The sequence below is a fragment of the Ceratotherium simum genome, chromosome 26 (assembly GCF_057802395.1).
Source record: "Ceratotherium simum simum isolate JZ-2026a chromosome 26, ASM5780239v1, whole genome shotgun sequence".
Lineage (NCBI taxonomy): Eukaryota > Metazoa > Chordata > Mammalia > Perissodactyla > Rhinocerotidae > Ceratotherium > Ceratotherium simum.
Genome location: NC_141925.1, coordinates 22,480,980 through 22,769,337, shown reverse-complemented (window position 1 = coordinate 22,769,337; position 288,358 = coordinate 22,480,980). Strand labels below are relative to the sequence as shown.

The 288,358-nt window shown below is 43.5% G+C and overlaps 2 pseudogenes; one reads left to right on the top strand and one right to left on the bottom strand.

Annotated features, from left to right (window-relative positions):
• Nucleotides 1-23,370: 23,370 nt before the first annotated feature.
• On the bottom strand, nt 23,371-35,201 carry LOC101396318 (histone H1.8-like; annotated as a pseudogene).
• Nucleotides 35,202-110,119: 74,918 nt separating this feature from the next.
• LOC147913611 (ER degradation-enhancing alpha-mannosidase-like protein 1 pseudogene) lies at nt 110,120-288,126 on the top strand (annotated as a pseudogene).
• The last annotated feature ends 232 nt before the right edge of the window (nt 288,127-288,358 follow it).

Here is a 288,358-nt window from a genome sequence, read left to right as displayed (position 1 = left end):
TCCCATTATGTAGATGAGGAAACTGCGGCATAGGGAGATTAAGTCTCTCCTTGGTAGACGGCTTCTCCACAGGAGCCATATGGGTGGCAAGAACACACCTCTGCTCAGAAAGCATGTCATTTGATTTAGCAGAATTGAGTGGGAGCAGTTCTTGGGGGCAGACTTGTAGTGCGAAATAAATCCCATCTAATTGCCTGTGTAGGCAGGCATTTCCGGCTGGGCTCTCAGCTTCTCGGATTCCTTGGGTGTGTTTTTTTTGAAGAGGCTGAATTATTCTGCTCATTCATACCTGTACCTTCCAAAACTGCATTGCCCTAAGGTCTTGTCACCTAAAGAGCATCTTCTGCCCTTCTTTCTCAACTCCTGTGCAAGACAGCGCTTGGAGCATCCTTCCCTGAGATCCCCAAGAATGCAATCTGGCCCAGAGGCAGTGACCCCAGCTCAGCAGAGCACATCCCCACTGGTTTGCTGGACTCTGCTTCTTCCGGGTCGGTGGAGGGAATGAAGCTGGATGCCCGATGCCTCTTCCTGGTCCAAGGGGGAGCCGCCCATCAAAGTGCTCCTTACAACAGCAGCGCCCAGATTTCCCAGACAGCCTGGACACCTGTGCTGTTGCCTGCGAGAAAGGCATCCACTTCCTTGGAAATCAATTACCAGAGCTCATTTAATGAGCTGCTTGCCTCTCGAGTCAATTCCAATCAACATGCGGTTGGTCTGCTACTCTCCCTTGGCTCACACAGCAGGCTTTGGGGAGGTGAAGGTAAGTTCCCAGGCCCTAGACCAAAGGGTGGGGTCTCCCCTCTCCTCCTTGCCCTCTCCCCAGGTACAGAGACTCCTGTCAGTATCTGAAATTCTACCATCGCGATTCATTCCTTTGGGCTTGACAATCATCTTTGATCTTCTTTCCTTTCTTCTCCTTCTCTATTACTTATTAGGTTTCTTATAAATCTCAATAAAGATTGCATGCCTGTTGTAACTAGACAAACAATTCAAAGGCATTCAAAGAAGAAATCAATAATTTCTCCCCTCACTCCTTCTAAGTCTTCCTCCAACCCCTGAGAAAAACAATGCTGGCTGTTTTATGTCTTGCCACAACTTTTTTCAAGCTCATAAAACATGTACAAATATGTATACACATTTGTAGATTTATTTTGCTAAACTTGGATCATATTATGTACACTACCCTTCATCTTGCTTTTTTTCACTTATCACATGAGGAATTCATGAAGACATATGATTAGATGAACTAACATTTTTTAATAGCGGCATAATATTTCAGTTTGGATTTACATCATGATTTCAACCATTCTCCTACCAATTGACATTCAAGGTGTGTTCAGGGTATTTGTGAGTGTGTGCTTGACACCTCAAACGATGCTCAAACATGCTCAGTTTCTTGTAGTTACTTTTATTTTTGTAAAATGGATTATTCTACATTGAGATTGCTACATCAAAGGGTATATGCATTTTTATTACAAGAGCTATTGCCAGGTTAATCCCCAAAGAGCAGTGACAGCTTCCAACAGGAACACGGGCATGCCTGTTTCCCCACACACACCAGCACTGGTTAGTACCAGTCTTTTCTTGCTTTTGTTAATCTGACTGATGAAAAGTGGTATCTCTCTCTTGCTTTGCTGTGCATTCTCTGAGTAATAACGAATTTGGGCACATTTTCGTATAGTTAATTGTATTTTGGCCTTCAATAATCTCTCTTAACATGCAATTATTCTTGAAAAGTGTAATCCCTAATGCCTTGGTCACAATTACTTGTGAGCTTAGAGTGAGGCCTCACAAGAGGAATACTGCAACAGGCAGCAGGAACAGTTGAAGAATCGTTCTGTATTTCAAAGTCTGCTAGGGACCTGGATTGTGTCAATGTCAATACCCTGGTTGTGAAATTGTGCTATGGTTTTGCAGTATGTTAACATTGGAGGAAACTCAGTAAAAGGTACACAGGATCTCTCTGTATTACCTCTTACAACTGCATGTATCTATGATTATCTCAAGACAAAAAGTGTAATTACAAAATTTTGTTAGGAGCCGGCTCTGTCTGGTCTGGTGGTATTTGCCATCACTTTAAAGATCACGTTTTTAACCCAAATTTAGAGCAGCTGTTTAAGGTCAAATTTTTGGATAGACCCTTCCTGACACCGGCCCCTAGTTTAGTTAGCTTCTACCCGGTCAGGGATACAGTTCTTATGGAGCAGACATCTAGGTTATCCTTAGTTGAAGAGATGGAGGGATTGTGGTTTAGAATATGATCCTATCACTTGAACTTTCACCTCCCGGAAGAAGCTCTTCCACAATGACATGATTTGGATAGATCTTTATTATGTGCCTGATACGTCACCATTTAGAGAAAAGTTCACTCATTGACTAGGCATTTATACCATGCCCAATGTGTGCCAAGCACTGATAAGACCTGAGGGCGCAGTGCTGAACAAGACAGCTCTCATGGAACTCACATTCATATGGGGAAGGACTGATAGTGTACAAGATGGTTCAAAATTAAATAAGCTCTTTTGAGACAGCGATAAATTCTATGAAGGAAAAGATGAGACAGATCACCGTGAAGAGGGTAGGCTAGCACTGGATCAAATAGAGAAGACATTCTGAAGAGATGACTTGGAGCTAAGACCTGAATAATAAGAAGGAACAAGGTCAAGCAGAGATCTGAGGGTAGAATATTCCTGAGTGAGGGAACAACGTATGTAAATTCTTAAGACTGCATGGAACTCAGAGACCCCAAGGAGCAAAAGAACTCCTGTGTGTCTGGATCACAGTGGAGGGTGGTGACTTGGATTTAGGTTGGAGAGGTAAGCAGGGACCTGGTCATGTAGGGCTTTTCAGACCATGGTAAGGAGACTGGATGTGTTCTAAGTCACTAGGGAGCCAGTGAAGGATTTTATGCATGAGGTGAGGGTGCATGATTCGTGTTTCTAGAGGAGAACAGTGGTGGCTGTATGGAGGATGGATTGTAGGTTATGCAATAGAAAAAAGAACAGTAGACAAGACAGGAGGTGACTGAAGTATTCTAGTTGAGAGACAGTTGTTTGGACCAGGGGTGTGCAAGAGAGATGGAGAAAATAGGACAACTTGGGTGTATATTTTAGAGATAGAATGAGATGAAATTGTTGGATTGGATGTGAAGATTAAGAGAAAAAGACAGTTGAAGAGGATTCTGCAGTTCTAGATTTGAAAAACCTGGAGGGATGGTGGTATCACTCCAGGAGGTGGGGAAGCTAAAGAAAGAATTAGATTTGAGGCAGTAATCAAGAGTTCTCCTTGACCACTTCAGACGGTGTCCAGATAGAGATGTCAACTCACCACTGAATATATGAGTCTGGAGTCAGACAAGAGGTTTGAACTAGAGCTATAGATGTTGGCATCAATAGCACATAAATGTTATTTAAAGCCACAGGGCAGGAAAAACGGAGAGGAGAGCCCTGGATTCCTGGTATGTTCAGACCTGTCTGCTGAACTCAGATTCATATCTCTAAATGCACGCTCAACCTGTCCACTCAGATGTTGAATAAGAATCTCAAGCTTCACATGTCCAACCCAGACCTCTGGACTTTCTCTCTAAAACTACTCCACCAATGATTGTTTTCATCTTATTAATGGCAATCTATTTCTCCAGCATCTCAGACCAAAAACTTGAGAAATTCCTGACCTCTCTCTCACATCCCACGTACGAACCATCAAGGAATCCTGCTGGTTCCATCTTCAACATCTACCCAGAATCTGACCACTCCTCACCACCTCTGCTGACAACACTGGCTCCAAGCCCCATCATCTCTCACCTGTATGGCTTGGTCACCTGTGTGGTCTCCTAACTGGTCTCCCTACGTGAGTTGTTGACATAAGTCAGATCATGATCACTCGTCTGCTCAAGACCCACCAATGGCTCCCCGTTTCACTCAGTAGAAGTTGAAGTGCTCATAACAGCTTTCCAAGGCCCTGCATGATTTGGTCCTCACCATCCATTGGACCTCATTTTCTGTCCTTTTCACCTCATTTACTTTACTCCAGGTACATGAGTCTCCTTGTTATTCTTCATTCTATCTGGCCATGTTTCTGCCCCAGGGCCCTTGCACTTGCTGTTTCCCCTGAATGGAACCCTCTTTCCTCAGATATCTGCATGGCTTGCTCCCTCACCTCCTTCAAATATTTGCTCAACTATTGCCTCCTCCCCACCCGCACTCCTTATTCCCTATTTTTTTGTATTATATATCACCTTTTATCATAGTATATAATTTTATTTATTTTAATTTTTTAGTGTCTATGTCCTGCTGCTGGAGTGTAAGTTTCCTAAAGACAGGAATTTTTGTCTGTTTTATTTATAGATAAATCCCAAATACCAGAGTAGGCACAGAATAGGAAAGAATAAATCTTTGTTGAATTACTGAAAAATGCAAATCCCTAGTAGATACGTGAGATTTTTTTCTTATCGATCCTTAGGAGTTTTTAAATCTCTACTTAACTTAATCTTGATTTTTATTCTACTTCTACAGGAGCTTTCTCTAGTTTTGGTAAACAATAGACTACTTGGGGGGTTGGTCAAAATGTTCTTGATCTCATTTATAGTTTAAGACGAAAATGGCTGCATTGCAATTTTTTTTTCCTTCTTTGTTCCCCCCAGCTACTGTTGCAGGATAAGACTCATTTGACGAAATGGACCACGTGATGCAATAAACCGGAGCTCAGTGGCCAACACCTTCCTATGTTAGTAATTTGAATAAATACGTTTTCTCTGTAAAAGAAAAGCTCATCTCCTCCAAGCAGTAGGACGAAGGATGTGAGAGCCTGGGCTTCTTCTTCTTTTTTTTTTTTGGTGAGGAAGATTAGCCCTGGTCTAACATCGGTTGCCAATCCTCCTCTTTTTGCTGAGGAAGATTGTCCCTCAGCTAACATCTGTGCCCATCTTCCTCTATTTTGTGTGTGGGATGCTGCCACAGCACGGCCTGACGAGCAGTCTGTAGGTCCGTGCCCAGGATCCGAACCCACGAACACCAGGCCGCCAAAGCAGAGCGTGTGAACTCAACCACCTCGCCACTGGGCTGGCCCCAAGCCTGCTTATTGGAGTCAGACAAACCTGGGTTTCTAGCCCAGCTTTCGGGTCCCTTGGGGGATCTTCGTACAATTCAACTTCTCTGAACAGACTAAGGAAGTTAAAACAATTGAGATCATCAATGCGATGTTTGTGGCACAGAGCCTGGTACATGGTAACCACTCAGTTGATGGTTGCAATTATTTATTTTCCCTGTCAGTTTGACATTACTTTCCTTTTCAAGCCAGAATAAAAATAAGGAGATGGAAACTCTTTTTCTGAGGGTGAGTTGGGCCAATTCTCTGCATTTGCCCCAAATTTATTTTATCTTATTTATTCAATCAGAAAAGAATGTTTTTGTCCATGAGCTTATTCCAACGTAAACACTATTGCTTTTTCACCCAGCCCGCAACTGAATGATTCTTCCCCATCCTAAATGCACGTGGAATTTTGAATGCAAGTATACCTTATCTTTATTCTCAAAAAATGCTACATTGAGAGAGTCGACCTTTTGGGATATATCAAGTCCCGATTCAGCGTTTAGTTACCCATGCCAGCAATGTGATTTCTGCACATAAATTTCAGAGGCCTCTTTAAATGACTGCTTGTGTAAATGTCCTCCCAGGCAATAGGACTAAATGTTTGCATCTCTGGGCTCCAAAGGCTGAGCAGGGATCTGCAGCGAAATCACCAGTGAAGTGCCAGGGCCCAGAGCTCATGAGCACAGTTTTGGGAGATGCCCTGGTATTGGAGCAGTGACTCACTGTTTCTATCTGTGCAATGGGGGAGAGCTATGACATAATTTTAGAGAAATTGCAGCTTTATCTTTCATTCACTTATTTATCCAACAAGCATTTATCAAATGACTAATGTACACTAAGTCTTTTGCTAGGTGCTAGGGACACAAGTACAGTGGCTGCAGCAGCAGCAGCATCAGTAGTAAAAATAGCCACCACTTTTCTTTTTTTGAACTGAGAACCTACAGTGGACCAGGTACACTGCCAGGGATTTCATAGCCAACAGTTCATTCTCTGAAGATGATTTTACTTGTGCAGCAACTGGTCATTTCTGCTGGGAACGTATCTCACCAGAGCATATTATTTTTCTCACGTTGGGAAAAAGATGAAATGGAAAGTTCAAGAGGATCTGCTATACTGGATGGATAGGTATGAACAGAGAAGCCACAGGTGAGAGATTTGGGGATGTCATACCCCTTTCCCTGGAAAGTTAAAGAGCAATGCACAGCTGATGGCCTCTCTAATAACGTAAGCCTGGCTCACAGGTGAGTGGTCCTTAGGGCAGTAATGAGGGGTTATTGCTTAGTGAAGGAAAAGGTAATTGTTATTTGTTCTTATTATGCTAAAAGGAGAAATTTAATCTCCTCATATAAAACTATTACTGCATTGCTGTGCGAGAAATGAATGTTGGCTTTGGTGAGGGTGCGTGCTTCTCAGGGAACTAGGGGGAAATATGTACTGGGAGGGAGACTAAATGAGAACTGGAGTACCCACAACCGTCTCTTCTCTTTGGATCCTGTACCATCTCTCCCCATTTGGAGCTACCAAATCCGGCAGATGGAAGCCTTGTGTTGACCTTAATGCGTGGCTGAGTTCCAAAGTGTGCAAGATGCACGAAGGTGGAGGCACTGAGAGAGGACATTTTCCCCCCATTTTTGGAAAAGTGTGGCTTCCAAGGAGAGCAGGGTGGGGGCACCGAGCTGGAAGGCTTAGAAGAGGAGTCCCCAGAGAGAGGGCACTACAGATGAAGGAGAGATAATGGGAAGTAAGGAAAGGGATACGGTCACCTGGGAAACGTCTTCTGAAGGCTCAGATCTTCCTCACTTAGTGTGACTCTAGGGAACAGGTGTTAAACTAAGTCACCACTGGGCATCTCACACTGAGCTGTCTACATGACCTTTCTTTCATTCATCAGCTATTTGCTCAGCCCTGACTATGGGTCAAGCTCTGTGTTAAGTGCTGGGTATGGTGGCAATAAAACCAGACAGGGTTCTTGGGACCATGGGGCTAAGATTTTGGTGAAGGGAACAGAGAATAAGCAAACACATAAATAAATAAGAGACTGCAGGTTGCTATAAGTCCTAGGAAGGAAATAAAGCAAGTGATGGCTTTAGATAAGATGTTTGTAGAAGGCTTCATTGAAAAGGAGTTATTTGGGCTGAGATCTGATGGATGAGAAGGAGCCAATGTGCTGAGGTCTGGGGGCAGAGGGAGAGGATGCAAGGTGTCGAGGGCAGAAAACTCTTGAACTTCAGACCTGTGATTCCCAGCCTTGGTGGTACATTGCAATCTCCTGGTGGAGCTTTAGAATTTACTGGTGCCTGGTTCCCATCTCCGAGAATGGTGATCTCATTGGTCTGGAGTTTGGCCAGGGAATTTATATATTTTAAAAAACTTCCCTGGTGATTCTAAAGTGCAGCAAGGTTTGGGAAACCCTGCCTTGGAGGAACAGAAAGGGGCTGGAACACGGTGAGGAGGGGGAAGAGATCCAAGAAGAGACAGACAAAGGAGGCAGACTCTAGATCATTCAGGGCCTTGGAGGATGTTTAAGGAGTTTGAGTTTGATTTTAGTCAGTAAAAGAAGTTTATTCATTTCCATTGTATCGGTATATGTGCTAGCGTGTGTGTGTGTGTGTGTGTGTGTGTGTATGTGAGCGAGAGAGAGAGAGACAGAGAGACAGAGGCAGAGAGAGAGAGAGAGAGAGAGAGAGAGAGAGAGAGAGAGAGAGAGAATAGCCACCACTCCTCTTCCTCAGATACTTCTTAGCCGTGGCATCTCTTGGTGATTTTGGCTCCCTCCCTCCCTCCCTCACCCCACTATGCCCACGGGTCTTGGGGCAACTATTCAAATCCAGTTGTCACTCTTCCCTTACTTATTCTAATCTTGCGGCTTCCTGTCTGTCTCTGCGACTTCTCTTGCTGACCTCTGATGGGGTCTCAATCTCTCTATCTCCTCTGCGTTTTTCTTCCCCCAATTTTAGGTGCCTTCACTCACCCACTCACCCACTCTCTCTCCTTCCATCTCCAACTAATTAAACTGCCTCTGCCAGGCACAGATAGAGGATTTGGCAAAGCCCTTTCACACACACCGTCCAGCTGATTCTACAGCAGGTTTGCTCCACCCCAATTTACAGATGAAGCCCTTGAGGGTGGGGGAGATTAAGCCACTTGCTCAAGGTCAGACAGTAGTAAGTAGGGGTCCGGGACTGAACCAGCATCTGTCAGACTCTAAAGCCTGTGCTCTTAATAATGAAGAAAGACTGCTCTTTGCATGAGCAATTTTATTGATTTTTCTACAGGATGTGCTCATTCCTTCTTCTGAGTCTCTCCACTGCATTCTGTATGAGTGGCAGGATAATATTTATGGGATATTAACCATTAGTTCTTCCCTTATTTCTCTTCCATCCTCCACTTTATTTCTCAAAATTAAAGAAAAGAGAAAAAGAGAGAGAGAGAGAGACTCAGTACTGTACTTAATGTCTCCGAGTGGCAAATGGAAATAACCTGCTCGTTCTGGCTTTTTTGCTCAAAAAGCCAGAACTTTTGGAGAAGGAAGGACTTAGAAGATTGGCTGTATGGACAGGATCTGGGGACCAAGGGAAGGTGGTTGATGCATGGTGCCCTGCCCTCGGCTGGGACAAGGAGAGGAGAGGAATGATGAGAGAGAGGAGGACAGGGCTTAGAGGCAGCCCCTGCACCTTGATTCTCAATAAAGCATCAGTTTGGAGGATTGGAGACCTCAGAAAAGTCTGGGCGTTCATCTTGGTAGTTGGGACCAGAGACAGCCTTTTCAAGATCCTCATTTCTCCTTGATGCACAGTAATAACAAAGAGAGAGCCATTGGGTATGAACAGGAATGTGAAGTTTCTCGGCAGCAGCCTCCATGGACTGATAGCTGAGGGTTGGACCAGATGATGGGTGAATCGGAAGACGCTTGCCCACCACGTCAAGAATCTCAAGTAGTCAGTTGCCCCAGACTCTCAGCCCACCTCTTGACATCCAGGACTCAGACACAACTCAGGAACAAGAAGAAGACTCTGACATTTGGGAAGAATGGGAACTCAAAGTAGAAATTTAGTTGAGATTGTAAAAAAAAAAATCATTCTATTTCTTCACAACTAAGTTTGAGGGCAGAGAATGGTGCCCATCAAGAGCCTCTCCAGAGACTGGTGCTGTCTTTCCCTGGCCCCGTATCCTGCCAAGCTCTGGGATCAGGTCTGCAAATCCTCCAAGCCCTGCCCACCGGGCCCAAGGTCTTTGGAAAACAACTCGGGGTCTCCCCAGAGCCCTCCTCGCTGCCTCACTCCAGAGAGGAGGCAGAGACCTCCTCTGCCTTTGCACAGACCTCCCTGTTTCCCCAGGGAAGGTGGGGCCTCCCTCAGTGCCCCTGCATAATTAGGACGATGCACAGGGAAATTAAAAAGGTCATTAATCACTGTGGAGCCAAAGGCAGTTCTCCGGGGCCTATTCTTCACCATGATTAATGGCAGGCAGCTCCTCCCCACTCCCCGATTCATTTTCCTGCCACTGTTCACTCACTTTCCCTTGCTGTGTCCTCTTCGTCCCTGTCCTAGAGAATTGGGATTTCCGGGGGCCTCTGACTCGGTGTCAGGTCTTTCCTGGCTGCCTTCGCTGCCACCAGGTCTGGAGAGGACCCAGTGTGAGCCCCCAGGTCAGATGCACGGGAGCTCCGATCCTGGCTCTGTCTGGTACCAGCTGGTGCCCCCAGGCAAGGCACTTCATCTGTGCGAAGCTTGGCTTCTTCATCAATAAAATGGGGGTGAACATAACACGTGCCTCACAGGTTGTGAAGATGAGATGAGAAGATGAACAGGGCAGTGCCAAATACGCTCTCTGGACCAGAGTGAGGCTGCCCAAATGTTAACGTCTCTCTCCCTTTTTTATTATTACTTTTATTGCTCTGATGAGTATTGTTTTGCCCTTCAATGCCCTTGCAGTTCTTAATCACTGGGAAGGACCAAGGACAGATCAAAGGATCTAGCTACACTTTGCCAACATTAACAACGACAACGATGATGACGATGAACATTTATTGGATGCTAGTGCCAACTACTTTACATGGATTATTTCATTGAAACGCTACCACACCCCTGAGAGGTACACATTACTAGCCCCGTTTTACAGATAAGACAACATGTTCAGAGAGGGAGAGTAACCTGCTCAAAGTCACACAGCTAAGGCAGAGGAGGGATTCCAACCTCATTCCATTTGATGCCAGAGTCTGTGCTCTTCTGACAACTTGAACAGCTGGACCCACCAGCTGTCCTTTCTTAGGAGCAAGCAGAGCCAGGTGCCCCATCCCTCTCTCCTTTTCCAACCTCCAGACTGGCTGCCCTTCCCTGGCAGCCAAGCCAAGTTCAGTCACGCTTGAACAGCCTCTTCTTCTCCTTTTGTTTGCCAATTAGCCTCCCATCCGGCTTGCTGCTGCTTAAGATAAGCAGTTCCTTCTGCCCACTGATGCATTGAGCCCAGGGTCTTGCTCTGACCAGCCCCCAATCAGGAGGTGCTTGATTTTCCTGGAGATAATTGTATCCTAGGGGATTTGAGTGAATTTATGAGGAGAGAGCAGAGCCTGCAAACTTAAAGCACGATGAAGTACTTTTCTGAGGCTGGTGGAAATGAAGGAGCGTTAGCCAGTCAAATACAAAATCTCAGAGAGGGATGGAAAACACTGGAAGACCAAGACGAGATCGCGGTTCTGTTGTTGACTCGTGGGGTGACACTGGGCAAGTCACTCACCTTTGGGCCTGTTTCCTTAGTAAAATTAGAGGGGAGGATAGATTCTGAAAGTTTAAGGGTGGAGCTAAGGAGCTGGGATGGGGGAAAATTTGCACAAGAGGAAAGTTGCGGGGAGGAGAGGAGGATTGAGAAGGAAAGGGGCAATGTTTCCGTCTCGCCTGGCCTTCAGGGCACCCACTGCACGAGAGACCGAGCTCTGGGGCAGTGTGGACATCTCATGGGGTTATCAGAGATGGCAGTGTCTGGGTAACAATATGAGGATGAGAATATAATGATAATCATAAAATATCAATGATGATAGTAAGGTTATTAGGTAACAGTTATTAAGCAACAATTATGTGCCAATATTTACTGTAACCCTATGAAATAGCTCCTAACCAGCATCTCCATAGCACAGATAAGAACACTGAGGAGCAGAGGGGTTAGGTCATGTGCCAAGAACACAGGGGTGACTGGCACAGTGAGGTCTTGGACCCACATCTTTCTGACTCAGCCAGAGCTCTTAGTCCCCAAGCTTGCTGAGATTCATCACAGCATCATGGTTCCAGTATCTGGCGGTCCAGGGGAGCCCCAGTTACCTGTGTGCATAGGGGCTTTCTCCATATCCATAGCCTGCAGCCTCAGTTTACCTGCTTAGAAAATCTGTCCACCTGAGCACCCAGGATCAGTTGCATAATATTATGGGGCTCAGTGAAAAATAAAAACGCAGGGCACCTTGTTTAAAAACAAACAAACAAACACATAGATAAGGAGAATAGATTGATTGGTGGTTACCAGTAGGAAAGGGAGTGGAGGGAGGGCAAAAGGGGGAAAGGGGCACATATGTATGGCGATGGATGGAAACTAGACTTTTGGTGGTGAACACGAGGCAGTCTACACAGAAGCCGAAATACGATGATGTACACCTGAAATTTACACAATGTTATAAACCAATGTGACCTCAATAAAATAATCAAAAAAAGAAAAATCTTATAAAAATAAAAAGATGTATAAATAAATTATGTACAATCAAAAAAACCTATTGAACATTTAAGATAGTGACGGGAGAGCATTTAACCAAGCTGTAAATCCTTCTGAGCGTGGAGCCCTGTGTGACTCCACAGGAAGGTGTGCAGGAAGCCGGCCCTGTGAGCCCCTGAAACATTTCCCTGGCCCCAGCAAGTTTCCTGACCCCCACTTCTGCCCCTACTGCAGTCTCCTCCCCAAAGGCAGGGCTTCGTCCTCTGTACCCCTAGTTACTCTCTGGATCTTCCTTGGAGTGGAATGGTTTGATCCCTCTTTCCCTTCGTGGTCCCCACACCTCTGCCCTGGGCTGGTTGCCATGAACTCATCTTGGCATTTGCCAGATGCAAACAAAAGACTGTGGAATGTCTGCCGCTCCGTGGGCCAATGGAATAAATTCTGTTCTCTTCATGCCCGTGACTCTCCCTGGGTCTTGGGGCTAAAGAGATTTGGTCTTGTCTGGACAAAGCCTTGAGCGTCCATTCCTAACCCACCAGGAAGAAATGTTCCAGAACACCAGCAAGTGCTAAAGGCCTCTTCTAATTAGCAGGCTGGCGGCTAACAAGGGATTTCACTGGGCAGAGCCTTCTGGTGGTTGGTGCATAATTACCATGGAAACCTTCCCGCCACACTCAGCTCTTTCCCCAGCCCGCTTCCCCCGGGAGCCGACATTGCTCTGTGAAAGCAGCATCTGGGCTGTCGACATTGTTTGTGAGAGAAATAAATGGACAATTAGAAGCAAGACAGGTTGAATCCTTGTTGGAGTGAAGTTTTACCTACATCCATCCTGGGGCCTAATTGATGCTGTTTTCCCCGTGCGAGAGGAAATCATTGGAAGGTGATGGATTCGGTTTGGATGGATCCCCTTTTGCTAAGCTCAAGGACAGGGAAAATGCTTAATTAGGGGCCAGACTTTTCTGCCTTTTAGAGGCAGCTGCTGGGTTTGCCAGGAGACGTGAAGACTTTTATTTCCTTCTTCATTTTTATACACAAACATTTATTTATTTTATTCTCCAATGGATTGAAACCCCACATCACTCTATAAGTGGGGTCCAAAAATTTAATCCTGTACAATGTAAGGTCACCTTCCTGTGAAGGTTACAAAATGAGAACAGGAGTTGGGCAAAGTGTGAGATCCATGTTAGTCAGGATACGCCAGGCTTTGCTGGAGTAACAAATAAACCCTAACATTTCAGTTGACTTAACACAATAAAGGTCATTGGATGGGTTGTGCAAAGTTCAGTTGTGGTCAGGCAGCCTTTTTATATCATGTCACTACGCCACCTGGAACTCACGGACTTCAAGTTGCAGCAGGAGGGGAAGAGAAGGATGGAGGAAGTGACACACTGCTTCTTAATGGCCACAGGACAGAAGGGACACATGTCATTTCTCCTCAAAGTACATTGGCCACATGGCCCCAATCCAACCACAAGCGAGGCTGGGAAATACAGGGAGGACATGGAATTTTGGTAGCACTAAACAATCTTGACACCATATTGCATTTGAAGAAATTGTCAAAACTGTGGCCCTTTTGGAGAATGTGAAGACAGGGGCCGACCAGCCCATGGATTCATGCTGCCTTCTCTCGCCCTGCTCTGCCTCCAAGATTCACACTGAGGGTCATACCAAGGAATGGCAATGGTGATCCCCTCCCCAAAAGCCTTTTGCCAACGCCTGGGCTATTGTTGGCTGTTTCCCCAGCTGCACCTTTGGAGCCGGGACTGTGTCCACGGCACTTCCACCCAGACTCCCTTGTTTCTGCCTCAGACAACCAGCACGAGAGAGAGAGCTACAGCAGGAATGCAGAGGGCGGGAAGAAGAGCCTTGGCTCAGAGTGGCCAGTTCTAGAGAGGACAGCATGCAAAGGGTTGAGAGAAGGGGGAAGGAGTCCAGAAAGGCCTCATAAAGGAGAAGGCATCACACCAGAGTTCTGAAGAGTGAAGGATGCATTCATGCCCTCATTCATTCATTCCCTCATTCATCCCTGCATTCACTGACTGGCGCCTGCAGGGCACTAAGCAAGGCCACCTTTCACCCCCGGGGAACGTATTCCCGAGCAGGGAGTGGAGACAAGGCAGGGTGAGATGCATTAAGTGTCTTCAGAGATGCACAAAGTACTGCACAGGCTTTGGAGAAGGAAAGAGGAAATTCTCTGTGAGCCGGAGGTACCCAAGAAAGTCTGTTGTGGAAGTGGAATTTAACCTGAACCTTGCAAAATGGATATTAATACTAATTTATGTTAGTGTTAACTTCAGGGTTGTGTTAGAGATATTTTATTGCACAAGGCATACATGTTTGTGGTAAAAAACAAAGACACAGATAAGCAAACTAAAAAGAAAATTACCTAGCAACTACTAATATTTTGACATCTATATATCTACCTATCTGTCTACCTACCTACCTATCTATAAAACACGGCCATTCTATGAGTATTCTTTTATGATCTACTTTTTATTTTATAATATAGCAATCAATCTGTATCAATAAATTCATATATGCATTATCATTTTAAACAGGTGAATCATACTCTGTTGTATGAATACACCTTACTTTCTTTAATCAGTCCTCTATTGTTGGATATTTATATTGCTTGCAATTTTTTGTCATCATAAATGCTGTTGTGATTCAGACCTTTGTAAACGAATCTTTGCACAGTTGTTTCCTCAGAAAAAATTCAGCTTGTTTTCAATAGATAGGGAGTTGCGGCTTGACATGATGGATTTTCTTGGCAAAGGAGTCAGAGACAGCAAAGGCATAGAATCAGGGGTGTACAAGCAGACCTGAAAAGTTACAATTGGAGAAGAGAAAGGAAAATGACAGTTGCTTCAGGCCTACTGTGTGCCAGGCCCTGTGCTGTAAGCTTCCACATACACCAACTTGTATGATCTTCACAAGAACTACTTGAGGAGCATTAGGCTATTCCCATTTCACCCATGAGGTAACTGAAGCACAGGGAGGTTAAGTTACCTGTTCAGGGTCACACAGCATGTAGCTGAGTCAAGAGTGGATCTCAGTTCATGGGACCTCAAAGCTCAGGCTCAGTTCACTACATTGTGTGTACTACACGACACTGTAAGTGTAGTAAGTGGTGCTCAAGGTTATCACACTGGCCATTTAATAATAATGGCCTATTTTCACCTGGACATCATTACTTGGTAGACGTGTGAAAACAGACAGAAGAGAGGCTCTCGTGTCTTCAGGCAGCACAGACTGCAGTGCGGACTCACAAGCCTTCATTCCCTTCTCATCAGGATGGGTGATGTCAGCAAAACTTCTTTCATGGAGATATATTGTTTTAAACCTGGCAACCTGTAAGCTGGGTTGCCATGGTTACCAAGGAGCCCTGGGGAATGATGAGCACAAAGGGTGCGCTTGAAACACAATCAAGTCCTTCCCCTCCAGCCTCCTCCTCCAGAGCTGGTGACAGTCTTTGACAAACCCCACACCACAGTATTCATGTGCAACCAGGCTGACAAAATACCCCAATGTTGTCAGTGAATAATAACTATTAATATTTATTGGGCAGAGTTGGGAAGCACTTTACATGGATTGTCTTATTTAATCCTCCCCAAACCCGGCATGCTCTATGCCACTCTTATTCCCATTTTACAGGTGAAGACACAGAGATACAGAGGAGTTAAAAGACGTGCTCCAATGCCACACAGCTGGCAAACGGCAGTTCAGCTCCAAAGCCTGTGCTTGCTAGAGCCCATCCTCGCTAGAGCCACAATCTTTGTGGCAAGTCACAGCAGACAACATCCCCAGGAATCTGGTTGGTACTTCGCTTCTAAAGATTCCCAGAAGGGAGCATGTGTTCCTAGAAGGACCATAAAAGGCTTTAGGAGAGAAAGATACGGGGCAATAGCAGGGATGTCCTAAACAACTAGATAAACAGAAGCCACCAAAGGCAGCCCAAATTCAAATGTTCCTACGCATCCTAGCAATTATGCCTCAAGGTCACTGTGGAAATCCTAGCAGGGAATGCAGGATGGCAAAGAGTTCTAAAGGTCATTGTTTACCTGTAGAATTTGCCTCTTCCTTTTTAAATTTTAGGTCGTCAACCAGACCCAATCCCAATGCCTACAGGGCCCAGGTAGGTAGCAGATGAGTAAAATGAGCTGGCGTGAGGAGACTGGGGACTGAGCTGAAGTGGAGCACACAGCTCTGTTCTAAGAAGGCGGCTGAACACTCTCCACCCAGCAGTTACTCAGAGTCGCCAGATCTGATTATTTCAGAAGCTGGCTATCTGGATCTCCTGTGAACCTTGTGATTTTTAAATGTTAGCAACCTTTACAAAAACTGTAAGCTCTATGCAGGCAAAATAAAATAATTCTATGGGCTAGACTCAAGATCTGCTCCGAACTTTACTCATGTTCAAACATTCAGCTGGGTAAGCATTGATGGAGGCCACCTATGGCCAAGGGCTGTGCTGGGCACTAGCTTTCTACTGGTGAGTGGACCCCTGCCCTTTATAGCTTAGAGTCTAGAGTGGTGTTTTTCAAACTGTGAATCATAACTAATTAGCGCATATTGAAATCAATTTAGCGCATGGTAACCAGCACTTAAAAATGATATAAAATAGAATAGACTATTATGGTCAATATCAAAAAAAAAGCACACTGTTTGTAATAAAGGCAGATATTGATCTGTAGAGCATTTGTTGGTATTATATGTATTATGGGTCATATAATATAAATGGTCAAAAAGTTTGAGAATTGGCTTATTAAGACATATTATTCAACTCAGGAAAAGAGGAGCATCACACTGTTCCAGTTCTGTTGAACACTGGCCAGAGTGGGTTTTATATAGCAGTTAAGATTCTGAGCTCTGCAGCTTACTAGCTTGTGGCCTTGGGAAAATTCCTTAACCTCTCTGTGCCCCCATTTCCTCATCTGTAATATACGGTGTGAGAATTAAATGAATTAGTATGGGAAAAATACTTAGAACAGTGCCTGGTACACAAGAAGTTGTCAATGGCCGTGATTATTGCTGCTGCTCTCGTGTAGTCCTGTATCCAAATGTTTTCTTGATGAGGTGTTTGAGACAGCACAGTTTCTTCACTTCTTACAAATAATAAAGTCTAAGATTACTGTGATCAGGCTTTATCTTGGCATATCCTAAGTAGTCTGGAACTGTCCACAGTAGGGTCCAAAGAAGGGTCTTGAACTATAATGGAATTTCTGTGGTTTTCCTAGATGATTGAGAACACTCCCCAGGCCCTCCCCAACCCGGGGGCCGCGGATCTATCATCACTTTTGGGTCACAGGGGTTTCGAGGCACCCACATCCAGGCTCAGCTGAAGCTCCACGAGCACCTATGGCCCGGCAGGCATTCTTCCAGGCACATTTACACACACAGCCCTCATCATACTCCCAACATTCCCATGAGGAAATATGGGAACTTATTCTGCCCATTTATAGATGGAGAGAGAGTAGCGCGGAAAGGCAACGTGATGTCATCGAGGTCCTCCACAGGGGAAGGTGTGACACAAGCAAAGCCATGGAGAGCCAGGTGTGGGCCTGGGGCTCAGGGATTAGGAGCAGGAGTGGAAGCCACAGGGGGCCCCAGTGGCCAAAAATATCTTCTGGAGTCAGGTTCTAAGGTGTTTGATGTTGTGGGCAATGGGGAGCCCTAGAGGCATTGTTGGCTGCGTTTCTGCTGCATCCGAATTCTTTTCCTACAGCTAACTCCAACTCGGTCAACATAGTTACTCCGTATTTGATTAACTCTGATTTCTCTGTATTTGGTTAACCAGCCTCCTCATTCCCCAGTGATGAGAGAGTTGACTGAGTTACTTTTGGAAATTCAAATGCTATTCTCTATTTAGCTTGGAAGGATCCTCAGGGAGACAATTTTACATAACATTGTCACTAAACCACTTGGTTATCTTAATTTTCTCACTTCCTCAACTGGATTAAAAAAAAAGATGAGCACCTGGAAGCTTGAAGACAGCAGGAAGCTGTACTAACCATGATTACAAAGATAACGTCTATTTTTTGAGCACTAGGTACGTCTTGGGCTAAGTTCTTTGCCTACATTACCCTTTCAGAGCTCACACTGACCCTGGGGGGAGTTGTTATTTCCATTTTACAAAAGAAGAAACTAGTCTACAGAGATGAAGCAATTTATTGAAGGTCACAGGTTTAGTAAGTAGTAATGAAGGGATTTAGACACAGAGCCAGCTGATTCCTGGGCTCCTAATGCTGGAGGAACACACCCTTAGCTTTCATTCAGGACTTCTCAGTCCAGACTCCTGCTCCGTGGTTTGGACACATTTCTCCCTTTCTTTTCTTCCATGTGGAGATATGACAGATCATCAGCCCCATCTTCCCTTCATCTATTTCCTTCTAGTTGAAAAAGATGAGAGGTATGGCCTCCAAGAAATAGGAAAAAATTAGACTCCTGCCCCCCAATCCAGGGGTGGCAGATGTTTCCCACTCAGATTCACTGATGGCGACCTATCTAGGGTCAACAAAAAAGAGGGCTGGGTGGACCAGCAATGAATTAATCATGTCTGCCATGAGTATGGGAAGGTGCAGTGATATGAGGGCATTACAGATTTGATGGCCCTAATCTAGTCTTTGTTCAAACAAATCCACTTCATTTTCAAAAGCACAAATAAACAAAATAAACACATATGTGTATATACTATGAACATATGTTATTTTTGCCTGCCTCAAATCCATCCTCCTCCTGGCAAAACAACACAACAACAACCACAACCACCATAACAAAACAAACAATACACACACACACACACACCCCTCTGCCTTTCCTGTGGGGAACTATCCCTTTCCTGCTCTCAGGCCATAACCCTACCATCCACCTACAGTAATAGGCACATGACCTGGTCTGACCAATCAGAGATCAAAGAATCCCACCTCAGCCTCAGTGATTGGTTCAGGGATACCCACCTGACTCAAGGCAGGTCAATGACATGCAAGCCTGACCTGAAATGCTCCCTCCGCCCAGCATGGCTTACCTGATAGGCTGTGAGGCTGAAGCTGTTGGTGGCCATCTTTGTCACGCGTGGCATCTTTGTCACCAGTTGTGGAGCACTTGGTCCTGAAGGAAGCCAACTTGGAGAAAAGCAGAATTAGGAGATAGAGGGAGCCATGTCCTGAAGAAGTCATTTCAGCGTCTGATTCTAGTCTAGCTAGTCTAGAGCTAATCTAGTCTAGAGCTAATCTAGTCTAGGGCTAGCTTCACCACAGGAAGTTCCAACTACATGAGCCCTTAAATTTTGCTTAAGCCAGTTTCAGTTGTGTTTCTGACACTTGGAACAAAAGTATAATTAATGACTGACTTTGTTAAAAAAACCTTTGGTGATTTCCCTTGCAATGGACTGAATGTTTGCATCCCCTCAAAATTCACATGTTGACACCTGTTCCCCAATGTGATGGTGTTAGGAGGTGGGGCCTTGGGGAGGGAATTAGGTCATGTGGGTGGAGCCCTCATGAATGGGATTAGTGCCCTTATAAAAGGGACCCCAGAGAGCTCTCTTGCTGTCATTCCAACATGTGAGGACACAAGAAGACAGCAGTCTGCAGCCAGGAAGAGGGCCCTCACTAGGACCATGCTGGCACGCTGGTCTTGGACTTCCAGCCTCCAGAACTGTGAATTTAATTTTTGTTCTTTATAAGCCACCCAGTCTATGGCACTTTGTTATAGCAGCCCGAATGGACTAAGACACCCCATAACCCACGTTTCCACTTTCATCTGCTATTCTTTGCCGCACTCCAGGCCACGTGGACCATATGCTCTTTTGTAGTAAATGCCTTGCCATTTACCCAGTGCACCATGCCCTTTCACTCTTACCCCTGCCAAGTTACCCTCCACACGTCAGGAAGGCCCCTCTTATCTGTTTAACTCATTATCTACTTAAGACCTTTCAGTTGGTAACCATCATTCATTGGATAATTCCACAACCCTTAATACGGCATATATAGTGCAGCATCCTCTGGCCTCTGTTTCATAAAAACAGTGAACACTGTGAGTCAGCGCTGTCCTGAGCACTTCACCTACATTAATTCATTTATAGGCTCAACAGTCCTCTGAGGTACTGTGCTCACCACCATTTTACAGGTGGGGCCACTGAGGCATCCACTGGGTGAGCAGCTTTCTCCATCAAACACCCTGGCTCCAGTGCCCAAGCTCTTAGCATCAAGCTGCATGGCCCACATCTCAGACTCACCTTCCTCCTCCCAAGATGCCCCATTTGCACCATTCTCCTTATTGCTCCTCTTCCCAGAGCTATCAAGGGTTAAGAGAATTTGCAACTCTTCCATAGAGCAGAAAAGGCCAAAGAGCTTGCCATGATAATTGGGCTTGTTTTGTGGGGAGAAAACGCCTGTCTTGGTGTCAGGGCACCATGTAAAAATGTGTTTTCATTCCACATAAATTAGTCTGTGTCTTCACCCCATGCTGGTGATGGCCTGGCGGCCAAACAGGGCTTGGCATTAACTCTGCCCACGGAGATCACTCATTAGTCTAAGCAGGGCCCCGTCTGCATTTTCTTTTGTCTCTTTTCCCAGAACAGGGCAGAACACAGGGTCTAATTGGGAGGCAGATTGCAGAGCAAATGCGAATGAGGTTTTTCTTCCAAATACTTCTCTTTAGCCTTGTCTACACTAGCAGAGGAATAATCCAGGGCACCGTCAGGGTACAGTAAAATTAGGATGCAAATTCATTGTGCCTGAAAACCAGAGACTTAGAAAGGTGTATTCATGGAATCTCGGAAAACGAAATTCAGAGAAACTTCATAATAGAGAGCTGTTGAGTCATAGATGCTCAGAATTATGGGGTCTTAGAATTTTACGTCCTTAGAATCCTGGAAATAAAGAGGTAGCCAGACTCCAGGAACACAACTGCCCTCCACACTGCCTGTGTTTCAGTTAAGTTGAACTTTCCCCATTTCCTCAAACAAGCCTCTGTTTCCCTCCTTCGGCCAGCCCCCCACCCTCTTTGTCTGGCTAGTTCATGTCATCAATCATGTCTTAGCTGAACACTTACTCACTCACAGGGGCATTTTCCTTCACCTACATTAAAAGGGGCCCCCAAGAGATGAAAGCAGAGCCCCCTCATCTTCCCTCACCATTCTCCTCTCCACTGAACTGACTTAATGCTCCCCCCCACCCCGATGATTTGCAAGGTCTTTAAATGAAGAGACCCTAACTGTTTTTTTCACCACTGAATCTCCAGTGCTGGGCACACGCCTGACACAGAGGAGGCACTTAGTGCTCAGCAGTATTTGTTAAATGAATGATTGGATAAATGATCTTGGATTCTTTGGCTCTCGGGACTGGAAGGAACTTTCCTGTTATCTCGCTCAGCTCCTTCCCCCAAGTCCTCTGCAGAAGCCCTGACCAATAGTCGTCCTGCTCTTTCTTGAACTCCTACAGGGAAGAGGAGCTCACCACCTCCAGGAGCAGCAGTCCATTCCATTGTAGACAGGCTCATGCTACGTGTCCTGTGACGTTACCTGCCCCTGCATATAATTTCTAGCACAGAAAAGCACGGGCTTGCAGTCCCAAACAACTCAATGCAAGAATGATCCCCTAAAGGCTTAAGAAAGGTGCCTCACTCTGGCAGATGGGTGACCTGAGAGATGTATTTGACATAGAGTTTTATTTATTTTCTAGTTCCATGATTTAAAAAGGCAAAATTTCTTGTAAAGGGTAATATAGACACAGAAAAGTGCACATATCACCAGCATACAGCTCAATGGATTAGCACAAAGTGAACACAACGGTGTAACCAGAACATATGAAGGAGGATGCCACAGCAATTCCTGCTCCCTCTGGTCACCACTCTGCGAGGACCTGCTCTCGTCACTGCACAGCACATGTTCGTTTTCCCTCCTTCTAGACTCCATGTAGATGGAATCACACAGGATGTACTCTGTTGACTATTCAGCATTCTAAAATTTGGAAGAATCTGCTTTAAAATCTGGCAATGCTGGGTCTCCAATTCCTTATGACCCAGTGGCTGGGTCCAAATGACAGCTCCCCGTTCACATGGGGCACGCGCTGTCCCCTGACCCCAGTTCTCATCACTCACGTCTCTGGTGCATCTGCCTGCTTCCCTTAGCTTGGCCCCTGTAGGCATTTAATCTTTTCCAATTCTAGTCTAATCATTTGTTTTTTAGATGCTGCCACCTCTAATAGCTACATTGTTTCATATGGGAAGGTAGTGTGGTGGAGCAGAACAATGTTTTTGTTTTGGAAATAGATAGACATGAGTTGGAATCCGGATTTGCTACTAACTGGAGCGTCTACACAGCATAGTCCTTAAGAACATGGACTCTGGAGCCAGACAGCTGGATTCAGGTGGGCGTCAGCATGATCATGGCCAAGTTACTTCACCTCTCCGTGCCTCAGTTTCCTCATCTGTTAAGTGGACACAGTAATGGCCCCTACTTCACAGTGGTGGTGTGAGGAATAAATGAGTTCATGCTTGTAAAGCACTTAGAGCAGTTACTCCCGGCTCATGAGAAATGTTTGTTAAACAATTAGATAGATACCCTTGAGTATGTTATTTACTCCTCAGAGAATCAGTTACCTCATCTGTAAAATGGGAGTAGTAATGCCGGCTTCTCAGCTTGTTGTGAGGATTAAATGAGAGAACCTACTTTCGGGGGCTGCCACAGAGCCGATGCCAAACAAATATATCTGTTCTCTTTCCCCTTCCCACCAAGCGGCACCCATTTGACTTGGTCCCCACATGAACAATGAACGGAACTATTCAGGGCATCACTGTGCTTGGTGCTTGGTGGTCTCGAGACCACCTTACCATCCTCCCCCTCTGCCAATGCCAGGACCCTTGATGGGGCCTATCAGCTTGAGTCTCCCTGCTCCTCTGGCTTTCTCTCCTTAAATATTCACGGCCGTACACGGCCTGTATTGTCACAGCTTATTTATGTCTGAAGTTGAGGCTGGACATTTTTTTTCCATCTGTCTTGTTCATAGTTCATTTTTATAAGAAGAAACCTCCAGCTTAAAATGTCCATCTCTCTAGAGTTTCCATTTCGGAAGTTATTTTTCATATTGTTCAGCATTTTGACACATCAGATCTGCTTTCAGCAGGAAATAAGCTGCCGAGAATGGAAGGCCATTCATTTGTTCATTCCTTCCTTCATTTCTAAAACACGTCTTAAGCACCATATTGTTTGCTCATTTTTTTGGTGGGGGGGGGAGTCTTTATTGATAAATAGGTAAAACGAAATAAATACGCAGAGTGATGGTTTGTTGGGGAATGAAAACTCAAGCAGAATCTCAGTCTCTCTCCATCCCACCTTCCAGCTCTTGGCTTCTGCCTTCTCACTGAGTGAGAAGGGCTGAATGACGAGGGCTTGGCAAGCGCGCCAGGGGGCCCCTGGGGGGCGTCCGTTTTTCTGGCCAGTGGTGCAGACACCGTCTTGGACCCACTGCCCTTAGGAGGAGCAGAGACTTTGGCTTTCAGCCCCTCCCAGCCTCCTGGGCAATGACTTCTTTAGGGACCTCGGTGCCCATCTTCTTTTTGCATGGGGAAGCAGCACCATTCTTACTCTTGGTGACTGTGAGTTTTCAACTCTGACCCCAGCTTTTGTTTTCCTCTGGGCCTTGGCACCTTGGCTGCTCCTTCTGCCTCTGGGATTTCACTTCCTACTGGGCCTGTGGACACTGGGAGGTGCTTGTGTGCCTTGTCTGGCCATGGAAAGGCCTTCCTGGCCTCGCCCAGTCTTGCCTCTGGGTCCTTGGTCGGGTGCCTTTCTTGGGGGCCTTCTCCTTGGCTGCACCTGGTTTGCAGGGAGCTGTCCTCACCTCCCCTGGCTTCCTGGGTCCCCTTTCACCTCACCTGGGTGGGGAGGTCCTTCTTTGCCTCACTTGGTTTCTTGGAGCCCTTCTCCTTGGCCTCGCCGGCTCTCCTGGGAGCTGCCGTGGTGGACGTCTTCCTGGACTGGAGTTTCCTTTTGTGTTTGGAAACTAATTTGAAGCTGCTGGTGCCCCCTTGGCCTTGGAGTTGATGGGCCTCAGGAGGAGACCGCGGTGCACGCTCAGGGCCAGTGCCTGCTTCAGTAGGTGTTTGAGCTGGATGATGCCAACCTTGCGTACTTCTGCAGGATGTAAACCTCGACGGCCACCTCCGAGGTGCCCCAGCACTGCTCTCCTACTCCAGCGTCACGCGTAGCAGAGGAGGGTGGCAGCGTGCCACTCAGCCACACTTCATAGCTGAGGAAACTGAGACACAGAGAGGCAAAAGGACTAGACAAATATCACACGGTGTAGAAGTGGCAGAGCGGGGTTGAAACGCGTCACGCTCTATAGCCTGCTCCTGCTTGGGACAGGCAGGTTGGTTTTCGCCCTACATAGTTAGGCCCTTCTTCCATTTCAGCAGAACCTCAGTTTCGTTTGGATGTCCACCTCTCCCTATCATGATTTGGGGCTAAATTCTAATAAATCTAAGGTAATCAAGGTTATCCTAGTCCCACTGCCATTGATTGGTTTAGGAACGGGCATGTGACATGATTCTGGCCAATGAGATGTGAAGGGAAGAATACAGGGGTTTCTGGGAAGGTTCTCCTCACAGATAGAAAGAGATATAAGGGAAAAGGTGTCACACTCAGAACCATGGCAGGCATCTTATGTTTGGAGGGAGCTAGTCTGCAGAAAGTCACATGTGAGGCCAGAAAATCAGAATGCAGAAAGAACTTGGGTTTTTGTTGCCTCTGGCATGGCCCTATGACCAGACTTCCCTTTAGGTGAGATACCTACTTTTCCTTGATTGGGGTTTTGTGTTGTTTGCGGCTGAAGACATTCTTATGAATCCATCTCTTAACAAGTGAAACCAAAGCAGACTTCCTATTGGGGAGGAAGAGAAGGATCCCAAACCCAGGACTATGGAAAGATGAGGACGGGGTTGGTGAGCTGGGCAAGGATCTCTGGGCTGTGATAAGAGATTGATGTCATTCTAAGAGCAGTGGGGAACCTCTGGAGGGTTTAAACATTCACTCGGTGGCTGCGTGGGGAATTATTTGGGAGTGGGTAGGAGTGGAAGGAGGGAGTTGCAGACATTCAGATGAGAGACGAGGGCAGGGGAGGTAGAGTAGGAGATGAGTAGATGGATTCAGGGTGTATTTTGGAGGCAGGGCCGTCAGCACTTGCTGAGGGATTAAATGCAGGGGTGAGGAATGAGGGGGGATGAAGGCCAGGAGAGAACGGTACCTATGAGCAAGTGCAGTAAACTTGATGGTAGGTTAGCAGGGTCAAATCTGTCTCTTTTTCTTACTGACTGTGAACTTCCGTGAGATTCCAGAGTCTGAACCAGACCCACACTTTCTATTTCCACATCAGTTTTATTCACCACCTAACACAACACTTCGTATGGGCTAGAGACAAAAATAAATGTTTGTTGAATGAATAAATACCTGCATGTATTCCCTCACTCGCAGACTGCTCATTGCAGAGCCTGGCATAGGTTGGTGTGCAGTAGGTTCTCAATCAGGCTTCAGGGAATGAAGGAGTGAGTGGTCTCAGGCCTTTCTCACTATGCCGTGCTGCTTGCCTCACACAGAGCTGAAAGATGGCAGAAATGCACTGAGCTCCTGCTTCTGCCAAAGACCCTGGTGCCGTGACATCAACCTGTCACTCCTAAAGATGGCAAATCTATCGGGTCATAAATTTGACTGCAAACTAATATGCTAGCAATAACATTAATTAAACAGTTAATTCACCATCATTTTGCTTATATAATACATTTTAGAAGGGCATTGGGGTTGATTTTGATGGCTTGAGGATCTTAAAAAACAAATCCAGAGGGGCCGGCCTGGTGGCACAAGCAGTTAAGTGTGCGCACTCCGCTGCGGCGGCCCGGGGTTCGCCGGTTTGGATCCCGGGCGCGCACTGACACACTGCTTGGCAAGCCATGCTGTGGCGGCTTCCCATATAAAGTGGAGGAAGATGGGCACAGATGTTGGCCTGGGGCCAGTCTTCCTCAACAAAAAAAAAAGAGGAGGATTGGCAGATGTTAGCACTGGGCTGATCTCCTCACACACACAAAAAAAATCCAGGGAAGTTTGAGCTCATGCATCACTCTTCCCTAGATACTATTTCCGCAGTAAGCAGAGAGTATTTTTTTGGTCATTTCCTCTCCATACAGTGGCAATAAATTGTGTACTTACATGTTTATTTATTCGTTCACTTATTAATTCAACAAATATATATTTAGTGTTAACCAATTCCAAACACTATTCCAGTTCTTGGGGTACAGCAGAAAACATAGTGGGCAAGGGCCTGCCTCATGGAGCCACATTTTCATCAGGAAGGCAAACACTAAGTAAGTAAACAAATCAACAATGTAATTTAATACAATAATCATGTTTATGGAGAAAATGAAACAGGACGTGAGGCTGGAGAGGGCTGTGGCAGGAGAGCTCTTTTAAGTGAAGTGGTCAAGGAAGATGCCTTCCTTGTACACCAGGCATCTCTGGTGTACACAGATTTCAAGGAGAGTGTTCCAGGAAAAAGAGACTGAATGTGCAAAGGCCCTGCACAGGAGAGTGAGCAGGCATGTTTCTGGAAGAAGAGAAGGCCTGTGTGGCTGGAGCAGTCATGCAAATGAGTCATCTCTGTGCAGCAGGAGGTGGTAAGAGGAGTCAGGATGGAGAAAGGGCTCTGGTCTGGACTTCATTCAGGCTTTTCTTTATTTTTCTATTCAAAATGCAGATGGTGGGTGCCTATTTGGTGCAGCTACTGTACGAGGCAATATCTTGAAGATAAAGACCAATGCCTGGGGAAGCTCACAGTGGGGAAGACAGAGAAGTCAGCAGTTCACCACTTTATAATGTGCCAAGACCCATGATGGTGGACACTGTGTTGTTTACCAGCAGGAGGGTTGTATGGAGGGCTATGCTTCCTGCCCCCTTGGAGTCTGGTTTGGCCACGTGGCTTGCCTTGGACAGTAAAATGTGAGTTGATAGGACAAGTCTGCCTTATAAGTTTGTCCACGCCGGGCCCCTGTCACAGTGACCCTTTTTACCCTCTGCCATGGCAACTGGAAATGTTCTAGGTAGAGGCTGCTCCATCCATCTGGGCCCTGTTTAAGCCTCTGAGGTCTTGGGGTTGCTTGTTACTGCATAGCCTGTCCTGACGGATGTGGCAGAACAGGGATAAGCACAAAAGTAGAACAAGGGACCAGCCTGAGGAAGTCAGGTGAAGCTTCTTAAAGAGGCGACTTCTTTGCAGAGGCTGGAAGGACAAGTGGGAATTATCCAGCGATGGGAAGGGAGTAGGTGTTGCAGAGAGAGGGAGAGAGAACTCTCCCTCAGGTTGTGATCAAAGATGAACCACAGACAAAGCTCGAGACCATGTAGTGAAGAGCACAGACTTCAGAGTCAGACAGCGTGGGTTTGACTTCTGGCTCTGCCATTCTCCATGTCTGTGATCTTGGGCAGAAGCTCCTGACATTCTCTGAGTTATCAGGTTCCTCGTCGCGAGATAAGCAAGATGGCACCCCCCTGCCTGTGCCCAGGGGTTTATAAGCGCTCATTCAAAGTGGTGGCCTCATTGGAGGTAACGGCAGACGTACTGGGTCACTGGGTCCAGGTTTGTCATGACCTCCACCAAAACCCCAAAACCATAACAACGAGAGCTAACACATGTGGGGTATTTCACATGCACCGGCTCTGCGTGCTTGGCATGCATTACAAAACCATAGAACAGTAGTGCTGCTGTTGTCTTCACGGGACTAATGAGGGAACGGGAGCACAGAGTGTAAACGACTCGTTCAAAACCACACAGCTACAAAGTGGCAGAGCTGGAATTCAGATGTGGGGTCTGAGTCCAGTGTGCACACTTGGAACCGCGATCCCATCTTCTGCTGACACACCTGAGGGGTTCACGCCCAGTGGTGGAGATAAGACTCCCAGTCCAGTCCCAGAGGTGTGGCTGAGACTCCTGACCTGGCACAGATTGAAGAGAGGGAGGGCTCCTAGCCAGAGACTCCAGCAGAGGCGATGCTATGACCCAGAAGATGGGCTGAAGCAGGCAGGGGTGGGTCCTGGAAAGAAGCTCGCCCACGAGGACTGGCAGCCGCAGCAGGTTTCTTACAGCCGACGTTCACTGAGACCCTGCTCCGGGCCGGAATGTACCCTGTGCTCTGCTCACAGGGGTGCACACAGCTGTCTGCAGACACTGGAGCGGCCGTCGACTGAGACACTCCGAGTGCCTCTGTGAGCTGGTGCTGTTGCAGATGCTCTGGAGGAGAATCCAGAGAAGAAAGCAGGAGGAGAAGATCCTGGGGTGTCAAGCAGGGCTCCCTCCCTCTAGGCTTTATCACAAGGGTAGTGGGAAGCCAACACAAGAGCTTTAAGCAGAGGAGCATTGAGATCGGATATTCCTTTTGACAGACTCAGTCTAGCTGCCATTAGGATTGCAAGGGAGCAAGACTGGGGGTGGGAGACCATTTAGGAAGCTGACGCAATTGTCCTGCCTGGTCCAAGGACAAGACCAGGGGCTGCAAAATGGAGAGCAGTGGGTGGATCTCTCTCTCTGAACTTGTGACCCTGGACTAGTGCTCTGGTGACATTTCATCCCCGTCCTCCTTCCCCCTAGGCAAAAGGGCTGCCTGACCTATATTTATCTTCTGAAAGTGATGGCAGTTCTGCACATTGTAGCTGAGATTTCTATGCTGCCCACATTCCCCGCATTCTGGGTCACAGGCCACGCAACCCTGGAGAGCTGTTAACTGTTCTTCTTATTTTGTTTTGTTTCCAGAGATTTCTGTTTGGTTAGTGACAGGCCTCTTTATAGATTTAAGTTCACAAGGCCGGCTTTCCAGCTCTCATTTGGTCATAGGTGGGCGGCCTGGGTGACCTGGCCCCAGGTGAGCAGAGTTTTCTGGACTCTGGGCATCTCCTCCAAATGGGCAAATCTTCCCTGTGGAAGCTGAAAAAGCATGGGTTAACTTTCTTTTCCAATTAGCTTTGCATTTTCTATAAAGACATAATCCTTTATTAAGTTAATGAGGCATAATAATTATTAATTGCTAATTATTCATAGTTGCTTAGTCTATTTAAAAGAAATGATACCATTTAGATCAAGATTTAAAGATATGCAAATGTCAAATAGCCTCCTTCCGATATTCAGCTACTTTGTGGTACCCTGGCAAACACATTGACTTTTTTGCCAGGAAGATATTAATTTTGTTCTAAATTGCATGACTTGGAAAGTCAGCATACCACCTGTGTGTCCTCGGCCAACCTCCTTAACTTCTGAGTGTCGGTTTCCCCATCTGTGGAGTGGGGACATGAATACCCACTTGCAGCCCCACTGGGCGTCCCATGAGATGATGTCAGAAAAATGCCTAGCATCGTGCTCAGCATACGTTGAAAAAGTTAAGAAATACAAGTTACCGATTAGAAGTTGCTTCTTCATCTAACCTTGGATGTATCTCCTGCTTCTAAATTAAAGAAATAATTATATACATATATAAATATGTATTTATGTGTCTATATCTATATCTATATCTAAAGCTACAGCTATAGCACTATTTCATCTTCTTGTCTTTTAAACTTCTCATGGAAGTTGACGCAAAGCTCTCAACTCTGGCTCAAGGGTCTTAAGGCTTCAGGACAACTCAAAGTTATAAAAATACTGTCAGGTAACTCTAATGTGTTACTGACACATTCAGGCCTCTCTATTCAATCACCCAGACCCTTCCTCTGTCTTGGAATATGGGAGGGAACGGTTTTCTGTTCCACATTCTTCCTGCTCCATGCTGTTTGGTAAAGCTGAAAAGAGTGGGATTCTTATTCTTCCCTGTTGGTTCAAGAGCTAGAAGTTAGCCGGACTGTGGGGCCCAGAGGGGGTGACCACTGGGCTCCAAGACACCCCCTGAGTCTCCCTCCCTGGGAGCCTCTTCCGGTCACTATCCTAGCACGGTCTCTTGGGCTCCTTCTATGTTCCAGTCATCTGAGGGTGGGGGCTTTGGTATTCATTCACACTCTGAATTGCACTCTCCGGATCCAGTGGCTTACGGAGAGAAACTCCTCTTCTTTTTAAGAAGCCTAGTTAACGGGTTACATATGCCAGAGGGAAGACCCTCTCTTGCCTTAGCCGGAACCACTTATCCTGAGATGGGAAGGACGAGACTGGCTCCATCAGCTCCAGGGCATTGGAGCAAATTCCGCATTGGCAGCTACAGGAGGCTGTGTGGAGTCAAACCCAGTGGTTCCAAATGGAGTGAGAGCTGCAGCTGCAGCAGGTGAAGCCAGGGCAGTGGAGGGGGAAGCGCTGTGGTCCTATGGTAATAACAGCTAAAAGAGCTTGAGAATGTTCCATGTGCCGGATGCTGTTCTAAACAGTGTCATACCTCATCTGACTTGTCTGGAATTGATCATCATGCTCTTCACTTCACTGATGAGGACATTGAGGACCAGAGAACTTAAATGACATTTTCAAAGCCCTGTGGCCAACAAGTGTGAACCCAAAATGTGTGCCCTTAACTGTGACAACACTCTGCTGTATCCCTTTAATGTCTCCCAAGGGGATGTTGGGGGTCACTCAAGACACGGCCAGAGAAGGGGGCGGTGGAAAGGATGTGCGAGGAGGCTGGAGTTCATGGCTGTGTATTGTGGCCAATGTAATTATCACCTCTTGTGACATTCCTCAAAGAGGAGGGAAGGCTCAACTGAATTTAGTATGCGACTCAACCACAATTACTATAACGGCCATAGAATAACGGCCATGTCCTAATCTTGGGAAACGGTGAGTATGTTAGGTTACATGGCAAGAGGAATTAAAGTTGCAGATGAACTAAGGTTGATAATCAGATGACCTTAAGATAAGGAGATAATCCTGAATTATCTGAGTGGATCCAACGTAATCACAAAGGTCCTTAAATGGAGACGAGGGAGGCAGAGAGAGAACCAGAGAGGCTGCATCATGAGACTCACCTATCGTTGCTGATTTTGAAGGTGGAAGAAGAGGATCATGAACCAAGGAATGTGGGCAGACTCTAGAAGCTGGAAACGTCAAGAAAACAGATGATCCCTCCAGCCTCCAGGAGGAATGAAGTCCTGACAGCATCTTTATTCTAACCCAGTTACACGCATTTCAGACTTCTGACCTTCAAAACTATAAGATAAAAAATTTGCGTTGTTTTAAGCCACTACATTCCTGGTAATTTGTGGCAGTAGCAATAGGAATCTAATACAGCAGGACAACTGCACATTTAAAAATCACACAGTGGGGCCGGCCCCGTGGCTTAGCGGTTGAGTGCGCATGCTCCGCTGCTGGCGGCCCAGGTTCGGATCCCGGGCGCGCACCGACGCACGGCTTCTCCGGCCATGCTGAGGCCGCGTCCCACATACAGCAACTGGAGGGATGTACAACTATGACGTGCAGCTATCTGCTGGGGCTTTGGGGAGAGAAAAAAAAAAGGAGGATTGGCAATGGATGTTGGCTCAGAGCCGGTCTTCCTCAGCAAAAAGGAGGAGGATTATCATGGATGTTGGCTCAGGGCTGATCTTCCTCACACAAAATAAATAAATAAATAAATAAATAAAAATCACACAGCAATTGAGTCTAACCAAACCTTTGGGTTGTAGACTTCTTATCCATAAGAAGAATGCAAGATAAAGGAACATATGACGCAGCCCCACAGGAAGCAATTAACCCAAACTGGTTGAACATCCTTCTGTAGGACAACTGGCAGAGTCTTGTACTAAGGCACTAAGTCTTGTACTAAACAAGGGGGCACTTAAAGGTGGGGTCACCATATGATTTTCCCTGGGCAATCTTGGTTGATGCTTTTTGTCTTGATATATCACTAATAGTACCACCTTTCTAAAAGTGGTAACACCTTTAAATGACAAGTTTTGTCATCATTGAATCAGAGGAAGCTTGAGAGACCTAACAGCAAACATAGTGAATGAAACTGGTGTGAATTTTGATTTGGGAAAACTAACTTAAAAATGTATATTTTTTTTAGACAATTGGGAAATTTGAATAGGGACTGGGTATTACATAAGACTATAATTTTGTGAGGTGAGATAATTGCATTGTGGTTATGTATAAAAATGTCCATGATTTATGAGATGTTGCTGAAGTGTTTAGGTGCCAATGGCACGATGTCTGGGATTTACTTTAAAATAAATCAGATAGAGATGAAACAAAACATAAGGTACAGATGAAACAATATGGCAAAATGTTGATAGCTGTGGAAGCTGGGTGATGGATACCTGAGAGTTCGTTATGCTTTCTACTTTTGAGTTTGAGAGTTTTCATGATAAAAAGTTTGAAATCAGTGTTTTGTGGATAGTTTTGGATATTTAGGGCAGACCCAGCCGTCTGGCTCCCCCTTTGCTCCTCTGTTCATGTTGGACTGGCCTCAGGGGGCGGCTCCAGGTAAGACTGGGACACAGGAGGAAAAGGCTCCAGAGGTCTTTAAACAAGCCATGAACACCAGCCCCGGGATGTATGCTTTGGGGAATAAGATTATGAATGTGGGTAAGCAATACTTTAATACCTTGATTCTCACTTGCCGTTGTTTCTTATGGGAAGCGTCATGGGGAGGTGCTTCTCTGGTTTGAAGTAAAATTCAGGCATCCTTACATTCGTACAAATGGAGTAATGTAAGATTAAAAACCAACTATGGTGGCTGGCCCGCTGGTGCAGTGGTTAAGTGCGCGCTCTGCTTTGGCGGCCCAGGGTTTGCAGGTTCGGATCCCAGGCTCGCACCGACGTACCACTTGTCAAGCCATGCTGTGGCGGCGTCCCATACAAAGTAGAGGAAGATGGGCACAAATATTAGCCCAGGGCCAATCTTCCTCAGCAAAAAGAGGAGGATTGGCAATGGATGTTAGCTCAGGGCTAGCCTTCCTCATACACACACACACACACACACACACAAACAAAAAAGCCGACTATGAACTCCCACCTAGGGCTAATCACAGCAAGCACTGTATAGTGGAAAGAACACAAGTTGGGGGTCCAAAAGCTTGGTTCTGTCATGTCATAGCTGTGTGACTTTAGGCAAGTCACTTGACCTCTCTGGATCCCAGCTTTCTTATCTGCAAATTGGGAAAATTAATTCTTATTTCTCAGATCATTGAGATGATTAAATGCCATAACATATAAAAAATGTCAGACACACAGTAGAGGCTTAATAAACATTTATTTTCCATCACTTCCTGAGTCTTCTTGAGTCATGGGTGTTTTGGATATCAGTAATTCACATTCTATTTTGGATACTATCTTACGTTTAAAAATGCATTGTTTTCTGATTATAAAATAATGTGTATTCATTGTAGAAGACCTAAAAGATTATAGAAGCGTGTAAAAATAAAATAAAAATCTTCCATAAAACCACCCATTAAAGATTTCAATCGTATATATTGTGATTCACTTCCATTTTCTCTCTCTCTCTATCTCTCTGTCTCTGTCCCCATCTCTTTGTGTGTGTATGTAAAAATAATTGGAGTCATCTAATATACAGATTTTTCTATCTTATTTTTTTCAATTATTATAAAAGTTTTTCTCCCTGTCGGTTTTTTTCCCTCCATGTTTAACAATAAAAGCATATCAGGCTTTGGAGTAAGATCAGCCTGGGTATGAGAATTCATAGCTTTACCCTGTCTTTGATATTTGTCCCTGGGAAAATCCTGAATCTCCTCTCATAGGGTTAGTGTGGGATTTAAATGATGGAAGGTCCATGGAACTCTTAGAGCAGTTCCTGAAACACAGTAAGTGCTTATAGAATGGCGGGGGCAGCACCAATATTGACGAGACTCCTGTGTCAGTTAGGCTAGGTCATGGTGCAATGACAAGCAGCACAGAAATCTCAGCCACTTAACACAAGTCTCCTCCTTTCTGCATATTGGAGGCACTCTCTTGGGCAGCTGTCTTCACACAGTGATTTAGAGCTCCAGGTTGCTTCCGTCTTGTAGCATTTCCATCGCACACATGTTTTCGTGATTGCCAAGGCAGGGAAGAGAAGCTGGAAGATTTTATACTAGCAATTAAATGCTTTGATCCAGAAGAAATATGCATCCATTCTGCTTACAACCAATTGGCCAGAACTAATGCATGGCCCCACCTTCATGGAGTGTGTGTGTGGAGAAAAGGAATCCTCCCAGGTGCCCAGAAGAGGAGGACACCCAAATATAGGTGAGCACTAGGTGTCTCTGCCACGGAATTCTCTCTCCATTGTGGGATTGTTTGCTCTTGGGAAAATCAGTGCTCTTGGATTCAAGGTCAGCCCCAGCATGTGTGATGATTCCTCAGCCCTGACTTGGCAAAAAGGAGAAAAGGTGGCCGATTCAGATGCATTGATGTCTCCTGGGTCTGCCTGAAGCCAAGGTTCCCACCGTGGTTGGATGCAGTTCTCTGTCCGTGTTTGAGACTTACTGCCCTGTTGCTCAGGGTTGTGAATGGTGCAGTTAAGCAAAAGAGTCGGGCTGACTAGAGTCAGCGTTTCATCTGTGCCCTGTCATCACCCTGATCTACAACCTGTCCCGATGGCCATCAGTCCCAGAAGACAGTGTATCAGGCCCTGATGTGGTGTTTAGTATTGCATGTGTCACAGCGTGGAAACACTAAGTAGATCTGAGCCCTGGTGAGCTGGGGGCAGGGGGAGTGCCGAGGGGCTCCTGGGGAATTACCAGATCTCCTGTAGGATCTGCTTCTTGAAGTTTTGCTTCTTGGTTTTCATTCCTCTTTCCTTCTTCCCAGATCATATCAGTCTTTCTCCTTGCCAGAAGTTGGCAGTGGGTACAAGGAGAGAGGGTTTCAGGGATCAGAAAACATGGGTGTGCATGATGGCTTTGCCTTCTACTAGCTGTGTGTCCTGGGGCAAGTTGCTTCTCATCTCTGGGCCTTCATCTTCTCATTTATGTGATGGGGACAGGATGAGTTCTCTGACTTCTATCATTCTGTGATTCTGTGACTCCATATCTGAGCTGGGCCCAGAGCTTGGATACTAAGGGAGCAACATGCCAGAGACCATCTCTATCAGTTAGGATGCTTTTGGTCCTAACTGGAAAGAGAAACATCAACTCAAACTGGCTTAAACAATACAGAAATGTGTTGCCCCCAAATGTATTGTATAGACTTATGGGTAGGGTGGGTTTTAGGATTGGTGACTAACAGCTCAGCCACATCTTCAAAGACCCATGTTCATTCTGCTAGTCTCTGTGCAGTCCTTGAGGCTGGCTTCCTCTTTTGCTGCTGGCAGATGTTTTGGTTGTCACAGCCAGACATGAAAACATCCAGACCAAGAAGAGAGAGCATCTCTTCCAGTGGGGAGTGTTCTGCGAGAGAGGAAACTTTACTGAAAGCCACCAGGCGGTCTTGCCCCATTGGCGAGAGGTAGGTCACATGCTCATTCCTCAACATTGCGGTCACTGGCAAAGCGGTGGGATTACCTTAGTGCAGACAGGTCCATCCATGGAGTCTGGGGTGAGCTGAGCTGGGGATGGGCTATGTCCAAGGGGTATCTGAAACAAAATCAGGCTTCTGTTTGAAAGGAGGAAGGGAGGCTGGGGTTGGTAAAACTACAGCACCATTTTTCGTTGAATTTATCATTTCCTCTTCAGATGATTAATTCAACATAATAGCAATAGTTAACATATATTGCACATTTGGTATCTATTGCCTCTCTGTCAAGATCTTTACAAGCAATTTCTTCCCTAATCTTTACAACAGCCCAGGGAGGCAGATGCTAATAGTATGCCCATTCTACAGATCAGGAAAATGAGGTTCCAGTAAGGCGACTTACTCAAGGTCACAAATGAATAGTCAGAGTCCAGATTCAAGCCTACATCTGGGTGATTCCAAAGCCTGAACTTATAACTCCTATGCTGTATTGTATTTGGTGAGAAAATGAAGAGTCACGAACATTGATAAAACACCAACTATGCCTCACATACATGTAGGTTTGCTATCTCCTTGCTAATCCCCACAACGAGGCAGCTAGGTAGGCATTATTATTCCTGTTTATATTTTGTGAAGTTAAGTCTCAGAGAGGGTACTTAACTGGCCAAGAATTTCATAACCAGTAAGAGGCAGAGACCTCAGTCTGTCTGATATCATTCTGTTTCAGAAAAGAATGCTTTTATCCACAAGGAATGGGACACCCAATGAAAAGTGGCCTAAACAACAAGGGATTTCATTTTCCATCACAACCAGAAGAGGAGAAGTAGTGGACCCAGGAGTGGGTCAGGACGGAGCTCAACAGGGCAATTGCAGACCAAGCTCCTCCTGTGTCTCGGCCTCACTGTCCTCAGTGTGTCGCCCACATCTCCTCTCATAGCCTCCAGGCCTCCTGGTCTTCATGCAGACTCCTTCTACAGCAGGAAGGGGCAAGGGCCAGTCAGGGAAGGAAGCTCTCCCAGTGCACTCTCTTTTTTATCAGGAAGAAAATGTTCCCCAATACTCCCCAGCTGATTTCCCCTTGAGTCCAATTGGCAAGAGTGTTCACAATCCCAGCTGCAAGAGAGGCCAGGAAGGTGAGTGTCTGTGTTTCAGTTGCTGTTGTTTCTGCTGAAGGCAGGTTCAGGCAGCTTAGAAGAGGGGAGAGGAATGGTCCTCGGGAAGGCAACGGACAATGCCGATCACACAGCTGCAGGTGTTCCAGGGCGGGGCTTCTATCTCTAATTCCTTATATTCTTACAGCCTGATGAAGCACTAAGTGCTCAATATATGCTTATTAGAGAAACTGGATGATTTAGATAATGTGGGTCTATCTGGGGGATTCTGGAGACGTAAGTGTTGATGGACAAATGGAATTGTGGATTAATTGTTATCTTAGTCAGTTCAGGCCTCTAAAACAAAATACGGTAGACTCGGGGGCTTATACATAATAGAAATTTATTGCTCACAGTTCTGGAGGCTGGAAGTCCAAGATCAGGGTGCCAGCATGGTCGAGGTCTGGTGAGGACCCTTTCTGGGTTGCAGACTGCTGACTTCTTGTTGTGTCTTCACATGGCATAGATCAGAGGGAGGAAGCAAGCTCTCTGATGACTCTTATAAGGGCACTAATCCCATTCACGAGGGCTCCACCCTCAAGACCTCATTTAATCCTGATTATCTTCCAAAGGCCCCACCTCCTAATACCATCACATTTGGAATAGAGTTTCAAAATAGGAATTTTGAGAGAGACACAAATATTCAGTCCATAACAGTGGTCTTTTTCCTTACAGACTCACTTTTTGCCTTTCAGTCATTTTGACTGCCTGCCAGTGAGTTGTCCAGCAAGAAAACGCTGGAGAGGCAAGGAGGTCTCAGTTTCCCCATCTGTGGAATGGATGAAAATGAGCTCAAGTTTGTCTCTTATAAAGCTTTTCCAGATTTTGTCCTTGGTCCTTGGATTAGAGACATTCAGAAAAATGTGACTTAGATCCCACAGGCAGAGGGCTCCCAACCTTGGAGCCCTCCCCCTGAGATGCCAGAGAAGATGAACAGAGGGACTGTTAGAGTCTGCTGGAGAGTCAGAAATTTTGTCTGGGAGAAGAGACTAGACTGGCAACTTGACTGGTTTAGGAGAGAGAATTGAAGGTAATTCACTGGGAAGGAAATGGCCATTATGCTCAACTCTTGGTCCTCATCCAGCCTGCCCGCTGCCCAATGAGAAGCTCCCCTTGAGGAGTGGCTAGAAATGCTGACTCTAGGCCAGCAGTCCTCGGCCACGGTTGCACGTTGGCATCACTGGCCTGGGGTGGGTGGTGGCAGTGGGGAGCTTTAAAAAATATTGGTGGCTGGGTCCCACTCCCAGAGATTGAGATTTGTGTTGTAGCCTGGCATAGAGGTTTTAAGAGTTTCTCCAGGTAATTGTAAGGCCCAGACAAGGTGGAGAACTGCAGCTCTAGATTAGACAGCCTGCATTCAAATCCTGGCTCTGTCACCGACTGTGTGGCCTTGGACACAAGTTCATTAACCTCGTGGTACCTCAGTTCCCTCACATGTGAAATGGGGCTAATGACAATCATGGGAGCATCCTGAAGGCAATTGGGATCATCCCTATAAAGCACGTGCCTTTCCCACAGTAAATGCGCAGTCTAATTAGATCATAATGTCCCCACAGCCCCTGTCCTGTTAAGAGCAGGGACTCTGGAGCTCTGGGCTCTGCCGTTATGGATGACCCATTGTCACAGGCAGCCACCCTGGAAACCCCGCAGCCCTGATCGACCTTTGGAATCAGACCTCTTGGATACCCATGATGGTCTGAAGTCTTACGGGAATTCTAGGCTTCCTGAGTAGACACCCTGGGTTTTTCCTCTTCCTTCTGGTAATAGGATTCTATCCTTCCTTTGGGGAACCAGCCCTCCCCCGCTCTTAGTGCAGATGGTTGGATGAGGCTGACCCCAGCTCCCAGCTCCAGGCTGCGTAGCTGCCCCAGGCTTGTCAAATAAGAACAAAACCAACATTCGTTAGCTCTCTTGGGAAAGAGGCCTCCTCTTTCCCTGGCATTGCTAAATGAGAGGATGTAAGCCCGTAGCTTTTGGAGACCAACTGTGCAACCAGGAGATGAGAGCCTGCCTGAGAATAAGACCCACACAGGGGAACCCAGGGGGGGTTATGTCTGCCCGAGAAGACAGTCCACACAGGGAAATCAGATAGAGGGACAAGGACAGACGTGTTCCCTATGACACATTTGGGGACCCGCATGGGGTCTAACCATCGGTTTCTCAGAGCCATGAGCCAATGTGCTCTTTTTATTGCTAGCCACCTTGAGTTGGGCTTCAAATACAATGGAGAGTGTGATAAGTACACTGCACCTTGGCCTACTGGTCCACCCTAAGGCCAATTCCTCTGTCCTGGTGTCACATCTTGTCCCCATCCCAGGCCATGCCTTCCTTCCCTCCTTTCCCTCCACTGAGAGTACCGTGTGTGCTGGGCATTCAGAGCTGGGCTGGCTGTGGCAGCCTGTGATGGGTTCTAGCTAAGATCGTCCGTGTTCTCAGAGTGAACCAGGACTGGAGCAGATCCCCGGGTTACATTAAACAGAGGTACGATGCCCAGGAGAAGGGAGGAGACCACGCTGCCAGTGCTGCTCTGCTCTTGGCTGCCAGACCGCACTTGCATTCATGTATTTGGTTCTGAGTATTTAGAACTGTTTAGCGATTGACCAGCAAGAGGGACCACGATGGCGAAGGGATTTCAAGTGATATCACATGAGAACAGATGAATGGCCCTGGAAAGAAACGATAGATTGCTGTTCATTATCAGGAAGAGTTTTAAAGTTTTAATTTGTGATGATCAAAGCTGTCTACGAGTGGAATGGACTAACTCATGTGGTGGTAAGCTCCCCATGACTAAAGGTATACAAGTTGAAGTAGGCCCTTTGGCTGTCATGGGTATTGGAGAGACTACCTGCAGAACATTGAATAGGCGCTGTCTTAGTTTGGGTTCCCCCAGAAGCAGATCCTGAGATAAGGATTTGGATGCAATTGTTCATTTGGCTGGGGTCCTGGGAAACACGGTATGAGTCAGGAAGTGAGACGGGGCGGGGAAGGAAGCAGATGATGAGTGCATCAGAGAGCCAATTACTGCAGCGAGCGAGCGGGGCTCCGTCCTGCTGAGCACCCTCTGAGAGAATGTCAGAATTGTCCCTGAGTGGCCGAGGATGCTGGGCTGTTGACCCACTTGCCCCTGTTCCTCGGGTTGGGGGTTGCTCCAGAGGCGTTAACATTCAGACACCTCCAGCCTGGCCCAGGTGTGGGCTGAGCATTCTGCCCTGGTGGGAGACTGTCCTCAGGGGCAGAGACACGTCTGCAGGCGACCTCTGGGCAGGCCCAGGGGGTGTGAAGGAGCATGTGCATCTTGCACAGAAGCCGAATTCGGAGTTTTAACTGAACTCGCCTGGGTCAGATCCTGTCTGTCGGGTGCATTACTTAGCACGCTCAATGTTTTTAAGACAAGGAATTTGAAAGAAATGTCTAATTCCCACATTCCCTCAACTCGGTATTTTCTTACAATCATCTGGCCTGCTTCGTCTATTTCCTCTTCCTACCTGGGCCCTGAAGGCATAAACCTGTAGGACACTGGGTGCGATCATCTGTGATATCCTTCCACACCATCTGCACAGGATGGCTGCTTGGTCAGGAATGTTCTGGCAGCCCCAAGTGATACCGAGGAGAGAGCAGAGCATCTTTGAGCAGAGAAGCCGTGTGCCCCTGGCACCATCAGAGTTCCTGTGTCGCGGCTGCTGCTTGTGGCTGTGGATCCAGTTCTTTCCAAAGCACATTGATAGTAACATTTGTACAGCACCTTCCAGTTTGTAAAGCACTCTACAGGCCTGGGCAGTAACAGGGCTCTTTACACCTCCATGTGAACCAGTCAAGAAAATAGTGCAAACCCATTTTATGGATGAACCAACAGAGGCCTGGAGAGATGAGACACTTTGCCAAGCCAGGCTTTGAGCCCAAGTAGCCTATTTACCCATTGCCCAGGCCCCAACCCGAGCCCTGTGGAAGGACCCTGTGCACCCCAGCTGGACTCAGAGGCCAGCTGTCACGTCAGGTGGGCTGTGAAGTGGGGAGTGGCAGCAAGACGTGGGCAGCAGTAGCAGGTGGAGCAATACAGAGAACCAGGGAGAGGCATTTTTGTCACAGTGAATCATGTTTCTGCTTGAAATAGGAGCTGAGAAATAGTGAGGGGCAACACACAATATACAATGGAGGGAGCAGGTGGGAAATTACATGGCTCCTGTTTAATTATGTAAAGTCCCATGATCCCTCAGGGAGCACCCAGGACAGGAGGTGGTGATTTCCTTTCTTTCATAATTTTGGAGTCAGTTTATTAAATGACAGAAAGAATAATGCAGCAGGGGGAGATGGAGAGAATTATGTGGTCGGAGAACTAAAGATGATTTCACAGCCTTATTGTTCCCTCCTCTTTCTTCCCCCTTGGCTGCTCTGGGCTGCAATTCCTGCCTCAGCATAGGGATAAACATGTGCACGTACAGCATTATAGAGAAATGGACAGTCCTTCCTACAGGGCTGTACATGCCCTTATTTTACAATTGATGGCGAGAGAGTGAGAGTGAATGAGAGACAGTACAGCTGCTGCTGAGGGTTATGGGCCGAATTGCGTTCCCCAGAATCTCTACGTTGAAGTCCCAACCCCAGTACTTCACAATGTGGCTGTATTTGGAGATAGAGTGTTTAAAAAAGTGATTACAGGGCCAGCCCCATGGCATAGTGGTTAAGTTTGGTGTGCTCCCCTCTGGCAGCCCAGGTTCAGGGGTTCAGTTCCTGGGTGCGGGCCTACACCACTCATCAGCCATGCTGTGGTGGTGACCCACATATAAAACAGAGGAAGACTGGCACAGGTATTAGCTCAGGGATAATCTTCCTCAAGCAACAAAAAGAGGAAGATTGGTGACACATGTTAGCTCAGGGCCAATCTTCCTCAGCAAAAAAAAACGGGGGGGGAGGGGAGGATTAAGTTAAAATGAGGCCCTTAGGGTGGGCCCTAATCCAATATGACTGATGTCCTCATAAGAAGAGGAAATTTGGGCACAAAGAGACACCAGGGGTGTGCATGCACAGAGGAAAGACCACGTAAGGACACAATTAGATGGCGGCTGTCTGCAAACCATGGAGAGAGACTTCAGAAAAAACTGAAACTGCCAGTACGTTGATCACGGACTTCAGCCTCCAGAACTGTGGGAAAGAGAGAACTGGATTCAGAGCTAGGCTTGCATCTCAATTCTGCCTTTACTAGCAGTGTGATTTCACCTCGTGGCCTCAGTTTCCTCATCTGTAACACAGGGTGAATAATCCTCACAGCTTGGGTTTGCTGAGGAGGGAACACACGTGGAAGTCCGGGATCAGATGATGTGTCTCCCTTCCCCTCTACCTTCAAAATATATTCTGAATCCATTTGCAATTGATTCTTATCATTCATGGTCGTCATTTTCTATAAAGTCACCTCAAACACCGAGTTGGTGAATACTGAACGATGCATCGCTCCCAGGGGAAATACAGGGCTAGGTTCCCGGGAGCCTCTAGCCATGACATTCTCATCAATTGATCAGCGTATAGCTTTGTTTTGTGCGTTTCTATTTAAATACAAGTTATTTAATAAATACTGTTGATTCATTAACATTGGACTCACAGCCAACAGCACTATAACTCACGCCTGAACAAAGCTTTTCTGACACACGGATTTTCTCCATATGGCACATCACAGCCTTCTGGAACTTAGGAACAGTAGCCAGCACTTCAACACTACCCTTGAGGCCCAGTTTAAAATCACCAACAAAACCCACAAAAATGTGAAAAACAAGGCACTAAATAGACTGCAAAAAGAACACTTGTTTGCATATGGGAGCTGAATCAAGAAGACAGAGCATCATTGCCTTGTTCCACCTCGTCTGGGAATACACACGTCAGGTGACTCAAAATTTTTGCTGCTCAGTGAATGCCTGTGAATGACCAGGAAAGTGCTGCTGGATTGATTTTGGGGCAACAAATAATTCTTAGCAAGTAGGCAGATTTGCAAATACAGAATCCGTGAATAATGAGGATCCACTGTACTTCTCTTGGTTCTCGCTGCTGCCTCCCCACAGTGCAAGCCGCTGGATTGCTGTGCTGGCCCCTGACTTGGCTCCCTGCCTCCACTTCTCCTTAAAGGATGTCCCACACAGCAGCTGGAGTCAGCCCGTAAAAACAAAAATCATCTGCTGTCAAGGCTCCAGTGGCTTCTCATTCCACTTTGAATGAAGTCCAATCTCCCTCCCACCGCCGGCCCACCAGGCCCCCTCTTCCCTCCTTATCACTCTCCTGCCTGCTTTCTTGGCTCTGGCCCCATAACCATCCTGCTTTTCCTTGAACCCACAGAGCAGGTTCCATCTCACTAGGCTTTCCTCTTGCGGTAGGTGCATGGCTCCCTGCCCGCCTTGAGTCAGGCCTCTGGTTAAATGTCTCCTCCCCAGAGATGCTGACCCTGGCCATTCTGCCTAAAACAACCCCTCCTTTCACTCTCCATCCCCTTACTCTGCTGTATTCTCTTCTAGAGAATTTATCACCACTTACGTCTTTATTGCTTATCCTCATCAGAAGGTAAGCCCCATAAGGGCAGAGACCTAGTGTGTTGTTGTTGTTGATTTTGTTTTTGTTTGTTTGCTCTTTGTTTTGTCGCTGGTGCCAGGCATCTACCTGGCACAGCATAGATTCCCTGTAAATGAATGACGCGACCAGCTGGCCACACGGCCCATGGGAAGCCGGGTGCTAGCCCGATGAGGCTTCTCTCTACGTACAAGGATAATCTCTACTCTCCACGCACCAGTGGACTGCCCAGAGCAGCTGTCTCCAGGCCAAGCCCAAAGCTGGACTCTGTCCATGCAGACACTGCCCCCTGATGCCTCAGGACACTTGTCATCCTCAGGGAGCCTTCTAGACCTACAGCCAGGGAGGTAGCCCCTCCACGCCTGTGCTTGGCAGGCTGAGTAAACAGGTTAGAGGGGCTAAACTGGGGTGCTTGCTGGCCTGTGGTGCCCCCATTTCCACTCTCCATAACCAAGTGGAAGCCCTGCTGAGGAGTCCCCAAGACCCAGGGAGAGATGGATTCTGTCTGTAACATGAAGGATTTAGACTGGACCCAGGGAAGGCTCTTAAAGCAGGACAAAGATACATCCCGGACCATAAATGCTAGGGGATTTGCAAGCAGCCAACATGACCCTATGGGAGAGGGAGTCATGTCACAGGCCTTGGCCCCTGGTGCAGAGGAATGCCCTGGGTGGCCTCCGTTCTCCAATTGTCTTCCCTGAACACAAGCAAAGAATTCTTTCTGCTCTGGTGGGAACCCTGGAGTGGCGCCATGCACTTTTCAGTTATTTTAATTCCATATTGATTATTTAAAAGTGGCCCTTTCTTTAGGGCGTCACAGCTGAGCGGGAATTGACTGTGTAAGGGGAGGCGCTCCGTGCCGAGCAGCACTAATAAGGCATCGTCTCCTGAAATGGGCCCGCGGAAGCGATAGGCTGGCCGCCTGCCTCTGTGGCTCCCACGGATCCGCCAGGAACTGACGAGCAGTTGCAAACATCCCAGCTCCGTGGGTTTCTCTTGTCACAGTCCACTCGGTGGTGCGATACTCTGATTATAGACTAACAGCGAAATATTTGCATAGCAAACAGCAGCCTCTCCCTGGTACGCTAGAGAGGGTGAGAAAGAGCCCGAGAAAGCGTCAGCCCAGAGATGGTTCAGCAGCCCCGTGGAGCTATCATTGATCGTGCGCCTGGCGTGCGCTAGGCTCTTTACATGCTTGGTAAAAGAATGAGGGAAATAACAGCTGCCGTATATTGAGTATTTATTGTACGGCAGGCATCGTACCAACACTCAGCGTGCATCGTTTTATTTCATCCTCACTACAACTATATTAGCTCCATTAGATAGGTAAGAAAACTCGGGCACAGAGACGGGAAGTAACTTGCCAACATCACACAGTATAAGGAGAAGAGCCAGATTTAAATAATGGCATGTTGGGTCCCAAAACCTCACACCACAACAGTTGAGGTCAGACAAGGGATGTACCTGAATAACTTTGCACACAAGTTATTACTGTAGATAAGCGTTTTAGTGTTTCTCAACCTTGTTCCCTATTCCCCTTCTCTCATATTTTAATATCACAGACATGTGGATCTATTTATGTACTGTGGCCCTTTGGAAGCCCACAAACTGTTGAGAATACATGCGCTAGATAAGATGTATCGAGTTTGCCACATGTTCTCTGTAAGTTCTAAGCAATTTGGATATATATCAATTTATTTATTCAAGAAGCCTAATGAGTGTTTAACAGGTGAAGAAAGTGGGGCACAGAGAGGTTAAGTAATTTGCCTGAGTTGACACAGCCTGTTAATAAAGGAGGTAGGATTTGAACTCACGCAGTCTGGTTTCTGAGAACAAGCCCTTAACCACTGTAGCACACGGCCAGATCTCTGGTATTAGCTGTTTTCACGTATATAAGATGTTTGCAGATTTACCGAAGCCTCTGATGGAAGCAGAAGCATCCTCCTCCTCCTTGGATAAGAGGAAACTGAGGCCTGGGGAGGGGAAGGAGAGGCCCATGGACTCCAGGCCAGGAAGAGGCAGGTCAGGGATCTGAATCGGAGATGTGGTCCTGGACCCTTCGCACACCCTCTGTGGAGCAGATCAAGTTGTGTTCGTTGCCTCCGGGCTGCGCTGTCATTCTGGCCTTTTGGGGACTGCCCCCCTCTGTGTAACAGAGTGATATTCGTGCCCACAACCCACACTCTGCAGAGCAAGTTTCATCTCATTAGTCCAATTAAAACTTACTTCTGAACTTGGTGTATCTGGGTGATAGACTTCAAGTAAATTATCATTTTATTTATAGCTCCCTGTCTTCCAGAAACTTAAGCGGCAATATGTTATTTGGCTCACAAAATAAAATAAAATAAAATAAATAAATAAATAAAATAAAATAAAATGACACCTCGAGCCGCGCTGTAACTAATTAGGGAGATTTCCAAACTGCTGTTAATTCAAGACTCTGAAATGTGCTCCAGCAGCCGCCAACCCCGAGTTCCTGGGGAGGACAGACTCACGCAGCTGTGGAGACCAGATTTCACATTAAGTCCAACAATTATTTTGATGGCTTGAGTGAGCTGCGCAAAGTGTCTTTATAATAAAATCCTTTGATTCCCTTGCCGAGGCGGTTGCATCCTGCAGGGAAGGCTGGATGATGTCTGGGAGTTCTCCGTGCGCCTGGCACTGGGTGTTACCTACACTCAGATATCGCAGGATATTTATTCCAGAGGCTCAGACGGTGTCCCACAGCTTCGGGGGCGAGGCTTGGGCATGACAGCAGCAGGAGAAGGAGCGAGCAAGCCAGGTTTGCATTTGTTGGAATCCACTGGTATGTATTTGTTTTTTGCCTGCCAGCGTTATTGTTAATTTTTTTATCTGAAAGAATTTTAGCTTTGTAGAAACGTTGCAAAGATAAGACAGAGTTAGAGTTCCCATGTACCCTTCACCCAGCTTCCCCTGATGTTAGCGTCTTACATAACTGTGGTATATTTTTGTGCCAGGCACGCTTCTAGGTGCTGAGGATACATCTGTCAAGAAAAATAGAAGCAATTTCTGCGCCCATGGAGAACACGGTGGAGCGGGGAGAGAAGCATCGGAACAAACCCATGTCGGAGGTCATATGTGCTGATCGTGTTGTCACGACATCTCTCCGGCTGCATTAAAGTCAGCAGCGATGTGATGACTAGCGGCAGTTGCAGAAAACACGTGCAATTAATTGAATGTGTGAGAATCACCCCCTGACTCTGGACTAGGATGGAGAGCTGGGAAGGCAGGGCCGGGTAAGTGGGAGGGAGCTGAGGACACGAGCTTCTGGAATCTGGGAGACTGGTGTTAGGATCCTCGTGTGTGTGGTCTGGGCAAGCCTACTCAGGCATTGGAAAATGGAGATGACAACACGAAGAGCGTGGATGTGACTCGGTTTTGTGGAAAATGTCCTGTGTGATGCCTTGCACGGCGTGGGGGATTACTGAATGATGGAGTGTGCATTTGTCCATCTGGACCATTGCAGTAGCATCCTGACAGTTGTGTGCTTCCATCCTTCTCCACCTGGATCTCTTCTCCACCTGGCAGTCAGAGAGATCCTGTTTAAAACATCGTGTCGTGTCCCTCCTCTGTTCAGAACCCTCTGCGTCCTCCTCTCACTCAGGCTGCAGAAAACCCCATGATCTTGCGTCCTGTCACCTCTTGGGCTTCGTGCCCACTGCTCTCTACCTCTCTTGCTCCTTGTGCTTCCTGGGCTGCTCCTGGAACAGGCCAAACAGCCTCCATCCTCGAGGCCGTGGCTCTTGTTTCTTCCTCTGCCCAGAAAGCTCACTCCTCAAGTCTTTGCACAGCGTCTCCCTCACTGTGTTCGTGTCATCTCCACTGTCACCTGCTCAGAAGGTCCCTCCTGCCCATCTGGTAAAAGCAGACCACCTTGCTTTGTTTTTCATCCCAGCACTTTTTACAACCTGACAAGTTATGGATTTGATTTTTTTCTTTCTCTTCCTTCTGCAGTGTAAGCTCCAAGAGAACACACTCTTGTTTAGCACTCTATCCCTGATGTCAGACACGCGGCTTGGCCAGAGGAGCCACCTAAATAATGTTTGTGGAGTGAAGGCTGGCTGAGTTCTTCCCTTCCTCCCTCCCTCCCTCCCTTCCTTCCCTCCTTCCTTCCTATTAAGCAGTTGCTTTAAGTCCACCATTTCACTCCTGATAAACAGAGAAGGGGCATCTTCGAAAGCTGTGGTTTGGGCCCCAGTTTTCTCCACCAAAGTATCTTGGCCCCACTGGAGTGAAACGCTGGACCTAGGATGGTGCAGGTCACCTTCTCCTTGGGGTCCAGCAGCAAACATCTCCCAGCCAGGCCCTTTCCCCTGTTCTCCTCCAGCCTGGATGTGAACGGCACAGACGTGCATTTGCCAAGGCTTCTGGCTCCCTCTCTCCAATGTCCATTTCCACTTGTCACTTTCTTCTTGACCTCTGTGAAGAATTTCAGCCAAGGGAAAAGCTCACATCAGCCACTTGCTTAATCTGCCCGTCCTGATTTCTCCCAGTGCAGATCAGGGAAGAGCAGGACTAAGGCAAAGTGGCAGATATGGGGGCAGACAGATCCGGCAAGGCTGATTTCAGTGCGTCTTTCATTTGACGAGATGCCGGCCGCTGACTGGAGAAACCACGTCATCCCTTGAGTGTGGGCTTCCAGGTGGTCTGAGCAGCAGAAGGGGGATGCGCCCTTCTCTTGGCTTTCTGGATCCAACCAGTCTGCTTCATCAGATGGTTATAGAAAACCTGCTTGGAACAGAAATGAGAGAGGAAGCCAGAGAATCCGGCCTGATGTGGTGGTGATTTGAGCACCCATCCATCTGAATTCATCCTGATAGTAGAATGGCTACATTTATTGAACAGTACATATATTCCTGGCACCATGTTAACACACACTGCCTCATTAATGCCTACAACCACCCAGTGAGACATTACCATCTCCTGTTTTACAGATGAAGAAACTGAGACTCAGAAACTTGCTATGGTCTTAGAGCCAATAAGTACTAGAGCCAAAATTCTAGTCTGACTGAAAAATTCATCAACTCACTCATGATGCTAAACTGCAAAAGTTGCAAAATGGTGGCCCAAGATAAGTTTCATTTTACCTGCAAATATACGGATGCTTTCTAATTAAATTCGTTTGCCAACATTTAAAAAATGAATGATAAAAAAATGGTAGTTTCTTATTTTTATTTTTTAGTTTTTTATTTTGAAATACTTTTAGACTCAGGAAGTTGCAAAAATAGTACAAAAGTTCCCCCCATGATGACATCTTGCATAACCACGGTACAGTATCAAAATCAGGTAATTGACATTGGTACAATGCTATTAACTACAGAACTTATACATTTCACTGGCTTGCACGTGCACTCACTTTTTAACAAGGCGATTTTTAAATAAAAAGTATGGAATTCGGATACCTGTTTAAAAAGTCCATGTCTGAAAACACTGGGCCCGATTTCAATATCTGGAAAGACCGGCTGGCGCTGAGTGGAGACTGCCTCGTTTTAGAGGGCATTGAATGTTCATTTTTCCATAGTCCTTAGTTAAATGACCTTACTTGTTTACATTACCTGCCTGGCCTCTCAAGGCATTTGTACTGTGACTCTACTGCCTCAAGTCTAGGAGCACAGCAGGATGTCACAATGAAAGAATTCCATGGCGTGATACGCCACCCCTCAGATAATATAATGCCCAGCTGTGCTTAGCTGGTGAGAGGTTAGTTGATCAGATAGATTGTTAGGTGGAAAGGGATTTGTCTCATTCCTCAGGGATCCAGTGCAGAGATGAGAACAAGTAATGGGAGCCAAAGGTGGGTAGATTTTAGTTCATCCTACAGAAGAACTTCCTAAGAACAGAATTTAACTGGAGAATCGGGCTGTCTCATGAGGTAGTGAGGCACCCAGCATCGGAGGCATTCAATAGAGACTGAGTGGCCACCTGTTGAGAGGGCTGGAGAAGAGGTATCTGTTGTAAGAGCGAGGTGAGATGATATTATTCTTAGGACCATTTTAGTGCTGAGATTCTTGGGTTCTGATTCCATAACTGGAAGTCTGGATGTTAAAAATATGGTGTGTGGTGCGTGGTGTGTGTGTGAGTGTGCACTCATGCATGCATGCTTGCACATGCATGTGCACGTGTTGTATATATTAGCTCTTTTAATCCTCATGAGAGCAATGTGGCCTAGAAACCATTATTCTGCCCATTTTATAGAGAATGGCACTGCTCAGAGGGGCCAAACAATTTGTCCAACTCAGCTAGCGAGTAACTTGAGTCAGAATTCAAACTTCTATCTCTTTGGCTTCAAAGTATCCACTGTCTAGCGTATCACGCTGCCTCCCTAACAGAGGTACCCTTTGGACAGAATTACTTCTCTACTTTTCCTTTCCCTGAGAGAGAAGGATATGTAAATCCACTGGCTCCTGCAAGGGCTTAGATTGTGCACCCAGCACCTATTCAGCCCTGTTACACCTACCTAGATGTAGAAATTCTAGCTCGTGGGCTGGGGTGGGGTTGGTTATATGGGAACCACCAGGAGTGTTGACTACACACGAATAATCTCAAACCCGTACCTGGAGGGTTTGATTCAGAAGAGCTGGGCTGGAGCCTAGGGAGGTACACCTTTAACTAGCTCCACAGGTCGTGCTGATGTTCCACAAGTATGGAACCGCCATCCTGTACCAGCACTGGGGTGTAACCTGACGACGCTGGGCAATCTATTCACTCAAGCATGCATTTCTTACTCCTTTTACCTAGACTCAGAGATCATGGAGCAATTCTTGTGGGCCAGACTCTGTTCTAGGCACCGAGGGATTCATCACTGAACAAAATAGACTAAATTAATAAATAAAGCCCCTACCGTCGTAAAGCTTACATCCTATTGAGTGTAATTTTACTTACTTTCAATTAGATTCTATATTCCAAGGTAGGAAAGGGTATTTAGAAATTGAAGGGCTGGGGGGAAATTTAAAAAGTGGTTAATAAGGAATGGCTGCTGGGGTGGGAGGAGGATGGAATGGGGGGGACTGCTCATGGGTATGAGGTTTCTTTTTTGGATGACAAAAATGTTCTGGAATCAGATAGTGGGCATACAACTTTGTGAGTGTACTAAAGACCGCTGAATTGTCCACTTTAAAAGGGTGAATGTTATGGTATGTGAATTACATCATAAAAAATAAACAAAGTTAATAAAATTTCACGAATGAGGATGTGGAGAACCTGAGTCATGCATTCATTGCTGGTGGGAATGTAAATAGTACAACCACTCTGGAAAATTGTTTGACAATTCTTTCCAGAACCAAAAATAGACTTACCATATGAACCAACAATTGCACTCTTGGGCATTTATCCCAGAGGAATGAAGGCTTATTTTCACTCAGGAACTTGAACACAAATATTCAATGAAACTTTATTCATGACAGGCCCAAACTGGAAACTACTCAAATGTCCTTTAATGGGTAAACTGTTCAACACACTGTGGTACCTCCACACCATGGAGTACAACTCAGTAATAAAAGGGAATGAACTATTAACACACGCAACAACTTGGAAACCTCAAGGGGGTTCATTATGCTGAGATTTAAAAAAAATTAAAAAAGCATCCATTCACGTAACATTCATGAAATAATCTAATTATATAGATGGTTAGGGATGGGGACGAGTGTGGCTACAAGGGGTAACATGAGGGAGTCTTGTGATGGTGCAGTTGAGCATCTTCATTGTGGTGGTGGTTACACAAGGCTACAGATGTGACATAATTGCAAAGAGCTACACACACACACACACACACACGAGTGTGTGATGAAATCAGAATAAGACCTGCAGAGCCAGTGGATTGTACCCACGTCCATTTCTAGGTTTTGGTATCATACTATAGTTGTATAAAATGTTTATAACATTGTGGGAGGTTGGAAGAATGCTGCACAGGACTTCCTTGTCCATTTCTTTTCAACCTTCTGTGAATCTATAATTACTTAAAAATAAAAAGTCAAAAGAAAGTGCTAAAAAATCAAAGCACCAAATCAGTGTGTACAGGAGTTTACCATTTATGTAAAACAAGCAGAAAATTTTGTATATGAATGCATTTGTATCTGCATAAACTATCTCTGAAAGGGGAGACAAGAGGCAGATGATATTTATTTAATGATAACAGGAACTGAAAGGCTGGGGGATAGAGGTGAGCAGAAGTGTTTTACTATCCCCCCTTTTGTGTCTTTTGAGTTTTGAATGACTTGAATATACTATACATTTTGGTTTATCTAGTATTCTTTGAGTGTACAGATTTTTAACTGGTTGCCATAGGTTGCCATTATATAACTGGTTGCCATATATATAATCTTACATTATATATACATAATTTATCAAAGTCTGCTTGTACCAACATTTTCCCAGTTCAATTGAAGTCTAGAAATCTTACTTTCTTTTATACTCCTTTACCCTTAACCATTTATAATATAATTGTCTTACATATTATCTCCACATACATTGAAGGCCGTATTAAACAGTGTTATATTTTTTGTTTCAACTAGAAAACATATTTTTGAAAACTCAAGAGGAGAAGTGAGTCTATTGTGTTTAACCATATTTTTGCTCTATCCCTGTTCTTTTTTCCTTTCTGATGTTCCAAGTTTCCTTCCTTACATTATTTCTTTTCTGCATAAATAACTTCCTTTAGTCATTCTTTCAGGGACGTCTATCTATGTCTTTGCCAAATTCTCTTAGTTTCCCCTCATCTAACATCTCTGTCATCTTGGTGTTGGATTCTGTTGATTGCTTTCTTTTCATTCAAGTTGAGTTATTCCTGGTTGTTGATATAACAAGTGATATTTGATTGATACCTGGATATTTTTGAATATTATGTCATAGGACTCTAGATCTTATTTACACTTTGTGTTTTAGCAGACCTCCTCTGACACTGGCCCACTAGAGAATGGAGGGACACCACCCCATTACTGCCATGGGGAAGTGGAATGCCAGGTTCTCCGCTTGGCCTCCACTGACACTCGGTGGGGAAGGGGCTCCTTGTGACTGCTGACAGGAGTGGGAGTTCAGGCTCCCTACTGGGTGTCTGATGATACCTTGCTACCTGGGAGGGGGAGGTGAGTCATGTTACTGCTCCGCATGTGGCCTCTCCTGATACCACAGAGGGTGGCCTCGTTAATGCTGAGCAGTGGTGAGAGTCCTGACTGTCCGTTAGGCCTCCTCTGACACTATCCCAGGGAGGAGGGGAATGAATATCTCATGCACTGAGGGGAGGTGGAAGCCCAGGCTCCCCATGTGGTCTCCACCAACACCACCCCAGCAGAGGAGTTGGGGCACCTGTTACAGCCCGGCAAAGGTAGAAGTCTAGGCTCTCTACTCAGTCTTCGCTGATGGAAATGGGAAATTGGCATTTCTGGATTTCTGGTTTCTCCAGTACACAGTCTAGGATATACGAGGCAAAAAGAAATCTCAGGGAACTCACCACCATGTTGTTCCCTAGGTTTTGAGGTCCCCAGACGGTCTGCCGTCTCTCCACTTTTCAGAGTCTTCTTGTGTTTGTTTTATATATAATGCCCAAGAGTTTTAGCTGTACTTAGTAGGATGAATAGGGAAAAGTATGTCTGTCCACTCCATCTTACCAGAAGTGGAAGTCCCCTGGTTAAGTTATTTTTAATATGTGTTTATTTATGTCTACAGAAAACATGTAAACAACTCTTCATAGCAGCTATATTTCTAACAGCCCTAAACTGGAAACACACAAAATATCCTTCAATACATGAATGGTTAAATAATCTGTGATATATCCGTACAGCAGAATATCCTGCAACAATAAAAAGGAACGGACTATTGATGCACTCAACAACTTAGATGGATCTCAGGGCATTACTCTGAGTGAAAAAAGCCAATCTCAAAAGGTCACGTACTGTGTGATTCCATTGTGTAACATTCTTGAAATGACAACATTATCAAGCTGGAAAACTACCTGCATCCAAGCCTGGTCTCAGGGTCTGCGTCGGAGGAACACAAACTGAACCATCACCCTGGGCTGGGCTTCTTCCCCAAGCATCTTGCCTAGAGCCCAGACTCCCTTCTTGGAGTTAAACTCATTCCTGAGTTTGGGATCAACATGTAAAGTGGCCCAGAAGCCTAAAGCACGAGCCCCATTTGGGGTAAGGTGCAATGTTACACACGTGCACTGAAGCAGATGTGGTCAGAGGGAAAAACAGACCAGGGCGAGGAGAACTAAAAGGCTCTGGCCATCTCTCAGCCTCAGCTGTCACCGTGCCCAACCTCACACCCAGAGTTCATCCATGCAGATCACTTACCGTTCTTTAAACAAGCCAATCTCTCTCCCGCTTCCAGGCCTTTGTGTATACTGGTTAGCTTCTACTGAATTCTCAGGTGTCAACTTAAACGGCACTTCCTCTAGGAAGCCTTGCCAAGTGTCGGTTAACTGCCCTTGCCACGTGTTGCACCTGGTACTTCCCCTTTCATAGCACCTTTCCACTGGAGGTCGGTGTGTGAACTGATGGGAAATTAGAAGGTGGAGAAGGAGGAGTGTGGAAGGACGTGGGCAGGGCTCCAAAGCCTCGGTATACAGAAGGAAGTTTGCTTGTGTGTGAATCTTACATACGCATCTCCTTGTAAATGCATAAAATACCTCTGGAAGGATACCTGAGAATCTGATAACATTTGTTAAATTCCGGGAATGAGTTTAACTCCAAGGAATGAGTCTGGGCTCTACGTAAGAAGCTTGGGGAAGAAGCCGGGCCTAGGGTGGTGGTTTGGTGTGTGTGCCTCCAGCATAGATGCTGAGACCAGGACTGGGACTCAAGTTGTTTATTTGGGAAGTGACCGCAAGAAGCACAAGTGAAGGAATGGAGAAAGTGAGACAGGGGAGGGAGAAAGCCAATAAAGGGTGTGTTCATGAGCACGTCACTGCTGTGGGCACCTGGGGGTCAACCCTGCTGAGATCCCTCTGAGGCACCACCTCAGCATCATCTCATTGTGGCTTGAGGAGGCTGGGCCACTGTCCGTTGACCTCAGAGCCCTCTTGATGTGCACCACAGCCAATCCTGCGGTGCACGATGCAGGAGAAAGCCAGGCAGAGACAAGGAGAGTCTCTACATATTCTCCTGGAGGTTAAGTGGGGCACGGATAGCATCTGTGCTGAGGGGGATCTGCAAACCTGCTCAGCCCACATGTGCAGGGAAGCCGTGTGCTTCTGCTGATGGTCTTAGAGGCACAGTCCAGAACACATCATCTGACAGCACAGGGAGCAGCAGGCAGCATGGTCCTCCTAGAGACCAGCCTCATTTTGAGGTAGACAGAAGAAGGATTATCACTTACCTTTTCAAGATGACGAGACTGAGGCTCAGAGATCTTACATAGCTTGCCTAGGACATCCAGTTCCTGCTAAAGTAATCATGAATTCCCAAACCTTTCAGTTTCTTTTCACTGCCTATCCTAAAGGCCAGGACTCAGCAAATATTTGCTAAGCACACAGGTTAATGAACCAGTTCCCCCTTGTCCCAATGGACACATATGAGGGGGAGCTTTAAAATATGCTACTTATTCACTCCTAGCCAGAGCTCCAAGGAGAATAACCAGTATTTGTGCACCAGCCAGCCATTTCCTGGAGTTGAAATTTGCCAGCATAAGATAGAAAGACGCTGAAAGGTTAGTTTCTTCAGGCACGTGGAACTCTCTAAGCGGAGAGAATCAAAGATTCCTTCTCTTAGCATAGTGGGAGGTCCATGGGGGCACACTGAAGGCCTGGCAAGCACGAAGTGTTGGCGTGAGAGCCCACAGGCCAATCTGAGATAACCACTGGGCTGCCCAGGTGTGAGACTCATGCAGCCAAAGCAGGAGACCAGCCTCATTTTGAGGTAGACAGAAGAAGGATTATCACTTCCCTTTTCAAGATGAAGAGACTGAGGCTCAGAGATCTTATATAGCTTGCCTAGGACATCCAGTTCCTGCTAAAGTAATCATGAACTCCCAAACCTTCCAGTTTCTTTTCACTGCCTATCCTAAATGCCAGGACTCAGCAAATATTTGCTAAGCACACAGGTTAATGAACCGGTTCCCCCTTGAATTTGGAGAGATGGCGTTTGCCTTTTCTGTAGGCTGAGTGAACCCAGGAAGGATGTAGTAGTCACAATCTGGACTCTTCTTTGATATTGTTCTCCCACAATCCCAGCTGGAGGGTGACCGTGTTTGTACTATATGACATCATCCTTGTGGCTGCAGCTGATTAGATGGGGGTGGATCAGGAGATACAATCCTTGACCGGGATGATTGAATCACTCTTTTTGAGAATATGAAGGAGGATGCACAGAAACTATAGTCAGATGGTGGTGAGCACTTGGGCTGGAAGGTCATATGGAATCAGGATCAGAGCTGGGGGTTTTGCAATTCAAAGTTGGAGGGGATTAGGAAAGCCATGAGTTGCAGTAGGAATTCTTTCTATCACAAATGACAGACAATTAAAAACAAATTAGCTAATGCACAAAAAAGGGATTTGCTGGCTCAGGCAACCGCAAAATCCAGGGTAATGTGGGCATCGGGTGCTACTTGATTCAGGGGCTCAGAAGATGTCATACAGTCTATTTCTCTCTTCATTTTTGCTGAGCCCTGTCCCACTCCACGTGCTGGCTTCACTTTCAAATAGGATTTATCTTGGTAGTTGCAAGATGACTCCAGCAGCTCCATAACCTACATCCCCCATCTTGAAACCTCATGGTGAAGATGGAGAGCGTCTTTCCAAGATGCCCCAGCAAGAGCCTCGATGCATCTTATTGACTCTGATTGAACCATGACACCATCCCTGAACCAACTTCTGGGACCAGAGGGAAACTAATGAGCTGATGGGCTAAGGCCTGGCAACAAGTGGCACCCCTGGCTTGGTCAATGAGACCTTCACCAAATCATCTGGACTGACAAAGGGAAGGAGAAGACCCCCAAATATCTGGAAGAAGAATGACTGGCTGTTGGGTAGTCCACCACACGATTACTAAATGGAGGATGGGTATATGCAGAGAGAGAAAAGGAGCCAGTACCCAGGATGAAAGAGAGACAGGAGACCCTGGTCATATAGACAGACACAGAGAACAACTAAGGGAAGGGAGGAGAGGCAGAGAGACCCCTCTAGTTCCTCACTTTCTTAGTTTCATATCCACCCCCAGAAGGCCTAAGTGGAATTGTCTTTGTCTCCTTACAATGAACCTCCCTTATTCCTCCAGATGGATTTCTGTTTCTTACCACCACCCCCACCCCAAAACTCAGACAGAGAAATGCTCAGTTACTCTGGCCACCTGGACAGATGGGTGGGGCAACAGGAACTCCCCGTCTAGATGCACTTGAACAGATGAGTCATGAGCTCCCACAATTTCAGCGTTAATTTCTCGAACTGCAATTGTCTCCTCAGTTACTAAGCACTGTTAGTCCTAATTAACCAGTTTGCAGGCAATTTTTCAACCTATCAAGTAGTGAAATAAAATAATGAGCTCGGCTGAGGAGGACTGGAAAGACGGAGAGTTCATCGGGGAACTGGCGCTTTATTACCGATTCCACTCAGGGTTAAGCTACAGAGGTTTCTTTGGTTTTTTTTCTTCCACTTTCCTCCTAATCGTACCTTCAAGTCAGGAGAATTGTGTCAGGATATTAAGATGAAAGATGCCTCTATGTTTCTCTTATAAACGAGCTCGATTTAATTCATGATTACACCCAGTTAATTTGGCTGCCTTAATGATCCTGTTCGCAGGGCAAGGAAATCAGATGAATGCGTTATGCCCGCCTCTTCTGATAACATCTCTAGGGAGATTCTCTTTTAGAAAACAAAATATTAAAAATCGCATTCCTCTGGACTTGGACATTCTTTCATTTTGATGACTTGAGTCAACAGAAAGTGTGAGAAGTAAAGTGAGCAGACCAACTCGTTAAAATTCTGAAGTCCATGGGGCCAGCCCCGTGGCTTAGTGGTTAAGTGCGTGTGCTCCGCTACTGGCGGCCCGGGTTGGGATCCTGGGCGTGCACCAACGCACCACTTCTCCGGCCATGCTGAGGCCGCGACCCACATACAGCAACTAGAAGGATGTGCAGCTATGACATACAACTATCTACTGGGGCTTTGGGGGAAAAAGAGGAGGAGGATTGGCCATAGATGTTAGCTCAGAGCCGGTCTTCCTCAACAAAAAGAGGAGGATTAGCACGGATGTTAGCACAGGGCTGATCTTCCTCACCAAAAATAAATAAATAAATAAAAAAATCCTGAAGTCCTGAGTCCTTCATGATCTGGCCCTGTCTGTCTTTCCACTCTCCTCTTTTCCCACTCCTCACCTGGACCTCATACTTAAGGTGCTCAGTAAACGCCTGTGGAAGGAAGGGGCGCTCCAGTCCCTAGCTCAGCCCTCTTCCTGCTTGCCCCACCTTTCTGGCCCCCAGGGGGCGCTGCTCCCTCTGGAACACTTGGCCCGAGTCTGGGACAGCATCTCTGTTCCTTGTTCCCTCAAGTAGAGCTGAGACAGGCTGACATTTCCACAAAGAACATCACTGAAAATGTGTGAGGGGATGGGGAAATAAACAAGGAAAATGCACTAACCATAAAACTTTCATGCTTCCTTATGATCCTCGGAGTTCCAATCAACATGGCTGAGACATTCGCCAGGCTCAACTCTGTCTGGCTTCCGCTGCCTGGTCATGGCTCCAACTGAGCCCTCCTCACCCCCCTCATTGCCATGTGGCCAGAGCCACCTGTTTTCCACGTTGAAGGAGATATCTGCTGGACCTTTGCCCCTTCCTAGGACTGTAATAGAAAGTCTCTCCGTTTAAGGAATTCCAATGCATTTTGCAAGTCAGGCCTCTCTCCCCATATTTAAGACACTCTCACTTTGGTCCAGAGCAGTGTTCTCAAGGTGAGGTCTCTGCACCAGCAGCATCAGTGTCACCTGGAAACTTGTTAGAAATCCAGAGTCTCAGGCCCCACTCCAGACCTTCTGAAATAGGAACTCTTGGGGCGGACCCAGAAACACGTGTTTTGACAAGTCCTCCAGGTGATTCTGGTACGTGCTCAAGTTTGAGAATCACTGGACTAAAGAAGCCAGCCCAAGCGGGATAAACAGTGCAAAGAAGAATCTGTTCTGTGAAGGGAATTGTTGTATGTCATTGTCGCAGATCGCAGAGGCCTGGAAAGAAGCCACATGAACAAGGACCCTATAAGAATAACTCTGACCTTGAAGGTCTCAGGAAGAACCCTGCAGCCCTGCAGAAACCAAATCCAACTCCTGGGTCCCTAACCTAGCTTTCTGGCTCATACATTTTTTAAAATCAAAATTGTATCTATTTAAGGTGTACAACATGATGATTTGATATACATATACATAGTGAAATGATCACTACAGTCAAGCTAATAAACATCATCTCCTAACATAGGTACCATTTGTGAGTGTGTGCGTGTGTGTGATGAGAGCACCTGAAATCTCTCTTAGCAAATTTCCAGTATTTAATACAGGATTATTAACTATAGTTATCACGCTGTACATTAGATCTCCAGACTTATTCACCCTACATAACTGCAACTTTGTACCCTTTGACCAACCTTTCCCTATTTTCCCACCCTCCCAACTCTGGTTCTACTCTCTGCTTCCATATATTTGACTTGTTAAGATTCCACATATAAGAGAGATCATGCAATTTGTTTCTTTCTGTGCCTAGCATATTTCATTTAGCCTAATCTCTTCCAAGTTTATACATGTTGTTGCAAATGGCAGGATCTCCTCCTTTTTTTTAAGCCTGAATAATATTCCATTTTGTTTGTGTATGATAATTTTTTTATCCATTCATCTGTCGATGGACACTTAGGTTGTTTCCACATCTTGGCTATTGTGAATAATGCTGCAGTGAACATGGATGGGACACAGACATCTCTTCGAGATACTGATTTTATTTCCTTCGGGTATATACCCAGAAGAGGGATTGCGGGATCATATGGTAGTTCTATTTTTAGCTTTTTGAGGAAACTCCATACTGTTTCTCAAAATGACCATACCAATTTACAATCCCACCAATAGTGTACAAGGGTTCCCTTTTCTCCACATCCTCGTCCACACTTGCTATCTGTTGTCTTTGATAATAGCCATCCTAACAGGTGTGAGGTGATATCTCATTGTGATTTTGATTTGTATTTCCCTGATGATTAATGATGCTGAGCATCTTTTCATGTACCTGTTGGACACTTATATGCCTTCTCTGGAAAAACGTCTATTCAGGTCCTTTGCCCACGTTTTAATCGGGCTGTTTGGTTTTCTTGCTATTGAGTTGTATGAGTTCCTTATATTTTTTGGACATTAACCCCTTATCAGACATAAGGTTTGCAAGTATTTTCTCCCAATCTGTAGGTTGCATTTTCATTGCGTTGTCTTGTACCAGTGGATATTAGGAATATGAGTTTGTTTAGCCCATGTAGTATTTCAAATTATTTTAAATTAGTTGCTTACTTTTAAAAATTGAGATTTTTTATGTGAAAATTTGGATTTCTGGCTTCCTGAAAAATCAGAATATCCGGCAACTCTGGGCTTGTGGTTCTCATACAGCCTCAAGTAGCTGGAGCCGAGTAGCTGCTTTCTTCTTTAGATGGAGCCTGTATTCTCCAGGTTTGCCTCAATCCCCACTACTCCCTACTGTCCCTAACACTGAGACTGACTGTCAGTTGCCATTTATTGTGCTTGTCCTGCCGTTTCCTTTATTTTGCATTTTAGGGAATGCAAAAACCAAATCTTTTCTGGATCCATAATGTTTTTATCAAAAGGGAGGATGAACAAAGAGGGGAAATGGGTTTAAGAGAAATGCTACAGGGTTAATTTCTCGAGAAAGTGAAGAATAAGCCTAAATGTTTAATCTGCAAGTCAAATACGGCTTTCATTGAAAGAATACAACGTAAGATGGCAACTAAATACACACTACCCTATATCATTCTTTTACTTTACCTTTTTGGCTCAATGGCCTTTTGCATTTGAGACCCCTGTATTATGATTTTCAGTGTCTCCTTATTAGGTCTCAGGGTCTCATAGGGAGTTTTCCCTCCTGGTTTTGCAGCTACGTTATCCTCTGCTTGTGAGTCACAGACCCAAGTAATGTATGCCAGATTCTGAGAGCGCACTCCAGAAAGAGTCTCTGCCAGGCCCATCAGCAACATGGATCAGAGATGAAAAGGATCTGGAAGGCAGGTTAGCTCAGTTGTGACACTGCCTTAACAAGGGTGCTTAGGAGGCTGGGTGGACTTTGGCACCGATTGAGCAAATGTTCAAACCTATGGAAGTCCAAACTAGCACGTCGTTAGAATTAGGAAAAAGTTCTTGAAAGAGCTGATAAGCTGGACTTCATTAAATTTAAACATTTCTGCTCCCTGAAAGATACCGTCCAGAGAATAAAAAGACAAGCCACATTCTGGGATAAAATATTTGCAAAAGACATATCTGATAAAGGACTTGTATGCAAAATATACAAAGAATGTTTAAAACTCAACAGTAAGAAAATAAACAACCTAACTGAAAAATAGACAAAGGAAAAGACACCTCATCAAAGAAGATATACAGATGGCAAACACACACGCAAAGAGAGGCTTCACATCATACATCATCAGGGAAGTGCAAATTAAAACAGCAATGAGACACTATTACACACCTATTAGAATGGCCAAAATCCCAAACACTGGTGACACCAAATGCTGGCAAGGATGAGGAGCAGCAGGGACTCTCATTCATTGCTGAGTAGGGATGCAAAATGGTACAGCCACTTTGGAAGCCAGTTTGGCGGTTTCTTCCAAAGCTAAAGACACACTTACCATATGATTCAGCAATCACACTCCTTGATATTTACCCAAATACTCCTTGGTACCTATGTCAGCAAAAAAACCTGTACACAGACGTTTGTAGCAGCTTGATTCATAACTGCCAAAACTTGGGAGTAACCAAGATGTCCTTAAGTAAGTGAATGGATAAATACACTGTGGTACAACCGGAGAATGGAGTATTGTTCGGTGCTAAAAAGAAATAAGCAATCAGGCCATGAAAAGACATGGAGGAAACTTAAACGCATATTACTTAGTGAATGAAGTCACTCTGAAAAGGCTACATACTGTATGATTCCAACTATATGACATTCTGGAAAAGGCAAACCATGGAGACAGCAGAAAGATCAGTGGTTGCCAGGGAATGAGGAGGAAGAAGGGATGAATAGGCAGAGCACAGAGGATTTTTAGGGCAATGAAACTACTCTGTATGATACTATCATGGTGGATACATATCATTATACATCTGTCTAAACCCATAGAATGTACAACACCAAGCGTGAATCCTCATATAAACTCTGGATTTGAGGTGATAATGATGTGTCAAGGTAGGTTCATCAATTGTAACAAATGTACCACTCTGGTGGTGGGATGTTGATAATGGGGAAGGCTATGTACATGTGGGGACAGGGGATATATGGGAAATCTCTGTACCTTCCTCTTAATTTTGCTGTGAACCTAAAACTTCTCTAAAAAATAAAGTCTATTTTAAAAAAAGCAGTTCTCCACCAGTTGGCATACAAAGTCTTGTAGTTAGAGACAATTTTAGTTATCTACCATTGTATAACAAACCACCCCAAAACTCAGTGTGTTGCTTAGGCTGTTCTGCTGTTTTTGCCTGAGCTCGCTCATGTGGCTGAATTCAGCTGGAGAGTTGGCTTGGCTGGAAGACCCAAGACTGCCCAGTCACATGCTGGCAGTTGGCTGAGGCATTTTGGTTCTCCTCCACATGGCCTCTCGTCCTCCAGTAGGCTAGACTAGGCCTTACACAGTGATGTCAGGGTTCCAAGACAGTGAGCTGTCCACTGTCCACTGTTCCAAGACAGTGAGCCTCAATGCATAAGTGCTTATCAAAACTCTGCTTGTACAATGTTTGCATGTGTCCCATTGGCCAAAGCAAGTCACAAGGCCAAGCCCAGAGTCAATGTGGGAGGAATACACAAGGGTATGGATAATCGGATGCATGATGCATTGGGGCCCTTACATAGCCAACTGCCTAGCACAGTAGTGGGCAGTGAATTCATCCTCAAGGGGACCCTCTACTGCAGTTAACCCCTGGTAGGGAGACTGATAGACACATTCCTTTGTTTCTTGGTTCTTATTAGATTTTGTTGATCTTGTTGTTAGAGGCATTTTTAGGAGAAAACAGAAGCTTCTCGAAGCCAGCCTTTTCCTGGCTCTTGTGAGATTATTGAGGCTGTCAAGGCAGGCATCCCCATTGAGGAGGGAAGAGAGAAAATGGGCACCTTTGAGAGGCACAAGCGGAGAAAGGATTGGAGCCTCCAGGATTGGGAAGAAAGGTGAGGCCTCTGGGTCCTCAAGCACTGGAGATCTGTGACTGGTTTCCTCTTAGTACCCAGAAAGATTGTAGAGCCCCTGGGGATGGGGTGGGCATGACCAAATTGTGCGTGGAGAGAAGCTGGACTCTAGCGTGGACACCATGCATGCCACATATTCCAAGGGCTCCATCCACATAGACTATGATGTGCATGGTGCCCCTTGGAGGTGTTCAACATTGGGGTTCTGAACCCAGACCCCAGTATTTCAGCTGAGCAAAGAGTTCCCTGCCCACTGTAGTCCAACCATCGGAGAGGAAACTCCCAAATGTTTGCTTTGTGTGAGACCCCAGGACATTTGCAAGATCCAGCATAGGGGAGAGGGAGACTAGTAAATTTCTCCGCTCTAAAAAGGGTGGAGGCCATAAGTGAGATATAATTTGATTTAAAGGCAATAATGTTAATGATGGTTCTTGCACACTTACATGTTTGGACTAGGGCTGATTCTGCTGCAGTCCTTTTTCACCCAGCACGTGGGAAAAATATCAAAAATTTTTCTCTATGAGAGTCAGCACAAAGACCTTAGCCCACACTTTCTTTCGCCTAGGGCCCCATCCACAGGACGTGGCTGTGGCCCACAGTCCCCCGTCTGTGCCTTCTCCACATTTCACTGTCTCTGCTATCACCTGTTGTCTTCCTCCTTCTCCATCATCCTTGTGTTTGTGTTTATTTTGTCCCGCAGACTCCTCTGCTGAGTATATTACTGGCCAAACACTGGCCAAAAAAAGAAAGAAAGGAAAAGAAAATCACAGACAGGGTATAGAGAGGCCTGCACCCTGGGGTTTGGAACCAGGGTTGGCCTCTTGCAGCTCAGGGGGGATATGAGCGGGAGGAGCCCGTCAGAGCCTGCAACTCGGCTACACAGTGAGAGAAATCCTTGCAGGGCTGTCCATGCAGGGCTAGCTCATTTCTGGAGGGCATCTCAGTGGTAATTCTTTTCAAATGAGAAAACCATATTGAACAGGGCCATCAGAGTGTGTATGAGGGCACTTGTGTGTTGAGAAACTGGGTTCACTATACCAATTTCCTAAAGAGAAGAGTCATAGTGAAGCCAGCCAGTAGAGACACAGGTCCCTGAGATGGGTCTGCCCACCTTATCTGGGGCCTATGTGCCATTCTACCCCCATTTGACTGATCACTTTAGTGTCTGTGTGTGTGTGTATGAGTGTTGTTAAAGTAATTAAACAAGGAGCACATTAGACTGAGGCGGCTCTATTGCCTTGGTGGTCAATGCAAACAAACCAAATCCTAAGCCAGAGTCAGTGCATTGGAATACAAGAAAGTGAAGCTTCAGAACAACCAAGCACAAACAGCCAACTAGATTTTTCCCAATAAGGCAACCATGCAAGCTATAGCCAATCAAATAATTGCTTTGCTTTGCTTCAGTGTCCTCTGTATAAAAACCTTACCCCAGCTCCTGTCCAAGGAATGCTCTTAACCATCTGAGGTTTGGCGCTGCCTGATTCAAATCGATGTGTGCTCAAATAAACTCTTAAAAATTTTACCGTGCCTCAGTTTACCTTTTAACAGTGTGTATGTGTATGTGAGTGCGTGTATGTGTTTGTGTGTGTGTGAGTGAGAGAGAGAATATAGAAGAGGAGGAGGGGGTGGAGGAGGGGGAGGGGAGGAGGAGGAGGAGGGGGAGAAGAGAAGAAGAAAGCTACAATCTTGAGCACCATTCACCCTTCTCAGCCCTATGAAGGGTTACCTCTTCCCTGAAGGTGGTCCTGACCTCCACATACATAGACCCCCCAACTACCAGCTTAATAAGATCGACCCTCCCCACACTCTGCCCAGACTATCAGGGCACCCATGCCATTTTGATGGTAGTTATTTTCAGATCCATGTCTTTTCATTTCTCCGGTTCCGTGTGACTGACTTGGCCCTGGCGTAGAAACAGTGTGAATGAATCATTTGAAAGAAAGATGGAATGAATAAATGAGTTCCAGTAGAATAAAAAAGAATTAGAATTTGAAAAGATTTAGATGCTTTTGAAGAGAAAAGAATGGTACATTTGGTCATGGGCTCATTGATTCAGATATTCTCACACTCATTGCCAGAGGGCTCAGCTTGATGAAGAGGGAGCATGGGGTGCAGAGGATGGTGACCGGAGGAGACAGACCCCTGAACTCAGGCTGTAGGAAGCCCTCCCACCCTCCAGAAGTAACTGCCGCAGACACAGAGGGGAGCCTTACCCCCTGGGCAGTCTCTAGCCTACCTCTCTTTTATAAAGTGGTCCAATTCCCTCTTTTAAAGTTGGTGGAGTAAACTGATAATTAAGCAATTAAGCATCAAAAGGAGGCTCTTAACGGCCCTGGCACTTGTTCAGAAAACCAGCGAAGAAATTACAGTGGAGATAAAGACAATTAATCCGGGTCCTAATTCCAAAGGATGTGCAGGTCCCAGGGGGCTGGGGCTCAGAGTGGCCCATGTCTGGAGAGCTCTGGCTGTGGTGGTGTGCGTGAGTCCTGGCCAGGCCCTGGGCTTTCTGGGGCCTGGCACCTCTCCTGCCCTGGCCACTGCCTGGCTATGTAGGGACGCACTAACCAGACTGGGATCCCAACAGTTGTGGAATGCCCCTGGGCTACTTCACTAGGTCTAGAAAGCATGGCACATCTTTCTGACGTGTCAGCTGTCCTCAAAGTATTGAGATTATGGATGCTTAAATACATCAATTGGTAAATAATTTAAAACATCATTTTTTAACTGAAATAAACATTTCTTCACTAAAAACATTCTGTGCCAGGCAATTTTCTAAGCACTGGGGATACAGCAGGGCGTGAAACAAAATTCCTGGCCACACACAGCTTACATTCTAGTTGGAGGAGACAGATAACTAACAAATGAATAAGTAAAGCATCTGGGATGTCAGGCTGTGAAAACTACAATGCAGAGACAGAGCAGGAGCGGGAGGCAGGGGATGTTGTGGGGTGTAATTTAAATAGGATGGTAAGGAAGAAACTGAAATGAAAATAAAACAACCTTGTGAAGATTCCCACCCTACTTCCATTACTCAAGCCAAATCCCTTCATCTTCCATCCCATCTCCTAGACAGTCTCCAAACTGGTTTGTCCGTTTTTAGTTTTTCTCCTTCCAGTCTGTCCTTCACACTCCAGCCAGAATAGCTTTGACCCGTTCAGCTCTGACCAGATCACTCACCTGCTTAAAAATCCAAGCTTATTCCCATTCATCAGAGGTAAGCACTCAGATGTCTGCAGGCACCAGGCAGGGAATGAGAGAGGATGGGGTGGTAGGCGGGGCTGTGCCAATCTGAAGAACAGGAGGTGGGTCTAAGAGGACATTGTTCCTGAGCTCCTCAGTAGCCGGGGAGAAACATGGACCAAGTGTTGCCAGATTTTGAATTTTTAATGAGAACTGAAATCTTGATACTTATGCAAAATCTTCTCACTTTCCAATGTTGGCAGTCAGTTAAAATAATTCTAAACACTAATGCACCAACAAAACATGTCTGCGGGCCAAATCTGGGCTCCTGGGGCCCCTAGTTTACAAGTTGTAGTGTAGAGGATAAAACCCAGGCTCCCTGCTAAAGCCTCCGCATCTCACCATCTGTGCAAACTCACCATCCCAGCTCTATCCGCTTCTGCCCCCGCCTCACCAAACACGCACAACACCTGGGTTTCAGCTTTAGTCAAGTGACCATTGTTTCCCAGACCCATCACCCTCTTTCATACCTCTGGGCTCCTTTACCCTCTATATAGAATGGCAAACTCCTATTCACACCACAAGACCTCACTCAAAGTCACCTTCTTTGTGAATCCTTCCATTACCCTCCATTACCTTCCTCAGAACTTTCATAGCACTAGGTACATGTGTTTGCTGTTAGATCCAGCAGGTTATATGGTACGTTGTTGACATGTCTGCCCTCCTCACATATCTGGGACTGTCTTGAAGCAGGGACAGCTTTTTGCATTTCTGTTTTGCAAGCCCCTCACAGGGCATTCCAAGAAAAGGTGCTCAGCAGATGGGCGGGAGGGCAGCAAAGCATGCTGGTTAGGAGCTCAGGCTCTGGACACAGACAGACCTCTGCTAAAATCTTAGCTCCACCATTTACGGGTCTACACATGACTTTGCTTATCTGTAAAATGGGTATAATGATTAAAAGAGCTAATACCTGTAAAACGCCTGGCACATAGTCAGCTCTCAATAAATGTTCAACAAGACCAAAAGGAAGAGAAACGAATTCTAGGTGTGGATATAGAAGAGTGGCTTCCAAAGGTCTCCTCCCAAGCCTGCCCTTAATGAAGACAAATATCCACACTGCACGGAACCCAGGGCCATGTGTTGATTCCATGGCGGAGCCCGAGTTCCAGGAAGACAAAGACCAGGCAGTGTTCCAGCCCCTCTCTTTGTATCAGACTTCACGGTCCTTGCCTCAGACCCCTCCCCGCCTCCCCACCCAAGCACAATAATGCAGTAGCTTTAAACATTTTCCTTTTTAAATCTGGGATTCTTTGCTCTATTAATAGCACTAAAAACACAAACTTATGAGTCTTAGTTCTAAACGTTATACTAGTCTCTAATTTGATCTTCACAACAGTGCCCTGAAATAATTAGGGCTGGTTTTGTATATCCATTCTAAAGATGAGGAACCCGAGGCCCAGAGATTGTAAGTCACTTTCCTAAAGTTGTCCAGCAAGGTAAGTAGTGGAGCAGAAACTAGGAGGCTGTTGACATCCCCAGGCTTTATGCCTATTTACCATACCGTACCGAGTCTCAAATGGCCTTTACTCACCCCAATATCATTCACTTGACAAACATTACTGGGCACCTCCTCTGTGCAGTGCAGGGAATTCGGCAGTGGGGGAGACCATAGTTGGCCCTGTCCCACGGAGCTTACATTCCACATCAAAACCTGCTAGATGGAGTTCAGAAGCTGACTGTCGACATCACTGAACCCAAGTGTGAATTCATGGATTAATTTAACCGCTGCTTCCTGAGCATGAAGTACACTGGGAGTGGAGGGATGGATACTTGTATTTAGCTAGTTTGGGAATGTATTCATTTCCTAGGGCCACCATAACAAATCACCACAAACTTGGGAGCTTAAGTCAACAGAAATGTACTCACTCATAGCTCAGGAGGTCAGGAGTCCAAAATCAAGGTGTTGGCAGGTTTGTTCCTCCTGGAGGCTCTGAGAGAAAATCCTTTCCACGCCTTTCTCCCCTCTCTTCTTCTAGCCGGCAATCCTTGGCTTGTAGACACATCATTTTTATCTCTGCCACAATCTGCACATTGCTTTCTCCTCTGAGTCTTCTCCCCTCCTTCTCTTCTAAGGCCACCTGTCATTGGATTTAGGGTCCACCGTAACCCAGCACAATCTTTTCTCCAGATCTGCAGCTTAATTACATCTGCGAAGACTCGTTTTTCCAACAAGGTCACATTCGCAGGTTCCAGTGGACATGTCTTTGGCTGTGGGGGCACCATCCAACCACTACAGGGAATTTCACAGAAGGCCTGATTAGCTGGGTTTGGGGGCGGGGGCACTTCTCTTGGTCCAGGCTGTTGAAATTATGTCTGGAAAGATTACAACCCAATATTCCTGGTACGATAGGTCATCGCTCCCCCTTGGAGGCTTTGCATAGCAGCCTGTGGGGATGGGGTGAGAGCCCTGGCCCAGACTTGTGGACACAGAGCCCCTCAGAATCTAAAGCCAGGCCTCCTGACAATGAAAGCACCTTAGCAGTACCCAGTGACCAACGGGGGTGGATGTTATTTTTTCCAAGGTAATTATGCTCTCTGAAGGAAAGGAGAGAGTGGGCTGGACCAGCCTTTGATGGCAGCATCTGGAAATCATCCCACTGGGGGATACTTTTATGAGCAGACATGACCTTGCTCCCATGTAAGGTAAGTCACGTGGTCATTTGTGTGAGACTAACAGGCTTCAGGAAGCTCAGATGGGTCAAACTCACTGTATTCTAGATCCTGTGCCTTCATTTAGTAAGTTACAGAGTGGTTAAGAACCCACGTTTGGAGTCAGCATATCAGCCCCGCCACCTCTCAGATGGCCTTGGGCAGGTTACTTACCATCTCTGAGCCAGTTTCCTGATGTATAATGTTATAAGTATTAATAGCATCTATTTAAAAGGATTATGGTCATAATTAAATTAGAAAATCAATGTACAGTTCTTAGCGTGGTGCCTGGCTCAAAGATATATTCAATATATTCTAGATACTTACTGTTTTCAATTCAGTTCCCATTTTATTATGAAGGACTTTTCCTTTTATGACCCTGATAGGGTTCTCTGCCCTGCCGTCCTAGAATGCATAGCACATCTGGGCAGAAACAAATCTGGGGATGTTGGCATTAGGTAAAGGTTCCGCTTACCTGGTTTTGCTCTGTCTGTTTATCCAGGCAAAGTATCTTTATATAACAATGTTGCTATGCATTCTTAGTTTTTAAAATAATGACTGCATTTTTAAAACTATACCTGCTCATTATAAGTAATTCAAACGGTGCCAAAGTAGGAGGAAGGAAGTAAAATAAATCACCCGAATCTTAATACCTAAAAATAACCATTGTCAACATGAAGTGTGTATCATTCCAGACAGCTCTCTAGCATATTACCACACAGACAGACAGACAGAGATACTGTAATAAATAGAATTATAATATATTTGCTATTTAAATAAAAGTTATTAAATTAAATTTTCCTGAATTTAACAGAAGAAAAAGCAATTTAAAACTGAAGTATTTGCTGAAATGCAATTCTTCACCATAAATATTATTCTTCATAAGAGCCCTCTCAGGTTAAGAAAAAAGTATTGACAGAGGTAGAAGTCAACTTTTTAAAAATTTTATATTTCAATTTTGGATGGTATTGAGTGACTCCTGATATGAAAGATGAAAAAACATTAGCTCTCATCATCCTACCCAATGTCCCTAACCCTGCAGATCTTTGTTAATTATGTGTTTACTTTTATTTCATCACCATTTATTAACTTATGCTTTGTTCTGGAACATTCACACCCAGGCTACTGAGTCTAGAACCCATAATTAAACGGACTCAGTGCTCACAAGTTTACTTACCAAAGCTCCTCATTCCCTAGTTCTTTATCGTAACTGGCAAGATTTTTATTATTTGAAAAGCTGAGGAGTGCTATTATTTCTGATTTATTTCATCCTAAATGTGAAATAAACATTCCTAAAGAATGCTTACCCTGTTGCCTTTGTGCTAAGTGACATGAAGGAATGTTCTAGATTATAGTTCCTTCTCCTCAGACCTCTGTGAACTCTGCTCCATTTTCTTCCTGATGTTTAATGCTGTGTTGGGAAAGTCTGAAGCCACCATGGTTTTTCCTCTTGTATGTAACTTGTTTTTTTTCTGCCTATATTATTGAAGTTCAATAAGGTGCAAAGATATGTCCTGGGGTTGTTTGCATTGTACCATCTCTTCCTGGAAGAGAATACGTACTATCATTCTGTAGATTCAGGTTCTCCTTCTGATTTCAGGAAATTTTTCCTCTAATATATTTGCAACTTTTTTTCCTTCTGTATTTGTTGAGTCCTCTACTGCAGGGACATCGATGATCTTAACATTGGCTTACTTTTGCCCTCACTAGTTACCTGCTACCAATCTAAATGCTGTCACCCCAGGGTCTTATTTCTCTATTTTATCTATAATTATGTCGAGACTTTCTTCTATGTTAGTACATTAATTTTCAGCTCCATCTATTTTATTATTTGATGCTTCTAAATCACTAATTCTGCATGAATATTATTTGGTCTCAGTTTGTCTTCTTAGCTCTGTAATCTTCCCATCCACCTCATTCCTTGAGAAAATCCGTTGTCTTTAAATTCCTGTGTTGTTGATGTCATGTTCTAATTAGGTTCTTTGCCAGGAAGCACTTTTGCAGTGTTTCCTCCTGTTCCTTGGGGCATTTTCTTCCACACAGGGCTCCTCACCTCTAGTTTCCATTTCATATTTCTTCCTTTCTCTTCCCCACCCCCATAGGAGGTTTGCACTGTGGCTGGATGTTTTCTTTCTTTTTTGTTCTTGCTTCCACTTGCTCTCAGAGTATGGCTGAATTTTCCCTTATTCTCTTCCCAGACCTGTTTGTTTGCCTTCCAAGCAACAGTCTGAGCACTGGAATTCTGTGTTCCAGCTACTTGTCTGTAGCTTGAGTCCAGGTGAGCTGGCAGGTAGAGGACAGGTGGGGTTGAGCACAGTCCTAGAACAATCAGACTCCGTTCTCCTCCCAGAGACTGTTGATGGCCCTGTGCCAGGGTCCACCCACTACATAGGATGTACCCTGGGGGGATACCCTCTGCCTTCCAATCGTTCCCCAGTTGAAAGGGGTGATGTGAGGCCTTGCCCCCATCAAATTTGTCCCCCCTTGTTGGTCCTCCTGTGCCACCCACCCCTCCCTAGCAGCCCATGTGACTGTCCCACAGCCAGAGGAGGAAAAGAGCTCCCCACCTCTGTCCACGCATCTGATTGACTTGGAGATATTACTGAGAATACAGGGATTCATTTCACTCGCCACGACCACATCTGGGGCGTGGGGTGGAGACAAGAGGTTAGGTGTCTTACTGCCCCAAAAGTTTTGTTTTCTTTTCTTGGCGAGGGGATTTAAAGATTATGGCATGACATATTTCTCCTTTCCTTCCTTCTTGTTGTTACTGTCATTATGATTACTGATTACCTTTTAAGTTATTTTTACCGTTGTTTGTTGATTTCATTAGTATCGAGGGAGAGAGATTCTGTGGTAGTTTTATCTTTTCATCTTTATCAAGAAGATCCTTTAGGGGCCGGCCCCGTGGCTTAGCGGTTGAGTGCGTGCGCTCCGCTACTGGCGGCCCGGGTTCGGATCCTGGGCACGAACCGATGCTTCTCCGGCCATGCTGAGGCCGCGTCCCACATGCAGCAACTAGAAGGATGTGCAACTATGACATGCAACTATCTACTGGGGCTTTGGGGAAAAAAAAAATAAATAAAATTATATATAAAAAAAGAAGATCCTTTAACAGGGACTTTGTATAGAAGTTAAAAAAGAGGTGAGGCTGAACATGGCACTTGGAAATGGAGAAGAGCACAGCATACTCCACAGCTAGCTTCGAGGTCTGCATGTTTATGTGAACTTTCTACTGTAAAGAATGTATGGGATACAGTAATTCTTGCTTCTCCTCCACTGTGGTAATTCACTCCAGCTCCTTGCACATTCTGGGCCACACACTCCCTTGGGCACTGAAGTTTCCTTCCTGGGGGGCAGGAGGGAATGGTGGTTAGAAGCCGGGCCTCTGGCCTGGACTGCCCGGGGTTCTAATCCCAGCTCTACTCCCTACTGGCGAAAGCTTTGGCAAGTTATTAACTCCTCTGAGCTTCATCTTCCTCGAATTTTCTGGGCCTATTGTAGGGTTAGGTGAATGAATACATGCAAGGCTTAGAACAACATCCGGCACACAGTGAGTGTGAGGGCCTCTTGTTTTCATAGCTTTGCACACTCTGACCTTAAGCGCTGATTGTCCGGTCAGAATGATCTCCCAGGGCCACACTGTCTTTGGTGCAGTGGTGTCAAACAGAGGGAGGGAGGGAGAGTCGCTTCTTTGCCTGGTTGCTCTGCTAGGCGGAGCCATCATGCCTCCTGCTACACCTTCAGCACACCCTCAGCAATGGAAATGCAGGTCAGGGGACCATTCTTTAACTGGGGACTCTTCAGGCTTCAAGCCTGGGTTTGTTTGTGACTCTGTCCTTTCTCTGCCTGGTTCATGTTCCCCTTTGGCTTTCTGTGATTCCTTTGTTCTGAACACTGATTCAAGATGATATGTTAATTAGCTTCACTGTAGTAATCATTTCACTGTGTATACATACATCAAATCATTATGCTGTACACCTTAAATAGATACAATTTTTATTTTTAATAAATGGCTTTAGAAACCCAGGGGGAAAAATATCCCATCTTAACATCTTGCTTCATCCCATGTAGGCTCTCCAAGGCTGCTGTGGGCCTGGAGTGTGTTTTATCTCCCATCTCCTTGAGCTCCACTCAGATGGTGCCAGCAAGGCCTCCCCTGCAGGCTCCCCCAGCCTGCTTCCTGGGGTAGTGCCGCCAGGGCAGGGAACACCTCATCAGCTCAGCTCCACCCAACACGGGCTGTGCATTAGTCCTGCCACCTTGGACTTGACAATCTGCTCATTGTGTTGCGCCTCGGAGTCTGGGCTGCTTTCTGTTTTCCTAATTCTCCAGCTCCCAAGTCATACTAAGACCTCACCTGGATTGGCTGGGACCACGGCCCTCTATTTCACTGGCCTTTCTCCCTAGAGCCCAGCCTGATTTTGAGCAGTCTTTATCTCTTTACCCATTGCTTACCCTGCCCACTGGACTTGTGGCTGTGAAAGACCAGATTATTGTTCACCAAATATTTATTACCTTGCTCCTCCCAGTGAGGGTGATACATACTTCTCAGCCCCCAGATTTGAGGCTGGCCATGTGACTTCTTTGGCCAAAGGGACATTGGCAGGCATGACGTAAGCAGAGGCATTGATGTGCTTGCGTGTTTGACTTGGCTCTGGAGCTCCTGTGATAACCATGAGAAGCACACGCACTGAGTAGCCACCGCCCTTTCAGCCTGGGCCTGAGAACACAGAGCAGACCTGAACCCAACCTATAGCCTGGAACCAAGGCCAGCCAACTAGCAGCCTGACAGAGTCATCTGAGGCACCACTGGTCTGCAGCATCCATATGCATGAGAACAAATGCTTGTTGTAAGACATTGAGCTTTGAGGTGGTTTGTTAGCAGCATTATTGTATTGACAGCTGACTGATACACTGGGCTAGGATGCTAACATTAAACTGTCCCACAGGCCATGCCTATATTAAGAACAGCCTTAAGGATTACTTTTCCCAGCCCCAATCTCAATTCCATTGTTTGCCACCAACACATGTGGCTGGTGTCTCAACCTGCCGTGTGCCTAATCCCACTAATGTACATAACTCAGGCAATATACCCAGTGACCAAAAAAGATACCAGCAGCACAATCGCCAGAAGTAATCAAACATTCTGCAACACACGTACGAGCACAAGGATGTAAAAACAAAGTACATCTAAGTGAAAGCTCAGGCACAAACCCCCAGACAGAAGACACAGGAAAGAGGCTTTAGTCGAAAGGACTTGAAGGCTGCTTGTGTAACATTCTCATGCATTTTGTAGGTATAGGTATAATTATTTCATTATGTTTTCCTGTGAAGTGTGAAAACTCTCTTTACCAATCCTCTTAAATTAGTTAAATATAATATTCGGAGAGACAGGAGAGAGAGCCATGTTAATTGAAAGTGGAGAGGTGTTTATAGGTTGATACGGTGCAGCCAACTGTGACTAAAATTGATGTTTGGGGGTTCCTGCACCTGCCTGACACCCTCAAGTTTATGCTACATTTGCAGTAGCTGCTCCTGGCACCCAGAGAGTCTTGCTTAGTATACAATTCCAGCATGCGTTGGAGAAGATTTCCTTGAATTGGGTCAAAGGAGATGTGATTTTAATCACATTCTATTTGTAAGTTTTTGCCTGATGAGATGTTAAAGACAGTGGGAACATTTTTAAAAATTCATCTCACTCTGGATAGGTCGCTGGTAAAATCATCACTGAGTGTGCCCCTGGTCTTATCTTAGAAACAGGGTTGGAGTTGTTCCATCACCTATACCAGACCGTAGTTGGGATTATAGTAACACGGAAACTGCAGGATATTAAGAGACAAAGACTGGTCAAAGGGTTTAATTCTACCTCTGTTCTTTATCAAATGCAGTATCAAGTTATTCTCTGCAGTTATTCTCCTGCTTGAAAGTGGGTTTTTCAACTGCATGACCAGTCCTAGATTCCATTATTTCTTTGGTTGATGGGACAAATGTCAGTAGAGTAACCTAGGATCTCTAGCTGAGCCTCTCTGGCTGAGCATGACAAGTTGACCATACCAAAAGAGTGAGCGGAAGTATTTCGATCCCTTTCTTTACTTCCCTCAGGGTAGAAATTGTGGGACCATGCTGACATCCAATCACATCTTTATTTAATTATTTGGAACACCTAGGGTATGTTTGTAACTATTCTTTCATGGAACAGTCTGGAAATTCTGGTTTAAACAAAAAATGACACTTAGCAGAAAGTAGAGAGATGATTGAGTTTTCTTCCCTTTGTTAGATATGCAGCCTACATTTAAGAAGGGAAAAGATGTTAGCATAACTTGCCTAGGAACAATAGGTAATAGTAATTATTGTTTTTTGTTGCGAGGAAGATCAGCCCTGAGCTAACATCCATACTAATCCTCCTCTTTTTTGCTGAGGAAGACCGGCTCTGACCTAACATCTATTGCCAATCCTCCTCCTTTTTTTCCCCCAAAGCCCCAGTAGATAGTTGTATGTCATAGTTGCACATCTTTCTAGTTGCTGTATGTGGGACATGGCCTCAGCATGGCTGGAGAAGCAGTGCGATGGTGCGCACCCGGGATCCGAACCCGGGCTGCCAGTAGCAGAGCACGTGCACTTAACCGCTACGCCATGGGGCCGGCCCCGAGATTCCACTTTCTTTTGTCTAGGCCAAACTTCTCTGTTTCCTTCAACTTTCATGGTCTACAACTCTACTTCACTTTGGTTGTACCTTTCTGAAAGACCCAGTTTTGTCAGTGCTTCATATTAGAATGTGCACCCAGAACCAGCATACACATTTCAGGACTAGCCTGATGAGGAGGATTAGACAGTTGGCTGAGAGATTTTGACTGGGGACATGAGACAAGAGAGATGAATTTCAATAGGAAAAAAAATTAGGGGCCAACAGAGAAATTCTAGAAAGGCCTTGAAATAAAAGCCAGTACAGGAGGGTTTCACCTGGTAGATGCTTTGGACAGCCATTGGTGGAGGAATAACGCTAGAATGCCCGGCTCTGGGAAGGTGATCAAAAGGAAGTGAAGGCTAGAGTTTCCTAGAGTCCACCAATAGACTGCAGGGACCCCACTGTTTACAATTAATTTAAAAGCAAATTTCTTATTTATAGAGATAAAAGTGTAGAGATTCTTTTTTATCCATAAGCCAGTCCTAAAGCCTTGTTAAAACTTTTCCCTTAATCCCCAAACTAGTTTCTCTTGATTCAAGCTCTTTGGTGGTGGAAGCTATCCAGCTCTCCTTTGGAAAATCCACTTCACGTGAGTGAATGAGTCAGGCTGGACTGCTCTTGGAGACCCAGGAAGGTATAGTCTCATAACACTGTAGTCTATATGGACATAACTTTTCCTCTGCCGATTTCTCTCTCCATCCTAGAGTGTGCAGATGAGCTGCTAGGGAAGTGAGGCTCCCTTCACTGCCCTGGGAAGCCCAGGTGCTGCCTTGCAGGTGGGGGTCAGGCTGGCCCTGCTCCACTTCTCGGCAGAGCAGCCACTTGTAAAGATGTGTTCCTCATTTTGGCCAACACTTCCCCAATTTCACCCTTGAGTTCTTTCAAAACACTTGGGTGGATGCCATCCAGGCCTGCTGTTTATCTCTATCTGGTTTGTGCATTTCTTCAGATTAGATCTAGTGCCTCAAATCCCTGTGTCCCAAGAGATGGTGAGGCAGGAAATGTCTCTAACACCTTCCTCGTTCCTCCCATATAAGTTCAAATGTCCTCGAGGTCATCAATGAGAGAAAGCTCACAACAACAAGAATAAGAATTCCCCTACCATCTGCTTCTTGTCCTTGTGTGTTCAGAGAACGCCCTGAGATCTTTTAAATGTCTCCCCACACTATCTTTTGAGCTACCTAATGCTGGATAGGATCTTGGCGGTTACCCTGATGTAAAAGAAGACGCCCTTTCCTTTCCAATACCTCATCTCTGGCTCCATGAATACATTGTTGTTGTTGTTGGTGGTGGTGGTAGTGGTGGTGGGAGGTTCCAAACTCTTTTTAAAATCATCTCCAAGCTCCAAGATTCTAGGCCCTATTCCTAATGTATTGCTCCTAAATCCTGCCTCCATTTGGACCTAGACATAGGATAAATGTGGAGCATTCAAAAGGAACTTAGACGAAGGAGTAACTGAAATCACTAACGGACATGGAGGGTGGGAATTTGAGGTTATAAACAGAGGGACAAATTAGGGGCATGATAAATTTCTTTACATTTAAGTGCTTTAAGTTTCATCATTATCTCCTGGGATGAATATTACAGCAATTACCCTGGTCCAAGGGGGGTGAGAATGCTATCTAGACTTTAACATGCCACATGCCAAGCGCTTTTGTATGTGTCTGGCTGCGCGTGAGTGCTAAGCATTTGAAACAAGCCCTGCAGATCCCACACATGGTATAAGTGGGCTTACATAATCTATGCCCAACCTTCCTTTCCGTTTCATCCTCCCTCACTTCACCCTCTTACCCTTCATTCGCCCTGAGGTGCATCTACACTCAACTTCCCTGAACACACCACACACAGCCAGGGCTCCCTGTGCACACGTGCCACTTCCTCTACCCCAAGCCTTCTCTCTCTTCTACCCTGCTGGGCCCAGCTCTGTGAAGACTTAGCACGTGTCCTTTCCCCTGTGTCTTCTCAGTTCTTAGCAAGGTCATCTCGTATGGTACTTAGTGTGTTAGATTATAATGACATATTAAATATAATTGTTACTATACAAGGGAGTTATGGCCCTAGAGGTTTTGATGTTGGACAAAGAGGAGTAATTTCCCTTCTGGGCTGACTGGCTCTGATCTTTTATTCCCTACCTTCCCCAGCCTCTGCCAGCTGTAGTCCCCAAGACCTTCTCCTGCAGTCTCAGCGCTGCCCAGTTCCTGAGCCAATCTGACCAGACAAGGGACCCCATTTGGAGACAGGCCACTAGATAGAATCTTGCTAGGAGCCCAGGGCCTCTGTGTGCCCAGGATCACAGCCTCTGTCAACCTCTCTGCCATGTTTGCACAGCAGGGGTTGTGCCTCTCTTTCCCTCCAAGCTCTCCATCTTATCTGCTGCCCTGACACCTGCCTGGACGGAGCCATCCCCCTTAAGACTTCAGCCCTGCCCCCAGGTCTATTCCAAAATCACTGTCTGGAGTTCTCTTGAGAATTCATTGACCACCCCAAACCACATCCCTTCTACCTTCCCAAATTTGGGAATCTCCCTAGGCCTGGCCTCACTACCCCCCACGCAAGCAGCTGTGGATAATCGTTATGTCTTAGCCAAGCTCTGCTGCCTGGAAGCAGCCCTGCTGCCCCAGACTGGGTATTTGGGGAACCGGAGGGAGCCAGGCGAAGCTGGTGCAAGGACGAGTGTGGGAGTCAGGAAGATCTGGGTTCAAGACCCATTGTATTATCTACTAGCTGTGTGACCTCTCTGAGCCTCAATTTTATCACGTGGAGAATTGGAAGAACACCTGTGCAACCTCATAGGTTTGAGGTAATGATTAAGAATTAAAGGATTAAAGGACTTAGTACAGTGTCCAGCATTGAGTAAGAGGTCAAAATAGGGAGATAATCGTGATGTCACGTGAGCCTGAATCCTTTGACCATTGCTCCCACTGGGCTCAGCCTCTTAGTCATGTTGGTTTGCCCATTTCTCTTCTGTCTTTTCTGATGCTCATCTCCTCCTCCTTGGATTGTTATTCCTGACTCAGAACATGGCTTGTGACCCCGCTGGCCGCAGGTGCATCTGAGCCTGTGATCCCTCAGGCAGACCCTGCCCCTTGGACAAGGCCCGCAGGTCCACCACTGGCTCAAGGCCAGTGGCATTTTGCGCGTGGCACTGCTATTACCCAGCCACAGCACCGACACGTTCGTATCTCCCTGTATATCCAATGCTGCTTCTCAGGCGTTGCAATGGGGACAATTCAAGGTCAGAACAAACATATAAAATCAATTTTACCTTGGGAACTAGCTCCTTTACAGAGCAGCTGTCTGATAGTCATCCCCTTCGCCCTGGCTCAGCTGCAGGTGGTACTTCGGGGAAGGCTGCTCCCAGGATCTTTTCAGAGGAACACAACACAAAACAAAACAAATCACAGGAGAGTGTGTGTGTGTACGTGTGTGTGGAGGGGACATTTCTTCCTTCTGCGTTTTTCCTTTGCTTCTCTCTTCTCTCCTTGCTGATTTTCTAACGGAGTCTGTCTGTCTCTCCGTATTTCCTCTTTCTTACTTCTGTTTTCCTTGCCCTCCCCCTTGTGTTTCTCTCTCCTCTCTCTCCTCTCCCCAGCCCTCTCTCTCTTCTCCTCTTTCCTCACCTCTCTCCTCTTCCTCTTTCCTTCTTTCTCTCCTCCTCTGTTCTCCATCTCTCTCTCTTCTCCTCTTGTTCTTCACTCCTCCTCAGTGTCTCCTGTCTCTGTCATTGTCTGTCTCCATAGGATGGGAGTGTTTTCTCATTCTAGACAATTCTAATCAGGCCTCTCCTCCCACAAAATACAGGGGCCTCTGGATTTCCTCTGACCACGACAGGGGGTTACCTGAGCTGCTTTATCCAGTGAGCAACTCAGCCTGAGGACCCTCTGGTTGTGTGTGAGGTGACCCCATGGATTGAGGAGGCAGCCGTGGCCTTGGAGAGAGGGACAGGCAAGACCACAAGGGCATTGGTTGTGTCTGGGGGCTAGGACACAGTGGACCTGAATGTGAATCCTGCTTCCTTCCGGTACCACATTATGAAAGTCACAACCTGCATGAGCATCTTTCTCCCCACCTGTGAAATGGGGCTGGTAGTAGTCTCTGCCTCAGGATATTTTAAAGATGAAAATTCCACTCATCACAAGAAAAAAAATTCTGTAATTATGGTGATGGATGTTAACTAGACTTATTGTGGTGATCATTTCGCAACGTATACAAATATCAAATTATTACGTTGTACATCTGAAACTAAGATAATATCATAAATCAATTATACCTCAATAAAAAAAGAAGAAAATTTTATGCAATAACGCATGAAAGTTACCCAAAACAGTGCCTGACAACTAGAAGATGATCAATAAATACTAGTTGGATGAATGAATTAATAAATTTAATGATGGACTTCAGTAGCACCGGGCACATGGTAAGTGCCCGGTGAATCATTAAGGAAGATCAGTATGACGCACTCTGTGGCCAGACTCAGCCAGGCCGGGCAAAGATGGAAATGGGTTTGGAGCCAGGGGGCAGACCCCCGCCTGCTTCGTGGTCATGTCTGAGGTGGGGGGCAGGCAACTCACGTTTCCACTGCTTGGTCTTGATCCCGCACTGGCTTCACCACAGCCTGTGCCCATCACGAGAGAAACTGACACGGGAAACCAGGAACCAGCACGTTTTCTGAGACGTGTCTTTCCTCTTATGGGACCCTGAATTGAAATAAACATTTGCTCCAACCAAGATGTATGCTGTATAGGCTTCGAGATCTGTTGAATCTTTTAAATGAGTCGATTCACCTCTGGCACGTTAATGTGCTCATCCGCAAAACGGGATTATTTGTTCCTACTGGCCTCCCAGGAAATCCTGTTCAAACGGAGATGCATGATAGTGCAACGTTTGCCCGTGACACATGGCCCCTGATGCTGCTTTTCTTATTTTTAATTTTAGATTTTCTGTTTTATTGGTTGGAGCTATCTATATGTGTAGGTGAGGAGGGCGACCAACATAGTTAAAGCCTCAACAGAGGATGTTTTCTTAAAGACATTCACTGCCAAGGATTTCCATCAAAATTAAACATGGTTTGAAAGTTTAAAAAATATATACATATTTTAAACTATATGTATATAATATGCGTATATATACACACACACATACATATGTATATATGCATATATATTATATATATTATTTTGGTCTGTTTACATAATATTTAGGAATTTTATTCTATTTGGGAGGTAAAAATCTCTTCTAAGAGAGAAGCCAAAGGCCACTTCCCTATTGAAAGTGAAGGGAAGCCATCTGAACAAGCCAGTTGGCACTTTCTAAGGATGCCGGCCCATCCTGACAACAGCTCTCCAGGACAGAAAGAGGCACAGAGAGAGAAATCAATTTCACATCCAGGCCTGATACCTAACAGGCCGTGTCCCGGCTGTGTCTTTCTCTGAACTGGAGCCAACTGGAAGCTTCTTAGGAGTAAAACCCAGCTCCAGCCCTGCCCCTTTTCTTGAACTGATAAAAGAATTACAGGGGACTTCAGCTCCCTGCTGTGAGCACTTACCACTGCATTATTTGGGAATTGGCCTGAGTCCTTTGGTATTAAGAGGCTGAAAGCTGACCACTCGCACGTGGATCTGGATGAAAGGCCAGGGCGATTCCTCCGTCTCTTGCTAGTGACACTTATCTCTTCACATCTTCTTCGCGGGTTCCCAACCCCAGATGCTTCTGAAAAATGTTCATGCCCAATCCCACCACTTGACTCGTAGTCTCTGGGGGTGAGTCCCAGGTATCGGCATTTTAAGAATCTCCCCAGACGATGGTAAGGTAACCCAGGCTGAGAACCACTGTTTCAAAATGAGCCTTAATTCTCGCCCTCGCTCTAGCCCATGCTGAACCCCAGTCCTGACCAAGCCCTAACACCGCCCACAGCCCCACGGCAGTGCCCTCTGGCTCTCTCCCTCTTTCCTTCTTCTCCATCACCTTCTCCTGCCCTCATGCCGCTCTATAACGACCCACTGCTCCCTCCCCCCCACTCGCAGGGTGGTCAGCTTGCACTAAGTCAATGATCCTCAGCTTTGTTTTTCCTGCAACGCATATGATGACGGGACTTTCTGCCGTCAGCACACTCCCATGGTGAGGCTCGGATTTTGACAATATCCTCCTCCAATTCTGTAGTTAAGAGAAAGCAAAGCTTTGTAACAGTATTAAATCACTGGCTTCTGGACATCGGCTCAGACCTGGAAGCCCTGGTCCATGCACAGTTCCTGGTGCTCTGCTCTGTGGCCAAGCCTTGCTCCCCCGTGAGAATGTTCCTCACAATGCTGGTGAGAGTGCGCCTCTCCTAAGGTTAACTTCAATCTGCTCAAGCTTATCTATTTTTGAAAAAAAAGAGGGGAGTATATAATTGACAAACATGGGTGCTTCGTTACTTGAAGCAACTTACTAGCATTAACAGCACCAGCTGTTATGTCCTAGGCACTCTGCGTGTGGCAGGTACTGTGAAGAATGCCTTAGTCATCATGTGGGCTCATTTCATCTCCACAGACCAGGAAGGGTTCCTCTTGCCCTACCCATGTTTGCAGAGGAGGAAGCTAGGGTTCAGAGAGGTCAGAGTCTCCCAGGTGGACCAGGGCAGGGCTGGGATGCAGACGTTCATTTTCCAACTCTAAATCCCAAACTTGTAACCACCGCACTGTGCACACTCTCACACCACACCTCAGAATGGATGACACCAGTGTGTTGTGAGAACACAGCTGTATTAGTCAGGGTTCTCCAGAGAAATAGAACCAATAGGAGATATATACATATATATCTTTATATTTATAGATATAGATCTATATCTAGCTATTAATCTATCTGTCTTTCTCTCTAGAAGGAGATTTATTATAAGATATTGGCTGACACAATTATGGAGGCTGGGAAATCCCATGATCTGTCATCTGCAAGCTGAAGACCCAGGAATGCTGGTGGTGCAGTTCAGAGGCCTGAGAGGCAGAGAGCTGATGGTGTAGATTCCGGTCTGAGTCTGCAGGCCTGGGACCAGGAGCGCTGTGGGCAGGGGAAGACTGATGTCCAGCTCAAGCAGTTGGGCAGAGAGAAAATGCAACCTTCCTCCACCTTTTTGTTCTATTCAGACCCTCAATGGATGGGACGATGCCCACCTACATAGGTGAGGACCCTATGTAGGGTATCTTTACTTTCTGCTTTACTCAACCCACCAATTCAGATGTTAATCTCTTCCAGAAACACTCTCACAGTCATACCCAGAAATAATGTTTAACCAGCTGTCTGGGCATCCCGTGGTCCAGTCAAGTAGACACACGAAACTAACCATCACCACAGCTCACAGCAGAGCCTCTCAAACTTCAGAGTGCACCGGAGTCACCTGTTGAAATGTAGATTCTGAGTCAGGAAGTCTGGGTAAAGCCTGAAAGTCTGCATTTCTAACAAGCTCCTGGGTGATACGGATGCTGATGGTCTGCAAACCACACTTTGGGTAGCCAGATGACAAGGAGAGGAGGAAGCAGATGATGAGTCTAGGTCTCTGGGATGGTCCAGGCCAAGGGAAGAGTCCATCATAGAATGCTGAGCTCACCTCTGCCGTCGTACTTACAGAATGGCAGTGAAGTTGTCTGCTTGTTTCATGCAAGGCCATGAACGACCCCGCTGCTCCCAAGAATCTTCGAGATGACAGCCATGGTCTAACAGTGCTCTCCTCTTCCTCACCCTGCCCACCCCTCAAGCCCCTCCCTGCCCAGCCCAGGACTCTTCCCTGGGCCCCGTCTGGAGCTGGCCCTCTGAGTGCCCACAGGGATGGGTTTTGGGTCTCTAACTCTGAATGCAGAGATCCCCAGACCTTTGCTCTCACCCAGACTCTCTCTCCGGTTCCCATACCACGTTAATGAGATTCCCAACCAGACACCAGGTCCTGCCGCTGCCCTCAGATGCAAGGAGTATGTGGGCCTCTTTCTCTCTCCTGTCTGCCCTGCAGCCTTGACGCTGCACCGAGACGGAGAAAGTAGGGGCCACAGGCTCACCACTGTGCAGACAGCCAAGAAGGTCAGTGGTGTCTGTGGGAAGGGAGACAGTGCTTCCAGGGACATGAATTTTTCAGTTTGTATGTTCAGATGTGTGGCAGCTTAAGGTTGACAGGCTGGATTGCAGGCTCCTGTCAGCCTCAGAGCTACAGGATTTAGACTGTAATTTAGTTCCAAGTGAGGCTTACCTGGCTGAGGCTGCTGAGCATAGAGTTGGCGGGCTGGCAGGAAGGCGGCCGACACTAATGTGGCCCCCAGCCCTGGGTGTGTTGCAAACAGGATCCCATTTCATTAATCTCTACCACTTTTTGAGGGGTAGATTGCGCTATCCCCAATGCAGAGATGAGAAAACTGAGGTTCAGGTAGGTCACGGTCAATGTCATACAACTATTCTCACTCACTCAACAAATATTGATGAGAAACCACTTCATGCTGGGAAGTGTTCTGGGCCTTAGGAACACAGTGGCCACCAAGACAGACACCATCTCAGCCTTGTGGTGTCACATATTCTAGTTGGGGAGACTGAAAATGCAATGAGACAACTTATTAAAGTAGTTCAAGTTGAGAAGCCCTTCTCATGGGGCTGAGAAGGAGGATACTAGGTGGAGATTTACTTTAGACAGAATGTCCCAGATGGCCTCTCTGAGAGGTGATTGAGCAGACGAGTAAAAATTGAGAGGCAGCAAGTCACAAAAAGAATGGGGATCGGGGGAGGACGTTCCTGGCAGGGTGAACAGCACGGACCCAGGCTGTGAGGGAGCAAAGACCTCAGGAAGCCCAAGGGGCTGGAAGAAGGTCCATGTAGCTGTTCAATGGGGTCAAAGGAGAGACATGAGGGATGAGGCTGGAAGAAGGCAGAGGCCAGACCACAGATCCTTGTAGACCATAGTGAATCTGGGTTTCATTTGGCATAAAACACATTAAAGTGCAGGATTTCACTCCAAATCTTCATGATTTCAAAGCCTCGATTTTTCCCATTCCAGCAGTGGTTTTCAAAGATATATATTCAAAGCAGTAGAAGCATTTTATCAAATGAAATCTTATGAAGATCTTCCTCAAAATGCAAAACAGACAGGAGGTGTGTCAATGTGGTTTAAGCAGGGTTTGGGGGCCCCTGGATCTACCAACTTTGCCTCCTTCTTATCCCTGCAATGAGCCCTGAGACATCATAGCCCACAGGAGGTAGGCAGATTCATTCATTCACTCACTCGTTTACTAATTTATTCATTTGAAAAATGTTTATTAAGCACATAGTATGTGCCAGGCCCTGCGTTAGGTATAAGGGATAGAGTAATGGATGAGAGAGACAATTCCTTGGCTCCATGGGTTATAATTTCTGGTGGAGGACTCCTACATTGAACAAGGAATCACAGGTGAGGCACAGAAAGAACAGAATGTTTGGAAAGTTATAATCAATGAGTGAGACTCTAATAGATTCTTGTCACCTCCTCAGAATTCATTTCATCTCCTTCTTCCCAACAGTACCCAGAATTTCTCAGCCTTATGATTTTGGGGGTGTTGATCCTCTCCCTTAACTCCAGAAGTGAGCTCTTTCTGGCTTTAACCATAGTGATTGGAGTAGAGAGGAACACATGATGCAAGTCTGGTCAATAAGGGCCAACCAGATTCATTTTGGGGATATTTGTTTGAAATACTGAGGAAGTGGAAATTGTCTATTTTTATGGATTTGAACCTGGAAATATTTAGCAGTGGGAGCTGCTGGAAGTTCTCTTACAACCCAAAGAGAAAGCTTGCTATAAATGAAACAAATAAATATGAAGAGAAGCTGAGAAATACAAAGGCAGGAACTATGTCTTTGTTAGATTGTGTACATGCTAGATCAAACTTTACCTGAAGCTGACAATATCTCTGGGATTTTTTGTAACTTAATTTACAAATTGTTTTATATTACTTAGTCTGAGTCGGGTTTCTGTTATGTGCAGCCAAGTCATCTAAAAATATATACTGGCCTAGTTTGGAGAGTAAGTGTAGGGTTTCTTGAGGAAGCTACCTTTAAGATGAGCCACAGAGAGTAAGACAAAGTTATGCAAATGGGGAAATCAGGCAAAAATGTATTTTAGGCAAGGGAACAAGCAAGTTCATCCCTGAGCTTCACAATTTGGTGAGGAACCACTTTGCATCTTCCAGAATCTTAAATTTTTTTGAAATGAAATCTATGCTCCATAGGTTCATTATGCTCCAATGAACCTAGATGGTACAATGAAAAACTAGAAAGAGCTCAATGAGGGCCAAGGATCTGTTGTAAAACTTGCTTTGCAAGTTCGCTTGAGGTTTAAATGACGTTAGGCAGATAAAATGCTTGGCACATAGTAGTTGTTGAACAAAAATCATTTGTTATTAACTAGAAGCTTTTGAAGAATGGATGTTTTTGAAGCCATGAATCAAAGACATCTGAATCAATGTGCGTCAGTTGGTTGCTAAGGGATCAGAGAAGTGGATTAGTGTGGACAATGAGATTCCCAGATGAACATCAACTGGATCTCAGAACCTTGAGCTCCCTGATGGAACTGCGGACTGGGGCATGTGAACGGAGGCAATGAAGTGGGAAGGAGGAGGTTGGGAGGGAGGGTCTCTGAGACAGAGAAAGATGCAGAGATGAAGGCAAGCACATGGTGTTTGTTGGCCTGTCTGGCCTGAGCCTTGAGGAGTTGAGGGCCATATGTAAGAGCTGGAGGGACTCTGAGACATAGGGGCCCAGGGGACAGAGGGTGACACAAATGAGGAAGAGGACCTTTAATCATAAGGTTGGTTCCTCTGGCAACCACAGCCCCCATCCTCCAAGAGTCACCTCATTTGCATAAACAGTTATGGTTGAAAGTGGCTTATTATAAATAACAAAAGATGCTCTTCTCACCCCTATCACTCAAGAAATTCCAAGGGTTTTAGGAGATCTGTGCCTGGAACCAAGGACAAAGACCAAATATATATTTCTTATTATCACAGGTAGGGAGATCGGTTGGAGGAAGTAAAGGGGAACTTAGGCAGAAGCCCATCCCATGGTCTGGACCAGCCCAGGAGATAAAAAAAACATGCTCAGGGCTGCATAATAATGCAGGACTCCACCTGGCATCCTGGCTCCTGGATTTGACTGGCAGCCAAGGAACCTCGACTGGGGTGTGGTTGTGACTGGTGGGTCCTACAGTTGTCCCTCACTTTCTTTATCTGGGTATGTGGCTTCCTTTATACCCCACAGATGCCAATATAATCAGAAATGCCTCAGGCGCTAGGATAATCTGGGAACTGTGGTGGAGTATCAGCAAGTAACAGATAACCCGTCTTAACTCAGCTGACACCAGTGGAGGAATCAGTCGGCCATGAAAATAACACACCTTGTAGGTAGTTAGGCATGGCGGGTGCCAGTCAATCCAATACATGATGGCATCAGGATTGGCCTGTCTCTATCTTTCCTCTGTGTTGTCTTCATTCTCTGGCCAACTCTCAATTAGTGGTGGCCACGATGGCCACTGGCATCAGCCAGCTGAAGTCCTGCTGGCTTCGGAGACCTGTGAAGAGAGAGGGCTTCATTCATGCAGATACACTAAAGTCTCTGGGAGGACTGGCATTGTCCAGCTGCCGTCGTGCTTCTACCCCTGAACCAATCATGGTCCCGGGGAATCGACACCAGGCTGTCCCCTCCATCCTGTCTTCCCAACTCCTCTTGCCACATGCAAATAGATCTCTGCAAATACACTGGAGGGGATGGGCTTCTGGCCCCACCAGCTCATTATTCACACACGCACAAGTCTGAATCTTTGTTTAGGCTGAGCTGCAACAGCAGGTACGCACACACATGCCACATGTTCATGTGCTGGCATGCACACACACACACACACCTGCACACACGCACACACACACCCAGAGGCGAGCGTAGCTCTCTTGGTCAATCATGTGTAAATTGTCAGCCTGGCCTTCCTGTGAGTGTTTAGAAACAGGATGAAGAGCCCTTGATGAGAAGTTTGGGAGTTTTGTTTTCCGTAAAAGCTTCTGTCAGTACGCCTGGCACATTGGTTTTTTTTCTCTCCAGACAATGAAAATCTTCTTTCTGCAGAGGGAGGAAAACAAACACATGGCCATTTGCTAGGTATGTAAAGCAACATAATTGCAGGCAGATTGTGTTTGGGGAATCAGCCTGGCTTTGCCACGCGGCCACATGTTGGAAACCTGGTTCCTGCTGGACTCTTTTGGCCCTGTCTCCCTTTTGTTTGGAGGGACAAGGATGTGCCTTCTTTCCTTTCCAAACCTGAGACACTCCCACTGCAAACCATAAAGAGCACCACTGTTTCCAATAGATAGCGCATTTAGCATTCAATTTAATAGGGACTACCAATTATTAGCACTAAGTGCTGGGCACTATTCTGAGCATCGTGCATTGTATTGACTCATTTAATCCTGCATCAATCCTACAAGATAGGTTCTATTATCAGAACTCCATTTTATACCTGAAGAAACTGAGACACACAGATCTTAAGCTACTTTGCCAACAAAAGGGGTAAAGATGGGCTTTAAATGCTATTCTACACTGCCTTGTGTAGGGAGTGCTGGGGGTCTCCTTACAGTACCCAGGGGTCTAGGGATGGCACCTCCCTAGAACGACCCCCACTTCCCAGTGTTTCTGGTAGATTCAGTGAGAGAGAAGCACATAGGAGTCTCTCTGCCTTGCTGGCAGTTACTGCTAAACGGCAAGTACCGCTCAACTCCAGCTGAGTCTGGCAGCTGGAAGCGGGCGGTGATTTTCTTCCTCCTGTGTCTTTTCCTCTCGCTCTATCCTTGCTCAGAGCAGCTTCAAAGAAATCCTCCAGCCTATGTAACTGCTTCTTGGAAACTCTAATTGCCCCATTTTCTAATATGGCATTTCCACCTCATTGCCAGGAGCTGGGCTGTTAGCGAGTATTGTTGCTTTGGGAGGTTTGCCTGTTAAGCAATTGTTGGAGAGTCCTCTCTCTTTCCTGTGAATTTTTTATCATCATTGGGAGGCTGAGAGTAGGTCTGGGGCCCTGACAGCACCTCCCAGGCCCTGTGTTTCACTCACCTCATCTTCTGGGCTTCTCTGCTGGACCCCAGCTCGCACCCCTGCGCAGCCTCCGGGAGCCCCGCCAGACCCTCCCTCAGTGATTCTGATTCACAGAACCTGAGAATCAAGGCGACAGGGCCCTTCAGAGTCTCCCCCAATGCAGTCCAAATGCATCAAAAAGCATTTTTCATTAGTAGTTGGATCTATTTTTTTCCAAACAAATTTTACATCACATAGATAAAGTAAAGCCCTTCAGGTAGAAGGGATGCCCTGCTTAGCTCCAAATACCACCCTCGCCATTTGCCCCCATTGTTTAGGGAAGACCCTTGAGGCCTCTTCCCTGGAGCTCTGCACTGCCCCAGTTCAAAACCACTGCCTCGCAGGTTGCTGACACATCGCCCATGAACATCTGCAGTTTCAGCTTGCACACTCCCCACGGGAGGGCCTCCTGTCTCTCTAAAATAGCTTCTCCTTAACCCACTCCCTGCCTCCGGTCTTGCCCTCTCTTATCTGCGGCACGCTAAAGACGTTAGGATCCTTCTACACTGTATGTCTGGCCATGTCATACACCTCTTTAAAATGCCCCCTTCTCTGTCATTTCTTGTTGACCTCAGAAAGAAGTCCGGGCTCCTTTGCAAAGCTTCCAAAAGCTTGATTCTCCAGCCTCATCTTTTGCTATACGTCCTGCATCCAGCTGGATGGGACTTTGAACTGGACTTTCAACGTGCCATGCTTGCTCCGCTTTGGGCTTTTCTGGGGGGGCCCCTCAGCCAGGAACACCCTCCCCGCCTCACTCCCTGCACCGTTACTGGCCCCAGCTGTCCTCACCCACTGACCTCCTCCACCTCTTCTAGCCCATCAGGAGCCTGCCCCTCCTCTGCTCCCAGAACCCACGGGCTTTCTCAGCCGTCCCAGGGGCCCTGCCTTATTTCCTTATCTGTTCCTCACTAAACTGTATTCTCAATGAGGGCAATGACCATGGGCATCCTGGTCCCTTGTGTATTCCCAACGCCTAGCAAGGTTTGGTACAAAAAAGATGCTCAGCAGGTATTTGCTGAACATACAACTGAGAACCACTTGCCCTGGCCCCCGTCCCTTGATTTCCAGGCTCCCTCCATCTTTCCAGTCAGCACCTAACTGGCTTGCCTGCTGCTCGTGACACCTTTGTCTGGCTGCAGATCTCACCAGCGACCCACAGGTTCCATCATTTGCTTTCTCTTTCCTGGTCCTGACCTTCCAGGCACGCTCCATGGCTTCTTCCTTGTGGGAATGACCAGACCCCAGCTCCACGTGGGCAGGAGTCTTCTCTGTCCTGCCCATTGTGGTGTTCTAGTGCTTGACACTTTGTAGGTGCTCAATAAACATTTGTTGAGTGAATGAAAAAAATCAGTTCTGCAATTCCCAGAAGAGCGCAGGGTCAACATTCCATGCAAAACGGGAGCCTGAGCTCCTCGCTGCCTGATGTGTATGGACAGAGCTGCTCTTGGCCTCCTCAGGCCACTCAAGGAATTGCTTTTTGGGTTGAAGCTTTCCCAGGGCATAGCTGCTTATCTTGGAAACTCTTCTGATGACATTAAAGTTCTGGCTCTGCCTCCCTGGGCCTGGGAGAGGGTTCCTCACGTCTTCACTGCTGTGTCTTCCCCCCTCTCCTCTCAGCAGCTGCATCATAGGCCATTCAAGAAGGCCAGCTTCCTTCAAGACGAGAGATTTCAGCTCTTAGGAGAATTTATTGCAGAGATTAGATGCCGGCAAACCCTTCAATGTCAGCTCCCATCTAAACACGGGCTCAGGAAGAGAATGAAATTCAAGTTGTCTCTTCAGAAGGCTTTCGCCAGCTTCAGGAAGCTGCTGCCTGTGCTGGAAGATTGATTCGCAGGAAGATGGAAGGAAGATTCGCAGGAAGTCTGGGCATTCAGTGACAAGGCACATCTTTGCCAAGTGCTTCCAAATAGCCCAGGCACAAAATTTGCCAAGGGGAAGGAGACGCTGTCACTTTTGTTTACAGATTCGGGGTCCTCATCTTCGAAACTCCCCAACATCAAGACTCCACAGTTCCTAATTAAAATCAAGAGAGTTTTATAGAGTGATAACATGATGAAATAAATTAAGCTAAAGACTATCTTTTTTCAAAGTGGCAAAAATTTATAATGTGTTCATCAACTTTAGCTAAAAAATTAGAAAAAAATGACAAAATGAAATAATTCATAGAAGGCGATAAGAAAATTCACTTTATTAGGATGCTTAAATGGAGTAAAAAGATGTCAGGGCCGGCCCCATGGCTTAGTGGTTAAGTGCGCGCGCTCCGCTACTGGCGGCCCGGGTTTGGATCCCGGGCGTGCACCGACGCACCGCTTCTCCAGCCATGCTCAGGCCGCGTCCCACATACAGCAACTAGAAGGATGTGCAGCTATGACATACTACTATCTACCGGGGCTTTGGGGAGAAAAAGGGGAAAAAAAAAAAGAAGGAGGATTGGCAACAGATGTTAGCTCAGGGCCGGTCTTCCTCAGCAAAAAGAGGAGGATTGGCGTGGATGTTAGCTCAGGGCTGATCTTCCTCACAAAAAAAAAAAAAAGATGTCAAAGCATGTGGAGGAAGGAAAGGTTCTCAGGAGGAAGGGAGGTGGGACATACATTGAATGGACTTTGGTGGGACACAGGTCTGGGCCCCAAACACAACTTGGCCACCTTCTAGCTGTGACCCCAAAGGTCACAGGTCTTGGCTGAGTCTCTTTCCCCATCTGTAAAGTGGGTTTAGGGATATTATAGTGTATTTCTGTTGTTTTGAACCTCAATATTCTGCTGGGGAAACAGCTCCATCTGACTCCTCCTCTCGGAAGAAGTCAGTTCTCACATCTCAACTCAGAGATGGGCGTGTGGCCCATGTCTGGCTCATGCCAGTCCAGTGTGGGCCAGTGGAGTAAGAGGGATTGGATCAGGGGCACCTCTCTGATCTTCACCCTCCTTGCCTGCATGCCATTGCATTTCTCTTGCCACAAGTAGGGGTGTCTATTTCTCCACCCCGGCGTCGGGGCTGGCTTGTGATGTGTTTTGGCCGATTGCACGTGGTGGAAGTGATGGTGAGTAACTGTGGGGGTGAGTCTGGTGTGCTTCCATTTGCTGCTCTTGCGCCTCTGCCATCACCAGCAGAACATGCCCAGGCTAGCCTGCTGGAGGAGGAGAGACACGTGGAACACCCCAGTTTCCTCAACTGGTAGCCGACTAACCCCCAGATATGTGAGCAAGACCACCCAAGATCAGCAGAGCCACCAGCTGACCCCAACTGACCCCAGATGCATGAGGAACACATGTATTTTTATACGCCACTGAGGCTTTGTGGCTGTCTGTCGCTCAATCTTTTTGTGGCAGTAGGTAACTGATATAGTCCATTCCACATTTCAGCCAATCAGAATCGGGATGGTGACTTTGGCTGGAACAATTAGCACAGAGGCATTTGCTTTTCTACTGATGTTGTTATGCTGACACGATATAAGCCTAGGGAGCTGGAGGATGCCATGTCAGATCAGAGAAAGCCTGCCTGAAACAAGCCAACACAGAAAAATCACGATTAAAAATGGGTAGAAAGAATTCTGACAATCTATTTGGAGCTCCTGGATCCAGCCATACCTGAAACAACTATAACTAGACTTTTCAGTTAGATGGAATGATAGCTTCTATTTTTTGCTAGAGTCAACTTAGGTTGGAATTTTGACCCTTGCAATAAAGAGAGTCCTGATCAGCAAAATATCTAAAATTTGGAGTATTGTGAGGATTAATGAGTTGTGAATGAGACCCAGCTGGAAAAACAGAGTCTAGGAAAACACTGCTGTTTCCATGAAGTTCCAGGTAATAACAAAAACAATGTTTTCTATCCTTCCTTGTGCATTTTCCTTTCTAGGGTGCCAGAGGCTTGGTAAGTACTGAATGGCAGAGTCAATGATGACTGCTGTCCCCCCAGGATTTCACCAGTACCAGGAAACAAGTGTGACTCAGGCCTTACTCAGGTTTGGTGACCTCAAGGACACAGCAATTCTGAGAAAGACTCAGAATATATCAGTAATTTAAATCACTTCATAGATGACAGAAATCATTTTAGACCTGAAGGAGATGACAAAGATTATCTGATCGAGAATTCATGGTTTACCAAGGAGGAAACTGAGGCAGAAGAAGGGGCCAGGGCAGCGCTGGTAGAGTCTGGCACCCGAGCGGTGGAAAGAAGATGGGTGTTGGGGTCAGAGAGATGGCGATTTGAACCCAGGCTTTGTTACCTATAAATTTGGTTATCTTGGGGAAGTGCTCAACCTCTCTAGGCCTCCATTTTTGCCTCTGTAAAATGGGGGTGCAGGGCCACACGAGATGAAAGTTTGTTGCTCATAGAAGAATTCCATTTAATATATGTAGATACTCCCCCCTTCATCAGGTGGAGCTTAATCTCCCTCATCTCCCCTGATCCCCTACCAACGGTGCTTTGACTTAGGGGCTTGATTCCAAAGAATAAAGTACGGAAACGGAGAAAATAGTAACTCAACAGTGGAGAAACCTGGAAAACACCACCTGAACCAAGCGATGGAGGCTAACCTCACCAGGAATGACGTGAGGCTTTCACGTGCCCCCTGATCTGATGTGACACAGAGGGCACCTCACCTCTGTGGTCTTCTTCCCCAAACCCCAAACTCCAGTCTGATCATGAGAAATCCATCAGAAATCTCAGACCGGAGGACATTCTACAAGACTCCTGGCCGGTCTCCTTGGGACTGTGAGGTCATGAAAAGCAAGGGAAGTCTGAGAACTGACAGATCAGAGGAGACTGGGGAGACGAGACAACTAAACTCAACTTGGCCCCCTGGATTGGATACCGGAACAGAAATAGGCTATGGATGGAAAGACAGCCGACATTAAAATGGAACCTAAACTCAGTTCATAATAATGTACCAATGTTGGCTTTTCAGTTGTGACAAATTCACCAGGGTTATGTAAGATGTTAACAATGAGGGAAACTGTATGAGAGTATACAGGAATCTTCTGTACTATCTTTAAAAATATTCTGTAAGTCTAAAATTGCTCCAAAAGAAAAAAGTACTTAGAAAATACATTTTTAAATAAAATATGGAATTGATCTGAGTTGAGTTGTAGGCATCAGTTCCGTGCTTTACCCACAGGCGTCAAATCCTCTAGCTCCCTGGACTCCGTGGTCCAGGAGATAGACTCAGGAGCAGCATCACTGCAGTAGTTGCTGTGACGCCTTTCTGCATCATCTGTGTCCTGGCTGATCTCCCACAGTGGAATCTCCTGCTGTGCTTTCCCGGGGAACCCACGCAACCAGAAGTTCATTCAACTGTCTATTTGTTCAGAGTCATCTGGATGTAAAAGTACGCAACTAACATATCTTGTTGAAGGCAGAGTTAAAATGTCATTTATTGAGCACATACTCTGTGGGAGGCATTGTGTGGGGCATTTTGTGCACATTTTCTCATTTCATCCTTGTAGGTACATAGTATCAGGGGAGGATACAGAAGCTCAGAGAGGTTTAGAGACTTGCCCAAGGTCACACAGCCAGGAAGAGGAAGAGCTAAGACTTGAACTCAGGTATTTCTTGCTCCAAAGCATGTCTTCTTAACCCCTAAGTCAAATTGTTTTAACAGAGATTGTTAAAACTTGGGAGGTTCTTTAGATATTATCCATTATCTAATACAGAGATCAAGAAAGGGTGGTTTACAAACAGAATTGCATCTTCAACTCACAGATAATTTAGTTTGGAGCTGCACAGTATTTTGTTTCTTATTCTTTTTGTTGTTAGCGTTTTCTCTTTGAATTGATTGTCAGCATTTGAAAATAGGGAGATTTCGCTTTCAAATGTCAGATTTTTATTTTCCTCAGATAAAAACGAAGACTCAGGCCACACTGGGCCTCCATTCCAACCTGGAGCTGAGTCCTGACTGCCCAGTTAGATTAGGTCCATGTTCTCCAGTTTACCTGGATCCCCCCAACCCACTTCACTCCTTTGCTTTCTCTGCCTGTCTCCTGTCATTGGCAGTACCTGATTTACTCCAAGTTATAGGAGAGAAAATTGGCACTCAGAGAGGGGTAGTGACTGGTCAGAAGTCGCACAGCAAGAATAAGTAATGTCATTCTAGTGGGTCCTCTTTCGTGTTGTTGAATTGGGAGGCCCATCCCAGGTCCTGGCTCTCTGTCCTCTGCCTCCTCTGTGACTGACCTATTTCAACCTCCTGTCGGCGACACTCTCTGGGTCACATCTTCCCCACTTAGTCACACCGAGGGAGGCTGCCTGCTCTCATGGTATTTTCACAATTCATAAAAAAATCTTTGTTCTTATTACTCTCAAAATTCATAAAGGTTAAGCCTCTCAGGAAGATGGAAAGCTAGTTGGAGTTTTTTGAAATGTAACTTCATCAAAAAAGAATAAAGAGAAAAAGATAAAGGGAGGAAGGAAGAAAGGAGTGAAGGGAGGGAGGGAGGAAGGGATCACAAACCTGAAAGGTTATGTGTGACGTTTATTCCCTTCCTCGGTAAATAGTTCCGATTAAACTCCCACCACCAATAACTCTCTTTCACCTTTTTCCAGGAAAGAAGGCAGAGATGTGAAGGCAGCTCCCACGTCCTGTCCCCTAAGCCAGCTCTACTTTGAGGCAGGACGTATAAGTGGAGACTCCCCAGGAGCCCAGTGACGAGGCAAACTCTTGCAGGGGGGATCTCAGAACTTTTTGAATACTATCTAATCTAAGAAAGAAGGAAAGAAAGAAGGAAGGAAGGAAGAAAAAGAAAAAAGTATTTTTTAAATTTTTTGGTGGCATACATAAAAGCGAAGAGTGAATAGAGCATATATTCACACTCTATATGGGACATTAATAAGATGAACATCTGTGAGTGCCCGCTGCCCCACTGTTTTAAGAAATAGAATTTTTCCATACCATACTAGCTCTGTGTGCTCGTCTCTCCCCTTCTCCCTGCAAGGTTGCTGCTTTCCTGAATTTTGTGTTATTATTCTGTTTATTCACTCATTAGGTCATTCATTTTTAATCTTTTATTACGAAAATGATCAAATATGCAGACAATTAGAAGGGATAGTACAATTGAATACTATATACCTACAACTGGATTCAACAGCTTTTAACATTTGGCTATTTTTTGTTTTTTTGTTTTTGGCCTCATCTTTCTATCACTGAGTCGTGACTTAAGGATTTGTAAAGTATTGACTCCATCTGAAGGCAGAAAGACGGCGTGATGGGTCCCATAAGCCCCAGCGTTCTCAGTTTGTGGACAACATCATTTCATCTGTTCCCTCAGTCACTCCATGCCTCTCCCACCCCAATTCTGGATTGTTTTGAAGCAAATCTCAGACATGATATAATTTCATCTGTGAATAGTTCAGTCTATAGCTCTGAAAGATAAAGTCTCTTTAAAAAATATAATCACAATGTCACTATCACACCTAAAATAATGAACACTTTCTGAAATTACCCGATACCTTATCAGTGTGGAAATTACTTGATTCCCGCCCTCTCTCATTCTCATCTCTGTTCTTACTGTTGCTGTCTTTGAATTTGGATTCAAACAAGTTCCCCACAGTGTATTTGGCTGATAATTATGTGAATCTCTGGGTTTCCTCTTCATGATTTTTTGTTTTGTTTTGGTTTCCCCCAGTGTAATTTATTTGTTGAAAAATCAGGGTCATTTCTCTTGTACAATTTCCTGCATTCTGGATTTTACGGAGTCAGCTCTGTGGTGCCATTGAACATTTCTTCCTTCACTTTTATCTTCTGAAAACTGGGAGTTTGCTATCAAGGCTTGATCAGATTCAATTTTGATTTCTGGCAAGAGTGTTTCATAAGTAGCATTAGTGAAGTTCCATCCAGAGGGACATAATGTCTGGTTGTCTCTTTATGATGTTAAGTAGATTCCAGTGTTAAGTTATATAATCTACCCATTATAAAGTTCCCAACAGCTTCTCACCTAAAAGATTGAACAGTCATTGGCAATCATTCCATAAGAATTGAGCTGAATCATTTTAAAGTTCAGACGCCAAGCCACTTTATCGTTAAGTACTTAGAGCATGCGTTGCCAAAAGTAAGGGCATTATCCTCATAACTCAACACCATTACCCTACCTAATACAATTAATAATTATCCTCTAATATTATTTAACATCCAGTTCCTACTAAAATTTTCCCAAGCATCTCCACTTGTTTTTAAATACTTTTTAAAATTGTAGAATAGTTTTAGATTTACAGAAAAACTGGAAAGATAGTAGAGACAGCTCTCATAAACTCCACATTTAGCTTCCCCTATTATTAACATCTTGCATTAGTATGGTACTTTTGTCACAACTAGCGAACCTATACTGATATATTATTATTAACTAAAATCTATAGTTTATTCAGATTTTCATATTTTACATAAAGTCCTTTTTCTGTCCCACAATCTTATCCAGGACACCACATTACATTTAGTCCTCATGTCTCCTTAGGCTCCTCTTGGCTGTGACAGTTCTCATATGGGTTTTATTTTCCTTTTAATCTGAATAGCCTCTCTCCTATTATCTTGTAGAATGCCCCACATTTTGGCTGTGTCTGTGTGTTTCTTTGTGGAAGTCTTTGACTTGTTCCTGTATTTTCTGGAAACTGGAAGGTAGCATTAAAGGCACACTTAGATTCAGGTTAGAGTATTTCATAGGTGAAGCCTCACAGCAGTGAAGGATTAGGATGGAAAAGACAGGAGAAGGGTGGACAAGACTGAGAAGTAGTGATGAGAAGCTCATGGCTGGAGCAGGAGTAAGACTCATCTCCCGTGGTTCAGGAGAGGCGATTCCCAATGACCCTTACGTCTTGTTTCACTTTCCTTAAACCTCACTCAATAAAATTGATCCAAGTCTAAATGCTAATCTATATGATTGGGAAGACTGTGTTATTTTATTTTCTTGTCTGTGGCTGGATGAGTTTATGGAGCATTAATTTGGGTGGAATTCACTTATCAAAAACGCTGCATGTATTTGACTGAAGTAAATTTCTGGGGCCAATTGGACACCTCCGTGAAATGTTTCAATGTATCTCTGAAAGAATCTCAGACTTAATTTATGTTTCCTTTTGCTCATTTAAAAAAGCAAATGGATTATAGTGTTGGTTACAGGAAGCTACACCTCTGACAGAATTGTTTAGAACTACACACACACACACACACACACACACACAGGTGAATGTATAAATGATGAAATCTGTATAATCTGTGGATTGTACCAATGCTGGCGTCCTGATTTTGTTATTATCCTACAGTTAGGAAAGATGGCAACTTGAGGGAGGTAGATTGAAGGGTGCACGGGGGCCTCCCAGTATATTTCTTTGTAACTTTCTATGAATCTACAATTATTCCAAATAGAAAGCTTAGAAAATTAATTGGAACAATTCATGTCTTGAATTTTGTAGCCGGTGCAGAAGGACAAGATAAAGAACTGAGTTAAAATTTCGGAAGAGAAGAGAAGCAATTATCATTATTTGCAGGTAATATGGCTGTCTACTTAGAAAATTGGGTACAACATGTTTTGAACTAATATAAGAGTTCAGTAAGGTACAATATAAAAGATTAATAGACACTATTCCCAATAATAGCAGCGAAAACAAATTAAAGTATCTAGGAATATACTTAACTAGCATTGCACAGGCCCTTCAAGAAGAAAACCACTACATTTACTAAAGGATCTAAAAGTTGACCTGAATAAAGCAAATGAAACAAGAGATGGAGATCCATATTTATTATTTAAAGTTTAAAAGGCAGCCAATTATCCTTGGTTGTGCTATAAAGGACATTAGTGGGTGATTGGCGAAATTTGAATAAGATCTGTAAATTAGGTAATAGTGTTATATCAGTGTAATTTCTTGATTTTGACAATTGTGCTGTTGTTGTGTAAGAAAATGTCCTGATTTTCAGGAAACATATGCTGAAGTATTTAGAAGTTGTCCTTGTCTGTTCAGGCTTCTACAACAAAATGCCATAGACTGGGTGGCTTATCAACAGCAGAAATTTATTGCTCACAGTTGTGGAGACTGGAAGTCCAAGATCAGGGTGCCAGCATGGCCGGGTTCTGGTGAAGACCCTCTTCTAAATTGCAGATTTTCTGTATCCTTACATGGTGGGAGGGACGAAGGAGCTCTCTCAACCCTCTTTTATAACTAACCCCATTCCCGAGGGCTCCACCCTCCTGACCTAATCACCTCCCAAATGCCCCACCTCCTAATATCATCATTTTGGGGGTTAGGATTTCAATGTATAGATTTGGGGGAACACAAACATTCAGTCTAAAACAGAAGTAATGGAGGTTTTATCTGCAACTTTTTTCAAACAGTTCAGAAACTAATACTAAATAATAGCAATATATGTCCTTATCTGTATATGTTTATATCTCTATATTTAGAGACAATGAGAATATTATTTGTGGAATCTCTGTGAAGGGTATACAGAGATTTTTTCTTTAAATTTTACAACTTTTCTGTCATTTGGAATCATTTCACAGTGAAAAAGCTCGAAAAGAGTAGCCAATAGAAGAATAACATGAATAATATAACCGTGAAACGTAGGGAGCGGGGTAGAAGAAGAAGATGATGGAGTGTAAGTGAGCTAGATTATAACATTTAATATCAAGGAGACAATAAGTAGTCTCTAAATATGGCATATTAATAAATGTAAGTGTCTGGATCATACCATGTTATGGAGGTAATCAGAAGAAATAAAAGCCTGACAATTACAGAGGGCATCCATGGGTCATTAACCTTGAGATGCAGAGGAGTGGGCTGGGAGCTTTGCTACTTTGTTGTTAATTCCTCTGATCTGTTTTCTGTCCCTGCATCATGTTGATAAAAATTACAATGTTGGTTAGCAAGCAAAGGATGACTTATTCAATGACCGGTTCTGGTATAAGCAATTAAAATGTAAAACAGTAACACGTTTGGGAAAAGTTTGAGAAAAGAGAAATGTATGTACTCTTGGTGGAAGAAAGGGTCCAGCATTTCTGGAGAATGACGTGGCCGTCATCAACCACCTCCAAGTGGTGTGTGCTGCCTCCCTCTGCTCCCAGGAAACCGCTCAGAATGTATCCTCAGGTGAGAAATTCACAGATGGTGAGGAAAAATGCGCGGAGATCTCCCTTGCAGCACAGCAGTGTGTAAGCACAATAACAATAAACCTAAATGCTCAATAGCAGGACATTACTTAGATAAACTTACAGCACCTCAGTGAAGTAGCATTAAAATTTGAGTTTAGACTATTCAATGATGAGAGAAATCATTAAGGTAAGCTGCTATATTTAAACTAGTTACAAAATAGCGTTTATAATGTGATGTTTATATTGTTTAAAAAATGATGCATTTCCATAGACCAAAAGACTGGAATGGAATACAACAAAATATCAACAGTGGTTATCTTTTCGTCTATTATGGGTGACGTGTGTGTGTGTGTGTGTGTGTGTGTGTGTGTGTGTGTGTTTTATTTTAACACTGTTACCTTTTGGCCATCAGGAAAAACAATTCTTTAGGTAAGAAAGGTCTGGTGCTAAGAAGACAGGTGTCAGAGTAGGGTGGTATATTTCTCTCCCTGAAAAATGCATCAGGATTAATACATTACTTTAAATGTCTCAGACATCCCCGTGTAACCGAATAAGATAAGGTGAAAGGCAGAATCTGCTGTGTCCACAGAAGCCATGCTTCTGGGATGGGTGGGGAGTGATTTTGTTTAACGTCTAACCAACTGACTCAAACCAGGAGCTTCCTTGATTCCTCCCTCCCCTTGGGACAGGATTTCCTGCAGGATATTGCCAGTGTTTCAATTTGGAAACTTGAAGCTAAGAGCTCCTTGTCCAGGGCCAGCCTGGTGCCCCTCTCTTCTCTGCCTCTCACTCTTTCATTGAACAAAATTCGTGCTTTCAACATACGCTTCAGTGCACCTACCACGTGCCGGGATTGTGCGGTGCAGATATGTCCTCTTCAGTAAAGCGAACATGATCTTCCTTTGTGGAACTCACAGTCTGGTGGAAGAGACAGGCAATGCACACAATTAAATAAACCCACAATTTCAAATTATCAAAGTGTGACAATGAAAGGGGACCTGGTGTGGTGGTAGGGAATAGGCACAGGGGTGGGGTGTGGGGGTACACCTTGTTTTGTTTTAGCCACCCTGACCTCACTGTTGTTACTGAACGCCTCAAGCAAGTGCCGACGTTAGGGCCTTTGCACTTGCTGTGCCCTCTGCTCAGAATGCTCTCATCCAGATGGCTGCATGATTCACTCCCATAGTGTATTTATGTCTTTGTTCAAAAGTCACAAAAGTCAGAGATGCTTTTATTGAGTATACCATCCAAAATATCCCCCCTTACACACACGTCACTCTCTATGTTTTATCTTTTTGAGCACTTAGTGCTTTACATAATATGTATACATGCATATATGTGTATATATGTATATACATATATGTATACTCACACATATATTATTATAAATTAAGCATGTGTTTGTTGAGAATCTGTTATGTACCAGGCACTGTAATAGGTGTAGAGGTTATGGAGATGAATAAACAGAGCCCCTGACCTCACAAACTTCCATTGTGGTTCTGGAAAACAGACACTGAATTGATTAGGACACAATTTCAGGTAGTAATAAGTTGCATGAGGAAGATTAAAACAGAGTAAAAACATTGTGACTGATGGGAAGGGGGGATCAGGGAAGGATTCTCAGGGGAGATGACTTGAGCAGAGGCCTGGGTGAAGTGAAGACAGGAGCCATGAAGACGTCTAGGGAAGGAGCTATCCACGTGGAAGGGATCGGAGATGCACAAGCACTGAGGTGTGTGTGTGAGGACCAGCAGGGAGGCCGATGTGTCTGGGCACAGGGGACAAGGTGAATGGTCAGGAGAGGAATGGGATCTGAGCCTTGGGGCTGTAGTAAAATCTTGGGAACTTATTCTCAAGGAGATGGAAAACCATATGAGGAGATTTAAAGCCAACTTTATTGAGGCATGATTTGCATACAATCAAATGCTCTCATTTAAGGATGCCGTCCAGTGAGTTTTGGCAGATGCATACACCTCTGTAACTATCTCCCAAGTCAAATGTATAATATTTCCACCACTCCAAAAAGTTCCCTCCTGCCATGTGCAGCCAATTCTCCCTCCACTCCAGGCACCACTGATCTGCTTCTGTCATCATAGATTAGTTTTCATTTTCCAGATCTTCAGATAAATGGAATTATACAGTAAGTAGTCTTTTGGATCAGGTTTCTTTCACTCAGCATAATGTTTTTGAGATTCATCCGTGTTGTGTATATCAGTGGTTTGTTCTGTTTTTATTGCTAAGGAGTATTTCATTATATGGATATACCATAATTTGTGTTTCTATTCATCTGTTGATAGATATTTGGGTTGCTTCTAGCTTTGGGCTATTATGAATAATTCTACTATGAACACTCCTGTTAGGTCTTTCAATGAACATATGTTCTCATTTTTTTTGGGTGAGCACCTAGGAGTGGAATTGCTGGGCCATATGGTAAGTGGAGGTTTAATTTACACGAAATTGCCAAACTGTTTTCCAAAGTGCTTGTTCCATTGTTCACCAGCCAGGTATGAACGTAAGAGAGCATCGAGCAAGGTGCCAACCTGGGAGACGAACACGATCAGATTCACGCTTAAAAATATCACGGCAGCTGCTGTGTGGGGAAGGGACTGCACAGGGCTAGGAATGGAAATAGTGAAACATCTATAGAATTGGCTCATAGGAGGCTGTTGAGCTAGTCTACAGGGCATTAACACACGGAGAAGTCAAGAAACTTGCCCAAGGTAGCACAGCTAGTAAGCAGAGAAACCCATCTTTTCAGTGGTGAACCCATCTTTGTCTGTCTTGAGAGTCCAAATCGTGTACACTATGCAGTATTATCCTCTTAGACCTTAGGGATGTTTCAATAATCTGATCAGAATATATTATATATACTATATAATTCATTAATATAATATATATTACATATAATAATACTTATATATAACATTATATATATATATATATATATATATATATAAACTTTATGTCAATATACATCACTATCATTATCTACCTATCTACTCTATGGCATTGCCTTATTTTAAATACACAAAAAACTTCCCTAATTTTTAGGAACAGTTTGATTTCATGTGTGCCCTAAATCCACGCACTGGAGAGCTGTGTCCATTTAAGAAATGTCCGTCATTGTGGCATTCTGGGCTCAGAGAAAGAGCAGTGAAATAGGAGTTATCCTGGCAAAGAAATCTCTCAGGCTGCACTTGTCTGAGTCTCATTTCCCACAAGGGGTCTAGCTCTTGACTCCTGTTCAGTTGGGGGCCTGTGTTGCCCATGGCTGCGGCCTCACTGATAGACTATGCAGACTTGTCATCTCCTATTTGCGCTCACAGGATTTCCGTGGAGTAGCAGAGATAGTTCTATGCTCATCCTGTTTTCTTTTCCTCCTGGGCACACAGCTAGATTCCACCTTCTAGCTTTCTTAACAGTTAGTTAGGGCCACGAGACTAAAATCTGTTCCAGAGAATGGGGGCAGCAGTGATGCATGCCATGCTCTGCCCTGCCAATTAAATCTTCCATGTCATCACCCACACTCTGGGGAAACCACCTACTATAGAAGGAGGAGGCTTCCAAGGGTCTACAGGAAGAAAGAGCTACAATATGGAAGAGACCTGGGTCGTTGAATGACGTGTGGAGCAGATCCTCTGCCTACCCACGTGTTATGGGAGAAATAAACCTATCATGTTTAGCTGCTAAGATTTTGGAATTGCTTGTTATAGCAGTTGTCTACCCTGACCAATAGACCTCATCTTCTATTCCGTTTGACTTGGATTTGATGCTTTCTCTGTGTTCTTTCGGCCTAATCAAGTAGTTCAGCTGCTGGCTTTCAACTTGGCCTTTCGCTTCTCAGTATCACAGAGCATGATGAAGGTAGGGCATTCAACACCCACTGTCAATATTTTTTACATCTTCCATGTGCTGTGAAAGTGTTTATTGTTTTAGAAAGGACAAAGAGAGTAGTTTACTACCATTTAATGGGAAAGTAAATAAGTAAGAACTCTGGAACAAGAATGAAAGAGAGTCTTACTCTTCACTGTATATCCTTTTGTATTTTGAAAATTTGGGACCATGTAACTCATTCAAAAAAATACATATTTTGAAGTACAAATATCCATGTCATCCTGTTATGGTTTCAGCTTTTCCTAGGGCAAGGACCTCCTACTATTTGTGGTTGCATCTCAGACTCGCAGCATAGGATCTGGCATGAAGCAGACAGCTTCGCGTGGCGGTTAGAAACGCAGCTCCGGAATCAGACATACCTGGATTATAATCATGCTGCTACCAGTTACTATCTGCGTAACCATGAGCACGTTTCTGCATTCCTCCAAGCCTCCATTTCTTCCTTATAATACAGCAAAATGCTAGAACCCCTTTCCTAGGATTGTCAGAAGGACTGTATAAGACAGTGAGTGCCAACATGACTTAGCACAGTGCCTGACATGGAGTACTGCTCAATAAATTTTAGCTATTGCAATTAGGCCTTGAGTAAATATTTTTGAATTCCTGCTGATCTGAACAGGCAGGTCTTGTTCAAAATAAAACAAAAAATATAACCCACAGACATCCACGCATCCTAAATTAGTGTTGTCTGAGTTAGTTTGTCTGAATTTATTTTGATTGTAATCCAATCAAACAGCCACAAAATGGTGTGCAGCTAAGGTCTCTGCCTTACTCGGTCCTTCTCATCCTATTTGGCATTTACTGATAGCCATTCAGAAAGAATGTTTATTTCCTACGCAATCGCATTTTCTGAAAAAGTGAGCAAGGAGGAGGAGTGGTATCACGAGGAGGAAATTTTATTAAGAGATTATTTACTGTTATTGATACATTGCACCAAGAGTCAAGGAAACGCACCAATCGATAGATGCCCACATCAATGTTTAATCTACTTTTAGCCCTTTGTTGGAGTATTTAATTAGCTTGTGATTTGGAAAACTGCGTGGCATACACAAGGCAGTGAATGTTCTGGAACTAAAGATAGCAGTGGTTATTTTGCTTTCAGCATCTTATGAAAAAGAATGGCTGGAAAATGTAGCGATGTTATGCAGAGAGCTGAAAACAGGCAAGATGATGGTGAGGAAACTCTGGAGGGAAAGCACGCTCTGGGATTCATAACTTATTCATAAACACTTTTGTCTCATTTGAATCTCACACCCATTCTATGGGGTTTGTTGCTGTCCCTCCTTTGTACAGGAAGCAATAAATATTGGTTTAGGGATTTTAAGAAGTTTGCTTGGCGTTCCATTCTTGGGTCCAGTTCTTGCTCTCCAGTGACTCAGTTTCTTTGACTTTGGCATATCAGTTATTAACCTTGGTACTCGGAAAGCTTCCCTGATCCTCTGTTTTACCTATCATGGCCCCAGGGAATGGTGGGGAGCAGAAGTGCTAAGATGGCCATTTCGTGGGTTGGGCAAAGTGATAGGTAGAATAATGGCCCCCCAAGGATGCCCACATCCTAATCCCTAGAACGTGTGGATGCAAGTTACATGCAAAGAAGGATTAAGTTAAAATGGAATTAATATTAGTAATCATCTGACCTTGAGATGGGAGATTATCCTGGAATATCCAGGTGAGCCCAATGTAATTACAGTGGTCTTTGTAAGTGGAAGAGGGAGGCAGAAGAATCAGAAAGGTGGCAGCATGAGAAGGACTTGGCCTGAGGTTGCTCACGTTGAAGATGGAGGACGGGGCCACAAGCCAAGGAATGCAGGTGGCCTCTAGAGGCTGGAAAAGGCAAGGAAACAGGTTCTTCCCTGAAGCCTCCAGAAGGATCACAGCCCTGCTGACACTATGATTTTATCCCAGTGGGTCTGTATCGGACTTCTGAAGTTCAGAACTGTAATTCACGAATTTGTGGTTTTTTAAGCCACTAAATTTTTAGTAATTTGTTACAGCGATAAAAGTTTAATATGTGCACCCTCTTTTATGTGGTACTCTATTTGTCTTTGCATTTGAGTTTACTCCTCACACAGAGAAATTTCTAATCTGATGGGGTCCTAGTCCAGGAGAGTGGTGGGGCCGTGTTTGTTAGTGGGTGGGCCACTGTGAGATAAAAGGTAATCTCTGCAAACCTCTGATGCTTGTTTCTGCTTTCTACTTCTCATAGAAAGTAAGGCCTAAAGTGTCGTCCTACATGGGAGAAGCTCCGCCCAGCTCTCTCTCTGTTTTTCTGCATATGGCCACTCTCACCACTTAGGTCTATTGTCCATATGGATGGCCAGTTGGTGGCATCATTTGGGCTTAGGCTGTGGGCGAGAGGGGGATCCTAAAGATGACAGACCTAAACTACATCCTCCAGCTGGCTTATCCACATGGTCCACTCTGGCATTTTGGGTTGATGCCCAATTTACACTGAAGTCGTGCTTGTACTTCCTATTTTTCTTTAGCCTTTACCCGTACAGTTCCCTTGGGGCTCTCATGGGAGAGGTGTTTGTGATTTGGGACAGCGTTTAGGCATCTGTTTCAATGCTGTCTTAATTTCACTGAGATCCCACCTTAACTCTAAGACAAACTCACTCCTTATGTCCATTTCCTTCCTGGTCCACCAGCTAACAGAGGAAGCTGCCTTAGTGTCAAAGAGCCTACAGTGTGGCTTTATCTGTCCATTCAAGTCATTTAGGCCTTCCTGTGAACAAAGATATGGGTATAATGGGAACCCTGTGGGCTTGAGTTTGCTAGGAATTGAGAGCTAATGGAATATAGAGAAAGCTGGGAGATGAAAAGATAACAAGGCTATTGCACTGATTTTAAGGATGAAAAGGGTCAATATTTTTGGTGGCCCAGTGTATCAGTTACCTGTTGTTGCATAATAAATTACTCGAAAACTTAGTGGCTCTAAAACAATAATATATACTATCTCCCAGTTTCTATGGGTAAGACTTAGCTAGGTCTTCTAGCTCTGGGATTCTTATAAGACTGTTAGCACAGTGTGGCCAGGGCTGCAGTCATCTTAAGGCTCAACTGGTGAAGGAGCCTCTTCCGAGCTCACCTGTGAGGTTGTTCGTGGGATTCAGTTCCTTAAGAGCTTCTGGAATGAGGGCCTCAGCTCCTCGCTGCCTGTCAACTATAGGCTGCCCTCAGTTCCTTGCTATGTGGGTTTCTCTATAGGACAGCTCACAACATGCCAGGTTGACTCATCAAATGAAGTGAAGAAGAACTAGAGAGAATGAACACAAACAGGATGGAAGTCACAGTCTTATGATTTCCTGATCTTAGAATTGACAGGCCATCATTTTTGTAGTATTCTATTCATTAGAAGCAAGTTCCTAGGTACACCTGTGCTCAATTGGGGGCATCACACAGTCAGGGGCCATTGGGAGCCGTGATAGAAGCCTCCTACTACCCTACCATGCCCAATGTATTAGTCAGGGTTCTCTAGAGAAACAGAACCCATACATACCAAGAAATTCATTATGAGAAATTGACTCACAAGGCTATGCAGGCTGAGAAGTCCCATGATTTGCCATCTGTGAGCTGGAGACCCGGGAATGCTGATGGTATAATTTCAGTCCAAGTCTGAAGGCCTGAGAACCAGGGGAGCCAATGGTATAAGTCCCAGTCCAAGGGCAGAGGCAGACTGATATCCCAGCTCAGGCTGACAGGGAGGAAGCAAAAGGGGTGAATTCCTCCTTCCTCCCCCTTTTGTTCTATTCTGGCCTCAACGGATTGGATGATGCCACACACATAGGGGAGGGCAATCTACTTTACTGAGTCCCCCAGTTTAAATGCTAATCTCATCTGGAAACACCTTCACAGACACACTCAGAGATAATGTTTAATCTGGGCACCCCTTGGCCTAGGCAAGTTGACACACAAAATTAACCACCACACCCAGGTTCCTGGAGGGTGGTCAGAGTGACAGTGACATTTCCCTTGATATTCACATGTTTGCAGGATGGTAACCTCCATCACCACCTGTTCAAATCCAACCTGTCCTTCAAGACTGAACTGGGCCACCTCCTCCTCCAGGAAGCTTTCCTTACTCCTCTGAGCCAAATGTGACCTCTCTCCCCTGTAAACCGGTCTCCACCCCCAGTACTTTATGCTTCCGTTCAAACAACACTAACCAATGAGAAATGCTCTTCCCTCGTGGTTAAAAACAAAAACAAAAGCAACGTTGCCTGGGCTGACTTCTAGCCCTGTCAGTTACTAGCTGTGTGTTCTTGGGAAAGTTCATTAATGTCTCTAAGCATTGGTTTCCTCATCAGTAAAAGGAGGATGAGGATGTTATGAGAACAACATGATATAATGCAGAGAAGCTGAGTACTTGGGCTATAGGAGATGCTTAATTGCTGTCAGTCATTACAACTGGTATTATTATTTAAGCAACTTAAAAGCAAGAGTCTAAATCTTACGATATTTTCTCCCTACCCACAGGGCCTCACACATACTTAGCACCAAACCAAGTATTTTTAAATGAACGAGTGAATGAATGTGCCTCCTGTAATTTCCATGTGCTGCATCTGAGTCTCCCTGGAGTGCCTCACTTGTCTGTGGGCCACCGGCTCTGGGCCTCCTGTCTCCCTGAGCTCCTGGAACAATGCTTTCATCACTGGGCATCTTTTCTGTTGTTTCCCAGGTGCCCCTGCTCCTGCCTGCGGGCTGTAAAATCTCTGATGCAATCGGTTCCACCACCGTAGCGAATTACCTTGTTCCCGCGCTGTTTGTCAGCGAGAAGGATTTATGAGGGGGATAGACTCTTCTCAGAGACTTTCATCTTCCCTGTGCACACACATTCTGCACCACCCCTCCTCCCAGGCCCCATCCATCAGCTGCACTGAGTGTACATATATATATATAATCTTTCCCCCTTTCTCTATTACCTCTGCTTTTCACTTGCTTCCTTTGAGCCAAACACAGGTAGGGGGTGATGGAGAAGATGCACAGCCTGGTTTGCTTTGGCGGCAGAAATTTCCAAGACTCTTTAGGAACGAGCCTTCTTCTCATTCATGGTTCTCCGCGGCTGAAATATGGTCACGGGGAGCTCGGGAAATAGGCCCCATCCTCTTTTCCCCATAGAATTGAGCCATCTTTTCCTAGTTGCTGCCTGCCACTTGTGTTGAAAGGTTAATCTGTTCCTCTTCTCCACTGGTGCATTTATCATAGGGAAGTGGTCTGTTGTGGAAAATATTGATCAAAGGCCTGCCAGGTCCTCTGCTGGGTTGAAATTGAGTGTTGCAGTCAATCAATGGCTTGGCATTTAGTGGTGTGGAGAGAAGGCAGTGGCCTCTGCGTGTGGCAAAGCTGATGGATGGAGGGAGGGTATTGGGAGAAAGTCTCTCTTCCAGCTGCCTCTCCTGTTGGCTTAAAGGGAAGGGTGGGATCAGCGTTGCTGGGCCAGGATGGGGAATCTCTGGTGGGTGACCTTGGGGTCCTCAACGCCCCACAGATGGCGCCAGACTTTGTGTTGACCTGAGAAGACATGGCCTCAACAGCTAACTGGTCACAGTCTGTTGGAATAACGTCTTGATGTAGAACTGGCACTCAGAAAATTAAATTCAATTAAGGTGGTAGAACTGGGCTACACTCCCTACAAGCAAGTTTTTGTTTCCGGAACCCTGAAAACCTCCTTGCACAAGTTCTGCCATAATTTAGTATTAACTCTGGGCTTCCATCAGTAACTTGGAGGCCTCTCTCCTTCTCTCCCTCCTTCTCTCCCTTCTTTTCTCCCTCTTCCTGATTGCCTGCCTGCCTCACATACTTGCCACCATGTAGCTGCTACATGCCAGGCACTTTGTTAAGCATTAGGAAGAGAGAGAAGGACCAGATGCATTCCCTCCCCTCAAGTTGCTCCCATTCTTGTGGGAGTGATCATTTCTTTAGCAGAAAATTGTTTTAGAATTCCTTAAGCTCTCTGGTTGTAGGGTGACCCACATGATGCAACTAAGAGGGGAAGACATACTTTGCTTAGAGGAGTTACATAGCAAGGCGCGCTTCAAAGAGGAGGTGACTTTTGAGCAGTGCCTTAAGGAAGGGCTAGGAATGCATCAGGAAAGGCAGTGTGAGTAGAGATGGGAGTGTATGTGTAAAAGGAACCACCTATGCAAAGAGACCAAAAAGTAATTCGGTGTTAGCAGGTGTAAAAAACACTGGGCCAGAGAAGTAAACAGAGCCCTTTTATAAAGGCCTGTGGGACAAGCTAAGGAGGTTATTGTGAGAAGTGAATGGAATCATGTAAGTGAGGGACTTAACACAATGCTCGCCATAAAGTAGGCACTTGAAATATTTTATTTCCAGTAATAATTGGGATTATTGGTTGTAAGTGACAGAAAACCATCTGTATCAGTCAGGATCTCAGCTGGAAGCAGATGGAACACTCAATTTGGGTAATATGAGTAGAGTTTAATAAAGGAACTGTTTACAAACGTGTGTGAAGCAGCTATAAAGGAAACCACAAGGGTTAGGGCAGCACTGGAGGGAATAGTATCCGCGGGGCACATTACTACACCGCCGCCTGAAGTGGCAAGAGAAAGGAGCTATTACCAGATCCCAAAGAGAGAGAGAAGGAGAGAGGGGGGTGGTGAGGAGGGGGCTATCTCTTACCTCTGGGTGAGGTTATCCAGACCACTCTCAATGATTCTGCAGTCGGGGAGCCAGGGCATAAACATCTCGCCTCACTCTCCCCGCTCCCTCCAATTCCCAGCCACGGTGCCCTGTTGGCCAAATCCTAGTGGAAGCCAGAAGCCTTGGGAGCTGGTGATGAAGTCCATAGCGGTCAGCCTCCCAGGGCAGTGAGGGAGGGAGGAGTTCTGTGAATCCAGATGGCAAACAGAACATAGGCAGCCTGCCAGCTCACGTTGAATTAAGCCAAAGAGTGATTTCATCAGCTTATGGGAGTAGAGCTGGCTGCAGGCATTGCTGATTCCAAGGCACCTCTTTGCCCCGCTTTCCTAGGAGATGGCTAAATTTTCAGACTATATAAGATGGCCCAAGACCTTGGGGCTCACCTACACAAAGCTTAGCAACCCTAGTGGAGAGACGAGATATCTTTCTCAGAAGTTCCAGCAATAATCCAGTCCTGAGTTGGGTCCTACCTCCGTTGACCCTCACTTAAATATTCTGAGCCTCAGTTTCCTCATCTTTAAAATGGGAAGAGCAATACCAACTTAACCCAGTTGTAGAAACAGGGCGTACAGAATCATGGTCAAAATCATGGACTTTGGAGCCACACAGCTTGGACTTAAATCCCGGATCATCCACCTAAAGACTGGTGATCTTGGCTGTGTCTTAACCCCTGGGAGCCTCGCTTTCCACGTCTGTAAAGTAAGGACGATGATAGCACCTACCTCATAAGGTGGTTAAGCAGCAGATTGGTGAAATAATGCATGAGAATTCTTAGTAGAACCTCTGAAACCTGGTAAGTGTTTGTCAAACATTAGTTGATGTGTTTATTATTATTATTATTATTATTCATTCTTAAACTCTATCCAGGTGGGAAAAGCCCTTTCCTTTTGAGTTTTCAGGGGAGGATCCTTCCAGCTACCCTGTAAGAAGCTCCCCTCTGCTATGCTGAGAACGGTACCCAGGTATAAATTTCTAACCTCCAGTCATGGGAGGTCATGGGAGAGAATGATGATGCTGAATTGCCTTGCTTCTCACATCCCATTCCTGCCTTTTTCAATGAACCTGTTTCCTGTTGATTTCAACTCTCCCATATTGTCAAGAAGAATCTGTTCAGCCCTAATGCTTGGTTTTTCTTGCCCTGCAGAGGCTAGGCGGCGGTGATCTGCTGGCCCCCAACCCTTGCCCAAATTTCAGCGTTCGCTTTCGGGGCTGCATCCGGGAGAGTGTCTGGAGTATGTGACAAGCATGTTAATATCCTTAGGGATGGGGAGATGGGCCCCCCAGGTTGGCCTCCCACACTCTAATGGACTTCCTTTCCCCGAGAAATGTGCATGCTGGGAAGAAGGGGAAAATACTCTTTTTTATTTTCTTTTGCTGTGTGAAAGAACCAATTGTCCATGAAATCAAATAAAGGTGAAATACACATTAAAATACTGTGGGCCTGCTAAAATCAGTTAGATGAAAAAACAAAGCTCGAAAGTAATGCCAGTCCATGCCTCGGAGATTTATAATCATATTACATTGCTTGTAGTTTGGTAACAACAACAACAACAAAATAAGTGTGTGAGTTTAAAATATGACTCTGGGCAGCGTAGTGTAGTGGAAAAAACTCTCGACCAGACATTAGGTGGCCAGGCTCCACTCTGCATCCGTCCAACCCCTACTGAGAGGCCACATCCCCTGGATGACTCAGTTCCCCCTCCATACGATGAAGGCGCAGGGCCAGACACACTCTGGAGACCACCACATCTTCTCCTTTCGCTTTTGTTGTTTGTTTGTTTCTATTATTGTTTCGTTGTTGAGAATGTTCAATAGGAAGGGCAGGGATGGAGGAAGCCAGCTGACAGTTTTGCAAGCCCACCTTACTTGTAGCTCCTTTGGGTCTCAAGGCCTCCTAGTGGCAATGAGGTGGTGACTTGCCACTGTCCCAGCACTGGGACTCTGTTGAGCTGGGCCTGTGTACTCTGCACACATACAGGTAGGGTGGAGGGTTCTGTCCAACCTCTGCCCAGCAGGCGCCCAGGGCCAGCCTTCCTCTAGCTCTCAGAGATGAAGCATATGAGCCCCGCAGGTTGGGGAAAGGTGACTGTCCAGACAGAGCCAAGCTGAGTGTGGATCGAATAATGGAGCAGATGGACACCAACCCTACTGGATGGTGAGCAGGTCACTGAATGCTGCCCTGACCAGTGCTCTCAGGGAGGCCCACACCAGCGGGCACTGGAGCTGGGGAGTGACTCAGCCCTATTTGGCCACTCGGCCTTGGCCAGCCCTCCTCTGAGAGAAGGTTGGTGGCACAGGATGCTGAATCTGTCCCTCTCCGTGAGACCCACCACGTCTTGCTTTGTTTTCCCCTGAGCTTTACTTACCTCTCGCCCTGAGTTAGTTTCATATTGCTGCTGCAACAAATCAGCACAAATTTGCTGGCTTAAACAAGTACAGATTTATTATCTTCCAGTTCTGAAGGCTAGAAGTCCAAAATAGTTCTCCCTGGGCTCAAATCAAGCTGTCGACAGGACTGCATTCCTTCTGAAGACTTGAGGGGAGAATCTGTTTCCTTGCCTTTTCTAGCCTCTAGAGGCCACCTTCTTCCTTGGCTCATGGCTCCTTCCTCCATCTTCAAGGCCAGCAGTCACACCACTCTGCCCTCTGCTTCCCTCATCACATCTCCTTCTCTGACTCTGACCCTCCTGTCTCCCTCTTATTAAGACCCTTGTGATTGCACTGGGCCCACCCAGATAGTCCAGGATAATCTCCCATCTCCAGATCCTTAACTTAATCACATCTGCAAAGTCCCTTTTGCCATGTAAGGTCACATATTCACAGGGCACAGGGTTTAGGACATGGACATCTTAAGGGGGAGGCTATTTTCTGCCGACCACACCCCCGATCCCAGTCTTTCCTCTTTATCCCCTCTTCCTCAGTTCTGGACTCTTCTACTGTTCTTGGAGGTTTGGGGTAAAAAAGATTATTTGGATCTTATAGTCTTCCAAAATCTCCAGGGCTTGCCAGTATTTTTTTTTTTTTTGATACTCCAAAAGCATTTTTTCTGCTTTTTCTGCTCTAAAACTCTTCCCTGAGGCTCTTGATGTCTCCAGGGCTGAGTTTAAAAGAATGACAGGCCATGGGGCAAAAAATAATAACCAGAGACCAAAAAGGTGTTGACAGATGCATCCTCATATTCCTCTAATAAGGGAGCACTCATCAATCTTTGACTGCAGTTGGGGCCTAGAAGTTCATGGTGATATTTCTTGCAGGAGTCCAGGGTGCCTAACTCACAGCCATTCAATCACTCTTTTATTTGCAAACTTTTTTGATATCTACAAAATGCGGGGCATGGTCTCAGGTTGGTGAAAATCGGTACACTTAAAAGAACACCAGACTGTTCACACCCACCAGAGTGGTTGAAAAAAAAAAAGAAAATACAAGTGTTGGTGAGGACATGGGACAGCCAGGACTCTCTCACACTGCTGGAAGGAGTGTGCATTTGTACGACAACCACTAAAGAAAACTCCTTCTCAGGGTCTCCTAAGGGGAGCATACACACACCCTAGGACCGGGCATTTTCATAGAAGTGGGTACATATGGGCACTAAGACACACACAAGAATGTTCAGAGTAGCACTGTTCATAATGCCCGAATGAAAAGGGCCCAAATGTCCACCCAGTACAATGGATAAGAATACGCAGGACAGTCACACAGTGGAATATATTGCTCTGTAGTGCCAGTTAACTGCATCAGCAAAATACCACAGACTGGGTGACTTAAACATTTATTTCTCACGGTTATAGAGGCCGGGAAGTTAAGATCAAGCACCCAGCAGATTTGGTGTCTGGTGAGCGCTGGTTTCCTGGTTCATAGGTGGCAGTCTTCTTGCTCTGTCCTTACCTGGTGAAAGGGTCTAGAGAGCTCTCTGGGGTCCCTTTGATAAGGGCACTAATCCCATTCATGAGAGCTCCACCCTCGGTGGACAGAATCACCTCCCAAAGGCCCTGCCTCCCGACACCTTCACAGTGGGTGTTAGGATTTCCACATATGGATTTTGGGGGATATGAACATTCAGTTTGTAACAAATGGGACTGAATGAAATACAAAAACCCACAATAACAGATAATCTCGTAAATAAAGTATTGTGTGAAAGAAGGCAGCCACAAAAGAACATTGATTCCATTTACATAAAGTTCAAGATCAGTCAGAAAACATCTTCCTGCCACATGGCATTGACACCTCTCCACTGACGGGTGAGGACCTGTTTGCCTCCCTGAATCTGGGCGGGCCTGTGACTATGCTGGAAGGGAAGCTGCGTGACTTCCTAGGCGGGTCAAATATGCGCTCCAGCTTCAGCCTGGCACTCTCTCTAGGACACGCACCTTCGGAGCCCTGAACTGCCGTGGAAGGAGTTGGACGACCCTGAGGGTGTTGGGCTGGGGAGACCACACAGAGACAGAGAGAGACGTCAGAAGAGTTCCAGCCACTGTCTGAGTCTTTCTGGACCAGGCCTCACACACGGGATGAGTCTCCAGCTGACCGCAGCCCCGGCCTCTGAGCTGTCCCCACTGAGACTGAGTAGAGCAGAGACAAGCTGTCCCTCTCCTGCCCAGACTGCAGATTTGTGAACAAAATAAAATAAAACCAACCAACCAGCCAACAAACAACAGGCAAAACCAACCTGTGATGTGAGAAATGAGGAGAGTGGCTACTCTTGGAGGGGGTGGTGACTGGAAGCAGGGGCAGACGGGCTCTGGGGGCTGGGTACACAGTGTGTTCAATCTGTAGATGTTCACTGAGCTGCACACTGACAATTTGTGCACTCTCTTTCCCTCTCTCCCTGCATAAATGTAGATGTACAGATATACAGTATATGTTACACTTCAATAAAAAGAGAAGAAATGCTCTCGACAGTGAAGAAGAGTCCTGGTCCAGATCTGGCTTAGGCTCTGATTTAGACAAAGATCTTTTGCTCTGTGTTACCTATGCTTCTCTGTGTTGCCTGTGTTTCCAAGAAACAGAAACTCAATTGCAAGTGACTTAAACAATAAAGGATTTCTTGGACTCTCACGTAAATGCAAAGATCAGGCCTCAGGTATGGCTGTATCCAGAGGTTCAAACAATATGGCCAGGACTAGATCTCTTGTATCCTCTTTCTCTGCTTCTTAGCACTGCTTAGTGTGAATTGTCTTGACTCCCGGCTGACTTTCTCTATGGGGTCGCCATTCTCATAGCTCACACTTGACACGTTCAGCAGAAAGAGAGCTCATCTTTCCCATTTATTGCTGCAAAAGAGGTCACATCAATTCTCATTGGCTGAAAGCGGGTCATATGCATCCCTGAGCCAATTGATAAAACCAGGAAGATGGAATATTCTGATTAGCCAAGCCAGTGTCACATGTCTACTCCTGGAATCAGCAGTGGGGTCACTCACACCCAAATCACATTACCGTGACTGGGCGAGGATGTTTCCCAAAGGGAAGGTAAGGCACTGCTATAAAGGTAGTGACGGAAATCCAGACTTTGTCCTTTACCTGCTGTGCGACCATTGGGTGAGTATTTCATTTCCCTGAGCCTCCGTTTCCCTATCTGTAAAATGGGGACCAAAGGCATAATGCCTGCCTGCATCGTGTGTGTGTAGGATGTTTAGCCACTGCCTGGTACTCTAAGTGCCTTGTAAATGGTAGTCGAGATTGTCTCTCTCACCAACCTGGATATAATTTTACAGAGAGGATTTTTTTTTTTTTTGGCAAATTAAAGACACACTGAATTGCAAATGAGGACAGGCATTTGAGGCCACTCCTGTTGCCTAATTAGTACAACTCCATTGACAGCCCTGGCTGCTTCAAAGGCTGCTCCCTGGGACGAGGGCCTCTGCAGAGCTGGCTGGGAACTTGGAACCAAGTCAAATGTCCAACATCAAACGTTTCAAAGCTCAGAAATGAGGCCGTGTTCTCCAATAGGGAGCTGTCTCTGTAAACTTTCCTGTGCTTGTTAAATTCCTGTGGAGGCCGCTTTAATTGGATCCGCCTCCCTCACTTGGCTAATCACGGCTGCACAGCTCTGCACTGGTTTTATCTCTAGAGCAGGATTCCCAAGCAGGGGCTCCCGCTTTGGTCCTTCTCAGGTCCTCAAGGCTGACTCCACAGAGGCGCTTACCTGTTCTTCCTGTCCTGGAACCAGTCCTCATCAGCAGCCTCGGTTCCTGCCCAAAGGTGCTTGGAATAAAGTCACCCTCCCTGATGCCACATCCATTGTCCCTCCTTGTCTGTCTCTGTGTCCCCAGTGCCCAGCACATGGTCTGGCACAGAGCAGCTGATCAATAAGTGCTGAATAAATTAATGACCGAATGGGCGCTGGCCATCAGTCTTGCCTTTTGGACCTTGTGATGCTCGTCAGATGCTGGATCCAGGACACCAGATACAAAGCCTGGGGACTGAGGTAGCCTCCAAATTGCAAGTTTCTCTGCCTCTCAAAATCCACCCACCTCATCAGAGGTTACAGTTTCTTAGTCTGCATGTGGCTGCATTTTATCTAGCCAGATTGATGTTTCGGCAAACAGGTCATTGGAACATTGTTGGAGGGGGCACACATCCTCCAGTTTGTTACAGTCGCCATCATCATAGAGCTATGTTACCCGTCATTTATGTTTCCAATCTGCAGGCTCCAGGCATCTGAGTTGAGATCTGTGAGAGGACAGGACTCCTCCCACCCATAAGGAGGTCCTAACAGCTGTTCTTCCTGGAGTCCAGGCCCCCAAGCCTGATTCTAGACATCCATATGGGTCTCAGTCTGTTTGGCCTGAGTCCTGATCCATTGTATATTCTGCCCACTTTGGCCCACATCCCTCCCGTCCTCCTTCCTCCAGCCCTCCTGCAGCTGATGGTCAACAAAGACTAACAGAGACGAGTCAGTGCTGGTCACAGGGATCCCATGGCACCTCTGCCCTCACTCTTGACCTCGCCTCTGATTCTTCCAAATGGCTCTGTTTAGGAGCAGACCTCCTGGAAGTATGGAAACTGGCTTCCAGGGTGAATGTCTGACCTGTCCCAGAGACCTGGATGTGGCAGGCCCTGAGTGGTAGTGAGAGCCTTCAAAATAAACTCGGAAGCTGTTTCTCCCTTTGGACTGAGCTCTCACATCACATGCAGGTGTCCACTCAGTGTTCACCCGACCAGCGCAGTCCAAACCAGCATAGTCCCTGCTCCATCTCCCCACCAGTCCCAGTGACCTTCACTCCCAAACTGGCCGTGGAAGGACATATGCCAGGGTGACCTGAACACTCCCAGAGCTGAGGTGGGTCGGGAGCAGGGTAGGCGTCAATGCCGACAAGGACGAGAGGGCAGGGGTATGGGCCAAAGGAGTTCAAGGCAAAAGCTTGAAGCTCTTTTCGTTTTCAGCATAAGCAAACTCTTTGCACCACATTTTGGGGCAGCTCATTACATCCAACCAACAATAGGATGTGGAAATTCCTTGAGAACAAATGCCCCAGAGTGAAAATGGTTATTGCTCAGGCACAAGGTAAATGCAGCAAAAATCCCATTTTAATGAATTTGAAGGAGTGCCAGAATTTCTATGTCAATGGGAGGGTCATGTCTATGGAAATAGTGCCCAGTATGCACGCAGGGCTCGCTCCATACTTAGAAGCCTGGTTTCCCAGGATAATAAAGCATTTGGAAGGCACTCTACTCCAATCTTCTTATTTTAGAGGTAGGGATGCTGAGGCACCAGGGGCAGGGTATTGGAAGCAGTCAAGAAACCCGGCTTTAGTGTGTTGCCCTATAACCTTGGGCGCATAATATCCTCTCTCTGTAACTCAATTTCCCCATCTGTAAAATGAGAAGGTTGGAATTTCTAGATTGGATTTGGAAAGTTGGAATCATTTCTAAAGCCAAGTGATTATGTCTATTGAGAAAGCCTTGACTGTTACTGACCAGACCAGCGTGGTGTCGCATGTAAAGAGGCAAAGCCCAAACAGGAGTTGCAGCCTTTGCTCACGTATCTTTCAGATGTTAAACGGAACCTTGTATTGATCCTCTATGTCTCTCGTTAACGTCTCCTCTCCTCATATATCCTCAACTGTGCTGAGATTCCAGTGAATCTCTAAATACCTTATTCCGCTTTGCTACTAACTAGACCCATTTACAGTGCCTTAAACAAATTAGGGACATTTTTTTTTCTCATAAAAGAAATAAAATATAAGTACTTTAGGGTCGATTTGACAGTTTCCTGAGTCATTAGGGATCTTCTGCTTTCTATTCTACAACCCTCAAAGTCATACGACAGCTGCTGGAGCTCCAGCCTTCATGGCACATTCCAAGCAAGAAGAGAAAGAGCAAGTGGCAAATATCGATTCCTCCTGAGTAAGCCCCTTTAAAGAGATCTACCAGAAGCTTCACTCAATGACTTCCGCTTACAACTTATTGGCCAAGCCTAGCGGCAAAGGCAGGCTTGGAAAAGTAATATTTTCACTGGGCGTGTGGTTAACCCAAATAAAATAGGGGATCGCTTTTAAAGGAAGAGGAGAGAATTGATATGGAGTAGGCAAATAGTCTCTGCCACATTGCACCCCTCTCACTAACCAACAGGTGCTTGCCAACCTGGTCCTTCCACGTGCCCGTTCCTCCACAAGACCTGTTCCAGACAGGCCATGCGTCTCCCGTTCTCCGGTTCCAACAATCTTTCCTTTATGAGCTATTATTCCATGGTTAGGGGATGCTGCCCTGCTTGGACTAACTTATACAGAATCTCTGGCTCCTGGCTGCCCAGCCATCCAACTCTCAACTTTATCTTTGTCAGGAACCTGATTTGTAAACCATCTCGGATTCCAACTCCAGTTTAGAACCCCTAGGATCCTGTTTGGACCCTGGCTGGAGTCTAATATGAGTAATCTGAGTGCTGCTCTGCTGATGGCTCCTCGTTTGGAATTCTGGTTTCTTTGTTGTCTCTTCACCTGGCTCCCCACCAGCTCTCTTTCCCTGGACCTGGATTCCTGAGTCCCAGCTCAAAGAACCCCAGTGCAGATTCACAGCTCTTCACAGCAAACTTGCTATGTTTTTACTGTACCTGGGGAGGGCTGGGTCTCATAAATAAATGGAATTTTCTCCTCTGCATATCAAAATCCATAGTTATACTCTGGAAAACATAGTTAAACATGAATAGTGCCTTTGAGATTCTATAGGTTATGAGTGGAGATATGTAAAAAGATGCCCATCCCCTCAGGAATCATGAAAATGTAAAGTATATCAAAGAGACACTATTTCACATACTTTTAATTGCAAAACATTAAAAAGTCCAACAATATTAAGTGTTAGTGAGAATTATGAGAAACTGAATATCTTATCCACAGCTGGTGCAACTGTAAATTTGAATGATGACTTTGGTAATTTGAAAATATATAGTCTAAGTTAAAGATGGGCACAGTCAATGGCCATGCATTTCACTCCTAGGTTTGCACTTTAGAGAAACTCTTACACAAGAAAACTCGGATATGGATGTTTGTTGCAGCAATGTTTGTATGGGGATTGCTCTGGCTGCACAAGTGGCTTCCATAGTGTCTGCAGCTGAGCACAGACCCCAGGGAGCTCTCCACCCACTCTCTACAATGCTCCCTCAGTCAGTTTCCTGGTGACGGGGGCATGTGGCCAGTACAGGGACTGGAGTGGGTCCAAAGAAGAGCATCTTCCAGCTTCTATGTGACTCCTGACGTATCAAGAACAAGTGACGCTGGGAGGGGTCCTTGTTTCTCATCTAGGCTTTCTATTGACTTCATAGGAGGACTTCTGTGCCTGTCTAGTGATTGGATAGCCCACGATACAAGCCAGGCAGATTAGACAAGGAGGCAGTGCGTGGCAGCAGATGATGGGACTAGGGGTCCTTGGAGACACTTAAAACCACAACAGGCTGATTATGAGCAGCAACCGGGGCAAAGAAAACAGAACCTATGGTCAGATGATACTGGCAGGAGCTCAGGAGGATGATGGGGCCTGGATATAAATGGGATAAATGTGGCTTCAGGGTCAGGCTCCAGGATTGTATAAGATCATAAATTATTATCACCGTCATAATGGCTAACCCTTGTTAGGCATTTATCACATGTCAGAAACTGCGTAGAGTGCTCCTCCTACTATGTCAGATACTGCTAATTGCATACTTATGTTCATTCTCTCTTTATGCCTTATTAACAGGTCTGTGATTTTGTTCAGAATAACTGCGCACAGAAAAAAAACATTCCCAGGATTTTCGGTGGCTAACAGTGGCCATGTGATACAGTTCTGACCAATGAGACAAGGATAGAGGTCCATTTGACGGTGCTTCCAGGAAAACTGGCCTTTTGCCTTTACTTTCTCTCACTTTCTTCCTGGAATGTGGATATAATGGTCAGGATGCAGCAGCTGTCTTGGGATCAAGAGGAAAAGAAACCCATGCTAAGGATGACAGTGCAGGAAAACAAAAGGATCTAGGCCTTGACGGTGATGGTGTCATATACTACCTACCTCTGTGTTTCTTGTTTAATGAGAAAAATCCACCTATTTTGGTTAGGTCACTATGACATTCAGATAAAAATAATCCTTAAAGATATACAGTATCTCATCTAATCCTCACAACAAACTTGTGAGGTAGGAACTCTTACTATCACCATTCTACAGCTGAGGAAACTAAAGCTCCAAGAGGTTAAACTAGTATGTGGTAGAATCATGGCTAGACCTATATCCGTCTCACTCCAAATCCATCTCCATTACTGTGTTAGTCTGCCTCTTCATGTACACTGAGAAGGGGTTTAATCTAATCCTTGCGGATTAGGTCAACAAATAGCCAATGGTGGGGTAGTGAGGGGAAGAGGCGTAGGAGGCTACATTGATGATCTTGATTCAATCCTGATGATCTGGATTCAATGTCGTGAAAATTGACATTGTAAGTCACACCTGCTACTCCTTTCTCAGGCCAGCGCCCACCGGGTAGAGAATGCCCTCAGGGATTCCAGGGGAGGGGATGGTGGGGGTTCCAGGGCAGAAGCACCCATTCATCCTTTCAACTACACACAACGGGCAGCAGCCGTTGAATTCAAGATGCGAGTGAATCAAGAGTGAGGATTAAGTGAGGGTCCAGGGTGGGGGACAAATCAGACTGCATCAGGCAGGTCAGTGGAGCCCAGCCAGGAGCCAAATGTTTCCTGATTGCACATTAATACTTCTTTGGTGAGACTGATTATCAACAAAACCCTGGCAAGAGCAGCGATAGGACACGTGTTTCTGCCTCTCATCCTGTTCACCCCAGACAATGAGGATATCCCCCGTGGCCCCCGGGAGGACAGACGCAGAGGTGGGTAGTAGAAGGTGATCAAAAACTTCACAGAAAGATGCAGAGGGAGACAATGCTGGGTTTGAATCTTGGTGCCCCCACTTAATAGGTTTGCGAGTTTTAAAGGAGTCATTTAACGTCTCTGATTATCAGTTAATGACTCACAATTCCTCCTGAAGATGTGAAGGAAATATGTGACTACACCCAGCACATGTTGGATGCAAGGAGCACAAAAGTGCTTCTGCCTTATTCCTGTGTGAGCCCGGAACAGGAAGGGGTGCTTCACTTCTCTGGGTTTCCTGCTCTCCTGGAAGACCCACATGGCTCCCCAGAGGACACACCAGGGCCTGCCATTTGTGCCAGACACTCAGCGCTTTACGTTCTTCACAGCTTTAAATGTTCCCATAAGCCCTTTGAGGTAGGGATTATGATCTCCTATTACACAGAAAGGAAAGCCAAGGTTCATTGAAGTTTAAATAATGTGTCCTTAGGCACAAAGCTAGTAGGTGGTAGAGTTGGATTTTGAGTCCAGTACTTGACCTTTAACCATCATGGTGTTCTTCCCATCAGGAACTCAGAAATTGAGTACCAAACCCAATTTGGACACCTAGACTTGAGCACTTTATTGATCAACAGTAGAGTGAACGTACACTGGACTGTGTGTCACAGTCTATGAAGAGATGGCCAGGCAACAGCAATGCTGCCTGTGACTGGCTCTGTGTCTCCTGGAATCTCATCATTTCCTTCCTTCCTTCCCTCCTTCCTTCCTTCCTTCCTTCCTTCCTTCCTTCCTTCCTTCCTTCCTTCCTTCCTTCCTTCCCCTCCCTCCCTCCCTCCCTCCCTCCCTCCCTCCTTCCTTCCTTCCTTCCTTCCTCCCTCCCTCCCTCCCTTCCTTCTCTCTTCCTTCCTTCCTTCCCTCCCTCCCTCGCTCCTTCCTTCCTTCCTTCCTCCTTCCTTCCTTCCTTCCTTCCCGTTCTCTCTCCCTCTCTCTCTTTCTGCCACCAAGTCCTGTCTGTGGTGCTAGAAGGTTCAAGGAGATGAATAATGCACTGGTTTATATGATTTAAAGATTCTTTTGGTGGTGGGACACAGCACACTGATGCCTGGAGAAATGAAAGGCAGAACTCTTTCTTATTTATAGCTCCAAATGAGAGAGTGCTGCCAGACAGGGCCACACGGGGGTCACACCAGGGACAGGGTGACAGTAATCTGGAACCATATGGGGTAGCTCAAGTGTGGCGAGTGGGGTGGGGTTAGCTAGGTTTTGTGGGCTCCCTGTGGATTGGCCAATACTTTTTTGGGGCTCTGGGGCATAAGTGTTGCCCCTAGTTGTATGGTGCCTGGCCCTGGCGCAATTAGGATGGGTGCCAGTGTGATAGTCTGATAAGGGAAATGGTTGGGGAGTGAACTTACTTGACTGATCAAGAATGGGATCAGGCCAGCCCCTAGCCAGGGGCCAAAACTGGGTCAAGAGAGCACAATGAAAAATTATATTACAGGCACTGTCCCTACCTGTAACAGGCTTACCACCTAGTGGCAAATGCTGACAGCAAAAGCCACCATCTTCTAGAGACTGTCTAGCCTAGTGGTTAAGAGCCCTGAAGCCAGGTTTACCTCCCAGTTCCTCCAGACACTAGCTGCATGATCTTATGCAAGGTGCTTAACCTCTGTGTCTCAGTTTTATCTTCTGTACATTGGAGGTGATGGTAATAATTGTCCCTGTCTCACAGGATAGGCGTAAGGAGAAAGAAATGAATGTAATAAAGCACTAAGAAGAGTTCTCAGCAAAATGTAAATATTTAGTAAGCGTGAGCTACCATTATTAATATGATTATCACTGTCCTTATTATAATGCAATGGTTGCTCTAATGGAAACATTCACAAAAGGCTCTGACAGCAAAGGGAAGGTTAGGTAAAGAGGGACCCTTCACAGGGAACAGGCTACAACAACTGATCCCTCTTTATGAAGTCCTGGCTGAGTAACAAGAGAGGGTCTTCAACTAGGACTAACATTGGAGTGGGCTGATCCTCAGTGTCATATGGAGCCTCCACGTGTTCTTGGAATTCCACAGCTACTGGGATGGAAGGGTAGAGCAGAGGCTTCATCCAACTCCACCTGCAGAATACCTGGGAGAGGAGTTTGGGAAGACGAGGTGCCCACACTCTGACAACAGGGATGCTTTATGCAGAGGCAGCTTCAACAGTTTCTTTTATGGAGTCATCTGTGGGCTACTGAAAACCCCCTTGGGCCATGTTGCTTGAAAATCCACCATTAGCTTTTCCACTTAATTACTTTTGTAGGCAGGTGCATTTTCACAGGATTAAGGAATTATGTCAGCCAGGAGGGATTAAATAATAACTCCTGGAGGATGAACCACATGGATTAAAGGGGGTTCTATGTAGTCTCAGCCTTCTGTTGTTTTCTGGAGAAAAGATGATTACAGTGACATAGACTATGAGAGCAAAAGGATATTGACTTCTAAGCAGAACCAGCTTTCTTGTTCCTCCCATTTACACCTGGGGGCATCCAATTGATTTTGGTGGATATTTACATGTGTTGTCTAAAATGTGAGTAGTACATTGATCTGGCATGCTTTCACCCAGATTTTCTGGGACAGTCTTAAGTAGTTCCTTCATTATTTCATTGATTGATTAATTCAGTCAGCAAATATCTATGAAGAACTTGTATGTGATGGACCCTGGAGATACCACAATACTCAGGGAATTCCTGGTCTGGTGGAGACAAACATTATCAAATAAGCACATGATTGAGTAGAGGCAGCATGGGTTATACCAGCTTCAGGCCACTTGGATTCAGTGTGGAGTTGGTCTTTATTTATCTCTATGTCTTACTGTGCTTTCCTCTGATTGGTTTTATTCTTTTTTTTTTTTAATTTTTTGTTTATTGCAGTAACATTGGTTTATAACATTGTATAAATTTCAGATGTACATCATTATACTTCTATTTCTGCATAGATTACATCATGTTCACCACCCAAATACCAATTACAACCTATCACCACACACATGTGCCAAATTATCCCTTTTGCCCTCCCCCATCCCCTCTTCCCCTCTGGCAACCACCAACCCAATCTCTGCCTCTATGTGTTTGTTTGTTGTTGTTATTATCTACTACTTAATGAGTGAGATCATTTGGTATTTGACCTTCTCCCTCTGACTTATTTCACTTTGCATAATATCCTCAATGTCCATCCATGTTGTCACAAATGGCTGGATTTCATCATTTCTTATGGCTGAGTAGTATTCCCTTGTGTATAAATACCACATCTTCCTTATCCATTCGTCCCTTGATGGGCACTTAGGTTGCTTCCGAGTCTTGGCTATTGTGAATAACGCTGCAATGAACACAAGGGTGCATGTATCTTTACGCATTGGTGTTTTCAAGTTCTTTGGATAAATACTCAGCAGTGGAATAGCTGGATCATATGGTAGTTCTATCCTTGATTTTTTGAGGAATCTCCATACTGTTTTCATAGTGGCTGCACCAGTTTGCACTCCCACCAGCAGTGTATGAGAGTTCCCTTCTCTCCACATCCTCTCCAACATTTGTTTCCTGTCTTGTTAGTTATGACCATTCTGACAGGCATGAGGTGATATCTCATTGTAGTTTTGATTTGCATTTCCCTGATAGCTAATGATGTTGAACATCTTTTCATGTGTCTGTTGGCCATCTGTATATCTTCTTTGGAGAAATGTTTGTTCAGGTCTTTTGCCCATTTTTTAATTGGGTTGTTAGTTTTTTTGTTGTTGAGATGCATGAGTTCTTTATATATTTTGGAGATTAACCCCTTATCAGATGTGTGGTTTGCAAATATCGTCTCCCAATTGTTGGGTTGTGTTTTTGCTTTGTTGATGGTTTCCTTTGCTGTGCAGAAGCTTTTTAGTTTGATGTAGTCCCATTTGTTTATTTTTTCTATTGTTTCTCTTGCCTGGTCAGACATGGTGCTTGAAAATATGTTGCTAAGACCGATGTCGAAGAGCGTACTGCCTATGCTTTCTTCTAGAAGTTTCATAGTTTCAGGTCTTACACTTAAGTCTTTAATCCATTTTGAGTTAATTTTTGTGTATGGTGTATGGTAAGGGTCTACTTTCATTTTTTTGCATGTGGCTATCCAGTTTTCCCAACACCATTTGTTGAAGAGATTTTCTTTTCTCCATTGTATGTTCTTGGCTCCTTTGTCAAAGATTAGCTGTCCATAGATGTGTGGGTTTATTTCTGGGCTTTTGATTCTATTCCATTGATCTGTGTATCTGTTTTTGTGCCAGTGCCATGCTGTTTTGGTTACTATAGCTTTGTAGTATATTTTGAAATCAGGGAGTGTGATACCTCCAGCTTTGTTCTTTTTTCTCAGGATTCCTTTAGCTATTCGGGGTCTTTTGTTGTTCCATATAAATTTTAGGATTCTTTGTTCTATTTCTGTGAAAAATGTTGGAACTTTGATAGGGATTGCATTGAATCTAGAGATTGCTTTAGGAAGTATGGACATCTTAACTATGTTAATTCTTCCAATCCAAGAGCATGGAATATCTTTCCATTTCTTTGTGTCTTCTTCAATTTCTTTCAGCAATGTTTTATAGTTTTTGGTGTACAGATCTTTCACCTCTTTGGTTAAGTTTATTCCTAGCTATTTTATTCTTTTTGTTGCAATTGTAAATGGGATGGTATTGTTAATTTCTCTTTCTGCTCCTTCCTTGTTAGTGTATAGAAATGCAACTGATTTTTCTATCTTAGTTTTGTATCCTGTGACTTTACCGTATTCGTTTATTACTTCTAAAAGTTTTTTGGTGGATTCTTTAGGGTTTTCCATATATAAAATCATGTCATCTGCAAGTAGTGAGAGTTTCACTTCTTCCTTTCCAGTTTGGATCTTTTTTATTTCTTTTTCTTCTCTGATTGCTCTGGCTAGGACTTCCAGTACTGTATTAAATAGGAGTGGTGACAGTGGGCATCCTTGTCTGGTTCCTGTTCTTAGAGGGATAGCTTTCAGTTTTTCACCATTGAGGATGACATTAGCTGTGAGTTTGTCATATATGGCCTTTAATCTGTTGAGGTACTTTCCTTCTATCCCCATTTTATTCAGAGTTTTTATCATAAATCGATGCTGTATCTTGTCAAATGCATTCTCTGCATCTATTGAGATGATCATGTGATTTTTATTCTTCATTTTATTAATGTGGTGTATCAGGTTGGTTGATTTGCGAATGTTGAACCATCCCTACATGCCTGGAATAAATCCCACTTGATCATGGTGTATAATCTTTTTAATATATTGTTGTATGCGATTTGCTAGTATTTTGTTGAAGATTTTTGCATCGATGTTCATCAGTGATATTGGCCTGTAATATTCTTTTTTTGTGTTGTTCTTGTCTGGTTTTGGTATCAGGGTAATGTTGGCTTCGTAGAATGAGTTAGGGAGCTTCCTCTTCTCCTCAATATTTTGGAAGAGTTTGCAAAGGATAGGTATTAAGTTTTCTTTGAATGTTTGGTAGAATTCCAGGACTTTTATTTTTGGGGAGGTTTTTGATTACTGTTTCAATCTCCTTACTGGTGATTGGTCTATTCAAATTCTCTATTTCTTCTTGATCCAGTTTTGGAAGCTTGTATAATTCTAGGAATTTATCCATTTCTTCCAGATGGTCGAATTTGTTGGCATATAGCTTTTCATAGTATTCTCTTATAATCTTTTGTATTTCTGAGGTGTCTGTTTTAATTTCTCCTCTTTCATTTCTGGTTTTACTTATTTGAGCCTTGTCTCTTTTTCTCTTGGGAAGTCTAGCTAAAGGTTTGTCAATTTTGTTTATCTTTTCAAGGAACCAGCTCTTGGTTTTATTAATTTTTTCAGTCTCTATTTCATTTATTTCTGCTCTGATTTTTATTATTTCCCTTCTTCTACTGATTTTGGGCTTTGTTTGTTCTCTTTTTCCAGTTCCTCTAGGTGCATTGTTAGATTGTTTATTTGAGATTTTTCTTGTTTGTTGAAAAAGGCCTGTATCGCTATAAACTTCCCTCTTAGAACCGCTTTTGCTGCATCCCATAAATTCTGGCATGTCGTATTTTCATTTTCATTTGTCTCCAGGTATTTTTTTATTTCTCCTTTGATTTCTTCATTGACCCAATCGTTGTTCAGTAGCATTTTGTTTAATATCCACGTATTTGTGGCTTTTCTGATTTTCTTCCTATAGTTGAGATCTCGTTTCATACCATCCTGGTCAGAAAAGATACTTGGTATTATTTCAATCTTCTGAAATTTATGTAGACTTGATTTGTGGCCTATATGTGATTAATCCTGGAGAATGTTCCATGTGCATTTGAAAAGAATGTGTATTCTTTGTGTTTTGGATGGAATGCTCTGTATATATCTACTAGGTCCATCTGTTCTAGTGTGTCATTTAACACTAATGCTTCGTTATTGATCTTCTGTGTGGATGATCTATCCGTTGGTGTAAGTGGAGTGTTAAAGTCCCCTACTATTATTGTGTTACTGTCTATTTCTCTTTTTATGTCTGTTAATAATTGGTCTATATATTTAGGTGCACCTACATTGGGTGCGTAGATATTTACAAGTGTTATATCCTCTTGTTGGATTGTTCCCTTGATCATTATGTAATCCCATTCTTTGTCTCCTTTTACAGTTTTTGTTTTAAAGTCTATTTTTTCTGATATGAGTATTGCTACCCCAGCTTTCTTTTCATTGCCATTTGCGTGGAGTATCTTTTTCCATCCCTTTAACTTTGTGAGTGATTTTAGGTCTGAAGTGTGTCTCTTGTATGCAGCATATATATGGATCTTGTTGTTTTATCCAGTCAGCCACCCTGTGCCTTTTAATTGGAGCATTTAGTCCATTGACATTTAAAGTAGCTATTGATAAGTATGTACTTACTGCCATTTTTTAACTTTTTTTTCCCTCAGTGTTTTAGTAGTCCTCTATATAGAATTGATGGTCTCTTTAGTTTGACCTCTGTATGAAAGCTCTACTCTTTAACTCCCTTCCACCCTCATTTTATGTTTTTGATATCATATCTAACCACTTTTTTGTGCATTTGTATCCATTACCCTCTTATTGTGAAAACAGATAATTTTTCCTATTTGTGATCTTCTCTTTTCCCCTTAAATCAGTCCCTCTAACATTTCTTGTAGCACTGGTTTCTTGGTGACAAACTCCTTTAATTTTTGCTTGTCTGGGAAACTTTTGATCTCTCCTTCCATTTTGAATGATAACCTTGCTGGGTAGAGTATTCTTGGCTGTAAGTTTTTTCCTTTTAGCACTTTAAATATATCGTGCCAATCTCTTCCAGCCTGTAAGATTTCTGCTGAGAAGTCAGCTGATAGCCTTATGAGGTTTCCTTTGTATGTAACTTGTCTTTCTCTTGCGGTTTTTAGGATTCTGTCTTTATCTTTAATTCTGGACATTTTGATTATGATGTGTCTTGGTGTGGGCCTCTTTGGGTTTATCTTGTTTGGTGCTCTCTGTGCTTCCTGTACCTGGATGACTGTTTCCCTCCTTAGGTTAGAGAAGTTTTCATCTATTATTTCATCAAATAGTTTCTCTGCCCCATTGTCTCGCTCTTCTCCTTCTGGGACACCTGTAACATGGATGTTAGTGCACTTGATGTTGTGCCAGACATCCCTTAGACTGTCCTCACTCTTTTTAATTCTTTTCTCTTTTACCTGTTTAGCTTGGGTAATTTCTTCTAGTCTTTCGTCCAACTCACTGATCCATTCTTCTGTATCCTCTACTCTGCTTTTGAGTCCCTCTAGTGAATTTTTCATTTCCAGTATCATATTCTTCATTTCTGATTGGTTCTTTTTTATATCTTCCATTTCTTCATTGACATTCTCAATGAATTCATCCATTCTTCTCCCCAGATCAGTGAGCATCCTTAACACTCTTTGTTTGAACTCTCTGTCTGGTAGGTTGCTCATTTCTGTTTCCCTTAGTTCCTTTTCTGGGGTTTTGTCCTGTTCCCTTACTTGGAATGTATTCCTTTGGCTTCTCATTTTGTTTCTTTCCCTGTGCTTCTGTCTACGTATTAGGTAGGTCAGCTATGTCTCCTCTTCTTGGTTAGGTGACCTTATATAAGTGATGCCTTAGGAGGCCTGCAGTGTGCTTCCCTCACTTCTCAATGTTCCAGGGGTGACCCCTATGTGGGCTACGTGTGTCCTTCTGTTGTGGCCTGTTTGCTCTCCCTGTTGGTGCCCAGGTAGGCCGAGTTATGCTCCTGGCCAGCTGTTGTAATGCTCAGCTGCTTGTAGTTGTTGTGGGCCCTTCAGTCTTTATTGGGTGTGGGGAGCCCCAGCACAGTTGGCTGCAAGTTTTAATACCACATTTGTGTTGCAGTATTTCTTTTAAGTGAGTAGGCCCCCAGCGTGGCAGGTTGTTAGGCTCAGGGCCTTACAATTGCTATAAGGCTCCAGCCTTTAGGTCTCTTGTCAGCTCTCTGAGGATTGCACCTGGATGGGGCTGGCCTCAGGCACGGGAGCACCCAATTGTTTCAGGCTTTGGAAGGTGAGGTAAACCCCCTATGTGGGTCTTTGAGAAGCACAAGTCTTTTGCAGCTGACAAGCCCCTCTGCCCACAGGTTCACACACACAGTCAACACAGTCCTGCCCCACGTGTGCGCCCCGACCTCCTGAATTGGACCCACTCTTTCCACGGCGGGAGCCCCTCACACTCCACCACCACCCCACACTCTCCATCTGCTCCTTGTGCATGCCCTGCCCCACTCAAGTGGACTCAGTTGCCAAGCTGCAGAGAATCCAGTCACCTATCTATGCAGGCCCACAAGTTACCTAAGGCCCTGTTGTTGGGTGGGGTCAGTCTCTAGGGTGGGCTGCCTGCCCTGGCTGAGCTGGATTAAATTGGTGCTCTAGTGGGTGGGGCAGACCTGGGCTAGCAGGCCCCAGGGAGAAGTCCGATGGTGTCTGTGTCAGCACGTCCACACCAGGCCACAACAATGGCCGTTGTCATTGTCCCAGTCCCTGGAGAGGTCTCCCCTGTCACCGAGATGCACTCAGAGCCTATCAGGTGAGTCTCTTTTCCCCAAAGGGCTGTGCACCTTTCTTTCTGGTGATTTTAGGTTGCTTTCTGAAATGGTTGAGTTTGGGCGTGGGCCCTTTAAGAGCTGGTTTTAATTTCTTCGTGAACCAGCTTTTCTGGGGGGGTATTCCCCAATGTTTTAGTAGCAGGCAAAGTCAGATATTATGGCACTCGTCTCGATTGTGCTGGGTCCACTAAATGCCTACAGCAGGGGCGCTCCCCGGCTCAGGGCCCTGTGCCTCCAGGGAGGGCTGCGGTCCTTTGGGCTGCTCCCTGGCAGCCGTGAAGCTGGCGCCTTGTGAAGGTGGCGTTTTTTCTCTCCAGAAAGGAGTTTCTGCCCCTTCCACCTCAATTAGGATTGTCCTTTGTTGCAGGAGTTCCTTTTATCCAGTTTTCAGTTCTGTCTCAGGGGTAATTTTTCCCAGAGTAGTTGTAAATTGGCTGTGTCCACGGGAGGAGGTGAATTCAGAGTCTGCTTATGCCACCATCTTGACTTCTCTCTCTCCTGATTCGCTTTATTCTTAGTTTATTATCATGCAGTGTCCCTTGGTAGCTCTGGGCTTACATGAAACAAACCAGGTTAGCCATTCCCATGGAGTGTCTATCCCTGTTCCCACAAAAGGCTGAATCTCATTGGATGGACTCAGTCAGGGGAGTAGAATTGGCTGATTGGGCCAGATCTGAGTTGCATGGCCTTCCCTGGAGCCCAGGAGGAAAGAGTATGGTCAGTCCCACATATACTGCTAGACTTAGTGTATTTGAAGGGTGGTTCCCTAAAAAGGTGGGGCACAACTCCCAGCTTGCCTAGATGCTAGCCAAGTAAAGACAACTTATAGCAACAGATATATGAACCTTCTTGGGGATGCTTGGAAGGAGTCTGAGGCCATGATGCCCTTTGTAAGGCCCTGGCTCCTGCATGCATTTTCAACATTGGCCTCTCTTCATGGCCAACTCTACAAGTGGTTGCTTCCTTACCTCTGTCTGACACTCCTCACCCCTCCTCCCAGCCTGACCCACCTGTTAAGATCACCCAGGGTTATGACATTGACCAGAACCTTGCTCATAAAAACGTCTGTACGACTGTCCTATTGCAATGCCAAATGGATCCAGGGTGATACTGGGACAGTTCCCAAAGTCTGTCGTGCAAGTAATTGTTCAATGTTGGCTGGGAAACCTTTCATCATACAATGTTATTTGGGGTAAAAGAGCAGGAATAGAAAGGTGATTTAACTTCTAAATCTTTTTAACAAAAATTCATATATTTCCATTTACACATCAGGAAAAAAAAGTGGTGTCATTTTACGTGCCCTGACTTATATGTCAGAAAACAATATTCTCTTGGTCCACTACTCAGAAAACTATAAATGAAGTTGCATACATAGAATGTATTGAGCATGTTAAAGAAAAAGTTGTTCAATTATTTATGACACTTGTTAAAGAACCATAAGGCAGACTTTACTCAAGATCATCACAGCAGGTGGAGGGACCACTGCAGTGGGGTTTTGCAGTAGGGGGAGAGATTGAGCTCCACTCCAATTACAACAAGGAAAAGTAGGGATTTACTGCCAAAGAGCAGGGTGGCGGGGGGCAGTGGATGGAAAATTACTAAGAGGGAATATCAGGGTGAGGGGGGTTCTGGCTAAAGCAACCTAACAGGATTCTTGCTGAAGGCAGCTGGGTGATCAGGCATCACCTGGGGGACGGTGGAGGATGAGGGACCGAATCAGATATCGAGGGTGGGGGATTCTGGCTAAACTGACTCAGCAGGGTTCGTGCTAAAACTAGACAACGCAGAGACCAGCACAGAAACCCAAAAGCCAGGGCCTAGTTGAGAGGAGATTTCAGGGGAGCTTGAGTAGAGTTTGGTCAAGGAAGGACTCTTTTTCAAGTGTATCCTGGGGGCTAGTACCTCTTTTTCTTGTAGGGTTGCCCTTTGGGGCTGTTTGGAGTAATCAGAGTTGGATTGGTTCTCAGAAATTTAGGAGACACTCTCCTTTAACCCTAAGGCTCTTTCATATAAAGAAAAGGAGAAAAGTTTGCATGTAATAGTGACTCTCATCAAGATATTAAATATCTTAGAATTAGAACATCCCCTCCTCTCTCCCATTTCTGCACAAAAGGCTTAGAGAAGCTTCTGATAATTATTTTGGGGTCAGGTGTGCAGAAGTGCCTATCTTTTTGACATTCCTTGATTTGCATCACAAATCAACAGGCTGGGTCCCTGGCTGCTTAAAGATCCCAGCCTCTCATCAGAAATCCTGGCTTGCATAGATTGTATTCACTAGATGAAGGAAATGACCTTTCTCCCTCTTTTCAAGTCTGTGCCCTGGTCCACTGGGCACTGTAACCAGCCCAAAGTTACAGAGCCTTCAGCTATCAGCAGGGTATTCTAAGGCAATTAGCTGGAAACAAAGAAAACAAGAGGTGAAACTTGAGGCAAGCACACACAGAGCAAGTCAGGTCCTAGGCTGAGTGTGGAGGCAGGAATGGAGAGATATGGGTCAGCTGCGTTCCTGTCAACGTTGCTTGATTATTAGGCTTCTGATGGTCCATACCCCAACTCCTTGATTCAAAGACACACTTTTTTCCATGCATTAAGGTTTCTGCATCAGGACCTATCTAACAATTGATGTATGTATTTGATGGATTAGCTTTGTGTGTGTGTGTGTTGATTTGTTGTTTGTTTTCCCCTGAAAAGCTATTAATAAATCTATGGCACATCTTAAAATAAATGGTGTTTCAGAACTCGGGAGTGCAGTATTTCTGGAGCAGGCGGGAATGTGCAATCTCAACTAGATAAAACTCCTCATAGCGTTCATCTCTGTCATTTAGTATGCACTATTTCTTCATATAACCATCCATCCATCTATCCATCCATCCATCCATCCATCCACCTACCCACCCATCCATCCATCCATCTACCATCTATCCATCTATTTAGTAGAAATGTAGGAAAGTACTTAAACTTTCTGTGTCTTAGTTTCTTCACCTTCCAAGAGTAGTTGTAAAGATTAAATGAAATAATACAATGTTCTATACAGCACTTTAACAATACCTGGTACAAAATAAGGGCTCAACTAGTGTTATTAAATTATTCATTTTATTCATTTGTTCAATGATCTTTGCTGATACCTGGCATCTGCTAGACTCTTTGAGGCACAGAGTTTTTCAGATCTGCTGCTGATCTGAAAGGGCACCTTCAAGGAAGGTGAAGCGAGTTTGGTCTGAGGCATAAATGTATAGATGTGTCACAGGAAGTTAATAAAGGCAGCCCCATCCATAGCTCTCATTGCTTGCCTGTTTGTTTTTCTTCCTGTTTTCTACCCCAGCTGCTCCCATGGGTCCTGGTGCATAGTATATAACAGGAGGAGGAAGAGGAAGAGAGTGCCTCTATCTTGCTTCCACTATTCTATCACAGACCCTTGATCTCACTGCTGCCCCTCTCTGCAGTTTTGGCATTATGCCTCACTACTCTTCCCGTGTTCACCTGCTTTCTACCCTCAGCCTGGGCCTCTGTCTCTGCCCAACTTTATCCACTGTTGTCAGCTTTCCTAGGCTTCACCCAGTGGCAAGATGGACAAATCTTCTGTATATTGGGTTATGCCCATTAATGACACCAGGGCCGTGGGAGAGGGTTCCAAACTCCCCATCGTTTCTGATGTCATTATCTGGCATTGACACAGCCTGGTGAGTTTGTCCCAGTCTTAGGAGAGTCAAATTCCCATTGGCAATACCCACAGGGCTGTGTTCTAAAAGCTAAGATGAATCTCTTTGGCTCCACATGCATCTGTCTGGGAACCCAGAATGTAAACTCCATAACGGAAGGAATTTTGTGTATGTTTTATTCACTGTTGAATACCCAACAACCAGAACTATGCCTGGCACATAATAAGCATTCCATAAATATTCATCAAATGAATGAATGAAAGAATCTATAAAAATCATCTCTGGAGGCATAGGTGTGGAATTCTGCTTTTTTCTGTGAAGGTAAGGAATATTTCAGAGCCCATCTCTCTTAAAGATTCTCTGGGAGATAACTGGCACAAGAATGTACAAATGCATGTATTTTCACACACATGGGTGCACACAGAATGTGAATGCATGAGTGTGCATAAATGCAGAGTGGGAATGCATGCATACGTAATGTATCCACTTGTCTTTCTACAACAGGCTGTATGTGTGTGCATGGAGTATATGCCTGAGTTTACTTTTGATGTATGTGCACGTATGTACCTGTATGTGCATGCCTTCCTATGTGGACCTGTGTGTGCATAGATGTGCAAACCATCTCAGGCATGTAACTGTCCTTATACGTGCATGAATATGGATACCTGCATATCTATCCACGTGTGTGTGCCCACACATGTCTGTATGCATGTTTGTGGTTGTGTGTTGTGATAGGGAGGTGGGGATTCTCAGTTTGTGTGTTGGCTAATATGGTTCATAGCAAATGGGAGAAACCATCAGGTAGGGTCCAGAGATTTCTAACTTGAGGTCCACCCTTGCACACCATTTCCCTGGACTCAGCCAGAATAGCTGAAATTATGGGGACTTCCTAGGGTGATGGGGGAGGTTCCTGGGTTTTAGTTTCCTGGAATAGATCAGTGAACCACACTGTTCACACAAAGAGAAGGGAACATTTCAGGACAAGAAGCTCCAGATATTGGTATCTGCATCCAAAGGACCCACGGAAACTAAATGCTGAGCCTTACTCTGGAGCCAGACTACCTGGTCTTGACTCTCAGCTCTGGCTGATACCAGCTCTGTGGTCTTGGGCAGTTATCTGGCCTCACCGTACCTCAGTTTGTGCATCTGTAAAGTGGGGATAATAACAGTACCTACCTCATAGTGTCTGGGAGAAATAAAAGAGTTAATATGTGTAAGCACATACGTAGTGAGTGTTAGATTAACATTGACTAGTTTTGGTTGGACCACACAGACCAGAAATTATTTCCTTATTCCTGAAAACAAAAGGTAACCTTAATTATTTTACTTATGTAAAACTAGTACATATTAACTCCAGACAATTTGGAAAATACAGATGTACTAATATAAGAAGGAAAAAAACCCTACTTATAATCTCTGCCTGTGTGCAGATAAACATTGTTAATGTTTTGAAGTCTATCGATTTGGATAATTCTATAAATATACTTTCCCATAACTGGGATTCCATTACCACGTAAGCAGTAGTATGTTACATTGGTGGCCCCAATGCAGCATGCTTCTGGGATTTATACCTTAGTGTAGTCTTCTCCCCTTGCATCTGGGCTGGTTCTCTGGCTTGCTTTAACCAATAGAATGTGGCCGAATGAGGCTGTGTTGATCCCAGGCCTAAGCCTTAAGAAGTCTGGAAGAAGCTTTCTTGGGAGCTCTGAGCAGCCAGGTGAGAAGTATGCAAATGCTGCTGGAGAAACCACATGGGGAGGAAGAGGCTCTGAGACTTCATGGATAGAGAGGTCCAGTCTGTCCAGCCTCTCCGCTGAGCCCTGCCCCGACATGCCCTACCTTGTGCATGCACTCATGCAAAGACTGCCAGCAAGACCTGCAGAAGAACCACCCAACTGAGCCCAGCCTGGACTGCAGAATTGCAAAAATACTATAAATTGCAATAAGAAGGGTTGCTATTTTAAGCCAATACATTTTAGGGTGGTTTATTACATAGTAGTAGATAACTGATAATCATACCATTTTATAACTTGCAATTTTAAAGCTTAAAATTAGATCATATTTCTATGTAATTATGTTGTGGATAAGAGTAAGTTCTGGGGGGCCGGCCCTGTGGCGGTTGGGTGCACGGGCTCCGCTGCTGGCGGCCCTGGTTCAGATCTGGGTGCGCGCCAGCGTACCACTTGTCTGGCCATGCTGTGGCTGCATCCCACATACAGCGGCTAGAGGGATGTGCAACTATGATATACAACTGTCTGCTGGGGCTTTGGGGAGAAAAAGGGAAAAAAAGGAGCAGCATTGGCAATAGATGTTAGCTCAGAGCTGGTCTTCCTCAGCAAAAAGAGGAGGATTAGCATGGATGTTAGCTCAGGGCTGATCTTCCTCACCAAAAAAAAAAAACAAAAACAAAAACAGTAAGTTCTGGATCAGACTGCCTGGGTTTTAATTTTGATTTCTTATGATTAGCTGTGACTTTGAGCCAATTACTTCACCTCATCTATAACACGGACTTGATAAAAACCTTGTAGATTTTTGGAAAAATGCAATGAGCTGATACATGTAAAGCACAGTACCTGAAATATAGTTAAACATTAAATAGATTTGTATTTCGTCAAATCATTTTTTTTTTTGCGAGGAAAATCAGCTCTGAGCTAACATCCGATGCCAATCCTCCTCTTTTTGCCAAGGAAGATTGGCCCTGGGCTAACATCTGTGCGCATCTTCCTCTACTTTATGTGGGACACCGCCATAGCATGGCTTGACAAGCAGTGCATCGGTCCACGCCTGGGATCCGAACCTGTGAACCCCGGGTGCTGAAGCAGAGCGCGCACACTTAACCGCCATGCCACCAGGCCAGCCCCTCGTCAAATCATTTCTGAATGGCCATGATATGTCATTGCATGGGTTTGTCATAATTTAGCCAATCTCCTACTGTTGGGCATTTATGCTGCTTCCAATTCTTTTACTGTTATAGAATATGCAGAGCAAAGATTCTCATTTCCATTTTTCAAAGGAAGACACAGAATGAGGGTGAGAAAGACCAAGCAGCTTGCTCAGGTCACAGAGTGGAGCTGAGGTTAGAAAGCCCACATCCTCATTCTTAGAGCACACTTGCTTCTGCACCCAGCTTGAGCATTTAGCAATCCACCTGTTTTCTCTACCGCCTCTGGCATTGCATTATAACCCTGTTTCCCTGGAGACTGGAGTTATCATAGGCAAGGGAAGATTTTTTGACATGCTAATTTTTGTAAGAGAGTGAATATTCTAAACTTCTCAGCTCTGTTTTCTTCAGCATTCTCTGTCAGCGAGCGTCATCTTCAGAATGGCAAGAGCATCTCCTGGTAAGGAGGGATTGAAGCCAGAGACGAGAAATGGTCTTGTGTGATGGAATGAACTTGACTTGATTGTTGGCTTCCAAAAGTTCTGCATCTGAATTTTAGTTCTGTCTGTCCTAAACTATATGACCAAGGGCAAGTTGCTTACCTCTCTGAGCCTCAGTTTCTTCATCTGTGAAATAGTGGTACTTATCCCTCCTCCCATCCCCCCAAGCTCCCACTGTTGTTGTGAGGATTAAAGGGGATAATTGATGTGAAGTGCCTGACCCAAGTGCTCAAGACAGGATAATTATCATTGGATTCTTGGTATTAGTTATGGTACCTCTAAAGAAGGCTAAAAAAATTTTTCACCTTCCTGACCTGGCGAAAGTATAGCCCTGGGAACAGAAAAACATTTGGATCTGAAATCTGAACTTCTCTTGGTGCCCTCTGAGGAGTCAACAAAGATGAAAAGAAAAAGTAAAAATTATTTCTACAAGTCAGAGGGCTAAGGGAACATAGTTCATGCCAAATCATCAGTGGGTAAAATCCTGACTTCAAACACAGCTACCCATCCATCATAAATTTCCTTTCACCAAAGTCCACTTAACTTTTGCATATGACGCTCAATGTGATGATCATCTCCAAATGAGCAGGGGTGGTGACAGGGAAGCAGGAACTCATGTCCGCGGACCCAGAAGAGTTCCAGCTCCACTGTGTGGCTCTTGTCCAGTCTTTTCTGTCATCTTCTTCATCTCCTTCAGAAGATGTCTTTGTATCAATCAATGTCCAGCCACTCCTAGGAGTAATTTCATCTTTGTAGGACTTGGACAGCCTTGAAGATGGTGAAGTATCCTAGTTCTGTTCTTTCTGAAATGAATTTAGGTTGATAGACAGTCATTTTGGTAAATTTTCATTTCATTCCTTCCTTTCTGAATCTTTCCTGACAGTTCTGTTGGCATGGGGCTTAATCATTAAATTCAGGTGCCAATAAAAGGCAGTTTTAACAAAGGCTTTTGTGCTTTACTGAAAAAACCATCATTCTTCTTTTCTTTCTTCCTTCTTTCCTTCCTTCCTCTTGCCTTTTTTCTCTCCTTCTTTCCTTTCTTCCTTCCTTCTTTCTTTCCTCAAATGTATATTGGGCATTTCCTATGTGCCCAATCATATGTTGGATGTGGGGGATGTAGATTTATATGTAAGGAGTCGTCTCTGCACTTCAGTTGCTCATAGTTTCAAAGAGGGAGAAAGCAAGTAAAAAAATATTCATCATATATTGCCACTGAATGCTGTGTAATAAACCACTGGCTTACAACAACAAGTATTTTTTCTCATGCTTGCCGGTTAGTTAGGGCTGGGATCAGTTGGTCATCTGTGCCTTAGGTTGCCAATTGGCTGTGTTTGGCTCCAGGTTGAGGGCTTGGTTCAGGTCTGTTCCCCATGTATTCATGTTGGAACCAGTCTGAAGGGTCAGCAATTATCCAGGGCATTGTCTTCTCTAGTGGATCATAGGATCATAAGAGTGCAAGCCCAACCATGCAAGCACAGTTAAGCCTCTGCTTGCATCATGCCCTCTAACATCCCATTGGCCAAAGTATGTCACATGGCCAAGCCAGCATCAGTGGGGCAGGGATCTATATCCTCACACACAAGGAGAGGAGAAGAGAGTGATTATTTGCTGAAAAATATTTCAAACTATCACAGGAGGGATAAACAAAGGGATAGTGGTAACACAGAGCACCACAGTACCTAAACCAGTGTAATCAGGGAAGATGTCTTAGAGGACGTGAGCCTTCAGCTGTACACTTAGAGTTTCAAGAAGTGAGCTGGGTGAAAGTATAGGACTGGATTGTCTGTTCAAGGCAGAAGGAGTTGCTCATTTAAACGTGTCAGAGTTAGAGATCCCACAGCCCATTTGGCAGCTAGTGTTTTGAGCCCCTATAGGTATGAGAAGAGACTTTCTTGGAAAGAGGGACAAAGGTCAGATCTCAAGACTTGTCTTATAGGACAGATATTGAAGGAATCTGATAGCCAGAGATGATGGCAAGGCAGAGAAGGGTGCTCAGCAGAGGAAGAACTAGTCATAACTGCATCTTTGAAGTTTATGTGGAAACTGGTGTGAATGATGAATACAGGGGTGAGAACCTGGAGGTGGGGAGACCATCCAGGGGCCTACTGTTGACCTACAGGTAAGAGACGATAAGGGCTTAGAAGGGAGAGGGGAAAATAGGATGAGTTATTTAAGAGACAGGACACCCAGGACATAAAGGATTGAGGGGAAGGAGTTGAGAAAGACTTTGAGGCATCCATCACTGTTACAGTTACTCTAAGAAATAGTCGCTGTTACTACTTGTCTCATGAGGACTTAGTGAGATGCCAACAAACCGAAGATGGACAAAAGAAGAAAAAAAAGTGAATTTTGCAAACTATTGCCTGGAAATTTGATATTGTTTGGGCATGCTCCTTGATTGGGTCACAAAAGGAAGTGAACACACAGAATAAAGCAGTGGTCACCATGAGGCATCCAAGAAGACTGGCCCCATTCCTTTTTTAGGAGAGTTATTGGATGCAGGGGAAGGACTAAGGTTTTGGAGGCAGGAACACAAGGGTCTGAATCTCAGTTTCTACACCTACTGGTTCTGTGACTTTGAATAAGTTTTTTACTACCACTCAGCACCCTTAATTTCACCACTCTGGGATTCAGCTTCCTCCTATATAAAATGGAAACAAATCTACTTGACATGGTTATCATGAAATTCAATAGGACAGTGGGTGTAAAGAGTTCTAGCTCAGTTGACTGAGTCAACTATCAACAGACAGGTTAAGCGGTGAATTAACTCATTTATGTTTTTCCAAAACAACTCTCTGAGACAAGAACTATTATTATCAACACCCTCATTTTACAGTGTAAGACTTGAAGCCCAGGGAAGCTACATAACTTCCCAGGGTCAGAGAGCCCACTGGTGGTAGAGCCAGGATTTGGACCCAGGAATTCTGACCCAGAGTTCATGCATTTATCCACCATGCTTCCTGGTCAACCTGGGGCTTTCCCACTTGCTCTCTGTGCAGGTAAGAGAGTGCAATGAATAAAGGCAGCGTGCTGGGTCAAGGTTGGCATCAGAATCAGTGTCCTGAGCACTGCTCCATGTTCTCCCTCCTACCCTATGCCTCACCTTCAGACTCCCTCTTCTCCACTCCCCACATGCAGCCCCAGGACTCTGCAGATGACAGCACTTAACCAAAACTGAACAGAATAGGCTGGCATCAGTCAGTATTTGGTGAATAAGTGAGTGAGATGAGAAACCCAAGGCCTTGAAAGTTTCAGAAACTTCCCATGACTCAGAAGTGTTGGAGCTGGGGTTTGACCCCAAGTCTGCCTCGTGCAGAACCTTGGACAGCTCACAGGGCAGCCACGCTGTGTGTCTAGAGGGCTGGGAATTATTCATGTTGCTGTTGTTTTGACAAAATCGGATTTTGTAGGAACTTTTTAAAAACTTTTTTTCTGTAAAAGTTTCATCATTTTTTACCACCACAGGGAGAACAAAGGATGAGTGGAGGGAAGTAAGAGATGCTGCTTTGTCTCACTCTTGACTCTATAAATAAATGTTCTCGTGTTAAATAGGCTTCAATTGTCTTAGAAAATGCTCAGTTTATATTCAGGCACAATATATTTGCACAAAGCACTGTTTCCCAATGTTTATAAGGGAGCCACTAAACTTTGTGGTAAAGAACATTACCTCTAGTCAGACAGCCTTGTGTTTCAATCCTGGATTCACCACTTAGTAGCTGTGGGACCATGGAAAAGTTACTTAATCTCTTTGATCCTCGGTTTACTCCTTGGTAAGATGAAAGTAAATGCAGTGTCCATCTGATGTAGTTTAGCCCAATACCAGCTGCTCTGTAGGGAAGGGTGATGCCCATGCTTAGACCCGTGTGATAAAAGGGAAACTAGGACTCCCTGGAGGTGGGGAGCAATGGTGATCATCAAGAAGGTGATCCTCCTCAAGAAGGAGGAACTTAAGGAATAAAGATCAGGGCTGGAAGATCCACTCCCTCCTCCCATTAGGATGATTATTCTTTTGTTCTCACTTTAACTATTAGGGTGTGGGTGTGTAAAGATGCTACAAGTACCTTTGTAGGGCCAGGGCACAATCATTTAACTGGGGTGGGGCAAGAGGAAATGAAAACACCCCAAACTTTCCTACCATTTTTAAGCTGACTTTTTCTTGATTCAGCATTCGCTTGGTTGCTACAAACTTTTGATTATTTTTCAGAGTTTGGACAAAGTTGGTTCTGACAGCTTCTGCTTGCTTTTTGTTGTTGTGTTGGAGGACGGGAGCTCAGTGCTGCCTGCTCTGCCATTTTGCTGATGTCGCTCTTCCTCTGAACATTTTTATTCATCTCTGCCATCTCTCACAGCCCTCACTTACCAAGCTTGCTCTAAAAGGGTGGAATAGGGCAGTGGTTAGAGAATGACTCTGGAGCCCAGGCCTGTGTTCAAATTGTAGTGCCATCATTTCCAAGATGTGTTGCCTCAGGCAAATTATCTAACCTTCCCGTGACTGGATTGCCTTATCTTTAGAAAATGGGATAGTGAAAGGAGCCATCTGTGAGGGCTTTGTAAGAATTAATAGCAGTGATACCTATGACATACTTGGAAGACTGACTAAGTGTTAGGTATTTTCCCTCTGAATATCCCATTTACTCCTGATTTTCAAATTCCTCCTTCTTCTTCCTAAGTCTGTAGTCACCCATGCAGGAGAGGCTTTATCAGTTCCCTCACCCGGATCCTGAAACCACAGTCACATGATTTACCCATGGGCTCTTAATATCCAGTCTCCTTGGAAAATCTTTCTTATGATGATATAGCTTCTTCCCAAAGAGAAGCAAAGCTTGCAGGAGGCTGAGTGGCAGTAATGTGCTAGTCCCCATAAATAAGTGAGTGTCCCTCTGAGCAGCTTTATTTAATTCTGTTGAGCGCATCCATTCAGTCTGCAACTATTTTTTAAGTACCTACTATGTGTTGACCTATGTTCTAGGTGCCGTGGTACATTCTTAATTGCATGGAACTGACATTCTGGGGCATAAAGGTAGACCAAAAACAAACAGAGCAGCAATAAATATCTACAAGGAAACTCTAGATAATGAGGAGGGCTCTGTATAGGTGTAAAACAGAGTGATATGTGAGGAGTGATTGGTCGGCTACTTTAGACAAGTGGCCAAGGAAAGCACACCCGAGGAGGTGATGCTTAGAGTGAGGTCTGCTTAGACTGAGTGATGCGAAGGACTCAGCCATGTCAAGATCAGGCTGGAGAGGATCACAGGTGGAGGCAGCAGTTAGAACAAAGGGTCCAGTGTAGGACTACAGACTTACGGAAATACTGCCCTGGTGCAGACCCAAGCATGTGCCTTCATGGTCCTCACATTCTAGTGGATGCAGTAGACCACAGTGAAATAAACAAGCAAGTAAGCAAGATAATGCTGGATTGTGACAAAAGTCATAAGAAGAACAGAGGTCATGTGGAAGAATGGGCAGGTGGCATTATAGGTGGGGTCTTGGGCAAAGATCTCTTTGAGGAAGCGAGAATTTGAGCTGCACCCTGGCACTCGAGATACTGGGGCCAGAGAATTAAGATTAATTCCAGATGCTTCTGACTGTTAGCCTGAAGCTGTTAGTTGCTCCTATGGCCCAAGCCAGCACAGTTCAGGGAGGTCAGGATGTGAGTGGCCCCTGGAAGAAGAGACTGAAGGAAGGCAGGCAAGTGGGGCGCATCAGACCTCATGCGCTGCATATTTCAGATGTGTTGACAAGTTAACCCAGGCTCCCTTGTGATCCTATGAGGGAGGTTGCTACTCCTCTTTTACCTGTGAGGATACGGTGCCCCGGCATGTTCTGAGCAGCCTGTTTCCCCAGCAGGCTGTTTGCTCACCAGGAGGCGAAGGCCTTGTCTATTGGGTTGTCTAACGCCCAGCCCTGCGAGTTGGATGCAGGAATTTCTGAGAACACTGAACGTGCTCTCACCTGCACCAGCCTCTCTGTTAGAGTCCCGGATAATTTTCAGATTGTCACTGGTTTCCTGTTCTTCCTTTTATTCTCTCACAGACCCCAAGGTCGCTGCCTGCTTCCTCTCCCCAACACTGCCTTCCCTCCCTGTTTTATCTCTTTTAGGTAATTTAATGTCACCAAGCTTCCTTTTCATAACACAGACCCTGGGCCCAGCTAGGGAGCCTGCGCCTCCTTTAGGACACTCCCTCAGCCTAATGCAGAACAAGGTCTGGTCTCAATAGTCTCCTAGTTCCTGGCTGTACCCTACTCCCATACTTCCCTGTAAAAAGCCCACCACCCCTTCTCCATAAATGTTTTACTGTGAATCACCACGTATTATACATCAAGGAGAAATAAATTTGCAAATATGGGGCCTTGACAAAGTTTCCAGAACCTTCCACACTTCTCAGCTATTGTGTATGGCCTTTCCCCCTCTGAGACAGTTGTGAAAAGTTCCTTTGGAGTCATACCTCTAACGTTACTTTTTCCTTGAATGTGAGACTCTGCAAACCTCTCTTCTATGAGGATATGGAAACAACTTCTCTCTACATAAAAGCCTGATAATACAACTCCCCTTGACTCAACCAGAGGAGTTGTATTTCCTATGGTATAATGGAAATAGAATTACTGTTGGGATCATTGGTCTTAAGTTCTGTTTAAAAGTTGTGCGAGAAGGGTGATCCCTCTGCAACCTGGTGTCCTCATACGTAAAAGAGCAATGGTGCCTACCTCACAGGACTGCAGGGGAACCTGGGTTAATGAGTTTACAAATCTGATGTGTGCAGCACATGGGATCTGATGAGCCCCATTCTCTTACTTCCTCCCTTCAGGGGACACTGACCTCCCTGACCTCCCTAGGACTGTCCTGGCTTGGGCCATAGGAGCATCTAATAGCTTCAGGCTACCACTCAGAAGCATGTGGAATTAGTTGTAATTCTCTGGACCCCGTATCCTGAGTGCCAGGTTGCAGCTCAAATTCTCACCTTCTCAAAGAGATCATTGCATATGACCCCACCTACAGTGCCCCCCGCCCATTCTTCCATGTGACCTCTTCTATTTACTTAATAACTTTTATCGTAATCCAGCATTATCTTGCTTATTTGTTTGTTTATTTGGCTGCTGTCTATTGTATCCACTAGAATGTGAGGTCCATGACAACACGAGCTAGCTTGTGTCATCCTCGTTGTGTCCCCAGTGTCCCCTACTATATTAACATATAGTAGGTATGTTATAAATGTTTGTTGGATAAATAAATTACCTTTGGGGTGAGGATGGGGGGCCGTGGACATCCATAGTTCTATTCACTTGTGGCTTTTCTAGAATCTTCCACTCATTGAACAAAGGCCTATGCTTGGATAGTTGCCTTGGTTTCTCTACTTGGCTCCCAGTTGCCCACTGAGTCTATGCCCCTGTTATAACCTGAAGCTGACTTGGCTGGGGCTCTGACACTTTGCCCAGGTCTTGACATTTTCTTCCTTAGGGAGCTGGTTCCTGAGCCCTGAACCGTCATCACTGTCTGCGATCCCGCAACAGCCGGCATGACTAATTGGAACAGCCTAATACCCTCTTGAGTGCTTACGGCTACAACTTGTCTGCATCTTGTTTCTTGCCAGAGGGCAACTGTGGCCAGAAATCACACTCAAGTTTGTACACTATACATCACGTTTCCCAACCACTTTGATAGAACCAGCCTTAGGAGTAGGTTCATGTCTTCTTTTTTCTCTTTCTTCTTCAACATTATGATCATTAGCATCATCACTATCATCACCAGCATCACCATCATTATTATCACCAGCATCATCATCATCATCATCATCACCATCATTGTCATCATTTGTATAGCACAGAGGTTAAGAACTTAGTCTCCTCATCTGGATTCAAATCTTGCTCCACCACCAGCTCTGTAAACTTGGGCCCATCACTGAGCCTCTCGGAGCCTCACTTCCTGATCTATAAGTAGGGATGACGATAATTTTACCTCAAGATATTCTTATGAAGATCCAGTAAGAAAATGCATGCCAGGTAATGAGCATAGTGTATACTGTAAACACCTAATAAGCATTCTTATTAATACTATTATCATCAATTTCATCTTACCACCATTTATTATACATGAGCTGTTACTAGAAATCACGAATTGAACTTTGCTGAACTGTTTCCATTCATTAATTCATCCATATAGAGAATGATTGCTCTGTGCTAGGTATCATTCTGGACTCTAGAAGTTTAGTAGTGAACACAACAGACAAGCATCTGCTCTTATGAGGCTTACATCCAGTGTGAAGGATAGACAATGAACAACCCCACAATAATAATTTCATCTAGAAAAATCACTCCCATTTTACAGATTAAAAAATAGCTTGGAGAGAGAGGTTAGGGTTCAGGTGTCCAGCCCCTCCCCAAGCCACTCCTGGCATCTTCCATCATTCTGCCAAACCATGAGGCTGATGCCCCCAACATCCCTCACTTCTGGATTAGTCAAAATACCTTCCTGGATCCACCCCTTGAGATTCTCCAATGTTCTGCCCACTCTGTCTCTCAGGGCACCCTCCTGGCCCAGAAATCTCCTTGGGCTGCTTTGGAAGTGAGGAATAGCTGCGTCTCTGATGAGCATCTTGCTTTCCTCCGAGCACAAAAATACACAATGCAGAATTGTCTGTCTCAGTGGGAACAGCGTGTCTCCTCAGTGAAGGACAATTTTCAGCTAAGTGCATTTTATTTAAAGTTCTAAGAGTGGCAGTTAAGCAAATGCAGGAGGAGAAACGTATATGAAAACTATCCATCGAAAGCCCATGGCTAAATATATCAGCTGCCAGCAGTGGTTTCCAGGTAATAGCTGGCCATCACTGCTCCTGGTCACAGCAGCCTCCACGCTGGGGTGAAAGGCTTCGGGGTTTGATTTGCTCTCATCGATTTTCTTTATAGATCAGTTTGATACTAGACGTTATAAGGTTAATTTTAGATGATTAACTCCTCTATATTGGGATATTTGATTTAGTTTCCCTTTCAGACACTTTCTCCCTATTGATTTTCAATATCGCACTTTCCAAGAGGGAGGTAAAAGCCTTCGGCAAGGGCCCATAAAACAGAGGTTCCTCCATGGCTGCCCAGTGTCCCACTCAAATATCCTCCCTGGCAGGAGAAATACCATGTGGGCAGCTGGGGGAAAGCCCTGCCTGTGCCGGCCTGGGGAGGCTGGCAGGAACTGCTTACCCTGAATATCCCTGGGAAGCTCAGGCAGTGGTGAACAAGAGAAGGAGCTCAGAGTGTGTTATACCTGGGCTTGAAGTCCAGCCTTGCTGTTTACTTGATGATTGACCTGGACAGTCGTAACCTCTGACCTTCAGTTTCCTCATCAGTAAGTATCATGAATACTTGCTCTTTTGGACCTCAGCATCCAGTCAATCTTCTTGTCCTAGTGCCCTCACCTCTTTAATATGCCATGCTCCCTCACACCCCCAGCCCTTTGCACATGCTGTCTTTTTGGCCTGTTTCATACTCTCCTCTCCAGACACTCCAAACCTCCCCACCCCATACCTCCTCTGACTGGCTTCTCCATCAGCTGACTATTTTGCCCTCTCTTCTATTGGACCATAAGTTCCACGAGGTAGAGATGGTGTCTCTCTCAGCCAACAGTACCTAACACAGTGCCTGACACATTGAGACCCACACTGGATATTTCTGAAAGAAGTAAGATCAATGAGCAACTTTGGAATATGACTGGGGACTCCGTGTGTGTAGAGACACTTGACTTCTACAGTGTTCTTCCCTATGATTCAGGCAACAGCATGGATGGAGATTCCCCCTTCTCAGCTCAGCCTAGCTTCTCACCTACCTCCTGACTGCCTTTCTGACCTAACAATCCATTCCAGGCACTTTCCATCTCTACATGTTCCTGGTTCTCAGCTAGGGCCCTTGCTCTCAATGCCCTCTGCTTTCCTACCCTGGTGAGCAGGGATGAGCAAATGGAATCTTCAGGTATTCCCTTCAACCCTATCCTAAAAGTCCCAGAGCCAGAATTAATCAAATAATAGCAATAGCTAACACTTATTGATCTCTATGTGCCAGACACTTAAATGCTTATTCACTCCTTGAATTTTCACGCAACTTTAAATGTTAGTTAGTGCTATTATATTCATCCCTATTTTAAAGATGGTGACACCAAAGTGTAGAGAAGCTAAGTAACTTGCCAAAGTTCACACAACCAGCAAGTGGCACAGTTAGGCTTCCACGTAGTTCGTCATTACTCCAAGAGTGGACACCTTGCCCGCTGTCCACCATCCACAGTCTCTCACCTTGCACCTCACAGCTTTCAAAAGAGCTCAGATTTGACACTCAAACCCCCAACCCCCTTTTTTGGACCTATCTTCTCCCAGCCCAGTTCTGCTGCTAGATACTTGATAATGTCTCTCAGGTGTCTGACCTTGACCTGTGCCCCAGAGTAGGGGAATCCCAAACTGGCTTCTGGTTTCTGCTAGGACCTGGGCCTGCCACCTGGAGTGCAACCCTGGTGGTCATCTCACTCAAGGTCACGGCCATTCTCTGTCCTAGCTCCTCCCCCTTGGATCCCCAAATCCACCTGCTTTACACTTTCCTCCATCCCACCCCTTAGAACTGGCAGAGTCTGTCTGATGGTTCCTTGGCCCCTGTGTGGGTGCCCTCTTCCCTACCAGGAGTCCTCAGCTGGAGTCATAGCCTCTGATTCTTATGAAGGAAGGAGCAGTTATGGTAGAAGCAAGAGCTCACCATCCGTGATGTACTGAGTGAAGGGCTTTATGATATTAACTTATTTAATTCTCCCCTTTTATGACTCTGTGAGCCGGGGTATCATGACTCTGTGTCAAGGATGAGGATGCTCAGGTTCAAGCAGTAGAAGAATTGTATGTTTTATGTGGCAGGGCTTGAGTTTAAACTCTTATGTGGCAGGGCTTGAGTTTAAATCTGTCAGACTCCTCAGTCTGTCCTCTTTACCACCAACAACTGAACCTGCACAGACCCTTGCATACCGTGTCTGGGTTCTGCTGCCCCTCTGCCCCTTGCAGCCAGCTCCACGACCAGCATGCTCTCTGCCCGGTTCCTTGACCACCCCTTCCATCCTGAAGGTCATGGTCTGAGACTTCCTCTCTTCTCTCTGATCCTACTACTATAGCATCTCTTATTGCTGTGAAGGGACAAGTCAGAAGCAACAAGGGCAGGGGAGTGACTGTCTCCAGAAGCTCACGGAGGCCTAGGCCATTGCCCTTGCTCTGTGCCATCTGTTCACTGGTTTGTTCCCTGGTGTGGTCACTGGAAGCTCATTAGGGCCTGAGCCCTTTACTCTGAGTTTGGGGATCATCCCACTCCTCCCTCTTCTCAATGCTTCCTGCCCTTAAACAATGGAAACATGACACCCTCTTCTTGATCATTTAGCATATGCGGTCAGCAACAAAAATTGGTTGAGGTTTATAGAGTCTCTCCTCTCTGCCTCGTCCTCCACTAGGTGGGTCCTAGCAGAGAGGGGAGGACAGCATGGGAACACACAGTCATAAATCCACATGGTAAGCAGGTCGGAAAGAGCTGAGTTCAAATCTGACCTTCCCCACATACTCAAGGTATCCTTAGGCCAGTTAATCCACTTATCTAATCTCAGTTTTCTCACTCAGGGCAGAGTGGGGTAGGGGGAGCATGGAGATACTCCTTACGTTGTAGGCTAGTTGTGAAATGATGCATGCAAAAGCTCTCCTCCCAGGAGCAGGCACAGAAAAGGCCTTAAAACAGTCATGCGCCCGACAATGATGTTTCAGTCAAGAAGAGACGACATATAAGATGGTGTTTTCATAAGATTAGTACCATATAACCTAGGTATGTAGTAGGCTATACCATCTAGGTTTATGTAAGTACACTCTATGATGTTCGCACAATGATGAAATCGCCTAACAATGCATTTCTCAGAACGTATCCCCACCGTTAAGCAACACATGATTGTAATGATAATATGGTTTAATATTAATAATTGTAATAATTATATTATGTAATAACTATTAAATGTAATAATTGTAATCACAATAGTAATAATAATAAATTGTTATGAAGATGATGATGATGGTAATGGTAATAGTGAAGACAAAAGGGATCACAGGGGACTTGAAATAGCACAGAGGAGGTGCATGTATCTTAGTAGTGAGTGGGAGAAGGATGCTTAGTGGGAATTTCCCAGGAGAAATGTTTTCTCAAATGAATTTGAAAAATAAAGTAAGAACAAGCAAAGAGGTTAAGGCAGAGAGTTGGGTCAGGAGTTGAAAAGCAGGGAGAAGATCTTTTGCAAAGGCCCACAGACCAGAGAGAATGTGTGATAGGCAACCCATTGCCCAACAGGGCCCTCTGGATACCTTGCATAATTAAAACCTTCTTGCTCATTTGAATCAAAATCTGACTCTTGTTCCTTATACCATCACCTCCCTATTTCCAGCCCCTGGTATCATTCAGAACATATCACAGCTCTTTTCTGGAATTATCTTTCTTCTATCTGAACTCAGGTTCTCTTCTCTCCAGGGCAAAGATGTCCAGCTCCTCTAAGCACTCTTTCTAGCTTTTGACTTTGAGTGATATCACCCACCTCGTTGTCCCACTGGACCTCTACTTTTGCCCTTGATTTCTTGCATATTCCTTGGGGGAAGTGCTTAGTGAGTCACTTCCTCCCCATCATAATTCTGGAGTAGACATAGGTGTCTTTAAATGCAGTACTTCCATGTTGCACAACTCCACGGGACACAGTCACCTCACGGAGTAGAGAAATGAGTGGCCATCCTGTTTAACTGCTTCAAAAGACAATTTTGATTTGTGGAACGGTTAAGAATGAGTTTCCAAACCCATAAAAGCTGGTCCCTTACTGCTCTGCATTTCCAAACCATGCTGCCAGCCTCCACCCAACCTTCCCATACTAACGGCTGTTTGTGCTGAATAAGGAGTGTTTGCTTGATCCCATCCAAAGCTTGTGAAATTGAGGTCACTTGGCTCCTAGTCAGAGTTCAGACACTAGCTGAGAGCATGAAGGATTTCTTCCCAGAGTGTCATCTCGGAGGAGGCCCGGAGTGTAGGGACGACAGCAGTAAACTGTGCATCCACGCAGGTGACAGGGGTGGGATGGACACTGTGCCAGAGGCCCGGGGTGGGGGTTGGTCAGAGGGCCAGACTAGCAGCCAGGAGGGGAGTTTACAGCCGGCAAATATCCTACTCCCCAGGGTTGCGTTTCTCAGCTTTCACAGCCTCAGCCTCTGGCACCACCTGCCGGATGACCTTCCCGCGTGGAATACAACCCCATGGACCTACCCAGATTGTGATCTGCCCCTACGTCCAAAAAAGCAGTAAGCACAACACTAAAATAATTCATAATTTTTTAAACTGTTCATGATGGTTCACGCGTGATGATTGCGTTTCACTGCCTGCATCGCAGAGAGGAAAGCTGATTACAATAATATCTGAAACTTGCTTTGTCTTCTTTAAATGTATCCCTTTTGGGAAACTAACCCTCTCTCTTCTCTGTGCTGGTGATGTCAGTGGTGCTGAACCTTTCCTGGGCTCTGGGAATGGGCACACGGCTGAGCCCCGAGACTGTAAGGTCTGTAACCCTGGACATTGCCTGAGCTATGAGCAATGAAAGTGTCCCTTTTCCCTGTGATTCCTACTTTTGGGAGAATCTAAGTCTAAAGTTACAAGCGGTTATCTTTGCTTCCACCAAGAGGGAGCCCACCTGAGAATAAAGCCAATAGAGAAGGAAGCAGATCCAATAATCCAAAACAGACTTGTTAACACAGAAATTTTGGATCCAACTCTTCCCCCCTTGGATGTACTCAATTCCTGAGCCACCAAAAAATTCCTGTTTCAATTGAAGACTGCTGGAGTTGTGTTTCCGTTTCTTGGATCCAAATATTCCTGACTAAGACACCATTCCTAAAATGAGGGGATCTAGGAAATGAGGAGTCTGGAGGTGCGGTAGGTCGCTGGATGCCAAAAAAAAAAAAAAAAAAAAAAGGCAGAATTCTGAATTTGATTTTAAAAGGTGGCAGTGAAACAAGTTCCTGGCAATTGTGATGTAACTGGAGAATCTTTTAGACTCAGGTTTGGCAATGCTGGGGTTTCAGTTATCTGTCTTTCTGCAATGTAACTTCTACCTTCTCCTTAAACCTTCAGAAAAGTCTTTTATATACACTCAACTAGGCTAACGGTTTGGGAACAAACCAGAGGGGGGAAGAAGCTGCTCCACCAAAGAGCCAATGTACACAAAACCTCAGGAGAAGTGAGATGAGATTTGTGTGAGCTTCAGAATATATCACGATTGGTTCTATAGTCCCTGTAGGATGTTAAACGTTGCAAGAGAACGTCACTCCTATGCTGACAATGAGAAAAAGCCAGATAATCTGCATAATCACATTTTTTTGGAGTACAACAGAGAGCTAAGATTATAAGGAAAATATACTGAAAAAGTTACTGAATTCCAAAAGGCAATGAGCCCCTCTAAGGAGAGATAGGACCCACAAATAGCACATCTTTCGCAGAGCGTGGCAGGAAGGGGCGGTCATCATAAAAGAGAGTAGGAATAAAGCAATCAAAGTTTTAAAGATTCTTAGGGGCCCAGTCAGGGCAAGCATGATAGTTTAGAATCCTTGGGTGCTACCTAGCACCTAAGGGTAGTCTGTACCCACTCATGGGATTTGTTCCTTGGACCTTCAGTGGTTTCTCACAGGACCCCCTTGGTGTCTCAGGCCTACAGGGCCTGCCAACGTCTGAGGGTAGAGCCAGAACACCTGAAGAAGCCATCTATGCCTCAGGCCCTCAATGAGTACAAAATGCTGATCACCTGCCACTTGAGACAGGCATGAAACCCACCTGTATCATATACCTTCTCCTGATATAAAGCAAAAGCTATATTCCACTGAAAAAGGAGCAAGAACCATCCCGTGTCCTAGTCCTGACCTTCCTCTGAACATATGACCAAGTTATGTGCCTCTGGGGGTGACATAAACCCACCAGTCACCTGATTCTGCCCCAACACTCAGAAAATATCTGCATCCTCTAAAGGAGAGAGAGAAAATCGACTCTCTCCATACAGCACCAACACTAGACAACAGCTCTCTGCTGCTGGTAGAGTATCAGAAAACCTGCTTTACACAAGGCATAGTTCAGCTGCCATGGGGTAAAGGGTTGGAGGACAGGAAACCTGCCTGTGCTCTAGAGCCTGCCTGACAAAGGTTGTTTGTCAGAGGGGGAGGAGTAGGAACACTGAGAAAGCCCCACCCCTAAAGCTCGGGATCCACCCAAGACAAAGGCTGGAGCGGGAGATCTGAGCAACTCTGTGCCCCACCACAAGCCTCATATGAACAGCAGAAGTCAATTGCTGGGTATAGGGCAAGACCATAGACAAAGGCTTCTTCTTTGGGGCAGGTGTGTAAGGTCTGCTTGGGTGTAAGAGGGATACTGAGGAAAACCCTTCAGAACATTAGGCCTCAAATTAAACATGAGGTAATGGCTACTGGAGGAATATTTATTTATTTATTTATTTATTTATTTATTTATTTATTTATTTTTCCCCCAAAGCCCCAGTAGATAGTTGTATGTCATAGCTGCACGTCCCTCTAGTTGCTGTATGTGGGGTATGTGGGACGAGGCCTCAGCATGGCCGGAGAAGCGGTGCGTAGGTGCACGCCTGGGATCCGAACCCAGGCCACCAGCAGCGGAGCACGTGTACTTAACCACTAAGCCACGGGGCTGGCCCATATTGGAGGAATTTGAAGTTTGTGTTACAGTGAGGTTAATTACAGCCAAGACAACAACAAAATTAGACCTGGTTCGACTATCGGCCAGATTGACTCAACGCCAAAACTAAAGACCTGACAGAAGAAGAGGCATGCCCATTTCCAGATATAAGTATAATTTACTTCAGTTTACCTTGTTCTTTTACATATGGTATTCAGCATTCAATAAAATATTATGAAACACACAAAAAAGCCAGAAAAAAAGACCCATTGTCGAAAGACAAAATAGTCAGCAAAACCAGACTCAGAGATGGTGCAGATATTGTAACTATTAGACAAGGACTTTGAAACTATAATTAATATATTAAAGGCTCTAGGTGAAAGACAACATGTATGAACAGATAGGGGATTTCGGTAGAGATGGAAACTATAAAAAAGATGAAATTAAAATAAAACCACGATATCAGAGATGAATAAGAATGCTTGTCTGTTCTTCTGGTAGGTCTTCTTTGAAAAGGCCTACCAGAAGAATGGGCATAGCAGAGGAAATAGTTCCCTTGAATGTAGGTTGATAGAAATTAGTCAAACTGAAAAACAAAATGGGGAGAATAGTCAAGAAGAGGAAGAGGAGGAGAAGGAGGAGGGGAGAAAGAGGAAGAGCAGAGAGACCTTTGATTTTTCCAGAGAAATAAATATTGACAATCCCGCTTTCTGTTCCAAAGCTATGCTCTAAGGCTTCCCTAGAGGCCCTCACTTCCTCTGCAAGTTTCCAGCCTCTCTGAAATCCGGAGGCTGCAGACTTAGTACTCACCTGACAGGTGGAGCTTGCCATGCTCCAGGGTGAGCTTGGGTGGCATGAACTCACGGATTCAAATATTATGGGTTGAAATTTGGGAAATGTAATCTCCTAGCTGCAATAATCAGCTTTTGTTGCATTGAAAACAATCTCAAAATCTCAGTGGCTTACAATTCTGCAAGCCAATAGCAGTACAGCTAACCTAGAGGGGTTCAGCTGGGTAGCTCTGCTTTAAGCTGCAAGTTTACCAAGTAGGGGTTGAGTTCAGCCTGTTCCATGTATCTTGTCCTCCTTGTACCAGCAGCCACCAGAGGTATGTGTCAGAGAAAAAAATGTTCATGACACTTGTGAAAGATGGTACAGCAGACTTTCCTCAAGGAGAACCATGTGATAGGTGTAGGGACCACTGCAATGAGGTCTCGCAGTGGGGAAGAGAGACAGGACTCAACTCTGAATACGATAAGGACAAATGGGAATTTATAGCCATGAAGCAGGGTGAGGGGTCAGTGGATGGAAAACTACTAAGAGGAAACATGAAGGGTAGGTGAGGGGATTCTGGCTAAACTGACCTAACAGGTTTCATGCTGTTAGGCATGAGGGCAGCCAGGTGATCAGACATCAGCTGGGATATGGTGGAGGATGAGGAAACCAACTAGATATCGAAGGTGATCAGCTAAGGAGGATGGGGAATTCTGGCTAAACTGACAGCAGGATTCCTGCTAAAGTTGGACAATATAGAGACAAATATAGAAGTCCAAAAGTTGAGGACTAGGTGAAAAGTTCAGAGGACCCTGGGTAGAGTTTGATCAAGTAGAGAATCTTTGCCACATGTTTGCATATCACCAGAACACCAGAGCCAGGCCAAATCACACAAGCATACCTAGGACTCTTTTTGCGTCATATCTGAATATCTCTTTGGGCAAAGCAAGTCACATAGCCAAGTCCCAAATCAACGGAGTGGGGAAAATATACTCCTCCTACAATACTTTTTAACAAATCCAGAATCTTACACTACCCATGTGAACTTAGATTATCTATTTAAACTTTGAGCCTCAGTTTCCTCCTCTAAAAACGTGAATATTATCTCTGACCCAATATTGTTTTAGTGAAATTTAAATGAGATAAAAATACAAAACACTCAGCCATTGCCTCATAGTAGATGTCCAATATATGCATTTTCCCCATTCTATGTATTCATTTAAGAAATATCTGTAGTGGGATCCATTGACAGAGAATTTTAAAAGAACTATTGTTATGCAAAGCTTCAGGATGTTGGGGAGAAAGCGAGAAATTTGAAGAATAATCTGTCTTTTAGTGAGGAATGATTTCACAACACTCAAATACTCCTCCTGAAATTCAAATTTAATTAAACCTGTCAAGATGTTCCTCACCAATGCCAAGTAGCAGGAAAAGGCAATGGCGCTCTTGAGATAAAATTACCTTGGAGATAAAAATTGCAAAGCTGTTGTCCAACATGAAGCGACATGGTGGTTTGGCATCTGCAAGGTGCTAGCTACAGCGTTTGTCTCAACCCAGCCTTCAAACGCAGGCTTGATATCCGGGAAGGTCTTCAGGGCAGTTTGGCCGTGGATCATGTTTACCTGAGATTAGCGCTAAGAGGGGGCTGGTCCTGCTTAAACCTTGAACCAACCGGGCCTCAGAAGTGCGTTCTGGAAGTATGAGTGGCTGGATCTTGGAGAGAAGCACCAGTTCTATCTGTTAGATTGCTGAAATTTCAGCAGGTGGCAATACCAGGCCTCTGGTTTTGTTGTCAACAAGGGTGTGATGGTGAATTCAAGAAGTGGTTGCCATTAAAATTTCAGCCTGAATTCCTAAGACTTATGAGTTCCATCTCCAGCAATCAGACAACTAGCTCCTTTGAAGGTGAAATAAGCATTTCAGGTATGGTTGCCAGATAAGATACAGACTACCTAGTTAAATTTGAATTTCAGGTAAACAAAAAATAGTTTTTTTAGTGATTAGTAATTTTATACAAAAAGAATATTTCTTGTTTACCTGAAATTCAAATTTAACTGGGTGTTCTGAATTTTTGTTTGGTAAATCTAGCAATCCAAATTTCAAGAGGAACCCTAGGGAGAAGGAAGACTGAACAGCTGGACAGGCACTAAGCTCGTATATGGGGCTTGAATGAGTCACAGCAGGGGCATCTAGAAAGGTCTAGGAAAGTCAGGGACAACTCTGAAGGGAGGGACATTAAAGAGAGACCCAAAAGATACAGAATTGTTCAGGAAAGGTGAGAGCGAGCATGGAGTACAGTGCAGGAGTTGCTAGCAACCAAGAAAGGAAGAATATCGTGCACAATTATACAGAAATGAGAAACAGCATGGTGTATTCAAGACGCGGGAATACTTTTGATGTGGATGCCTTGTAGGGTGCAGGAGGGGAGTGCTGAGAGGTAAAGAGGTGGACAAGGGCTAGATCCTGTCCGCGGATGTTCTTAGCAACATTAAGGCATGGCTCTTATGAACGCAATCAAATACACTCACAGATGCTACCTCATTGATCATCACAATGGCCTTGGGAAATACACAGTGTCTCACCTAAAGCCATGCATTTATGGCAGAGCCCAGCAGCCTCAGATGTACCAGTGTAGACTCAGCCCAGTGGAGAAGTTCCACACCAAATGGTACCAGCTCCACCCAATCACTTCCTCCTTTGTGAAGTGTAAATGTAGGGAGCACAAAGAAGGAGGCGGGGTCTCCAGACTCACTCACTCACTGCCCTCAGGAGGATTTGGCAATCTTCCTGGCTCCTTGGGAAGCCTGATGTGCATCAGAGAACCAGGGAGGATGGGGAACTGTGTGATTCCTGGTGTGATGGATGAATTCCTCTTGCACTTTATGATCCTGTATATTCTTAAAATCCATTTACAACAAGCTAAGTGATCTCTGAATGTCTCTTCTTTAAATCCTAGGAGACAGACCTGCTGGATCATTACAGTCTCTGGTGTTTCATGGCAGGCCAGCTCTCTGAAATAAGAATGGACTTTCTCACAGGACAACATTGTAAATTGGAGTTAAACTCACACGTGCTCTCTGTAACCTACGATGGAATTGACTAATTATACTCCACCTTAGATACTAAGCACAATATTTACTGTTTATTACCCTGATCTTCTGATTCCTAGCAACAGTATAAACACCATACATCTTGTAGCCCAAACTCCTCAACCCAGCAGAATGGGAGGAGATCAGCTGGGATGAATCTGGGTAAAGCTTTATTCAGTTCAATTTCCCCGATGCTTTTGAGAACCAAACCAATATTCAGGACTAGAGGGGATAACAGGGACTCAAACACAGTGCCCCTATTTCCTAACACGATTAAATCCTTCATTCTTATTGGCCACCAGGAAACTGGCTATCCCATGTCTTTCCCAATCGGGAAGTCTGGTGCCATCGACATATCCAGACAGGAGGTTGTATCTGGCCAGGGCCTCATGCATCATAGGTGTCTAAAGTATTTTAAATGAACACATGATCATGAATGACTTGGTGACATGGTCTGGGAGGGAATGAGAAAACAGGGAAAGGTAAATTTGGTCTGAGATAGCTGACCTCTAATAAACTACTATCTAAGTCACAGTCCAGTAGGTTTTGGTGAACTTGACCTTGATGCAAGATAGGATCGATATTAGAAAGGAGTGGGAAGAAGTGTTCTGGCAGCATCATGGTTTGGGCTCCACCATTGGAGCAGATCTTCAATGAATACTAGTATCCATTTCCCAGTTTGGTACCCAGACCTTTCTCCATGTGACCTTGGGGAAATTAATTAATTATATACACTGTGTGGGCCTCAGTTTCCTTATCAGTAAATGGGGATTATAATATCACCTATAATATAACATCAGAGTTGTTCATTCACTCCACAAACATTTTTTGAGCACTGACTGTGTTCAGAGTGTTCTCCTGGGCCGTGAAGATACAGCCAAGAGCAAGACAGCACAGCTTCCTGCTTCCCACTCCCGGTTGCTTACACCTACTATGGGAGACAGATATAAACAACTAATCAAATAAATAACTTGACCCTGCTGTAGAGTGCTAAGCACTACTAAAGAAATAAAAGAATGTAATGTGATTGTGACCGGGCTGGACGGTGTCCCACTAAAATTGAAATCATCAGGGAAGTCTTTTCTGAAGAGATGGTATTTAGCTTGAGGCTAGGATGTTGATAAGAAGGTAGGTTTTCGAAGAGCTGGGAAAGAGCAATCTAGGAAGCTGTGCAAGAACCCTGAAAATGGAAGAATTAGCATGTTTGAGGATTAAATGAAATCACGCATCTAGAGTATTTAACACAGTGCTCAGTACATGAGAAATGTTAAAGGACTAGTAGCTGCAATGGGGTGATGATGATGAGGATGAGGATGAGGAGGAGGAGGAGGAGAAGGGGAGGGAGGGGGTTATGGATTATCGCAGGGCAACCTCTCTGGAAAGAGACCAGGCTATGCGTGCTGCTGTTCAGAGGAGATGCTTCTATGTACAATTTTGGTGAGGTAGATAGTAAGGCTCCACTTGGTAGGAAATTTCCCCTGAGCTTGTCAGACCCTCATCTCTGCGCCATGGGATTGGGGGACAAAGGGGCTCCTAATAGCCCTTCCCACTACGGTCAGTCCTGGCTCTGGAGCTATGTGGAGCTGAAGTTGCAGGTTGGAGTGATGCTTTCTGCAGTCGAGCAGAGCTGGGGCTGGGACAACAGAAGCCGACAATTCCCGCACTCAATTACCAGTCTAATCCACAGCCCAGGGAACCTTCACTCTATACACTTCAGAAGCTCTGGCAACCCCGCGCCAGCTCAGAGGGAATCCAGAGCTGAGTTTATACACGTGCAGGTGCCCACAGAGAGGCTGGCAGGGAGGCGCCGTTGCTGAGCATGTCCTCATCTAGGATCCTTGTTGGAAACACTTTGGTGCCAGATCTCATTACCACTCTGAGAAGGTCCTTGCAACGCTTGTCTCTTCCCGGCGTCTCCTTCTAAGTGGGCTCAGATTTTTGTGGTGCCGGCTCCATTCCCCCTGACACTGGGACATTTATATTTGATGAAGTGGGGATGAATTATGCACATACCCCACTGAACATAGATTTAATGAGGGGATTTCTTTCTGCTGCTTGCTTTGGCTTTTAATGGATTCTAGCCTTTGAATTAAGCATTGGTTCAGCAACTTGATGCTGCAGGAGATGCAGAGAGAGAAACTGTCCCTCCAACTAGGGACGTACGGGAAGCTATTTTGGCAATCAGCTCCACCTCTAAGTCTGCTCCATCTGGATTCTATTTCTGGGTCTCGGGTAAATCCAGTGATGAGGTCCTCCTTTAGGGTCAGAGAACAAAGCCCATGCTGGGCCAAGTGATGAGTAAACTAGAGCTCCAGAAAGAGGGATGACCCAAAGGCCAGGGGTATGCCATAGCTGAAGAAGTACAGCTCGGCAGGGAAAATGTGCAGCTGCAAGTAGAAAAGGTGTCGTGGGCTCAGGAACTGTGGTAGTCACTGCCCAGCAGCCGTTCTGTTTTATTCTGTGATTAATAGCTTGATTTTTCTTATAGGGAAATCACTTCTCTATTTTAAGTTGATATGGTACAAGAAGGCGTTGACTGCACCCTCTTCCTCAAAGAGTGGACTAGCCAATCAGAGCCTTACATCCCTTTGGCTAAATAATTGGTTTAAGTGTGAGCATATGACCCCAAACTAGACTCATTTCTGGAGTGTTTGTCAGAAATTATGGAAAGAAGATGCTTCTTTTGCTCTCTGCAGTTGTTACGTGTTAGAATATACGTCTGTGGAGCTGCTGTGGGCCACCACACGGAGAGGACTCTGGCCTTCAGTAACTGGTCAAGAGAGAATAAAGCATATCTCAGAGAAATAGAGGGCAGTACTCAACGGGCATGATGTTATTCATGTTCCTGGATCCAGTCACACCTGAAGCTGGTTATAAACTAATGCATTGCAACTTTTATTAAGCTATTTTGAATTGGCTTCCTTTCCTTTAAAAAATAATGAATCTTGACTTATATAAAACCTGAGAAGAAACCAAAAAGATTTGGAAAAGAGCATAAAGAAGTCCAAGAAGAAATGGGTCGGGGCATAGTAGGGAATGAAGAACTATTTTTATGGGGTGCTGGTTTTTGTCAGGAAGATAAATCTCCTGCTTATAGATAAAGGACTGGTCTGGCCATGTCTCAGTTCTTATGTCATTCTTCTCAGAGCCAAAGCTTGGAACTATAATAAGAGTAAAAATCTTTGCTGTGAAATTGATCCATATGAAAACAATTTCAGTAAAATGAAAATAGAAAAAAAATAGAAGCAGTTTAACTATATTGTATAGAAAATTGATCCAAGAGTTAAATAAGTTTGAAGAGCTAGTTCCAGAAATAATTTCTCCAGGAAAATATAGCAAGTTTATTAGAATTTTTCAGTAAAATAGTTAAGTCATTTGCTTGTTTTAGTACTTACACGAAGGCTTCAATCACACTTGAATGAATTCTGAACTCCATCTAAATAGTACATGATCTGACTCTTGTCTATCTATTTAACTACATGCTTTACATCTCCTTTCTGCCTAAATAACCTCAAGTCACAATAGCTTCTTTCTATTCCTTGAAAGACTCAAGTTTGTTCCTATCCTTTGCACATGCTATTCCCTCTGCCTAGAATGCTGTTCCTCATCCTCATTCTGTTCTCAGTGAAAACATCACCTCCTCAGAGAAGCCTTCTCTGAACATCCATATAAAATAACTCCCACAGTCACTCCCTGTTCTATTGGAATATCTTCATAGTATTTTTCATTATCTGAAATCACCTAGTTTATTTATTTGTATACTTGCTTATTTCTGTCTCTCCCAATAAACTATAAGGTCCATAAGATCAGAGGCCTTACATCCTTGTTCTGCTGGAACCCACTGCTAAACCCAAGTGTTCAACCAATGAATTCCTGCCCCAACTCCAACCAAAGATTGTTCATTGTCTGCCGATATCCATTCTTCCTGCTTCCTTCAAGGCACATGCCACTTGGGTAGACATTGAGAGGTGCTGTCTGGATCCCTTTTCAAGGAGCGGCTTATTGCCCAGCTGTGGGGAGGGCAGTCAGCTGGTAAGTTTTATTGATCAGCTCCTTCAAGGTCTTCCTGTTCTCACCTGAGTCCGTGCCCTTCCTGGGGTAGCCTGCATCTAGCAACTGAGTGAGGCAGGAGTATAAAGTCCAGCCATTTTAACCCAACGTGGGTCAACTCTGATGGGCAATCTTACTCCAGAATTTTCCACCAGGTCAGGCAAGGCGTTACAGTTTGACTTCTCTCTGCCTAATCTTGCTTCTTACTCCTTCCCACGGGTGTTGATCCCTAGTGGTCATCTTGCACCCCAAACACAGTCTCAGCATCATCTCTTGGAGTACGCAACCTGCGAACACACTCAGCTAACATTCACATGACTCTCATCCCTTGCAGCTGGATGCAGCCGAGTGACTAAGTTCTTGCCCGTGGAATGTATGGAAGTAAGGTATGAAACTTCTGTCCTATTTCTTAAAAGCTAATTGCCTGCCCTCCTCTTTTTCTTTCTAGGGGGTACAGTACAGACGTGATGCTACTGAGCAAGCTTTGACCATGCCGATCAGAGTGGAATGACAAGGTGGAAGGACCTGGTTCCTTTGACAACTTCATGGGGCAGAAGTTTCTATTTGCATTGGACCACTAGCTTACCTCTGGACTGTGGCATGCTAAATAAATAAATTTCTATTTTGTTTGATCAGCTCTACTTTGGGGCCCCCTGGTTATAGCAGCTTAGCTTATATCCTAATTAATATGGGTTGGAAGAAAATCACCCCCCTTGACACAGAGTCTTGGGATCCATTTACTCCAACGACTCCTTTTTCATTTAATCAGACCCAAGACCCAGAGCTCCAGGATTGAGTTCTGGGTACCTAGGTTTACCTTCCATAATATAGTGCTCCTAGCCTTTTCCCAAATGAACTCATATCTCAGGATTTGGTTTCTGACCAATCTCGTTCCTCAGATCTGTCAGCATTAGTGGTGATCACCCACCTGACCCCTGAGTCACTGCCACCTGGTTGCTTATCTTTGTGCTTCACTCACGCCATTGGACACCCCTGCACAGCCACTCCACTATTACGGTATGTTTCCTGACACAGACACTATGCATGTCCCTAGTTCCCACATGGCTGTGCTCTTTAAGACTGCTTAGACAGAGCCACTGCGTCACTCTATATCTTGAATTGTTCCTCCTGTCTTGATCTGAGCAGCCCATAATTCCCTGGGCCTGAGTGAGTTCTTGCAGTAATATCGTCATCTTTCAGTTTGAGCTATTGACATGAAATGAACACACATGCAGTCATACACATATGCATTTGTATGTTAGATCACATTAATAGAATCATAGTGTTTAGACTCAGGGAGGAGATGGTTCTACCCCTAAACAATCAGACTGATTTTGAATATTTTGTCTTCAGCCCAGAAGTATAGTGCAATAGTGCAGTAGAAAAAATTGGAGCGTATTCTCAGGAGGCTATTCATTTATTCATTAGGTCACTTTACAAACATTTCTTGAGCACCTACTCTGTGCCAAACATTGTGCTGGATGATGAGGACACAGAGATGACTATGACATAATTAGGGGGTATGTTGAAGTGAGAGATCTGGATGTTCTCCACAGAGGAAAGTAAGAAAATTCAAAACCACACACAAACACACAATATGAGGGACATTTTAAGGAAGTAAAGATGTTATATTTGGGGAGATACCAAGGATACCTCAGTAATGTCTTCAAATATCTGAATGGGTATATTGAAAAAGAAGGATTTCAATTGTTATGTGCAGCTCCTAAGAGCATTAGTTATGAAGAAGGACTTCTTTCTGCTCTATAAAAAAATAATTTAACATTAACGAAAGAGGTTGTATTATATTTTCACTTTGTGGTACATAGGCAGAAGCTGACAGCCCTCAGGAATTCTATGAACAGGATTCCTTTCACTCATTCAGCAAACATTGACTGGGTCCCTACTACGTGCAGGCACTGTCCTGGACATCAAGAGCAGAACAGAGATAGTTTTCATGCTCTCATGTAGTTCACCTTCCTGCTTATTCTGGTGATGTGAGAAGGGGGGAAGCTCCATGGGGTTGGAGGCCAGCCCCAAGATCAATGTCGGGGTTAGGTCTGGCACACAGGTGGGAGAGCTAGAAAGGAGACTGGGTATGCATCTGAACTCTGTTAACTATGGATTTTATGATTTGGGACAGGGCAACGAACCTCTTTGATTCATCTTCTCCATCAATAAAATAATCTTTTAAATTTTCACTCAAGCATCACTTCTTCCTTGCAGTCTAGTTTATCTGGAGAAGGTTGTGAGAAACTTCATGTCCCTTCCATGCCTACAGCTTCCTTCTGAAGAAAGAAACCTCAGGTGGCTCTTTACAGTATCAAGAGTTTGCTTCAAGAATTAAACCAGCCCTCTTGTGATGGTTACAGCTAATTGTTTTAGTTCTTGGTTACTAAGACAAAGGCAATAAATGATGAGAGGAAAGGATGGAGGCCATTTACCCTTGAGGGACCTTGATGGCAACTCTACCCAATAGAATCCATCATATTGGATGGTGACAAACAACTCACCAGGCTCTCTCTAAGGCAGATGCTCCCAGGGAAGGTGGGGTACTAGAACTGTCATTCCATCTTCCTGGTTTCCATAGGGCCACCACACTGTCAAATCTGCTTAGGAGTGCTGAGGTGACTAAAGATAATCTTCCCCATGTTACTCCCCTGCTTAAAAGTCTATTGACTTTCCGTTGCTCTTAGAACAAAAACAAGAATGCTGGATGAGCTACAAGTCCCCAGGAGTCTGGTGTCTGCCCATCTTCAGCCTTGGCTCACTGCAAACTGGCTCTAATTCCTTTGCTCTAGTGTATCTGTCCTTTGGGCTCCTCCACCATGCCTCAGAGCCTTTGCATATCCTCTTGCATGAAGTCAGAGTCCATACCATTTTGCTTATTTGCTTTTCCTGTTCACCATTGTGTCTATCATTCCTAGACAGTTGCTGACACAAAGTAAGCACCAAAGAAATAAATGAATATTGCCCTAATTTCATAAAAATATTTGCCACATCTCCCATCACCATAAATCATCTGAATACATTGCTTCCTCATGACCTGCTTGATATACTAATACCTATAATATATATATGAGGCATAACAGCATGGTGGTTAAACTTTTAGGCTCTGGAGCAAAATTTCTGTTTGGGTTAAATCCCTGTTTCTCCATTTACTAACTGGATGAACTTAGGCAGCTTATGTAAACTCTGTATGCCTTGGTTTTTTAACCTGTAAATGAAGGATGTTAATACTAACTTCCAATAGATATGGTTGTTGTGAAGATCCGGTGATCTGATAACAACGACGCCTGGCATACAGATACCAGTCAACAAATCATATTACACATTAACTTCCAGGTATAGTCAACTACTTTCCCCTTTATCACCTCCCTCCAAACTACTTCACACAATGGAAATTTTAAAAATTGGGAATGGAAAGTACAACATAGTCACATGATTTTATCGTTTCTTTTAAATCTACCCTTTTCTTGTGATGTGACCATGGTTCTTTTTTTTTTTTTTTCACTCAAAATATAGTTTATATTACGGTTCACTGTTGGTGGTACATTCTGTGGGTTTGGACAAATGTATAATGACATGTATTCACTGTTACAGTATCATACAGTGTATTTTCACTGCCCTGAAAATCCTCTGTGCTTCACCTATTCATCCTTCTCCCAACCCCCAAACCCTGGCAACCAGTGATCTTTTCACTGTCTCCATAGTTTTTCTTTTTTTTTTTGGGCTGGAATTATCTTTATTTTTTATCTATATTGCTAAATATCTTTTTTTTTTTTTTAATTTTTTGTTTATTGCAGTAACATTGGTTTCTAACAGTGACCATGGTTCTAAATGGGCCTGTGTATTCTCTCCCACGTAAGCTGAGTTGGTGCAAAGGTTAGGACCATAGCTGTATAGACTACTGTCACACCACTTACATCTAGAGTGGTTGTGTGGATTCAGAAGATAATGCATGGGCAAGTGCCACATATAGGATTTGGTACATAGTGCAAGCTTAGGAAATGTTTACAAATCTACATTTGACTGAAGGCACCTGCTTGCTGTTAACTCAGCCAAATTGATAAGGGTAATTCCAGTCAACTAAGTTCCCCAGGGAGCCCCAGACGTTGTGAATAGAAGAAATTCCATAGCTACATGAGAGTCTTGTATTGTGTAGATTCTGCAAGTGGTTCATTAATTTACAATTCTGCATTTTATTAAATTAATTTGAATTTTAATGAAAAAAACTAAGCCAAAGTGATTCTTGTCTTGGGGAGAAAATAGTGTTTCTATGCAGGTTTGGGGAATAGGCTGCCGGAAAGGAGATGTAGGCCTCCTAAATTTCCCCAGAGGTTATAGTCTATCGACTTACAGAGCAGGAAGTTTGAAAAGATTATCTTCTACACAGAAATGGTGAGCTTGTCATAAATGGGGAAATGTCTCCTAAGACATGGTGGGACATGATAAGTAGGGCTGATAAGTAGGAGGAAGCAGGAGGCTAGGCAGGGCAGCAACTGGGACATTTGGCCTAGCTACAGGAACAACCCCCAGGAGGGTCTTTAATAGCATATGTAAACTTAGGAGTTTGAACTTGTTTCTGAAAGGTGACATACAAGAGCCATGTGGTGGGGAGGACAGCACAGTCTGAAGGACAGGGGATGTTTCTTCTTAGGTGAGCCAAGAGTGCTTCAGACCATTCAGTCCCCAAAGCTAATGCCAGATATTACTCAGGAATACATTTCTTCCAAGGAGTCAAGCACCAAGTCACACGGCCTTAGGCAGTAAATCATTTGACTGAATTAACTGAAAAGTCCAAAGGCAGGATTACAGGAATAGCTGGATCCAGATGCTCAAATGAGACGCTCAGGAGCTAGTGTCCTTTATTCTCTTGACTCCTTTCCCAACATGGGCTTTAAGCGGAGGCAGGTTCTTGCCATGTGGTCACAAAATGACCACCAGCAACTCCAGAGCTTTGGGCTTATATCCAGTCAGCCTAATAATCCCGGCACAAACAGAGCGTCTCTTGGTCAATATTCTCATGGAAGTCCTGAGATTTCATTTTATTATCCCAGCTTCCGTCACTTGCCTATTCCCTAATACTGTTCTCAGGGATTGTGGAGGGTTCTGATTAGCAGTTTGGGTCATGTGTTCATCCCAAGAGCTAGAACCTGTATGTAGCCAATCCTATCAGAAAGACACAGTCATAAAGGAAGGCTGGGGCAGTTCTCCACCAGATGATTGGGGTACAAGTACCAGAATAAGGTAGTGGATTTTGTTAGACAATAACAATGTGTATACTCTTTACTTAGGATACAGCTTTCCACTTGCTGACGCACAGGAAATGGAGCTGGCTTCAGTGAGGACAGCTGTGGTCAGGGATCCTGGACTGCAGGGCAGAGTGAGAATCAGGATCTGAGTCAAAAGATGAATTATAAACCTTAGGATAACATGGTGAAAATAAAAGTCCACATTTGCTAGATACACGTGAGAATTTGTCTTCTTTACCACTGCATCCCCAGTATCTCGCACTGTGCCTGGCACATAGTAGGTGTTTAATAAATATTTGTTAAATAATGAATAAAAGTATACTTTAACAACTACTACTACTAATGCAATGATATTGATAACGGTAGTATATAAACAACAAAATAAGCCAGATAATCAAGAAAAGCAGCCTACTGCTGCATCGCTATTAGCTAATACTGAAATGATTTCTACGTGCCAAGTACTGTGCTCAGCACATTATTTTCAGTATCTCATTTAATCTTTGCAACAATCCTATAAAGGCAAGGTTTTTATTATCCTCGTAAAGCTCAAAGAGATTAAGTCACCTCTCCAAGGTTGTTGTATTAGTTAAGCTAGACTGTAACAAACACCCCCCAAATTTCAGGGTACAGACACCATGAAAGTTATTTTTTGCTCATTTCAAGTCCAGTGTGGGTGGATAGGGTAGGTTCTTCTAAACACAGCCATTTGGCATCCAGGTTCCTTCTATTGTGTGCCCTCCTCTACATCACCCAGTAGATGAGGATGGAGACAACGTGGAGAAAGTCCATTGGCTCTTAGCCATCTTGACCAGCTGTGGCACACCTCACTGCTGCTCACGGTCCACTGATAAAATCAGTCATGTGGCCCTGCCTAGATCCAAGCAGGGCTGGGAATGTAGTCTCTCTGAGTGTCAAGGAAATGGCATATTATGTATTGGTGAGGCAATAGTCATGTGCTCACCTACACTTACAAGACCTCTGACCTACACAAGTCACACCCACACCACACTCATGCATACACACTCAAGCACTTATACCTGTCTTTTCACCTGGGCAATTCTCTTTACCTTTTGCCTCACCTCCACTTTCTTACTGTCTGTCAGCCCTCACCTCTGCCTGGCTTCCCCTGACTGGTGGAGAGAATTTTGTGGGAAAACTCAGGACCAGAGTAACCACAACCTGGGCATTTGCGCGGGGACTGCAGGCAAGGCGTGGTGACCCTGGCTCTTCATTTCAGTCAACTTCCACCTGCAGAAGTTCTCTCTGCTGCAGCAATCCCAAAGCCGGAATAATTTGATGATTTGATTCTAAGGAGATTCAGCGATATTAGTTGACTGAATATGAAATGTGCCTTCTAAAACCATCCCCCTTTCTGATCTCTTTGATCATTAGATTTGTTCTTAATCTCACACAGAGACATTCTGTGATTTTTTTTTTTTCCTTCTGTTTGGCTGGTTAATTAAACCTGTCTTTAATTTTTTCTTTTTCTAATTCTGTCTGAGCGCTGGGGAAAAGATCTGAGTCTCTAATTTCTGGCGGCATTTGTCATGGAATATTCCAGGCATTTGGAACCATAAACCATTCCCTGATTGAACCTGAGCGCCCCAGCACTGCTCATTTCAGACTGCCAGATCTCATACCTCATTGCTTTAGCAACTCTAACTTGGGGGGGAGGGAGGGTCACTTAACACGAAAATTGAACAATAAAAATCTCAGGAGATTGGATATTTAAGCATTCGAAGTAATTGATATTGAAGAAAAAGTATGATAGACTAGAATTATCTCCACACAATCTACTGCCCATTAGTTGGGACGTCCACATAACCCTAATCTCAAATTATGAGTGTTCATTACAGATGTAATCGGACACAGTCATCTTCATTTCATATATCAAAGGTCCATGTGCTCAAAAAATCCCCTTGTCTTTGTGCCTCTACATTCCTACAGCAGAAGGTTGAGATCTGATTTTTTCATATTAGATGACAATTTCTAGGGCACAATGCCCTAGAAATTCTACATTAAACACAAGACAGAAAAATACAAAAAAAGGTTGAAATACCGTCTAGACAGCTGGAAGTAAAAATATGAAAAGGGATGCCCTTAAAGGACAAAAAAAAAAAAAAAAGGTTAAGAAAAGGAAGAAAGGAAACCTCTCTATATTTACGGCTGGAGGAAGCTGTTGGAATTCTTCCCCAGCTCAGACACACACAGGCACTTCTCGTGATTGCTCTGTAAGCTGGTTGGTCAGCATACACCATGGAGCTTGCCTAATATCATCATGAACCTGAGGTTATACAGAAAAAACAAAACTCAAACCAAAACGAAACAACCAAAGCGTGGAATCTGAGCGGAGCCAGAGAAGCTTGATTCACGCCAACTTCCCAGCCTCAAATATCCCCTCCATAACCTTGACCTCACTCTGCCTTCTCCCAACCCTGCTTTCTCCCTGAAGGTTTCCTAGCCTCGAGTGGCAGAGGAGCCCTCTTTGAATTTCACATCCTTCTTCTGGTACCTCCTCAGTATATCTTTCTCTCTTCCACCTTTCATTCTGGAAGGACAAGTGGTTTTTTTGTCTGTGCACCCATGGCACCTGGCTCACCTCTGTGGAAGAGTCATCACACTCCGCTGTCACTGCCTGTGAGGGTCTCCTTCTCCCCCACTGAGAGATGGGCTCAAGGCCAGGGGCTGACTTTTATTCATAACTGCAACCCCAGTACGTGGTACACATAATTATACATAATAGTAGAGAACACAATAATTACAGACTGGGCTGAATTGATTTCATTCATTCATCGTCTGTTACTCAATAGATATTTATAAGGTGCCATAGATACTTTCCCTTCCATGTCTAACCCAGTGATTTCCAAAATGTGGATTGCAACCTAATAGCAGGTGATGGAGTCATTTTAATAGGTTGCAAGTTACATTAATAAAAAAGAGCAATATGAAACAGGATAAGATGGGATAGGTGTGACTAGATCAGGATAGGATAGAAAATGTCAGAGTGCACTTCATAGACAAGGTTAAGTATCATTTCTTGAAAAATATAGATTATATCTATCTACACACATGTAATGATATAAATATGTACACACACACAACTGTGGGAGGTGTGGGTATGTTCTGAACCACAACCTAAAAGTTTTGAATGTCCCTGATTTAGATAACTTAATTTAGGCTAAGGCTTTGGTAGCAGAGACAGGTGGATGATGACAGTATATTTTGTCAAACTACTACGACCACGAGGAAGTTCATAGTCAAACTTTGAACACCAATGGGACAAGCTAATGAGTCCTCATGGGCTGCTTATTTGTATTCTATTTTTAGCTGTGGTCTTGGCTTTCTATCTCAATTTATATTTTCCTTGGTTCAGAGACACAGCTATGTATGGAGTTGTTAAAAGCCGCTCTGACAAAATCTATTGTTTTCAACTGTTCAACAACGCGTCTTCTACTATCAACATGTTAGTTTTATATGGGGAACCATTGGCCCCCCCATTCTCAGTCCGTCTTGTTCAGATTGGGAGGACCACCGCTATCCCTCCCAGGACCTAGAAATCCTTACACAATCCACGACCACTCCCCCTACTTTATTCCCTGTCCATGGCTATTGGTGTAGGTCCAGTCATGTCAATGAGATCTAATTCTGGAACTTGGGCTGGAACTTTAGGCAGAGAGCCACCCTCTCTTCACAGGACTATAAGACTGGAGTTCCAACAGGCTACGTCACAGAGAGAGCCTGAGAATAGCACTTCACAAAGAAACACAGACCCAAGAAACAGAGAGAATGAACTCAAAGAATATGTGCAAATTTACAACCAACCATAGCCAAGGTCAGGCATATTTCCTCTTTCAAAATTAAGCTGTTTGAGGTGTTGGCCCAGTGGTGTAGTGGTTAAGTTCACATGCTCCTCTTTGGCAGCCCAGCGGCCCATGGTTTGCAGGCCTGGATCCCGGGCATGGACTTACACCACTCATCAGCCATGCTGTGGTGGCCACCCAGATACAAAATAGAGGAAGCTTGGCACAGCTGTTAGCTCAGGGCCAATCTTCCTCCCCAAAATAATAATAATAATTATTATTATATTTAATAATTATATTATTAAATATAATATATATATTATATATAAATAAAATATATATATTAAATAATAATAATAATAATAATTATAATATTTATATTATATTATATTATATCATCATAATAATATTATATAATAATTATTATATAATAATAATAATTATTATTATTATTAAGACATTTGAGCTGATTTTCTGTTTGTTACAACTGAAACAACCCTGGCTAACATAGCCACCTTAAGACTTCTGTAGAATGGGGAACATGGCACATTGTATTGCTGTTTCCAACTATTTACATTTCCTCCTTGCAAGAGGGTAATGCATCTCCACCACTTGACGTTTGACGTGCCATTTGTATTCTCCCTGAAGAAGGTGTCTACTTCCCCATGCCTTGGACATCAGGCTTGGTCATATGACTTGCTTTGGCCAATGAAAACAGACAAGTGGCCAAATACTGGCACGAAGCAAGAGCCTTAAGAGTTCTTTTTTTTTTTTTTAATTTTTTCTTTATTGCAGTAACGTTGGTTTATAACACTGTAAAAATTTCAGGTGTACATCATTATACTTCTATTTTTGCATAGATTACATCATGTTCACCACCAAAATACTAATTACAACCCATCACCACACACGTGTACCAAATTATCCCTTTCACCCTTCTCCCTCGCCCTTCCCCTCTGGTAACCACCAATCCAATCTCTGCCCCTACGTGTTCTTGTGTGAGCTTTCCTTCTGCCGTGAGAAAGGCATGTCCCAGATGTCCCTTCAGCATGGGTCCTGCAATGTGAAGACACGTGGAGCAGAGCCACAGCTGACCGTCAACCAACAACATACAGCATAAGCCAGAAATAAACTCTCGCCGTTGTAAGTCATTGAGATTTGGCCCTTCTTTGTTTCCATAGCCATAAATAATTGATTTATTTTGCTTTCATCACTGCATCCACCCCTATAACTCATTTTCCAATAAGCAATTGTGAGTGGACACACACGTAAGTGCACACACATCCAAATCCCCTAGAGTTCTTCTCCACTGACATTTTCCCTCCTGCTTAACAAGTAGACCTGAAATAGAAGAAACATTTCAAAACTCTCTGTACAGATTCAAAACGACAGAGTGGGTAAAAGAGAACAGCACGGTAGATGCTGTAAAACAGATGAAATGATCCATCCTGGAAGCCTGGCTTCAGGAAACAGGTAGTGCAGACACCACTGGCTGCCATTGTGAGCCTGCAGCATGCAGACTAGGCTGTAACAGGACGCCGGACAATGGCGGGCAGGGATTTAGGAGGCCTGTTCAATCTTTGATTGCTGAAGTAGCAGAGAAGCTCTGGCTTCCCAGAAGGCTGTCTGTGATTGGAATGAACTTTGAATCCACTAACTCAGCTAACACTACTGTAGATGCTGCAAGTGTGCTGGTAAACAAGACACACAATGTATCTGCGCTCATGATTGAAAGGAAGAGGCAGAGCCACATGATATGCAAGAAACGAACATATACGTTAGATGACTTCAGAATGTACTAAGTGCTGTGAAGAAATGGACTGACGTGGTAAAGAATGTGGGGGTGAGGGGTGGGGAGCTCCTGTAAGTAGGAATGTCAGGGAAGGTCTGTCTGAGGAAGTTTAGAGCTGAATGATGAGGAGGAGGGAGATGATGAGGGGAAGAGGGCTCCAGGTGGGGAGAAAGGTGAGTGCAAAGATGCTGCGGCAGAGAATGCTAGTGTTTGCCAATCCCTGAGTTTCTCTTCTCTTTCTTGGGCATGTGGATGGACTACATTTCCAGTCCACTGCGGTGGAGCTGGGCCACATGGCATATGGGTGGAATTGATATTCTCTATTTCCAGGCCTGGCCCTTCATTATAACCTCTCAGGTGTTCCTCTGTGCTCTCCCTTGGTCACCAGTGATGAGCCCTAGGGAGCCATGAGCTGAAGATGGCAGAGCCTTTGTCAGCTCTTCACTCTCTGAAGGAATGCTCCCCCCAACCCCACTAACCTGCGTTGCACCAAGATGAGAGTGAGCAAAGAATAAATCTATTGTGTTGTCATTCAGCTCTTGGGGGATGTTTGTTAGAGTAGCTAGTGATAATTATCCTGTCTCACAATACCCTGAGGCAGGAAAGAAATTTCCATGGCCTTTGAATAGAAAGAAAGTCTGTGTGGCCCCTAGAAAATCTACCCTTCTCTCACAAGTAGAGCAAAGGCCACATCCTGTGTGTCCTGGTTCCTCTACGCTCTTGGCCCCTTCACTGTGCAAACCTTCCATCAGCTTCACTGTAGGCTGAGATACAACAGTCAATAAACCCATTTGTCAGATGAAGAAACTGCATCCCAGAAAAAAAAAATCTGTGTTTCCAGCTACTTTTAAAACTTTGAAAATTTGGCAGCACTGTACTCACATTTCTACATGGCAATCATTGGCTGGAGCTGGTGGGGGGTTGCCTCTCCATCTCCTCCAAATATTCATCATAGGCTCCCTACTTCATCCCTCTTACCCTCTGTAGACTTTATTCTTTGCATTTATTTAACAAACACTTACATAGCACTTACTATGTGCCAGGCACTATTCTATTCTATGAGTTTTGCAAATGTTGACTCCTGTAATTACTTCCACAGCCATACGAAAGTGTTACTAGTATTATACCCATTTTACAGATGAGGCCAGTGAGTCAGTGAAGAAATCTGCCAAAGGTCACACAGTCAGCAAATGGTGGAGCAGGGATTAGAACCTAGGTAGTCTGGTCTCCAAATCTCTGCTCTTTACCACTACACCATGATGCCTTTTGCTGCTTGCCTGGCGTCTGTATTTGTGTTTGTGGCCCTTTAATAAACAAGTTCGCTTTCTTCAGGTGAATGGAACACAGCTGCGGTCCAGCCTTTGTTACTTCCCCTCCAAACTTCTACTGGGAATTCCAGTAACTTCCTTCCACCTCTGTGTGGGCCGCTTCCTGGGTGAGAAGGTGGAGGCATGATGTCCACTGAGCCCCTTTGCTAAGCAATGTTTGGAGAAGCTTGGAAGCTAATTCCAGACACGAGCCACAAAACCTCGCAATAGGTTGTGTGTGGGAGGGAGCCTCACTCACAAACGGAGTGAAGAAGTGCTCTGTGTGTCATCCCGGATGATCCTCTCTCCATCCTTCCACTTCCAGACTCTCTGAGTCCCAATCAAGATCTTGAAGAGCTGTCATTTTATTTTCTCCCAACTCCTCAGCCCCTGACTACAGCATCATTCCTAGTGACTGTTTCTTCTTTGAAACACTCCAGGGAAGTGCCCTGTGAGAAGGGACTGTTTTTACATACTTTTTTTCCCAAAACAAAAATATTTAGGCTTTTCAGAGAATGACCTTTCCTGGAGTATGCAGAATCCCCCGGAATCGTTTGGTATCAGTCTGGTACTCTATGCTTTGCAGAAAGAATGTCGGCGGAACTGAACTGAGAAGTTATCTGAATCAGTCTCCCACCCAGTACAAAAACTGCTGCCGTCACATCCCTGACAAAGAAGCTCCTCTCCCTCAACCTTCTTCAATGACAAGAAGCCCATTGCCTTTCCATTCCTAGACAGTTTGCAGGAACGGGAAGCCAATTGCTTACGTTGAACCAAAACCTGCCTTTTGTAGCTTCAATCCATTGGTCTTGCTTCTATCCCTTGGTCCATATGTAATTAAGCACCCAACTCTCTCTCTCTTTTTTTTCCTATTCCTACTTCTCCTCCTCCTCTTCCACGTCATCCTACCATTTACCAAGTACCCACTATGTGTCAGGCACTGTCTTAGGACCTCGCCTACATGATTTCATTTGAATTCTCATAGCGGCAATATGAGATGGGTTCAATTAAGATAGTCACTTTACAAATGAGGAAACGGAGGCTCAAAGAGGTTAAGCAGCCTCTGGTTCCTTTGTGACTTGTCCTGGGTCACCCAGCTAGTAAGTGGAAAAGCCAGTCTTTTACTATGAACCTTGTGTTCTTGCCAACAACCATGTCGGGACTGAGCTTAAGTTTAATGATATTGGATGGCATATGATCAGGGACCCAAGAATGTCCAACTATAAACATGGTATTCCCTCTAATTTCTCAATTAAGTTGTTAAGGAAATGATGCACAAATGTAGTCCAGACAGCATTCTGCTAACACTTGCACAAGAGCCAGTTCCCCTAATTCAGAGCTCTAGTGAGAGTCTGAGTTGCAGCACTAAGCTTATATTTAAGGTCTATTGGGGACCTTGTTCTCCAAATCCAACATGATGTCCTTCTGTATTAGTCAGGGTTCTTCAGAGAAACAGAACTAATAAGGTCTATAGAGATATATATATAAAGGGAGATTTATTATAGGAATTGTCTGACATGATTACGGAGGTCGAGAAGTCCCCTTATCTGCTGTCTGTAACCTGGAGAACCAAGAAAGCCAGTGGTGTAATTCAGACCAAGTCTAAGAATCAAAGGGCTGATGGTGTAAGTCCTAGTCACACGGCCCAGGAACCCGAATCTCCGAGGCCCTAGGGCAGGGGAGATGGATGTCCAAGCTCCAGCAAAGAGAGCACATTCTCCCTCCTCTGCTTTTTGTTCTATTCAGGCTCATAACAGAGTGGACATGCTCAGAGTGGACACTGGGGAGGGTGATCTTCTTTACTCAGTCTACTGATTCAGATGCTGATCTTCTGTAAACACCCTCACAGATACACTCAGAAATAATGTTTTACCAGCTATCTGGATATCCCTGAGCCTGGTCAAGTTGACACATAAAATTAACCGTCGCACCCTTCTTCCCCTAAGTCTAAAAAATAGGAAAACAGCCTCCTGTGAGACTATCTGCTGGTTATTCTGGAACTGTCCTCCCCATACATACTTCAGCTCTCCATACCTGGTACTCCAGGAGGCTGGACCTACGCACTGCATCACCCAGACTCTCTTACTGACTCTCTTCCAGTTGAGTTCAGCTAATGAAAGACGTTTGCAGGAACTCAGAGAGTAGGAGAAGAAAGAGGCTGAGGTATTTTCCTTCACTTCTTCCCTACTTTGTTGCCTTAGTGCTTGTACCTAGCACACCTATGGCTCCGCTTGGGCAGTCCCCCTCCCCACGGCTTCACATCTTGTTGAGCTCTACAACATTTTCTCATCTTGCACTTTCTGGCTATGGGTGGTATTGTTGGTTTCCCATTTTGCTAGTCCCTTGGTACATCATTATCTCTTGTTGATTCCCTTTATTCTGCCCCCACCTCCACAAATAATCCCTTTATTAAAGATTTGAACCATCTGTGTGGAATTCTACTTTATGTCAAGACCATGATAGGTCACACACAGCCTACATATGAAAGAGATGGCCAAGTCTCTAGAGTAGCCCTGAATTTACTTGCCCATTTACTGATTTTGAGTCAGAAAGAGAGAATGATGGGGTCCCAAGGGATCTTTGACTTGGCTTATATATTTAGACCTAAGGAGTGATAAAAAGAAGAAAGAGCATAGGCAGTACCTATAACAACATAATGAGCCCAGCAGCTACCAGCTCCTACAGACTGACCAGAATAGCAACTTCTGCTGCTTTGGGCAAGGGGATGGAACGAGGAAGAAGTTGTGTAGAGGCAAGCCAGTCGAAGGGAGAAAAGTCTAAAATTACCCTCCCTTTATATGTTACATTTTCTCCATGACAGTTCTTTGAGTCGTAAAAAAATATGCCAAACAAGACCCATTGGTTGATTGATATAGTTCCAGTACCTTCTACCACTCTTCATTTGATATGGATTCCGGTTGCCTCACCACTTTCTCTCCACATGCTCCAAATCTCTTTGAAGATCTATGCACAGAAGGAGAATGAGATTCCAGGTCAGGTGGGGCAAGGGAGAAGTGCAATGGAAGGTTTTCTTCTTTATTCTGACCTCAGCCTGTCCATATGACTCTAATGATCAGAGTATGTTTGGAGTACATAGAATTTCCAGGTTTTTTTTTTTTCAGATGGGAATAACACCTAAATCATGTTTCCTAATACTATAATTGTGTCCTTATATTCTTTAATTTAGATATAAATTACATGTGGAGTAAGAGGCATGAGCTACCTGTCTGCTGTCAAGTTGCCTTTTCTGGGTCATCCATATTGTTTAGGTCAGGAGTTTGAGAATCCATGTGTTCCCTTCAGTTTACATTCCTGTATGAAGGGGAAGCAAGTGCCTACCACGTGTCTGACACTATGCTAAATGTTTTACATTCATTATTTAATAGAATCTGCATAACAACCTTATCAACTGAACAGATATTCCCCTACCCACACACACACACACACACACACACACACACACACAACTATTTTACAGGTGATTAGAACAAGCATCAGAGAAAAAAATTTTCCCAGGCTAGAAGGTGGTGGAGACAGCATTCAGACCCAGACTGGCTAGTTCTAGAGGCAAAGCTCTCAATAGCTCTGCCATACTGCCTTTCATGAAAATAGAATTTGGGATCCAGAGAAAGCTCCTCTTGTCTCGGCTCAATCCAGGCAAAATCAAATGAGAAAGGGGATCAGTGTCCCTTGGCCTTCTCATATTAGCCAGCTAGAACTGTTCAGCCATGAAAATCCCGTTTTGTAAGTTTTGAGCCTGTTTTTCTCTAATTGTCAAGGAGTTGCATTTGGCATTTAGTAACTGACCTGAATCCCTGCCATTGCTGTTTTCATCTCCACAGCCTCCTCATAAATTTTGAAAAATAGCTGGTATTTTCTCCAAACCTTTAATTCCCTGGGGATGAGGACATAAGCCAGATGAAACTCTGCTTCCAAGCCAGACTTCACCTCCTATCTTTGTGGTTCTTGGATACAACTACCCTGACCCATGCTCATTACCAACTGAGACCCCCCAGGGATTCAGCCACCCTTGCAAATGCCGCCAGGGCAGAAAGGGGAGAGGCCTTGAATAAACAGCCAAACATGGGGAAATGTTTCATTCATTGTGTATTGCTCCACTGATGTGCGTTGCCATGGTGACCTCTGATTGTTTTTGAACCAAGAGAATTAATCCTATTGAATTTTCTGTCCTAATAACTTAAGAAATTCATTTTCCATATTATAAAATTCAAATGTACAATCTCATGACCCAAGGTTTAGCAAGTTAAACTAATCCATCCAATTGCACTCTGGGCTCAGAAATGCTGTTTTCCAGATGGGAAAGGGCAGGATCTTGAGGCAGATGGACATTGTTGACTGCACTCTTGCTCTGATAGCTGGCTCTTTAATCACAAAAAGCTGAGGCCCTTGTAGAATTGCTAGAATCTTTCAGAAAGGGCAAGGCATGCTGAGGAACATAGAGCTTTATTTTCTCTTGCTTATGAATTTTCAAAACCTACCTGGCCAGCCTGAGTGTGTATCAACACCTCCCTTCTCCACTCGAAGCTCATCCTTGCCCTAGTTTCTGGAGTAAGAGCCAGAGGCCTCTGAATGGAAGAGTCTTAGAGTTAAGTTGGCTCGACTGGACTCTGGAATTGGGTGATTCAGGAACCATTTTTTGTGCTGCTGCCATAATCTTCTTTATGGCCAACTTTGGCCCAATATTCCTAAATTGCCCAAAGCAACTCAGCTGACTCCTAATAACTGAGCAGTTGTGTTGTTCCTACATTTTCTCCCCACCCTCAACAATTTTGGCTCAGACTGCAGGATTCATTTTTCTGCTTTGGTCTCTGCCTCCTTGTCCAGCTCCCCCTTCCATGGTGAATTTTACTATCATGGTGGCTGGATACCTCTTCCCCTAGACTGCCTCCCATTTGCTGGCCCCTTCAAGACTGGAAACATGCTGTGGGAAGGTTTTCTGGGCTTTTTACCCAGTTGTTTTCCTGACTGCTACATCTCAGCTCTTTTGCTACTGTGCCCTGTCACTGTTTCAGAATGGTGATGGAGACTCTTGAATCCTTTGGACACAATATGTCATCAACCTGGAAGAAAATCCAGAGTTGGCCTTTGCAAATTGATCCTCTCCTCCAGATCCTACTCTGCACAGTCTATAGGGCCTCCCAGTCTCCAGGATGACACTCTTCCCACCTGCCATAATCACCATTATCTTCCCAATCGAAGAGTGATATCTGAACAAAATCCAGTGGTTGACAGTTTCAGCTCTGATTCTTTTGGTTTTAAAAAGCAGAAACATTTTCAATATTGCTAATGCATGATGACTTGTATTTCACTGCAAGATTGCTCTGGGGGCTCAGGGGAATTATGGTAAGAACCAAAGGAGGCTTTCCAAAAAGGGAGCTGTTGGGACTGAAGCATCTCTGTCTCCTGTGGTGACAATTTCTCTATACTGATGGGTTTCCTCTGTTTATTCACTCACATGGTGAGTGTCCCTTTCAACTTTGACTCCTTTGGGGCCACTGAGGACGATGGGCATAGTTGACTGCACTCTTGCTTATGTTGACTCCATAATGACCTCTCAGCTCAATTCCCAAATCTACCTTAGAAGGGGATATGGACAAGGTAGACAAGGGCCACTGAGGATAGTGGCTTCTCTGTTCTACTTCCCATCCTGAGAATGTAGGGATGTGGAAGTAGGGGTCAGGTTGGGCATTGACCAATTCAGAGGTCCTGAAAGGGGAATGACTATAGTTTGGGTTAAGAATTAAAGCCCAAGTCCTAGACGGAACCCTGCCTGGTCATTCTGCGACATCCTCTCCCCTTCCCTGGTTCTATTAGACAATGCTCTGTTGCTGTTCATAGGGTTTTTTCATGGCGAATTTTTTTGGAAGTGGGTGGCTGGGTCCTTCTTCCCAGTCTGTCTTAGTCTGGAAGCTCTGCTGAAACCTGTCTACTGTGGGTACCCCTGCTGGTATTTGAAATACTAGTGGCATAGCTTTCAGCATCACAGCAACACGCAGCCACCACAGTGTGACAACCGACAGATGTGGCAGTAAGAGTGCCGAATCCTAATCACTAGACCACCAAGTCTGGCCTAGATGGATTACACATCCTAAAAAGCGCAGTAGATGAAAGACAAAATTTGAATCCTAAGTGAAGTAATTGTAAATACTGGAACAAGAAGTTTTGGGACAGTGATCCTGATGGGATCTGTTTGAGTATGCTGCCCTAGAAAATAAATCAGGAACTGGAGGACTCAGCTTCCAAGTCTCAGCTCCTCACAGGACCAGCATTGTGTTGAATGTTTGCCAATCAGGGCTTCATGAAGGTTCAAGTTAGAATTTCCTGTAGACCCTCTTTTTTCTCATGGGCTTTCAGGGAGCCTGACTTCTGAGTCATATAACTTCTAATCAGTGTGCTCCTTTAGTTAAACCAGGACCGCAATTAGCCTGATATGCTATCTTCTCAGATGTTCAGATATTACGAACATTTTCTTAAGCCACCTCTATTCTAGTGACTCTTAGCTAGACCCTGTGATTCAGGTAAAGTCATTCAGAAGAAGAAAGAGGAAGAGAAAGAGAAAGAGGAGGAGGAGGAGAAGAAGAAAGCATTTGTGTTCACAATCCCACAGATACTGCACTAGTTGAAGGAGCTGGAGAGGCAAATGAGACTAATTTTGGCTCCAATTTGTGGTGGGAGATATGACGCCAATTTACATACCACAACGTCATCAGTGCTTTCACAGAGGTTTGAGGGAGATGCTGGTGGACAGAGAAGAAGTGATTCACTGAGAGATTCTAGGAAAGCTTAACTGAAGAGTTGACACTTGAATTGGCACTTAAAAGATGCAAAAGAGTTCATCAATTAGAGAAGGCGGGAAAGACATTCTAGGTAAAAAAAAAAAAATAACGTATGAACAAGCATGGCTGTGTGAAAGAACATGACGAATATTAATCAGGTCCATTTTATCTGGAAGTGACAGAAAACTCAGTTTAAACTAGTTTTAACAACAAGAACAACATGACACATCCAAAATAAAAAGAGATTTCTTGATTCTCATAATTGACAGAATTCAGGAATATATTAGGTTCAGGAATGACTGGATCCAGGTACTCAAACAATATCAATGACAACTTCTGTCTCTCCCATTTTCACAGACACACTCATACACACAGAATTTCTAGAGCCTGCTCTCTTCACTTGTATGTGCTCTTCTTTACATCTTTCTCTGCCGTTTTTTTTTTTTTTGTTGTTGTTGAGGAAGTTTGGCCCTGAGCTAACATCTATTGACAATCTTCCTCTTTTTGGTTGAGGAAGATTGTCCCCGAGCTAACGTCTGTGCCCATCTTTCTCTATTTTGCATGTGGGATGCTACCATAGCATGGCTTGATGTGTGGTGTGTAGGTCCGCGTCTGGAATCCAAACCCAGGAACCCTGGGCTGCAGAAGCAGAGCGCACGAAGTTAACCACTACGCCACCGGGCCGACCCTTCTGCCTTTCTTTTATCATCAACTCTTCTATTCTTAGGCAGGCTTGCCCCTGTATGTGCACACACGTGCAAACACACACACACAATCTCTTCTTATATTGTGATCTTTTTCACAAACATGTTGTCTTTGTCTCATAAGCAATTCTCATGAACAGTCTGTCCCCCCACTTTCTCTGTCCCTCTGCCTCTCTTTCCATCTCTCATATCGTCTTCTTCCCTTTTCCTTTTCCTCTATTTTTTTTCCTTTCCAAAGCTCTGTCTCTTTCATATGCAGTAGTTCTCAAATCCCTATGGGGTGTTTGGAAACGGAGGCGGACAACACTTTTGTCTCTCTCTTTCTCTCTGTCTCCTACCAAGACACATCTCTCTCTTCCCTCCCCCATGGACCCAGCTCGGGCCTGTCAGACTCTTCTCTGATAAATAACTGAGGGAAGGTGTAATGAAGCCAGTGCTAACCACAGTCCCTAGCTTTCAGCAGGAAAAAAGGCTCTGAGAGTCTCTTCCAGCAAGAGCCAGGCACCTACTGCCGCTGCTGAGCATCTCTTTCCTCTCTTTGTGTCCAGAAATTAATAACAATGATAGCCACAGCAAAGACTTTGGAAGAAAACATAGCCCTTCAGTCAAATAGACTCGCAAATAATTGTTTAAAGGTAAGGAGAAAAAAAGTTTTAAAACTTGTAACTCTCTTTGTTGCAAACCCTCTTTTGATAATGGCTCTGCTTCCTTGCCATTGTGACTGAAGCTTAACTTTCTTATGCTTCCAAATTACCAGTCATTTTGGAGGACCTTCTGAGATGACTTGTCCACTCTCACCAGTGGATTGGCCATTCTGTAGATATTCTATGACTCCGCATTGTCCAATGTAAAGCCTGAGATGCCAAAGGAAATGAAGGTGTCCACAGCCCAGAGTGCGCCTGGGTGTGACGATGTATATGTTTCTACACGTGTTTTGTTGCAGTTCACGGGCATCTGAGCCCTGTCTACGCATGTGCGCTGGCGTCTCCAGATGTGTCCTCGTGTTGGTGGGGCTGAAAGAACGTGTTTCTGAGAGTATCTGTATGTGCTTCTTAGTCTGGGTTTGTGAATGACTGAGTGCTTGTGTGTGATCAGCGTTTATTTGACTTTCTATCTAACTGGGGACAAGTTATTTTGAAGCTTAATATAAAAGATATGGAGATTATTTCTTGTTTTGTAGCATCTATTCTTTCAGTTGTGAATAATCAAAATGGAACGATAATTGGGCACTTTAGCTTCTTGTGAAAAAAAAATCAAGAAATGCACTCCTAGCATTCCATCTTCAGAGAACATGAGTGTTAGCTCAGGAGAGCCGTAAACAATAGGCAAGGTTCATCTGGGTTTCCCAAGATACACTTTGAGATGTTAGAAGTGACACAAAGTAGACCGCAATAATTGGAGAGTGTCGAGGGAACGGGGCTGGGCGCAGGGAGAGAAAGGGGAGTTCTCCTTGACTGGGGAGGTTTTCTCGTCAGGAGCCTGGATTCGGGTTCTCTCTGGTGGCAGACACCTGCAATCTCTGCTGTTTGGCGGCTCCCTTTGTCCCATCCTTCGGAGTAAGCCCTTTCAGTTTTCCAAACAGAGGATCAGAAGCAACATTTTGAAGGTGACCCACAGCGCAACAGGATCCAAGCTTCCGTTTGAGGATTGTTATGTAGAATCTGTTTGTAGTTCATGTTCCTCTGGGGGTCGCCTCCAAAGAGCGTGCCGAGGGGGTTGCGTGTGCATATACCTGCATGCAAATACATGCTCTGCTCTGTGTGCATGCTGATTGAGACCATGGGCATGAATAAGGATGAGGATGATGGGGTGTGTGTGTGACTTTGTGTGCATTTCGTCAGACGTGTGACTGGCCACCTGCGTTCGGCTTCATGTGGCCATTGGTCTCTAGTGTGAAATCCTGTGTGTGATCCCACTGTGTGACAAGTGACCCCATAACGCTGTCTATTAACCACAATCTGGGCCAAGCTCACGGCTACACAGGCACAGGCATGCATAGTGATTATTGTGCACACACACTGGCACACACCCATAGATACACACAGGGTTCTTCCTAGAAGCACAAGTCATTACCATCTCCTACCCCAGTACATACTGCACAGAGATCCGCTCAGCTACAAAGTCACTTGCAGAAGATTTGGATATAAAAATCCAGACTTCTCTTTCATATGGTGATTCTCAAACCCCTGGGTGGCATTTGGAAATAAGGGAGATCTATTTTGATTATCATGTGGCCTGTGTGTGCTAAAATCTTTAGTGTCCATGCTCAAATGATATAAATTCACTTGTATATTACAGCCCCACCCAGAATCAGCCCATCCAAAATGCCTATAGCGCCCCCACCTGGGGAAAATGAAGAGAAAAACACAGCAACAGGCAAGTGCACACACAATTAGAATCCCTTAAACACACACGCACACAGCCATGACCCAGACAACATAGCACAATATCAAGGTGAAAAAAATATGTAACCAGTCATTTGTAACACGGATACAAAGAATAAGTAACACGGACATGTAGTGACCAGCTGAATCCTACAATTGCAAATTAAAGGGAATTTAACATATTATATACCTAAAATACAGAAAAAAATTGTAAAAATTATCTAACTTCTTGTTAAAGTGTTTTAAAAAATATCTCTACAACTATGTGTCTTGATTTTTAGTGTGCATACAAATCACCTGGGAATCTTGTCACAGGACAGATTGTGATTCAGCAGGTCTGGGCTGGGGTCTGAGAGTCTCCATTTCCAACAAGCTCTCAGGACGTACTGATGCTGCTGGTCTAGAAGGTTCTAAAACACTGGTTCTCAAACTTGGCTGCACATTGAGATCACCTGGGGGCCTTAAAAATATTGATGCGTCCCACCATCAGAGAATTTTATTTGATTGTCTGGGGGTGACAATTAAATCACCCTCAGATTAAATTAAATCTAGGCCTATGTATAGAGACTTCCCAAGTCTCCTTGGATGCTAGAACATACAACAAAGTTTGAGGACCACAGTTCCAGGCAACCACTCCTCCCTCTATGAAGCCACAGACAGAGCATCCTCTCATCTGATACTCCGACACCTTGTTGTACATCTCCCATACACCCTCACTAGCTCCCAGAGAGGTTGTATCACTCATCCGATTCTGACATTCTCCTCCGTCCCCTCTACGCCTTATAAAGGGTGTGGACTTGACTCTACATTAGACAATATGTGAATTTCTCTTATCATAGTGGTTTTCAACCTTGGCAGCACATTAGAATCACCCAGGCCCCACCTGCAGAGATTGTAATCCGACGGGACTAGAATTCATGTTTAAAAACAAACCACACAACATAAAACTAAAACCTGCCCTGACAATCCTGATGTGCAGCCAAGATGGAGAACAACTGCCTTGCAATACCAAGCCCAAACCACTCATTACGGCTTGCGAGGGCATCATCAGTTCCTGCTGTTCCATCTGCAGCCCCCCAGCCTAATATCCTTCCTGTTGCCTGTGCTGTGCCCACCTCACCACATTTCTGGGCATTTCCATGTATGTCATATTGTTCCATGACTCTGGGATTTTGCACACAATGTTCTCTTTTCTGAAATGCTTTCTCACATTTTCTCTATTTGGAAAATTCTTATTCTCCAGTGTCGCTTCTTTTGTGAAATCTTTTCTGACCCACCATGACAGGTTTAATTATTCCTTCTTGGGTGCTGCCTCTGATTCTGCAGCATATCTCTATCATAACTTGTCATAATTATATTACAATTACATGCATCTCCCACACTAAATCAGGAGCCCCTTGAAGGGAGAGACAACGCCTTACTCATGGGCTGCAGGGTGGCGTGGGGAAGAGCCTGGCGGAGCCGGGCTTGAATCTCTCACCTGCTTCTGATCAATGGGAACTGTGGGCAAGCTACTGATCTCTGTGTGGCTTGGTTTTCTCCCTTGAAAATAGGAACAAGAACCCATGCCAGTGAGGGCTATTGTAAGGACTGGATGAGAAATGATGCAGAGTAGACGTTCGACAGAGGATAGATTTTACTATTACCACATCCCCTCTGTATCCTCTAGGCTTGACACTATTCCTGGAATATAGCTGGAGTCCAGGCAACGTCATGTGCCTGACGTGGAAAGTCAGAAGTGGGATATGTGGGGCTGGCCCAGTGGCGTAGTGGTTAAGTTCATGCACTCTGCTTCTGGCAGCCTGGGGTTTGCAGGTTCGGATCCTGGGTGCAGACCTACACACTGCTCATCAAGCCACGCTGTGGCAGGAGTCCCACGTAAAGTAGAGGAAGATGGGCACAGATGTGAGCCCAGGGCCGGTCTAACTCAGCAAAAAAGAGGAGGATTGGCAACAAGTGTTAGCTCAGGGCTGGTCTTCCTCACAAAAACAACAACAACAAAAACAACAACAACAACAAAAGCAATTGGGATATGGACACTTAATGAGGACTGCAGTGATCACTGGAAAAGGAAATGAAAAATTGTAAAGAGTAACTATAACGGTGTCCATACACTTTAATCCCCAAATCTCACTTCTGGGAATGTGGGCTGAGAAAATTAGACAACAAAACCAAAAAGCTACATGCACAAAGATGTTCACTGCTGCATTATCTATATTAGCAGAAAGACACAAAATAAGTATACCCGGAAGGCTTCTAAATGGCCAAAAATTGAGTTGGTAAAGTAAATAACGGCACATCCTTATAAAATCATATTGATCAACTGTTTAAAAGCTCGGTACAAAGATCCATAGAAATGGAGGGAACAATTTATGTTCCAATATTAAATTTATTTTTTTTTTTTTTTTAAAGATTTTATTTATTTATTTTTCCCCCAAAGCCCCAGTACATAGTTGTCTGTCATAGCTGCACATCCTTCTAGTTGCTGTATGTGGGATGCGGCCTCAGCATGGCTGGAGGAGTGGTGCCTCGGTGCGCACCCGGGATCCGAACCCGGGCCGCCGGCAGCGGAGAGCACGCACTTAACCGCTAAGCCACGGGGCCGGCCCCCCAATATTAAATTTAAAAAGACAAATACAAAATGATTACGCCGGAATTATTGTTTTACTGTTTATCTGAATTTCATCTGCAGGTGAAAAATACTTAAAGGAAATGTGTAGAAAGGAAAGACTTGTGCTTCTATTTTGTGGCTATAAATATATTTCTTGTTTTTCTCTCCTCGTTGTAAAAAAGAATTTATCTTAAAATCTCTTTTTAATAAAGCCGTTCCTTCTTTGTCCCTAGGTACAGAAACCAGTCTGTTCTATAAGTCTTTGCTGTGTGCTTACATTGTGTGAGAACTAGAGCACATACTCGGAAGATCAAGCTTCAGCCTCTGCCCTTGAGGAGCCACGGTCTCATGGGACAGACAGGTATAGACGCAAAAAAATTACAGTGAAATGTAAAGAGGAGGAAGCAGTATGGGAACAAGGGAAAATGCAGAGGCTTTAGGGTGGAAAGACCTGAGTCCCAGTTGCAACCTGTGTGGATCAAGTCAAATGACTCCTCTATTAACACCCGCTGATGCCTCCCTGACTCTCTCAGCATAAAAGCCCAAATCCTTACAGAGGCTTCCAAAGCCCTGTATGATCAGCTCAGCTCCCTTACCCCGCTGCACAGCCCCTTCTGCCTTGCTCACCGCACTCCAGCCACTCTGGTCTCTTTGCTACTATTCCATATGCCAAGCGTGCTGGCCCCAGGGCATTTGCAAGTACGGTGTCCTCTGCCAAAAATGCTTCTCCCCCACTCCCCAGATATCACCAACTCTCTCACTGCCCTCAAGTCTTGATTCAAATGTATCATTTCAGTGAGGCTTTCCTTGACCGTTCTCCAGAAACTTGCAACCCCCAAGTCTCCCTATGCACTCTTTTCCTTTTTTTTTTTCCATAGCACTGATTACCATCAGATGTAAGAGGTAGTGATTGCTTGGTTTCTGCCTAACTCCACTAAAATGTAAGTTCCTCATGGGCAGAGATTTTTGTCTGTTTCATTCACTGCTGTATTGCCGGAACCTAGACTGATGCCTGGCACATAGTGTGTCCTCAACAAATATTTGTTGAATAAATGAATAAAAGAATGAGCAATCCTCGGTGTCTTCATCTACAAAAGGGGGCATGACGATATTTCTCCCTCTCCTGGGTCACTATGTCAGAGCAGCTGGCACCCAACAGGCACTTAGGAAACATAAGCCGAGGGTGACTATCGAGTTGTCTCGGTAACAATCAGAGGGCTGGAGAAGCAGGCTCTGACTAGAATCCCCTGCAAGTGAGACAGTGCCCAGCAAACCTCCAGTCCTACCTTGGAGACTCAGTACATTTTCATAAGAAAACAGGCTTCATTTCTGCGCTCAGTAGCACAGGCTGTCAACAGCCAAGGGAGAGGAAAAAAAAAAAAAAAGAAAGAAAGAAAATGAAATGCACCTCGGCTATTTTTGCATCCAAGAAAGTATACAGATTTAAAAGAAATAATAAAACCAGAAAAACAAAAGCACCCAGTTTAACAAATTAGATCTAGCCCTTGTCAAAGGAAATGTTTTTTTAAGCCAATACGAAACCACCTTCCCAATGCTGTAACAATCTCAAAATGTGAAACTCTTGGAGCTTGAAAAGGTCTCTCTCTCGGCAGTGAAAATGCTTCCAATAATACCCAGAAGCAAGATTCATTAAAAGCTATCTTTAGCATTATCAGCGATTTTGTTATTATCCTGTGTCCTTCGTAAAGTGCATCACAGGCCTCCACTCTGAATTACCAGAGGAAGAGCGAGGGAGGGAGAGGAAGAAAAGCTGCCCTGGCCCCGGGGAATTGCCTTCCTGGGCTGGCAGAGGGAGAGAAAACGGGAAGAGAAGGATTTAGGAATTTAAAAGAGAAACTCAAACTAAGAGCCGCAGATCTTTAAAAAATAACAGTAACATGCCACTGGGATACATTTCGTGAGTAAAAGAGTTTCATGTGTCTTCCGGATGTCAGAGAAGCGACACAAAGTTCCAATAGCATTTGAGAGGAGAGATAAAAACAGAGGTCACAGGGACCATTGGGGGTTGTGGAAAGGACAAGGGAACAGCCTGTAGCATGGAGTTAGCCCTAGACTAATATTTGTTGAATGAATAAGTAAGTGAACAGATGGATACAAAAATGAAGCAAGGAATTGCCAGAATACTCTCACACACTCATACATAGCATTATATTGGCTATCCTCAGGGAGCACAGGATGCAACTGATACAGGCTCCCCAAACTCCAGGTCGGTGGCGGGGAGGAAAGAGTTCAGGGCAGCTGAATCCAAATAGCACAGTCAATTACCCAAAAAAGAGAGGGCTTGGTCATCATAAGAGACAGAAGAGCAGGTGCAAAAATCAAATCTCAGAGATTGGTCTGAAATGTGCGGCAATTAATCAGCCACGGTTTCCCAAGGAATAAAATCAATAGGCGAAGCTACTAAGAATCTCTGCCTTTAGGGAATGGTACCACCCAAACACAGTGTTCTTTACAAGACTGTAAGCTCATTTTCTGGTGTATGTTAATTAATTATCAAGCACTTACCGTGTACCAGGCATTGTGCTAAGCATTTTACATGCATGAACTTAATCCTCCTAACAGCCCCTGAAGAAAGGCTTATAACTTGGTTAAGAGCAAGGATTCTGGAGCATCTGGGCTGGAACCCAGCTCTACCACTCACTAGCTGAATGGACTCAGGCAGTTATGAACCTCAGTTGACTCATCTGTAAAATGAGGGTAATAGTCCTTATCTCAGATGCTTCTTGTAAGGGTTAAATGGGTTCATCCATACATAGCACTTAGAACATGTCTGGCACAGATAAGTGCTATAGACGTGTTAGGTGATGTTATCCCTATCGTAGAGGAAACTGAGACCTAAAGAGGCTAAGTTGGCTAATGTCACACAATTATTCTATGGAAGAGCTGGAATTAAAACAAGGGCCATTTTGTCTCCTATATTAATCCTCTTAACAATCATGCTATCCATTGGTCAGATTTTTACGTCAATGAACCAAAAATTCTCGGTCTTATAAAAATAGCTCTTATATTAGCTCTTAAGATATTATATCATAATTTTGGGAAACTAGGAATTGAGACAGATGGATACCAAAGATTTTTAGAAGACAAAATCTGTAGAACTTGAACTTGGAGCTTTGATTGGCTGCACAGAAAGAAGGAAAGAAAGAGCTCAGCGTAGGTCCCAATTTTCTGGCATGAATGCATGGAAATGAAGGACGAAGACTTCATTTGCGGGTAATGGGCTGGGAAAAAGATGATGAGGGCCGAGTTAGATCTCTGTGTTTAAACTGTGTGTGGTACATCCTAATAGATAGCAAGATATATAGGTCCTGACCTCAGCTTAGAATCCCAGGATAAAGCACAGATCTGAGACTCATCAGAATATAAAAGAGGGTGAAACTGGAGATAGAGACCTCCCAAGCAGCGTCCTCAGCATGAGAGAAGCAGGGAATCCAGCAGGATGCTCTCAGAAAGTACTTACGGGGACAGGTGGAAGACAGGAAGCCCCAAAGTGGATTGAGATGGACAAATTCCAAAATGAGAGGGGTGTTGCCAGGCATATGCTCTCCCCAACATGAAATGCACATAATGCACAGTAATTCAACTATACAGTTTGGAGAGAGAGAGAGACAGAGAGATAAAGGACACAGAGACAAAGACAGGAAAGCAGAGAGAAAGTAAAGAATACTCATGACTCCACCTGAGATTTGTCTCAGTGAACACATATATTTGGAATCAGAATGAAATAGGACATACAAATCAGTGACTCTTGATTGGTCTTCACTGCCACACAGAGTGTAAACATCTTGCTACCCAGAGTGATACCTAAATAAAACCACCATGAATACTCTGCCTTATAGTTGAGCTAACAGACAGGGGTGGAGGCGATGGGGGGGAATTCTGACACACTGACCTGAGGATTTAACTCTTTCTGAAACCCTGACTCCATTATGACATACCCATCAATGCCACAAGAGTAGGTTCATTGAGCGGTAGAATGGAGTGGGACCAAGGAAGATGGACCACCCAATGAGCACTTTGCAGCTGTTGAAGGAGCTGTAGAGGTTTCCTTGGACAGGTCTGGAGCGAGAGATTAGGCTGTTCCATCTTCCAAAACTAGTTGCTGAGGACTCAGTCACTCTGAGGGCTGGGCTCAACCCAGAGAATGCAAATTTAGCAAACAACACTGCAGAACTTATTTGCAGATAAGTTGGCTTAGACAGACTTGTAAAATGCAAGGGAAGGGAAGTAGAAGCATGAGATTTAGAATCAGTAGGTTCAAATCCCTGTCCTACAACATAACTAGCTGTGGGATCCTAGACAAGCCTTTTCACCCAATTTGAGTCTCGATTTTCTCTTCTTTCTGTGCAATGGCACTTTAATGTACATCTCCCAGTGGGAGGATGCATGGGAAAGTTCTGGACCTCGTCCACTGGAGGTGCTCGGTGACCATTAGTTCTTCCAGGAGGGCACACAGACCAGCATACAACTGTTGAAGAGTTGAGAAGATCTATTCACCTCCTTATAAGCAGGAACTTTGTCAACTATATAGCACTTTAATGTTTTATTATGCTTTAAAATAGTAAAAAATTTTAAATAGAAGGAAAACTGCATAAAGAAGGTTTATAACTATTGACTGCCTATTCAGTTCATTACATTAACTCCTTTAATTCTCAGAGCCATGAGGTGAGTGAAATCATTCCTAGTTTAAAGATAAGGATACTAAAAGAGGTTACATAAAGATGAGTTGGAGAGCTTGGAGTTGAACCAGATTTGTAGGATGCCAGAGTTGACGTTATCTCCCCACCGCTTCCTCTGAACAACACTTGTTATTACTAAGATATTAGTCTGGGAGAATGGACACATGGTTAGTGCGGAGACTTCTCTGCTGCTCAGAACTATTTCTTCATTTTATTCCTATTTTATTATTCATATTATATGTATCTTTCGCATAAGACACTTCAAATCCTTTTTGGAATGAGATGGAGTACAAATACTATCAATAAATAAAAAGATATATTTGTAAATATGTGTTAACACGTATCTATTCATGTATATGTAGCTATAAGTGTATGTGAGTGAGTGAACAACCTGGCACCCAGTAGGTCTTCATTATAATGACCGTGTTTAACCCCTTATTCACTTCCCAAGGGCATTTGGTAGTTGCCACTGCAACATATGGGAAAGAATGTAGTAGGCGCTGGGCCTCTTGTGCCTCCAGTCCTGTCTTCTGAATCAGTGAATAGCCCTGAGTACTAGTGGAGTCTATTTTCTAAAGAGAAAGGACTTTATTTTTTCATCTGACTGCCGTGTCTGCTGGAAAATCCCCTCTCGGCTCTGGAAGCCATCCTCACAGTCGGTGGAAATTGCAGGTCCCTAGATCCAGGACAGAGGCAATTAGACATTGAGTGTCAGTTAGCAAGCATTCCACCCACCCATGCCCCCAGGATTAGGCAGATTTGCAAAAGAGCTGAGCCTAGTCTTGCCAGGACCCTCAATGACTCAAGGATGCCCACTGCAACAGGAAATCTCTCTCATCTGGGGCAGGCTGGCGGTGGTTCCCCAAAGTCGGAAGCGCCCCCCGCCCCACCGCCCTGACTTCTGCTCTGCCTCCTTGCCTCCTACACCTTCCTTCGCTTACTCTTCCCTTTCACCCCCTCTGCCAATCCCCCCACTTTGTGAATGGGGAAACTGAGTGTGGTGAACTTGGAGGTGTGCAGTTCCATCTCCCTTCAAGAAAGAACTCGTTTTTTAGCTGCAAGGAGTGCACCAAACTGAGACTCCCTCTGACTTGATCAGAAGTTTGAAGGTAATTGATTTCAACAGATTTATATTGAGCACCTACTATGTCCCAGACACATGATGGTTCCTGGAGGTGCACCTTTAAGCAAAACAGAGATGGTACCTATCTTCATGCCTGATTCTCACAGGGCAGGGGAGGAGAAGATGGCCAATAAAATAACTAACTGAATAATAAGATTTCAGGCAGTGAGAAGTGCTACAAAGAAAACGAGCCAGGGCAATGAAATCCAGATGGGTGTGTATGAGTTTGTGTGTGGTATACCATTTTAGCTCGGGTGGTCAGGGGAGGTCTCTCTGAGGCTTTTGAGCTAAAACCTGAAAGATGAGAGATGGCAGAACGTATAAAGATCTGGCAGAGGAGCATTCTGAGCAAAGGGAAAAAGAAGGGCAAAATCCTCGACAACCGCCATTGAATAGTTTTCTCAAAATGGCATTTGATGCTGCATCTGCAAATCATCTGAACTCGTCTCTGTGCAACCAGTAGTTCGTCTCAAAATTTGGGAAACACTGGGTAGGATAATATCTAAGTTCCCTCATCTCTGGCATTCTTTTATTCTGTGATGCAGCAAAGGGTTTAGTGGAAGAGAAGCGGCCACGAGCCAAAGGCTTAGGATCCTACCCCTCAACCATGCCCCTCCAAACCTTTCCTTCTCCTCACCTTTCTTCCTATTCAGACTCAAGGAACAAGGATCAAAACATGAAATAATTCTGTTCCTTCTCTTCCACCACCTCCCACCATTCACCTTGATCCTCTCCCAGCCTCCCCAGCCCTCTGAATATAGAGAAGTGGAAGAGAAGAGAGAAGACAGAGAAGGATTAGAATACCATTTGTTAAATGCACTGTTAAGATTTTGCAGATTCAGCCCCATCTTTCAATCAGCTCCTGGCTGGACTTTGCAATGCCTCCTCCTCAACAAGTGACCATAGCGTCTCACCAGGATGCAGCAGCAACCTCTCTGAAGATTTCAGTCAGCTTCTGAGGTCTGTTGGTGATTCTTGGGCAAGAACTCTTTCTCAGTCTACCTAAGGACCAGTCAATGGCATTTATGGATTCACAGCTTCTTGTTCTATGACAATGTACAGATGAATCTTCTTGGTTTTATGTAGAACTTTGGATTTTCATGTGCAACTTGGTCTCCTGGACTCCTAGTCTCATAAGAAATCACACAAATATTCCCTAGCCGAGGGTTTGGCACTATTGATGTTTTGGGCCAGATCATTCTTTGCTGTGGGGGCTGTCCTGAACATCGTTGGATGTTTAGCAGCATCCCTGGCCTCTACTCACTAGATGCCAGTAGTACACCTGCCCTTAGTTGTGAAAACCAAATACTGTCTCCAGACGTTGCAAAATACCCCCTGGAGGACAAAATCACTTCCAGTTGAAAACTATTGCCCAAGCCTAACACCAGAGCAGAAGGCATTTGATTGAAGATAGGGACATGTTTCTGTTTCATTCACACTAACTGTGTTTGCACTGATTCCACAATATCCTTATAGGTATAATTTCAGCCATTTTTAGTGAGAGGCTTGTTTAGAAGCCTTCAATCTGTGGAGCCCATTTAACTGGATGTCATTATATATTCACCAATGAAATTAAAAGCTGGTATAAATTGAGAAATATTAAACATGCTCGATGTCACAGCACTGCCAGAAGTGTTACCAACAACCCATGTACTTGGAGATGCTCCCCCTTGAATGACATTAAGACTCATCAGACCACTAGTGAATTCAACTAGCAGTTAAGTGCGCGTGCTCCACTACTGGCTGCCTGGGTTCGGATCCCGGGCGAGCACCAACGCACCGCTTCTCCAGCCATGCTGAGGCCACGTCCCATATACAGCAACTAGAAGGATGTGCAACTATGACATACAACTATCTACTGGGGCTTTGGGGGGCGCGGAAAAGAGGAGGACTGGCAATAGAAGTTAGCTCAGAGCCGGTCTTCCTCAGCAAAAAGAGGAGGATTAGCATGGATGTTAGCTCAGGGCTAATCTCCCCAGGAAAGAAAAAAAAAATTGATAAAATTTAGCAGTATCTGGATTCCTCCCTGGTAAAACACACTGAGTTGTCTATTATGGGAGCATTCAGAACTCAGGAATCAAACCATAACCTCATCTAATGGGACACTTTATAAGGTGCATAGATCAAATGAAAACATGAATCACCTTGAGATTAACGACTCAAGATAAACTATCACATCATTCTATTTGTTTCTTTTGTAGCTAATTCGCATCAACCTATCTTGTTTAAAATCTTCGTTTACTTGTTTATTTTCTGTTATCCCTTTGTAGGAGCAGGGATCTTGTCTTTCTCACTGCCATACCCTCAAGGCCTAGAACAGTGCTTGACACATAGTAAGAATTCTGCGCATACTGGGTGAGTACATGTATTTTGAATGAATGAATAAAGTTATTCCTAATACAAATATCCCTACAATTGGAGAGAAAATAATTTGAGGGAAACTGGTAAGAGAGACTTATAGGAAGGCCACTTGAAAGAGAGGCAGAGAGTAGGGTAAAATCTTTTTGTCTTCCTCCTTCCTCGCTATTCAAGTTTCCAGGTATGTGGATGTTATACCTGGGGCTCCGGCAGCCATCTTGAACTATGACCTAGAAGATGAAAGCCAGACGTCAAGAATGGCAGAGTAGAAACATAGAAAGAACACGGATCCTCGATGACTCTGAGGAGACATCATCCCAGACTAGACTGATTACATCCAAATTTTTTGATATGAAAGATAAAACTCTTTTGTATCTAAACTATTGATAATTTGGATTTTTCCCTTCTGTGCTGACAAACTTAATCTTAACTGAATACTGTGCCCATTATAGGAAAGGGGAAACTCAGATTTTGGCGGCTTCTATTTACCAGGACACAGCTACAGATGCTGGATTCAGCCTATGGATTTCTTCTCTGCTGGGTTTTCTGAGTTTCCTGGCCCCAGGCTGGATCTAGAGATGGACGTTGTAGTCAGAGGAGGGCCCTGGGTCTTCTCTGGTTGTAGCTATTTATTGAGGCCAAAAAAGAGTCCCTGTGGATAAAAACACATTCCTTGGGTTCAAATACCGACACTTCTCCTTAAAAAAATCCTCTGGAGTCAGATTGCTTAAGGTCAAATTCTAGATATTCTACCTGCCCTTTGTGTGAGCTTCGTGAAATTGTAACCTCTCTGTGCCTTGGTTTCCTCATCTGTAAAATCAGGATAATGACAGCAGGTACCTGAGAGGTTGGTGTGAAAGTCAAAGGAGGAACCCATGTTAAGCACATAGAACAGTGAAAGCACTCTGGTAGCATTTAATAAATAAGTTAAAATAAATACCACAGCCTCATTTATAAGATAGATATTATCATCATCCTTCTCCCATGGGGTTGTTATAAGGACCAAATAAGACCAGGCATGGGAGGGACTGAGCATAGTTAGTACCCAGCACATAGTAGGCACTCAAAGTGTGAATTCTCTTTACCTCTCACAGCAAAGTTTCAGGAGATGCTTACCCTAGACAACCAGTTTGTGCATCGACCCCTGAGTCCTGTAGCAGATAAGGCAGCCTGATAATCAATAGAAGTGGGGATAGAGGGCTTATGGACAGTGGACAAAGTCTTGTCCTCAAGAAGCTAGGTGAGAAAGATCCCTTTGAATTGTTTCTGAAGCCACGGGCAAGCTTCCAGGAAGTAATTAAAATACAATAGTTAAGCAAAGGGACTTTAACATGAAGCAGGTCTTGGTTAGGATCTCACCTTCACCGATCGTGAGCTGGGCATCCTCAGTAATCCAACTCCTCTGAGCCTCATTCCTTTTGTGTGTACAATGGAATAAATAATATGTGTGAAGATAGTCTGGGGGTGGCTCTGAGTATAGTCATCATGGCCAAATCAAAGGCACTCAATAAATAGTTCCTATGATTCTTATGATCAGTAATATTCAGAAGCAACTAATTATCAAAGCATTAGAATGTGCAGCCTCAGGAAGCAGATATCATCCTGACCTTGATTTTGATGTCAGCCATCCCCAGTCCCCTTCAGCTGGGTGCATCGATGGGTCTCTGTGGTAGGCTCCACACTACTCTTTTTCCACACTTATCATGACCAAGGCAAGAGTAACATGTGTCATCAGACTGAGGTGTGCAATTGGGCAAGGAATTATATGTGGCTGTCAATCTGGACACTTCTGGTATCTGTGGGGGAACACAAAGCTTCCAAGTTATGTCACACCATATACATTCATCAGACATTTTTGTTTCATTTCTTCTATTATCCTTTTATCTTTTAACTGAAGATGCATTAATAATAGTTAACTTTACATCTCAGTATTTACATTAAAGTATATCAAAGGAGAAATATGAATTAGCTAGGAGAAAAAAAACATCCTAAGGGCAAAAAAAGAGAGTTTGAATCCTTTTCCTGGGGAAAAGGAGAGTATGCTTTCTGTCATATATTTGATAGTTGTATCACATTGGGCAGAAGTATAACGTTTTTATTGTCATTATTTGGAGATTAACTAGGTTTAAGGAGATGTGTGTGGGAGCCAAGTAGACAAGAAGTCGGGGTATGTATGGTTCTATCAACTTGGCTACCGTGAACTACACTTCCCCGAATTCACTTTCTTGTATGTTTCTGATTAGAGGGGACACAAGAAGATTCTTGGGAGATTTGGATGGCGGAGGGAAGAGCCGACTTTTTGTAGTTCATCCATGTTGTTGTTGATCTACTGGCTCACCTCTTTGGTGTGAAGCAGCAGCCTGGCCCTCAGAAGCTTTACCTTCACCTGGATTCACCTTTAGCTTCTCTGACCAAGGCTAGAGTATGGTCAGAGTGGTCAGCGTGGTCATGATGAAGTGCCCCAGCTTCTTCAGGATACCCTCATCACCAAGGACAGAGGCAACAGGAATGGACGTGGGTTTCAATCCATCCTCTTGGAGTTCCAGCTCATGCATATGAGCTCCAGCCTGCTCACGATCTTCCATTCCTGACTGTCTGCTTTGTGAACTTCAGGCATCAGCATCAGACATGGACCCAGCAGCTTACAGAGACTACTTAACCACCTCCCACGATTACACAAGCCGTTTCTCTAACAATCCCTTAAATTTAAATATATCAGGCATGATTCCTTCCTCTGGGGGCTCACACTGTAGCATTGTAGTGTGGGAGACAGATATGTACACTGACAATTATTTCATAACCACACAACAGAATGTGTATGTGTGTATGTACACATATACGTACATACATGCACATGTATATATGTGCACACATGCACACACACACACACACACAGAGTCTTCTACTAGTTCCACTTCTCTGGCTGAACCCTAACTGATACACAAGCTTCCTCACAGACTGATTAATACCTAATGGCATCCAAAGATCTCTCCACAGAAGATAAAGGATTCTTGATCTGGCATTCCAGGGAAACATTGTAAGGAAGTTAAACGACCATTGTTTGGAGCTCAAAAGACATATTTTTGACACCCCATTTTGATGCTTAAAACCTGTGTGACCTTAGATAAGCCGCATCACTTCTTTGGCCCACAGTTTGCTCCTCTGTAAAATGGGGGAGCATAATTCCCACTTGTGTCAGAAACATTTACCGTCAAATATTAATGTTCTCCCATCCACCACCCATTTCCCAGCCTTCTTGCAGTCAGGCAGGACCATGTAACTAATTCTGGCCAACGAACTGTGAATGGAAGTGATGTACCACTTCCTGCTGAGGCATTGAAAAGCCAACGTGCACATTTTCAGCTCTTTCTTCCCCTGACACAGCAATTGTGGAGGCCACATGATGAGCATCCGTCAGCCTGGGTCCCTGAGTGACTATGTGGAGCAGAACTACCCATTGATGTAAACTGGACACTTAGCATGAGTGAGACACATACTGTTGTTGAGGGAAACCACGGAAATTTCAGGGTCAATTGGTTAATTATAGCATAACCTAGAAAATCCTGACCAATATACAATATAATGTGTTGATTTGAGGACCATATGAAAGTATTCAAGAGAAAACATCCAACAGGATGCTCGACATAGAGTAAACGCTCAATAATCATTTTCACGTGTTCCTTTACATCCACTTTCCTATTTGGGTGGACTGCAGTCATCTTTTGAAGTTGCCCGTCCCAGACTCTCCTTTCTTCCCCACCTGTGAAAGCCCGTTTAGGAAAATGTGAATCTGCGAGGCCTCTAAATGAGGGCAGGAGAATTTTCTGCTTGGCAAAACGTTCTTTCTTTTTTAAAAAGGATTCAGCGTAGGAGGCCTTGGAAACAGCAGGTGCGTCTGTGCAATGGATGTGTTTGCTGATAAACCGTGGGTGAAAGCCACCTGCTCTGGAACTTACACATTGTGTCACCAAGTGAGCAGCTGGCTGCAGGTGTTATTGGAGATGCACAAATGTGTTGTGGTGACAAAAGCCCCAAGACCTGAACAACAACTTCCCCCTGAGAGACAGATAGTAAGGCTTCAGTATTCCGGGATCTCTAACAGCATGGTTTTATTGTCACTGAACTGCATAGGGTGCAAATTGCAGCAAGGGTGGCATCTTTTCAATGGCACAGTAGTAAAGTACATTTAGACTGGTGCCTGGAACAAATTGAATACTCGATCCCTGCTCAGCGCTTACTACCTGTGTGAGTTTAGGCAAGAGATTTAACCTCTCTGAGCTTCCGCTGTCATCTGTGAGATAAGGATAAATTATTAGGCCTATCTTATGGGTTATTGAGAAGACTGAGTGAGATACACAGGTAAAGCAATTACTACAGTGTCTGGCACATAGTACGTTCTCAATAAATGTTTATAATAATAATGATGGTCATTATCATCATCACTATTATTATTTTCAGAACGTGACCTGTTACATCACTCTGTCTTCCATGATTATATGGACTGTTTTTGAAGTGCTAATAATTACACTTCAGAGGAAATTCTCCAAGTTTTTCTTCTTATATCTATTCCAAATTTAATTTAACAGATTGGCTATTTGTCAGGCACTGTATTATGTGTTTTCACAAAAGTTATTTCAATTTGTTCTTACAAAACCTCTATATAATCATTAAAACTGTACAGCTAGAGACACAAAAGCTCCAGAGCTGTTAAGTAATTTGCCCAAGATAAAACAGTTCATGTTTTTCGTATTTTAAATTTTGAAGAGTACAAACTAAGATCTTCTGATTCTATAAGGGGCCCTTACTTTGCCCATTCTTCATTACAATTTCTAGTGAGTTAAGACAACCACCTTGAGATATGGACAGTCTCCTTATATATCCGTTGTTTCTCTAAAATTAAACATTTAATAATATACATAGTTAGATATTATTTCCCTGTGCTTTAATTAAAAAATGCATTCACACAGGTTCTTGTTTGAGTCTTGCAGTAACTGTCTTGTCTGACAGAGTTCCATTCATCATCTTCTTCCAGATGAGGAGATGAAGGCAAACAGGTGGCCTGCCTGGGGTCACAGAGCTACGCAGTGGCCGTGTAGAGAACACAACTCAGGTCCTCCGATACCCAGCCCTTGACTCCTCCTCTTGTATCCATAATTACAGAGGCCATCTGTAACTGTGTGCTAATCAGCACAATTAGGTAAAATAATATTAAATTTGTGTTTCCAAATGCACTCCAGGTAGGATAAAGCACTCTATATTTTTATACAGCGAAGCTCTTTTCCAACTATTTTGTTTTCTTTGCTGTGATGAAAATGCAAAAGGAAATGCTCTGTGCTAGAAAATAACCCCCAGGGGTATACCAATGAAACTTTTGCCTAAAAATAAACTCAATTGGCAAGAGCCACCTGCTGTTTCTCATGAAATGGCTGGGGAAACACAGCTCTGATGCCCTCAGGGATTTGTTTTCTTTCATTTTCCTTCTAAACTCCCTATAGTCTCTCCATTTTTAAACCAATATCACTGAGGCATAATTAACATACAATCAAATGCACATATTTCAAGTGTGCTGTTCTATGAGTTTGGCAAATACATAGGCCTGTGTAACCATCATCCCAATAAAGATATAGAATCTTTCTATCACACCAGATTGCTTTTGCAGTAAATCTCTCCTGACTTCACATCCCAGGCAACCACTGATCTGATTTCTATCACTATAGATTACTTTTGCCTAATCTTCAAATCAATAGAATCACACTTGTTTGTTTTTTGTTTTTTTGTATCTGACTTCTTTGTTCAGTCAGTAATTTGTTCTTTTACGTTGCTAAAAAGTACCCAATGTACAAACACATCAAATTTTTTTAATGCATTCACCTGTTGATGGGCACTTGGTTGTTTCCAGTTTTTGGTTATTATGAGAAATGTTTCTATAAAATATTGATGTACAAGGCTTTTGGGGAACATATAATTTTATTTCTCTCATGAATTGCTAGGTCATATAGAATTATACATTTAACTTTATAAGAAACCTCCAAATCTTTTTCCAAAGTGCTTGCAAAGTGTGAGCGTTGTAATTGCACCACATCCTTCATCACTCTCTTCTCCCAACATATCCTCAGGCAACCACTGGTCTGCTTTCTGTCCCTACAGATTAGTTCACATCCTGCAGAATTTTATATAAATGGAATCATACAGTAGGTATTCTTTTTGTCTGGCTTTTTCACTCAGAAGAATGATTTTGAGATTCATCTATGTTTTTACACTTATGGATATTTTGTTACTTGTTATTGCTGAATAGTATACCATTGTGTGGATGTACCACAATTTGTTTATTCATTAACCTGTTGATGGACATTTGAGTTATCTCTAGTCTTTGGCTGTTACAAATAATGCTGCTATAAACTTTTATCTACAAGTAGTTGCGTAGACATACGCTTTCATTTTTCTTGAGTAAATACCTAGGAGTGGAACAGTTGGGCCATATGGTAAGTGTACGATCAACTTTTTAAGAAACTACCATATTGTTTTTCAAAGGGGTTATACAATTTTTGCATTCCCACCAGTAATGTATATGAGAGGTCTCGTTGCTTCCTATCTTGACCAGTATTTGTCACAGTCAGTCTTTTTAATTTTAGGCATTCTAGTAGGTATGTAATATTATCTCATTATGGTTTTGAGTTTTCCTGATGACTAATGATGTCATATATCTTCTCATGTACTTCTTTTCCATCTATATGTCTTTTTGTGTGAAATGTCCTCTCAAACCCGTTGCCCTTTATAAAGAAAATTGGGGCATCTGTCTTCTTATTATTGAGTTGTCAGAATTCTTCACCTTTTTTAGATACAAACCCTTTGATGAGTACATGTTTTATAAATATTTTCTACCAATCTATGACTTGCCTTTTCATGTTTGTAACAATGTCTTTTGAGGCACAAAAGTTTTAAATTATGATGAAGTCCAATTTATCAATTTTCTTTTTTTTTTTAAAACCTGGAAACTCCCAAAGACCACATTTATTCCCTTCAAGTGTTTCTTTCTTTTTTTTTTTTTTAAAGATTTTATTTATTTATTTTTTCCCCCCAAAGCCACAGTAGATAGTTGTATGTCATAGTTGCACATCCTTCTAGTTGCTGTATGTGGGACACGGCCTCAGCATGGCCGGAGAAGCGGTGCGCCGGTGTGCGCCCGGGGTTCCGAACCCGGGCCGCCAGCAGCGGTGCGCACACACTTAACCACTAAGCCACGGGGCCGGCCTATCAATTTTCTTTTATGAATTGAGTTTTTGATGTCATTTATAAGCAACATTTCCCTAAGGCAAGAATGTAAACATTTTCACCTATCTCACCTTCTAAAAGTATTATAGTTTTAAAATTAGCATCTAGGTCTATAATCCATTTGAGTTCATTTTTATCTGGTTTGGGATATGGGGTCAAGGTTTAGTTATTTCTGTATGGATATCCATTTTTTCCAAGACAGCTTTTTAAAGACTATCATATTTCGTTGAATTGCTTTTGCACCATTTTTGAAAGTCAATTGATCACATATGTGTGAATCTATTTCTGCACTCTATTCTATCCCATTGCTTTATTCTGATCCACTGGTTTATTAATCCCACATTGTCATTACTGTAGCTTTACTTATGAGTTTACTTTTAATCATTTATTTTTAAATTCAGGAAGTGCAAGTTCTTCAACTTTGTTCAGTTTTTGAAAATGTTTGGATTATTGGTTTTTTTGCCTAATGACATAAATTTTAGAATCAACTTGTTGATTTCTGCAAAAAAAAAAATGTTACTGGGGAATTAGATTTGAATTTCATTGAATCTCAGTTTGGGAAGAATTGACCTCTTGATCATATCATGTCTTCCAGTCTATAAACATGGAATTTTTCTCAATGTTTTTAGGCCTTCTTTGATTTCTTTCATCCACGTTTTGTAGTTTTCAGCATATAGGTATTGCACATATTTTGTTATGTTTCTAAGTATTTTGTAGTTTTTTTGCTATTGTAAGTGGAACCATTTGTTAAATTTCACTTTCCAATTGTTCATTTCTAGTGTATATAAATATAGTAGATTTTTCTGTTGACTTGATGCCCTCCAATCTTGCTAAACTCATTTATTAATTCTAATAACGTTTTATGTAAATTCTTTAAGATATTCTACGTAGACAATCATTAATTTTGGATAGAGACAATTTTATCTTTTTATTTCCATTGTATATGATTTATTTATTTTTCTTGTCTTATTATGCTGGCTAGGACTTCACTATAATTTTGGATATGAATAGTAAGAATAAAAGAACTTGCTTTGTTCCTGACATTAAAAAGGAAAGCATTTGTTCATACACCATTAACTATGATGTTATCTGTAGGATTTTTGTTTGTTTGTTTTGTTTTTGTAGATGCTCTTTATAAGGTTGAGGAATTTCCCTTCTATTTCTAATATTTCTAATTTGCTGAGGATTTTCATCATGAATGATTGTGAAATTTTGTCAAATGTCTTTTGTTTTTGTAACTATGGATATAATCATAAGATTTTTTTGTTTTTTGTTTTTTTAATCTGTTAATACAGTAAACTACATTGATTGAATTTGAATGTTGAACCAACATTGAATAAACCCCACTTGAATGTTTAGTGGTTGATTTTATGTGTCAGCTTTACTGGGCTAAGGGAAGCCCATATATCTGGTAAAATATTATTTCTGGGTGTGTCTGTGACGGTGTTTCCAGAAGAGATTAGCACTTGACCCAGTAGACTAAGTAAAGAAGATCTCTCTCACCGATGCAGATGGCCATCACCCTATCCATTGAGGGCCTGAATAGAACCAAAGGTAGTTGAAGGGTGAATTTGCTCTCTTATCTAAGCTGGGACATCCATCTTCTCCTGCTCATAGACATTGGTGCTCCTGGTTCTTAGGAGCTGGATTACGACTTTACTCTATTGGCTTCTCTGATTCTCATGCCTTCAGATTTGGACTAGAACTAAACTACCGGCTTCCCTGGGCCTCTGACTAGCACACAGCAGATCATGGGAATTATCAGCCTTCATAATTTCATAAACCAATCCCTCATAATAAATCTCTTTCTATATATCTATATATGTCCTATTGGTGCTGTTTTTCTGGAGAACCTTGACTAATGCAGTCATCACGTGTTTTGTTTTTTATAAAATACTGAATCCCTTTTGCTAACATTTAGTTCAGGATTTTTGTGTCTACATTAATGAGGGATATTGATTTGTGGTTTTCTTTTGAAGTACGAAAGGTTTAATTCTGATGAGATCAAACGTTTCTTTTTTTTCTTTTATAGACCATGATTTTGTTGTCATATCTAAGAAATATTCACCTAACCCAAGAACTTAACGATTTTATTCTGTGTTCCTTCTAAAATGGTATTGTGTTAACTCTTACATTTAAGCCTATTTATATGTCATTTTTCTCTGGCTACTTTCAAGTTTTTCTTGTTATTCTTGGATGTCAGCAGTTTGACTATTATATGCTTAGGAGTACTTTTCTTTGCATTTCTTCTGCTTGGTTTTCTCAGAATTCTTGGATGTATAAGTCAATGTTTTTAATAAATTTGGAAAAATTTCTGGCATTATTTCTTTATATATGTTTTTTGTCTTAGTCTCACTCTTTTCTACTTCTGGGACTCCAATTACATGTATGTTAACTGTATTGTTTCACAGTGCCTAGGGCTTTGTGCATTTTTCTTCAATATTTTTTCTTCTTTGCATGTCTAGCAACTTTTGACTTATGCTGGAAATTATAAATGACTTGTTGTAGATACTTGGGATTATGTTTTCTTCTTCTAAAGACTATTGCTTTTTTATTGCTAGACAATCCAATTACTGATTTACTTCCTTGAACTTGTATGGGCTTAGTTTTGTTAGAGCAAATCTGTGGAATGTTCAAGTTTTCCAGGCCCCTCCAACTTATAAGATTATAATCATCAAACTCTGTCTCCCCTGCAGTCCTGTTAGTGCATCATTATAGAGTTTGTTAGGGCAAGACTAGAAAGGCCATAGCTTAAGAGTGATAATATCACTCTTAAGCTATGGCCATTCTGATGTCTCCTACGGAAAGGCTGGGGCAGGATAAGTAACAAGTTGTTAGTGAATGAAGTCTCTATTCTGACCAGGCTGGGATTCTAACGTTCCCTTCATATTTTGATGCTAGTTTCTCTGTTTCACTTTCATCCCTGTAGTGGCCACTTCCTTGTAAGCCTCACATTGTCTTACTCTGCATATTTGCTGCCTAGCCTTTAGCTAAGGAGTCATGGGAGCCCCTCACACAGACTTCTGTGGCACTTTTCTTTTCATATGTCCTTTTTATTTATGTGTGTCACAGATTCCAGCTTCTTCAGCTACCCCAGAGGCTATTCTCTACTTTTGGCACAGTACAACTGATGTGCTCTGCTTGGACTACAGCTTATTCTATACACTTGGGAAATTATCCCCTGACAGAGAGCCAGGGCAGTTGTGGGACTCATCTTGTGAATTCTCCTTCTCTCAGGGATGCCCAATCCCTTTAAGCAGTTGCCTCATTTATGTTGTTTAGTTTTACAGTTGGTTATATTGGGAAGGTAAGTCTGTTACCAGTTACTCTGTCACAGCTGAGAGCAGAAATTACCTCCAACATTTTTTAACAAAAGAGAATAAAGAAGGAAAATATATTCATCTCAGCTGCTTATCCTAATTGATTGGTCATGCATTGAGAAGGATTTTGGGTCCGGGTCCTGAGTTTTGGGATTGATTAGTAAATTCTTCCATAGATGATGGTGGTTAAAGTGGAGACTCATATTACTTACCAGTTAACAGCCCTTTTGTTGAATCTTAGCTCCTCAAAGAAAGAAAGGCCTTCAAAGGTCATCTTGTTTAAATATCCCACAGGACAGCCAATCCTTTTGGATAAGCGAAGTTGCACTTTATTATGGTCCAAGCACTCTTATGGTCCAGATGTCATGTTGAGATTTTAATTCTTGGCTTTCTCTGTTCCAGACATCATGTAGACATTTCCCAATGGGAAAAAGACTGCTAGTGCTTACCTACGTTTGATTCTGTTCTCCTTCTTGGAAACATAGACAAACTATGATTCCTAGCTCATGGCAGTCAGGCAGGACCACATGACTAGATCTAGATAAGGGAATGTGAGCAGGAGAGATAGGTGTGACTTATGAGTTGAAGCATTAACGAGTTGATGTGCCATGTCATGCTCATTCTTCTCAAGCCATGGTGATCTTGGAAGCTACACGTTCAAGTGCAAGAAACAAAGGAAGAAGACTGGACCCCTGAGTCACTGGATGGAGCAGAGCTCCACCCATTCAACCTGGCCCTTTTAAAAGTGAGAAATAAACTTCTACTGTGCTGAACTACCGAGATTTGGGATTTATCTGTCACAGTAGCTATTTAGTAGTTATTTAGCTTAATACACTCTGCTTCTTCACAAATTCTGTCATCTATTTCATTAAAACATCAGCATTCATCCTTTCTTTCTCATCTTCTTTGGATAAAAATTCTAAAACTTTGGATTAAAATTCTAAAACTTTTGCAATTGGCTCAACTTCTCCCATTGCCAGTGACCTTTAACAATTGTGTGTGTGTGTGAGGAAGATTGGTTTTGAGCTAACATCTGTGCCCATCTTCCTTTACTTTATATGGGATGCCACCACAGTATGGCTTGATGTGCAGTACATAGGTCTGTGCCCAGGATCTGAACCTGTGAACCCCAGGCCACTGAAGTGGAGTACATGAACTTAACCACTACGTCACCAGGCTGGCCCCAATAATTTCAATCTCAGAGACTCTAAGCTCTGCAGTCCTATGGAATGGCACACGTCTGCCACTTCTAGTCTTGCCTTCAATGAACAGGTAGTGTGTTCCAGTTCTTCAAGGGTCTTATTTCTAAGCTGAGGTCTTACTCACGCCTAAGATCGAAAAGGATAGACAAGGGATTATTTTGAGGGAATAAACTATTGCCTTGGGTGCTGGAAGAAAATAACCTGAGGCAAACCCATTGAGTGCTTTGACATGGACTTTTTAAATTTGGAGCTTATAAAACCTCTCTAACTGAGTCAAGTCCAGGCTAAGACATAATCATGTCCAATGGCCGAGGTGTGGCATGTTTGCCAATAATCTTTATTAAGCCAAATTCTTCCTATCTAATTTAGATTATCCTAAGAAAATGCATCTAAAAGTTGTGGTAGATACAATCACCATCAACTCATCCATCACTCTCGTCAGCTTGGGCTTCACCACCATCACCAGGACATGACCACCATTGCAATTAACACTCATCACATCTTTACTAGCAGCATAAACGCCTTCCCCCATATAACGATCACTTCTGTAGCTGTTTCCACCATTGCTCCATAGTCTTTGTAGTATCACCTTTAAAATCAACCATAATTATTGCATCCTTTGCGTAAGGAATTATCACCAACATCATCATTACCACTATTACCTTTATTTTTTTATTTTTTGTTTATTGCAGTAACATTGGTTTATAACATTGTATAAGTTTCAGGTGTACATCATTATACTTCTATTTTTGCATAGATTACATCATGTTCACCAGCCAAATACTAATTACAACCCATCACCACACTCATGTGTCAAATTACCCCTTTTGCCCTCCTCCCTCCCCCCTTCGCCTCTGGTAACCACCAATCCAATCTCTGTCTCTATGTGTTGGTTTGTTGTTGTTATTATCTACTACTTAATGAGGGAAATCATACGGTATTTGACCTTCTCCCTCTGACTTATTTCACTTTGCGTAATACCCTCAATGTCCATCCATGTTGTCACAAATGGCTGGATTTCATCGTTTCTTATGGCTGAGTAGTATTCCATTGTGTATATATACTACAGCTTCTTTATCCATTGGTCCCTTGATGGACACTTAGGTTGCTTCCAAGTCTTGGCTATTGTGAATAACGTTGCAATGATCACAGGGGTGCATGTATCTTTACTCATGCATGTTTACATGTTCTTTGGATAAATACACAGCAGCAGAATAGCTGGATCATATGGTAGTTCTATCCTTAATTTTTTGAGGAATCTCCATACTGTTTTCCATAGTGGCTGCACCAGTTTGCACTCCCACCAGCAGTGTATGAGAGTTCCCTTCTCTCCACATCCTCTCCAACACATGTTGTTTCCTGTCTTGTTAATTATAGCCATTCTGATGGGCGTGAGGTGATATCTCATTGTAGTTTTGATTTGCATTTCCCTGATAGTTAAAGCTTCTGCACAGCAAAGGAAAGCATCAACAAAACGAAAAGACAACCTAACAATTGGGAGAAAATATTTGCAAACCATACATCAGATAAGGGGTTAATCTCCAAAATCTATAAAGAACACATGCATCTCAACAACAAAAAAACAAACAACCCTATTAAAAAATGGGCAAAAGACCTGAGCAGACATTTCTCCAAAGAAGATGTACAGATGGCCAACAGACACATGAAAAGATGTTCAAAACCACTATTACCTTTATGATTAACTCATTCATTAAACACGCATGTATTGCCTATCTAAAATGGCCAGGCACCATATTAAATGTTTAAGGGACAGTGGTGAACAGGTTAGAAATGACCCCTGTCTGCCAGTGAACAGATATTTAAACAAATATTCATAGAAAATATCATTCTTGTTGTTATACAGATGGTATCAGTACTGTGAAAAGGCATAGGGGACAATTTCATCTAGATGAGTGAGGGACAAACTCTGGGAAGAAATGATTTTAAGCTGAACCTTAAAAGGTATATGGGAGGCCGGCCCCATGGCTTGGTGGTTAAGTGCACGTGCTCTGCTGCTGGCGGCCCGGGTTCAATCCCGGGCGCGCACCGATTCACCGCCTCTCTGGCCATGCTGAGGCCGCGTCCCACATACAGTAACTAGAAGGATGTGCAACTATGACATACGACTATCTACTGGGGCTTTGGGGAAAAAAAGGGTATATGGGAGTTAGCTAAATGAAGAGGGTATGGAGACAGGAAATTTCAGGTAGAAGAAATAGTAATTCACAAAGGAAGTCAATAGGAAATGGCAAATATATGATACACTAGCCTCATTAGTAATAAACACTGAATTAAAGGAAGTACGATGGTCACCTGTCAAGTTGGCAAAGATTAAATGTCAATGCCGCTTTTGTTAGGAATGCCATCAGAGTAGCTCTTCCTTAGACTATAGAATATGTAAAACTTGCACAACTTTCTGGAAAGCATTGTAGAAATATATCAAGAACTTTAAAAAAAAATGGACCAGTTTTGAAATTATCTTCTAGGAATTTATCCTAAAAAAAGAAAAAAACCCACAGACAGGGAAATGGTAAAAAAAATTCTGGTGCAGCCACATAATGAATGAATAAATGAATACTGCACACTCATTAAAATTACAATTTTAAGGAATATGTGTTGATGTAGGAAATTGCATATGATAGAATGTAAAATGACTAAAAACAGAAGATGAATCAGTGTATACAGAGTGTGTTAGTCAGGATGGGCTAGGGAATGCTGTATTGATAAAGAGGACTCTCAAATCTCAATTGCCTAATGCAGCAAAGGTTTATTTCTTACTTTCATTCCAATCAGATGCAGATCACACAGCTGTCCTGTTTGGCTCTCCTTTGAGTAGTAACCCAGGGACTCAATGATGCTTCTATCCTAAGACAAATGAGGCAGAGATAGCATGTGGCTGATTGTTCAGGAAGTTTTGACGCCAGCACTGGAAATTGTGTGCATCACTTCCACCCCATCTTATTGACCAGACTCAGTCTCATGGCCCAACTAACTTTAATGGAGGCAGAGAAATGTAGAGAAATATATGAATAGTCGGTGAGAATGAACACTATCTGACACAATATGATCTCAATTTTTATTTATTTATTTTTTGTTATATATTTATTTTTTGTGTGAGGAACACTACCCTGAGCTAACATCCATCACCAATCCTCCTCTTTTTGCTGAGGAAGACTGGCCCTGGGCTAACATCCATACCCATATTCCTCCATTTTATATGAGATGCCGCCACAGCATGGCTTGACAAGCTGTGTATTGGTGTGCACCCGGATCCAAACCCACGAATCCCAGGACACCGTGGCAGAGCAGACGCACTTAACCGCTACGCCACCGGGCAGGCCCCATGATCTCAATTTTCAGAAAATCAATCTGCAGGGTGCAGGACCAGTGGCATAGTGGTTAAGTTCAGCGTGCTCCACTTTGGTGGTCTCGGGTTCACAGTTTCGGATCCCAGGTGCACATTCATCAGCCATGCTGTGGCGGTGACCCACCTACAAAATAGAGGGAGATTGGCACAGATGTTAGCTCACGGCGAATCTTCCTCAAGCAAAAAAAAAAAAAATCAATCTGCATGTCTATTTACCATCAGTCTGGCCATCCACCTATTCGTCCATCCATGCCACCATCCACCCATTCATTTATCAACTTGTATTTAAGAAGAGATTGGAAGGAATACATGAATGTACTTACAGTGACTATAAACAGACATAATGGGTGATTTTTTTCCTTACTTTGTTCTGAATTTTCTAAATTTATTACATTGTAGGTGCACTTACATAGTCAGAAAAAAAGAGTATTCCATTTAATTTTAAAAAGAGCAAGCCAACACACTTCAGTAATCTACTTGATTGAGGGGGAGGCTAATTTGAATTAGCAGCATCCTGAATTATAGACTGTTTGCAAAGAGATGCAGGTTTATTACTTTTAACTAGCATCTTGGACCTGCTTTAAGGAATAGATAGGGATGATTTATAATTAATCTAGTAATTGTTTGTATCTAATTGAATACTTCTAAATGGGCTTGAGAACTTTCTTATGTGCTTTTTAACAACGACTCAATTTCTCTTTCAGTATCACAAATTCTTGACTGGATACAATCCACATTCATGAGCTTTTATTGTGAACAAATCAAAATAAGTGCTCACACTAATAGGAAAATAAAACTCCACGTGATTAGGGGAGAGGCATTGACCAACAGCAGATATTTACTAATGTTCTACTGTATATAACATCTTGAGATAGTCCGATGAATAACATGATTTTCATCATATAGGAACTCACAGAGGTATTTTTCTCCAGCCCATAGACACAAAGAGATTATACCCTACCTTCTGCCCTAAGGCAGACTCAAAGACACCTCTTATTTTTGTTTCATCAACCCAGGAACACTTCCTGGAGGAAAGTCTGAATGTGTTTAACTATCTCTTCTGCCTCATCTCAGAGCACATACTCCCTCAATATTGCTTTACAACCACAGTGGCTTTCCTAATCAACACGCTTCCTACCACTCCAGGGCCTTTGCATATGCTCTCCACTGTGCTCTCATTGAGCTTCTTTCCTCCTTTTCTCTACTTAACTCTTACTGATACTTCAGAACGCAGTTCAATTTTCCTGGCAGAACTCCCTGTTTAGGCCAAATCCCGCTATCACATGCTGTGTCTCTCTCTTTCAAGTAGTCACCACAGGAATAACTTTTCAACTTGTTATGTGGCATTTTCATTTATGTCTATTTCCCCAACTAAAATGCAAACTCCATGGGGACAGAGAAACTTATTATTTTGTTCTTCTTTATTTCACCAGGGTTAAACACTGGGCTTAGCACAGAACAGGCACTCAATGAATATGCAGTGAACTCATGGATCAAGGAAGGATTCAGTGAGGAAACTGTAGCACAGAGAGGTTAAGTAACTGGCCCACGGGCCTTGCAGCTTGGAGGGGCATTCTGCCTCCTTAGAGATTTGTATTATGAAAACAGAATAGAAAATAATAAATGGTAGTTCATATTAATAAATAATGCCAGAGATGCCTAATAAAGATAGCCACCACCTATTGTCTCAGGCACCATGCCAAGTGCTTCATCATCTTATTCAATCCTCACAGGACCTCTATGGTTGGTTTCTTTATCCATATTTTACAAATTGAAGGTCAGGGAAGTTAAAAAACTTTGGGGGCTTGCAAAAGTTGTTTTATTTTTTATTTATTTATTTTTTTGTATGAGGAAGATCAGCCCTGAGCTAACATCCATGCTAATCCTCCTCTTTTTGCTGAGGAAGACCGGCTCTGAGCTAACATCTATTGCCAATCCTCCTCCTTTTTTCCCCCAAAGCCCCATAGATAGTTGTATGTCTTAGTTGCACATCCTTCTAGTTGCTGTATGTGGGACGCGTCTCAGCATGGCCGGACAAGTGATGCGTCGGTGCGTGCCCGGGATCCGAACCCGGGTCGGCACTAGTGGAGCGTGCGCACTTAACTGCTAAGCCACGGGGCCGGCCCCCAAAAGTTGTTTTAAATATAAAATATTTTAAACTTATCCAGAATAATGTGCCAAAGAGCCACGAGGTCAGACAGCATTAACTGGAAGAGTGAAGAGTCAGATTCAGGACTGCCTGACTCCAAACACCCCCAACTTCGCTGCTACACTCACTTGCCCCCTAAAACTCAAACAGAGATCACCGAGCTACATTATAGAGAGTGATCAGGGAAGGATGGCGATTCTGTGAGAGTTCAGAGAGTGGAGAGACAAGTCTTGGCTGGAAGAATCAGGGAACGCTTGGTGGGAAATTTGACATTTGAGTCGTTCCATCTGTGAACATGTGGATGAATGCCTGAGCAGTGACAGGCATTCCAGGCACAGGGAACGGCGTGAGCAAAGGCCTGGCGGCAGGCAAGTGCAGGGCATGTGGCTGGGGATGAAAATGCCATAGGGAGGCATGTTGAGGTGCAGACATGCATGGTTTCCCTACCGTGGGATTTAACAGCCTGGGAGGAGTCAATGGCCACTCAGAGGATCTGGAGACTCAGCAAGTTAGAGCTCAGGAAGGTGTTCGGTGTGAGCACTGATGTGCCTTGATCAAAAGAGCAAGCTTCTCAGATGGATATTCAGAAGAATCTATCTAGTAGATGAGTTTTAAACTATTTATTTTTGGCCTGGACATTCATGATGGATGACATTCACATGAGCAAAACACATTTTGTCGTGAAGGAGCTCTCCTGTGTTAGTCAGGGTTCTCCACAGGAACAGAACCAATACGAAATAGATGGATAGACAATAGATAGATAGACGATAGACAGAGATATATTATGAGTAATTGGCTTATGTGAGTATGGAGGTTGAGAAGTCCCATGATCTGCCATCTGCCAGCTGGAGACCCAGGAAAGCCAGTGGGGCACTTCAGTCTGCTTCCAAAGGCCTGAGAACAGGAGGGCTGATAGTTTAAGCTTCAATCTGAATGCACAGACCTGAGAACCAGGGAGGCAGGACAAGATTAAGAGAATCAACCGTAGGATAGGCTTAAGCAGTCAGGCAGAGAGAGAGAATTCACCTTCCCTCTGCCTTTTTGTTCTACTCAAGCTCTCAGTGGGTTGGATGCTGCCCACTCACATGGGGGAGGGACACCCGCTTTACTCAGTCAACCAATTCAAATATTAATCTCTTCCGGAAGTAACCTCACAAATATACCCAGAAGTTATGTTTAACCAGGTATCTGGGCATCCGCTGACCCAGTGAACTTGACACATGAAATTCGCCATCCTATCTTGCTATGGTGCAGGCTGCTGCATAGATAAGATGGGTAACAGGCTATTGCACTGCCTGCTGAGATGGAGAAAACCCCAAGCCTTTCTCCACATCTCACAACACACCCTGTGCCACTGAACAGCAGGAGGCCAACCACTGTTCCAGGGTAAGACCCCTGCTTCAAGACTGGAGATCAGACACATTTTTGAAATAGTTCTTCCTTGGGAGATTCAAAGCCACGGTCTTAGAGATTCTGGGAGAGGCAAATTCATGGCACTATTAAGGACGTGGCCTTTGTAATCACAGTCTTAGATTAAAATCCTGAATTTGCCACCTAGTAGTTGAGTGAATTGGGTGAAATATCTTAACCTCTTTGAAACTAAAATTTCTCGTCAGTAGTGTGGTCGTATGTTTCACCTCAGAAGATTCTATAGGATCACTGAGATGTATGATATATCTTAGCACAGTTCCTGCAGTAAATGTTGGTTTACTGCTACTTGAATTGGTTTGTCACCTGGGCACACTTTCAGATCTAGGCAAGAAGGCAGAGAGTCAGAAATTAAAGTAGGGTACCAAAAGGAACATATATTTGGTGATATCTACTGAAGTTAAAATGTGTCTACCTAAATTACCCAGAAATTCCATTTTTCAGTGTCAGATCTTAACAAACACTCACACATTTGCATAAGAAAGAAGATAAAAGGATATTTATTGCAGCATTGTTTATCACTTAAAAAAAGAAACAATCTATATGTTCATTGATGGGAAATTGGCTAAATAAATTGTGATATAGTTACACTATGGAAAATAATCTTTCGTTGAGGAAATAAAGTAGATCTGTAATATAAAATTACATGGAAACACATCAAAGACTTATTTTTTGGTAAAAATAAACAAATTACAAAATGATACATGCAGTATGATACTATTTATGTAAAACACACAAATAATACTGTGTATATATATATGTGTGTGTGTGTGTATATATATACACACATAGATATATATATATATATATATATATATATATATATAATGAGAGAAAGACAGAGAAAATGTTCACAAAACTGGTAACCTGGTTATCACGAGGGAGAAGGAGACAGGCTGAGACTAATCTTTAGACTCTAGGCCAAAAGGAACTTTAGAATTATCTCTACTTTTTTCATTTGTTACAAGGAGAAGATATTCGTATGAAATTTGTGTAATTAAATTTTAATTTTAGAAAACATATAGGGCAGCTTTGTTTCAAGAACATATTTGGAAGCCAGAATCTCTACTCTGTAGACTGAGGCTTGTTTTCAGAACAGTCAAGTCCCTGGCTGGGGCTGAGCCTACAGATTGAAATCCATTGACTGTGGAGAGAGGTGGAAGAGAGGCTTAGACAGAGATGAGGGGGTCAGTCAAACTTTGTATGACGGGGGAGGGAAGTAGACTATGTGAAGAGGAGCTAAAGAAGAGCAAGAAGGCCATTTGTGGCTGCAGGGTCAAAGTTCTCAACAAGTCTAACACAACGCCTGCTGGTTGTAGTACAACCATCATGCCCCATTGTGCCCCATCATGGAAAGTCTCTTGATTTCTAGAATATCCCACAAACTTTCTTTGGAGGGACTTTCTATATGGACCGCTAGGTCTGTCAGCAGGTGATCCAATCTTCTTCATAGCTGATTGCAACAAGGGTAACCACTTGATCTCCTGATCTATGGATCTATGGTAAGCAGCCTACAAAGTGGCCCAAAATTTTCTGAACCAAGCAGACAGTCAATCTTAAGGAGTTTAATGTGTAAGATAGAAAGAGTGGACAGTTTATAGAAGCCACCATCTGAAGCAGAAGCAAAAGCAAAGAGGTAAATAGAGGATAGAAAGGAGAAGGCATGGGTAGAGGTAAGTAAGGAGATACCCTAGGTAGCAGGTGCCGTGGGAAGGTAGAACCCTAATATAGAGATGGGAGTAGAGAGTCAGGACAAGCTGGAGACACAGCTGCTCTGTTACCAAAATGGCAGACCCCTGGAGTAGAGAGCAGTGGAGGCTAGTGTTCAGATCTGTGCTCACAACAACCAAGATTTTGCTGCTGAGAGGTTGACTAGATGCCTAGGATATTACAGAAATGTTGTACCCTGAAAACTTCCAGTTACTGTCCAGTCTTTTTGAGGTTCCTTCTTTTCTCAAGTATTCTTACAGAGAAAGGTGGAATTGCTAAAATTCTGGCTTTGAAACCAGATTATCTGGATTTTTAATCATGACTCTACTAATATATCAGTTAAATTGTCTGGGTCATGGGTCAACAATAAAAAAAAGCCTTAAATTTTTAAGGCTTAAAACAATAAAGTTTTATTTCTTGCTGTTTTTATATATTCATTGAGCATCAGTGGGAGACTCTATGCTATGTCATATACATCATATTCACCAGGCTGATGGAGATGAAGTAGCCGCAGATGGAAAAAATGAGCGTGATAAATCGAGTACTGACCCTTAGAGCTTTCACCCCTTGGTGACACATGTCATATCTGCTCACATTTCGTTGGCCAAAGCAATGGAAGGTGGTGCATGGCTGACCACCTTCCAAAGAGCAGGGAAGTCCAATCATGCCTTGTATCTAGAAAGTGGAAAGCCAGGCATATTTGGATGAACTCCGTGGATAAATACTATAACTATCATTAGCTGTGTGACCTGGAGCAAGTTTCTTAACTTCTCTGTCCCTCAGTTTTCTCGTCTTCAGAATGGACATAATCGTGATACCTAATAAGCTATTGTGAGAAATAAACGCAAATCTGTAAAGGTGCTTGGCACAATGCACAACTCATAATACATTTTCCGTAAGGATTGGCTTTATTGTAGTTAGGGATTAACCATTCCTATTACTTGAAGTGACTTGGTTCAATTTTTGTCCTAGCCTAAACCAATACGATGGAACAGCTCTTCCTAGAATTTGTGTAGGCTAAGTTCTCTCTGATTAGAGAGAACATCCGTCTTCATGATGTCAAGAAGTTACGTCCAGGAATTTATGGTAAGTAAACAGTTTCAGGTTCATGAATCCAGAAATGCAGCTAAACTTTTTGATGGGTCATTTGTTGAGCCAAGGAAAGAGAAGAATGTAATTTGGAGAGCTGAAAACTGGACGGAGGGAAAGCACAGGAGGAGAAATGGGTCTAAGAGGTGTATTTCCAAAGCTTGCTCAGTGCCAGGGACAGGGACCAGGGAAGCTCACGATGCAGCAACATAAGGATGAGCAGGAGGCAGACGAGCAGATGGGAGTTATTTTTAACAAGAGTCAGCTAAAAAGTCGTGGGAAGAGAATGTTATAGACAAGGGAGCTCCGGAGCTACAGGCTGGAATATAGATTGGGAGTCCTGCGGAGAAAAATGTCTGTCTGGGTTGAGAACCTGACCATTATTCTGGGAAGAAAGAACTTCTTTGAGATAATAGAAAAGCTGATACCAGAAGTAACTCCCATTCTCCATGCCCCATGCTCCAAGGACAAGAACGTCGTCATTTAAGTCAGGAAACAGTTTTCAAGTGACAGAAAAGTAACTTTAAGCTAGTTTAAACAGAAAGGAATCTTTATTGGTTCACATAATTGTAAAGTCCAAGATAGGGTTTAACTTCAGGCAGAATTGCATCTGAGTGCTGAAACAGTACCATTAGTGTTATGATTTCTAGAAGTTTTATTTTCTCAGTGTTGGTTTCCTTCTCAAGCAAGGTTTTCCTTCCTGATGCCAGATGGCAGCTAGCACCTCTGGCATGCGTCCTATCTTCCCATCATTCTTATTAAAATAGGGTACCTCTCCCAGTCACTCCAGCAAGATTTCCTAGCATTTTCTCTTATTGGTATGCAGCACATTCCAGAACTGATCACTGTAGCAAGTGGGATATGATTTTCTGATTGGCCAGGCTTGGATCACGTGACTATTCCCAGACCACAGATGGAATCAGCTCCACTTTAATTACATGTACTGAATAAAAAAAAGAAAAGAAAGAGTAGTTCTCTAAGGAAAAATTATGATGCAGAAGATCCATAAATGCCCCCCCCCAAACCACAAAACCCTAAAAATAGGGAACAGGCAAACAAGGAATGTGAACAATTTTATACACCCTAGGACAATTGCAGTGTTCATCAGCACCACCACCACCATCATCTCTGTATAGCACCACTCCCAGCAGACATGAATGACTTACATCGTGTAGGCTCATCTCCTGCCTGGTGGGAGTTCCAAGACCCATGCTGTTCTGGAGCCACAATCTCTCCAACCCTACCAATGAGCATGGGGTTCCCTGCCTAGCTCTTTGGTTTCCCAGAGGAGACCAGACCTTTCTTTGAATCCCAGAACAATGGCTGAGAGCTTGAGAGCATGCTTATTTGTTGCTTGCTCCATGTCCCTAGACCTATGCATCTTTCCCTAAGATATTGGCTTGAGTCTGGCTCTATATCAGAGAGAAAACTCAGAATCAAGACACCAAACTCACATGATATGACTGCTATCACTTTGTAGTGGAACTTAAGAGGCAAAATCCAATCTTACCTGGAGATGACACTTAGAAATGTCCCTCAGAGATTGAGGACTTTCCTTTTCTGGTTGGATCCAAGGTAACAAAATCTAAACTGTGCAGAATGGGAAGTGAAATAATAAACATCTTATTCGGGACCACTCCTTCTCATCTGGCAAACTTAGACTAATTCTTCAGGGCCCATTTCAGACATTGCCTGCTCTCTGAGCCATTGCCAGCTCCCCTAGAGGCAATTAATTGTTTCCCTTCACCCTGCTCTCACAATGCCTGGATCATATCTGTTATAGCACTTGATTTCTTGAGGTCAACGTTTCTTATTCCTTCTGGTATCATCAGTTCTTGGGTGATAAGGTAGGTGTTTAATAAAAGTGTAATGGATGAATGAATAACTTGTTAATGCAGATTAAGCTGGAGGAAACATTAGGAATTTATAAAATCCAAACCATTGATTATGAAGATGAAGAAACTGTCAGCCAATGAGGACAAACAACTCACACAGAAAATTCAATGCTATATGAAAACTGAGGTGTCCTAATTCTCGATCTAGAGCTGTTTGCATTACTGCTCTGTCCTACAGAGGGCATTCAGTCTTAGCATCTTACTTACATTATTTCATTCACTCTTCTTGGTAAGCCTTGTTAACCCTGTTTTAATGATAAGGAAGCAGAGGGTCAGAGAAATGATTGCTAAAGCGTTTTCCAACTCTGTGAATGTGTCAGGAACCAAGTGTCCAGTTCTGTCTCTGATATGCTTCCTGATTGGTGGAGACATTGAAAAGCATCTGGACCCCTGCCTGCCTAGTAGAATGTGAACTCCTCTCTGTCTCACTCCTTCCCCCAGGCAGTAGGCCCAGTAACCTGAAATAGAAATGCTTGAGTACAAACCAGTATGGTGATGCCCACGGCCCAGAAGCCTACTTTTGGTTCCCAGAGAGTAGGAAAGCTTTGGAGGTTCACACAACTCATTATGTTGTGGTGGCAGAACCAGATCCCGACATAGAGCTTCCTACAACTCCAAACCTAAGCTTATTAGAGGGAGGGGAGAAATAAGCAGACACACTCCAAAAAAATAGGTGGCTGATGCTGGAATTTTCTGTGAAGTCTTTATTTTCTCCCCTGGGAACACAGTAACTAAGGCAGGATATATTCATTCTTGATCATAATAACATCTTACATATTACCTGCCATATGTGCATTATATATATTCTCAAGACAGCCTCACCAGGAAAGTACAATAATTATCCCCACTTTATCGATTAGGAAAATATGAGTCATGCTACTTGCCTAAGATCACCCTTTTAGAAACTGGTGGGACACGGAGCAGAACCCAGACAGTCTGACACCAGAGTCCACATACTTAGTCACTGAACAAAAGTGACTCATGATAAGATCAGAATATTTGAGCTCACATACTGTTTTGAGATTTCTTAGCTATATGACTCTGTGCAAGCCTTGGTTTCCTCATCTGTAAAATGGAACTAAAGATGCCTAACTGATAAGGTTATAGGATTATCAAATAAAGTTACGTGTATGAGTATGTATTGTGAAGTGTCATTTTTTACAGAGGTAGCATAGAAAGCTTTGGAATGAAGACATGGTTTCATATCTAGTCTCCTTAATTTAGTAACTTTCTGTCCATGGACAAATTATTTAAGCTCTGTGAACCTCAGAATTGAAATTAGATGTGAAAACTTGTTATGTGTTAAATGGGAATAATAATTGTTGCTTATTAAGCATGGCTGTGAGTATTGAATGAAAAACCATGTGGAAACATCTAGCATAGTGACTTGTGTATAGTCAGCTCTCAGGGATGCTAATTTCTATCTTTCCCCTTTGCCAATATATTGCCTGTCACTTCTTTAAATATTCCACCTGAATGTCTCTAGAGGGAAGCTCAAATACAAGCTCCAAGCTGTTGGATGCAGACTGGAAGCTCAAAATCCAAATGTGGAGAGAAGGTGCTTAAGGGATGAGGACGTTTTGAGAGTGCAGATGAACTCAGAGAGATACTGAGGGATTTCAGATTTTGAAGGGCACAAATATGAATAGAATCCACCAGATACTTCTAAGTCAGGGGCTGCTTAAGATAAGCAAAGGTTGAGTAAATGAAAGCTGGAGACAATTTATCTGGCTTTTGTTGCTCTTAGGAGCTAAGGGTTTTTCTTAAAGACAGAAGTAGAGAATTCCCATAGTTGTCCTCACTTGTAATGGCTAACAGAGCTGAGCTGCAATTTCACTGCTTAACAGCAGGTGTCAATGTTGGCCATAATGCACAACACCATGAACAGGCACCATGTGCCACGCTGTTGGTTCTGGAAAACTAATTAATTGTAAGTTCACATAAGCCAATAAAGCTTTTATTTGAATATGGGAATCCCCATACTATTCACCATGAATGTAATGTGTGATCATGGAGTAACAGAGTCCCAGTCTTCTCATGACTCCTCAGAAATTATTATTCTGATTGTGGACTAGGAAAATTTACTCTAAATTGTTAAACCTTGTATACAACCTAGCCATGGAAAGTGAACTCATTAATGGCTGCCAAAGAGACTGGGTGGAAAAGAACAGGAGAGGATGATGGGGTGAGGAGAGAACTAAGGAACTACAAAGTGGCCAATTTTACTACTTGGAATCTTAAGCCAAGATTCATGGGTATAAAAGTGTAAATATCACATGGGAAAATTACACACACACACACACACATATATATATGAAATATGGAAAATATGATTTCATTTCTATAAAAATATGTGCATATGATAGTAAATTTAGCATGGAGGTTAAGAGTGACAGCTCCGGCTGAAGTGTCTGGGTTCAAATATCAAAACCATCACTTGCTAGTTGGGAGAACTTGTAGACATTTGTTAATCTCTGTGTGCATCTGTTTCCTCATCTATAAAATGTAGATAGTAATAGGACCTACTACACAAATTTGTGAGGATGAAATCATCCATGTTAAGTGCTAAACAAATTGCCCAACATATAGTGAATGCTCAGTAAATATTAGCTATTATGTTTGCATATAAATATATGTCTTTTGGAGGGGAAATTCTGGAAAGCTATACATAAATGTGTTGACAATACTCATTAGAACTTTTTTTTGTTTTCCCATTAGTTTTTGTGTTATCTAATATTCTCCAGCAAATGCTTACTATTTGTATCAGGGGAATAAACAACTGGTCAAAAAAGACATTTTTTGAAAAACGGTGGCAGAAATTTTAAAAAGCTGACCTCCAAAATGTGTCATTTATTTCCACCTAGACTAGGGTAACATCTCCAAAGTTTAGGCCTCTGATGTATCTCAGACCTACCTTTGCAACATGAGGTCTCTTTCCTTCTTTACTCTCTCCTATAGGACTTCGTACAAAAATCAACTACATAACTTACTGAGAGGTGCTAAAATGTAGTTTAAAAATAAGCTTCAGAGACAGAGACATGTTCAAATCAAACTCTGCCACTCAAAGTATAATGTCATTTAAAGGCAGACTGTGATAACAATAAAGCAATCAGTAAAATAAACAATTATAGACATAGGCCAACAAAAGAGATAAAATATAATCACAGAAAGTTCAGTTAATGAAAAAGAAGGCATCAAGAGGAAAAAAGAAACAAAGAAGAGATGGAGTAAATAGAAAAAATAGCTATACGATAGATTTAAGTATAACCAAATCAATAATCACATTAAATGTTAATGGTATAAATACTCAAGTTAAAAGGCAAAATACTGTCAGATTAGACTTAAAAAGCAAGAACCAAGCATATTCTGCCTACAAGAAATGCATTTCAAATATAAAGACACAATAGATTTAAGTTAAAGGATGGGATAATATATACCATGTGAACACTAGTCCAGAGAAAGCTGGAGTGGTTATAGTAATGTCAAACAAACTAGATTTCCGAGAAAAGAATATTACCAGGGATAAAAAAGGCCATTTCCTAATGATAAGAGAACCAATTCATAAAAAGGACATAACAATCACAAACTTTTGTGAACCTAATAACAGAGCTTCAAAATACGTGAAGCAAAACCCAGTAGAACTGCAAGTTGAAATGAACAAAGAAAAAAATTATAATCAGAGATGTTAATATTCTTCTCTCAATAATCAATAGAATAACTAGAGAGGAAATTAGGAAGAATATGGAAAATCTGAACAACACTATGAACAAATTTGACCTAATTAATATTTATACAACACACTATCCAGCAATAGCAGAATATTCTTTTCAAAGGCAGATGTAATATTTATCACAATAGACCACATTCTGGGTCATAACACAAATCTCAATAAATTTAAAAGGACTAAAATTATACAAAGTATGTTTTCTGACCACAATAGAATTAAATTAGAAATCTGTAACTAAAAGGTCTCTGGAAAGTCCCCAAATATTTGGAAGCTAAAACAGCATACATTTAAGTAACACATGTCAAAGATGAAGTTAAAAGGGGAATTACAAAGTATTATGAAATAAAAGAAAATGAAAATTCAACATACAAAAAGTTGTGAGATGCCACTAAAGCAAAAGTAAAGGAAAAAACTTCTAGCACTAAATGCTCATATTAGAAAAAAAGAAAGGTCTCAAATCAATGACTTAAGCTTCCACTTGGAAGAATGAGAAAAGGAAGAGCCAATTAAAAACAAAGAAGGAAGGACATAACACAGAACAGAGCAGAAAACAATTCAATAGAAAACAGGAAAATAACAGAGTAAATCAATAAAACAAAAAGCTGGTTCTTTGAGAAGATAATACAATTTATTTACCTCTAGCTGGGAAAAAGTTAAGAATACAAATAATATCAGCAATGAGAGAGATGCTATCATCAGAGATTCTACAAATATTAAAAGAATATTAATGGAATATTATGAACAACTTTACGCCAATAAATTTGACAACTTAGATAAAATGGACAAATTGCTTGAGAGACACAAATTACCAAATCACATTGAAGAGAAAATACCTGCAATGAATTAACCCTATGACTTTTATTTATTTATTTTTGGTTTTTTATAATTTTTTGTTTATTGCAGTAACATTGGTTTCTAACATTGTATAAATTTCAGGTGTACATCATTATACTTCTATTTCTGCATAGATTACATCATGTTCACCACACAAATACTAATTACAACCCATCACCCCACACATGTGCCAAATTACCCCTTTCACCCTCCCCCCTCCCCCCTTCCCCTCTGGTAACCAACAATCCAATCTCTTACTCTATGTGTTGGTTTGTTGTTGTTATTATCTACTACTTAACGAGGGAAATCATACGGTATTTGACCTTCTCCCTCTGACTTATTTCACTTTGCATAATACCCTCAATGTCCATCTGTGTTGTCACAAATGGCTGGATTTCATCATTTCTTATGGCTGAATAGTATTCCATTGTCTATATATACCACATCTTCTTTATCCATTCGTCCCTTGATGGGCATTTAGGTTGCTTCCGAGTCTTGGCTATGGTGAATAACGCTGCAATGAACACAGGGGTGCATGTATCTTTACGCATTGGTGTTTTCAAGTTCTTTGGATAAATACCCAACAGTGGAATAGCTGGATCATATGGTAGTTCTATCCTTGATTTTTTGAGGAATCTCCATACTGTTTTCATAGTGGCTGCACCAGTTTGCACTGCCACCAGCAGTGTATGAGAGTTCCCTTCTCTCCGCATCCTCTCCAACACTTGTTGTTTCCTGTCTTGTTAATTATAGCCATTCTGACGGGCGTGAGGTGATATCTCATTGTAGTTTTGATTTGCATTTTCCTGATAGTTAATGATTTTGAACATCTTTTCGTGTGCCTGTTGGCCATCTGTTTATCTTCTTTGGAGAAATGTCTGTTCAAGTCTTTTGCCCGTTTTTTAATTGGGCTGTTAGTTTTTTGTTGTTGTTGAGATGTATCTGTTTTTTATATATTTCAGAGATTAACCCATTATCAGATATATGGTTTGCAAATATCTTCTCCCAATTGTTAGGTTGTCTTTTCGTTTTGTTGATGGTTTCCTTTGCTGTGCAGAAGCTTTTCAGTTTGATGTAGTCCCATTTGTTTATTTTTTCTATTGTTTCTCTTGCCCGGTCAGACATGCTGCTTGAAAATATGTTGCTAAAGACCGATGTCGAAGAGCGTACTGCCTATATTTTCTTCTAGAAGTTTCATAGTTTCAGGTCTTAGATTCAAGTCTTTAATCCATTTGGAGTTAATTTTTGTGTATGGTGTAAGGTAAGGGTCTATTTTCATTTTTTTGCATGTGGCTGTCCACTTTTCCCAACACTATTTGTTGAAGAGACTTCTTTTCTCCATAGTATGTTCTTGGCTCCTTTGTCAAATATTTGCTGTCCATAGATGTGTGGGTTTATTTCTGGGCTTTCAATTCTATTCCATTGATCTGTGTGTCTGTTTTTGTGCCAGTACCATGCTGTTTTGGTTACTATAGCTTTGTAGTATATTTTGTTATCAGGGAATGTGATACCTCCAGCTTTTCTTTTTTCTCAGGATTCCTTTATCTATTCTGGGTCTTTTGTTGTTCCATATAAGTGTTAGGATTCTTTGTTCTATTTCTGTAAAAAATGTTGTTGGAACTTTGATAGGGATTGCATTGAATCTATAGATTGCTTTAGGAAGTATGGACATCTTAACTATGTTAATTCTTCTAATCCAAGAGCATGGGATAGCTTTCCATTTCTTTGTGTCTTCTTCAATTTCTTTCAACAATGTTTTGTTTTGTGTGTGTGAGGAAGATCAGCTCTGAGCTAACTTCCATGCTAATCCTCCTCTTCTTGCTGAGGAAGACCGGCTCTGAGCTAACATCTATTGTCAATCCTCCTCCTTTTTTTTTTTCCTCATAAGCCCCAGTAGATAGTTGTATGTCATAGTTGCACATCTTTCTAGTTGCTGTATGTGGGACGTGGCCTCACCATGGCCAGAGAAGCGGTGTGTCGGTGTACGCCTGGGATCTGAACCCGGGCTGCTAGTAGCAGAGCACGCGCACTTAACCGCTAAGCCACGGGGCCGGCCCTCAGCAATGTTTTATAGTTTTCAGTGTACAGATCTTTCAACTCTTTGGCTAAGTTTATTCCTAGGTATTTTATTCTTTTTGTTGCAATTGTAAATGGGATGGTATTCTTAATTTCTCTTTCTGCTACTTTGTTGTTAGTGTATAGAAATACAACTGATTTTTGTATGTTGATTTTATGCCCTGCAACTTTACCGTATTCGTTTATTACTTCTAAAAGTTTTTTGGTGGATTCCTTATGGTTTTCTATATATAAAATCATGTCATCTGCAAACAGTGAGAATTTCACTTCTTCTTTTCCAGTTTGAATCCCTTTTATTTCTTTTTCTTGCCTGACTGTTCTGGCTAGGACTTCCAGTACTATGTTAAATAGGAGTGGTGAGAGTGGGCGTCCTTGTCTGGTTCCTGTTCTTAGAGGGATAGCTTTCAGTTTTTCACCATTGAGGATGATATTAGCTGTGGGTTTGTCATATATGGCATGTATGTTGAGGTAGTTTCCTTCCATACCCATTTTATTCAGAGTTTTTATCATAAATGGTTGCTGTATCTTGTCAAATGCTTTCTCTGCATCTATTGAAATGATCATGTGATTTTTCTTTCTCATTTTATTAATGTGGTGTATTACATTGATTGATTTGTGAATGTTGAACCATCCCTGCATACCTGGAATAAATCACACTTGATCATGGGGTATAATCTTTTTAATTGTTGTATGTGATTTGCTAGTATTTTGTTGAGGATTTTTGCATCGATGTTCATAACTGATATTGGCCTGTAATTTTCTTTTTTTGTGTTGTCCTTGTCTGGTTTTGGTATCAGGGTAATGTCGGCTTCGTAGAATGAGTTAGGGAGCTTCCCCCCCTCCTCAATTTTTTGGAAGAGTTTGAGAAGGATAAGTAGTAAGTCTTCTTTGAATGTTTGGTAGAATTCACCAGGGAAGCTGTCTGGTCCTGGACTTTTATGTTTGGGGACGTTTGTGATTACTGTTTCGATCTCCTTACTGGTGATTGGTCTATTCAAATTCTCTACTTCTTCTTGATCCAGTTTTGGAAGGTTGTATGATTCTAAGAATTTATCCATTTCTTCCAGATTGTTGAATTTGTTGGCATATAGCTTTTCATAGTATTCTCTTATAGTCTTTTGTATTTCTGAGGTGTCTGTTGTAATTTCTCCTCTTCCATTTCTGATTTTACTTATTTGAGCCTTGTCTCTTTTTTTCTTGGTGAGTCTAGCTAAAGGTTTGTCAATTTTGTTTATGTTTTCAAAGAACCAGCTCTTGTTTTTTTTATTTTTTCTATATTTTTTTTAGTCTCTATATCATTTATTTTTGTTCTGATTTTTATTATTTCCCTTCTACTGATTTGGGGCTTTGTTTGTTCTTCCTTTTCCAGTTCCTTTAGTTGCATTGCTATATTGTTTATTTGAGATTTTTCTTGTTTGTTGAGATAGGCCTGTATTGCTATAAACTTCCCTCTTAGAACCGCTTTTGCTGTATCCCATAAATTCTGGCATGTCGTATTTTCATTTTCATTTGTCTCGAGGTATTTTTTGATTTCTCCTTTGATTTCTTTGTTGACTCAATCGTTGTTCAGTAGCATTTTGTTTAATCTCAACGTATTTGTGGCTTTTCTGATTTTCTTTCTATAGTTGATTTCTAGTTTCATACCGTTGTGGTCAGAAAAGATGCTTGGTATTATTTCAATCTTCTTAAATTTATGTAGACTTGTTTTCTGGCTTAATATGTGATCAATCCTGGAGAATGTTCCATGCGCATTTGAAAGGAACGTGTATTCTTTGATTTTTGGATGGAATGATGTTCATCTATCTACTAGGTCTATCTGTTCAAGTGTGTCATTTAAGGCCAAGTTTCCTTATTGATCTTCTTTTTGGATGATCTATCCGTTGGTGTAAGTGGAGTGTTAAAGTTTGTGTTCCTGCCTATTTCTCTTTTTATGTCTGTTAATAATTGCTTTATATATTTAGGTGCACCTACATTGGGTGCATAGATATTTACAAGTGTTATATCCTCTTGTTGGATTGTTCCCTTGATCATTATGTAATCCCATTCGTTGTCTCTTTTACAGTTTTTGTTTTAAAGTCTATTTTGTCTGATATGAGTATTGCTACCCCAGCTTTCTTTTCATTGCCATTTGCGTGGAGTATCTTTTTCCATCCCTTCACTTTCAGTTTGTGAGTGTCTTTAGGTCTGAAGTGTATCTCTTGTATGCAGCATATATATGGGTCTTGGTTTTTTATCCAATCAGCCACCATATGCCTTTTAATTGGAGCATTTAGTCCATTGACGTTTAAATTAGCTATTGATAAGTGTGTACTTACTGCCATGGTTTAACTTTTTTTTTCCTCAGTGTTTTAGTAGTCCTCTATACAGAACTGATGGCCTCTTTAGTTTGACCTCTGTCTGAAAGATCTACTCTTTAACTCCCTTCCTCCCTCATTTTATGTTTTTGATATCATATCAAAACTCTTTTTTGTGCATTTCTATCCATTACTCTCTTATCATGGAAATAGATAAGTTTTCCTATTTGTGGTCTTCTCTTTTCCCCTTAAATCAGTCCCTTTAACATTTCTTGTAGCACTGGTTTCTTGGTGACAAACTCCTTTAATTTTTGCTTGTCTGGGAAACTTTTAATCTCTCCTTCCATTTTGAATGATAACCTTGCCAGGTAGTGTATTCTTGGCTGTAAGTGTTTTCCTTTTAGCAGTTTAAATATGTCATGCCACTCTCTTCTAGCCTGTAAGGTTTCTCCTGAGAAGTCAGCTGAAAGCCTTATGGGGTTTCTTTTGTATGTAACATATCTTTCTCTTGTGGCTTTTAGGATTCTCTCTTTATCTTTAATTCTGGACATTTTGATTATGATGTGTCTTGGTGTGGGCCTCTTTGGGTTTATCTTCTTTGGTGCTCTCTGTGCTTCCTGTACCTGGATGTCTGTTTCCTTCCTTATGTTAGGGAAGTTTTCATCTATTATTTCATCAAATAGATTCTCTGCTCTGTTGTCTTGTTCTTCTCCTTCTGGGACACCTATAACACGGATGTTAGTGTGCTTGATGTTGTCCCAGAGGTCCCTTACACTGTCCTCACTCTTTTTAATTCTTTTTTTTTTTTACCTGTTCAGCTTGGGTAATTTCTTCTAGTCTTTCATCCAGCTCGCAGATCCGTTCTTCTGTATCCTCTACTCTGCTTTTGTGTCTCTCTAGTGAATTTTTCATGTCCAGTATTGTATTCTTCATTTCTGATTGGTTCTTTTTTATATCTTCCATTTCTTTGTTGACGTTCTCACTGAGTTCATCTATTCTTCACCCCAGATCAGTGAGCATCCTTAACACTCTGTTTGAACTCTCTGTTGAGCAGGTTGCTCATTTCTATTTCACTTGGTTCCTTTTCTGGGGTTTTGTCCTGTTCCCTTACTTGGAATGTATTCCTTTGCCTTCTCATTTTGCCTCTTTCCCTATGCTTGTGTCTGTGTATTAGGTAGGTCAGCTACGTCTCCTGCTCTTGGATAGGTGACCTTATATAAGTGATGCCTTAGGAGGCCTGCAGTGTGCTTCCCTCAGTTCTCAATGTTCCAGGAGTGACCCCTATGTGGGCTACGTGTGTATTCTGTTGTGCCATGTTTGATCTACCTGCAGGTTCCCAGGGCAGCTGAGTTATGCTCCTGGCCATCTGCTGTAATGCTCAGCTGCTTGTAGTGGTTGTGGGCCCTTCAGTCTCTTTATCGGGTGTGGGAAACCCCAGCACAGTAGGCTGCAAGTTCTAATACCACATTTGTGTTGCAGTATTACGTTTAAGTGAGTAGGCCCCCAACATGGCAGGTTGTTATGCTCAGGGGCTTGCAATTGCTATAAGCCTCCAGCCTTTAGGTCTCTTGTCAGCTCTCTGAGGATTGCAGCTGGGTGGGGCTGGCCTCAGTCACGGGAACACCCAATTTTTTCAGGCTTTGGAAGGTGGGGCAAACCCCCTATGTGGGTCTTTGAGAAGCACAAGTCTTCTGCACCTGACAAGCCCTGCTGCCCACAGATCTACACACAGTCAACACATTCCTGCCCCGTGTGCATGCCCTGACCTCCTGAAGTGGCCCCAGTCTCTCCATGGCAGGAGCCCCACACACTCCACCACGGCCCCACACTCTCCACCCACTCCTTTTGCATGCCCTGCCCCACTGAAGTGGGCTTAGTTGCCAGGCTGCAGAGAATTTAGTCACCAATCTATGCAGGCCCACAAGTTGCCTGAGGGCTTGTTGTTTGGTGGCGCCAGTCCCTAGGGTGGGCTGCCTGCTCTGGCTGAGCTGGATTAAATTGGTGCTCTAGTGGGTGGGGCAGACCCTGGGCTAGCAGGCCTCAGGGAGAACTCCAATGGCGTCTGTGCCAGCATGCCCACAGCAGGCCACAACAATGGCCGCTGCCAATGTCCCAGTCCCTGGCGAGGTCTCACCTCTCACTGCAGTGCACTCACACCCAGTCAGGTGAGTCTCTTTTCACTAAAGCACTGTGCACCTTTCTTTCTGGTGATTTTAGGTTGTTTTCTGAAATGGGTGAGTTTGCGCATCGGCCTTTTAAGAGCCGGTTTTAATTTCTTTGTGAACCAGCTTTTCTGGGGTACTCCCCAATGTTTTAGTAGCAGGCAAAGTCAGATATTATGACACTTGTCTTGATTGTGCTGGGTCCACAAAATGCCTACAGCGGGGATGCTCCCCGGCGCAGGGCCCCGCTCCTCCAGGGAGGGCTGCGTACCTTTGGGCTGCTCCCAGGTGGCTGTGAGGCGCTGTGGCTTGTGAAGGCAGCATTTTTTTTTTCTCTCCAGAAGGGAGTTTCTGCCTCTTCCACCTCAATTACGATAGTCCTTTGTTGCAGGAGTTCCTCTTATCCAGTTTTCAGTTCTCTCTCAAGGGTAATTTTTCCACGAGTAACTGTAAATTGGCTGTGTCCATGGGAGGAGGCGAGTTCAGAGTCTGCTTATGCCGCCATCTTGACTTCTCTCCAACCCCATGCCTTTTAAAGGCATTGAATTTTTAGTTAGAAACCATCCCACAAAGAATACTCCAAGCCCAGATAATTTCTAAAGTGAATTTTATGAAATATTTAAAGAAGAATTATTATCAATTCTATACAAATGTTTCCAGAAAATTGAAAATGAGGAGCTACTTCCCACCTCATTCTATGAGGAAAGCATTACCCTGATAATAAAACCAAAGATATTACAAATGAAGATAACTACAGACCAATTTCCTTCATAAAGATAAACACAAACATTTTAAACAAAATTTTGGTAAGTTAATTCCAACAATATTTGATAAGGATGACATGTAATGATATGATGATCATTACATATTCCTGGATGCTTATCTCAAGAAAGTAAGTTTGGTTTAACTTACAAATAGCAACTAATTGTAATTCACCATATTAACAAACTAAAAATAAAAGCATATGATCATTCTATAAATGCGGATAAAGTATTTGACGAACCACTAGCCATTCCTGATAAAAACTTTCAGTCAACTAAGAATAGAATTGTCTCAACTTGGTAAAGAGCATGTATGAAAAATCTACAGCTAACATCATCATACTTCATGGTAAAAGGCTGAATGCTTTCTTGAATGTGACATCTCACAAATTTTCATATGTTGAATTTTCATTTTAATTCATTTAAAAATACCATGTAATTTCCTTTTTAACTTCTTCTTTGACATAGGTGTTATTTAAAAGGTAAGAATATCCACTCTTACTTCTTTTATTCAATACTATCCTGGAGGTCCTAGCCAATGCAATTAGGCAAGAAAAAGAAATAAAGGCATCCATATCGGAAGAAAAGAATAATATTGTTTTTATTCATAGATGACAAGGTCCTCTATGTAGGAAATCCTAAGGAACACACACACAAAAAACTTCTAGAGCTAATGAACAAGTTTAGCCAGGTCACAAGATGCAAGATCAAGATACAAAATCTATTGTGATTTCTCTATATCAGCAAAGAACAATCCCAAATGAAACGAAGAAAACAATCCCACTCACGATAGCATCAAAAAGAATAAAATTCTGGAGTAAATTTAACGAAATAAATGCAAGTCTTTTACACTGAAAACTATAAAATATCACTGAGAGATATTAAAGATGACTTAAATAAATAGTAAAATATACCATGTTCATGGATCAGAAGACTCAATATTGTTAAGACCTCAATTCTCCCTAGATTGATCTATAACGTTGGTCTAATTATTTAAACTCCCTGTGACTCGGTTTTCTCCTTGGCTAAATATGGATAATGATATGACTTTACCTGACGAGACCTGGGGACAGTTAACTTAGTCACAGAAGATAACCATCAAGAACACAGCCCAGTTAAAGCACAGATCCTGACGTACAACAGGCATTCTGTAAGTACCTGTTGGAAAAAGAAGTACAGGAGTTGCCCAGGGGGCATAATTTTCTCAATTTTAATTTAGAAGAGATTGGTGACAGGGTTTCAATCCAGCCAGCCTGGCACATGTGAGAAATGCAAGTCATGATCAAAGAGGATGAATTATTATCCAAGACTGAGCAATTTACTGTGCATATATATATATATCACATATATGTATAATAATATGTATATGATATATAATATGTATATATCATGTATATATGAATATACACATAATATGTATTATGTATATATGATTAATATGTATGAATATTATATATATGTAATTATTCATATATATATATATTCTGGTTGGTTGGGGAAGTAAAAAAGAGAAACACACTAAAAATTATTCTACTTTCCTGGAGTGAACACTGGGTGAATAGTGGAACTTTTGCTGAGAAAATGGAGCCCCAGAGAGAACTAGTTTTGGATCCTCATCAGCAAATTCAGCTGTTAAGAGCTGGAGATGAAGAAACATGTATGAAAAGATCAAGGAGGGCAAACTTACATCATCTAAACCATTTTCACATTTCTTGACATCGCGTTTGGCACTGGGCTACTATAATTTCCGAGAGCTGGAGTCCTTACCTGCTCCATTCCTCCCGGCCGCAGTGCTTTCTCAGGTGGTTACCTACAAACCATCTATAACCTTAGCAGGCACCCACCATTGACGCGGTAAGCCCATCTTCAAGTATCTTGGGCAATTCAGCTGGAAAAACCACCAAATTAGACAACTGATCTAAAATGAGAAACAGCTGTAGTTTCCCAATTTTTTTTTTTAAAAAAGCTTCAGCTTTTAATCTGGGTGCCTGGCATGGAGCTCTGTGTCCTTGGCCCCATGCGTGCTCTTCTCAAATGCTGTTTATCTGTTTAGGAGTTTCTATTTACAAAGAGGTTAATGATGGTGGATGGGAGACTGTATAAAATATGGGCCGATTTTCAAACACGAAGGTGATAAATGAACAGATTTTCCCCCAGATTGCTGAGCAAACATCAGCAGAGCAAACTAATGTAAAGATATAATCATGATTAATCTCTTGATTAAAATAATTAATCTTGGTTAATTCTGCATTTAATCATTTCTTTTTATCAATGTCTAACATGCAGCTTTATAGAAATATTCATTTAGACTAATGGATATTTCATTCCTCCAATTAGTCTGTTTATTCTGAGCTTCTAAATGCCTCACATTTCAACTCTTTCATTTGCAGCAAACTTCAGTCTATTATCATAGCTTTAGGCAGAATGTTCTTTTCATACCCAGAAGTCCCTACAACGCTTGGCTAAGGACAGAAGGAGAAGTGTGTGGGAGGGCATAAAGGGGATCTGAGGGCTTTGGAGCCTGAAGGAGGCTACGGGGATGATCCTTCTTATCAAACATTTGCTTAGGGATCCAGAGTTTTACTTTGTGGCCACTAATTGCTTGTTATAGTAATAATAATGTCATGTCTTCTGTAGAAATTTACAATTCCTTCTTTCACATCTGACATCTGACTTAATTCCTGCTGAGACAAGGATTTGCTTTCCCATTTTATTAATGAGAAGACAGAAGTCTAGAATGGTTATGTGGCTTCTTCAAATTCATGTAGTTAACAACAAAGGTAACATCGGATCCTGGCTTCTCGGACTATCAATGCTTTCTCCCAGTGTGAGTAAGTGATGCAGAAACCAAACATGGCATAGAAGATCAAGATCAATTCTTAATCAGGCTCTAACGGGGCCATACCGAGTGAGGCCCAACAAGCATTCCTCCCACCTGTGTGAAGAAGCAGCAGATGATTCATGCCTCTGATTTTGGTCTCATACATTCCGTGAATATCTATTGAGTATCTACTCTGTGCCAAGCAGTGTCCTAGGAGTAAGGGAACATCAGAGAACAACAAAAATGTCTCAGATGTGACTCCCAATCCTAGTGAAACCACGTGGATTTCAAGTTACTGCCTAAATTGATGAATCAAAGCTTGTCCAGCCCAGCACTACGGGAATATGTGACAGGAGAAGGGTTCAGGGAAAAGAGGTGGCAAGGAGAGGGATAGTTGGGTTGGGGACAGCACTGGGGCACATGAAGTTGCCCCTTCTTAGTCACTCGCTGTAACGTCACCCTCTCACCCTATTTCTTTCCACCATACCACATTTATTTTCATCAGAATACTTGTGCCGTATGAATTTATCTGAATTATTTATTCGTCTTCATTTTTCTTTTTTTTTGTCTCTCTCCCCACTGGAAGATAAGTCTTAGGAGGACATAAATTGTATCTTACTCCTTGCTATATGCTCAGTACATAAAACAGTGGCTGACTCCTAGGAAGCACTGGGTAAATTCTTGTTGAATAAATAAAGGGGAGAGTGTAGCATCTGCAGGACATTAGGTTCACTGAGTAAGACTGATCATATACCATGCTGTATACACACATTATTTCCTTTTATCCTCACAGCATCCTTGTTATTATTGTCCCCACTTTACAGATGAGAAAACTGAGGCACAGAAAAGCAGTTAAGTAGCTTGCTGAAGGTCACAGAACTGGCAGACGGTCTGACTCTGGGCCTGCCTTCTTGACTATGATGCCATAATGCCCCTGTATAGTAGCTATGAGATACCCCGGAGGGTCCACCATCCCTACAGGACACCTACAGGGCCCCTGGTTGCTAGATAGTCCTCAGGAGATCCTGTTGCCCAGAGCTTCTCCACCTTGGTGATTAACCGTCTCTTTGGGAAGGATGTGGCAAGTGCCACAGATTTTGATGTATTTACTCTTTCTATAAAGTATAACAGATTCAAAGCTATGATTATACAGTAAGTCCATTTCCTCTTATTTATTTTGATTTTGATTTCTTAGTAAGAACTGAAAGCAATGAAGTGCAGCTAAGAAAGTAGGTCTTGCCCCTTACTCACCTCCACTCTCCTTCTACTGTAGCTCATGGGCAGCAAATGCAGCTGCCCTAATATGAATAGCCCTATTTCCCTGGAAAATTCTTCAGTGGAGGAGAGATGTCACCACAATGTAGGTGCACCCTGGCGCTGCGTCATACATGCATAAGTCTTCTGTTATCTAGAAGAAAAATGACTCTGATCTAGTCCACACCCTGTCATTTTGCTCATAAGTAATCTGAGCCTCATAGAGGGAGCATGGCTTGTTCAAAGCCACACAGCAGTTTTACAGCAGTAAGGCCTGCCATCAACCCTGCAATGTGTCTCTTTCAGAATTATACCTGATACCTATTAACTGGCTGAATCAGCGATGCTCTTTCCATCACCCCACCTGCATTCCAGTTTGGATCACAGTGCTTCCAAACCCTCCTCCACATCCCCGTGAATCTGCTCTTGCTCAGACCCCTCCTTGGACTCCAGACATTGTGGAGTTTTGCCCACACCTCTACCTTTAAAACAGACACAAAGTCTATAAAGCAATTATTAAACATATTTCAAAATAATTTCAAAAGCACCCACAACCCTATCACCCTAGTTCATTTTATTGCTACGTTATAACTTCTACTTCAGTTTCCCTTTTCTTAAAATGCCTAGATATGGTCTCCTAGCCCCAAATAGCCCTCATCCATTGCCCTTACTACCTGAGGGCCTTCCAGCTATGCAACTGACACAGAGATAGAATTATAAACTCTTGGATGGGCCTGGAGAAGTCATCTAATTTGACCCCTGACATCTGCAGGTAGGGAAACAGAGACCAAGAGTGACAATGATGCAAGTCTCACAGCTGGTAAGTGGATCAGCTGGGATTTAAATCCACCCTGTCTTTCTAGCTCTCATTTTCTTTCAACCATGTCCATCCACTCTCAACAAGACTGCTCTGGACACCAAAGCTCTCCAAAGTCCTCGGGGCAATCAAGCATTGTAAACACCCAACCAAACTGGCCATGGCCCTCCCCTTCACCCAAAGGCTTAAAAACCAGCCAGAGTCACACTCTCTTAACAGCTGCCATTTATAAAGTATCTACCGTGTGCCGGTCACTGCAGAAAACAGCAAAAACAGCTGCAATATCCCTGTGGGGTACATGCTATTATCCCTGACCTGCAGATGATGAAACTGAGGCGTAGCCACCTTGTCATAGGAGACTCATCCAGGGTCATACACCTTGTAAGTGGTGGGGCGAATGCGAAGTGGTCTGTCCCCACAACCCATTTGTGTTCTGTCCACTGCATGTTTCTGTCTCTTATGAGACCAAATAGTTCATAAACTTGAGAGTGAGATGCTTTTTGCTTAGGCAGTATCTTAGAGTAACGCGACTTCAGATCAACCCTAAACCAGAACAGGATTGGATAAAAGGGGGCAGGAGACAGATAAACTCATTTGTAGAACTTTCACTCGTTCATCCATTCACTGAGCATTTTAAGAACACTGCCTAAAGGTCAGTCCTCGTGCTAGGGTACAACACTGGACAAAGAGTGTGACCCAGGGATATGATTCAAGCTCTGCATCCCCAAGCTGAGGGTTTTCTTAGGATCTTTTCTTCTTCTCTCTTTTGACATTTTGGAATTCCAACCTCTCATGTGGTCAGTACAAGAGGGTCCTGATGCTTTCCTTTGCTTGATGAGAGCTATCCTCTCTGTCTACACAGCCAATTCAAACAGTTCAATTCCAGTCTTCATGGAGAAACACTCTCTCTCTATCCTCACCTCTGGAGTGGTAAATACTGTGGGTTGAGATAGGCTGTGGGAGGGCCTGTGTGGCTGCCTAACCACATTTAAAGCTATAGGCTTGGGTTTTTCCTAGGCTGGGCCGCAGGACTTTTAGATCTACTTGTAATATCCAGTTCACTGAAAGTCTGCAGTAGCCTTTGGAGCAAAATCCTGATAAAAATGATTCTCAATTTCAACTAATCTTCAGAATTAACTGGAATTAAAATAATAGGAATATTTGTCATACACCCAGAAATTTTGTTTCAAAGCGTCTAGGGTGATAGTGATACACATCTAGAGCTGAGGATCATTATGTCTAGAAAAATAAAATGAATGATTTTGCTTAGGGCGTCCCTTCCCCATGTCCATCTTTTGGTCTGATGGCAGAGGAGAGAGTTGGCTGGGGATTTGAGCATTTGGAGGTCCTAGGACCACACCAAACACCATCTCCTCATTACCACAAAGGTTGTATGAGGTACTGAGCTGGCCTCCAACACAGTACTTTCCCTTAAGGACTTCACATTTGTAAGCAGTCTGAGGACTCTGGAAAGGAAGAAAGGGTTGGAAAATGACGATGCGATGGCATCGCCTGCCGTCTCCTGCCATACCCCCCAAGAACTTAGATCTACAGGGAATCTCAACTCTTTCTGTTTCAGAGCCCTCCCCAGCAAAGAGGATGTCCTGCTTCTCTTTTAGTGAGGCGTGGAATGAAGTGTACCTGGCACAATTCCTCCAAGGTCGGAAGATGAGCTGCGATACTCTTCTCTCTGGGGAAGGAGAGGTACAAGGCATATTTGGAGGCAGAGGCATGGCCTGGATGACCTCTCACCTTACTAGCTCCAGATGCATTTGGGGTTGTTCCACCTCGGCAGACAGAAGTCCTGTGTGTCATCCTGGGACTGGCATCCTTTAATTAATCTCATAACCTTCCTTGTTCAGGAGGTGTAATTGCAACTTTGAGAGCCATTAGATAAAGTAGATGGGAGTGTCCCTGGTGTCTAGACACAGAGCTAGCTGTGTTGTAGAGATGACTGGACTCAGAGGTCTGGAGCTGCAGGACAGAGGGGAGGTGGGGGGAGGATTAGAGGATGTGTGTGCCATTTACAATATTGGAATTGGATTCTTCCCGGCTGGGGACCCATCACCCTGTAGAGTCAGATCAATGTTCAGAGCATGATGCAAACTCATGCTGGGTCTCCATACAGGCACCATCTCCACCCCAGCTTTTGAGAGTCAGTTGTTCAATAAATAAACAATTACTGGGCACCCTGCTGTGTTCTGGGAACTGGGCTGGGGATTTATTTATTGCTACTAAGTTCAAACCGCATGGGACACTGGACTAGGTGTTCATTCTTTCACAGGCACTTCTTGAACCTCTATAGTAATAACTATTATTATTGCCTAAGGTAATGCTAAATTTTTGCCAGGTGCTATTCTAAATTCTTATAGATATTTAGCTGTTTGATCCTACCAACAGCTCTATAAGATTGATGTTATCATTATTCTCATTTTACAGATGAGGAAACTGAGGGCTGGTGAGGTTATGGAGCCAGTGAGTGAGAAATTCAGTGATCGATCCCAGGCTGTGTAGTGCAAGAATTAACACTCAACTACTCAGTGTGTGTCTGGCAGAGTGTTAGGTCCATATTGCAATGTGGGAGTAAGGACATTGAAGTTATTCAGGGTCTGGACGGTAGACTTCACACTGCCTCAGTCTGAAGCTTGTGTCTACTGCTTACTTCTTGCTTCTTGCAAGTCATTCAAACTCATTTTAATCTCATTTTCCTCATCTGTAAAATGGGAGAAATAGTAGTTGTGATATTCACAGTCATTGTAAGGATTGCATGACAGGGTAAGTGTGTGGCACTTATCAAGCATCGGGAGTGGTATGTAGTTATAAATCAGTAAATATTAGTGATGACAATAATTATTAATTGTAAAATATAATACAATATCATAATTATGTAATATAATGATATCTAGTAATATATATCTGCCCTTGAATATTCATAGTCTAGTCAAAAACAAAGAGTTGCCATTCCTAAATGTTTTACACTCTAGCTAATTTGTGTGCAAGAGTTGGGAGGTGACAAAGATGCACAGAGAGATGGTTCTCAGTAGGTTTCTTGAGGCAACAAACTTGTCTGTCCCGTTTGCTGCTGGATCCTCAGTTCCTAAGTATGTCTTTCACAAAGTAGGTGCAACATACATGTTACATATTTAATCAATCAATTGACTTACCAATCGATGGATGAAAATACCAGAGCAAATCCAATCTATGTTTAAGAACCATGGATCTGTCATATCCGTGCTGGGGTTCGGAAAAAGGAGAAAAACCTTTAAGCCATACTGCAGTCTGGATCTTAAAGGGCTATAAGATTGCATAGATGGTAAGTAAGGTGGTGGGCATGTCTGGCGTAAGTAAATGACAAGACATTAAAAAGCTTGAGACGCATTTATAGGACAGGGGAGGATCAGTCTGGCTGAGGCAGAGCATGCTATTTATATGAATAGTAGAATGAGACTGCAAAGAAGGCATGGAACTCAGTTGTGAAGGTCTGTGAAGGAGTTTTGACTTTATCCAGTCATCATTAAAACATTTCCACCGGTTGTGACGTATCTGAATAAACCTGGAAACTAGCTAGATTGAAAGGGGCATGACTGGAGCCTGGGATATTCAAAGGAGACATTTGCGATAATCCAAGTGAGAGGCAAGGAGATCCAAGGAAGGGGCAGCTCCAATAGAAGGGAAATTAGCTAGTCCATTGCAGAGATTTGGCTAATAAGAAAGAATGGAAGAAGAGACATTGGACAGACAGCTAACAGAGTCTGACGCTACTCAGCCACCATCTCTGGGAGCTATACATTGGAAAGAACCTGCGCATGAAATGATTCTGGAGTTGAATCCAGCTCACTCTTTACTGGCTTAATGAGCATGGGTGGTTCAGTGTTCTCTGTGAAGCTCTGTGTTCTCCTCTTTAAGAAATTGATTGAGATGAGTATATATGCATTATATTTGTAGGTGTGTATATGAATGTGCATGTGTGTGTGGGGGGGTGAGCATGTGTTTAAATCATAATGCCTGGCCTGTATAAAGGATCCTATATATCTAGGGTAGCTTTTAGTCTTCTTTGTCACTTATTACCGTACAACTGAAGAAGAACAAAACTGTGGTATGTTTTTCCTTTAGAGGCCAGGTGCTGACTCTGAAGATAGAAGTACATTTAGCAAAAGGTAACTTGGAACAAATCTCATTAAGGTCCCTTAGCTTTAGTTTATTTACTTGTAACATGGGCCAATGATATCTACCTCAGAGTGTGGCTGAAAATGTAAAGTGAGATACCAGTGAATAAAACACCTAGTATTGTGTCCGGTACATGATAGTTACACAAAATAAACAAAAACTTAAATGCTCTGACTTGCTGACTCTTTGGACATGAAAAAAACGTTGGCAAATGGTTGAGGGAACACACACCAGCTTTTGAGAAACATCTAGAATAACACTTATTGGGTTAGGGTACATACCAACGCCCAAACTAAGGCTATCTGATATACTTGTGACCTACACACCTACTAAAGTTATGATTTTTCAGCAACAAGATCTGATATATTTGACCACACACACAAAAAAAATGCTAAGTGAACATCACCCAATTTCCCTCTGGAACTGAGATTTTTCTCTGGGTTTTTCATAAAGCTGCAGCATGACAGGTACCAACTTATTTTGGGGGAAAAAAAAGCCCCAATTCCTTTTTTATTGCAGATGTCTGCTTCAAAGGAGCAGTTTTCCCCCGACTTGCTGTCTCTTTGTCTCTTTTCCCCAGAATCAATCACAGGCTATTTTGGTATCTCTGTGCCTTTATCTTGCAATCGCTGCCCTAAATATAGATGTAAATATTGTTTTCTTCATCAAAAGAACCTCCCACTCTCAGATGGTGACTTAGCAGCTCCCTGCCTCCCTGATGCTTGTGGCGAGCCTCTCATTTTCTTTCACAGGGTGGTCTTCTCTTGACCTAGTTCATTGCATAGACAAGGCTGGGCATGAAGACTGCTGTCTCTGGTGCTGAAGAAAGATTAGCCCTGCTCCTCCCACCCACCCTCCTACAAAGTGATACAATGTGTGCAGAAGGAGGAATAGCCCTGACCCACTTTGATATTCCCCAATATTTCCTGGCAAGCCTTGTCTTCCCCAGAGCATTCGGTCTGATCTACTGAGGGGGCACTCATCTGCCCTGTAGGTTCAGGCTTGAGTCAGACTTGACCTGAGATTTAGCTAAAGGTTAGAGTGAAATATACAGCCAATAGAATCAGGATGCTATAGGAAACCATGGACTTCAACACAAGGCTCTACTTAACCCTGATGTGGGCACCAACTGGAACTCTCACTCCACGTTTTTCCATGTTTCTTTCCCTTGAGCGTTGCTTCCCTTCCTCTCTTCACTCATTTATTCAACAGACACTGCTCTTTGCCAGGTCACTGTTAGTGTGTAGAAGATAAATATTTCAGGCACAATCCCTTCATTGGGGAGAAGGAGATGATACTGTAGCACTACTCCCCTACTCTTTGTATGGGAGACAGATACATACACTGATAATAATTTAATAACCACACAACAGAATGTGTGTGTGTGTGTGAGTGTGTAAAGTTTTGAGTAAATTTATGCTCAAGAAAAAGCTGAGTATAAGCTGAGGCAGCTAGAAACTTTGCTAGAGGTAGTAATCAAGAAAGTCCTCCCAGAGCTTTAACACTGGAATTGAGCTTTGAAGTATGAATAGGAGATCAACATGTAGGCCAGGTTGGCAAGAACCTTCTGGGAAGAAGCAACAAAATATGCAATAAACAGACATAGAGGCATAAAGGCAAATAGATTATATGGGCAGCAGCAAGTACTCCTAGATCACTAGACTGAGCAAAAGAGCCCACCAAGTTGACAATAATAGCAAGGAGGTTCTGGTATGTGAATAAGCATTGTAAGAGTGAAGACTAGAGAGGGGATCTGGAATCAGATCACAGAGGGCCATATCAACAAGGCTAAGGTACTGGGGACCCATGGAAAGCCTTTGTTCAGTGGACATGTGTATTGATCATTTTGGTACATTGTGGTCCCAAATACAAGAGTTTCTTCCAGGAGTTATGGAGAACCTGGAGGTCACAATGAAGGGTTTATGAAGAAGATGTTTCAGCAAGTTTTGGAAGATAAGCAGCAATCTTCTACGCATTTTATTATATATAAGTTAGTCCTCAATAAAGTGTATTTTAAAAATAAATAACATTTCCCTTATGAATGAGATTTTGCATCCTTTCTATTTTTAGAAACATTTGAATTTTCTCTACTGTGAACTCGCATTCATATCCTTTGCCCATTTTTTTCCTATGGAAATGTAGGTCCTTTTTCCTTATTGATATAGAGGCTCTGGATATATTTAAAACTTTTTTGTGTTGTGTGCTGTTTTTCTGTTGTTGCTGTTTCCTAGATTTATCATTAATCTTTTTATGGCGATTTTTAAAACAATGTTAGATCATGTCATGCTTCTGATTCAAAATAGCCAATGACTCTCCTTTGCCCACAGGGTAAATATGGAAAACTATGCATCATAACAGCTATGAACTTAAGTCTGGTATCAGAGACCTGAGTTCAAAGCTCAGTCCCACCACTTCCTAGTACACTCTCCTTAGGAAAGTTATTTGCCTTTTCTAAAACTCCATTCTATCACTTATATATTTAGGATAACACCCCAAGGAAGTTATTTTGAAATAAAGTATGTTTATTCATGAGAAATTTTTATATTTGTATTTCAAAATAATCAATATTGGCAATTACACATGGTTCAATTATATAAAGAGATCTCTCTTTATATATATAAGTAATTAATTCAAATATATGTTGGGCCACATATATGTGTATGTGTGTGTATATATATGTATATATTTATTTCTCTTTCATTTCTGAAGGACAGCTTTGCATTTATTTATGCCTTCTTAAATTTCTTTCAGCAATGTTTTATAATGTTTCTTGTATGAGTCTTTCACCTTCTTGGTTAGGTTTATTCCTATGTATTTTATTCCTTTTGATGCCATTGTAACTTGAGTTGTTTTCTTAGTTTTCTTTTTGGATTGTTTGTTGCTGAGGTATAGAAACACAACTGATTTTTGTGCATTGATATTGTACACTGCAACTTTGGTAAATTCACTTATACTTCTAGTAGTTGTGTGTGTGTGTGTGTGTGTGTGTATTCTTTGGATTTTTCTACATATAGGATCATGTCATCTGTGAATAGACATAGTTTTACTTCTTTCTAATTTAGCTGATTTTTATTTATTCTTCTTGCCTAATTTCTCTAGCTAGAACTTCTAGTACAATTTGGAATAACAGTGTTGAAAGCAGGCATCCTGGTCTTTTTCCTTATCTTGGGTGGTAAGCTTATAGTGTTTCACCATTGAGTCTGATGTAGTTCATTTCCTTCTATCATTGGATAATATTCCATTACCTGATTTGTTAAGTTAAAATATTTGCTTTGTATGGAATATATTTATTATAGGGAGTGAAGTAGGGATCTAGGTTATTTCCAAATGGCTTCTAATTTTCTCAATAAGATTTATTGAATAAGTCACCTTTTTCCCTACTAATATGCATTTCCATTAACGTTTGTTAAATTTATCTCTGTATTTGCTTCAGTTTATACATTCTCTACTTTCCTCTATTGATCTGTTTTTATTTGTGTGCTAGAACCACACTACTTTAATTATTGTAGCTTTACAATACTCCTGTATATATGATAACATTAATCCTCATTAAAACTCTTATTTTTTCTTGGATATTTTTGTATTTTTGTAAACTCTAATATCAGTTTCTTTGGTTGAAAAACAAGCCTATTGGTACATTTTAACAAAATCATATTGAATGTAGAGATTAATTTAGAGAGAATTAACAATTTATGATATTAGTCTTATAATCTAAGAAAAGAATATGCATTTCATTTGTTTATGTAATATTTTGTGTCCTCTACTATCTGTTAAAGATTCCCTTCTTGTATACCATGTGCATGATTTCTAAAAATGTATTTCTAGGCAAACTGAATCATTTCTCACCGAAAAGCTTTCACCGTTACTTGATTTTGTGGTTTGGAATATCCCCACAAGCGGCCAGTAAATCTGGCGTGATTATCCTTGTATTACGCAGAGAATATCAGAGCCAATATTCATACCCAAGTCTGTCTGACACCAACATCTGTGTTCTTAATCATGATGTTATATCACGTGGTTGAGGGAGATGGATTGGGTTGCATTTAACAAGTGAGTCTCTCCCAAAGAAGTTTGGAACACACACCCACTGTCTATGCATAGAACTGGACCTTTGAAGCTTAACTAATAAAAATTAAAATACAAGTAGCCGTTCTGACTCCATTTGTTTAAGAAAGGTCTTCAAAAGAAGCCAGTCATGGCCCTCTCCTTTCCAGACTCCACCTCCCAAAATGACTCATATATCTGTTTCAGCACTGAAAGCCTAGGAGAAGAAAACACATCCTACTTGCACTATCGAAGGAAGTGTTGATGGAGGAGATGATCTTTGAGTTGAGCCTCCAGGATGCCAGAAGGTAGAGAGGTATGGCCTGGGACATATTGCGTTCTAAGACTTTTAGTAAAGTTAGATTTTGCTCCTTAAATGGTATATTTGTACTACGAGGAGCATGAGTCAGTATGAAGGAGGTGGGGAGGTATGAAGTGAAAATGCTAAAATTTCTTGGATAGTCAATTTTACTGGAAATATGTGAAAAAACTTTTTTCAAATTTATATCCACACATTTATGGGGCCTAGGTTGTGAAATTTTTGCAACAATGACACACCAAAAAAACTTTGCCTGAATATTGAATCTGATAAGTTGAGTTACCACTCTTTAATGCAGCGGTATTTAAAGAAAATATAATAAAAAGAAATTTCTCCATGTGATAGGACACTTCAGGCTATAGCTTCTTACTGCTTGAGGATATGAGTTTAGTCTCTAAGCATTTAAGGAATTTTTGGCGTGTGAAGCCCCTATTGAGAAGCAACTAATGTTAATATTTTGATACATTTCCTCTTCTATCTATTATTAATGTGTTAGCACATTGCGTGTTTTTGTCCTGGGATTATTCTGCAGCCCACTTTAATTTTTATATAACAATACACCTCATATTATCAAACATTTTTCAAAATATTTTTATTAGTATGTAGGATTCCGTATTATTTATGTATCATGATTTCTTCTCTTAGTCTTCCTATGTGAGGTAATGTTTTATTATTAAGAATGAGTCTGTGGGGCCAGCCCTGGTTGCCTAGTGGTTAAGTTTGGCGTGCTTCACTTCGGTGGCCAGGGTTTGGTTCCCAGGTACAGACCTACACCACTCGTCTGTCAGTGGCCATGCTGTGGCAGCAGCTCACATACCAAAAGAGGAAGATTGGCAACAGACATTAGCTCAGGGAGAATCTTCCTCAGCAAAAAAAGGAAAGAATAAGGCTGTGGAAAACACATTTATGTTGTGTTCAACTCTACAGACAAGATCTAGCCAATACTAATTTATTGCCCAGACCTCAAAATGCAGACTGTGGACAAAAGCACAGATCAAAGATCCATGTGAGCCCACTTATGCCAGTGGCTTTTCTCCGTACTCTGAGGTGAACCAATTGACAAATACCTCTGGTAGTAACTTTGACTTTCAGGGAGATAAACTTGAGAGAATAAATATTAATAACATAACAATAATAATGCTAACAACTAACACTTACAAAGCACAAACCACATGCCAGGCGTTGTCCTAAACACTTTCCATATTGACTGATTTAATCGTGACAACAATCCTGTGAGATATATTCTATCATCATCACTTAATAGGTAGTGAAATGAAAACACAAAGAGTTTTGGCGACTTGCCTCAGGTTGCATAGCAAGTAAAATGGCAGAACCGGGGCTCAAACCTGGGTGGTCTGGCCCCAGAGTTTGTGCTCTAACAGCTGCACCAAACTCTCTGATGAGATCATAAAATCAGATACAAATGGCTAATAGGGAAGACAGAAAGGAGGGGAGAAGGAAGGTGAACGACAGGAGGGGTGGGGGAGGTTACAAAGATGTACTGCCACTGTGCTGGTCACTTTCATATATATTATTTAAGCCTCCAAATAACAATGAGTGGTAGAAATATTTATCCCAACTTACAGATGGGAAATTGAGGCTCAGAATGCTTATATACTTGCCTGAAGAAAGAGAGCTCACATTGGACAGAGCTGCATTTTCTCTAGGAGAACCTCACAGGAGAGTCCCCACAAGAGCTACAAAACAAGCCCTTATGGTCTGGACTCGGTTTTCATTTGGGTGCATGTTTAAGTCACTTCAAGCCTTTTGCATGCAGAGCCACATAGCATCTCCCAGGCTTGCACTGTAAGGAGACATTTATCAAAAATGGCTCTCCGGCCACCCAACCTATCTGTTGAGGACCAAACATGCTGAAGAATTGCTTACAACCTGATTTTATTGACTCTAACCCCAAATCATCTTTCTTTAAATAGGCCATTTTCAAAGGGTGAGTGGAGAGAAGTGACATTCTATTGCACAACAGCCAAGACAAATCATCAAAGAGGTTGGCAGCCTGGAAGAAAACCCTTCCTGAAGTTACAGATGTGGAATTAACCTTTACATCCATCCTACAGAGTGGGAAGACATAGGCAAGTGATATGTAACTGGGGAAATGAAAAGAAGATTCCTACCCAGTGTGCAGACAGAAAGCAGAAAATGCCAGAGGAATCTATTACAGTCTTGGGCGGGCATCTCAAAATGTTAGAATTGCCACAGGCTTGGCTTCATCTAGCGCCTTTCATCTCTGAGCTCTTTACAACATATAAATACACTGAGGTCTCTTCACTTAGTGCTGCAAAGTTGCCAGCTCTGAGAGAGAATGTAACGGTCATTTAGCATCAGCACCACTACCTCCAGCATCTAAAATTCCCTCTTGCAAAATTCCCTCAGACAAGAAGCCTTCTTCAGGAAGCCACGTGACTGCTTGACAATCGGTCAAACCCTTGACCATGGTACATTCATCTTGCACCATCTGGCCTCTGCTCACTGTGCTGACATCATCTCTAACCATCTGCCCCTTTGATCTCTACACTTCAGCCACCTTGTTCTCCATTTCAATCCTTCATATCTCTAAAATATTTGTGCCTCAGGACTTTGGATCATTTCTCCCTTCCACTTTTCACAAGAATGTCCCTCTTTCATCCTTCAGATCTCAACATATCACCAATGCCTCTAAAGATCATCTCTTTCTATCTACATCATGTAAAGTAGCATCCTTGCCCCTCTCAACTCCAGTTACCCTCTATCACATCACTTGCTTGGTGTCTTTGTAGAACTTATTGAAATGTACCCTCTTCATGTGTTTTCTTGTTTATCGTCGGCCTCCCCCATTAGATCAGCAGCTCCATAGGAGCAAGGGTCTTCTCTCTCTGGCTCCTTATATCCTAACACCCAGCAGAGTGTTTGGTTTGTAGGAGACAATCAATGTAACACCATGTATTTGAACGAACGAAAGACTCTATGAATGCATTAAAAATATTAAGTAGTCCCATCCGTTAGGTGAGCTTTCCTTCCTCATGCTGTGGCTTAAGCCCATTTTCTCTGTTTCAGTTCCCAGTAGAAGTGGAAAATATCCACTGAAAGAATGTAGGCCAAAGGAAATGCTCACTAGAACTGGAAGGAGAAGAACAGATTCTAAGTCTCATCTCTATTACTTAATTACTGAGTATTTTAGATAAATCCAAACTCTCAGAGGATCAGTTTCCTAACTTTTTTATAAGGGAGTTAATGGGGGCTTCCAGACAAAGGCTGCATGGTCAAGTTGAATCACACATCTAAATTTCCCCATTACTCATGAAATTGATAAAAATAATAAACACCACAAAAATTTGTAGCAGCAACCATACAATGAAAGGAGTCCAACTTAATGTTAAAAACCTTGAAAAAGAGAATGAGAAAAAGAAACAGAATATTCTGTGAAAGAGTAGAAAGGCTTGTAACCCAGCCTTCATTCACCAGAATAGTATTGGGTGTTGGGGGAAGGGGGTAAGTCAATAAAATGTTTATCAATACTTCCTACTTTAAGGAGATATGGCCTGAGGAGCTACCCATTAAAAGTTATAGAACAGCTTTCAATTTTGGCTACTTACCAGAAAATTCTTTTTGCTGAGACAGGTGGAACCATTAAGCTCTGCCTTTTTTTGAGCCCCCTAGACCTAATTAGGCATAATATACAAAGTGTGAATTAATTAATAATTTTCTCAGGTCATTGAAATACACCTTCAACTAAGGGGAGAAAACCTAGATCTCAGGCATTTAACAAGAGAGAGACAGAGAAGAAGAGGGAGAGGGAGAGAGAGAGGGAGAGAGAGAGAGAAAGAGAGTGCCAGCCTTGGTGATGTAACAATTTCTACAGCTAAGCTTCCTCTCTGCCCCCCTCACACTTGATATTCTTCTTATGTATGTGTATGGCTATGTGTATGTCAAAGTGCATGTAAGCAATATTCAGACTCAAGTTTTGCTCATCAGAAAGATCATCAGTTTTCAGATAAAGACTAAAAAGGGCAAAACAAATTCACTCATATTTTTTTTTGCTTCAAATAAAAGGTTTGGAAAGAGCACCCTTGGTTGGTACGAACAAAAGGCTTCTAAAAGCTTTGCAACACTGAAAATCTACTGAAGCAATTAAAAGACAATAAATAGAGAAACATGTAATATAGCTCACAAAAGAAGGATGAAGAAACCTGTTGGAAAAAAAAAACAGCTTGCAGAATCTCATGAGGAGTACTTTAAGCGATAGAAAAAAAAATACCAATTAGAACAAGATTTTGATAATATGAAAGCTCCAAGTTGAGAAAATAAAACAACAGAATGGGATGAAAGGGGGTACTGCAGATTTCAGAAAACAAATCGAGAACCCAAATAACATCATTTTAAAATTAATGAATTAAATAGAAATTCCAAGAATAAAATAGGCTCAGCTACAAAATAAAATAATTGTACAGAAAAATAGCTTCAGATAACCACATGAATGAAGGGGAAAATACACAAGAGGTTAAAAAGTTAAAAAGAAGATCATAAGTATGTTTTTTCTTATTTTGCTACCATGTGGGAAAGCCTATTTCAGTATAAGACCAACAGAGAATAAACAGAGGCCAAGAGATATAGACAGATTCCAGACAACATCACTTAATCACCTGGTTCAACTGTGCCTGAAGCTAGAAATTCCCCCTTCTGACTTTCCCGTTACCTGGGCAATAAATCCTCCACTTCTTTGCATAACACAGTTTTAGTTATATTTTCTCACTTGCACCTAAAAGCAACCTTCTTAATAAAATATTTAGAGCTGGATGATCTAAAGTAGCATTGCAAGCTTTCAGTGTCTTATTTCCTCACCTGTAACATGGTGATAATAATTACATCTACCCCATAAGGTTGTTGTAGGTACACATGTGCAGTACCTAGCACAATGTCTGGTACATGGTGAGTGGTGTTCATGCAAGCTATTATTATTGAGTTCAGAGTGAATTCCACTATGCTAATCCACCTAAAGTGGAGAAATAAATTGTTCCCATATTATTTGTTCTTGAAAGATTTTATTGACTAGCTCTTATATGGCACTTAATATATAACAGGCATTTTTCTAAGCATTTTTATATACATTAATTCATTTAAACCTTACAAAACCTATGGAGTAGGTATGTTGGTATTCCCATTCATTCTCATTTTGCAGAGGCACAAGGAGGTTAAGTAATCTTCCCAAGGTTACACAGTTAGTTAGTGATGGAGGGGGGATGGCTCCAGAAGCCATGCTCTTTGCCAGAACTTCATGCTGTCACAAAGACAGAGCTGTAAGAGCTCGTTGCAGTAGGAAAGAATCATTAAAGGTTTCTGAGCCAAGAAATGACATTATAGGAGTGAGGTATGAATTCCAGGTAACATAATTCAAAAGCTTCAAAGTGAGATGCTATTGTAGCAGTATCTGTCAAGCACATCTGTGAATGAGCATCTCCTGTCTACCCTCTCAAAGGGAATTAAATGAAGGCACCCTGTGAGTTCAAGCTTCAGCACCTTGGCATGAGCTAAGCTCTATCTGATGACTTCCAAGCAATCCTGCCTCTAGTAGCTAAAATAATCCTTTAACAAAGATAATTAAAATGTACATAGAGCAAATATGTCTTTATTGAGAAAATTTCTGAAATTCATGAAATGGGACTCTTTTCCCTTGTGATATATAGTCAATCATCTTAACAATATAACAAGTTACCATTGTGCATCTCAAATGAAGAAGGAACAATAAAAAGTCAAGGAAGGGCTGTTAACGGTTTGAATGAAGGCAGCTGCCTCCCTGAGCTGCAGGGGTGAAGAAGGTGCTGATATGAACCTGACAGCAAAAAGGTGGGGGTGGAAGGCAGAGGACGGATGCCAAGCAGCTATCTAAGTATGGAAAAAAGAAGAGGACAGATTCAAAGGAACAAGAAAAAGGGAGAAGAGCATCTTCCATATATTAAGAACCTCCTCTATCCAGGCAATGTTAGCAATATTAAATGTATTTTTCTAAACCTTAAAACAGTCATGATGATACAGTTATTTTTTCTTACTTTACAGATGTAGGAATAGGGAGAAAGAAAGGGTGAGATGTGAAGAGAAATGTGTAAAGCAAGGTGGTGGGGGAGAAAGAAGTGAAAGAGAAAAGAGAAGCAAAGGATCAACATATACATTGAGAGGTAAAAAAAAAAAAAAAGAGAGAGAGAGAAAGAGGAGATATTACCTCTTATAGACGTAACAAAACATAAAGATAAAAATAGAAAAACACAAATCTAAACCCCAGGGACCTTAAAGGTCGGATAAGTCGAGCTCTCTTTTCCAAGAGAGGTTCCATGGGAAGAGAGAGACTGTTTCAATTCTTGTCTGTGCAGAGGACACAAGAAGAGACACCACACTAGTTGGGAAGGGGACAGTGATTTGGAAGATGCTTCCAGGAAAAGTATATCAATAGGTCTGCTACAATGGCCTGGATGCTCGGAGACTAGGGAACCTGTCTTCTTTCTGCAGTGACCTTCTCTCTTAAAGGATACTATCAAGGCAGTCCTGAGGACCAATTATCCCACCCACCCCTCACAACAAACAACCTTAGGAGGTAGGTACTGTTGTTAACGCCATCACAAAGCTAGTAAGCAGCTGAGATGGGATTCAAATATGGTGCGTTCAACTATAAACCTCAAGTTGCAAACACAGTTGGTTTTTATTGTTGAATGAGTAGAAAGAAAATTATCATAATTTACTCATCCTGTGAGGATTGCTGGATAAAAATGCTCACTCTGCCTCTTTATTTGCCCTGCTCAAACTCTGGATGAACAGTTCACAGGGCTAGTTTGGAGGCATGCCTTGCTGAAATGTTTATGCAAGTGTTTATTACAGAGATACCATCCACTGGTTGCAACCACTCTGTAGAACTGTTTTGTTTGGACCACATAGTGTTTCTTTTTAAAAATTGAATTAGTTGCAAATGTTAAAATATTGGGAGATTTAACATAAAAATCCAAATAAGTTCCTCTTCACATGATGGACCCTGGTAGCTATAGGAGGTCCTAGTAAACAGGATCCTTCTCTTTTATAATAGGACCAGCAAAAGTCCAACAGACATTGGCTCTCAACCAACCAGTGTTTCCTTGGGGATTAAATACTTTGACTCACCAGGCCTTGGTTATATGTCCACCATCCCTATAGCTAAGGTTGTGGTCATTCCCACTGAAACCACAAGATGGTGAATGGGAAAGAAATGGCTTCTCCAAATAAAATCAGGATACTGTCATAATAGGAGGAAATGGATGTTGTAAAAACAGATTTCTACTACAATTCTTAGTAAACAACCTCTGTTATTAAAAAATTTTTTTATGAATAAATAAAAGTAGGACATTAAATGAGAGCCATCACAGGTCTGATCTTAGAGATCTTTCGATGTGGTTGTTAATGACTTCCTGGAACCTCACTCACAATAAACACCATCCAAGCACCACAGAACCACTCTGAGCGTATTCAAGGGATCAGGGATGAAGGCTTTCTACAACACTAACAGCACTCTCGGTCTATTAGGACTCATCTATTCGTTAATACTGTTCAATAATAGAAGCTATCTCATTTACTCTCAGAGAGTGAAACCACGAAAGGTGAAGTGGATGCAGGTTCGGGAAAAGGCTTCCCCTTCAACCCTTGCAGCCTGCCTAATATTGGAGAAAGGGCATGGGGTAGTGGTTCAAGGAGAGAAAGTCAAAAGTACTTTATTTTACCAGGATCTTACTATTTTCCAAGCACTGTGATAGACATTTCTATTTCTATTTCATTCGTTCCTTGCAACCCTGTAAGTTAAGGTATTTTCAGCACTGGTTAAAGATGGGGAAACTGAGTCTAGACGTTTCTATGCACCATGGTCAAGGTCACATATCTAGGTACTTATTGTGTCCGAATATGAACATAGATATTGATCTCCCACTTCCGTGGAGGTGAAGTTAACTGCCCCTCTTCTGAAATTTTCCCATTGAAGGATTTATCACACCTAACATCAAATTAGATTGCAAGCTCCTTGAAAGTATAAATCATATCTGTCATATCTGTCTAGGTTACCACTCTATCCCCTAGCAAGGTGTTCAGCTCAATAGATAACGTGAATAAATATATGGATGAATGATTTAACTCAGGCTTATAAAATTCATGATATTTATTTTGTGTGTTTGTTTAAAATGCCTCTTGGCTGCCTCAACCACTGCAACACACTGTTCATACCCATTACACAATCATATGTAAACCTGCACACAAAATAATGTTTTATGAAAATTGTTTACCTTACAAAATTAGGCAATACTCAAATCAGTTCTTGCAACTTGCTTTTCTCCCTTAACAATAAATTGTTAACATACCTATAGAATAATATGTGTAAAGCTAATACACTCTCTTTTTTTTTTTTTACAACTGCATAATATCTCACAGAATAAATCTACTGAGATTTATTCAACTCTTCCTCTATTGGTCAACACCAGGATATCTCCAGCCTTTGGTTTTTGTCATTTTAAACATGCTTCAATAACATCTCTGCATACATATTTGTATTTACTCATACCTTTGTTTTTGCGAAGTAGATTTCCTGAAGTGGGATTTCTGGGTTGGAGGCTATACATGATTTTTTAAGTGTAAAAGATGTTGCCAGACAGCTTCCCAAATAGGCTGTAGCATTTCTTATTTATAGCAGGAACACAGGAAAGTTCCATTCCTCTCACATCTTTGCCATACTTGTGTGTTAACACTTTTATTTCTTTTCAGTCTATTGAATGAGAGTTGATGTTTTTATTTGCTTTTCTCTAATACTAATAAGTTTGAGGACCTTTTCATACGTTTATTGGCCACTAATTCCTGCTCTTGTGAACTACCAAGTTGTGGCAGTCTTCCAACTGATCATCAAACTCCATTTCCTCTTCTTCTTGAGCACACAGCTAGACCATACTTCCCAGCCTTCTTCGCAATTCAGTGTGGTCATATGACTGAGTTCTGGCCAATGGAATGTGAGTGGATGTGCTTCTTCACTCCCGTGCCTGTTACCCCCTACTCTCCCATGTGTGATCCTTCATTCTTTTCCCCCAAGTCTCAGCCTAATGCACAGAACTCTGAGGCCCTAGAGTAAGGCAGAGCTACAAGATGGAAGGAGCATGGGCCTATAAACAACCACATGAATGGTCAGCTACTGCACAGGAAGACCCATTCTAGTCTTCATGGACATGATACAGAAACTTGTGTTATATTAATCTATGGAGATTCCTGGGTCATAGAGCACCTATCACTGTCTTTCCTAATACTCTATTAATTCGTCTATGATTTTTTTTGAGATGCTTGATTTTTTTCCTTAACTTTTCCAAATCACTTGTATACAAACACTAACCTTTTATTTGCCATGTCTCAAATTTATATTTTCCCCAATCTATTATTTGTCATTTGATTTTATAGCAATATCTTTTGCCTTCATTTATTTTTTCAATAGTGGTTTTTGAATGTTCTGTGTTTTTCAAGAAGTTTTCCTTCAACCTGAGGTCTTAATGATGTTTTCCTTGAATGTGTATTCATATTTTATTATGAATTATTTTAACTTTTCCCTCTTTCATCCAGCTGGAGTTTATTTCTATACGTTGTGTAGTGCAGGGGTTAAGTTTTGCCTCTTCCCAGACAGATGACCTGTTATGCCAGAACCTTTTATTAAGTGAACTTTTATTTTCTCATGTGAATTAAAATATCATCTATATCAGATATTAAATTTATTTATATACCAGGATCTGTTCTGTATTCTCTATTGCTTTCTACTATAAGTTATTATGCCAATACTGTTTTGATTAGATCATCTTTGGAGTATGCTTTGATATATGTGGTAGAATAATTCTCTCTCCATCATTCTTCTCTTTCAAAAAATCCAAATTTGTTCTTTAACTTATTTTGTCGCACTCCCTTAAGAAGTAATTTAAAAAATAAGAAAAAAAGAAAAAATTAAAAAATAAAACATAGGAATTCCAATAGAAAATTTGGTAAATTGTTTTTTTAGTTTGGAGAGAGTGGATATTTTATGATACAAAGTCATCCCAGTTGGGGGCATGCTATGTTTCTCCATTAATTCAGATCATGTTTTACTCTTTTCAATAAAATTTTATAGTTTTATTCAGATAAGTACCATGCTTGCTAAATTTATTCATAGATATTTTATAGCTTTTACGACTATTGTGAATGGGCCTCCCCTCCTCCCACTTTCATTTCTAACTGGATATTTCTAGTATTGAATGATCTTTGATTTGTTCCTTCTATAACTCACACTACACTAGGAAGCCCTCCCCAGAATCATCGCCATAGATAATGCGGAGGATTGTGTGCTTCCAATGTTACTTTCATTCTGACAAAATCCAGAGCTTCACAAACTATGCATTTTAGCTGGGGTATCCTGGGAACCAGGTTTTAAAACTGGTGGACTCCAAGTGTCTAGGGAATGGGTGAATGATCAGTTTATGGGGAGAGGTTGAACTAAACCAACTTCACTGTGGCAACTGAGCTGTCCCTCTTGAAAGGGCATGGTAAACCTCAGATAGGATGTCTCTTGGGTAGGAGTCAATACCTAGGAGTATATAATTGAGTGGTCAGAGCAAGCTCTAAATTATGAGCTGGACATTCAAGACAAGGACATAAGAAATGGGACCAAGAACACCATGCAAGGGGCTAGTGAGGGGACTTGGACTAAGGCAATTAATAAAAATACTCAAGTGCTCCACAGAATAATTGAGCAGAACAAGAAATAGAGACCAATGAGGACCCAGACAAACAGACTGCTTCCAAACGCTGTTATAAAGGTGCAGGATACAAGTTCAATTATATTTCTATGTACTAGTAGTGAACAATTAAAATTTTTTAAGAAATGAAATACAGAGGGATAATTTTGATGAAAGATGTATAATACGTGTGCACTAAAAATCATTAAAAAATTGACAAGGGAAATTAAAGACGACCTAAAAAATGCAGAGCTATACTGTGTTCATGGATCAGAAAACTCAATATTGTTAAGATCCCTATTCTCCTCAAACTCCAATAAAAATCTCAGCAGTCTATTCTCTTGTAGTAATTGATAGAAGCTAATTCTAAAATTTATACAGAAATGCAAAAGATTTAGAACAGCCAAAACAACTTTGAGGAACAGAGTTGGAGAACTTGCACTATCTGATTTTAGGACTTATTATCAAGCTAGAGGAATCAAGACAGTGTGGCATTGGTGTAAAGACAGATATATAGAGATCAATGGAAACAAATAGAGAGTTCAAAAGTCCAGAAACAGACCCACGTATTTTTGGTCAACTGATTTTTCACTAAAGTGCCAAGGCAATTGACTGAGGGAAAGAATAATCTTTTCAATAATAATCGATTAGCCATACGCAAAGCAAAACAAAACAAAAAAGGAGCCTCGACACTTGCATCACATACAAAATTTTACTCAAATGAATTATATATCTAAATGTAAGAGCTAAAATATAAAACTTCTAGAAAAAAACACAGGAGAAAAATCTTATTGACTTTAAGTTTGGCAAATATTTCTTAACTAGAATACAAAAAACAGAAATTTTAAAAGAAACGATATAAATAAATCAGATTTTATTAAAATTAAAAAATTTTGTTCTTCAAAAAACTTACAGAAGTCAAAAGCCAAATAACAAACTGGGAGGAAATATTTTCAAAATATATATTTGACAAAAATCTTGCATCTAGAATCTATAAAGAACTCATAACTCAATACTAAGAAAATAATCTAGAAAAATAATGGGAAAAAGATTTGACATACACTTCACCAAAGAAGATGGATGGGTAGCAAATAAGTACATGAAAGTATGCTCATCATTAGTCATTATGGAAATTAAAATAAAAGCTATAATGGTATACAAGCACTGGAAAGGCTAAAATTAAAAAGACTGTCTCTACCAAGTGTTGGCAAGGATACAGAGCAAGAAGGATTCTAATACACTGATGGTGGGAAAGTAAAGTCATATGAAGCACAACCACTTTGCAAAACAGTTTGCCAGTTTATTTAAAAGGTAAACATTTACTTATCATATGACCAGACATTCCATTCCTAGAAATTTTACCAAGATAAATGAAGGCATATGATACAAAAAGACTTTTGCATGAAGACTCATAGCAGCTTTATTCGTAATAGACCTAGATGGGAAGCAATCCAAATGCCCATCAAGAGTGAATGGATAAAAAAACTGTGGTATATCCATGCAATGGAGTACTAGTCAGCAATAGAAAGGCAGGAACCACTAAAACACACAACAACATGGATAAAAATTATTTATCCTGAGTTAAAGAAGCCAGGGTAAAAGGTAGAGTACATACTACATAATTCTGTTTACATAAAATTATATAAAGTGTAAATTAATCTATAGTGACAGAGCAGGCTGCTTGGGAATGGGAGGGATGTGACAAGAGGGATTACAAAATGGCTCAAGGAAACTTTGGGCATGATGTTTGTGTTCATTAACTTGATTTTGGTGGTGGTTTCACTAGTATATACATCTATAAAAAATCATCAAATTGTACACTTTACATAATACTGCTATAATATGTAAATTATACCTTAATAAAGCTGTAAAAATAAATACAAAATTTCAAACAATGCCACCCTGTCCATCTCTTGCCTGTGCTTTCCTCTCAAGCAGGCTCTTCCCACAGTCTGGAAGATTTGGCCCAGCAGTTCCAAGTTTCCATGCTGTTCCACCTGTTTAACAACCCCAGTGGAGAATGTCTCTTTCTCAGTAGCTCCAACAAAGGCCTGCATGGCATTGGGCAACTGGTCATGCATCCACCTCTGAAACGTTCTGTGACTCAGGTTGTCCAAGGTTATGTCATGGGTGCAAATATGGAACCAGAGAGTGGGGTCAAGCTGATACTAACTATAAGGACTGAAGGTTGGGGGGTTCACAAAGGATAACTGGGATACTGTCATGAGAAATATGAGGGGAATGGATTCAAGGCACATTCAGTCAAGAGGTGTCCACTGATGGTGCTCATCACAGGATTCTAGGTGGATTTGGTGATAGAAGAGCCCCAAACCCCACTGTGGGGTAACTTCTCTATCCCACCGGCTCATAGAAGGACTGGCTTAGGAGCTAGCGATGCCTTCAGCCTGTAGATGTGGCTTTTGAGAGGAACCACTCCTAGATAAGAGTCTGCCCACAGCTGGTGACTAGTGTTGAAACCACCAACTTCAAAATGACTTTAATTTCCCCAATTTTGAAGGTCCTGAAACAACTGAAGCCTGTGAGAGAGGTGAAAGTACTTGGGCTCCACAGTAAATATTCTGCAAATGTGGCATCTGCCTAGGGCCATAACAGCCCCCAGATGAGCAAATTAGAGCACCAAATACTAATAAAACATGGAGCCAAAATCAAAAAGAGTGAAGCACCAAATGTTGGCAAGGACGTGAGCCACTGGGACTCTCCACATTTCTGGTGGGGGTGTAAAATGGTGTGACCACTCTGGGCAGACTGAATGGATCAGCAGATTGTGGTCAAGTCACTGCACTTGAGAACTACTCAGCAGTAAAAAGGAACCAACTGCACAGACACACAACATGGTTGCAGCCCAACATTCACTAATCTCAAAAACATTATGTCGAGGAAAAGAAGAAAAACACACACTCAAAAAATACACTTCACAATTCCATTTCAACAGCTTTCAAGAACAGAGAAAACTAACCTATGATGACAAAAGTCAGAAAGTGATTGCCTCTTGGGGAGAGAACACTGACTAGAAAGGGACATGAGGGAACTTTCTAGGCTGTAGGAATTTTCTCTGTGTTGTTTAGGTGGTTGTTACATGGGTGACATCACATTGAACAGGTAAAATCTATGCAATGTATTGCATATAAATCATATGTCGGTGAAAATTTAAAAACATGTAGATAGTAATAATGAAGTAATTTTTATTACTGTAGTAGCTAATATTTATTTACTTCTTACCTGAATTATCTCATTGAATCCTTACCTCAACTCTGAAGAGTAAACATTCATATTATCCCATTTTTAGTTGAGGAAATTGAGATTCAGAGAATATGGGACATGCCCATGGACACATACTAGTAAGTGCCAGAGCTGGGGTCCAAAATCTGACTTTAGAGTCTGAGATCTTAGCTACCTCTTCATACATCAAGCACATGGGATTTGAGTCAGAGGCGTACTGCCTCTGGGGTACCTCCAGGGTGAAAGAGGCCATAGTAAGTGAATGCTGAGTTCCTGGAGCCTGTGAACCTGGTAAGCTCAAATGGAGAGGGAAAACAAATGAGAGCTTCACTTGGTGTTAGCATGGTAGCCTCTTATCCATAGAACTGATCTGCGCCTGGGCAATTTTATTAGGCCAGCACATGCAGTCTGAAAGAAAGGATGAATTCTCTAGGACCTCTGAGGGACTGGGATATTTTTGGCCCATGGCATCTCTTGAAAGCTCTTCTTCATCTTTCAAGACGTGTGCTTATCTACTGTAAGTTGGAGGGAGACCATGTCTAGAATACCAGCCCTTAAGTGTAGGGATCTTTTCTGTCTTATTCATTAATATCACTCTGGGGTCTAGAATAGTCCTCAATAACTATTTGGTGATTAAATAAATCCATCCACCTCTCCTCCTACAATTTCATCAACCTCATGCCCACTGACAACTGTCTGCCTTGTTGAACTTTATCATTAACTTAGACTTGGCATGTACTATTGCTTATGGCCATATTAAACCTTCCAGAAGTCATCTCTAAGACTCTAGATATTTGCTAAGACTGACGGCCTTTCTTCTGAAGACTAAGGAGGTGGATCACCATGGCCCCCTGCATGGGCTAGTTGGATCAGGAGCCCCGACCTCTCTTCATTTGGCACTGTGCCCACTCCTGGAAGCTCACAGAACCAGGATTTGACAGGATTAAGATTTGATTTGACACTCCACTGGGGAACCATTCAGGAACTCAATTGTGCCAAGCAGTCGAGTAGCACTTATTGGTTTCAGAGAGGATGGAAAACAATTTAGGCAACCTCTGTTTTCTTCCGTCTGGACACACACCATTGCCTGCTGACTTAGGAGCAGCTGCTGACACTGAGCAGAGATGGGAGCTCTCTGTGAAATCCCATCCTCATCTGTCTCCAGCACATCAATGAAAAACGGCACGCACAGATCCGTCAAAATCCTTTCTTTGGACCATCCTTCTAATTCAAGTCCTTGCTGCTTTCTTCAGGGAAGGCAGGGTGAGGCTGGGAGATGTCGGAAGTCCTTGAGACTTGGGAGGATGAAAGGCAGAGATAATATAAGAGTTTTTCTTTAAGGATATAGCTTAGGCTGCAGGGAAAGCTGAAGAACTCTGGAGAAGCAAAAGGAGTGAAGAGGTGATCCAGGAATTTTAACTGAGACCAAGTGGGTGGATGGACTTATTACAGGCAGGAAGAGGCACTGGTACAAATTTATTTTCCAAAGTCCAAAGGGCAAAAGGCAACAAACAAACAAAAAAAAACAGTTCCATGCAGGCCAGAATAATATCCAGGATGTGATAGTTTTATTCAACGTTCCTGGACCAAGGGGTGCTCAGACACACCCATTATTTCTCGGTGTGTCTGTGAGGATGTTTCCGGAGGAGGTTAGCATTTGAATCAGTAAATTGAGTAAATAAGAGCACCATTCCCAATGTGGGTGGGCATCATCTAACCCATTGGGGCCGAATGGAACAAAAATATGGAGGAAGTGTGAATTTGTTCTTTTTTGTCTGGAGCTCGTACATCCATCTTCTCCTGCCCTTGGACATTGGTTCTCCTGGTTCTCAGGCCTTTGGACTTAGACTGAATTACAGCACCAGCTTTCCTGGTTCTTCAGGTTGCACACAGCAGATCATGGGACCTCTTGACTTCCATACTCATAGGAACCAATTCCTATCATGAATCTCCTAATTTATATAACTCCTTTGGTTTTGTTTCTCTGGACAACCCTGACTAAAACACAGGGGATCTGGACTGCCAAGATTTCTGGGTAACAGAGATTTTCAGAATCAAGTAGAAATGTAGATTCTGGATTAAAGAAACTGAGATAACTAAGAGAGCACCTAAAATCTTGAGTCAGTCCAGATTGGGATATGGTGTTAGCAGGCAATAAGAGATATAAAGACAGCCATCAGAAGTCCCTGGATTTTAGGGTTAGGTCGCTAGCACTAGATTTTAGGTCTATTATGAATCTGGCGCGGTCCCTGCCTTTGAGGAGTTCATAGTCTGGTGGAATGGACACACAGATCTGCTGACAACAGTGAGTTGTGGAATGTGTGGTGATCAAGGAGCACAGGTGCGGGGCGAGTGGAGGTCCGTTAAGTTTCCTTGAGGATGCGAGCAGGAATTATTACAGCAAAGGTGTGTGCATATGTGTGTGTGTGTCTGTGTATGTGTGGTGTTTGTAAGCATCCTAGGAAAGGGTAACTATTGGAACAAGAGCATGGAAGCAATACATGTGAAGGCCCAGGTGAGAAACTCGAGCAGTGGGTGGAGGCAGAGTTTAAGCAGTGGTTTCCAAACTCGGCAGCAAATTGGAATCACTGAGAAGGCTTTGAAAGATACTGATGCTCAGGTGCCACTCCCAGAGATACTGATTTAATTGGTTTGGGGTAGGATTTTAGAATCTGAATATTTGTAAAGCCCATCAGGTGACTCTAATGTGCAGTCTGAGTTGAGAGCTACTGGCTGAGAGTAGCTGGTAGACATTAGTGGGTTTATATTCTTGACCACTCAGCATACACCCTCACTTCTTTAGTGAGAGTCCTTAATTCTAGTTTGGGCAATTTCCTCTCCCCATCTGTAAGCAATCATAGGTGGCCACACGTGGTTGTGAAGGTTGTGCACTGCACAAGGGTGCCTGGCTAAGGCTGAATTGGGGGCTGAAATCAAGCCCCGGGTCTGTTTATCGCACACACAACGATGGAGGGCTGTGCGTGTCTCAAAGAAGGGCATTTTCCCCAAACTTGCACTGAGGTGCCAAATGGGCTGGCAGCTACCCTGGCTGTCAGTCAAGATGCCCTGCTCACCCTTAGCTGAAAATGAGGCACATGGCCAAGTGTATGCCAACAGGAATCTAGTTCTCCTTGGACTTTGCATCAAGGATGGAAAACCTGTGGGAGTTGATCCACTCCAGTGACACGAAGCAATCAATCCCATCAGCTCCTGCTACAAGAACCTCTCCAAACTCCCTTGGACTTGCCCTTTTCAAACCTTTTCTCCTGCCTTCCTATTGATTTAGTGCTTTGCAGTCTAGGGAAATAACATGGGACAGGAGGAGAGGTGCTGGTTTACACAGGACGGCCAGGGCAAGCCTCTTGGTGGAGTTCTGATGGAGGATGTTCCAGGCGGGGGAAATAGCAGGAGAAAAGGCCCTGAGGTAGGAATGAGTGTGGCGAGTTTAGTGAGATTAGAGCAGGGTGAACGAGGAAGACACAGTTAGGAGACCACAGGGGGAGTCAAGATGGCGGCGTAGGCAGACTCTGAACTCACCTCCTCCCGTGGACACAGCCAATTTACAACTACTCGTGGAAAAATTACCCCTGAGACAGAACTGAAAACTGGATAAGAGGAACTCCTGCAACAACGGACAATCCTAACTGGGGTAGAAGAGGCAGAGACTCCCTTCCGGAGAGGAAAAACGCCACCTTCACAAGCCGCCAGCTTCACGGCCGAGCAGCTCACAGATACGCAGCCTCCCTGGAAGCGCGGGGCCCTGAGCCGAGGCGCCCCGATGTGGGCATTTTGTGGACCCAGCACAATTGAGACTAGCAGCATAATATCTGACTGTGCCTGCTACTAAAGCATTGGGTAGCAGCTCCAGAAAACCCGGTTCACAAAGAAACTAAAACTGGCTCTTAAAGGGCCCGCGCACTAACTCACCCGTTCCAGAAAGCATCCTAAAATCACCAGAAAGAAAGGTGCACAGTGCTTCGGTGACAAGAGACTCACCTAATAGGCCCTGAGTGCATCTCGGTGAGGGGTGAGACCTCTCCAGGGACTGGGACATTGGTGGCGGCCATTGTTGTGGCCTGGTGTGAGCGTGCTGACACAGGCAGCCATTGGAGTTCTCCTGAGACCTGCTAGCCCAGGGTCTGCTCCACCCGCTAGAGCACCCGATTTAATCCAGCTCAGCCAGGGCAGGCAGCCCACCCTAGAGACTAGCCCCACCCAACAACAAGCCCTCAGGCAACGTGTGGGCCTGCATAGATTGGTGACTGGATTCTCTGCAGCCTGGCAACTGAGCTGACTTGGGCGGGGCAGGGGGTGCACAAGGAGCGGGTGGAGAGTGGGGGGCGGGGGCAGAGTGTGTGGGGCTGCCGCCAGTGGAGAGACTGGGTCCCACTTGGGGAGGTCGGGGGCACTCACACCGGGGCAGGACTGTGTTGACTGTGTGTGTGGACCTGTGGGCGGCAGGGCTTCTCAGCCACAGAAGACTTGTACTTCTCAAAGACCCACATAGGAGGTTTGCTCCACCTTCCAAAACCTGAAACAATTGGGTGCTCCTGTGCCTGAGGCCAGCCCCACCCAGCTGCAATCCTCAGAGAGCTGACAAGAGACCTAATAGGCTAGAGGCTTACAGCAATTGTAAGGCCCTGAGCCTAACAACCTGCCACGGTGGGGGCCTACTCACTTAAAAGAAATACTGCAACACAAATGTGGTATGAGAACTTGCAGCCAACTGTGCTGGGGCTCCCCACACCTGATAAAGAGACTGAAGGGCCCACAACAACTACAAACAGCTGAGCATTACAACAGCTGGCCAGGAGCATAACTCAGCCTCCCTGGGCGCCTACAGGGAGAGCAAACAGGCCACAGCAGAAGGATACACGTAGCCCACATAGGTCACCCCTGGAACATTGAGAACTGAGGGAAGCACACTGGAAGCCTCCTAAGCCATCACTTACATAAGGTCACCTATCCAAGAGCAGGAGCGTGGCTGACCTATCGTGAACACAAGCACAGGAAAGAGGCAAAATGAAGAGGCAAAGAATACATTCCAAGTAAGGGAACAGGACAAAACCCCAGAAAAGAACTTAGTGAAACAGAAATGAGCAACCTACCCGACGAGAGTTCAAACTAAGAGTGTTAAGGATGCTCACTGATCTGGGGAGAAGAATAGATGGACTCAGTGAGAATGTCAACAAAGAAATGGAAGATATAAAAAGAACCAATCAGAAATGAAGAATACAATACTGGAAATGAAAAAACTCATTAGAGGGACTCAAAAGCAGAGTAGAGGATACAGAAGAGCACGGATCTGTGAGCTGGAAGAAAGACTAGAAGAAATTACCCAAGGTGAACAGGTAAAGAGAAAAGAATTAAAAAGAGTGAGGACAGTCTAAGGGACCTCTGGGACAACATCAAGTGCACTAACATCCGTGTTATAGGTGTCCCGGAAGGAGAAGAGCGAGACAAGGGGCAGAGAATCTATTTCAAGAAATAATAGATGAAAACTTCCCCTAACCTAAGGAAGGAAACAGACATCCAGGTACAGGAGGCACAGAGAGCCCCAAACAAGATAAACCCAAAGAGGCCCACACCAAGACACATCATAATCAAAATGTCCAGAATTAAAGATAAAGAGAATCCTAAAAGCCGCAAGAGAATGTCAAGTTACATACAAAGAAACCCCATAAGGCTATCAGCTGACTTCTCAGCAGAAACCTTTACAGGCTAGAAGAGAATGGCATGATATATTTAAAGTGCTAAAAGGAAAAAACTTACAGCCAAGAATACTCTACCCAGCAAGGTTATCGTTCAAAATGGAAGGAGAGATCAAAATTTTCCCAGATAAGCAAAAATTAAAGGAGTTTGTCACCAAGAAACCAGTGTTACAAGAAATGTTAAAGGGACTGATTTAAGGGAAAAGAAGACCACAAATAGGAAAAATTATCTATTTCCACGATTAGAACGTAATGGATACAAATGCACAAAAAGAGGGTTGGATATGATATCAAAAACATAAAAGGAGGGAGGAGGGTAGTTAAAGTACAGCTTTCAGACAGAGGTCAAACTAAAGTGACCATCAATTCTGTATAGAAGAAGTAAGGAACAGAGAAGGACTACTAAAACACTGAGAAAAAAAAAAAAAGTTAAAAATGGCAGGTACATACTTATCAATAGCTACTTTAAGCGTCAATGGACTAAATGCTCCAATTAAAAGGCATAGGGTGGCTGACTGGATAAAAAAAAACAAGACCCATATATATGCTGCATACAAGAGACACACTTCAGACCTGAGAATACTCCCACAAAACTGAAAGTGAAGGGATGGAAAAAGATACTCAAATGGCAATGAAAAGAAAGCTGGGGTAGCAGTACTCATATCAGACAAAATAGACTTTAAAACAAAAACTGTAAAAGAGACAAAGAAGGGCATTACATAATGATCAAGGGAACAATCCATCAAGAGGATATAACACTTGTAAATATCTCACGCACCCAATGTAGGTGCACCTAAATATATAAAGCAATTATTAACAGACATAAAAACAGAAATAGACAGTAACACAATAATAGTAGGGGACTTTAACACTCCACTTACACCAACGGATAGATCATCCAAACAGAAGATCAATAAGGAAACATTGGCCTTAAAGCGACACACTAGAACAGATGGACCTAGTAGATATATGCAGAGCATTCCATCCAAAAACCGAAGAATACACGTTCTTTTCAAATGCACATGGAGCGTTCTCCAGGATTGATCACATATTAGGCCACAAAACAAGTCTCCATAAATTTAAGAAGATTGAAATAATACCAAGCATCTTTTCTGACCACAAGGTATGAAACTAGAAATCAACTATAGGAAGAAAATCAGAAAAAGCCACAAATACATGGAGATTAAACAAATGCTACTGAACAACGACTGGGTTAATGAAGAAATCAAAGAAGAAATCAAAAATACCTGGAGACAAATGAAAATGAAAATACGACATGCCAGAATTTATAGGATACAGCAAAGCGGTTCTAAGAGGGAAGTTTATAGCAATACAGGCCTATCTCAACAAACAAGAAAAATCTCAAATAAACAATCTAACAATGCACCTAAAGGAACTGGAAAAGAAGAACAAACAAAGCCCAAAATCAGTAGAAGAAGGGAAATAATAAAAATCAGAGCAGAAATAAATGAAATAGAGACTAAAAAACAATAGAAAAAAATTAATAAAACCAAGAGCTGGTTCTTTGAAAGATCAACAAAATAGACAAACCTTTAGCTAGACTCACCAAGAAAAAAAGAGAGAAGGCACAAATAAGTAAAATCAGAAATGAAAGAGGAGAGGTTACAACAGACTCCTCAGAAATACAAAAGATTATAAGAGAATACTATGAAAAACTATAAGCCAACCAATTAAACAATCTGGAAGAAATGGATAAATTCTTAGAATCATACAACCTTCCAAAACTGGATCAAGAAGAAGTAGAGAATTTGAATAGACCAATCACCAGTAAGAGATCGAAACAGTAATCAAAACCTCCCAAAAATAAAAGTCCAGGACCAGGCGGCTTCCCTGGTGAATTCTACCAAACATTGAAAGAAGACTTAATACCTATCCTTCTCAAACTCTTCCAAAACATTGAGGAGGAGGCTCCTAACTCATTCTCTAAGCTGACATTACCCTGATACCAAAACCAGACAAGGACAACACAAAAAAAGAAAATTACAGGCCAATATCACTGATGAACATCGATCTGAAAATCCTCAACAAAATACTAGCAAATCGCATACAACAATACGTTAAAAGATTATACACCATGATCAAGTGGGATTTATTCCAGGTATGCAGGGATGGTTTAACATTCGCCAAATCAATCAACGTAATACACCACATTAATAAAATGAAGAACAAAAATCACATGATCATCTCAATAGATGCAGAGAAAGCATTTGACAAGATCCAGCATCCATTTATGATAAAAACTCTGAATAAAATGGGTATAGAAGGAAAGTACCTCAACATAATAAAGACCATATATGAGAAACCCACAGCCAATATCATCCTCAATGGTGAAAAACTGGAAAGCTATCCCTCTAAGAACAGGAAACAGACAAGGATGCCCTGTCACCACTCCTATTTAACATAGTATTGGAAGTCCTAGCCAGAGCAATCAGGCAAGAGAAAGAAATAAAGGGATCCAAATTGGAAAGGAAGAAGTGAAACTGTCACTATTTGCAGATGACATGATATTATATATAGAAAACCTAAAGAATCCACCAGAAAACTTTTAGAAGTAATAAATGAATATGGTAAAGTTGCAGGATACAAAATCAACATACAAAAATCAGTTGCATTTCTGTACACTAACAACGAAGTAGCAGAAAGAGAAATTAAGAATACTATCCCATTTACAATTGCAACAAAAAGAATAAAATACCTAGGAATAAACTTAACCAAGAGGTGAAAGATCTGTACACCGAAAACTATAAACATTTTTGAAAGAAATTGGAAGAAGACACAAAGAAATGGAAAGATATTCCGTGCTCTTGGATTGGAAGAATTAACATAGTTAAGATGTCCATACTTCCTAAAGCCATCTATAGATTCAATGCAATCCCTATCAAAAGTTCCAACAACATTTTCACAGAAAATAGAACAAAGAATCTAAAATTTATATGGAACAACAAAAGACCCCGAATAGCTAAAGGAATCCTGAGAAAAAAGAACAAAGCTGGAGGTATCACACTCCCTGATTTCAAATATACTACAAAGCTATAGTAACCAAAACAGCATGGTACTGGCACAAAAACAGACACACAGATCAATGGAATAGAATCGAAAGCCCAGAAATAAACCCACACATCTATGGACAGCTAATCTTTGACAAAGGAGCCAAGAACATACAATGGGGAAAAGAAAGTCTCTTCAACAAATGGTGTTGGGAAAACTGGATAGCCATATGCAAAAAATGAAAGTAGACTCTTACCTTACACCATACACAAAAATTAACTCCAAATGGATTAAAGACTTGAATGTAAGACCTGAAACTGTGAAACTTCTAGAAGAAAACATAGGCAGTACGCTCTTCGACATCAGTCTTAGCAACATCTTTTCAAACACCACATCTGACCGGGCAAGAGAAACAATAGGAAAAAATAAACAAATGGGACTACACCAAACTAAAAGCTTCTGCACAGCAAAGGAAACCATCAACAAAACGAAAAGACAACCTAACAATTGGGAGAAGATATTTGCAAACCATACATCTGATAAGGGCTTAATCTCCAAAATATATAAAGAACTCATGCATCTCAACAACAAAAAAACTACCAACCCAATTAAAAAATGGGCAAAAGACCTGAACAGACATTTCTCCAAAGAAGATATACAGATGGCCAACAGACACATGAAAAGATGTTCAAAATCACTAACTATCAGGGAAATGCAAATCAAAACTACAATGAGATATCACCTCACGCCGGTCACAATGACTATAATTAACAAGACAGGAAACAACATGTGTTGGAGAGGTTGTGGAGAGAAGGGAACTCTCATACACTGCTGGTGGGAGTGCAAACTGGTGCAGCCACTATGGAAAACAGTATGGAGATTCCTCAAAAAATCAACGATAGAACTACCATATGATCCAGCTATTCCACTGTTGGGTATTTATCCAAAGAACTTGAAAACACCAATTTGCAAAGGTACATGCACCCCTGTGTTCATTGCAGCCTTATTCACGATAGCCAAGACTTGGAAGCAACCTAAGTGCCCATCAAGGGACGAATGGATAAAAAGCTGTGGTATATATACACAATGGAATACTACTCAGCCATAAGAAAGCTTGATGAAATCCAGCCATTTGTGACAACATGGATGTACATTGAGAGCATGATGCAAAGTGAAATAAGTCAGAGGGAGAAGGTCAAAATACCGTATGATTTCCTTCATTAAGTAGTAGATAATAACAACAATAAACAAACACATAGGGACAGAGATTGGATTGGTGGTTACCAGAGGGGAAGGGGGGAGGGAGGAGGGTGAAAGGGATAATTGGGTACATGTGTGTGGTGATGGGTTGTAATTAGTATTTTGGTGGTGAACATGATGTAATCTATGCAGAAATAGAAGTACAATGATGTACACCTGAAATTTTTACAATGTTATAAACCAATGTTACTGCAATAAACAAAAAATTAAAAAAAAAAAAAAAAAAAAAGGAGACCACAGGCACCATTTGGTGTATTGTAATGGATGACATCATGGACTCTGGAATCAGCCTGGAGTCCCTTTCTAATTCACTACCTTCCAGCTGTGTGCCATTGGTCAAGCTACTCACCTCTCTATTCCTCAGTCCCCATCTGTTGAATGGGGCTAATGAAAGAACCTGCCCCGCAAGATTGTTGTGACGTGCTAATACGTGTCAAGTGCTTAGAAATGTGCCTAGCATGTAAGTGCTCAATAAATGTTACTTATTGTTGCAATCATGACAAAGATTTGATTTTGATTCTCAATGAAATGGGAAGTCTTTGGAGAGTGTTAAGCGTGGGAGAGACGTGGACTGATTCAAGGTGAGAACAATCGCTCCGGCTGTTATATTGAGAACAGACTGAACTGGGCAAGTGGAGAAGCAGAGATCCAGGCAAGTGACAGTGGCTTGGAGTCCGGTGACAGTGGTCTATTGTTCCTACTCCGCTTCAGTTAGTCAGAAGCACTTCTTGCTACTTCTAAACAAAGATCCCTAACTGTTAAAGAATGTGAGGCTAAAGGCAATGGGACATGAGGCAAGAGAGACAGGTGATGGTCAGATCACATAGGGTCTTAAATGTGATCTGCTGACTTTTGCGGGAAGCCAGTGGGGAATCTTTGGAGGGCAGAAGAACGACACAGTCAAATTCACATTTTCCAAAGACCCCACTGGTGCTATGTGGAAGATGATCGGAAAGGAGAGATTTAGAGATCAGAGACCCAGAAACGAGTATCACTGGGCGGAGGCTGGAGGGAGAATGTTCTGATGGCAACATTAAGGTCTTAGGAATATGACTAAGACTATTTCTTGCTCCTCTCAGTGGCAGGGTGAGACTTCTAGTAGCAACTTCAGGTTCCAGGGTTGCAAGGGGCTGGGTCTGCTAGAACCTAGAGAAATGCCATGACAGACTGATTCGTTTTAAGCCGGTGCTGGGAGAATTCTATAAGGCAAAAACGGCAGGACTTAATCAAAGCCACCGGACATAATCTTAGCCTCCAGCTTCCAGGCCAGAGGTCATGACAGGGCAGCATCCAGGCCAAAAATGACACAGACACACTTTGTTTGACCCTCTCACTAACCAAAAATGTGAATTAGTTGCTATGGAGATTTTGTGTTAAAATTTGAATTTTCTACACAAAAAATCTGGTGGACTAGGGTGGGGCCCCATCCCCATGGGCAGTAATGAATTGGGGGCAGGAAATGGTGATGCTTGATCTCCAGTTTGCCAGAGCCCCATCTCTCCCATCCACGAATTTACGCTACTGCCCAGCCCCTGTAAGCCGTTGGGTCTGTGACCCCTGCAAAGATATGCTCTGCGTCTTTAGTTCTCTGTGCTAAAGAGAACAACTGAAGCTGTGATGCAGCTCTGCGCCACCTGTAAATAAAAGGGCCTGGGGAGAGTTAACCGTTCACCCCACAAAATATGCCCTGCCCCCATTGACACCCCATGCTTTGCACCCAACAGCATGCTGGCAATTTTACTTAACCTTCCCCAGGGCCTGCTCCCCCTGGCAGCCTGGCTCCCTCCCTTTGCTCTACGCACCACTTGTGCCCGGCTTCCAGGCCGTCAGAATAATTGGGTCTGAGCAAGCATTCCTTCTATAAATATTAATTTGGATATGCTTGGAATACTCTGCTTCTTTTAGATGAATTGTTAACTAGCTTTCTAATCTGGAGCTTCTTGAGGAGCAAAGCCAGATCTCTCTGCTGGCTTCTTCTTTTATTGGGGGTGGGGGAAAATGGAATTTGCTAGAAGTTGCAAGAGTTCATTTAGGAGAGGTGAGCTACGTATGGTCAGGCTCCCTGAAGCTGCAAGAACTCAGACTCTGCTGAACAATCTCTAGAGGACCACCCTTGGCAGGAAACCAGTACTGGTTGGGAGACAGGCTTTAAACTAACAGATCATAATTAGAATCTCAGCTTTGCCACTAAGTAACAGTATGAATTTGGGCAAGTTAGTTAACCTCTCTGGGCCTATATTGTCTCATTTGTAAAATGGGGATGATAATATGTGTCTACTGTGGTTGTAATGAGGATTCAGTTAGATAGTGCATAGCTGGTTCTCAGAAAAAAGAAATATTATTAACGAAGGAGAGAGGATTTTAGAGCAACTTCAGAGAAGTCACTGCATTTAGACACTCCTGGCCACCTGTACAAACTTCAGGGCTGCAGTTGAAGGGTTCCTTGTTAGAATGTAGAAGTGGTCCCACCACACTGTTGTCATGTCAAAGTCATGATTGTGCCTTGAGGTAGCGAATCCACCCACCCACCCACTCATTCATTCAAAGAACAATTACTGAGTTCCTACTATGTGCCTTGTATGTTGACAGCCCTGAGGATGCGCCGGGAAATGGGTGCAGTGGAGGCGGCCTGACAATGGGAAGGCACTTGTTGCTGGGACCCAGGGAGTCTGAGGGTTAACAGCACGGACCTTGGACTAGAGAGACTATTGTCCAGCCATGTAGCTGTGTGACCTTGAGCTCACAAGTGCCCCAGCTCACCAAAGTTCATTTTCTTCATCTATAGCATGAGAATAACATCTCCTACGAAAATTGAGGATGATCATTTCTGCTTTTCTTGCCCGCCCAAACTTATTTTTTTAAGGTTCAAATTCAGTGAGCCTATGAATATGAACTTGCTTTGCATGCTGTAAGATACAAATGAATGTGTAGTGTTCCTTTTCAGAAAGGAAATTCACCAGGTGTAGCTTTCTCAGGGTTTACACCAAGCTCACATCATCGTCATGGGCAGCCCTCCTGGGACTGACCTGCTAGCCAGGGATCGGTCCGCTCTGTGCCAGCTGCCAATCAGCCTTATTTCCTGTGGGCGTGGGGAGGCAAGGAAGGTGGTTTGGACCACCAAACTTACTTTGCAAGTAATCGTGTCTGTCTGTCTTCCAGAAAGGCAGAGAACTAGACCCCAGGCAACATCCAGAAACCCAGAAGACCCTCCCCATCTACACAGTGTGGACTTTCACTTCTCCTTGGAATTCCAGGCCTGACCAAAGCACTGCCTTCCTGCACAAAATGGCGCTGCCTTTTAACCCTTCTGGAGAAAGTTCTAGACGAGCATGTCCCTGGCAGTATAGCGTAGTGTTTAGCTGCATAGTCTCTGAAGCCAGGCTGCTGGGCTCAATACCCGCTCTGTATGTTCTTGGCTGTGTGACCTGTGGCATGTTGCTTAACCTTCCTGGACCTTAGTTACTTTGCACAATGGAGATACCAATTGTACCTAAATAACAGGTGTGTTGTAAAGTTAAGCCAGCTAAAGCAGTTAGCATGGTGCCTGACACACAGCAAGCACTCAATTAACCCTAGGTGTTGTTACTTGGACGTCCTCATTCCTGGCACTCCATGATGCCAACAGCTCAGAGAGGGCCATCTCTAAGCATGAGACTAAAGGAAATAATATAAAGTGACTGGTGGTAGAAGGGCCTCAATAAACGGCTTTTATTATTTTCTTTAATACTATTTATCATTACTATTATTATTTATAATGGAGTGAAGACAAAGCTGGTACCAAATTTGGGTGGGGTAGCCTCCGGTTTTCACCCATAGGGCTCTGCGACTGTGAGCCCTATGGGTGGCACAGCCCTGGTGAGACTGTGCACCAGGCAGCTCAGGGAGGGAATGCTTAAGAGAAAACTGGCCTGGCCCAGAGGGTTGCCATCATTTCCATTTGTTTATTGTTCCAGGAGCAGTTTCCATAGGGGCTGATAACTGCTTCCATTGAGACTGCTGCCCCTTCCCTGACCTGGGCTCAGATGGACACTGCAAAGGCATCTCACACAAGCGCAGCAAGATCACAGATGTTATATGATGTTATCTGCCCCCAGGGGTGTGACTAAGGACTATCCTTAAGGCAGCTGGGGAAAACCCAGGCAGGAACAGCTCCTCAGGCTGTGATCTTGCCCTCTGGCTGAGCTGCTCCAGCAGTCTCCTCCTGCCTGCTGAGATTAGACGTGCTTCTTTGTCTAGCTGCTCAGGGCAACTTGACCTGGCTGTGCCAAGAGTCTCCAAGGTAGGTTTTCAGGTAAAAGAAGCGGCAAGGTGTCTATTTCTCTCTATGAATAATTGACCTGAGAATAAGTTGTTAGCCACCCACCCCCCACCACCTCACTAACCTTTGAGCTCCAAGAAGGCAGAACCCATGTCTATTTATTTGTCCTCTGCATCCACAATGCTCAGCACATAGCAGGTGCTGGGAAGTATTGGATGGATGGATGGACGGATGAGTCAATCAATGAGATTCTCTATATCTCCTGGTTGCAACACCCCCACAGCTGTGTCCCCTAATGTCCACAGACAAGATAGCCTAACTCCCAGACTCTTCTCCCAAAGGCAGAGGTTTTACAGCCCAGTCATTCCTTGATACTTCCATCAGATGGGCTTGGTCCCATCTGTCTCCTCCACATTGGCTGACTCCACGCCAGGCTCCTCAGAGCTAACCGGACTTTAGAGTCCCAGCACATACTCTCTAGCATCCCTGCCCTCCTTTACTTATATTCTGAACACAGGTGTGTGGATCAGTGTTATTCACTCCAGTTATGGCAACAACCCCTGTATCTTACAGGCTTGGCACGGTGGCCTATTTCTTATATATGTCACAAACCAACCAGCTGTTGGCCCAGCAGTCTTACATGCCGTAATTTAGCAATCCAATCTCCTTCCATCTTCAGGCTCTGCCTTCCACATAGGATTTGCAGTCCTAGGCTGGATCCTTATGATCTGAATAAAGAGAATGAGCCAAGGATCTCCTGAGAGATTAGAGGCCAGGCCTGGAAATGGCATACATCTCACTCACTCACATTCCACTGGTCAGGACCAGCACATGCCCTCAGCCTAATAGCAAGAAAGACTGGAAAATATGGTCTCCCTGTGTTTCTAGCTCAAGAACATGGGATTGGTGGGCATCAAGTCATTCTCTGTCACAACAAGCTTCCCTTGTATCCTGTCTCATGCTCTGGTCCATAGGACAGAACTTCTGTTCTGCTTCTTATTCCAGTGACCGGTTTTTCCTCAGGGTTTTTGTAAGATGGAGGCCATGTCATGTTCTTACATGTTCCCCACACCAGGTCTGTAGCTCTGTGTTCTGAATGCCAGACTAATGGTTGAGGTTCTGTTCCCCAAGGATCATGGGCCTGGCTTCCTTATTACTGTGCCTGTCTATCTGCTGAGAGACCTGGATGCTTCCTTCACCCTAGACCCCAGTGTCCACCATTTACCTATAAATGGCAAGTGATGACCAAGATCCTTGGGTAACATGCCTTGCCCACCCAGATATCAAGCACTCCAAATTGTGAGACCAACCACCCAATTGCTCAAGCCAGAAACCCAAAAATAGTACTTGAGTCATTTTTTTCCTTCTCAACTCAGATCGAATCTAGCAGTATGTTCTATTGGATCTTTAGACCAACCTCTAAAACACGTCCTCACTAAACCATTTCTGTTAACTTTATCATTTAGGTATAATTTACACACAAAATTGTGTGCAAATCTTAAGCATTAAGCTCCATTCATTTTTACATATGAATGCACCTGTGCTACATCCCTAAGATATACATTTCCAGCATCCCAGAAGAGTCCTCTGTGACCCATTCCAGTGAATACCCTTCTAAAGGTAACCTCTATTCTGACCTCTATCATCTTTTCTTGACTTTCACCTTAATGCACTCTATACTCTTTTGAAATGGACTTCTTTTGCTCAGCATGATCTATGTGAGTTTCATGGTACGTTGTTGGGTGATTCAGTAGTTTATTTACTCATCTATTTTCCTGTGGATGGACATTTGGTTTTCTAGTTTGGGGCTTCTATGTATAAAGCTGCTATAAATTCTTTAACATTTCTTTTGGTGAACATGAGCACTCATTTCTGTTGGGCATATTCCTAGGAGTTGACTCCCTGTGTCTTAGGATATATGTGTATTACACTTTAGAGGATCCTGTCAAGCAATTCTAAAACTGTTATAACAATTTATTCTCACACAAGAAGTGTATGAGAGCCCCAGCTGTTCCACCTCTTTGCCATCACTTGGTATCATTATTCTTTTAATTTTAGCCATTCTAGGGGGTGTAGAGATAACCACATTTTATCATCTCCACTACTATCACCCTACTGCAGGGCACCATTATCTGTTGCCGGGACACCTGCAGTGGACTCCTAACTGGTCCCTTTGCTTTCTTCTCTGGCCAAACCCCCTTCAATCCATTTTCCACCCAGCATCCAGATTCTATCACTTCCCTACTAAACCCCTCAATGGCTCCTGGTTGCACTTAGAAATAAATCTATGCTCTTAACGGTGACTTTCAAGCTTCCACATCTCCCTTCTCATCATTCAGATTTCAGCCCAAATAATATCTCCTCAGTAGGACTTTCCCGATCAACCAGTCTAAATAATGTCCCCAGTGAATCGCTACTTATCAGATCCATTGCTGTACTTTCTACAGGTCTCTTATCCTTCCTGCATCATCTAATTCATTGGCTCACCTCTGAACTACCTTTCCCCACTTACCTGTAAGCTCCTTGAGAGTGGCATCTAGTGTGCCAAGTGTTCCCTGCCGTGCCCCAGCACCCAGCCCAGAGCCAAGCACATTGTAAACCCTCCGTGTTTGTTGAGTGCACTCGCCTCCATCTAGGGATGGGGTCTTGTGAGGCTCCCAGTGCATTTTCTTGCAGCTTTTTCTGTTGCCACCAAGGCACTATTTTTCAAGTAAAGCCCAAATTGTGGTAAGTGATATTAAAAGCATAAGGACTGGATGCTCAATTTTCCAGCCAGGTTGGTCTAATTGGCATTCAACTCCACAAGAAGATTCTGACCAAGAACAGACCAAATCCACAACCTGACAGCTCAGCTACCCTCACTCAAGGCTTTTTACCTGTGCTTCCTTGAAATGCTCACTGACTTCTCATTCTAAATATCTCCCTCTCCCTGAACATGCTCTCCCCTGCTCCCCTCCACAGCTTTTATAAAATCTGCCTTCCAGGGAACTCCTGGAGAGTAGAGATTTACTCTCCCCTTCCAGACTCAACTGTGAGGGCAAGAAAGGTATTGTTATTATTTTCTCCATTTTTCACTTGGACAACCTGGGGCACGATCTAATGGAATCTCTCTCCCCTCACCCCTGAACCCCTCCTCTGCAGGATAACCTGGAGGCCTTGCCACCTCGCCACAGAACTGAGATGGGCTGCAGAGAATCCACCTACATCTCCACGACTGCATTTGAGAGAAAGCAGAAACAGAAGAGCTGCTTTTAGTGGTTTGAAAAAAAAAATGAGGTCTTTTCCTAAGCGATTTCTAGCCATGTAGAGAACTGACACACCGTAAAACAGGCAGGGCAATCACAGCGTGTGGAGATTAAAACCACTCTAGGATAGCAGAGATCCTCTGGTGGATGGGGTGGACCAAGAGCCATGGGCAGCCTCTGTGCAGGGTGGCGCCTCCCTTCTCTCTACCTCTCTGTCTTCTCTGACTCAATTTCTTTCTCTGTCTGTCTCTTTCTCTCTCCCTTCTCCTGATTCCTCCCTCCTGATCATGATAAGCCCATACGGACCTCAACTTCAAAATGATAGAAATAACGTCTCCATCCCTCCCTCCCTTAAGTGCACAGGCACCCCTGAAATGAGAATCATCAGAGATATCTCTCAAAATGTTTCTCTCATGCACACACACACACAAATAAAAGCACAAATGAACACAAATGTACACAACCATGCTTACACACAAATACAGGCAAACAAACCCACACACATACACACATAGTCATACATCCCCTCTGCCCATATGGAGCAACTCTCATCTGCCATTCATTCACTCTCTTCCTGTCCCTGTTTCTCTTCCTTCCTTAACATAGACCCAGACCTGTGCAATGACCAAACTTAGAATCCTCTTTCTGAATGCCTTGCTTTCTCTCTGTCTCTAGATGTAGATATACATACATTCACACATGCATCTATCTTGCCTTCTTCCTGCTTGCAGAGCCTCCTTCACACACCTGTGGGAAGGCAGCCCTTGCGTTCCTGCCCCACTTTGCTCCAGAGTGGAGCTTCGGTCATTCTTTCCTCAATGTAGCTGTTCCCTTGGCGGGCAATGCATGGTGGTGACTTCCATCAGCCTCTTTCGAAGATGTCACCATAATTGATGGCAGTAACAGATGGCCCCGGCTTCTCTCCTTAGTGGGAAAGGGTGCACAACAGCATGGCAACAGCCGTGTGCAGTGGAGCAAGGACCCCTACAACTGAGCTCAGCAGAGTAGGGTTCTAGTTCTGCTCCCAGCCTCTCCTGGCTGTATGTCCCCTGGCCAGCTGCTTTCCCCCGAGGACCTGAGTCTCTTCATTCTGCAACTTGAGAGTGGTACAGGATTCGTTCTTCATACACACCAATGGCCAATTGCTTATCATTTTTCACTTGCTCTATTGACTGAGAAAATCTTAGTCAATGAGCTTCTTACAGAAAATCAATACCTCTCTGAGTTCAAGAAGCAAGAAATCAAGGACAAAGGGCACAAATTGTGCATGCCTTGTCCTTGAATTATCCATCCATCCATCCATCCAACCAACCATTCTTCCATCCATCCATCCATCCATCCATCCATTCATCCAACCATCTCTTTCTATCTCCACTTCCATCATCCTAGTCAAAGCCAACATCATCTCCATCCCACACTACTGCAATGTCTTTCCATCTGGTCCCCTGCCTCCATTCTTGCTCACCCTTCCTGCAATCTATTCTCCACCTAGCAGCCCTAGTGATCTTTTAAAAATATACACTGATTCATGTCACTCCTTCTCTAAAACCCTCCAGTGACATCCCATTGTTCTTAGGATAAAATTCAAACTCTTTACCTAACTTGAGGTTCTGAGGGATCTGTCCTTTCCCTCCCTATGTGACTCTCCTTAGACCCAATCCCTCTGTCCCACTATGCTTTAGATACTTGAGCATTCTTTCAGTTCCTTTAACACAGCAACACCCCTCTCACCTAAATGTTTCCATTGCCACATAGATTTCTGTTTCCCATGAGCAACATGGTCTTGTTGGACATCTACAATGACAATGCTTGATTAACTAAGCCAGAGTTGACCACAGTCCCTGGGATGGCCTAATAGGCCATGTCACAGCTGGGTAACATTCTTAATTCTGATCATGCATAAATCCTTACTATTTTCTCCTTTCATTGAACCAAGTTAATAAACTTCTGTCTGACATAATTCATTTATATTATGACACTGTTTGATTCGAATTCAAGTCTCACTAAATATTTTTGGGCTCAGAGCTCAGTAGACCAGATCTATTTATAGGATGTGACATTGAGTAGAACTTCCTAATATAAACAATGATGTGCTTCTGTAACTAGTCTCCAAGAAGGACAGCAGGGTCTTCTATATGAAAGGCAACCGGCTTTTCTTCTAAGAGTGGTAAATTTGGCCTTGACCTGGCCAAAGGCAGGGGCTTGAACCGTATGTCTTCAAAATGCATCTCCTGCACTCGTTGATTTCAGAATTTCATTGCAAATTCTCAGCCGCATGCTGGGCTTTTCGTATCATTGCCTCGGATGTAACAAGTGTTCTCAACTTCCCCTCATCTTATTAAAATGCTGTTCCTGCAAAGTGATGGGTGATTTTTAGTCCATCCATGTCGGGATTTAGTGCAGCATGCAAACAGCTGAGCTGATGTCAACTTCTGAACCATGAGCAGCCGTATGCACCCAACATCCACTGCCCCCATCTTGCAAGGGCTTCCCTTATCCAGGTTTGATGGCTGAGGGCTGGGGGGACACTCTGCCTCTCTGGCTTTTGGGAATGAGGTAAACAAGAAGGTCAGAGGTGGCTGAAGGGAGGCAGAGGGGAAAGATTCTCTCCTGGTTCTCTCCATCATATGGAAAAAGAATAAGACTGGAAGTTAGGACCCTGGGTCCTACCTGCAGTTTTGCCCCTCCCTCCCTGGATGATATTAGCCAAGTCACTTTCTGTCTGTGTGCTTCATTTGGATCCCAGTTTCCTCATTTATGAGAAGACAAGTTACATGGGTAGTTCTGAGTCTATCGTACTAAAGTGGAGATCAAGTTCTCTAGGCTAAGACCTGCTGATTGCCCAACCCAGAGGCTATGACAATTCTGACAGTTGATTTCTCCATATACGTATACATATATACATATATGTATATGTATATGTAATTTTTTAAAAAGTATAACTCAGAAAGGGACAGAATTGGTCTCTCTAAAATATTGTCTGTAGGATGTTAGGATTTAAAAAACATTTTTAAAAACTGGTTTATTTCCATCCTCTCTCCGTCTTTCCCTCCCTCCCCTCCCCTCTCCCTCTATCTCTTTCCTGTCCTCTTTCCTTCCTACTTCTTTTTTTTTTCTTTTCTTCTCTTTCTCTCTTTCCCTCTTCCTTTTCTCATTCCTTTCTCATTTTCTTCTTTTCTCTTCTTGTTATTTGATAACTATGAGTCAGACTCATTGTTCTCCTGGAATCTACTTGCTTTAGACACCTCAGTATTATCAGGAGGTTGGAGAATATCACTCCCCGTTAAGGTTCTCCAGGGAAAGAGAATGTGTGTGTGTGTGTGTGTGTGTGTGTGTGTGTGTGTGTGTGTGTGTACGTCTAGGTATACGTAAAGGAAGTGGCTCAGAGGATGGTAGGGGCTGGCAACCTGAAGTCTGTATGGAAGGCCAGCAGGCTAGAGCTCAGGCAGGAGCTGATGTCGCTCTCTTGAGGCAGAATTTCTTCTCTAGGAAACCTCGATTTTTGCTCTTAAAACCTTCAAATGAAATCCACCCATATGATCGAGGATAATCTCTTTTACTTAAAGTCAATTGATTGTAAGTGTTAATCACATTTGTAAAATAACTTCACAGCAACATCTAGATTAGTGTTTGATTAAATAACTGGGTACTGTAGGCTAGCCAAGTTGACAAACAAAACTAACCATCACAGCGTCCAACCACTGGGGGTGTCTAAGATATCCAGGCCTTTTCATTAAAATTCTGTAGGTTCACCGTGACATGGCACTTCATCCTCCTTTCTGTCCAGGACAAGGGACTGGAAGACAGCGGCTGCAGCTCAGGGAAACTCAAGAAGCCTTTGAGGGGACCAGCAATGTAGCGACTCTGTAAGAGCAACCCTGGAGAGTGGAGGGCGGCTGAGGACGGACACACAGCCCTGTCCCTCACATTGGGTTTTGGGGCCAGCAGGGCAGAGGCTGCTGCAAAGGGAGTCTTTTCTTCCTAAGCCAAATTCCTGTTGAAACTCCAGGTTTGCCAGCAAGAAGGCAAAAGATGGTGCTCATTGTTTGAAATAAGGATGACACAGGAGAACAGAGATGCCATGTGTTTCAAGAGGGCACTTCATCATCATAAGCATTACAATCAGAGAAAATGGATAGCCTCAGATTTGGGCAGGCTGAGAACTCAACAGGGAGAGTTCAAGAGGAGGACTGGTTGGGAAGAAGGCTCTATAGCCATGAGGCAGCCCATCTCTACTTCATGGTAATAGCAGTAGTGGTAGTGATGGTAGTACAGTGGTCACAGGAGTAGTAATAGCTAACACTTGTTCATCTTATACTATGTGCTAACACTTTTTAAGTGCTTTATACATATCAACTCATTTGATCTTTGCAGTAGTGTTATGAGGAAGTTACTATTATCATCCACATTTGATGTATGGGGAAACTGAAGCACAGGGAGGTTAAATAACTTGCTAAGTGTCACACAACTAGCAAGTGGCAGAGCCAGGACTCAAACTCAGGAAGTCAGACTCCAGACTCTGTGCTTATAACCACCATACTATACTGCAGGATGACAGGATCCGAGAGGTAGGGCAAATTCGGAACTGGCTCTGGCAGGAGACTGCACTCAACAAATATTTTTGAACAGTAATTATGTTCCAGGTGTTTTTATAGGCACTAGCAATCTAATGGTGAACAGGATGTGGCAATGGAGTCCAGTCATAATGGGTGAAAGATGGCAACTGGAGGATCTAGTAGGTTCTTCAAGCTTCTTTGTTATTAGCAGTATACAGATCTAAGTAAATCTGGATATCTTGGCAGTACGTACATAGATCTAAGTAAATCTGCATGTCCCTAAAATAAGAAGCTTGGAGAACAAAAGAAGTCATTTTCTTTTGTGAAACTCAAGAAATATGGGATAATGTGTTCAAGGTCCATCCATGTTGTTGTAAATGCCTGCCATTTGCAACAATATGGATGGACCTTGAGGGTATTATGCTAAATGAGATAAGTCAAACAGAGAAAGACAAATACTGTATGATCTCACTTATATGTAGAATCTAAAAAAGTCAGTCCCATAAAAAAACAGAGTAAAATGGTGGTTACCAGGGCATGGGGGATGGGGGTTAAGATTGATGGTGTTTAAGGGTACAAACTTGTAATGAGTAGTAAGTAAGCCATAGAGATCTAAAGCACAGTATAATGGATATAGTCAATAATACTGTGCTCTAATGTTGTGATGTGATAAATTCTGCTTCAGTGGCAATCATGTTACAATATATAAATGTATCAAAGTAACATGCTATACACCTTAAATTTACAAATTGTAACGTCAAATTTATTAAAATTAAATAAATAAAAAGGTAAAAAAATAAATACAACTAAAGGAATTAAAAAAAGGAAATATGGGAGACTTGGTCATTTGTAGCTCATTGGTTTGATATTGCTATTCACAAGGATGATGTTATAACTTGGTGTCTGAAGAATGAACTCCAGAGCCAAAATTCCAGAGTCAATCCAGGCTCTGATGCTTACTAGCTATGTGACATCAGGCAGGCTGTTTAAACATTGTGTGCCTCAGTTCTCTCGTCCGCAAAACAAGGATAATAATAGAAAACCTCCCTCCTGGGATTATGAGTATTTAATGTGTCAATATTTGTAAAGTACTTAGAATTGGACCTGGTAGATTATAAATGCTGTAAGGGGGCTAGGAAAATAAATTCTGTCCTTTATTTCAGTATGTTGAAAACCAAGTGGATCATCTCTTTATAAATAACAATTTTCTTTTTGTCTTCCCTACCTCCACAAGTGACACCACCTTTGCTCCAGTCTTTCAGGTACCCATGGAACCCATGCCAAGCATCTCCCAGCCCTGTCCTGGTGGGGTTTTGATGAGACAGAGTTGTGGAAATCCAGTTCTCGGGTGACACCCTCAAATTCCCCAAGACTCACCTCTGAAATGAATCAACTTCTTTCCACCACTTGCATACTGAAAATGTTCAATGGCTCCTTATCAACAACTCTTCAGTTTAGCATTTTACATCCGTTATGGTCTAGCTACCTGTTCAGCCTCCTGTCTCTCACCTTTTTGAGAGGTTCCCAAAGTTCTAATCTTCCCGAGCTACGTAATTCCTCCCTTAGACTCCAGGCCTTTGCTTACATTATCTTTTATATCTAGGATGCATCCTCTTCTCTCTCTATCTGACCAAGTGTACTCCTTCCTTCAAGGGCCAACATGCTGTCATCTCCAATATGAAGCCTTCCCTGATTTGCCACCCATGGCAGTGGCTTGTTCCGTCCTCTGAACCTCCAGGGTGAGACGTTTGCATTGCTTTCAGTAAAGATCATGTCTGCCTTTGACTCTGGTTGTCAGGAAGATGGCAGGTCACAGGGTTAATGCAGAGATTCTGGAGTCAGCATGTCCTGGCTTTATCCTCTCACTTTTATACTTGCTAGGGTTGCAACCATGGATAAGTCTCAGCTTCAAGCCTCAGCTTTGCCTATCCACACAACAGCAATAATAGCGCCTGCCCCTTAGGACCTCTCAACTGGTCCCCTGTTTCTACTCCTGTCCCCGCAGTGCATTCCCCACACTGCGGCCACACTAACTCTTTGAAAACTTAAACCAGAATGCTACTCCTCTGCTTTGAAATCCTCTAAAAAATTTCCATTGTCCTCAGAATTAAATCCAAAATCCTTCCCTTGGCCTATAAGACTTCTCTGATCTCATTCCCACTATCCTCCCTCTCTCTCTACTTCAGCCTGCTGGCTTCTTGGCTGTCTTCCTTGGACAGTCCAAAGACACCTCAGGGCCTTTTCACTTGCTGTGTCCTCAACCTGGAAGGTTCTTCCCCCAGATATCCCTAGCCTTCACTCTTTTATTTCATTCAATCACTGGAGTGGCATTCCCAGACGTACTCCCCATAAAATGGCACTCCTATTCCTCTCCACTATGCATTTTAAGTTATTACCTCCAGAAATATTATATACTTCTTTGTCTATTTCCTGTATATCTTCCTCCTCAGCACCACCATAGGGTATACAAACTCCGTGAAGGTAGAAGACCATGGTGTTGCTCACTATTTTATTCCAGGCACCGGAAACAAAAAGTTCTTGGCACATACTGGGCACTTGAGTAATAATTATTAAATGAATGAGTGAGGCGTAACGCAGTGCCAGGCTCCAGGTAGGCACCCAGTGTGCCTGTTATTGCACTCTTACTCTTGGAGCTCACATCTGTCTTCCCCGCTGGAATGTGAACTCTTCAAGGGCAGAGGCTGTGTCTTTTTCATCTCTATATCCCCCACAGAACCTAGCACAGAGCAGGAGCCAACCCATGCATGTTAATGTCAAAGACCTCTGCAGACATCAGAGGGCAAAACCAAAAATATAGAGCAAAAGCAGCCCCTTGCCTGAGTGTGCAGGCACGTGTTGGATTGGGAACACTTCATCACCCTGTTATCTCTGGCAGCAGGGACACAGAGCCCTGACAGAATGGAGACAGAAGAGCTCCAAGGACTGGCGCTGGGTCCGGGCCACCCCCAGGGGGCTGCACACCTCCAGGAGGAGCACACTTAGGAGCATCCTTAGTTCTCGCCCCCGCCTGCCTCCTGGCCTTCCAGCGCTTCCTCCAGGAGTTCTGCCTCCCGACACTCAGCCCCTCCCTCCTTCTCTGTCCCTGGAGGAGCAGAGACACAAACTCCTTCCTACGTAACATCAGTCACTCTCCAGGAGAGAGCTGTGACAAGATCCCATCTCAGCAGTGCCTGGGGAATCCGGCACCTGGGGAGCCATGTGTATTTTCTCCCCACTCTTTGTCGTGCTGTGAATGTTATTAAAATGCCCTATTTATCAGAGTGAACAACAATCCCAGCTTAAGCCAAACAATATATAGGATTTAAAATACAGGCTGTGAATTTAATTTCCACAGGAGCAGTGGTGAACAAGTAAAGAGGTAATTTATGATTCTCCTGAGGGAAAGCAGATGCAAGCCAGACACTCAGAGGTGGGTCTTGCCTCTCCTCCTGCCCCACTCAGACCCTCCCTCCCACGCCTCTGCTGCTCCCTGTTGTCCTTGGAGCAATGCAGTTCTCTGAGTACAGCGGAAGTGCAGAGCCCAGCTGGTGGTGCTGTTGCTGGGAGGGGGGTGATCTTGCCAGCTCCAAACACCTGGAACATCCCCAGGTGTGTTTACCTAAAGAGAGAGGGAGCATCACGTAATAGGTAAGTTTAGGGATGGTGGTTTAAAAAGAAAATTAAAAGATGGGTAATGTTTGTTCCCTAAACCTGGCATCCATGCAACTGAACTGAGCAGAACTCTGCATGATAATAACGGCTCACCTTAATGATTATTTGCTACGGATCATGTGTCAGGCTCTGTTCTTAGGGCTTCTCTTGTGTGACTGCATTTAATCCTCACAACAGCCCTAAGGCAGGTACTGCTCTTATTCTCCTTTTATAGAGAAGAAAACTGAGGCTCAGAGAGGTTAGGGACTTACTCAAGGCCACACAGCCTATACGTGGGAGGTGGACTGGAATGCAGGCTGTCTGGTCATCCAGACCCCATGTTGGAGGAGAGTACTGGACCCTGCCGCTGCTGTAAATCTCACCTTGCGCTGTAGTTTCTTACAATGCTCAGAATAGTGATAACAATAACTAATATTCATTGGCACTAAGCAGGTGTGCACTGAGCACTTCTAGTGTGTTGCCTCATTTATTCCTCACAACAACTTCAGGAGGTAAGTTCTGTTATGATCCCCATATTTCAGATACAAATACTGAGGATCAGGAATGTGCAGGGACGTGCTCAGCAGCGTGTGGCCAATAAGGGGTGGAACCAGAAGGCGAACTCCAGAGGCCACGCTCCTAAGGTTACAGTCTGCACCCTCACGTTCACTTCAGACACGAGAAGAGACTCTAATGCGAGAGCCTGAGCTTGTTGCTTTAACGTGGTTCCAGAGTTTCTCCAAGATGTAGCAATGCGTTAGGAGGCACGTGGAAGAACCGTCTTAGTTTTCCCAAGTATGTATTGTTTTTCCTGTGTATTCAGGGAAGAGACGTAGGCTCAGTCAGTCCCGCACTAGGTGTGTGAACATGTGCAGATCACTTATTTTCTCCAAGCTGCAGCCTCTTCAGTTTCACCTGTGAAATGGGAGAATAAGACCTACCATGTATAGGTGTCTGAACAAGTGCCTGAGGCATAAGAGGCCCTCTGAGCGTGGGAAAGAAGACAGGACCCAGGGAGGAAGGAAGGAAATAAGGGAGGTGGGAAGGAAGGGAGGGACAGAAGGAAGAAGAGAGGAGGGAAGGGAGAGAAGGAAGAAGAGAGAGGAGGGAGGCAGAAAGGGAGGAAGGGAGGGACGAGGAGGAGAAGGAGGGAAGGAAGGAAAGTTGGACCACAAGCCGACGTTTAAAAATATCTCTAAAGCCTTGGGCCGGCCCCGTGGCTTAGCGGTTAAGTGCGAGCACTCCGCTGCTGGCGGCCCGGGTTCAGATCCCGGGCGCGCACTGACGCACTGCTTCTCCCGCCATGCTGAGGCCGCGTCCCACATACAGCAACTAGAAGGATGTGCAGCTATGACATACAACTATCTACTGGGGTTTTGGGGGGAAAATAAATAAATAAAATAAAATTATTAAAAATATATATATATCTCTAAAGCCTTAACAACCCTTTAACTGGCACTTTCTCTGTACCAGGCACTGTTGGAAGTGTATGTATGTCTTCCAATCCTCATGATGACCCTATGGTGTAGCCAACATTCCCTCTGTCTTGCAGATGAAGAAACCGAGGCACAGAGAGGATTGCTCTGCTAGTAGCTGGCAGAGCCGAGGCATGAGCCCAGGCCGTCCGTGCCTTTAGCCTGCAGCTGCTGCATTGAGGGGAAGGAGTCAGGGGAGCGGGTGGCCTTCGCCCACACAGAGGCTGATTCTGTTCCCTCGTGGTGGCTGGGCTGGCCCACCCACTCCACACTGGGCACTTTGTAGGCACCTTCGATCAATTTCGCCACGTTAGGATCTTCCTCATCTGTGAGCCCGGCATGAAGAAAAGGATGAAACAATAGTCAGGTACCAACTATTACCTATGCGCTGTGCTGGGCTCTGGCCTTACCCTCCTCCACACAGACTATCCCCAAGTGTGGTCCACGTACCACTGAGGTAGCATGTGGAGGAATTATTCAGTTTTTAACATTATCTACTCTTTTAATGTGTGTTAGAAAGGGACAATGGTATTGAGATTTGCAGGATGCTCTTAATTAGGTCATGGATAAATAAAATTCAGATTGAAAACAGAAGGAAGTCAATTTAAAGGGGAAAAATTAAGCAAACTGTAATTAAGCAAACTGGAGGAACAATTAGATGAAGGCAAAACAAGGCTGATAGAAGTTTAGGAAACTGTGTTGTTTCATCTAATTCTGTCTATAACCCTGAATATGAACCAGTTATTCCCATTTTATAGATGAGGAACAACAAGGTTTAAATCAAACAGCTTGCCCGAGGTCTCAAAGCTTGAAATCAGCAAAGTAGTGCTTTTACCAACGCAGGGTTCTCTTTCCACTATTTCAAGGGTTCGTTCCTCCTGTTACACTTGACCTTGAGATCCAGAGTGGACCCACCCCCCCATCCCTGACTTCCCTTTCTGCCAAGGTATTCATCGAAATCTAGAGGAGTCTCTAAAGCCAGTGGAAGTGTATTTATTTAAATTGTCAAGATAAATTAACTTTTAGAGCCCCATTGGGGAAGTCCTGCAAGTCTGGGCTGTGGGTTGGGAGCCATGAATATGCAAGTGCACGTAGCCATTGAATTAGGCGTCTGCAAACATATTTGGAGGCAGCTGCTCATTTAATAATCTGGGACAACCACAGGAATAGACAACTGGTTGCTCTGGCCCATTTGTGTGTGTAAAGTGATAATTTTATAACACAACTGCAGCAATTAGATTTCCCCAGACAAAGCCAGGGGAACACCATTTGGGAGTGATCCTGGGTGTTGTCAGCTGAAGAATACTGCAGCCTCACCCCAGCTGTCAGACATAGCAACCTGTTTTCTGTGGATGCAGCCTTGGGAGGTAGTGGGGAGTGTTGCCCCAGGAGTCAGACAGACTCAGGTTTGATCTCAGCATTGTTACCTATGAGCTATGTAACCCCTAGCTGATCACTTGATCTCTCCAAAACTCAGTTCATTCATCTGTGAATGGGATACCATTGGTACCTTCCTTTAATGGGTGGTTATGAGGATTAAACGTGATCATGCATCTAAAGCTTTTAGAGGGCCGGCCCCGTGGCTTAGCGGTTAAGTGCGTGCGCTCCGCTACTGGTGGCCCAGGTTCGGATCCTGGGTGTGCACCGATGCACTGCTTCTCTGGCCATGCTGAGGCCGCATCCCACATACAGCAACTAGAAGGATGTGCAACTATGACATACAACTATCTACTGGGGCTTTGGGGGAGAAAAAAAAAGGAGGAGGATTGGCAATAGATGTTAGCTCAGAGCCGGTCTTCCTCAGCAAAAAGAAGAGGATTAGCATGGATGTTAGCTCAGGGCTGATCTTCCTCACAAAAATAAATAAATAAATAAATAAATAAATAAATAAAAATAATTAAAAATAAATAAATAAATAAAGCTTTTAGAACCCTGTCTGGTACAATGGTTCTCAAACTTCTCTGCACATCAGAATCACTGAGGATCTTCTAAAAATTTATCGACGTTTGGACCCCACCTCTAGAGATTCTAATTGGAGCATAAACATTAGAATCTTTTAAAACACTGCAGGTGATTCCAATGTATTGTCAAGTCACTGTTCAAGTACAAAAGAGTTGCTTGATGGACAGAAGCCAGAGCTATTGTTTCCTCCTTATTATACCTGCACTCATGGGGCAATGCAAAACTCCTTTCTCACTTATAAGGGGCTTGAGATCCATCAGCAGTTCAACCTTGGTCCTCACCCTGACCTCACCAAAGTTCGCTCTTCTTAGAAGGGGAGGAAAGTAGGATGTGGTCCAGTGGGGGAAGCATGGCTTTGAGGAGAACTGGGTGATCATGGGTTATTACCTCCATTTTCTAAAATTGGAGGCTTTTAAGTATTCACTAAAAGTACTATATAGACAGGATTGCTAAGACTATGGTGAGTAGACACTGGAGAAAGCAGTGTTCAAGCAAGACCATGAAACACAGAGACCAAGTGGTCAAAGTATGTTTTCCGTTAAAATGCTCGCCTGCCCTCCCCACCACCCTCTGATACTGTTGAAGCAGTTACCCTGACCCTGATCCCCTTCCAACAGTCCTCACTCTACACTGTAACTTGTTCCTCCTGGAGGAGTGTGAGGCATGAACCTAACCCTGGCCATCTATGTGAGACACAAGCAGCAGCTTCCTTGTCTAACTATCTGTGGCCTTGGTTCTAGTTTTCTGCTCGTCCTACTGCATTTCCTTGCTAGGACTGAAATCCATCCCAAATCCCGGCCTTCTTGACTGAGTCGTTCACCCAAGTCCAGGCCTCATCTTCTCCTATTTCTGACATTCTCCTTTTCACCTGGGCTAGAACACTCTGTTCCAAGTCATGGACACACTTTGGTGGAAAAACCAAGAGTCATTCTCAGCTCTCTTTTTGCTGGCAGAACCCACTTCTCATTTTAGAGAACAAAATGTCAGAGACTCATTCTCCCAGACTTCCTTGCAGGTAGTGGTGGCCGTGTAGCCCAGTGCTGGCCAAAGCAAGATTGACAAAAAATCTTCTGGGGGGCTTTGGAAAAAGATGCCTCTTTCTGATAAAATGAGAGAAATAGATGAGGACAGCCCTGTGATCCTGCCTTTGGTCCTGATCTTGAATGCTGTCATGTAAGGATATGGTACTTGGAAATTGTGGCGAAGACTGCAGTGCTCCCTAATATCTGAGTTTGCTTCTGCTCACATAACACACCCAAACTACATTTTCCAACCTCCTTTGGAAAAGGACATTCTAGATCATCAACAGAAGTAATGTTCTCCACTTCCAGGCTTGGCACATCCCATTATGATTGTTGCTCTTTCATTATCTCTCCACTGGCTGGAGACAACTCTGAGGACTTAGAGGAAAGCAGAGCCATGAGATGGAAGGAGCCTGTGCCCTTGAGTGACAGAAAGGAAAAGAGCTCTCTCCCCAACTTTCTGCCACCAACCCTCATTGGAATATGATGTACAAGGGAGAAATATTCTCTTTCTGAGAATAACTTTTCTTGCCTCCAAAATTTTAGAGTTGTTTGTTACAGCAACTACAGTACCCTAAGTAGTAGAAAATAGCTATCGTCATTTTGCCACCATGTGGGAGAGAATCTGACTCGCTGAGAATGACAGACTGGAAGATAGAAGGAACTTGTGATCTGATAAATTCTCCGAACTGCTATACCAACCTGAAGACTCCTGCCTCCAGACTTCTGTTTTATAAGGTAATAATAAGCCTTCCTGATCCCCAGCCATGCTCCTATGGGACTAGACAAGGTCCGGAGGTGGGCCTAGCCAGCTGGACTTGGGGGCTTGGGGGTGAGGGACTATAGGCCAGTTGCTGACACCTCACACAGGAGTTTACTAAAGAGAAAGTGAGCAGGGCTTTGCTGTAGTTTGGGGATGTGATGGTCAGTGAGGGGAGGTCCCCTTTCTTGAAAATAATGCCATGGAGCCCAACCAACCTCACATTGGTGATCCTTCGTCCTGGGACTAGTGCTCATTAGGCACAGCCCTACAGATGTTGTGGTTCACCTTTAGGCTGGGACCCAATATAGGCTCTACCAGCACCTTCCCCTCAACTTGGTTTCCATTTGTTGCCTCCTTGGTGCTCCCAGGCCAACAGAGGAGGGAGAGGGGTTCAGCCACTCTCAAAGCTGTAGCACCCTAGCCATAGGGCTATAGATGATGGTCTCAACCCCACTGTTGAGGTCTAACAGTTGAGGTTCACGTCTGAACCTCAGTAATGTTCTAGGAAACTATTTGTTGACTCTTGTTAATGCATTGGGTACACTTGCAGTAATGGGAAATTAATGTGAGTTCCAGAAAGCAGATCAACACAGCTTTATTTCATAAAGAACCAGCCTTTCAAGTCTTTGAAGCCATCATAAGGGTCCTGGTGAGTCTCCTGTCTGACTATAAAATAGTAGTAGACTCCAAGAAGCCCATTGGTGATACGACAGTTAAGGATTAAGGAAATGAATTATTGCACAAGGCTGATGCCCTGGCCATGTTACAACTCCCTGCCTTTTAAAACACTGAGAAAGGAATCCTGTATTTTCTGATGTACAGACAGCAATAGTGCACAGCAGGAGCTGGTTCCTTATTGGTGGATTTTAGGATTCTTAGCTGATGAGTAGAGGAGCCTACATGGACATGGAGACCAAATGAGCAGTGAAAGCACTTTGGAACCTCTGGAGCAATGATACATGATTTTTAAGGAATGCTGTGAACATCCGGTTGGGCTATTGGGTTGGAAATCACAGATGCTGGACTGGATTACTTCTAAGAATATCTCTTGAGATCTTCCTCTTTGAAGAAGAAGAAGACCTACAAATTTTAGTGCTACTGCTATGGACTGCTTTGTGTGCCCCTAAAATTTACATGTTGAAGCCCTAACTCCCAATGTGACTGTATTGGATGATAGGGGCTTTAAGGTTAAATGAGGTCATAAGGTGGGGCCCTGATTCCAGAGGATTAGTGTCCTTGTAAGAAGAGACACTAGAGAGCTTGCTCTCTCTCTCTCTCTCTCTCTCTCTCTTTTTCTTGCTCTCTCTCTCTCTGCTATGTGAGGACACAGCAAGAAGGCAGCCATCTCTAAGCCAGGAAGAGAGCTCTCAGCAGGAACCGA